A 288358-nucleotide genomic window follows, 5' to 3' on the forward strand; every position below is an offset into this window, starting at 1 on the left:
CAGTTAACAGTCCAATAATTCATATATAGTTTAATATATAATATTCGAATTAATTATTACGTTTCGTGACCCGTGTACATGTCTCAGACTCGATCACAACTCAAAGTATATATATTATTATAGAATCAACCTCAACCCTGTATAGCTAACTCGATCATTACTGTATATAGAGTGTCTATGGTTATTCCAAATAATATATATAGATGCGTCGATATGATATGTCAAAACCTTGTATACGTGTCCCGATATTTAAAGTGCGTAAAATAAATAACAGAAATTAAATGACGATAAATAAAATTGCGAGAATATAAATTACGATAATTAAATTGCGATAAATAAAATGTAATACGGAATTAACAGTTAGCTAGGAACAGTTAGCTAGAAACAGTTAGCGTGGATTCTTAACAAAAAAAAATTTTCATAGTTAATTTGTTTGTTTCTAACAAATTTTATTTTGTCATATGTTTTCTTCATTATGCCACTTGTTGGATTCTGATATATAAAAATCCAAATATAAAATTGGATGAAAATAGTTATTCTGTGGTGAACGGATACGTATATCGATGGTTGTAAATAGGATAATAAATGACTGTTGAATTAGCTTTGAAAGAATGTACATGGTACTTATTAATGTGAAATCTAAATATTCCTCGGGTATTACCTACCCGTTAAAATATTTTCACCATTAACAATTTGTACAAAAGAATTTTTAATTACAATCTTTATGAAAACATATATACACATATATTTTCTTCAGATGTAATCATGGATTTAATGAGTCAATATGATATTAGACTCATTTGATTTACTGTTAGAACAAGGATATATAATCTCTAAAACATTAGAGATTACATAATTGCCATGTAGAATGAAGATAATTGATGTAGAATGATACGTAGTATGATGATTATAATCGAGGTACAGAATGAGATGTTGAGGCATGTGTTGTTGATGGTACAGGTGCTGTTACTGATGGTACTGTTGGTGTCGGTGATGTTGCTGACACTGGTATGTTTTGCACCATATTCTCCAAAACTCATTACTCAGGCGCGAAGCTCGTTGACTTCTTCGATTACTCCAGGATGATTGTCGGTAAGAACGAGCAAATGAATAAGGTTTAGAATATGAGATAGTATGTAATCATGATGAGATATTCGGGAAATGAGGGTGAAAATGGTATTTCGGACTGGTTCACCGGTAAGTGCTTCAGGTTCTTCGCCAAGAGGTAAATTTGGTTGATGGAAAGGATCACCTTCTTTTTGTCTCCAATGATTAAGTAGGCTACGAACCCATCAGATGAATAGGTTGATTCATTCTGGTGACACTGCTTTCGGAGCTTAGGTGAAACTCCATATCGAAATAGCTGTCGGAATCTGAGGAATTCGAACTGGTTGAGGGATTCATCTCGTACGATTAGATGAAGGATTTTCGATAAGAATTAGATTATAGGATGTAGATTAGTACCCTGCAATACATAATTTACATATGCATATATACTAGGTAATACTAAAATCTCATAAGTTACGGAGGAATCTACGGAAGCTGTCAGGCAAAGGTAACAATAACAGATATGCTAAGATATGAATTTATCTATACAATGTCTATGCAATTGAGGCAGTAAGATGTGACTAGACTTTAAGGATGATAAGCAGATAATTTTCGACACTAAATGATAAGCAAAACTTTTGACATGCAGACACGGTCGAAGTCCAGACTCACTAATGCATCTAAACATCTATCAGTTAGCCACACTAATGCAAGACCTGGTTCGCTAAGACCACCGCTCTGATACCAACTAAAACAACCCGTCCTAATCCATCTGGACGAATACATTACAATTGGTTACATCGCGAGGTACTTGACCTCTATATGATACATTTTACAAACATTGCATTCGTTTTTAAAAGACAAACTTTCTTTACATCAAAAATTGACAGGCATGCATACCATTTCATAATATCCACTATCCAACTATAAATTGACTTAATAATAATCTTTGATGAACTCAATGACTCGAATGCAACGTTCTTCGAAATATGTCATGAAAGACTTCAAGTAATATCTTTAAAATGAGCAAATGCACAGCGGAAGATTTCTTTAATACCTGAGAATAAACATGCTTTAAAGTGTCAACCAAAAGGTTGGTGAGTTCATTAGTTTATCATAATCATTCATTTTCATCATTTTAATAGATCACAAGAATTTCATTTTCAGTTCTCATAAATATACGTCCCATGCATAGAGACAAAAATCATTCATATGGTGAACACCTGGTAACCGACATTAACAAGATGCATATAAGAATATCCCCTATCATTTCGGGAAATCCTTCGGACATGATAAAACAACATCGAAGTACTAAAGCATCCGCAACCATGGATGGGGTTCGTTAGGCCCAATAGATCTATCTTTAGGATTCGCGTCAATTAGTAGATCGGTTTACTAATTCTTAGGTTACCAAGCAAAAGGGGCATATTCGGCTTCGATCATTCACCCATATAATGTAGTTTCAATTACTTGTGTCTATTTCGTAAAACATTTATAAAAATTTCGCATGTATTCTCAGCCCAAAAATATAAAGGGTAAAAAAAAGCAAATGAAACTCACCATACTGTATTTCGTAGTAAAAATACATATAACATCATTGAACAAGTGCAAGGTTGACCTCGGATTCTCGAACCTATATCATTTGTATATATAGTAACACACATAATCGTAATCGAATAAATATATATTATTATTAATGATATACTTGTTAAATTACTTGTTATATAGATGTAGATATATTTAATTTAAATATTTAATTTAACTAGTGTTTATCTTTTATTATAACATACTAATAATAATAATTTATATTAGGGTTTATATATGATAAAATATATATGTATTTATTAATTGATATATTTTATATATAGCTTAGTTACTATCTTTTTAATAATAAAATTATAGTGATATGTAATATTAATATTCTTGTAATGTATTTTTTTTATATATAAAAATATCTATTTGTAATAATACTAATAATAATAACTATGAATATAACAATTTTACTACTAATGATAATAATGATAATAATAATATTCATAATCATAATAATAATCATAATATATATATTAATAGTAAAAATGATAAAATTAATAATAACCATATTAATAATACTAATAATACTTTATGATATTATTTAGCAATAACAATAATGATAATAATATTAATTATGTTAAGGATGATAACAATAACTTATCACTAATAATAATATTTAATAATAATAAAAATAAAAATAATATGTAAAGGATACAGTTTATAATAATCTCAATAATACTTATAAAAATACTAATGTTAATAATATTCTTAATACTTATAAATATAAATATGATATTATTAATAATAATAGTTATAATACTTAATAATAACATCAATAATAATAATCATCATATTAATAACGATACTCAAAATGATAAAATTAACAATAATTATATAAATAATATTTATACTAATACTAATGATACTAATAATTATAATATTTATAAATATGGTAATAATAATAATAATTAATTATAAGTATGGTAATAATAACAATAATAATAATGACATTAATAATAATCATAATAATTACTAATAATAGAAATAAAAAATTAAGAGTGTATACCCTTTAAAAGAATTTTCCAAAAAGAATTGCCCGAGACGAGACTCGAACCCTTGACCTCTCGCTAACCACCCACACGCCCAACCATTGAACCATCTATTTCTTTCTGATTAAACTCACTGATTATATTTATTTATCCTTATTTCTCGTCTGTTCTACTTCTTCCTTCTCTTCACTTAAATCTTATCATTATCGTCATACTATATCATCGTCATCATCCTCATCTAATATCATCATTATAATCCTATTATGATACCATTATCATCACTTATCATATGCGTATCATATCATAATAATTGTCATCATTATATCCGTTTTTATCATCATATCCGTCAATGTTTATTATACCTAATATTAGTCCAGCAGAAAACAAACTGGATCACAGCCCGCTAACAAAAACACAACCCAAATTACATCACTTAATTGATGGGTGTATGAATATGTTGCCCGGTTCAAGTAAACATAAAATAGCCAAGGTAATCGGTTCAATAATAGACGTTTAATATTTGTATATATATATATATATATATATATATATATATACCCCATCCTTTTTCTTTACAGCTCATCCTAACAAACCCATCATCATGTTTTCTATCTGTTTCGCATTATCTTATTATTTAATGATTACTTTAGTTATCAATCTCTTAATACATCATCAAAATCACGTGTATCATCACCGTATTTTATTGTATGAACATAAAAGAACTAGCAATTGGCGGTTTGGATTTGGTGTTCGTGGTTAGTGGTTGGGACAGAAACAGATATATATATATATATATATATATATATATATATATATATATATATATATATATATATATATATATATATATATATATATATATACAGTTGAAAGAGGTGGTGATTGGTGTTTGTTTAAAACTAGATGATAGTGTGTTGTAGGGTGTTGTAGTGGTTTTCGATGGTGTCTTTTGGCCAATCAAATGGAATCGACATAAATATGAAAAAAGTTTGAGGTTGTAGATAAAACTGAATCATCATCCATCCTTTTCGTGGTTACAGTAGATGAAAATTGAAAATAGAAAAGACGATGGCAGTGGTGGTTTATGGTGTGGTAATCGTAGGTCTTCAAAGATGGTTCAAAGATTAATAACAGCTCGACAAGATGGGTTTGATAATAGTGTACCTTTTGAAGATGATAGAGGTGATGAGGTGATGGCATCGTGGATTCATCAAGATGGTGGGTTAAGGGTGAGGGTGAGGTTCTCGTATGATGGCTTGCAGGTGAAATGGAAAAGAGATAGATGGAATTGGTTACAAGTGTTTTGTGTAAATGTGTGATGTTTGTATGAGTTGAATATGTGAAATCTATATATGCTACCTATGTGAAAATTACACAATCAACTCAATCAACAACAGTAATACTAATCAAACGAATCAATTAAACACAGTAACTCTAATTAAAATATCATGCATATCTATAGAATTATTGAATGGATAGCTCATTATAACAGATTCATCATTCATAACTATTCAACAATTTATTGTAATAATAATAATAATAATAATAATAATAATAATAATAATAATAATAATAATAATAATAATAATAATAATTAATATAATAATAAGAAAAGAATTATAAACGTGTAATCTATTAGCCATCGTCTACTATTTTATTTACGGACTGAAATTCGTGCTCCGTTGATAATGGATAAAAGTACACAAAAAAAATCCCAAATTTTTATATTAAACATCTTTATTTATTTTTGTCACTATGGTATAAAAATTTGGTTATTAACTACTAAATAAAAATTACATCACTGTCCGCGCTCGATTTTGGGTAAAATATAAAAAGTATTAAAATTTAATAACTAGATCCTAAATATATTTTTAGTAAGCCTAAAATTTATAGAACTTATTTTCGGATCACCGTTTATTTTAAAATAATATAAGTTCAAAATTTAACTTGCTTAAATAACCATCGAATGGTGAACGAGTGCTACTATCATTTACTAAATGAATTCGAAACCAAATATATATGTTCAATATAATTTATGTATATAGATTTATTTTAACAATAAATTTTATTATTACTTACCTCATTATTCATACTTATTTCTAACAATTAAGTTGTATATTGTTTTACATATTTATTTATAATAATAATTTCATACAACGATTAATAACATTTATTATGTACATATATTTATTTATAATTATATACATATCTACTCACAAATAGTTGTTCGTGAATCGTCGGGAATGGTCAAAGGTCAAAATGTATCCATGTAAACTGTTCCAATGTTTTCGAGACTCAACACTACAGACTTTGCTTATCGTGTCGAAATCATACACAGATTAAGTTTAAATTTGGTCGGAAATTTCCGGATCATCACAGAATCCACCCCAACAGGGACCAAATTAGGATCCAAAACAGCATCTGCACTATTATCTAAACCATCTGAATAATCACCAACAAAACCAAACTGTGCACATGAACTTGAAGTGACATTAAACCTTCCTTTTCCACATGAATTCGCCCCTGAATAAGACACACTAATGCATCCTAACAAACTCGATAAGACACACTAATGCAAAATTTTGGTTCTCTAAGACCAACGCTCTGATACCAACTGAAATGTCCCGTTCTTATTGATTAAAAACGTTCCATATTAATTGATTTCGTTGCGAGGTTTTGACCTCTATATGAGACGTTTTTCAAAGACTGCATTCATTTTAAAACAAACCATAACTTTTATTTCATAAATAAAGGTTTAAAAAGCTTTACCTAGATTATCAAATAATGATAATCTAAAATATCCTGTTTACACACGACCATTACATAATGGTTTACAATACAAATATGTTACATCGAAATCAGTTTCTTGAATGCAGTTTTTACACAATATCATTCAAACATGGACTCCAAATCTTGTCCTTATTTTAGTATGCAACAGCGGAAGCTCTTAGTATTCACCTGAGAATAAACATGCTTTAAACGTCAACAAAAATGTTGGTGAGTTATAGGTTTAACCTATATATATATATCAAATCGTAACAATAGACCACAAGATTTCATATTTCAATACACATCCCATACATAGAGATAAAAATCATTTATATGGTGAACACCTGGTAACCGACATTAACAAGATGCATATATAAGAATATCCCCATCATTCCGGGACACCCTTCGGATATGATATAAATTTCAAAGTACTAAAGCATCCGGTACTTTGGATGGGGCTTGTTGGGCCCGATAGATCTATCTTTAGGATTCGCGTCAATTAGGGTGTCTGTTCCCTAATTCTTAGATTACCAGACTTAATAAAAAGGGGCATATTCGATTTCGATAATTCAACCATAGAATGTAGTTTCACATACTTGTGTCTATTTTGTAAATCATTTATAAAACCTGCATGTATTCTCATCCCAAAAATATTAGATTTTAAAAGTGGGACTATAACTCACTTTCACAGATTTTTACTTCGTCAGGAAGTAAGACTTGGCCACTGGTTGATTCACGAACCTATAACAATATATACATATATATCAAAGTATGTTCAAAATATATTTACAACACTTTTAATATATTTTGATGTTTTAAGTTTATTAAGTCAGCTGTCCTCGTTAGTAACCTACAACTAGTTGTCCACAGTTAGATGTACAGAAATAAATCGATAAATATTATCTTGAATCAATCCACGACCCAGTGTATACGTATCTCCGTATTGATCACAACTCAAACTATATATATTTTGGAATCAACCTCAACCCTGTATAGCTAACTCCAACATTCACATATAGAGTGTCTATGGTTGTTCCGAAATATATATAGATGTGTCGACATGATAGGTCGAAACATTGTATACGTGTCTATGGTATCTCAAGATTACATAATATACAATACAAGTTGATTAAGTTATGGTTGGAATAGATTTGTTACCAATTTTCACGTAGCTAAAATGAGAAAAATTATCCAATCTTGTTTTACCCATAACTTATTCATTTTAAATCCGTTTTGAGTGAATCAAATTGCTATGGTTTCATATTGAACTCTATTTTATGAATCTAAACAGAAAAAGTATAGGTTTATAGTCGGAAAAATAAGTTACAAGTCGTTTTTGTAAAGGTAGTCATTTCAGTCGAAAGAACGACGTCTAGATGACCATTTTAGAAAACATACTTCCACTTTGAGTTTAACCATAATTTTTGGATATAGTTTCATGTTCATAATAAAAATCATTTTCTCATAATAACAACTTTTAAATCAAAGTTTATCATAGTTTTTAATTAACTAACCCAAAACAGCCCGCGGTGTTACTACGACGGCGTAAATCCGGTTTTACGGTGTTTTTCGTGTTTCCAGGTTTTAAATCATTAAGTTAGCATATCATATAGATATAGAACATGTGTTTAGTTGATTTTAAAAGTCAAGTTAGAAGGATTAACTTTTGTTTGCGAACAAGTTTAGAATTAACTAAACTATGTTCTAGTGATTACAAGTTTAAACCTTCGAATAAGATAGCTTTATATGTATGAATCGAATGATGTTATGAACATCATTACTACCTTAAGTTCCTTGGATAAACCTACTGGAAAAGAGAAAAATGGATCTAGCTTCAATGGATCCTTGGATGGCTCGAAGTTCTTGAAGCAGAATCATGACACGAAAACAAGTTCAAGTAAGATCATCACTTGAAATAAGATTGTTATAGTTATAGAAATTGAACCAAAGTTTGAATATGATTATTACCTTGTATTAGAATGATAACCTACTGTAAGAAACAAAGATTTCTTGAGGTTGGATGATCACCTTACAAGATTGGAAGTGAGCTAGCAAACTTGAAAGTATTCTTGATTTTATGAAACTAGAACTTTTGGAATTTATGAAGAACACTTAGAACTTGAAGATAGAACTTGAGAGAGATCAATTAGATGAAGAAAATTGAAGAATGAAAGTGTTTGTAGGTGTTTTTGGTCGTTGGTGTATGGATTAGATATAAAGGATATGTAATTTTGTTTTCATGTAAATAAGTCATGAATGATTACTCATATTTTTGTAATTTTATGAGATATTTCATGCTAGTTGCCAAATGATGGTTCCCACATGTGTTAGGTGACTCACATGGGCTGCTAAGAGCTGATCATTGGAGTGTATATACCAATAGTACATACATCTAAAAGCTATGTATTGTACGAGTACGAATACGGGTGCATACGAGTATAATTGTTGATGAAACTGAACGAGGATGTAATTGTAAGCATTTTTGTTAAGTAGAAGTATTTTGATAAGTGTCTTGAAGTCTTTCAAAAGTGTATGAATACATATTAAAACACTACATGTATATACATTTTAACTGAGTCGTTAAGTCATCGTTAGTCGTTACATGTAAATGTTGTTTTGAAACCTTTAGGTTAACGATCTTGTTAAATGTTGTTAACCCAATGTTTATAATATCAAAATAAATTTTAAATTATTATATTATCATGATATTATGTTGTACGAATATCTCTTAATATGATATATATACATTAAATGTCGTTACAACGATAATCGTTACATATATGTCTCGTTTCAAAATCATTAAGTTAGTAGTCTTGTTTTTACATATGTAGTTCATTGTTAATATACTTAATGATATGTTTACTTATCATAATATCATGTTAACTATATATATAACCATATATATGTCATCATATAGTTTTTACAAGTTTTAACGTTCGTGAATCACCGGTCAACTTGGGTGGTCAATTGTCTATATGAAACCTATTTCAATTAATCAAGTCTTAACAAGTTTGATTGCTTAACATGTTGGAAACATTTAATCATGTAAATATCAATCTCAATTAATATATATAAACATGGAAAAGTTCGGGTCACTACAGTACCTACCCGTTAAATAAATTTCGTCCTGAAATTTTAAGCTGTTGAAGGTGTTGACGAATCTTCTGGAAATAGATGCGGGTATTTCTTCTTCATCTGATCTTCACGCTCCCAGGTGAACTCGGGTCCTCTACGAGCATTCCATCGAACCTTAACAATTGGTATCTTGTTTTGCTTAAGTCTTTTAACCTCACGATCCATTATTTCGACGGGTTCTTCGATGAATTGAAGTTTTTCGTTGATTTGAATTTCATCTAACGGAATAGTGAGATCTTCTTTAGCAAAACATTTCTTCAAATTCGAGACGTGGAAAGTGTTATGTACAGCCGCGAGTTGTTGAGGTAACTCAAGTCGGTAAGCTACTGGTCCGACACGATCAATAATCTTGAATGGTCCAATATACCTTGGATTTAATTTCCCTCGTTTACCAAATCGAACAACACCTTTCCAAGGTGCAACTTTAAGCATGACCATCTCTCCAATTTCAAATTCTATATCTTTTCTTTTAATGTCAGCGTAGCTCTTTTGTCGACTTTGGGCGGTTTTCAACCGTTGTTGAATTTGGATGATCTTCTCGGTAGTTTCTTGTATAATCTCCGGACCCGTAATTTGTCTGTCCCCCACTTCACTCCAACAAATCGGAGGCCTGCACTTTCTACCATAAAGTGCTTCAAACGGCACTATCTCAATGCTTGAATGGTAGCTGTTGTTGTAGGAAAATTCTGCTAACGGTAGATGTCGATCCCAACTGTTTCCGAAATCAATAACACATGCTCGTAGCATGTCTTCAAGCGTTTGTATCATCCTTTCGCTCTGCCCATCAGTTTGTGGATGATAGGCAGTACTCATGTCTAGACGAGTTCCTAATGCTTGCTGTAATGTCTGCCAGAATCTTGAAATAAATCTACCATCCCTATCAGAGATAATAGAGATTGGTATTCCATGTCTGGAGACGACTTCCTTCAAATACAGTCGTGCTAACTTCTCCATCTTGTCATCGTCTCTTATTGGCAGGAAGTGTGCTGATTTGGTGAGACGATCAACTATTACCCAAATAGTATCAAAACCACTTGCAGTCCTTGGCAATTTAGTGATGAAATCCATGGTAATATTTTCCCATTTCCATTCCGGGATTTCGGGTTGTTGAAGTAGACCTGATGGTTTCTGATGCTCAGCTTTGACCTTAGAACACGTCAAACATTCTCCTACATATTTAGCAACATCGGCTTTCATACCCGGCCACCAAAAATGTTTCTTGAGATCCTTGTACATCTTCCCCGTTCCAGGATGTATTGAGTATCTGGTTTTATGAGCTTCTCTAAGTACCATTTCTCTCATATCTCCAAATTTTGGTACCCAAATCCTTTCAGCCCTATACCGGGTTCCGTCTTCCCGAATATTAAGATGCTTCTCCGATCCTTTGGGTATTTCATCCTTTAAATTTCCCTCTTTTAAAACTCCTTGTTGCGCCTCCTTTATTTGAGTAGTAAGGTTATTATGAATCATTATATTCATAGATTTTACTCGAATGGGTTCTCTGTCCTTCCTGCTCAAGGCATCGGCTACCACATTTGCCTTCCCCGGGTGGTAACGAATCTCAAAGTCGTAATCATTCAATAATTCAATCCACCTACGCTGCCTCATATTCAGTTGTTTCTGATTAAATATGTGTTGAAGACTTTTGTGGTCGGTATATATAATACTTTTGACCCCATATAATTAGTGCCTCCAAGTCTTTAATGCAAAAACAACCGCGCCTAATTCCAAATCATGCGTCGTATAATTTTGTTCGTGAATCTTCAATTGTCTAGACGCATAAGCAATTACCTTCGTTCGTTGCATTAATACACAACCGAGACCTTGCTTTGATGCGTCACAATAAATCACAAAATCATCATTCCCTTCAGGCAATGACAATATAGGTGCCGTAGTTAGCTTTTTCTTCAATAACTGAAACGCTTTCTCTTGTTCATCATTCCATTCAAATTTCTTCCCTTTATGCGTTAATGCAGTCAAGGGTTTTGCTATTCTGGAAAAGTCTTGGATGAACCTTCTGTAGTAACCAGCTAGTCCCAAAAACTGGCGTATGTGTTTCGGAGTTTTCGGGGTTTTCCACTTTTCAACAGTTTCTATCTTTGCCGGATCCACCTTAATACCTTCTTTGTTCACTATGTGACCGAGGAATTGAACTTCTTCCAACCAAAATGCACACTTTGAAAACTTAGCGTACAATTCTTCCTTCCTCAATACTTCTAACACCTTTCTCAAATGTTCACCGTGTTCTTGGTCATTCTTTGAGTAAATAAGTATGTCATCAATGAAAACAATGACAAACTTGTCAAGGTATGGTCCACACACTCGGTTCATAAGGTCCATGAACACAGCTGGTGCATTAGTTAAACCAAACGGCATGACCATAAACTCGTAATGACCGTAACGTGTTCTGAAAGCAGTCTTTGGAATATCATCTTCTTTCACCCGCATTTGATGATACCCAGAACGTAAGTCAATCTTTGAATAAACAGACGAGCCTTGTAGTTGATCAAATAAGTCGTCGATTCTCGGTAGTGGGTAGCGGTTCTTGATGGTAAGTTTGTTCAACTCTCGGTAGTCGATACACAACCTGAATGTACCATCTTTCTTCTTGACAAACAAAACAGGAGCTCCCCACGGTGATGTACTTGGTCGAATGAAACCACGCTCTAAAAGTTCTTGTAATTGGCTTTGCAGTTCTTTCATCTCGCTGGGTGCGAGTCTGTAAGGAGCACGAGCTATTGGTGCAGCTCCTGGTACAAGATCTATTTGAAATTCAACGGATCGATGTGGGGGTAACCCCGGTAATTCTTTCGGAAATACATCGGGAAATTCTTTTGCAATGGGAACATCATTGATGCTCTTTTCTTCAGTTTGTACTTTCTCGACGTGTGCTAGAACAGCATAGCAACCTTTTCTTATTAGTTTTTGTGCCTTCAAATTACTAATAAGATGTAGCTTCGTGTTGCCCTTTTCTCCGTACACCATTAAGGGTTTTCCTTTTTCTCGTATAATGCGAATTGCATTTTTGTAACAAACGATCTCTGCTTTCACTTCTTTCAACCAGTCCATACTGATTATCACATCAAAACTCCCTAACTCTAGTGGTATCAAATCAATCTTAAATGTTTCGCTAACCAGTTTAATTTCTCGATTCCGACATATATTATCTGCTGAAATTAATTTACCATTTGCTAATTCGAGTAAAAATTTACTATCCAAAGGCGTCAATGGACAACTTAATTTAGCACAAAAATCTCTACTCATATAGCTTCTATCCGCACCCGAATCAAATAAAACGTAAGCAGATTTATTGTCAATAAGAAACGTACCCTTAACAAGCTCCGGGTCTTCTTGTGCCTCTGCCACATTAATATTGAAAACTCTTCCGCGGCCTTGTCCATTCGTGTTCTCCTGGTTCGGGCAACTTCTAATAATGTGGCCCGGTTTTCCACATTTATAACAAACTACATTGGCATAACTTGCTCCGACACTACTTGCTCCGCCATTACTCGTTCCGACACCATTTGTTCCTTTTGTTCTATTAACCCCTGGTCCGTAGACCTCACACTTCGCCGCGCTATGACCATTTCTTTTACACTTGTTGCAAAATTTGGTGCAGAACCCCGAGTGATACTTTTCACACCTTTGGCATAGCTGCTTCTGATTGTTGTTGTTATTGCGGTTATTATTGTTGTTGGGATGATTGTTGTAGTTGCTGTTGTTGTTGTTGTTGTTGTTGGGCCGTTTGTTGTAGTTGCGATTGATGTTGCGATTGTTGGGATAATTGTTGCGATTATTGTTGTAATTGCTGTTGTTGTTGTATTGGTGATTCTTATCACCGTTTTCCTCCCACTTTCTTTTGACTTGCTTCACATTGGCCTCTTCAGCAGTCTGTTCTTTAATTCTTTCTTCAATCTGGTTCACTAGTTTGTGAGCCATTCTACATGCCTGTTGTATGGAGGCGGGCTCGTGTGAACTTATATCTTCTTGGATTCTTTCCGGTAATCCTTTCACAAACGCGTCGATCTTCTCTTCCTCATCTTCGAATGCTTCCGGACACAATAGGCACAATTCTGTGAATCGTCTTTCGTACGTGGTAATATCAAATCCTTGGGTTCGTAACCCTCTAAGTTCTGTCTTGAGCTTATTGACCTCGGTTCTGGGACGGTACTTCTCGTTCATCAAGTGCTTGAATGCTGACCACGGTAGTGCGTACGCATCGTCTTGTCCCACTTGCTCTAGATAGGTATTCCACCATGTTAACGCAGAACCTGTGAAGGTATGCGTAGCGTACTTCACTTTGTCCTCTTCAGTACACTTACTTATGGCAAACACCGATTCGACCTTCTCGGTCCACCGTTTCAATCCGATCGGTCCTTCGGTTCCATCAAATTCCAAAGGTTTGCAGGCAGTGAATTCTTTGTAGGTGCATCCTACACGATTTCCTGTACTACTAGATCCAAGGTTATTATTGGTATGTAGCGCAGCCTGTACTGCGGCTATGTTTGAAGCTAGAAAAGTACGGAATTCCTCTTCATTCATATTCACCGTGTGTCGAGTAGTCGGTGCCATTTCCTTCAAAATAGTCAAATGGAACAAGTTAATCATACAGAATATTAAGAGTAGTTAATAGTATTTCGTAGCATAATATGAACTCATTTATAAAAGCTTTTTCTTCATATTAGCATTTTATAAGTTTAAATTCGGGTAGTACCTACCCGTTAAGTTCATACTTAGTAGCTAATATACAATTCAACTACTACAATTCTATATGAAAAACTGATTATAATAATATTTCGCGTTCAAACTTTTACACAATATTTTACAAACTTACAATACCGCTTATTTTACATATAGCATGAAATATAGCACACAATAAATTTGATACAAGATGGTTGTGAAGATAATTCTAGCTAGTACACAAGTCGTTCAGCAAAGGTAATAAAGACACGTAATTCATACGTCCAGAAACAAGTCATGCATTCTGGTTTTACTAGGATTACTTCCCATCCTTGGTCTTGTGGAACATAACCGTTATGGCCGTTGATAAGACAGCGTGTTGTAACGTCGTCAAAGGGACGAGGGTTACGTAATGTCCAACAGTCCCGTAACAATCTAAAAACCTCATTTCTTACCCCAATTACCGACTCCGTCACTTGTGGGAACGTTTTGTTTAATAGTTGTAGCCCGATGTTCTTGTTCTCACTTTGGTGAGAAGCGAACATTACTAATCCGTAAGCATAACATGCTTCTTTATGTTGCATGTTAGCCGCTTTTTCTAAATCACGAAGTCCAATATTCGGATATATTGAGTCAAAATAATTTCTTAACCCATTGCGTAAAATAGCATTTGGGTTCCCCGCAATATATGCGTCAAAGTAAACACATCGTAACTTATTGGTTTTCCAATGTGATATCCCCCATCTTTCAAACGAAAGTCTCTTATAAACCAAGACATTCTTGGAACGTTCTTCGAATGTCTTACAAACTGATCTCGCCTTAAATAGTTGTGCCGAAGAATTCTGACCGACTCTAGACAAGATTTCATCAATCATGTCTCCGGGTAGGTCTCTTAAAATATTGGGTTGTCTATCCATTTTGTGTTTTTATACTGTAAAATAGACAAGAGTTAGATTCATAAAAAAAAATACTTATTAATACAAGCAATTTTTACATATATCATAAAGCATAAGCACACTATATTACATATATTACACCACACGAATACAACTATCTTATTCCGACTCGCTTGTTTCTTCTTCTTCGGTTTTGGTTCGTTTTGCCAAGTTTCTAGGGATATATGATGTTCCCCTAATACGAGCCGTCGTTATCCACATTGTTTAGAAAAACCTGGTGGTTTAGAGGTTCCCGGGTCATTGTTACAACTTAAGGACTTCGGGGGTTGACGATACATATAAAGTTCATCGGGGTTGGAATTAGATTTCTCTATTTTTATGCCCTTTCCCTTATTATTTTCTTTTGCCTTTTTAAATTCAGTTGGGGTAATTTCTATAACATCATCGGAATTCTCGTCGGAATCCGATTCATCGGAGAATTGGTAATCCTCCCAATATTTTGCTTCCTTGGCGGAAACACCATTGACCATAATTAACCTTGGTCGGTTGGTTGAGGATTTTCTTTTACTTAACCGTTTTATTATTTCCCCCACCGGTTCTATTTCTTCATCCGGTTCCGATTCTTCTTCCGGTTCCGATTCTTCTTCCGGTTCCGACTCTTCTTCCGGTTCCTCTTCGGGAACTTGTGAATCAGTCCACGAATCATTCCAATTTACATTTGACTCTTCATTATTATTAGGTGAGTCAATGGGACTTGTTCTAGAGGTAGACATCTATCACATAATATCAAACGCGTTAAGAGATTAATATATCACATAATATTCACATGTTAAAAATATATAGTTTCCAACAAAATTTGTTAAGCAATCATTTTTCAAGTAAACACGGTCGAAGTCCAGACTCACTAATGCATCCTAACAAACTCGATAAGACACACTAATGCAAAATTCTGGTTCTCTAAGACCAACGCTCTGATACCAACTGAAATGTCCCGTTCTTATTGATTAAAAACGTTCCATATTAATTGATTTCGTTGCGAGGTTTTGACCTCTATATGAGACGTTTTTCAAAGACTGCATTCATTTTAAAACAAACCATAACCTTTATTTCATAAATAAAGGTTTAAAAAGCTTTACCTAGATTATCAAATAATGATAATCTAAAATATCCTGTTTACACACGACCATTACATAATGGTTTACAATACAAATATGTTACATCGAAATCAGTTTCTTGAATGCAGTTTTTACACAATATCATTCAAACATGGACTCCAAATCTTGTCCTTATTTTAGTATGCAACAGCGGAAGCTCTTAGTATTCACCTGAGAATAAACATGCTTTAAACGTCAACAAAAATGTTGGTGAGTTATAGGTTTAACCTATATATATATATATATCAAATCGTAACAATAGACCACAAGATTTCATATTTCAATACACATCCCATACATAGAGATAAAAATCATTCATATGGTGAACACCTGGTAACCGACATTAACAAGATGCATATATAAGAATATCCCCATCATTCCGGGACACCCTTCGGATATGATATAAATTTCGAAGTACTAAAGCATCCGGTACTTTGGATGGGGCTTGTTGGGCCCGATAGATCTATCTTTAGGATTCGCGTCAATTAGGGTGTCTGTTCCCTAATTCTTAGATTACCAGACTTAATAAAAAGGGGCATATTCGATTTCGATAATTCAACCATAGAATGTAGTTTCACATACTTGTGTCTATTTTGTAAATCATTTATAAAACCTGCATGTATTCTCATCCCAAAAATATTAGATTTTAAAAGTGGGACTATAACTCACTTTCACAGATTTTTACTTCGTCAGGAAGTAAGAATTGGCCACTGGTTGATTCACGAACCTATAACAATATATACATATATATCAAAGTATGTTCAAAATATATTTACAACACTTTTAATATATTTTGATGTTTTAAGTTTATTAAGTCAGCTGTCCTCGTTAGTAACCTACAACTAGTTGTCCACAGTTAGATGTACAGAAATAAATCGATAAATATTATCTTGAATCAATCCACGACCCAGTGTATACGTATCTCAGTATTGATCACAACTCAAACTATATATATTTTGGAATCAACCTCAACCCTGTATAGCTAACTCCAACATTCACATATAGAGTGTCTATGGTTGTTCCGAAATATATATAGATGTGTCGACATGATAGGTCGAAACATTGTATACGTGTCTATGGCATCTCAAGATTACATAATATACAATACAAGTTGATTAAGTTATGGTTGGAATAGATTTGTTACCAATTTTCACGTAGCTAAAATGAGAAAAATTATCCAATCTTGTTTTACCCATAACTTCTTCATTTTAAATCCGTTTTGAGTGAATCAAATTGCTATGGTTTCATATTGAACTCTATTTTATGAATCTAAACAGAAAAAGTATAGGTTTATAGTCGGAAAAATAAGTTACAAGTCATTTTTGTAAAGGTAGTCATTTCAGTCGAAAGAACGACGTCTAGATGACCATTTTAGAAAACATACTTTCACTTTGAGTTTAACCATAATTTTTGGATATAGTTTCATGTTCATAATAAAAATCATTTTCTCAGAATAACAACTTTTAAATCAAAGTTTATCATAGTTTTTAATTAACTAACCCAAAACAGCCCGCGGTGTTACTACGACGGCGTAAATCCGGTTTTACGGTGTTTTTCGTGTTTCCAGGTTTTAAATCATTAAGTTAGCATATCATATAGATATAGAACATGTGTTTAGTTGATTTTAAAAGTCAAGTTAGAAGGATTAACTTTTGTTTGCGAACAAGTTTAGAATTAACTAAACTATGTTCTAGTGATTACAAGTTTAAACCTTCGAATAAGATAGCTTTATATGTATGAATCGAATGATGTTATGAACATCATTACTACCTTAAGTTCCTTGGATAAACCTACTGGAAAAGAGAAAAATGGATCTAGCTTCAATGGATCCTTGGATGGCTCGAAGTTCTTGAAGCAGAATCATGACACGAAAACAAGTTCAAGTAAGATCATCACTTGAAATAAGATTGTTATAGTTATAGAAATTGAACCAAAGTTTGAATGTGATTATTACCTTGTATTAGAATGATAACCTACTGTAAGAAACAAAGATTTCTTGAGGTTGGATGATCACCTTACAAGATTGGAAGTGAGCTAGCAAACTTGAAAGTATTCTTGATTTTATGAAACTAGAACTTTTGGAATTTATGAAGAACACTTAGAACTTGAAGATAGAACTTGAGAGAGATCAATTAGATGAAGAAAATTGAAGAATGAAAGTGTTTGTAGGTGTTTTTGGTCGTTGGTGTATGGATTAGATATAAAGGATATGTAATTTTTTTTTCATGTAAATAAGTCATGAATGATTACTCATATTTTTGTAATTTTATGAGATATTTCATGCTAGTTGCCAAATGATGGTTCCCACATGTGTTAGGTGACTCACATGGGCTTCTAAGAGCTGATCATTGGAGTGTATATACCAATAGTACATACATCTAAAAGCTATGTATTGTACAAGTACGAATACGGGTGCATACGAGTAGAATTGTTGATGAAACTGAACGAGGATGTAATTGTAAGCATTTTTGTTAAGTAGAAGTATTTTGATAAGTGTCTTGAAGTCTTTCAAAAGTGTATGAATACATATTAAAACACTACATGTATATACATTTTAACTGAGTCGTTAAGTCATCGTTAGTCGTTACATGTAAATGTTGTTTTGAAACCTTTAGGTTAACGATCTTGTTAAATGTTGTTAACCCAATGTTTATAATATCAAAAGAGATTTTAAATTATTATATTATCATGATATTATGATGTACGAATATCTCTTAATATGATATATATACATTAAATGTCGTTACAACGATAATCGTTACATATATGTCTCGTTTCAAAATCATTAAGTTAGTAGTCTTGTTTTTACATATGTAGTTCATTGTTAATATACTTAATGATATGTTTACTTATCATAATATCATGTTAACTATATATATAACCATATATATGTTATCATATAGTTTTTACAAGTTTTAACGTTCGTGAATCACCGGTCAACTTGGGTGGTCAATTGTCTATATGAAACCTATTTCAATTAATCAAGTCTTAACAAGTTTGATTGCTTAACATGTTGGAAACATTTAATCATGTAAATATCAATCTCAATTAATATATATAAACATGGAAAAGTTCGGGTCACTACATAAAACCTCACCAAAGAGTGAACCAACCTTCGTAGAACTAGCTTTCGAGGCACACAAAGTTGGGATACCAACAATTTCTAACCAAGCAAATCGATTATAAGACAGCGCGAAATCCGAAAAGGGGGAGATCATACGAAATCTTGAGATCGCGTATTCATAATATTGTTGAAACTAACCTAGTCCTCACATATACATACGCATTTGAACGTCCCGAATTTGCTAATGTGTGAGACACGAGCGTTGCAATAAACCAAAAAGCTTGAAACTTTAGTCTCCAACAATGGAACCACATCTAGCAATAAAATCGACAACACTAGTCGGTCCGAAATAAGGCTATTGGGAGAAACCTTGTGTCATAACCCGAGCTTTTCCATGATTATATATTATATGAGATTAATATTTACATGAATAAATATTTCCAACATGTTAAGAAATCAAACTTATTAAGACTTGATTCATTGAAACGGATTTTGTGTTAACGTTTGACCACCCAGTTTGTCCGATGATTCACGAACGTTATAACTTGTATGTGACATGATGATTTATATTTATATATATATATATATATATATGTTTAACATGATAAAATGATATATAAGTATCTTATTATGTATATTAACAATGAACTTTATACATAAACAAGACTACTAACTTAAGAAATTTAAAACGATATCTATACGTAAAGATTATCGTTGTAATAACGTCTTAATATTTATATATCATATTAAGATATATTAGTACATCATGTTATCATGATAATGTAACAATTTAACATCTCATTAGATATAATAACAATGGGATTAATTACATTTAACAAGATCGTTAACTTAAAGGTTTCAAAACAACACGTACATGTAACGACTAACGATGACTTAACGACTCAGTTAAAATGTATATACATGTAGTATATTAAGATGTATCAATACACTTTTTAAAGAGTTCAAGACACATATCAAAGTACTTCTATTTAACAAAAATGCTTACACTTACATTCCCATTCGTTTTCATCAACAATTCTACTCGTATTCATTCAAGTATTGTACTCGTATTATACTCAGCTTTTAGATGTATATACTATTGGTATATACACATAAAAATCTGCTCCTTAGCATCCCTAAATGATTAAGAGACATGTGTAACCAAACATTTGGCAACTAGCTAGAATTATTACACTAAAAATCAAATTACAACTTGCATAAATGGACACCCCCATTCACGTTTTTGTTAACCATCACACACACTGTCATTTTTCAATTTTCTTTCATCCATTTGATCTCTCTTGTTCTCTCTTGATGTTCTAAGTGTTCTTCATCATCTTCATCAAAATCTACATCAATCTAGCTCCTAAATCTATACATAAATCAACTTACAAAACAACTACTCAAGAACACTTCAAGAACACTTTCAAGTTTGCAAGTCTACTTCCAAGCTTTCAAATCCATTCCAAGTAATCATCTAAGATCAAGAAACCTTTGTTAATTACAGTAGGTTATCTTTCTAATTCAAGGTAATATCCATATTCAAACTTTTATTCGATTTCTATAACTATAAATATCTTAATTCAAGTAGTAATCTTACTTGAACTTGTTTTCGTGTCATGATTCTACTTCAAGAACTTCCAAGCCATCAAAGATCCTTTGAAGCTCAAGTTATTTTTTCATCATTTCTAGTAGGTTTACCTACTATACTTGAGGTAGTAATGGTGTTCATAACCTTGTTCGATTCATATATATAACTATCTTATTCGAAGATTATAACTTGTAATCACTAGAACATAGTTTAGTTAATTCTAAACTTGATTGCAAACAAAGTTAATCCATCTAACTTAACTTTTAAAATCAACTAAACACATGTTCTATATCTATATGATATTCTAACTTAATGATTTAAAACTTGAAAACACGAAGAACACCGTAAAACCGGACATACGCCGTTGTAGTTAAACCGGGGGCTATTTTGGGTTGGAAAAATAAAAACTATCTTAATCTTTGAATTTGAAGTTTGTTTTCTGGAAAAATAATATTTCTTATGAACATGTTACTATATCCAATAATCATGGTTAAACATAAAGTAGATGTATGTTTTTCAAAATGGTAATCAAGATGTCGTTCTTTCGACAGAAATGACTACCACTTTCAAAAACGATTTGTAACCTGTATTTCTGACTATAAACATATACTTTTTCTGTTTAGATTATTAATATTCGGTTCGATATGAAACTATAGTAATTTGATTCACTTAAAACGGATTTATAACGAAGAAATTATGGGTAAACCAAAATTGGTTAAAATTACTAGTTTTAGCTAAGAAAATTTTTATAACAAATATATACTAACCATATCCTAACTAACTTATTCTATATATATATATATATATATATATATATATATATATATATATATATATATATATATATATATATACCTTGATAGACCATAGACACGTATACAATGTTTTGACATATCATATTGACATCATCTATATATATTATTTTAGAATAAGTGTAAGACACTATATGCGGTAATGCTCGAGTTAGCATATAATGGATCGAGGTTGATTCTAAAATAATATATATACCTTGAGTTGTGATCGAGTCTGAGACATGTATACACTGGGACGTGGATTGATTCGAGATATTATGCATATGTAAATTTATTTATGTACTACTAACGTTGGACTGGTAACTTAACAACTTAAATCGTCAACACGTAATAAAAATGTTGTGAATATATTTCGATCATACTTTGATATATATGTATATATTTGTTATAGGTTCGTGAATTGACCCGTGGCTAAGTCTTATTTCCGACGAAATGTTAAATCTGTGAAAGTGAGTTATAGTCCCATTTTTACTATCGAATATTTTCGGGATGAGAATACATGCAGTTTTATTAATGTTTTACAAAATAGGCACAAGTACTTGAAACTATATTCTATGATTGAATCATTATACCAGATATCACCCTTTTTAGCTTGGTAGCCTAAGAATTTGAGAACAGACCCCCAAATTGACACGAATCCTAAAGATAGATCTATCGGGCCCAACAAGTCCATCCAGGTTATGGATGTTTTAGTACTTCGATTTTTATATACAAATGAGTGTACATGTATATATAGGGATATTCTAGATGCATTTTGTTAATGTCGGTTACCAGGTGTTCATCATATGAATAATTTTTATACAGATGAGTGTTCTTGTAGTTTTTATGAAAAATGAAATCTTGTGCCCTATTAATTACAATTTGATATATGCAGGTTAAACATATAACTCACCAACCTTTTTGTTGACGTTTTAAGCATGTTTATTCTCTGGTGATTATTAAGAGCTTCTGCTGTTGCATGCTAATTAAATACAAGACTTGGAGTCAGCATGCTTGTATTATATTGTTTAAAAACTGCATTCGGAATTACCTTTTGTTGTAACATATTAATGTAAACCATTATGTAATGGTCGTGTGTAAACGCTATATTTTAGATTATCATTATTTGATAATCTACGCTATATCCTTTAAACCTTTGTCGATAAAATAAAGGTTATGGTTTGTTTTAAAAACGAATGCAGTCTTTGAAAAACGTCTCATATAGAGGTCAAACCTCGCAACGAAACCAATTAATATGAAACGTTTATAATCCATATCAACGGGACATTTCAGTTGGTATCCGAGCGTTGGTCTTAGAGATTGATGATGAAATCTTGTCTAGAGTTGGTCAGAATTCATCGGCTCAATTGTTTATGGCAAAATTAGTTTGTAGGGCATTTGAAAGACGTTCCAGGCATCCCTTGACTTATAGAAGACTTCCCTTCGATAGGTGGGGTATCTCACACTGGGGACACCCTAAGTTGGCTCGTGTTTTCTTTGAGGCTATGTGTGCGTGAAACCCTAATGCACTTTTCTGCTTCGGGTTGAGGGCCTATTTTGACTCCCTATATCCCAATATAGGACTCCGTTCTTTAGAAAGGAATTCAAACATGCAATTCAAAGAAGCATGTTACGTTTACGGGTTAGTATTGTTCGCCTCTCATCAAATTGAGAAAAAGAACATCGGGTTGCAACTACTTAATAAAATATTTCCACGGGTGACGGATTCAGTAGTTGAGGTGAGAAATAAGGTTTTTAAGTTGTTACGGAGCTGTTGGGTATTTCGTAACCCTCGTCCTTTTGACGACGTTACAACGTGCTGCCTTACCAACGGCCACAACGGTTATTCCCCACTTGATCAAGGATGGGAAATAGTATTAGTAAAACCTGAATGCATGACTTGTTTCTGGTCTTATGAATTACGTGTCTTTATTGCCTTCACTGAACAATTTGAGCTTCACTAGAATTGTCTTAACAGCTGATTTGCATCAAAGTTATTGTGTGCTATATTTCAAGCTGTTTGTAAAATAGCGGTATTGTACGTTTGTAAAATATTGTATTAAAATTTGAACGTGAAATATTATTATCAGTTTTTCATGATAGAATTGTAGTAGTTGATTTGTATATTAGCTACTAAATATGAACTTAACGAGTAGGTACTACCCAAATTTGAATTATAAAACGCTAATATGAAGAAAAAGCTTTTATAAATAAGTTCATATTATGCTACGAAATACTATTGACTACTCCTAATATTCTATATGATTAACTGAATTCTTTTGGCTATTTTTGAAGGAAATGGCACCGACTACTCGACACAACATGAACATGAGCGAGGAAGACTTTCGTGTTTTCCTTGCAGCAAACATAGCCATAGTACAGGCTGCAATGCAAAACAACAATAACTCTAAATCTAGTAATGGAACTAATTCCACAAGAAATCGTGTAGGATGTTCCTACAAAGAATTCCCTGCCTGTAAACCTCTGGAATTCGATGGAACCGAAGGACCAATCGGATTGAAACGGTGGACCGAGAAGGTCGAATCGGTGTTTACCATAAGTAAATGCACTGAAGAAGACAAAGTAAAGTATGCTACGCATACCTTCACAGGTAGTGCGTTAACATGGTGGAACACCTATCTCGACAGGTGGGACAAGATGCTGCTTATGCACTACCATGGTCAGCATTCAAACACTTGATGAATGAGCAGTACCACCCCAGAAATGAAGTCAATAAGCTCAAAACATAGCTTAGAGAATTACGAATGCAGGGATTTGATATTACCACATATGAACGACGATTCACAGAGTTGTGCCTATTGTGTCCAAGAACGTTCGAAGATGAAGAAGAGCAGATCGACACGTTTGTAAAAGGATTATCAGAAAGGATTCAGGAGGATGTGAGTTCGAGCGCGCCCACTTCAATGCAAAAGGTAAGTCGAATGGCTCACAAACTCATGAACCAGATTGAAAGAAGAATTAAGGAACAGGCGGCCGAGGAGGCCAAAATGAAGCAAGTCAAAAGAAAGTGGGAGGAAAATAGTGACAAGGGTCACCAATACAACAACCGTCCCAATAACAACAACAACTACAACAACCGTCCCAATAACAACAACAACCGTCTCAATAACAACAACAATTGTCCCAATAACAACAACAACAACAACAACCGTCCTAATAACAACAACAACCGTCCCAACAACAACAATAATGAAAACAAAAGGCAGAAAACCAGATGCCTAAGGTGTGAGAAATATCATTCAGATAATTATTGTAGGGAGTTATGCACAAAATGCAACAGAACAGGTCACAGTGCTGCAAAGTGTGGAGTCTACAGACCACAGGCCAACAGAATTAAATGAACAAATAATGTGGAACGTTTAATGCCGCCATTACTTGTTTTGGGTGCGGAAAGACGGACCATTACAAAACTGCATACCTAGACGAATTGAATAAGAATGGGAAAAACCGCGAAAGTGTCTTCAATATCAATGCGGCAGAAGCGCAGGAAGACCCGGAGCTTGTTACAGGTATGTTTTTTATTGACGATAAACCTGCTTATGTTTTATTTGATTCGGGTGCGGATAGAAGCTATATGAGTAAAGATCTTTGTGCCAAATTAAATTGTCCATTAACGCCTTTGGATAATAAGTTTTTACTCGAATTAGCAAACGGTAAATTAATCAAAGCCGATAAAATGTGCCAGAATCAAAAAATTAAGCTGGTTGGAGAAACATTTAAGATTAACTTGATACCAGTAGAGTTAGGAAGTTTTGATGTGATAATCGGCATGGACTAGTTGAAAAAGGAGAGAGCGGAGGTTGTTTGTTACAAAAATGCAATTCGTATTATGCGCGAAAAAGGAAAACCCTTAATGGTGTACGGAGAAAAGAGCAACGCGAAATTAAATCTTATTAGTAATTTGAAGGCACAAAAACTAATAAGAAAAGGTTGCTATGTCATCCTAGCCCACGTCGAGAAAGTCAAACTCGAAGAAAAGAACATCAGTGATGTTCCCGTCGTAAAAGAATTTCCCGATGTATTTCCAAAAGAATTACCGGGACTACCTCCACACCGATCAGTTGAATTTCAAATAGATCTTGTAACCGGAGCAGCACCAATAGCTCGTGCTCCATACAGACTCGTACCCAGCGAAAAGAAAGAATTACAAAGTCAATTACAAGAACTTCTGGAGCGTGGTTTCATTCGACCAAGCACATCACCGTGGGGAGCTCCTGTCTTATTTGTCAAGAAGAAGGATGGTACGTTCAGGTTGTGTATCGACTACCGAGAGTTGAACAAACTTACCATCAAGAACCGTTATCCACTATCGAGAATCGACGACTTATTTGATCAAATGCAAGGATCGTCTGTGTATTCGAAGATTGATTTACGTTCTGGTTATAATCAAATGCGGGTGAAGGATGAAGATATTCCAAAGACTGCTTTTAGAACGCGTTACGGTCATTATGAGTTTATGGTTATACCGTTTGGATTAACTAACGCACCAGCTGTGTTCATTGACCTCATGAACCGAGTATGTGGACCATATCTTGACAAGTTTGTCATTGTTTTCATTGATGACATACTTATTTACTCCAAGAATGATCAAGAGCATGGAGAACATTTGAGAATGGTTCTAGAATTATTAAGAAAGGAAAAACTGTACGCTAAGTTTTCAAAGTGTGCATTTTAGTTGAAAGAAGTTCAATTCCTCGGTCACATAGTGAGCAAAGAAGGTATTCAGGTTGATCCAGCAAAGATTGAAACAGTTGAGAAATGGGAAACCCCGAAAACTCCGACGCAGATACGCCAATTTTTAGGATTGGCTGGTTACTACAGAAGATTCATCCAAGATTTTTCCAAAAATAGCAAAACCCTTGACTGCATTAACACATAAAGGGAAGAAATTTAAATGGACGGATGAGCAAGAGAAAACATTTCAATTGTTGAAGAAAAAGTTAACTACGGCGCCTATATTGTCATTGCCTGAAGGGAATGATGATTTTGTGATTTATTGTGACGCTTCGAAGCAAGGTCTCGGTTGTGTATTAATGCAAAGAAAGAAGGTAATTGCTTATGCGTCCAGACAATTGAAGATTCATGAGCAAAATTATACGACTCATGATTTGGAATTGGGCGCTATTGTTTTTGCATTAAAGATATGGAGGCACTACTTATATGGGTCAAATGTACCATATATACCGACCACAAAAGTCTCCAACATATATTTGATCAAAAACAACTGAACATGAGACAGCGTAGGTGGATTGAGCTGTTAAATGATTACGACTTTAAGATTCGTTACCACCCGGGGAAGGCAAATGTGGTAGCCGACGTCTTAAGTAGAAAGGACAGGGAACTTATTCGAGTAAAAGCTATGAATATAATTATTCATACTAACCTTACTACTCGAACAAAAGAGGCGCAACAAGGAGTTTTGAAAGAAGGGAATTTGAAGAATGAAATACCCAAAGGATCGAGAAAACATCTTAATATTCGGGAAGACGGAACCCGGTATAGGGCTGAAAGAATTTGGGTACCAAAGTTTGGAGATGTGAGAGAAATAGTACTTAGGGAAGCACAAAAAACCAGATATTCAATACATCCCGGAGTGGGAAAGATGTACCAAGATCTTAAGAAACACTTTTGGTGACCGGGTATGAAAGCTGATATTGCTACATACGTAGGAGAATGTTTGACTTGTTCTAAAGTCAAAGCTGAACATCAGAAACCATCAGGTCTACTTCAACAACCTGAAATCCCAGAATGGAAATGAGAAAACATTACCATGGATTTCATTACTAAATTGCCAAGGACTGCAAGTGGTTATGATACTGTTTGGGTAATGGTCGATCGTCTTAACAAGTCAACACATTTTCTACCAATGAGGAAAGATGATAAAATGGAGAAGTTGGCACGACTATACTTGAAAGAAGTCGTCTCCAGACATGGAATACCAGTCTCTATTATTTCTAATAGGGATGGCAGATTTGTTTCAAGGTTTTGGCAGACGTTACAACAAGCATTGGAGATTCGTCTAGACATGAGTACTGTCTATCATCCACAAACTGATGGGCAGGGTGAAAGGACGATACAAATAATTGAAGACATGCTACGAGCATGTGTTATTGATTTTAGAAATGGTTGGGATCGACATTTACAGTTAGCAGAATTTTCCTACAACAACAGTTACCACACGAGTATTAATGCGGCACCATTCGAAGCACTTTATGGAAGAAAGTGTAGATCTCTGATTTGTTAGACCGAGGTGGGGGATAGACAAATTACGGGTCCGGAGATAATCCAGGAAACTACCGAGAAAATCATTCAAATTCAACAACGGTTGAAAACCGCCCAAAGTCGACAAAAGAGCTACGCGAACATTAGAAGAAAAGATATAGAATTTGAAATTGGTGACATGGTCATGCTTAAGGTATCACCTTGGAAAGGCGTTATTCATTTTGGAATACGGGGAAAACTAAACCCAAGATACGTTGGACCATTCAAAATTATTGATCGTGTTGGACCAGTAGCTTATCGACTTGAATTACCGCAACAACTCGCTGGTGTACATAACACCTTTCATGTCTCGAATTTGAAGAAATGCTTGGCTAAAGAAGATCTCACTAATCCATTAGACTAGATTAAGATTAACGAAAAATTAAAATTCGTTGAAGAACCCGTCGAAATAATGGATCGTGAGGTTAAAGGACTTAAGCAAAACAAAATACCAAACGTTAAGGTTCGATGGAATGCTCGTAGAGGACCTGAGTTCACCTGGAAGCGTGAAGATCAGATGAAGCAGAAATACCCGCACTTATTTCCAGAAGAAGAGACAACACCTACAACAGTTTAAAAGTTCGGGACGAAATTTTTTTAACGGGTAGGTACTGTCATAACCCAAACTTTTCCATGATTATATATTATATGAGATTAATATTTACATGAATAAATGTTTCCAACATGTTAAGCAATCAAACTTATTAAGACTTGATTAATTGAAACAAATTTTGTGTTAACGTTTGACCACCCAGTTTGTCCGATGATTCACGAACGTTATAACTTGTATGTGACATGATATATATATATATATATATATATATATATATATATATATATATATATATATATATATATATCATCATGTCACATACAAGTTATAACGTTCGTGAATCATCGGACAAATTGGGTGGTCAAACGTTAACACAAAATTTGTTTCAATGAATCAAGTCTTAACAAGTTTGATTGCTTAACATGTTGGAAACATTTATTCATGTAAATATTAATCTCATATAATATATAATCATGGAAAAGTTCGGGTTATGACACAAGGTTTCTCCCAATAGCCTTATTTCGGACCGACTAGTGTTGTCGATTTTATTGCTAGATGTGGTTCCATTGTTGGAGACTAAAGTTTCAAGCTTTTTGGTTTATTGCAACGCTCGTGTCTCACACATTAGCAAATTCGGGACGTTCAAATGCGTATGTATATGTGAGGACTAGGTTAGTTTCAACAATATTATGAATACGCGATCTCAAGATTTCGTATGATCTCCCCCTTTTCGGATTTCGCGCTGTCTTATAATCGATTTGCTTGGTTAGAAATTGTTGGTATCCCAACTTTGTGTGCCTCGAAAGCTAGTTCTACGAAGGTTGGTTCACTCTTTGGTGAGGTTTTACATGTGGCAGGTTTGACATCTTCATTGGGGAGTTTAAACTCACTGTTTGTGTTCATCAAGTCTTCAAACCCGAAGCATATTCACGATATGGTTGTTATGGACGTAGCTTCTTCGGCTATGGAGATTTTTAGTTGTAACGTGTGGGTGAATGAAATCTCCGATTTAAGTATTTTAAACCGGGTTTTAAACGAGGCATTTGACCAACGGTTAATGGAGTCTACTAATTGGTTTATGCTTTCAAGTAATCCAATTAAAGAGGTGTCTGTTAGTAAGTATTCAGGGGCGAATTCATGTGGAAAAGGAAGGTTTAATGTCACTTCAAGTTCATGTGCACAGTTTGGTTTTGTTGGTGATTATTCGGATGGTTTAGATAATAGTGCAGATGCTGTTTTGGATCCTAATTTGGTCCCTGTTGGGGTGGATTCTGTGATGACCCAGAAATTTCCGACCAAATTTAAACTTAATCTTTGTATGATGACCCGGAACTATCTTATTATGTATATTAACAATATATATATATATATATATATATATATATATATATATATATATATATATATATATATATATATATATATAAGTATCTTATTATGTATATTAACAATGAACTTTATACATAAACAAGACTACTAACATAAGAAATTTAAAACAATATCTATACGTAAAGATTATCGTTGTAATAACGTCTTAATATTTATATATCATATTAAGATATATTAGTACATCATGTTATCATGATAATGTAACAATTTAACATCTCATTAGATATAATAACAATGGGATTAATTACATTTAACAAGATCGTTAACTTAAAGGTTTCGAAACAACACGTACATGTAACGACTAACGATGACTTAACAACTCAGTTAAAATATATATACATGTAGTATATTAAGATGTATCAATACACTTTTGAATGACTTCAAGACACATATCAAAGTACTTCTATTTAACAAAAATGCTTACACTTACATTCCCATTCGTTTTCATCAACAATTATACTCGTATTCATTCAAGTATTATACTCGTATTATACCCAGCTTTTAGATGTATATACTATTGATATATACACATACAAATCTGCTCCTTAGCAGCCCTAAATGATTAAGAGACATGTGGAACCAAACATTTGGCAACTAGCAAGAATTATTACACTAAAAATCAAATTACAACTTGCATAAATGGACACCCCCATTCACGTTTTTGTTAACCATCACACACACTTTCATTTTTCAATTTTCTTTCATCCATTTGATCTCTCTCTTGTTCTCTCTTGATGTTCTAAGTATTCTTCATCATCTTCATCAAAATCTACATCAATCTAGCTCCGAAATCCATACATAAATCAACTTACAAAACAACTACTCAAGAACACTTCAAGAACACTTTCAAGTTTGCAAGTCTACTTCCAAGCTTTCAAATCCATTTCAAGTAATCATCTAAGATCAAGAAACCTTTGTTAATTACAGTAGGTTATCTTTCTAATTCAAGGTAATATCCATATTCAAACTTTGATTCGATTTCTATAACTATAAATATCTTAATTCAAGTAGTAATCTTACTTGAACTTGTTTTCGTGTCATGATTCTACTTCAAGAACTTCCAAGCCATCAAAGATCCTTTGAAGCTCAAGTTATTTTTTCATCATTTCCAGTAGGTTTACCTACTATACTTGAGATAGTAATGGTGTTCATAACCTTGTTCGATTTATATATATATATATATATATATATATATATATATATATATATATATATATATATAACTATCTTATTCGAAGATTATAACTTGTAATCACTAGAACATAGTTTAGTTAATTCTAAACTTGTTCGCAAACAAAGTTAATCCTTCTAACTTAACTTTTAAAATCAACTAAAAACATTTTCTATATCTATATGATATGCTAATTTGATGATTTAAAACTTGGAAACACAAAGAACACCGTAAAATCGGACATACGCCGTTGTAGTTAAACCGGGGGCTGTTTTGGGTTGGAAAAATAAAAAGTATCTTAATCTTTGAATTTGAAGTTTGTTTTCTGGAAAAATAATATTTCTTATGAACATGTTACTATATCCAAAAATCATGGTTAAACACAAAGTGGATGTATATTATTCAAAATGGTCATCAATATGTCGTTCTTTCGACGGAAATGACTACCACTTTCAAAAATGACTTGTAACCTGTATTTCTGACTATAAACCTATACTTTTTTTTAGATTATTAATGTTCGGTTCGATACAAAACCATAGCAATTTGATTCACTTAAAACGGATTTATAACGAAGAAATTATGGGTAAAACAAAATTGGTTAAAATTACTAGTTTTAGCTACGAAAATTTTTATAACAAATCTATACTAACCATATCCTAACTAACTTATTCTATATTATATATCATATTGACATCATCTATATATATTATTTTGAAATAACCGTAAGACACTATATGCGGTAATGCTCGAGTTAGCATATAATGGGTCGAGGTTGATTCTAAAATAATATATATACCTTGAGTTGTGATCGAGTCTGAGACATGTATACACTGGGTCGTGGATTGATTCGAGATATTATGCATATGTAAATTTATTTATCTACTACTAACGTTGGACTAGTAACTTAACAACTTAAATCGTCAACACGTAATAAAAATGTTGTGAATATATTTCGATCATACTTTGATATATATGTATTTATTTGTTATAGGTTCGTGAATCGACCCGTGGCCAAGTCTTATTTCTGACGAATTGAAAATCTGTGAAAGTGAGTTATAGTCCCATTTTTACTATCGAATATTTTCGAGATGAGAATACATGCGGTTTTATTAATGTTTTACAAAATAGGCACAAGTACTTGAAACTATATTCTATGATTGAATCATTATACCGGATATCACTCTTTTTAGCTAGGTAGCCTAAGAATTTGGGAACAGACCCCCAAATTGACGCGAATCCTAAAGATAGATCTATCGGGCCCAACAAGCCCCATCCGGGTTATGGATATTTTAGTACTTCGATTTTTATATACAGATGAGTGTACCTGTATATATGGGGATATTCTAGATGCATTTTGTTAATGTCGATTAACAGGTTTCATCATATGAATAATTTTTATACAGATGAGTGTTCCTGTATGTTGTTATGAAAAATGAAATCTTGTGGCCTATTAATTACAAATTGATATATACAAGTTAAACCTATAACTCACCAACATTTTTGTTGACGTTTTAAGCATGTTTATTCTCATGTGATTATTAAGAGCTTCCGCTGTTGCATGCCAAGTAAAGACAAGACTTGGAGTCAGCATGCTTGTATTATATTGTTTAAAAACTGCATTCGGAATTACCTTTTGTTGTAACATATTAATGTAAACTATTATGTAATGGTCATGTGTAAACGCTATATTTTAGATTATCATTATTTGATAATCTACGCTATGTCCCTTAAACCTTTGTCGATAAAATAAAGGTTATGGTTTGTTTTAAAAATGAATGCAGTCTTTGAAAAACGTCTCATATAGAGGTCAAAATCTCGCAACGAAATCAATTAATATGAAACGTTTATAATCCATATGAACGGGACATTTCACCTTGCACCTCAATTTCTTCACAACAGGAACCCTACAACGATCAGAAACCTTGGCCGATCGTCGTAATGGCCAACCCACATAGATGGGTTTCCCGAATAACTCCTCTTGTTATCAACCACCAAATAAAATCATCTATTTATAAAATTATGCATTCATAATTCATTCAACATATTTTTTGTATTTACAACAATTTTTTACTTACGTATATCATTTTATCATCATATCTCATGCTAGTATATTTCTCCGTTAAGAAATTCAAACAGTGACGGATTTTAAACACAATTTTTGAGGGACCGATCTTGAACAAAAATTTTAGGCAGACCAATCTTTAACATAATATATGATAAGTACATATATAAATGAAGTTGTGATATGGTGCAGCGGTTGGTGGTCTGCCTCTTTTAGGAGAGGTCAGGAGTTCGACCCTCGTTGCCTACATATTAAAAACACAATTTTATCTCTGTCATGAAGTATCCAACAATGGCACCTTTCCCATATCGTTTGGGGGGTAAAGGGAGGGGGTTTTACTTGCTCGTGCCCTTGGATCGATTTCATGGTTTTCTCCTAGGCAGCGATGACACCTTTCCCATATCGTTTGGGGGGTAAAGGGGATGGGGGTTTTACTTGGCCGTGACCTTGGATCGGTTTCAAGGTTTCCTCCCGGGCAGCGATGGGGGCGGGGTTTATCGCTGCATCGGCATAGTCGAAAGAAGAGATGATCGCAACGGGTGGTTTAGTCCCCTAGAGTGATCCCAATCGTTGTAAAAAAAAAATACATATATAAATTAGAGAGCTTATTAATTTAATATAAACTTTTAGTTTCGATGTATGTGTATGTTATTATAGTTAAATTATTATAATTTTTAATTAGTAAGACACCATTATAAAAATAATAAATAAAATATATAAAAAATTATTGGCCAGAGGGTTTGAACCTCCCATACCTTCATATTCTGAAAATGTAGGTTAGCAAAAGTCATTGAACCAGCTTGTTCTTAGTGAAATATTCCACAAAGTATTATTATTAATCGAATTATTTGGGAGGACCAGGGCCCACCCCTACCCTCTCAAAGATACGCCACTGAGTTCAAATGTGACTAGCATACGTGTTGGTGTTCACTATGGATGTGTCAATAAATGTCTGATTCATCGAATATTCGTTGATTCGATCCATTTATATGGATATGGGTGATTTAAATGGATAATAAATGGGTATGAATATAGATATGAATATGGATGATGTGAAAAATTCGTAGATTGGATATTGATGACAATGTATTATCAACGAATATATCTATTTATCAACAGATATACATATATACATATAAATATGTACATATTTACTTAAATATATGTGTATATATTTACGTATCATTATACATGTGAATGTTATCGAAAATATAGATTGTGAAGATACAACTATATATATACTACTAGTGAAATGACCCGAGGAACTACGGGGTTGTTTAAACGAAACAGTTTAATAATATATTTTAGGTATTAAGTAAATGTAAATGTTAATGTCATTTAGTTTAATAACTCGTGGAACCATAGATTTCGACTAAGAAACTTGTCGTTGTTAACTTGGTCAGAATAAATGAACTACATTAATTCTCCCACCACCCTCTTACAATTTTCATTACAATTACTAGTTTCCTTGTCATAAATGGTACTTATTTAACATTAAAAGGGGGACTCAAAATACCTGACTCAACCTCACGAAAATCATGATAACCAGTTTAGAAGCTGAAGAAGTTACATCATAAAAGAAAATATACAAATTCACGGATTTCAACCTTAAAAAACTTCATATCCAATAATTGTAAAACTCTTCAAATCCAAATTCATCGAGCACCTTCAATTTGAATCCAGAAACAAAAAAGGACAGTGATGAAAGAAAACGGATGAAAAAGAAGAGGCGTGCTTAAGATTATGAATGAATTTTTTACCGATATGTCAGGCACGCGTACAGGTTTTGAATTTGGGAAATGAACGATTCTTGAGGATAAAGTACAGTGGTGTGTTTTTTATATAAAGAAACCCTAATTGAAGAGATAGAGAAGCCGTGCAACAATTAGTTCTTTGTTGAAAAAGATTTAGTTTAATATATAAGTAGATTTAATTTAATTGTAAAAATAATTCTATTTATGACATCACGTGCATGCCCTCACAATTTATCTTTTTTGTTTTTGATTTTTTTATAAAAGAAAAAAGAGTAATTATTACATCATCATTTTAGAATTTTAATAAAAATTATAGATTAAATTCATATATCTTACATATATTACATATTACATATCAATGTTAAAATACTTTGATAGTTTCATTTCATAATAAGAATATTTTTAGGAAAACCCCACATTCCACGGATTTCGATAACCTGCATAATTTTACGGATATGGATGAATGAATTGTATTTAAATGGATATGTATGTGGACATGAATTTAAAAAAATTAAATTAATATGGATATGGATACAAGACCACTTGATTCATATCTGATTCATTGTCATCCCTAATGTTTGTAGCACAATCAGCGTCAATGATGGTGTCCACTCGTGTGGTTCTAAATAGGGATGACAACGGATTGGATATGGATCGAATAATGTCATATGCACATTCATATCCATTTAATTTTTGCTCATCCATATACATTTAATTCCAATTCATTTGTCCATATCTATATCCGATAGATTAAGCGGGTTAATGGATGTCCATTGGATATCAAATGAAATGTTAATCTAACGACGATTTTATCAATTTAATATAGATTATAACAAATGTAAATATTTAATCTTTATGTTTTTGATTTGTTACACATGTTTTGATTGTAATATGTCGTCGATTGTGAATTTAATTCAGTAAAATTCGTTATAATATAAGTAAATATATGCTTAAACTAATTTTTATATATAACTTTGAATATTGTTAATAACAATTTAACAATTGTGACTATCACAACTCGTATTTTCATTAATAATTTAAGAATTTGTAGGTTATATGTATATGTATATCGATATGTAGATGTATATGCTTATATTTTATTACGTATATATGTATATATCGATGTATTTCGTGTGATAATTGATATATACATGGATGATAAATTTGTCGTTCATTTCTGATTCACGAAATATTTAAATCATCCATATTCCTATTCATATCCGCTAATTGTCCATTTACATCATCTATATTCATTATAAATGGATCATATCAGGTGTATGTCCATAGATGAAATTGTCATCTCTAGTTTTAAAGTACTTTTTAATTACTCCATCTGTTTCAAATGAATTATTCACATTATTATTATTATTATTTATATTTATATTTATATGAAATATTCTAATGACAACTTTAAGAGTTATCATTAAATGATAAATTTAGGATAGTTATTTTCAAGAGTGAGTGGTTATTAAAATATAGAAACAAAACTTTTATTTCTCAATTTTTGTGATGAAAACTCTTAGAGTTGTTATTAGAAAATTCATATTTATTCAAATTCTAAATATAACGACAAAGTAGTTATCTATTACACTTATTTTTTTTTTTTTTTTTGAAAAGCAAGCCAATTATATTAAAACGAAAACATGTACAATTCAAGGCACCGGTCAAACAAGGATGACCGACCCAAAGTTACGAATTACACGAAATGCGCAAATAAAGCACTACACGAACTATATCTATAAGTCTAGATAAACTTGAGGAATTACAAGCCAATTTAGCCACTCGATATTTTTACCCTTTATCCGATTCGAGATCCAATCGTATGATTTAACTTGGATCTCACTAACAAGAACCGAAGCGCTCCACGACTCATTTTTGAATGTCTTCGAATTACGATTTTTCCACAAGTAATACGCACACACCCAAACCACGGCTTGCCAAATTTTTTGGCCATGTGCGGTCGAGGCATGAGCTAAATTACCATCTAGGATGTCAACGTTAGATAATGAGCAAGGATCGAAGTTCCACCACTTACGAATACGTAACCAAACATCCGAAGCAAACTTACACTTGACGAGGGAATGGTCGACCGATTCAAGATCGTCATCGCAAACGGGGCACCGAACACTATGAAGGTCGATACCCCTTTTGTCGAGTTCGATCCGAACCGGAATTCTTTTCTTCAAAGCTCTCCACACAAATATCTCTATCCTTTTAGGAACGAGATTATTTCTTAATGTATTTTTCACTCCGGAAGGATTACCATGAATATTTTCATCAAGCAAAGACGATAACTTTTTAACTGTAAAAGCACCATTACTCGCGAGATTCCATTTCCCTGATTCGCGAGAGTTTAAATCAAAATGAAACGATTTGAGTAAATTTTCAATTTCTATCAGTTCATTTGAAGTACGACCTGTAGGATTACGAACCCAAGCCCATGTAGGGTTTATTTTAGACTTATTTTAAATCTAACAAATATTTGAAAGAGTTTATTTTAGACATGCGAAGTAATTGACAGCTTTTTTTTTTTAATGGATGACGTAATCGTTTACTCTCAGTTATCATACTTAGTTAATTACATCAATTCGGGTTTTAATCACATGATCATCAAACGAAGTTAGAACACTCTTTGATATCTTTAGCCCACATAAAATTGGTAATGCCTTAATTATAGACGTTATCAACATTGATTACATAGTTACGTACATTTCAAAGTTTTGCTACCTTCAAAAAAACCTTAAATAACAAATACTCGATGACACTACTTTATGAGTTTGAGTAATTTGTGCCCTTATGAGACAAGTTAAGCATTATTGAATTACCAAAAATTTGCTAATTACTGTATAACATAAAATGTATTTTTTTTTTTTTACTATAGTCATTTTTTGAAAGGTAAGTTGTTAGCATCGAATACTCTCATTTGTCACGCACGCACGCGCTTTCGGCTCGGAAACCCGAACCTCATTACAGGGATCCGAACCTTATACCATCCCGAGGGGCAGGCGGTCGGACCTGAGTCCTGAATACGGGTCGGTAAAACCTTCCCTGGGGCAATTCGGCTTTCAGGAAATAAATCTCACGGATATTTTTAAGGGGAGAGACTCGAACTTGAGACCTCCCCACCCCCATCCCAATGCACAAGTGCAAAGGGTGAATCACTGAACCACAAGGATGAGTTCTTTTATTTTATTATAGTCATTAGTTTTAAGATTATTACATGATCATTAATTATAATGTTAGAACATGATCAATAAGATATCTACCACTTTAGAAGGTACCTTAGAGTTCCAAACTACCTTGACCCAATCGAAGTCCATAACAATATTACAAGAAAGCATAACTCGGACTCCATCCGCCACCGAAAAAATCTTCTCCACCGAATGAATCGAAAGAATCTCATCTTCTTTACCTTCAAGTAACTTAAAAGCCTCCAAAAAGACTAATAGAATATGAAGTTGTGAAGATTCATAAACATCATTGAAACCAAGATTCCATACCATCCCCATGTCATTAACATAACCACATTTCGACATGAAACAATGCTTCTTTTTTTAGCACGGCAATTTCGGCATCAAATCCTCTCATTTTCCACTCACGTACCCGTTAAGAAGAAACTCCTCGCATCTATCGCGCAAAGCGTACCCGGAATGCTTTTTGTTAGCTGCTTGGCCCGCAAAAAGTGAAGGATACCAGAGTCACAACTTTGGAGAAAACTCTCCCCCCAGGATTTGAACATGCACCTATTTTTCAAGGATACGAGCCCACAACCAACTGAGGCTTTTTATCACTCAACCAATAGTTCGGTGGTATGAAACAATGCTTCTTAGAAGAAATATGATATAAGGCGGGAAATTGATATAGATGAACCATTTGTAACCTCATTAAATCACGCCAAACTGGGGACACTTGACTAATTATAATGTTTAATAAGTCGGTTAAATTATTACCCTGTGGGTGACTACTTGATGTGTAAAATCGCGTCTATTATTTATAAAAGGGATTACTGGTTATTAAAGTTTACACACTAACGGGCAGTGTACCCGATCGTGCAATAGTATAAAGTTGGTAAATCCAAGATCGTTCCAAGGACAGTTTACGCGTGTGAATTAAGATTGTAACTAATAAAAATAAACTAAAGTTAATCTAAGAAAATTTAAAGGACGAGATAGTTTGGTTTGTGGCTATTTAACGATTAGCCAAATCAAGGATAACTTTAACTAATAACAAGAAAAACAATATTTTTGGTATTTTTTTGTTTTAAAGCTTTAAAGCAAACAGGAAAGATAAGTTGTGAATCAAATAAGAGAACGAATGTTCGTCTAGACCTTTTACACCTAGTGCTGGATGCAATTAGATTAAGCTCGAATTGTGAATTAAAGCATGTGAGTTACCTAATCGGTCCACCTGAAATTCCCCAGCGCAGACACAACAACTAAGATTACACAACACGGAATTCCTCGTCACTTAAGACCTCCTAGATGTGATAAAGTTGACTCAACTGATAATCAGGTTTAAATTATGACTATACTCTCCTAGTAATCAATAATCACGCCAACTCTTTTTGTGAGTGATTTACACCTAAATCGTCTAGCCTTTTGAATTCAATTTAATATCGTATCCGATTAAGCAAACAACCAATTAAGACAAACCGATTGAAAATATATATATTAAAATGATGAACTCTCGTCCTATCAAACAAACACACAATCAATTGAATCGAAAAGAACAAGTTTCATTAAATGCATACATGTATTCAAAACTTCAAATCGAAATACTTATAATCCAACAGTTAATGAAAATCACATCCAACACATAGGTTTATTAGTCTAGACAAACATTAAAAGACTAGCCAAAAATCATGGCAACAATTGAAATCAAAGATAAAATAATAAAAGAATTCATTGTTGATAAACAAGAAATCAACCTAACTCGATGAATCTTGGATGATGATCGGATTGATCCTTGTTAGCGGAATGATTGAAGCGTTTAAATGACCTTGGAATTCCTCAAAAGTCACCAAAATTCGTCTCCTTAGCTCCCAAAATCGGCTGAATGAATGATAATTCAGTTAGGGTAAAAACTGCCTTTTATAACTCGTGAAACTAGCTAGCCGACTCGATTTGCGCGGTGCGCACTTTCTGCGTGGCGCACATTTGTGAAGGAAAATAGCTGCACAAATTGAAAGCTGGCGGGTCTCGTTTTTAGGTATAATGCGTGGTGCGCATCTAAACACGCGGCGCGCATCTCTCCTGCCCAGAATCCTTCTTCATTTTTGCTTATAACTTGCCTTGGACACACCCCAAATCAACTATTAACCCATAACCTACTGTAAACTCATCATAAACTCATAAATTACATCGAATGAACACTTTTTAGCTCGAAAATCAAAATCCTCATAATAATAGCGAATAATAACCAAAACCGTATCTAAATGGACTAAAAATGACGAATATTGTCATGATAAATATATGTGAAATGTGCAATATCACAATCGAAAGAGGATGTTTGGTTGTCCGAAGATGTAACCTTAGACCTCCAATATGCCATCAAGGTTAAATCCACCACTTTGCCATCAAGGTTAACTCTTAATTCTTAGTGGAACAAGGTTAAAGAGATTCTAAATGATAGAAATTGTCTTCAAGATGTTTCCGATGATAAAAGTGTTTGGTGCGCAAGGTATGTTGAATCTATAGACCATCTCATATTACATTGTTCATACTCTCATGAGGTGTGGTCGTCATTATCTAATGGTGAAATATTAGTTGGGTGATGCCTTCGTCCATTGTGGAGTTCTCGTTAGATTGGAGTTGGTGCATGAACATAATGCTAGTAAGTTTTGGGGTCTAATTGGACCGGCGACATTGTGGTCAATTTGTTTAGCTAGGAATGATGTTATATTTAATGGGAAGTACACTTGTTGGGTTGTTTTTGTTACTCTCATCAAGATCAAAGTTTTTCAATGGCTTGTAAACGCCAAAGTGTGCCCAAGTCACCAATAATATATATGGGCGACACATCCATCGGTTTTGATATAACTGTTGTATTTGAAAAGGCAAGGCAGTAGGACTTCATTCTAGTGCGAGAGGAGGTTTTTGCATTTGTTTTAATGCTACTCTAATGATAATACGTAATGGTTTTGATGGTATGGATTTTGTTCTATGCATCCATATCATCGCTTCTCTATATTGTTTGGCATTCAATACTTTGTGAATTGTCTTTTTTATATTAATCCTGTTACTTGTCAAAAAAAATAAATAATAATAATAATAATAATAATAATAATAATAATAATAATAATAATAATAATAATAATAATAATAATAATAATAATAATAATAATAATTTTGAGGTTTGTCTTCAGGCGTGGTATTTGGATGATGGCACTATTATTGGGGACACTTTGGTGGTGGGGAAGGTTTTGCATTTGATTATGGGGGATGGGCCTCGTTTTGGGCTTCATCTCAACGTTGAAAAAACAGAAATTTTCTGGCCTACGGAGGACCCTCGCAGCAGGCAAGTAGGTGTCTTTCCTCTTAATATTGCTCGACCTTTAAATGGTGTTAAGTTGCTTGGGGCCCCCGCAAGTTCCGATCTTGGTTTTTGTAGTGAACTGGTGATGCAAAGGGTGACCAAGTCCATTGCGCTTATGGATAAGGTTGCTAAGCTTGATGATCCTCAGTGTGAGTTGTTGTTGCTTAGGGCATGTACGGGAGTTTCTAAACTCTACTTTACCTTGCGTACTTGTCCTCCTAGTATATTTGAGGCGGCTCAACGCGCTTTCGATGGAGCCCTTCGATCTTCCTTGGAGCGTATTGTTACTGCTTCAGGGCCTGGGTTTGGTGATTGGCAGTGGCGGCTTGCCACCTTGCCATTTGCATTTGGAGGGCTTGGTGTTTATTCTGCGGGAGATGTTCGTCATTATGCTTTTCTGGCTTCTCGATTACAGTCTGCTGGGTTGCAGACCAAGCTCCTACGTCATGCGGGTATTGTTGGTCTTGGTCGTGCTTTTGAAGATGCATTGGGTCTGTTTAATAAAACGGTTGGGTTTGATATTTTAGGTAATCAGAGTGAGGTCGCTGCCCCCATACTCATGAAGAAATTGGCAGATGTTTATTTCACAAAGGTTACCGCTTAAGAATCCACTTTTTCATTATCTCCCCGACAATCGGCCTTATGGAAATCGCAGCAGGGTGATCACACCTCTGCTTGGCTAAGGGCAGTCCCTATTTTGGGGTTGGGTCAGACGATGAACGCAAAGACTTACCGATGTGTGTTGTGCTACCGGTTGGGTGTTCCATTGTTCTCTATCTCGACGGCATGCTCTGCCTGTTCAAGGGTTTTTACTGGGGATATTTTCGGGGATCACGCGGTGTCTTGCGCTGGTATGGTGGGTATTAAGCATCGACATAATGTTGTTCGGGATTCCCTTGTTGATGTTTGTTATCGATCTGGGATTTCAGCGAGAAAGGAGGTTGACATTGGGTTGTCTGGAGGGAACGACAGGGCCCTCAGACCTGCAGATGTGTTACTTTATTCCTGGGATTGTGGTCGCGATGTTTGTGTTGACTTGACAGGGTCTTCTCCTTTGACACAGTCTGGGCTTTCTGACTTTGTCCCTGGACGTGCTGTGGTTGATGCGGCTCGTCGGAAGCGGGTCAAGTACGAATCTAGCTGTCAGGCGATTGGTTATGGTTTCATTCCTTTTTCATTTTCTTCCCTTGAGGAATTAGAAAAGGATGCTGTTTCTTTGCTAAAGCGGGTTCAGAAGAGTTCGATGGCGCAAGATATTGGTGCCGGTGCTGCTGCTCATATTTTTACTAGGATAGGTTTTGCTATTGCTAGAGGTGTGGGGGCCCAGATTGTCTCTAGGCTTCCCACTAATTTTTTGTAAGTTTTAATACTTTTAAGTTTATTATAATAATAATAATAATAATAATAATAATAATAATAATAATAATAATAATAATAATAATAATAATAATAATAATAATAATAATAATAATAATAAAATCTACCATAAATTACATGCTAGGTTATAGCCCTTATTTAATTATTTAATGTTCTTTTCAAGTCATTTTCTCACCTTAAATTTACTTTTCCTCTTTTTTCGTGGGGTCACTAAAACATCTACAGCATAAATAAAATCTTGAGAGTTTACGAGAATCTGACAAATACACTCAAAACTCAGTCAAGATAAATGATGCTCACACAACTCATGTTCACCAACCACAAAAATAAAATTTTGTATTTATAGCGTAAAACATTCATTAGCTTAACTTTAAAAAAAAAAAAAGATAACTATTGCTATTTATAAATGAATTAGAAAAAAATTCGACCGCGCGTTGCTGCGGTTGTATTCAACGCGTGGTCGAATGTGGATATATGTTGTTTGATACCTAATATATCTAGTTGGTTGGGTTGTTTGTTGGACGTGTTTGTATATGTATGAAATATATCCCGAAATATTTAGTGTTTTTTTAACGATGTCCGTTTCGCGTATAGTTAGTCGCGTTGTGTTCGTAAAATTATTTCGAGTTGAACGGTGGTCTCGAAAAAATTTTACCCGCACCGAGCGAGACTATAGGGCCCGTTATTTAGTGTTTTTTAACGATGTCCGTTTCGCGTATAGTTAGTCACGTTGGGTCCGTCTGATTTTTTCGAGTTGAACGGTGGTCTCGGAAAAATTTAACTCGGACCGAGCGAGAAGATAGGGCGCCAGTTAAAAATTTGGGTGAAATTTTTTTTTTAATTTAATAAAATTATATATTTACGCTTTCTACCACTGAAAAAGTGGAAACTTGAGCGGTCGTTCTGTAAATTAAGTCGAAATTGAGGGACCGTTTGTATTGTGAAGGCGAACTCAAAACGACAATCCGATATAACTGAAACGACGATTTCGGCCATGGATTTTAGTATTTAGGGATAATTACATGATTACATGAACCTATATGCATCTATACAATTGAGATCGGAATTACAATACAGGGAAATTTTAAATCTAAAGCGGATATACCAAAAGAAACCATGTATTAAATATGTGAGAAAAGAACTTGAAAAGACAAGCCGAGGGAAAGAAGATAACAGTGCCGAACAAGACAACTACAAAGTTATCAAAATTTTATACAATCATGTCTAGACTCGTACTTAGATTTTGTCACTTAACCATCATGTCTAGACTAAAACTTTTATACAATCGGCATACGTTTTAAATAACTTTAACATTTCGTGACTAGTTGGTTTTGTTTGTTGAAAAGGAATCAATAAGCGTTAAATTGTTACAAGATGAATGATGGTTAATTTACGGTTCTGATTAAATTTAATTTGTGAATAACAATAATTTGTATGATATCTATTTTTAAGAAATACTTTGACTAATGTAAAATTATTGTATTGACATTTTATTGTATTGACATTTTACATCAATAAATAAAAGAATATAGTTATTTGATAATTGTTCAGTATAAAAATGAGGGTATTAAAGTAAAATACATGGTGAATGATTAAGAAGGATTAAAGACTTGATCGTATAATTATCATACGAAATATGAAATTTTTTACTCAACAAAACAAACATAAAATGCATCAGATAAGACACTGTTATCCGAGGTGCTCGCAATGTGAGTAGTCAAATTTTGATTATTATCCCTGTAAAGCGACTAAAAAACCATGTATATAAATTTTAGAAATAGAATATTATCACTATGAATCACATAATTACATCCATCAACATAATTTGAGTGGAGTTTTTGACGATCTGAAAATTAATTCAAAGAGTAAAGTGTAAACGGGTAAATAAATAAAAATAATTTCTTATTCAAAGTAGCTGGGAAAGGGTATTACTTATAATCTGATATGCGCGGTCTAATTAACCGGGTAATTCACTAACCAATTTTGACCATTTTTCTTAGAATCCAAGATATGTTGCTATTTAGGTCTGAATTGAAAATGCGAAGTAAATTGTTGATAATCCAAATTCTAAGAAACTTGGTCACAAACTTTTCATATGAACTCCGATCATTACTTGTTTATATGGACTTCAATTTAGTTTTTTAAAAGCTCAAACCTGTGTAATTTAAAGGGTGACGAATTTCACTATTTACTTAAATTTTTGGGGGACAAGAACCTCTCCGTACTCTCAAAAAGCTTCACCCCAGATTACATCCGAAAAATCTCTTAAAATGCATAATACTTAGAAAAATATATTTACCATAACTTTAATCAATTGTTCTTGATATTGCTTTTTTATCTACGCATTATTTGGCACAATATCGGTTTCAATTACTTATTATTTGAGTATATTCAATAGCTTTCGATACTTAATTTGAATCGAATATGTGTCAAGTTTATTTAGTAGCTGATGTGATGATTTTGAGCTCGAAATTGGGATTATACATATAAATGTTGATTATTTGATTAAGTCATGAAGAGTACATAAAACTGCTGAAATTACTTGTGTCATGGTCGCAACATAAAGCATCGGAACTACGATGGTCTTCACGATCAGGGCAGATTTTTACTCAACTGCGATGCCTCCTAAAATTTTGGCCATGGATTTTGCTCTTTAATTCCGGCGATATTTTTCTTGTCCCGGTTGCAATGCACCCCATCGCGACCGCGACGGGGATGCTGAACGGTTTGTGGCTATGTAACTCCCAAAATTTCCAATCAATTAGGCACTTATTAGTTTTTAATAAAATAAATTTTCTCTTGGCTATTTTGAGGAGATCTAAGCTTTTGTTCATCATATTCTAAAGATCATTACTCTAGATTCAAGACAATGATTGGTACTTACGGTTTACATAATTTTTTAATTCAAAGTTTGAATTCCACTAGTTTCTATTGTGTGACGACCCAGAAATTTCCGACTTGATTTAACTTTATCTTTACATGGTAGAATGTTTCCGACATGATAAGCAAACTTGTTATTATGAGTCTCAAAATTTTTGAAGGGTTTTATGAAGTCATTCACCCCTTGCGACCATTCCGACGATTCACGAACGTTATTACGTGTATTATATATATATATATATATATATATATATATATATATATATATATATATATATATATATATATATATATAGTGGTAGGATCAAGGGGGAAATAACCAATCGGGGGAAGCAATTTTTTTTTCCATTTTTTGAAAAAACTTTGTTCACGAACATTATAGATTGGATGAAAATATGAACATTTAATAAAGAAACTTTGTGATAAATGTTTTTATTTTAGTGAAAAAACGCTTGAAGAATTAATATATAACAATTATCGTGTTTTTCGAACGTATGTTGAGGTTTTAGATATTAGGGTTTAGATATTAGGGTTTATAGGGTTTAGAAATTTAGGGTTTAGGGTTTAGATTTAGGATTTAGATTGAGTTTTTAACACGAACGGTTTAGAGTTTCGGGTTTAGGGTTTGGGGTCTTGGTTAATTCTAAGACAATATGTATACAATGGATCATGATTGACTCTAAAACAATACGTATACAATGGGTCGTGATTGAGTCTACAACAATAATTATACAACGCGTCTTGATTAAATCTAAGATTACATATTGGACTATCTTGGACATTATGACTTGGACTACTAACTTAAAAATGTTAAAAAAAAAAAATATTATATAAGTATTATATAACTACTATATAAACTTGTTTTATTTGTTGTTATATATCTTGATATATATATTCTTGATCTAGGTTCGTGAATCCGAGGTCAACCATGCATTTGTTCACTAACGTTGCATAATATTTTTCTACGAATATTGTATCGTGAGTTCATAGTCTCAACGTTTCTATTGCTTCACAACTGTTTTAAACTATTGAGATGAGAATATTTGCTTCTTTACAACTGTTTTACAATGTAGACACGAGTAACTTAAACCGGTGTCACATGAGTTACAAACCAAAAAGCCCTTATGTAACACCGTACTTTTTTTTAAATCACAGCGGAAGTATTTAAAGCATATAACATTTACATATTACAATACAACTAGTGTTACTTTTCAAAACAGTTATACATAGTTATATTAAACATCAGAGTTCTTCAGTGTGTCAAACATAACCTAAGCACGACTATCTTCTCCCGTCCCTATCATGTAAAACAATATAACCTGCATGGGAGAAAATGTGGGGGATTAGCACAATGCTAAGTGAATGAGATATCCCAACAGATATTACTATCAAGTATCAAGCGTAGCCTTTAGGGATCATGCATCTGGTCATGGGCATGTGGACATAGCTTTACATAGCCATCATATAATATAACATTACACATCTGTAACATATAGAGCTAGGCAGTAATTCAACTAACAAAGCAGCAATAGCATCAACAAGCTATTCACTAAAGGCACCAAAGGCACTACACTAACATAGCCTTACATAGCTATACAATAAGGGTATGAATAGATCTACATAGCTATTCACTAAGTATCAATATCTCTACACAGCTATTCACTCTCATAGCACTAACGGCTATACATAGCACTAACGGCTATAAATACATGAGGATCGTTGACCCTGCCAGGTCTACAACTACTAGCTGATCAAGCTAGAGCTGTACCGATAGCCCTCGTTATTGTCACACAGATTTGATCAAAAACCCATTTGATATGAAACTTTGATAAAACCCAAATTAAACACAGATAAAAGCACGAATTTGACATGTAAAATACCTTGTAATGATCACGAAATCACTGATAACAAATACCCCAAATCGATTTAACACAAAAACGAGATTCAAATATTAGGGTTTATGTCAAAACCCGTCCTAATCCATCCGAACGAAGTCCATATCGATTATAAACGATTCACAACAGTTGATTACATCGCGAGGTACTTGACCTATATATGATACATTTTACAAACATTGCATTCGTTTTTGAAAAGACAATCTTTCATTACATCGAAAGTTGACAACATGTATACCATTTCGTAATATATCTTACTATAATTGACTTAATAATAATCTTGATGAACTCAACGACTCGAACGCAACGTCTTTTGAAATATGTCATGAATGACTCCAAGTAATATCTCTAAGATGAGCAAATGCACAGCGGAAGATTTCTTTCATACCTGAGAATAAACATGCTTTAAAGTGTCAACCAAAAGGTTGGTGAGTTCATTAGTTTATCATAAATATTCATTTCATAATTTTTAATAGACCACAAGATTTCATATTTCCACTTCTCATAAACATACGTCCCATGCATAGAGACAAAAATATCATTCATATAGATTGAACACCTGGTAACCGACATTCACAATATGTATATAAGAATATCCCCATCATTCCGGGATCCTCCTTCGGACATGATATAAATTTCGAAGTACTAAAGCATCCGGTACTTTGGATGGGGCTTGTTGGGCCCGATAGATCTATCTTTAGAGTTCGCGTCAATTAGGGTGTCTGTTCCCTAATTCTTAGATTACCAGACTTTAATAAAAAGGGGCATATTCGATTTCGATAATTCAACCATATAATGTAGTTTCGTTTACTTGTGTCTATTTCGTAAAATATTTATAAAAGTTGCGCATGTATTCTCAGCCCAAAAATATAAAGTGTAAAAAGGCAAATGAAACACACGCATATAAATATTGTAAAACAGTTATTAAAACATTGCATGTATTCTCAGCCCAAAAATATATATAAAAAGGGAATAATGAAACTCACAGTAATGTATTTTGTAGTAAAAATACATATGACGATATTGAACAACAGAACAATGCAGGGTTGACCTCGGATTCACGAACCTATATCATTTGTATATTTATTAATATTCATAGTTGTAATTGAATAAGTTTATATATATTTACTTTATTAATTATAACATTTTTATCTTAGTAATATATGTATATTTCATATATTCATTCTTGTATATGAAAATATTATTTTTATTAGGTCATATGTATTAAATATATATATATATATATATATATATATATATATATATATATATATATATATATATATATATATATATATATATATATATATATATATATATATATATTCATTCTTGTATATGAAAATATTATTTTTATTAGGTCATATGTATTAAATATATATATATGTAAATATATATATATATATATATATATATATATATATATATATGTCTTTTGTTTATCATGGTCCTAGTTATAATAATACTAGTATAATTTTAGCAGAAGTAGTTATAAGAATGATAATACTAAGATTAACATTAATGATATTCATATTAATAATTCTATTAATACAAATGATAATTTTAATAATAAACAATAGTTTTTAATAAAAATAATAAACTTAATAATAATTGTAGTGAAAATAATAATTTTGATATTTAATACCTAATGTTTAATATTATTAATAATTCTAACAATTTTATTATAAATGATAATTTTAATAATACTTATGTTAATAATAGATATTAATTCTAAAAATTATGAAATTATTCTAATTTTAGTGTTTATGAAATAACAATAATTTTATTATGTTAGTAGTAATAATAATCATAACAATAACTATAACAATACAATAAAAATGACAATAACAATAACAATAACAATAATAATAATAATAATAATAATAATAATAATAATAATAATAATAATAATAATAATAATAATAATAATAATAATAATAATAATATTCGTTATACCTTTGTAGTGTTAAAAAGAGTTAAACTGCCCGAAGTTGGACTCGAACCCGCGACCACCCGAATACCCCAACACACACGTAACCAACTGGGCTGTGCCCCTTTTTCCGAAATAATACAGAAACAAATACTATTTAACCCGTATAAAAGTATTCTCTTTCTCCTTCCTCAAAATCTATACTGAACCGGCCAATTTTCGAAATCAAATACGCAAAGAGTTAACAATTATTTTTTAAGATTTGTAATTTATATAAAAACGTTTAAAGACTAATCCAGTTAATTTAAAACAGAGAAAAACAATAAAAATAAAAATAAAAGTCGCTGAAGAGCCTGTGAAGAACACGAATTAAACTCAAATCCACTTTCAAAATTTAAGACAGTTTTAGACAAGGATTACAAAACGAAAAAGATACAAAATCGTTCCTAGAAACGTTCCATTCCATTAATTGAACCTATTTCCTATCAGAAAACTTGAATTTGATTATGAACAAAAGTTTGACTTTTTGAATTTAGAAGTTTGACTCGGAAATTTAAGTTCATTACGATAAATTGGGATTTGTAACTCTCCAGAATGCTTGAACGAAAGGTTTATAACGAAACTGCATTAATAGATTTTTAAAGTTGTTAAAATTTTGACGAGTTGAATAAAATGTACACACACAGGGGTTATTTGGTGTTCTTTGCTTTCTTCGGTTTGATTTTGATTTACTCAGAAGCTGTAAAGGGTTTTTAGGGTTGTTAAATGATAATGTGAGTGTGTACGATATCATTCACAACTGGTATCATTTGTTTTACATCCCAATTGGGTCGACAGTCAAACAAGAAAAAAATAATTAAATACATAAAAATAATTAAATCAAAGCAATTTTTGTACTGAATTTTGTTTGGTAATGTTAAAGTGATATGGACCTGAAACCAACTCGTACTTCTTGTTTGTTATAAGAGTCCAACGAATCAGATATAAAGCAAAACAGAATCGTCCTTTGATATATTTTACATATATATAATTAATACTAATAATTAATAATTAAATTATATTAATAATAATAATATTTTTAATATCCTTAGCAAGATTTATAATAATAATAATTTTAAATAAAATATTATTAGTAATATTAATTATAATGATAAAGTTAATAAGAATCATGATAATGATAATTTTTTTAACAATTTTAATAATAATAATTATAATAAAAATGATAACAATAATATTATTAATAATACTATTAATAACACTACTTATAATTATATTAGTGTTGTTGATGATAATAATAATACGAAAGGTAAAGAATCATATCATTAGTATAACATCTATACTTTAACTTATAAATGCATATGATATACTAATCTTATATTTCACTATTTATGTTCTACCTATTTTATATAATAACATACTTGAATATTTATTAATAACAATCATATATATATATATCCAAACTATTATATATATATATATATATATATATATATATATATATATATATATATATATATATATATATATATATATATATATATATATATATATATATATATATATATATATAATTATGTCTTAAATATCAAGTTCTTATTGTATATCATAAATTGTTTTACATTTTTACTTCTAGAATCTAAATCGTATAATATTTCATTAATGTATTTTAAGTTATCATGTTATCATATATATATCTACACATATATTCATATACATATATCTATTTATAATTGATTGTTCGTGAATCGTTGAAAAATAGTCAAGGGTTTAAATGTATACATGAACACATGTTCAAAGTTTTTGAGACTCAACCTTACAGAATTTGCTTATCGTGTCGAAATCATATAAAGATTAAGTTTAAATTTAGTCGGAAATTTCTGGGTCATCACAGTACCTACCCGTTAAAAGAAATTTCGTCCCGAAATTTGATAGAGGTCGTCATGGATAACAATAAGAATGTTTTCATGACAAACATGAATTGATAAATAGAGTTTTATCATCATTGAGTAATATGGATAAAACAATTCGATTATTCAAAGAGTACGAGTGAAGCTATCACAAAGGAATGAAATGAAGAAATAAAGATTCGTCTTAGCTTTTGACGTAACCAGGGTTGAATTTAGAACATAATGTGCGTCTTAACTTTTGACGTTGTCATAGTTGAATTTAGAAAATAAGATGCGTCTTAGCTTTTGACGTTGTTTTGCTTGAATTCCGGAATTCAAGGAATTTGAAGAAAATCTTCGAAATCTAAAAGATTTGATTCTTCGGCGAGTAAGGAAATGAAGATCTCTATAATTAATGCGGAAATCTGCCTTGATTTCCTTGTCTGGTATTTTCACTATAAATGAACTTCTTCCGTTCCATTACTTTCACCATTCCTATACTTTTTTTCCCCCTCTATTCCTACTTCTAAAATATTGTGGAAATGCTCCATTCAGTTATGATTCTTGATATTTTCCTATCTATGTATCTGTCATCCTTCTTTTCAATCTTCCACCAAAAAATCTGTTTACTTCTACTATTGCCTTAGGGAAATACTATTCTTAATTATACCGTGTCTTTATATTGCTATTTGTATTAATATCCACAGTTTGTAACTTCTGTGTTGTTATTGGGTTTTATATCTTCCCTAATATTTCAATGTCCCTGCTTCTGTCTCTTATAATTATTGTCATCCACAGTTAATGCGCTCTCTTATTTGATGCGATTTATACCCCTGATAATGCTAAAAACGAACATATATTTCATAGCATTATCCCTCAAGAAAGACAAGCTTTTAGTTGCAATTGTTCTATTTACAAGTGATATTCGTTTAAATAATAAAAGGTGAAGACAAAAGACAGATTCGACGAATTGAAGACGCAAACGACCAAAAATCTCAAAAGTACAAAGTACAATCAAAGAGGTTCCAATTATTGATAAGAAACGTCTCAGAATTACAAGAGTACAAGATTCAAAACGCAAAGTACAAGATATTAAATTGTACGCAAGGACGTTCGAAAATTCGGAACCGGGACCAGAGTCAACTCTCAACGCTCGACGCAACGAACTAAAAATTACAAGTCAACGGAGTACAAGAATATAATATAATATATATATAATTAAATTTAATTATATATATTATATTATATAATAAATAAATAAGCAGCCCACGTTTTTAAAGACTTTTGAGCCTCCCCAGCTGGCCATGCGATCGCATGGCCTTGAAGGGCAAAGCCCATGCGATCGCATGAGGCCCTTTTCCAGCCCACATGCCTATAAAAGTCGCAGTTTGGTGCATCAAATATCATATATCCATCCATCCAACTCTCAACGTATATATATATATATATATATATATATATATATATATATATATATATATATATATATTTATATTTTAATTTTAATTTTAATTTTAATTTTAATTCTAATAATAAGGGTATGTTAGCGAATGTTGTAAGGGTGTAAGTCGAAATTCTGTCCGTGTAACGCTACGCTATTTTTAATCATTGTAAGTTATGTTCAACTTTTTTAATTTAATGTCTCGTAGCTAAGTTATTATTATGCTTATTTAAAACGAAGTAATCGTGATGTTGGGCTAAATACTAAAATTGGGTAATTGGGTTTTGTACCATAATTTGGGTTTGGACAAAAGAACGACACTTGTAGAAATAAGACTATGGGCTATTAATGGGCTTTATATTTGTTTAACTAAATGATAGTTTGTTAATTTTAATATAAAGATTTACAATTGGACGTACCTATAAATAACCATATACACTCGATCGGAAACGATGGGCGGGATATTTATATGTACGAATAATCGTTCATTTAACCGGACACGGGAATGGATTAATAGTCTATGGAATTATTAAAACAGGGGTGGAATTATGTACAAGGACACTTGGTATAATTGATAACAAAGTATTAAAACCTTGGGTTACACTCAGTCGATATCCTGGTGTAATTATTAAACAAAGTATTAAGACCTTGTTACAGTTTAAGTCCCCAATTAGTTGGAATATTTGACTTCGGATATAAGGATAATTTGACGAGGATACTCGCACTTTATATTTATGACTGATGGACTGTTATGGACAAAAACCAGATGGACATATTAAATAATCCAGGACAAAGAACAATTAACCCATGGGAATAAACTAAAATCAACACGTCAAACATCATGATTACGGAAGTTTAAATAAGCATAATTCCTTTATTTTCATATTTAATTGCACTTCTAATTATTACACTTTTATTTATTGTTATTGTATTTAATTTCACTTTTATTTATTGTCATTGTATTTAATTGCACTTTTAATTTTTGTACTCTTTAATTATCGCAAGTTTATTTTATCGCAATTTTATTTATCGCAATTTCATTATCGTTATTTACTTTACGCTTTAAATTAAGTCTTTTATTTATTTAATATTTTACATTAGGTTTTAACTGCGACTAAAATTTTAAAATCGACAAACCGGTCATTAAACGGTAAAAACCCCCCTTTATAATAATAATATTACTTATATATATATTTGTATTTTTATAAATTAAAACTAATATAGCGTTAAGCTTTGTTTAAAAGATTCCCTGTGGAACGAACCGGACTTACTAAAAACTACACTACTGTACTATTAGGTACACTGCCTATAAGTGTTGTAGCAAGGTTTAGGTATATCCATTCTATAAATAAATAAATATCTTGTGTAAAATTGTATCGTATTTAATAGTTTTTCCTAGTAAAATATAAGCTATTTCATATACACCTCGCATAACATCAAGTATTTTTGGCGCCGCTGCCGGGGAACATAAACGCCGGAAGCGCAACGCTAATATATATATATATATATATAAAAGATTTTTATTAATTTTTAAGTTACTTTTATAAAAATACGTTTTTGTAAAAATACGTTTTAAATATTCTAAAATATAAAAAGAAAAACAAAAATATAAATAATTTTAAGAGTTTGTTAAATATTTAAGTTCTATAAAAGTTTCTTTATCTTTATTTTATAAAAATATAAGTTTTATTTAAATTATAAAATTATATTATATATATTTATTTCAACACAGCAAAACAGAAAGAAAAAAAAACACTCGAGTGCAGTACTGTAGCAGCCCAGTCACTGGCCCGAAACCCTAGCCCATGCGATCGCATGGCTGGGTAACTTAGGACTCATGCGATCGCATGAAGGCACCTGACACGCCACAAGCAACCCTAAAAACTGTAATCATTACGGTGTATTATTATTTTTTATATTTAAACCCTAATTAGGTTTTAATATTTTATTAATTAGTTTAGTTTTAATTCTTTAATTTGTATTATTTAGTTTTAATTAGTTTAATTAATTTATATAAAATTAGTAGTTTTATAAAATAAATAATATAAAAATAATATTTTTATAAAAATTGTACTTTTTACAAATTTTAGTATATTTTTATATTTTGTCTCTATTTATTTGTTTTTAGCGTAATATTTGTATTTTTCGCTCGTTTTTAGTTTTAAATCATAGTATTTTCCATAGTTATTTTTATTTCTAGATTTTTAGTCTTTGCCCTAAAATCCCTTAAGTGCTTTTTCTTTAGACTAAGATTTAGGTACTTTAGAATTTTACGACGACATTTTTTTTAGTACCTTTTTAAGTTATTGCCATTTGAGATATAGTTTTACTTGTAAGCTTTAATATTTTTAGACGCAACTTTTAATTCTTAGTTTTTAGTTCCTTTTTAAGTTTCAACGCGCTACTTTCTTATTTATTTTTCGACGCCTTTTACCTATGTATCAATTATCACTCCAATTGGTAATCTCAATTTGCAATTTTAATTTTAAGTTAGTGATAATAATAAGGTTGGGTTAGACGAGTGTTTTAAAGTTTTATAAGTCACTCTTTTTCTTTCTTATTTCTCCAATTTTAATACCGACGCGCTCTTTTTCTTTCTTATTTCTAGCAATTCTAGTTTTAGGACATAGATTTTTATTCTATTTTTTTTCTAAAATTTCTTTAAATTACGAAAAATTATTTTAAGCGGTTAAATTGATAGACATCAAAATTTTCTGGTTCGTAGTAATAGTTGAATTTGTACGTGGACCTGGTTATTGGAGCCAAACAGTACTCAATTATATTGAGACCAAACGAATCCTGCCCTTCTGCTGCATCTTTTGGCTATTCGAAACGTGGGCAAAATCAGAAAAGTCTATTAATTAGATAACTTATATAATTTTTCTTTCTTTTTAAAAAACTAATAGGATATTCAGTGAATGCACCGAGCAAAACGTTCACCACCTTTTGTACGTTCACCACCTGTAACTCGATCAAGACATCTAGCAAATATTACCGCCGTTGATTTTTCTTTAGAATCGTCATCCAGTCGAACAAGTACTCCAATTCAAATTTCCGATAATCCATTTTTTGAGCTCGACCTCACAATTGAGAATCCGGAGAATATTCAGGGACGATTCATAGATCCTGAACCATTAATTTTTCCTCCGGAACCACCAATCATTCAAACAGAGATTGTTGAGGAACGATCCATTAAATCAGAATCCTCTAGTGATTCAGATTCAACAAATTCAATCATGGAGAATCTGGAACCTCTAAGTATGGAAGACTGAATGAGAGCTAAACGCACTGGCCAAGGTCACGCAATTACTCAACCAGACATTAATGCTCCAGATTATGAAATCAAAGGACAAATTCTACACATGGTGACTAATCAATGCCAATTTAGTGGTGCGCCGAAGGAAGATCCAAATGAACATCTTCATACATTTAATAGAATCTGCACTTTATTTAAAATAAGAGAAGTGGAGGATGAACAGATATATCTCATGTTATTTCCCTGGACTTTAAAGGGAGAAGCCAAAGATTTGTTGGAATCGTTACCTGAAGGGGCGATCAATACATGGGACGTTTTAGTTGAAAATTTTCTTAAACAATTCTTTCCGGCATCCAAAGCCGTGAGACTTCAAGGAGAAATTGTTACGTTCACACAGAAGCCAAATGAAACTCTATATGAGGCATGGACAAGATTTGGAAAGTTATTGAGAGGATGTCCGCAACATGGTTTAGACACTTTTCAAATAGTACAAATATTCTACCAAAGATGCGACATCACTACAAGGAAAGACATAGACATAGCAGCTGGTGGTTCTATTATGAAGAAAACAGAAACTGATGCTTATAAAATTATTAATAACACTGCTTCCCACTCACATGAGTGGCACTAAGAAAAAGATATCGTTAGATCATCTAAAGCAGCTAGAGCCGATTCTAGCCATGACTTAGATTCCATTTCCGCAAAGATAGATGCTGTCGAGAGACGAATGGAAAAGATGACTAAGGATATACACTCAATACGAATTAGTTGTGAGCAGTGTGGAGGACCACATTTGACAAAAGATTGTCTCAGTATTGAACTAACAATGGAACAAAGAGAGAATGTTTCATACATAAACCAAAGGCCTGGAAATAATTATCAGAATAATTATCAACCGCCAAGACCGATTTACAACCAATACCAGAATTATAACCGAAATGTTCCATACAGCAACCAACAAGGTCCTAGCAATCAACAAGTATCCAATAATACTTACAATCAACAAAGACCTAATTTTCAAAACAAACCACCACAAACCGATGATAAAAAGCCGAATTTAGAAGATATGATGACGAAGCTAGTTGAATCTCAAACACAGTTTTTCACATCTTAGAAACAAACCAATGAACAAAATGCTCAAGCATTTAGAAATCAACAAGCTTCTATTCAAAATCTGGAACAAGAAGTAAGTAACCTAGCAAGGTTAATAGGTGAAAGAAAAACGGGAAGTCTACCTAGTGATACAAATGCTAACCCCCGGAATGAAACAGCTAAAGCCATTACCACAAGAAGTGGTATTACACTTAAACCACCTGAAATACCTATAATTTCTGATGAAGCTATTCCTACTCCACAAGAACCACAACCTGAACAAGATAAGGAAAAAGAGCCGGTAGTTGAAAAGGTTAATGAAGATAACACAGTTAAGGCTAAACCTTATGTTAAACCATACCAACCACCACTTCCTTACCCGAGTAAAATGAGAAAAGAGAGACTTGAAGCCGAGCAATCCAAATTCTTGGATATGTTTAAACAGATAAATGTAAATCTTCCTTTTATTGATGTAATTTCAGGAATGCCTAGATATGCTAAATTTCTGAAAGATCTAATCTCGAATAGAAAGAAAATGGAAGAACTCTCGGCTGTTACTATGAATGCTAATTGTTCAACAGTGCTGTTGAATAAGATACCAGAAAAATTATCAGATCCAGGAAGTTTCACAATTCCATGTTTTCTGGGTAGTCTTAGTTCAATAGATGCATTGGCAGACTTAGGTGCTAGTATAAATCTAATGCCGTATTCACTATACGCTAAACTAAACCTTGGAGAATTGAAACCAACAAGAATAAGTATACAACTAGCCGATCGATCAATAAAATATCCTAGAGGGATAATGGAGAACATGCTAGTTAAAGTTGGTAATTTAGTATTTCCAGTAGATTTTGTTGTTCTGGACATGGAAGAAGATTCTCAAGTTCCTCTCATATTAGGAAGACCATTCTTAAACACGGCTAAAGCAATGATAGACGTGTTTGGTAAGAAATTGACCCTAAGTATAGAGGACGAGAGTGTTACCTTTTCAGTTGATAGAGCAATGCAACAACCGCAATCTGCAGATGATACATGTTACTATATTCAAACTATAGAATCACATGCAGAATTGTTAGAAGAATTTCCAGAATTACAAGGAACAGGAGAATGTTCTTTAGGAGAAGGTACTGAACTAATTGATGAAACTGAAATGTTAGCTACACTTATGGCTAATGGATATGAACCAACAACAGAAGAAATTCAAATGCTAAAAGAGGAAGACAGATATCGATATAAATCATCGATAGAAGAACCACCGACATTAGAGTTAAAGCCACTTCCAAACCATTTGGAATATGCTTATTTACATGGTGAATCTGGATTACCTGTAATAATATCGTCTTCTCTTACTGAAAATGAAAAATCTCAACTCATTTCTGTGTTGAAAGCTCATAAACCAGCTATTGTATGGAAGATTCATGATATTAAAGGAATAAGTCCTTCGTATTGCACACATAAAATCCTTATGGAAGAATGTCATAAAACGTATGTGCAACGTCAACGAAGACTAAATCCTAATATGCAAGATGTTGTTAAGAAAGAAATTATTAAACTGCTAGATGTAGGTTTAATTTATCCAATTTCTGATAGTCCATGGGTAAGCCCAGTTCAATGCGTGCCTAAGAAGGGTGGCATGACTATCATCACAAATGAGAAAAATGAGCTTATTCCTACTAGGACTATAACAGGATGGCGTGTTTGTATTAATTATAGAAAATTAAATGACGCCACCAGAAAAGATCACTTTCCCTTACCTTTTATTGATCAAATGTTGGAAAGATTAGTCGGAAACAGTTACTATTGTTTTCTTGATGGTTTTTCCGAATACTTTCAAATTCCAATAGCACCCGAAGACCAAGAGAAAACAACATTCACGTGCCCTTATGGTACTTTTGCTTACAAACGCATGCCATTTGGACTTTGCAACGCCCCTGCAACCTTTCAAAGGTGCATGATGGCGATTTTTCACGACATGATAGAAGAATGCATGGAAGTTTTCATGGATGACTTTTCAGTCTTCGGTGATACATTTGAATCATGTCTAGTTAATCTTGAACGAATGCTTATTAGATGCGAACAATCAAATCTAGTACTTAATTGGGAGAAATGCCATTTCATGGTTAAAGAAGGCATCGTTCTTGGTCATAAAATTTCAAAGGAAGGAATTGAAGTGGATAGAGCTAAAGTAGATGTAATTGCTAAACTTCCACATACCACCAATGTTAGAGGAGTTAGGAGTTTTCTAGGGCATGCCGGTTTTTACCGACGTTTCATAAAAGATTTTTCTAAAATTGCCACTCCTATGAATAAACTCCTAGAAAAGGATGCTCCATTCATATTTTCAGATGAATGTATCAAATCTTTTAATATTCTTAAAGAAAAACTCACTAATGCGCCAATCATGATAACTCCAAATTGGAATCTACCGTTTGAACTTATGTGCGATGCATGTGATTTTGCAATGGGAGCCGTTTTAGGACAAAGGATTGAAAAACGATTTCAACCTATATATTATGCTAGTAAGACGTTACAAGGAGCACAAATGAATTACACAACTACTGAAAAAGAACTCCTTGCTATTGTCTATGCTTTTGACAAATTTCGTTCATATCTCGTTCTAGCTAAAACGGTGGTCTATACCGACCATTCTGCTCTTAAATACCTATTTTCGGAACAAGATGCCAAACCAAGATTAATCCGTTGGATCTTACTCTTACAAGAGTTCAATATTGAAATCCGAGATAAAAAGGGAGCAGAAAATCTCGCCGCTGATCATCTTTCTCGTCTTAAAAATCCCGAATTAGAAGTTCTAAATGAATCGACCATACAAGACAACTTTCCTGATGAATATCTATTGAAGATAGATTATAATGAAATTCCATGGTTTGCAGACTATGCAAACTACTTAGTATGTGGATTCCTTGAAAAAGGATTATCGTACCAAAAATGAAAGAAATTCTTTAGTGATATAAAACACTATTTCTGGGAAGATCCACATTTGTTTAAAAGTTGTCCCGATGGAATAATACACCGATGTGTATTTGGAGATGAATCTAGTCAAATCTTAAACCATTGTCACACAGGACCAACAGGAGGGCATTATGGGCCTCAGCTCACAGCAAGAAAAGTTTATGATGCTGGATTCTATTGGCCTACAATTTACAAAAACGCACACCTTCTTTGCAAATCCTGTGATGCATGTCAAAGGGCCGAAAAAATAAGTCAACGTGATGAAATGCCACAAAATGTCATTCAAGTATGTGAAGTATTTGACATTTGGGGTATTGACCTTATGGGTCCATTTCCAAAATCTCATAATAATCTCTACATTCTCGTTGCCATTGATTATGTATCTAAATGGGCGGAAGCACAAGCTCTCCTAACTAACGATGCACGAGTTGTAGTCAACTTTTTAAAATGTCTTTTTGCAAGGTTTGGAAGACCGAAAGCTTTAATAAGTGATCGGAGAACTCATTTTTGTAATAATCAACTTGAGAAAGTTCTTAAAAGATATGAAGTAACTCATAAAATCTCCACTGCATATCATCCACAGACAAGTGGACAAGTTGAAAATTCCAACCGAGCTTTAAAACGTATTCTAGAGAAAATCGTAGGATCAAATTCGAAGGAATGGTCCATAAAATTGGAGGATGCACTCTGGGCTTTTAGAACAGCCTACAAAACTCCAATTGGAACCACACCTTTTAAACTCGTTTACGGAAAAGCATGTCATCTTCCAGTAGAAATTGAACATAAAGCATTTTGGGCTTTGAAGACATGTAATCGTGATTTACATGAAGCCTGACGTCTACGGTTAAGTCAATTAAACGAATTAGAAGAATTAAGACATGAAGCATACGAAAATTCGTTAATCTATAAGGAAAGAAAGAAGAAATGACATGATAAAAGAATCAGAAGTTCAAAAGAATTTAAAGAAGGCGACAGAGTTCTTCTTTTCAATTCACGATTCAAGCTATTTTCTGGAAAATTGAAATCAAGATGATCTGGACCATTCATAGTCAAAAGAGTTTTCCCATACGGAACAGTAGAATTAATAAATTCAAATGGGATTGAATTTAAGGTTAATGGTCACAGAGTTAAACATTACATAGATAGTCCGATGGAAGTTGACAACGAAGTTAATCACAATTTCGACACCACAGCTAACTAAGTGTGGGGAGAATCAAGTCTTTTAAAGGATAATATGTATTTTTGTTAGAGTTAGATTTTCTGTTTTCGTGTAGTTCTCGAAAATGGAACCCGAATGGTCTTTCCCTAGCAGAGATTTTCTGTTTTCGTGTAGTTCTCGAAAATGGAACCCGAATGGTCTTTTCCTAGCAGACCCTAAAGAACTAGTCTTCTCCCCTCATTCAGAATTTTTATTTTTTTTAGGTTTTTCGAAATGAAGACTTCCTGTGAATTAAACCATGGTCTAATGCTACACGCTTTGATCACTAAACGTAATAATGACACACTTCCAAGTGAATTGGTATCATTAATAAGAGGTAAATTGGACGGAGTAAGAAAAGAATCCAGATGCGAAGATAATAAGTTACAATTTGGTAAAGAAAAATCAAAATCCGCAGCGAAAAGGAGAGCACGACACCTTGAAAGATGTCACAAATGCGGAAAATGGTCACACGAAGGTAAATGTTCAAATAATCAAACCTATTCAAACACCGAATTTGTTACTTTATGCAGAGACGGACCGTTCATATGTTTAGAAGAAAAAACACTGAATGCTCGAGGTTACTGAAAGGACCCGTTCATATACATTATAAACGATTCACAATAGTTGATTACATTGAGAGGTATTTGACCTCTATATGATACATTTTACAAACATTGCATTCTTTTTTAAAAGACAAACTTTCTTTACATCGAAAATTGACAGGCATGCATACCATTTCATAATATCCACTATCCAACTATAAATTGATTTAATAATAATCTTTGATGAACTCAATGACTCGAATGCAACGTTCTTCGAAATATGCTATGAAAGACTCCAAGTAATATCATTAAAATGAGCAAATGCACAGCGGAAGATTTCTTTAACACCTGAGAATAAACATGCTTTAAAGTGTCAACCAAAAGGTTGGTGAGTTCATTAGTTTATCATAATCATTTATTTCCATCATTTTAATAGACCACAAGAATTTCATTTCCAGTTCTCATAAATATACGTCCCATGCATAGAGACAAAAAAATAATCATTCATATGGTGAACACCTGGTAACCGACATTAACTAGATACATATAAGAATATCCCCTATCATTCCGGGATCCTCCTTCGGACATGATATAAATTTCGAAGTACTAAAGCATCCGGTACTTTGGATGGGTTTGTTAGGCCCAATAGATCTATCTTTAGGATTCGCGTCAATTAGGGTGTCTGTTCCCTAATTCTTAGATTACCAGACTTTAATAAAAAGGGGCATATTCGATTTCGATAATTCAACCATAGAATGTAGTTTCAATTACTTGTGTCTATTTCGTCAAACATTTATAAAAGCGCATGTATTCTCAGTCCCAAAAATATAAAGGGTAAAAAGGCAAATGAAACTCACCATACTGTATTTCGTAGTAAAAATACATATAACGTCATTGAACAAGTACAAGGTTGGCCTCGGATTCACGAACCTAAATTAATTATATATTTATGCGTTGGTCAATATTTGTCTAACAAATTAGGTCAAGTCATAGTGTACCACAATCCTAATGCTCGAGACTAATATGCAAAATTCAACAAAAGTAAATTTGACTCAAAATAATTTCCAAAAATCTATACAAGATTAATATATAGTTTAAATATCGTCGTTTTATATTTTTAAATATTTTTAAAAGATTTATTATAGTAAATAATATAATTTATTTATTAATAAATAAAATTTTATATTAAATTTATATAATAAAATATACTTTTATATATATTAAGTAATAAAATTTATAGGGTTCATTTAATATCATAAAGATAATATGATAGATATTATTAAAGTAAGTTATTACACGTAGTAAAATATGTTTGTATCACATATTTATTTGATAAAATAATATCTATTATGATAGTAAGTAAAAGTTGTATTATTTTGTAATAATAATTATTATTATAAAAATATCAATATTTATAATTACTAAGATGACATTATGATAAAACGATAATTCTAATTATGATAACTTTAATATTTACGATAATTTTTAATATTATCTTTAAAATAATAATTCTATTTAAAATAATAATAATAATAATGATATTTTATAGTAACAATGACATTTCTATTAAAATGATAATTTTTGTTAAAATGATAGTTTTAATACTAACGATACTTTTAATAATAATAGTAATGATAAAAATAATAAGAACGATAATTTTATCTAAATCAATATCTTATAATATTTTAATTTCATCATGATACTCTTACTCATTATTTCCTAATCATTTCGTTTAATAGCTTTTAATCGTCTTTTATATCGTGTTCATAATAATGATAATAATAATAATCAAAATAATTAGGTGTTACAAATATTTGTTTTAATTACACTAATATTAATAATGATAGTTACTATAACATTATTAACGATAATACTAATAATTATCTTAATGATAATATAGTAATAATAATAATAACAATAACAATAACCATTTTTAAATAATGATATATATATTAATAATGATAATAATAATAATACTAATAATAATAATAATAATAATAATTGGATAATAATAATAATACTAATTATAACTTTAACGATAATAACGATAGTAATAATAAAAAAAATAACAATTTTTAATGATAAATCCATTATATTGATAAAGATAATAATAATGATAATAAAAAGATAAAACTAGAACGACGATAAAAACGACGATAATAATAATCATTTTTAATAAAAATATCGAAAATTCAATTGATTATAACTTCTAATCCGTTCATCGAAACCATTCGATATCTTAAGGAAAAGTTCTTAATTTTTCGCTAGCTTTCCAAGGACATGCATATCTTATACCTTATCTCAACCGCAAGTGTAACTAATTCAAGATTCAACCTAACCTGTCTAAGGGCAATATCAAAAGTACAAGCATGCATAATCCTAAATACTCGAGCACTAGTCAGGGATACACTATTAGTATGTACAAGTTAAATTATGAGTACTCACGTATCAATATTGAGATTCAATATTGCAGGAAAGGTACGTAGACGCAACGGAAATGATAAACACTATATTGACCTCACGAGCATACCCATGAACCATACTCAATCACATCCATAGCTATAACCCATAATTTCCTTAATCCTATCATACTCGAAAAACAATTTCGAAATCACTCGGACAGCACTCCGTCGTATTATTTTATGTATACTAATAATATCTTGAAATAATACGGAGTAAATATATATATGTAAATCGATTGAGAGAGTTTATAGAAAAATATTTTCAAGTTTCTATGAAATAATGAAACCTATTGAATTCTATTTATAATAGATTTTTGAATTATTAAAGTGAATTATTAAAGTATGAATTATTAAAGTATGAATTATTAAAGTGAATTATTAAAGTATGAATTATTAAAGTGAATTATTAAAGTATGAATTATTAAAGTGAATTATTAAAGTATGAATTATTAAAGTGAATTATTAAAGTTAAAGTAAAGTAAAAATAAAGTAAAGGTAAAGTTTAAGTATATTAAAAGTATAAAACTATGTACGTATAATACGCGTATAAATATATATAATATTAATTTAAATCGTTATATATATTTAATAAAATAAAATATAAATATCGTTATCTTTATCATACTAGTTAAGTAATGAGTTGTCAAAAGTGGTTCTAGATATTTATAAAAGTTATATACGTTTTAATAATAAAGTTCTTTTTAAACTGAAAACGTTTTTGTACGTTTGAAACTAAATAGATCAATCGAGTCTTTATGAGATTCAATCTTCCACTATCCTTTGTCTAGTTCTCAATGATTGACAATTTGTTCTTATTTATAAATCACTTTACCATTTTCCAAATATTGTTAAAATGGAAAGATTTCTCAAATCAACGTGGGCCTTTTAACAGAGACTTGTAATCATAATTCAATATATCTGATAATTCAATCATTTGATCTTATCTTTTAATTCCATTGATAAAATTTTGAAACAGATACAATCATATAAAGTATTTAATCTAATATTTTGTTTACGTTTCAAGTTATAATATATATACACATATACATATATAATCATATTCGTTTAATGGTTCGCGAATCGTTGGAACTTGGCCGAGGTTGAATGAATGTATGAACATAGTTTAAAATTCTTGAAATTTAACTTAACAAATATTGCTTATCGTGTCGGAAACATATAAAGATTAAAGTTTAAATTTGGTTGGAAATTTCTGGGTTGTCACAGTACCTACCCGTTAAAGAAATTTCGTCCCGAAATTTGAGTGGAAAGGTCGTGAATGATAATAAGTATGTTTTCATGATGCATACGGGCTGAAAATTAGAGTTTTATCATCAGCGAATAATTTGGATAAACAATCCATTTATATGAAGAGTAAGAATGAAGCTAACATAGAAGAGTGAAATGAGTAAGTGTAGATTCATCTTATCATTTGACGTAGATATGATTGATTCCCAGATTTTAAGGGATTTGAAGAAAATCTTCTTAATAAGATTTGACTCTCCGGTAAACAAGGGAATTAGGATCCGCTTTAAATGTGATCGTCCATTTTAATTGTTCTGTCGGAGATTTTCTTATAAATTCACCTCATTCGTTTCCTTACAACTCACACCTTCTGTTGATGCATTTTATGCAAGGCCTTAGACATCTACCCACGTCCATTGCAGGTACATCAGTTTATAGGCCACCATGATTGCTCGTTATTATCCTATCCGTGTTTGTATGTGGTTACAGGAACTGCAGGAACGAGATTTAGATGTTTGACTATGTTAGACTTAGTCAGACGTACGAGTGAAGCCTCACTAGTACGGCTGACAGGCTCATACGCACGGTTGATGCTGAGCTAAGTCATAATTACAACCTAAATGAGAAGACACGAGTGAGTGATCACCCGTACGGCTGATGAAGCCAACTCGTACGTGTGATGAATGAATCGTATGGGTGAGTCAACATCAGGGGTATATAAAGTCTTATGTTCTTCATTTTAGGTTAAGCCTCTCATTTGTTACACACACTCAGATCTAGTGAGCTCCTCCGATTCTCTCTCAGTCCAAATCACCCAGGTGGTGAATAATAGCTCTAGGTATTGATCTAATCACACTTGATTTAGTTGTGGTTTGACTAAATTAATCAAAAAAAAACTTAACCTATTCACTAAAGGGTTTGATTCACTTGTTCCGCCATTGTGTGAGTTAAATCTGTTGATTTCTAAGTTCCTAGTCATGTTTCATCACCTTCTATTCTTTCCCCCTCAACTCATATTTTAAAGTATTCATCAATATGCTCCATCCAGTTCTGATTCTCGATATACTTCTAACTTTCATATCGGTCATTCTTCTTTTTCATCTACCGCCGGAAGAATCTATTTACTTCTACTATACTCTTGGGTTTATAGTGTTTCTAGTTCTCTCGTGTCTTTATATGCATCGATATATATGGTTTATAATTTCTGGTTTGTCTTTGGGCTTTATATGTTCCCTTATATTTCAAAGTCTCTGCTTCTGTCTTCTATAATCATTATCATTCACAGTTAATGCTCTCTTTTATTTACTACAATTTATACCCACTTTCTATTTCGGAGTTTTGTCCTTTCGTTTCTTCTTCTTGCGATTAAGCACCGCTTGTAATGGTCCAGAATTCACAGATATGAATTTCGGAATGAACATTGTTAATGTTCTAGGAAGGAAATTGTGATGACACGATCTTGACTTGTCAAATTACTAGAATACCTTGGAAAAGGCCGAATCATCAAGAAATATTTTTTTTGATATTTTAGAGGTTAAATAGAATACAAGAGTCGTATAACATGGCACATGATGATGTTATGATCTGTGAATCATCATGTTCCATTTAGAAACTCAGCATGACTTACTATAATATAATCACATTGATCAAGTGCCATTATATTATACTAATTCATGCTTCAGTTCCCAACACTACTTCAAAATATTCCTATTTTAAACTTGAATGTTTCAGAATTTAGAAACTAAAATAGTTTCTTTTATGATGTAATACAGATAGCGCGAAGAGGTAAATGATTTTAAATAAGAAAAATTAAGAAAATTTCTTCAGAAATATGGAGGATATTTATAATGAAAGATATGATGATATTTTAGAATTTCTAATATCAGAGGATGATGAAGAATATTGTCCGCAGGGGTTTAGAGTCAGGAGCAAGGTATTCGTTAATGACTTCAGCAGGTACTGAATCATTTGGATCCTTTGAAGTCAGGTTCAGTCTTTGTAATTTGTCCACAGCCTCCTTCCTACTTTGCTCAATCCATTTTCCAGTTCCAAAACTTCTCTTTTTCTGTGCTTTGCCAGCGCACTTCATCATTATCATCCAGCTTTTACCGTTTAAAGTCGTTTATAGTTTTTGCTGCTTCATCAGCATTTTTTTTTTCTTTCCATTTTCGGAGAACCAATTCGTAGTTCGGAGTGTTTTTCAGAAACTTCACATTCAAATTAAGTCCAGAAGATAGACGTTATATATACACATATAACTGTTGGCGTAGACATGCTGCGAGATTTCAAAATACTGATTGCTAATTCCCAATGATTCGTATGGCAATTCTCATTACAAGATGCGAATGAGTAAATGATGGGGTTTCAATGAATAATTATAATGACTTTTTGGAGAGGCTAAAGTCAAAGGGTAATGAAGTTGTTGGTACATCTGCTAATAATGTGGTGGAATGTAAAAGGCTCCCTGGTAACGATGGTGTATATCTCAAGGTTATAATAAGGTTAGTCTGACTGAAAAGTCAAAGTTGACTTGCTGGAGCTGTGACAAAACTGGCTACTTTGAATAGGAGTCGCAAAGTTATTTTTGCTAATAAATGCCAAAGAATCTGACGCGGATACGTTGTTTAAACTTTTACTTTGGTTTCAAGAGTTTTTCGGGTACATAACTGTGGGTAACATGTGGTTGGATCATCTCGATTGCTCATCATTCGAAGTGTCTTCAGAAATTTTCGAAGGGTTCGAACACAGATTGTAATCGTTAACATACATTTGATGTTCTAACACAGTTTTAAAGTCAAAATATAGCTTGTGAAAGATGTAAGGATCTAAGAGTGATGATTTTGGTCATATCTCAAGTTGAATTTTGAGATTTTAAAATCAGAATATGTAATTAAATTTTGAATGAGTATGGTTGTTTTGATTTCTATATAAGAATGTATATTGTTGTGAAAGTAGGGAGTATAATGGATGATTTGCTGAATCAGATTTGAAGAATGTAACATATTAATTGTGAATTTATATATCTCTCGGGTATTACCTACCCGTTAAAAAAATTTTCATAATTAATATTTTGTACAAAAGAATTTTATTACAGTCTTTATGAAAATATATATATGTATATTTTCTTCAGATGTAACATAGATTTAATGAGTTAATGTTAAATTAAACTCATTTGATTTACGGTTGAAACTAGAATTGAATAATCCCTAAAGGCTTTAAAAAGTACATAACTTTTACGCAGTATTTCTTTAATGACATTGAAATTATGAATCAATACTTCGTTATTTGTTGATGTATGATGTTCGGTTCGTGGAATTCTTGTGAATTTCGCAAAGTACGAATGATGTTATCTAAAAAGTTTCGGGTACATCGATGATGAAAGTGTAAAATCAAATATATACATGATTTATTATGAATTGGAATTTGTTGAATTGCGACAGAGATTGTAGTTAACGCTGGTTAAGTTGCGGCCGAAGGACGTACATTATTGCATATTTGTAATTTGAATTAACCGAGTAGTTAAGATTCACACACAATAGCTTAGCACGGAAAGATTTATTTCAATATATATATATATATATATATATATATATATATATATATATATATATATATATATATATATATATATATATATATATATATATATATATATATATATATATAATATACATATAATTTCTTCAGAGGGAATGAGTTAATTCTTCATAACTCGTTGATACAATATACACGTTATTGATTCGTAATGATGTCCATAGTGATTCTTGAACTGACGGAGTTTGTGATGTTATCGGTGTTGTTGATTCGGATGTTGACTGTACTGACGATGCTGGTAATGCTGAAGGTACTGTTGATGCTGTTGGTAAAGCAAGTTTAGCTTGTTAATCACACACCATTTTTGTCAGGGTTTCTACTCTTCCTTCTATCATTTTGGTTCGCTTAACTGATTTATGGTTAGGGCTAGATTAGATAATCTCTAAGACTTTAGAGATTACATAATCGCCGCGAAATGTTTCTCCAATGAAGTTATGAATTAATACTTCGTCAGTTATTGTTGTTGGTACTCCTTGGTATCTATGGTGCGTATGACATTGATGCTCGTGGGACAGATTGTGAAGTTGAGGTTTACGATGCGGTTGTGGTTGGAGGTGGTAATGGTACTGTTGGCGTTGATGATGGTGGTACTGGTTATGCTGCTGATGCTGCTACTGGTGTTTGTAATCTCTGCACCATATTCTCCAAAGCCACTGCCCGAGCGCGAAGCTCGTTGACTTCTTCTATTACACCGGGGTGATTGTCGGTTCGGACGAGCGGATAAATAAAATCTAAAATTTGATGTAATATATAATCGTGATGAGATACTCTGGAAATGAGCGAGAAAATGGTGTTTCGGACAGGTTCGCCGGTAAGTGCTTCAGGTTCTTCGTCAAGAGGGCAATGTGGTGGATGGAAGGGATCAACTTCTTCTTGTCTCCAATGATTGAGGAGGCTACGAACCCATCACCAATTCATCCAGAATAGGTGATGACTGATTGGTTGATCTATTCCGGTCACACTGCTTTCGGAGCTTGAATAGGATTCCATTTCGGAATCTGAGTGACTTGAACTGATGACGAATTCCATTTCGTACGATTGGATAAAGGATTTTTTTTTTTTTCCGATATGAAATGATTTTGGCTAACGGATGGTATTCTAATTACATAGAATATATATATATATATATATATATATATATATATATATATATATATATATATATATATATATATATATATATATATATATATATCAAAAGATTTTGTAGATTACGGAGGACTTTGCGGGATATGTCAGGCAAAGTTTAAAGCAACAGATACGATAAGATATGATTTAGCAGATATGCTAAGATATGAATTTTTGTCTATACACTATTCATGCAATCAATGCAGCAAGACGTGTCTTAGACTAAAAATGATAAGCAGGTAATTTCCTGAGGATGATAAGTAGTTAATTTTCGACACAAAATGATAAGCAAAACTTTTGACATGCAGACACGGTCGAAGTCCAGACTCACTAATACATCCTATCAACTTATCAGTTAGACACACTAATGCAGACCTGGTTCGCTAAGACCACCGCTCTGATACCAACTGAAAGGACCCGTTCATATACATTATAAACGATTCACAATAGTTGATTACATTGAGAGGTATTTGACCTCTATATGATACATTTTACAAACATTGCATTCTTTTTTAAAAGACAAACTTTCTTTACATCGAAAATTGACAGGCATGCATACCATTTCATAATATCCACTATCCAACTATAAATTGATTTAATAATAATCTTTGATGAACTCAATGACTCGAATGCAACGTTCTTCGAAATATGCTATGAAAGACTCCAAGTAATATCATTAAAATGAGCAAATGCACAGCGGAAGATTTCTTTAACACCTGAGAATAAACATGCTTTAAAGTGTCAACCAAAAGGTTGGTGAGTTCATTAGTTTATCATAATCATTTATTTCCATCATTTTAATAGACCACAAGAATTTCATTTCCAGTTCTCATAAATATACGTCCCATGCATAGAGACAAAAAAATAATCATTCATATGGTGAACACCTGGTAACCGACATTAACTAGATACATATAAGAATATCCCCTATCATTCCGGGATCCTCCTTCGGACATGATATAAATTTCGAAGTACTAAAGCATCCGGTACTTTGGATGGGTTTGTTAGGCCCAATAGATCTATCTTTAGGATTCGCGTCAATTAGGGTGTCTGTTCCCTAATTCTTAGATTACCAGACTTTAATAAAAAGGGGCATATTCGATTTCGATAATTCAACCATAGAATGTAGTTTCAATTACTTGTGTCTATTTCGTCAAACATTTATAAAAGCGCATGTATTCTCAGTCCCAAAAATATAAAGGGTAAAAAGGCAAATGAAACTCACCATACTGTATTTCGTAGTAAAAATACATATAACGTCATTGAACAAGTACAAGGTTGGCCTCGGATTCACGAACCTAAATTAATTATATATTTATGCGTTGGTCAATATTTGTCTAACAAATTAGGTCAAGTCATAGTGTACCACAATCCTAATGCTCGAGACTAATATGCAAAATTCAACAAAAGTAAATTTGACTCAAAATAATTTCCAAAAATCTATACAAGATTAATATATAGTTTAAATATCGTCGTTTTATATTTTTAAATATTTTTAAAAGATTTATTATAGTAAATAATATAATTTATTTATTAATAAATAAAATTTTATATTAAATTTATATAATAAAATATACTTTTATATATATTAAGTAATAAAATTTATAGGGTTCATTTAATATCATAAAGATAATATGATAGATATTATTAAAGTAAGTTATTACACGTAGTAAAATATGTTTGTATCACATATTTATTTGATAAAATAATATCTATTATGATAGTAAGTAAAAGTTGTATTATTTTGTAATAATAATTATTATTATAAAAATATCAATATTTATAATTACTAAGATGACATTATGATAAAACGATAATTCTAATTATGATAACTTTAATATTTACGATAATTTTTAATATTATCTTTAAAATAATAATTCTATTTAAAATAATAATAATAATAATGATATTTTATAGTAACAATGACATTTCTATTAAAATGATAATTTTTGTTAAAATGATAGTTTTAATACTAACGATACTTTTAATAATAATAGTAATGATAAAAATAATAAGAACGATAATTTTATCTAAATCAATATCTTATAATATTTTAATTTCATCATGATACTCTTACTCATTATTTCCTAATCATTTCGTTTAATAGCTTTTAATCGTCTTTTATATCGTGTTCATAATAATGATAATAATAATAATCAAAATAATTAGGTGTTACAAATATTTGTTTTAATTACACTAATATTAATAATGATAGTTACTATAACATTATTAACGATAATACTAATAATTATCTTAATGATAATATAGTAATAATAATAATAACAATAACAATAACCATTTTTAAATAATGATATATATATTAATAATGATAATAATAATAATACTAATAATAATAATAATAATAATAATAATAATAATAATAATAATAATTGGATAATAATAATAATACTAATTATAACTTTAACGATAATAACGATAGTAATAATAAAAAAAATAACAATTTTTAATGATAAATCCATTATATTGATAAAGATAATAATAATGATAATAAAAAGATAAAACTAGAACGACGATAAAAACGACGATAATAATAATCATTTTTAATAAAAATATCGAAAATTCAATTGATTATAACTTCTAATCCGTTCATCGAAACCATTCGATATCTTAAGGAAAAGTTCTTAATTTTTCGCTAGCTTTCCAAGGACATGCATATCTTATACCTTATCTCAACCGCAAGTGTAACTAATTCAAGATTCAACCTAACCTGTCTAAGGGCAATATCAAAAGTACAAGCATGCATAATCCTAAATACTCGAGCACTAGTCAGGGATACACTATTAGTATGTACAAGTTAAATTATGAGTACTCACGTATCAATATTGAGATTCAATATTGCAGGAAAGGTACGTAGACGCAACGGAAATGATAAACACTATATTGACCTCACGAGCATACCCATGAACCATACTCAATCACATCCATAGCTATAACCCATAATTTCCTTAATCCTATCATACTCGAAAAACAATTTCGAAATCACTCGGACAGCACTCCGTCGTATTATTTTATGTATACTAATAATATCTTGAAATAATACGGAGTAAATATATATATGTAAATCGATTGAGAGAGTTTATAGAAAAATATTTTCAAGTTTCTATGAAATAATGAAACCTATTGAATTCTATTTATAATAGATTTTTGAATTATTAAAGTGAATTATTAAAGTATGAATTATTAAAGTATGAATTATTAAAGTGAATTATTAAAGTATGAATTATTAAAGTGAATTATTAAAGTATGAATTATTAAAGTGAATTATTAAAGTATGAATTATTAAAGTGAATTATTAAAGTTAAAGTAAAGTAAAAATAAAGTAAAGGTAAAGTTTAAGTATATTAAAAGTATAAAACTATGTACGTATAATACGCGTATAAATATATATAATATTAATTTAAATCGTTATATATATTTAATAAAATAAAATATAAATATCGTTATCTTTATCATACTAGTTAAGTAATGAGTTGTCAAAAGTGGTTCTAGATATTTATAAAAGTTATATACGTTTTAATAATAAAGTTCTTTTTAAACTGAAAACGTTTTTGTACGTTTGAAACTAAATAGATCAATCGAGTCTTTATGAGATTCAATCTTCCACTATCCTTTGTCTAGTTCTCAATGATTGACAATTTGTTCTTATTTATAAATCACTTTACCATTTTCCAAATATTGTTAAAATGGAAAGATTTCTCAAATCAACGTGGGCCTTTTAACAGAGACTTGTAATCATAATTCAATATATCTGATAATTCAATCATTTGATCTTATCTTTTAATTCCATTGATAAAATTTTGAAACAGATACAATCATATAAAGTATTTAATCTAATATTTTGTTTACGTTTCAAGTTATAATATATATACACATATACATATATAATCATATTCGTTTAATGGTTCGCGAATCGTTGGAACTTGGCCGAGGTTGAATGAATGTATGAATATAGTTTAAAATTCTTGAAATTTAACTTAACAAATATTGCTTATCGTGTCGGAAACATATAAAGATTAAAGTTTAAATTTGGTTGGAAATTTCTGGGTTGTCACAGTTACGCCTATGTAGCCATGGAAAATCAATTAGTCCGACTATCTTATGAGTGGGCTAGAGCATATCACTAAGAATACTATCTCACAAGTAAGTCTGTACAGTTTTTATTTTTATTTTTATTTTTAACCTTTTGATAATAAACGATAATTTGTTCGCTATAAAGTATTAAATTGGTATTCGATAAAATTAGGTCTTGCGACCGAAATTGTTGATATTATACAAAAATTTATTACATCACTGCGAAATTTACCGTTTATTCTTAAGGTATAAATATCTTTAATCAATCAACCCAAAATATTTCAAAAATTCGTCATGAGTTAAATTAGGTCATGGAATGGAAATTACTTTACCGAAAAGAGGGGCGTATATTTTTGATAATATTTGATTGATTAAAGTGGGATAAAAGACCAAAAAGATTTTTAATTTTATTTTTACCATATTTTTAAAATTAATATATTAATATTAAAATAATATTGTAAGCTTGTTAAAATTAATATATATTTAAAATTGTAAATATTTGAAAAATTAATATTTGTAATATAAGTTTGTATGTATAAAAACAAAAATATAATTTAAGTTTGGTGTGAATTTTTAATATGAATTTTTTTAATTTTATGCATTTTAAATATAAGTTCGGTGTGAATTTTTAATATGAATTTTTTTAATTTTATGCATTTTAAATATAAGTTTGGTGTGAATTAAAAAATAAAAATTTACTTTATTTCGCTAAGTTAAAAATATGATTTTTAAAATTCGTCGTAAGTTGAAGACTATGTCTTTGAACCGAAATTGCTTTATCCGAGGAAGGGACGAGAACTTTTATTATCATTATTTTTAATCTTATTGAATTAAAGTATGCCAAAAACATTTAAAAAAAACCTAAAAATCTTTGCTTTTAAAATCACGCTTAAAAATGACAAATTTTAAAATTTTTGTCGAGGGACGAACTAGGACAACGATCCGAAACGCCCTCATCCTAAAAGGAAACAAAATTTTCAAATTTTATTAATTTTATGTTTTATAAAGTATAAGGTTTTATAAAATAAAAAAAAAACCTGAAAACACTGTAGCCGGCACCCCATGCGATCGCATGGGGTTTACACACCAACCTCATGCGATCGCATGAGGCTGAAAAACTGGCCAGGATCAAAAACTCTCAGCGAGCTGCTCTTCATCCACAAACACACACACATACACGAAACTCTCTCAAAACTTCACCAAATTTTACCAAATTTTCACCGTAATTCGTCAAATTTCTTGCTCTAATCATGCCTAGATTCGCATTCTTCAGCAAAAAGGTAAAAATTACACCCCTAAACTCTATAAATTCCTAGTTTTTGTGATAATTACCAATATTTTACCTAATGCAATTTTGTTAATTTCTAGTGTAATTAGTGTTAAATTGTTAGTATTTTATGCATGTATAACCTAGGTTGATGCTATTTAACATGATTTGAAGCCAAAAAACTTCAAAATTTTTAGAAATCTAGGGTTTGTGTTTTTGAGAAATTTGGGGATTTTTGATATAAACAGGTTATGGCCGATTTTTGTCATGAATTATTGCTAAATTGAGTAGTGTAACATGTTTAGGTAGTTAAATGATCCAAACATTGATCCTAAACATGATTTTTAAAGATTAAAGTAGACTTTTTAGGAGAAAATTCACGAACATGATTAATTTGATATAATTGCAAATTGAGACTTGTTTAATTGTTAGTAATGACTATTTTGACATGTTATTTGAGTTAAATGCTTATGAACTTTGTCTACATTTTCATATGTGCTTATTTGGAAAAGTATAGAATTGTAAAAATTGTGAAAATGTGTATAAGTTTAATTTTGATTTAACATGTTATTGTGATTGTTTTAAATTGTTATTTTGCTAACATTAATGCATACTTGGATGCACAAATTTTGTGTTTAATGTGTTTTGCAGAAAGCCGATACTGGAGGTTCAGGAGCATCATCATCTAGACAGCCTGCTCCCGCACCAGAACCAGAACCAGAAATGCAACACGAGCCAGAACCCGAACAAGAACCACAACAGGAACCACAACAACAGCCTGATCAACACGTACCTTATTATGATCCGGTACAGTTTGTTAATGAATTCATAGTATTCCCGATGAGGCCGCCAGTAGAATACCCAACGATTCCTGAGCACACTTTGCATCCTAATCTGAGATTTGATAGAAGATGGAGGGATTATGAGACATATCAAAGGAACAAATTCAGATTGGTAACTAAAAATGTAGAGGTGCCAAGGGTAATCGATTGGGATCCTTTGGAAAGAGTTCAGCTAGCTAATAGAGTCAGACTGCTACTGATTCAGAGGTACGGGAACTCTTCTTTTACAGATTGGGAACGTCTTTTCACCATTCATAGACCTGTATATAAAGAATGGTGTGTTGAGCTCATGAGTACTGTATCACTTGATACAAATATAGTTAGAATAGATGATAGAAGATTTCTTAGGTTTATCCTTGGCGGTAGGATGTACAGAATGTCCATGCTGAACATGGCCAGGGCTTTACAGATATATACTCCTGGTGAGTTGCTACTACCCGATTGTACAAATTTGATTCATTATGGTGAAAGGGTAGATAGCAACTTTGACGCTGACGCCATTTGGAGGCGTATGTCACATTTTGATGTTTTTACACGAGCGGGAGGACACTCCTATACACATATTGACAGAGCCGAGCTTCGTATCATTCATAGATTTTTGGCTAACTCGATTACACAAAGAGGTAACAATAAAGAAAAAATAACCTTACATGATTTATTCTACCTAAAGTGTATTCGGGATCCTAGAAGCTTTGTCAATATCCCTTACTGTGTTGATTTTTATTTATCTAAAATGGTAGAAGGAATGCAGGACGGGAGTATAATAGGAGGAGGTATTTTTGTTACTCTTACTGGAGAGTATTTAGGTGTTGATAGGAACCAAGGGGGTCCATTACAGCTTTGTAGAGAACAGGTTGAGCCTTTAGGATTGAAAGTTTATGTGGGTGCTAAGGTATTGAAAAGTAGACGCAATCAGGCAGTACCCTATGAGGGCCATCATCCACAGGTAGAAAGGGGCTCAGACGAGGAAATGGAGGAAGCAGAAGACATTAGGGATGTCTTTCGAGATGCTATTCTTGACGTCCACGTTCGTATAGATGAGGAATCAATGACGAGCACGGCCAGACATAGTATGTATGAGCAGTAGAACTCCGAGCGAGTATACGAGGATTATAGGTGACGCCAACACGATAGCTGGGTAGTTCATCAGCACCAAATCATGAGCCAGCTATCATATCAGGTACCAAATAATTACGTGCCTACTCGACCTGCTCATTTTCCGCCACACAACCCCGACATCCGACCACCCTTTAACCGATATGACTATAACCAAGCCTATCAGAACACCTATAACCAACAATGGAACCCACCTGACGAGATGAACTGGAACCCCTATCCAGACTGATTTAGTTCCATTTGGTTATTTTTATGATTTTTATATTTTTATCTTTTTAATTATTCATGTTTAAACTTATGTTATTGGATATATTTATGTAATTTTTATCATTTTTATTATTATTGTGTACTAATATTTCACATTTAGGATTTGAAAGTGGGATATTAAGTCCCATTTCAAATTGTCATGCATGTTTATATTTGTATTGTATGTATATTGTTGATTGTACAAAACAGGGTAAAACAGCGCATTTTCAAAGACTGGCATTAAGTTCAGCAAAAGCTAGTTTTGACGACAAAATGAAAAACAAATGTGATGAAACAACAAGATGGAATGAACAAATGATGTGCACCATTTATCATTCAGCAAACAAACGCCAATATGTTTGGAAACTTTGATAAAATTTAATCATTTTTCTACGCTAATCACTCTCAATAATTTAAATTGTTACTGATTTCTTGCAAAATGAGGGCATTGCAAGATCTTAAGTGTGGGAAGGGGTTAAATTCTTTCGGATTTTTAAAAATTTTTAACTTATACACTTGGTTACCATTAAAAATACTAGTAAAGCAGTAGTTGTATTAGAATATAGTGCTCTCTGATAATAAAGAACAGCCCTAGTCTTATATACTGACTACCCAATTCTAGTAAAAATTTTCAAAATTTTCAATTAAAAGAATTCAAAATCATGTTTATACATATTTATGAACGATAAAACTAGGTGTTAACACCGAAATTATTGTTACCTCGGAAAGGACATAAATTGAGAAACAAACCAAAATGTTAGAATTCATTTAAAATGGAATAGAGGACAATAAAAAGGCAAATAAAAAAAAATAAAAGCCAAGTGTGGAAACATTTACCAAGTTATTTAAAACATATGTCACATATTTTTGTACAAACAACTGAAGAAACTTTTGTTTTGGACAATTTCTAAAAAGTTTTACCCGATTTACTGTAAAATATTTGAAAGAAAGATGGATCTACACGATGAATCAATTCCATTATTAAAAGGAAGTAAAGTCTTCCGAAAAAGAAACGCGCTTCTTGATTTAGGTCATGAAGTTGTCGTCCAGACCAGCTGTAGGTGGACGAAAAATCTAGAAAAGTCATCTCTAAAATCAGCAGGAAATCCACGGACCCCAGCATCAAACAGGGTCGCCAAGTAGTCAGACTTATCCTAACCATGAGAGGATCTGTCTTGTAAAATGGGGAGGACGCCGTGTAAATTAGCTGGATAAGACTAATGAATCAGATCCCCAGAAAGGATAATATCCTTTAAAGATCAAAAATCAGCTTTTAAGACTGATATTACTCAATCCTAGAGATTGACCTTAAAGATTGAGAATTACAAACTCATGGAATTCAATGATATCTAAACTCGAGCTTGAACGAGAAAATATTTTGATCAAAATTACAAACTGATTTGTTTTCTAGAAACCCATTTTCAATGCGTTCATTACCATTGAACGTAAAATCCTAGGAATTCACCTAGAATTCATTAGGTCACCTGAACCAAATCGGGTGTCAACCGTAAGAACGGTGGTTGCATAGCATGGTCAAAGACAGGACCTTGTGCCAGACCGAAAAATTATAAGGGTGAGCTTTACTATTGCTCCTACCAAGGATAGTAATTGTATCCAATACGTTATAGACCATAATTAAAAATTTGCAAACACCGGTGAAGGGTTATTCCGGAAAACTTATCTAGGGTAAAAGCTAGAATGAAATTTTCAAAAGATCAAATGTTTTCATAAAGATCCAATTTCCTTAAAGGATCTAAATTTTCATAGTCATGTGGGACTGTAAACCACATCGTTACTACCATTGTTTATACCGCCGTATAGAAATCACTGATGTACAAAGTGTGAAGAATAAAGAGGTGATTCTAGTATTTCAAGACTATATTGCTTGAGGACAAGCAACACTCAAGTGTGGGAATATTTGATAATGCTAAAAACAAACATATATTTCATAGCATTATCCCTCAAGAAAGACAAGCTTTTAGTTGCAATTGTTCTATTTACAAGTGATATTCGTTTAAATAATAAAAGGTGAAGACAAAAGACAGTTTCGAAGAATTGAAGACGCAAACGACCAAAAAGCTCAAAAGTATAAAGTACAATCAAAGAGGTTCCAATTATTGATAAGAAACGTCTCAGAATTACAAGAGTAAAAGATTCAAAACGCAAAGTACAAGATATTAAATTGTACGCAAGGACGTTCGAAAATCCGGAACCGGGACCAGAGTCAACTCTCAACGCTCGACGCAACGGACTAAAAATTACAAGTCAACGGAGTACAAGAATATAATATAATATATATATAATTAAATTTAATTATATATATTATATTATATAATAAATAAATAAGCAGCCCACGTTTTTAAAGACTTTTGAGCCTCCCCAGCTGGCCATGCGATCGCATGGCCTTGAAGGGCAAAGACCATGCAATCGCATGAGGCCCTTTAAAAAAGTGCAATTAAATACAATAACAATAAATAAAAGTGTAATAATTAAAAGTGCAATTAAATATGAAAATAAAGGAATTATGCTTATTTAAACTTTCGTAATCATGATGTTTGACGTGTTGATTTTAGTTTATTCCCATGGGTTAATTGTTCTTTGTCCTGGATTATTTAATATGTCCGTCTGGTTTTTGTCCATAACAGTCCATCAGTCATAAATATAAAGTGCGATTATCCTCGTCAAATTATCCTTATATCCGAAGTCAAATATTCTAACTAATTGGGGACTTAAACTGTAACAAGGTCTTAATACTTTGTTTAATAATTACACCAGGATATCGACTGAGTGTAACCCAAGGTTTTAATACTTTGTTATCAATTATGCCAAGTGTCCTTGTACATAATTTCACCCCTGTTTTAATAATTCCATAGACTATTAATCCATTCCCGTGTCAGGTTAAATGAACGATTATTCGTACATATAAATATCCCGCCCATCGTGTCCGATCGAGTGTATATGGTTATTTATAGGTACGTCCAATTGTAAATCTTTATATTAAAATTAACAAACTATCATTTAGTTAAACAAATATAAAGCCCATTAATAGCCCATAGTCTTATTTCCACAAGTGTCGTTCTTTTGTCCAAACCCCAATTATGGTACAAAACCCAATTACCCAATTTTAGTATTTAGCCCAACATCACGATTACTTCGTTTTAAATAAGCATAATAATAACTTAGCTACGAGACATTAAATTAAAAAAGGTGAACATAACTTACAATGATTAAAAATAGCGTAGCGTTACACGGACAGAATTTCGACTTACACCCTTACAACATTCGCTAACATACCCTTATTATTAGAATTAAAATTAAAATTAAAATATAAATATATATATATATATATATATATATATATATATATATATATATATATATATATATATATATATATATATATATATATATATATATATATATATATATATATACGTTGAGAGTTGGATGGATGGATATATGATATTTGATGCACCAAACTACGACTTTTATAGGCATGTGGGCTGGAAAAGGGCCTCATGCGATCGCATGGGCTTTGCCCTTCAAGGCCATACGATCGCATGGCCAGCTGGGGAGGCTCAAAAGTCTTTAAAAATGTGGGCTGCTTATTTATTTATTATATAATATAATATATATAATTAAATTTAATTATATATATATTATATTATATTCTTGTACTCCGTTGACTTGTAATTTTTAGTCCGTTGCATCGAGCGTTGAGAGTTGACTCTGGTCCCGGTTCCGGATTTTCGAACGTCCTTGCGTACAATTTAATATCTTGTACTTTGCGTTTTGAATCTTGTACTCTTGTAATTCTGAGATGTTTCTTATCAATAATTGGAACCTCTTTGATTGTACTTTGTACTTTTGAGCTTTTTGGTCGTTTGCGTCTTCAATTCATCGAATCTGTCTTTTGTCTTCACCTTTTATTATTTAAACGAATATCACTTGTAAATAGAACAATTGCAACTAAAAGCTTGTCTTTCTTGAGGGATAATGCTATGAAATATATGTTCGTTTTTAGAATTATCAACCCCCTTTCTATTTCGGAGCTTCATGCTTTTGTTTACTTTTCGCAAGTAACGGTCCAGAATTCATAGGTATGGAGTTTTGAATTATCATAATATACAAGATAGAAAGGAAAGGTAGTAGCACGATTTGTTTTGTCAAATTACCTGAATCACTGAGAATAGAACTATCATGAATATATTTTTCTTGTTATGTTCAGAAGTTAAGCAGAATGAAAGAGTTATGTAACATGGCACATGATGACGTTATAATCTGTGAATCATCATGTTCCATTTAGAAACTCAGGATGACTTACTGTAATATAATCACGTTGATCAAGTGTCATTATATTATACTAACTCATGTATCAATTTCCAACATTACTTCAATAACATTCATATTTTAAGCTCAAAAGTTTACAGAATATAGAAACTAACAGTTTCTATATGATGTAATACTGATAGCATGAAGAGATTAATGATTTCAGCTAAGATTAGTCATGAAAATATACTCAAAAATATCGAGGATATTTATAATGAAAGATACGATAATATCTCGGAATATCTAAGATCAGAGGATGATAGAAACTATTGTCCGCAAGGTTTTAGAGTAAGGAGTAAGATATTCACTAAAGACTTTAGCAGACATTGAATCATTTGGATTCTTTGAAGTTAAACTTATTCTTTGTGATTTGTCCACAGATTTCTTCATAGTTTCGCATAATCTGCTTTTCGGTACAAAATTTTCTCTTGAATGTTTCCAATATAATGATACACAGGAATCACGAAGAGGTATATAATTTCGGAAGAGAATATTCATGAAAATATCCTCAGAAATATCGAAGATATTGATGATGATATTTTGGAATTTCTAAGTTCGATGGTTGATGAAGAAAGATTTTTCGCAAGATTTTAACATGAGTACGGAGCAAGATATTCGTTGAAGGTTTCATCGGATCCAGAATTACCTGGGTTCTTTGAATATATGGTATGGTCCTTGTATTTGACCTAGATCTCCTTCATGGTTTGCTCAATCTGTTTTTTAGTACCAAATTTTCTATCGAACGTTCCTAACACTCCCTTCTTTATCGTCAAACTCTTGGCTATTTAGACCATCTACAATTTTTCTGTTTCCTCTGCATTTAAAGCTACGATATCTGAATCATCGGTTATCAATCCGAGGTGGTTTCAGGAGAATTGTGTTTTTAGATGATTAAACGCTGATGGTTATATGGTAGAATATAAATGTTCTCCGGTAACAATAAATGGGCACTCTTATATATCAAAGTTACAACAAGGTTTGTTTGAATGAAAAGTCCATGTTGATTTGTTGGAGCTGTGATAAAATTAGCTAATTTGAAAAGCAATTGCATGGTTATTTTCGATAATAGCAATGCCGAAGGAGCTAGCACAGATGCGTGTTAAACGTTTACTCAGGTCCCGAGTATTTTTCAGGTGCATAACTATATGCATAAATCTTTTCTTCCGTGGATGAAGTGTAGTTGGTTCATCCTTTCGATTGAGGTGTTTTCAAGAATTATGAAAGATTTGAACGCAGATTAGAATTGTCAAGATACAAATGAGGTATAAGATGAAATCAAGTGGCAAACTTGAAGAATTGTTTAGTTTCATATGTTATAGTCAATATTTTAATTCATTTTAACTGTCCAATGTTATTAGTCCACAGTCGATAGTCCACAGTCGACAGTCCAATAATTCATATTCATATATAATTTAATATATAATATTCGAATTAATTAATACGTATCGTGACCCGTGTACATGTCTCAGACTCGATCACAACTCAAAGTATATATATTATTATAGAATCAACCTCAACCATGTATAGAGAACTCGATCATTACTGTATATAGAATGTCTATGGTGATTCCAAATAATATATATAGATGCGTCGATATGATATGTCAAAACTTTGTATACGTGTCCCGATATTTAAAGTGCGTAAAATAAATAACAGAAATTAAATGATGATAAATTAAATGCGTAAAGTAAATAACAGAAATTAAATGACGATAAATTAAATGCGTAAAGTAAATAACAGAAATTAAATGACGATAAATAAAATTACGAGAATATAAATTGCGATAAAATAAATTGCGATAATTAAATTACGATAAATAAATTGCGATAAATAAAATGTAATACAGAATTAATAGTTAGCTAGGAACAGTTAGCTAGGATTTTGTTAGCGTGGATTCTTAACAAAATTCTTCTCATAGTTAAATTGTTTGTTTCTAACAGATTTTATTTGTCTAATGTTTTCTTCATTATGCCACTTGTTGGATTCTGATAGGTCAAAATCCAAATATGAAATTGAATAAAAATGGTTATTCTGCAGTGAACGGATACGTATAGCTATGGTTGTAAGTAGGATAGTAAATAACAGTTGAATCAGATTCGAGGAATGTACAATGTAACTTATTAATGTGAAATCTAAATGTTCCTCGGGTATTACCTACCCGTTAAAATATTTTCATCATTAACAGTTTGTACGAAAGAATTTTTAATTACAATCTTTATGAAAACATATATACACATATATTTTCTTCAGATGTAATATAGATTTAATGAGTTAATATAATATTAGACTCATTTGATTTACCTTTAAAATAAGAATAACTAATCTCTAAAACATTAGAGATTATATAATCGCCATGCCGAACGAAGATAAATGATGTAGAACGATTCGTGGAACGATAATTATACTCGAGGTACAGAATGAGATGTTGAGGCATGGATTGTTGATAGTACTGGTGTTGTTACTGATGGTACTGTTGGTGTCGGTGATGTTGTTGAAGCCGGTAAGTTTTGCACCATGTTCTCCAAATTGATTACTTGAGCGCGAAGTTCGTTGACTTCTTCGATTACTCCGGGGTGATTGTCGGTCGGAACGAGCGGATGAATAAGGTTTAGAATCTGAGTTATGATATAGTCGTGGCGAGATATTCGGGAAATGAGGGTGAAAGTGATGTTACAAACAGGTTCGCCGGTAAGTGCTTCAGGTTCTTCGCCAAAAGGTGATTACGTCGACTACGAATCCATCAGATGAATTGGGGATGGATGATTGGTTGATTCATTCTGATGACGTTGCTTCCGGAGTTTAGATGACTATCCATTCGGAATAACTGTCCGGATAACTATCGGAATAGCTGTCGGAATCCGAGGGACTCGAACTGGTTGAGGGATTCATCTCGTACGATCAGATGAAGGATTTTTGATAAGAAATAGATTATAGGATGTAGATTAGTACCCTGCAATACATACTTTACATATGCATATATAATACTAAAATCCCATAAGTTCGGAGGAATCTACGGAATATGTCAGCCAAAGTTACAGTAACAGATACGCTAAGATATGGATTAGCAGATACGATAAGATACGAATTTTGTCTATACACTATTCATGCAATCATTGCAGTAAGATGTGTCTAGATTAAGAATGATAAACAGGTAATTTCCTAAGGATAATAAGCAGATGATTTTCGACAAAAATGATAAGCTAAAATTTTGACATACATACACGGTCAAAGTCCAGACTTACTGATGCATCCTAACGACTATCAGTTAGACACACTAATGCAAGACCTGGTTCACTAAGACCACCGCTCTGATACTAACTGTCAAAACCCATCCTAATCCATCCGAACGAAGTCCATATCGATTATAAACGATTCACAACAGTTGATTACATCGCGAGGTACTTGACCTCTATATGATACATTTTACAAACATTGCATTCGTTTTTGAAAAGACAATCTTTCATTACATCGAAATTTGACAACATGCATACCATTTCGTAATATATCTTACTATAATTGACTTAATAATAATCTTGATGAACTCAACGACTCAAATGCAACGTCTTTTGAAATATGTCATGAATGACTCCAAGTAATATCTCTAAGATGAGAAAATGCACAGCGGAAGATTTCTTTCATACCTGAGAATAAACATGCTTTAAAGTGTCAACCAAAAGGTTGGTGAGTTCATTAGTTTATCATAAATATTCATTTCATAATTTTTAATAGACCACAAGATTTCATATTTCCACTTCTCATAAACATACGTCCCATGCATAGAGACAAAAATATTATTCATATGGAGTGAACACCTGGTAACCGACATTCACAATATGTATATAAGAATATCCCCATCATTCCGGGATCCTCCTTCGGACATGATATAAATTTTGAAGTACTAAAGCATCCGGTACTTTGGATGGGGCTTGTTGGGCCCGATAGATCTATCTTTAGAGTTCGCGTCAATTAGGGTGTCTGTTCCCTAATTCTTAGATTACCAGACTTTAATAAAAAGGGGCATATTCAATTTCGATAATTCAACCATATAATGTAGTTTCGTTTACTTGTGTCTATTTCGTAAAACATTTATAAAAGTTGCGCATGTATTCTCATCCCAAAAAATATAAAGGGTAAAAAGGCAAATGAAACTCACGCATATAAATATTGTAAAACAGTTATTAAAACATTGCATGTATTCTCAGCCCCAAAAATATATATTGTAAAAGCATTTAAAAAGGGAGCAAATAAAACTCACGCATATAAATATTGAAAAATAGTTATTAAAACATTGCATGTATTCTCAGCCTAAAAATATATATAAAAAGGGAATAATGAAACTCACAGTAATGTATTTTGTAGTAAAAATACATATGACGATATTGAACAACAGAACAATGCAGGGTTGACCTCGGATTCACGAACCTATATCATTTGTATATTTATTAATATTCATAGTTGTAATTGAATAAGTTTATATATATTTACTTTATTAATTATAACATTTTTATCTTAGTAATATATGTATATTTCATATATTCATTCTTGTATATGAAAATATTATTTTTATTAGGTCATATGTATTAAATATATTGATATGTATATGTATATATATATATATATATATATATATATATATATATATATATATATATATATATATATATATATATATATATACATATATATATATATATATATATATATATATATATATATATATATATATTGTTTATCATGGTCCTAGTTATAATAATACTAGTATAATTTTAGCAGAAGTAGTTATAAGAATGATAATACTAAGATTAACATTAATGATATTCATATTAATAATTCTATTAATACAAATGATAATTTTAATAATAAACAATAGTTTTTAATAAAAATGATAAACTTAATAATAATTGTAGTGAAAATAATAATTTTGATATTTAATACCTAATGTTTAATATTATTGATAATTCTAACAATTTTATTATAAATGATAATTTTAATAATACTTATGTTAATAATAGATATTAATTCTAAAAATTATGAAATTATTCTAATTTTAGTGTTTATGAAATAACAATAATTTTATTATGTTAGTAGTAATAATAATCATAACAATAACTATAACAATACAATAAAAATGACAATAACAATAACAATAACAATAACAATAATAATAATAATAATAATAATAATAATAATAATAATAATAATAATAATAATAATAATAATAATAATAATAATAATAATAATAATAATAATATTCGTTATACCTTTGTAGTGTTAAAAAGAGTTAAACTGCCCGAAGTGGGACTCGAACCCGCGACCACCCGAATACCCCAACACACACGTAACCAACTGGGCTGTGCCCTTTTTCCGAAATAATACAGAAACAAATACTATTTAACCCGTATAAAAGTATTCTCTTTCTCCTTCCTCAAAATCTATACTGAACCGGCCAATTTTCGAAATCAAATACGCAAAGAGTTAACAATTAGTTTTTAAGATTTGTAATTTATATAAAAACGTTTAAAGACTAATCCAGTTAATTTAAAACAGAGAAAAACAATAAAAATAAAAATAAAAGTCGCTGAAGAGCCTGTGAAGAACACGAATTAAACTCAAATCCACTTTCGAAATTTAAGATAGTTTTAGACAAGGATTACAAAACGAAAAAGATACAAAATCGTTCCTAGAAACGTTCCATTCCATTAATTGAACCTATTTCCTATCAGAAAACTTGAATTTGATTATGAACAAAAGTTTAACTTTTTGAATTTAGAAGTTTGACTCGGAAATTTGAGTTCATTACGATAAATTGGGATTTGTAACTCTCCAGAATGCTTGAACGAAAGGTTTATAACGAAACTGCATTAATAGATTTTTAAAGTTGTTAAAATTTTGACGAGTTGAATAAAATGTACACAAACAGGGGTTATTTGGTGTTCTTTGCTTTCTTCGGTTTGATTTTGATTTACTCAGAAGCTGTAAAGGGTTTTTAGGGTTGTTAAATGATAATGTGAGTGTGTAAGATATCATTCACAACTGGTATCATTTGTTTTACATCCCAATTGGGTCGACAGTCAAACAAGAAAAAAAAATAAATAAATACATAAAAATAATTAAATCAAAGCAATTTTTGTACTGAATTTTGTTTGGTAATGTTAAAGTGATATGGACCTGAAACCAACTCGTACTTCTTGTTTGTTATAAGAGTCCAACGAATCAGATATAAAGCAAAACAGAATCGTCCTTTGATATATTTTACATATATATAATTAATACTAATAATTAATAATTAAATTATATTAATAATAATAATATTTTTAATATCCTTAGCAAGATTTATAATAATAATAATTTTAAATAAAATATTATTAGTAATATTAATTATAATGATAAAGTTAATAAGAATCATGATAATGATAATTTTTTTAATAATTTTAATAATAATAATTATAATAAAAATGATAACAATAATATTATTAATAATACTATTAATAACACTACTTATAATTATATTAGTGTTGTTGATGATAATAATAATACGAAAGGTAAAGAATCATATCATTAGTATAACATCCATACTTAAACTTATAAATGCATATAATATACTAATCTTATATTTCAATATTTATGTTCTACCTATTTTATATAATAACATACTTGAATATTTATTAATAACAATCATATATATATATCCAAACTATTATATATATATAATTATGTCTTAAATATCAAGTTCTTATTGTATATCATAAATTGTTTTACATTTTTACTTCTAGAATCTAAATCGTATAATATTTCATTAATGTATTTTAAGTTATCATGTTATCATATATATATATCTACACATATATTCATATACATATATCTATTTATAAATGATTGTTCGTGAATCGTTGGAAAACAGTCAAGGGTTTAAATGTATACATGAACACATATTCAAAGTTTTTGAGACTCAACCTTACAGACTTTTCTTATCGTGTCAAAATCATATAAAGATTAAGTTTAAATTTAGTCGGAAATTTCCAGGTCATCACAGTTTATGAGGATTTGAGAGTGTTTGTGCAAGTGTTATGAGTTTCCAAAAATGGAAACAAGGAAAGAGCAGAGGTTTTAAGATTCAAGGGTTTCCTTCACATGTGGGAAACCTACTCCGTGGATCACACGGGTATTTACCATTTATCTAAAATACGAAACACCTCATTAAGTGGTCCAAAGGAGGTCCAATTTAAATCAACAAACCTATTATGTGACCCTTGTCACGAACTGGTCTCAATTATATAATTAAATAATTATAAACCCGTAATTATTAAAATAACATATAATAACACGCAAGGGCAATTAGGGAAATTACCACTAGGCCCAATGTGAGGTTGTTACACCTTAGCTCGAATATGTTAATTATGCACGAATCACATGGATAAATCTATCGGATTTTGACAAACCACACCCCAAACTTAACGGAGGTGCATGTTACTTCGTAACTGTATACTGGTCGGTGTACAATGTGATATTGTAAAAGAAGACATATGAATGATCACATTTTAACACCCCGTCAAGAATCCCTTTAACAGAACGTTAACTCTGGTCCCAGTGCTTGGCTTGACTTCTATGTAACAGCAATATTCTACAGAGGAAACAATTAATACCTGAGAATAAAACACGCAAAACGGGATCAACAATAATGTTGAGTGAATCTACAGGTTTTAGGTAAACAATACAGTATGTTTAAGAAATAATATTTCGAAAATATTTATTAGTAGAAGACCACCAAAGTTTTATGTCAAAAGTTTGCATACAGTAAATGTCAAGTGTTAACAATTCTTAATCAGTGATGTCAAGTTCCAAATGTGTGACATAAAAATAGTTCCGTTTCATATAATTGTAGACATTACCATGTCAAGTTTCAAATGTTTGTAGACCACAGTTTCAAGTAACGTATCATAGTATCTGAAACACAGTTATCAGAAAAACAATTTAGTTTCCTTGACCATGAGATTTTACAAGTACAACACCAAGTCGTAAAAACGTTTGCATAATATGAGCACCTGAATACTAGCAATGACCCGAGTATAGAAGTCACTATACCCGCCTTTACCTCCTAAAATGTTATACACTTGTTCGAGCGTATCTAATGTTCAAAATAAATGCACCACAGGTTTTATAGTGGGTGAGGTTGTCAACCTAACGGATCCGTCCATCTAACGGATCCGTCCATCTAAATTGTGCTTACACCGATGGTATTAAAAGTATTCAAGCTAGAGGCTTTGTGAACAAACTCAATATGCATATATAGTACTTGTGTCAATAGAAAAGCATTTAAAAATGTAAATATAATGGCGTGTATTCTCATCCCTGAAAACATGTAAAAAAGCGGAACTGTAGACTCACCTTTGAATAAAGCTCGGATTGAAAAGTGGACAAATAACTTGTACGGTTTATAGCCGAGTAATGCAACCTAAGTATACGTATTTAGGTTGGTCAATATATGTATATTAAATAAGTATGGTTCCATAGTATAAGTTGTCTTATTGCTCGACTCGACGCGTTTCAAAGTAAAAGTCAACATATAGTCAACTAGATCATGCAAGTCAAACGAAGTCAACCAAAGTCAAACTGAAAGTCAAACTTGGTCAAAGTAGTCAACTAAAGTCAAAATAAGTAGTTTCATATAAAATGTTGGTCAACATGTCAAACCTAAGTCAAACAACACGTTTTAGGTCATAACAGATCAATTTCACAATTTCAGTTTATCGTTGTGCACAAAGTTCATGTACATGTAGCATACTTAGCATATTATCTCAGAGTAAAAAATTCAAGTAAACATGGAAAACTCCAGATCATAATTACACTCAAAATTGATTCCAAAAAGTCCAGCCAGGGTCTCATACGATATTTAAAAGTCAGTAATCAGAAGGGATACATTTATGGTTTGCCAAGTCAGTTTCTGACCGCGCACTAATTTCGTTTTGGCTATAACCGGAGCTAGGAACATGAAATTGACACAAGACCAGTGGCCATAGTTCAAATAAAAATCAAACTAACACATATCAAAAATCTAGAAATTTTTGTTTAGTCAATTTGTACAGTTTATTCATGCAAGTTGAATGTTCAGTTTTCAGCTCAAATCAGAATTTACATAATGTGCGGCCCTATTGTGCCCAATGTATAAGGTTTCAGAGATTGACATTAACTAAACATATGTTAAATATCATATTAAGATTCATTTTACAGAAGTATGCTTGCTAATTCAATAAACACAATCCACAGAGTATAAAACAGAGAGCAATTTGCAGATTCAATTCTAGTTTAGCTAGTCACATTCGCACGCGATTATCCGAAGATCTAAATACAATTAGACTATGATATCTACATGAAAGGTGAAGTAATTTTTGTGTAAATTTCAAATATGCAAAGTTTTAAACACAGAAGTCAACACATTTTATCATACAAGGCTGTTTTCATGCAAGTGCTGTATAAATCCACCTTTATACTAAATCCAGCATATCTCTAGTTATACATAAGCAAACGACATGATATCCTAGTCTAAATTGTGTGTTTTTAAATTATCTTTCCAGTGGTATAAGTTTCACATGCAAATTCGTGGTCTATCAAACCCATATTTCTGATTACACCCAAAAACACAACGTTAATTTCAATTGGACATAACTTGATCATCCGGAAATGAAATCAAGCGAATCCAAAGTCTAAACTCAATAGTTTTTCGCAAGGAATCTAATTATCACATAATATCATGCATTTTAAAAACCAAAAATTACTGATCATGTAATAAACAATTCGGTTTTAACCCTAAACAATCAATACGAACAAATTAACGATTAAACAAGCATACAAACACGACGAATCAAGAAATTAACCATCATAACCATGAAACCCTATGAAATCAAAATATTTATATATTAGGGTTCATGTGATTATACCTTTAATCGCGAAAATAATTATATCAATGCGTAGAGGATGAAGGGAATTGCACTTTTCGTGTTCGAGGTTTAATCTAAAACTCAAAAATTGAAGGCGATGTGATGGTGGAGATGGGCGACGGTCGTGGGAGGGAGAGGGAGCCAACAATCGACTAAATTTTTGATTTTTAGGGTTATGCACTAGTTTAGGTTATTACTTAGTATTTATATCAAGCCCTAGTTCACCTAATTAACACTTAAGTCCCTCAAGTTGCAAGATTAAAATAAAAAGGGGTGGGCATGGGGTGTTCGGCCAATTGGGACCCACCATGGTGTCCCGGGTTCGTGTTTTGAAATTCCTTGTATTCGTGGCTTGTTTCAAGTGTCGTTTAGTCGTACCGAAGGCCCGGAACGCTAAATCGATCGTTAAAACGCAACCAAACGTTAATTTATTAAAAACCCAATAAATTAAATATATATTTTTTTAAAAGTTAATAATTAATAAATTAATTATTAAAATAAACCCGAGCGTTTCGTTGCTCAAAAAGCCGTTATCAAAACCGTATCGTTTTCATCGCATTTCTTTATCTGAAATATTTATTCGAATTAATATCAACCCATATTAATTATTGTAACCCTCCAAAAATCAAGTATGTATTTATTACACATAAACACACAAAAGTCAAGTAATCGCCGTTAAATAAACTAACAGAAGGTTAACGGAAGTGATGGAAAAAGCAGGGTTGTTACATTACCACCTGTTATTAAAAATTTCGTCCCGTAATTTTAGTGAACGTCCGCTGAAGTAGTTTCCTCGGGAAAAAATTGCGGGTACTTCTGTCTCATCTGGTCTTCACGCTCCCACGTGAACTCTGGTCCTCTTCTCGCGTTCCACCGAACTTTAACGATAGGAATTCTGCTTTGTTTCAACTGTTTGACCTCACGGCCCAAGATTTCAACAGGTTCTTCAATGAAATGAAGTTTGTCGTCGATACGCAGTTCCTCTAAAGGAATAATCAAATTATCATCGGTTAGGCACTTCTTTAGATTAGATACATGAAAAACGTCGTGTATACCGCTGTGTGCTTATGGCAGTTCCAATCTGTAAGCTACCGGTCCAACTCTTTCAGTTATCTCGAACGGTCCAACATATCTAGGACTCAGTTTACCTCGTTTCCCAAAATCGTACGACACCCTTCCAAGGTGATACTTTAAGCATAACTTTGTCACCAACTTGGAACTCTATATCCTTATGTCTAACATCGACGTAATTCTTTTGACAACTTCGAGCCGTTCTCAATCGTTCCTGAATCTGTAGAACTTTCTCATTTGTCTCCTAAATAATCTCAGGACCTGTCAACTGACTATCCCCCAACTCGCTCCAACAAATGGGAGATCTACACTTCCTTTCGTACAATGATTCGAAAGGTGCAGCCTTGATGCTCGCATGGTAGATGTTATTGTATGAGAACTCAGCTAGTGGTAAATACTTATCCCATCCGTTTTCGAAATCAATGACACATGCTCGCAACATGTCCTCAAAAGTCTGAATAGTTCGTTCACTCTGGCCATCTGTCTGGGGGTGATATGCTGTACTCATATCTAAACGGGTCCCCATTGCCTTCTGTAATGATTGCCAAAACCTGGAAGTAAATCTGCTGTCGTGATCAGATACAATGGATATAGGCACTCCATGCCTAGAGACGACTTCCTTAATGTAGATCTGAGCCAACTTCTCCATTTTATCAGTTTCCCTTATCGGTAAGAAATGTGCAGACTTAGTGAGACGATCCACGATAACCCAAATAGTATCGTGAACTCCCGCCGTTCTCGACAGTTTCATGATGAAGTCCATGGTAATACCTTCCCACTTCCACTGGGAAATCTCTGGATGAGTTAATAATCCTGGTAGCTTCTGATGCTCAGCCTTGACTTTAGCGCAAGTCAAGCACTTTCTGACATAGGTAGCAATGTCAGCTTTCAAATTTGGCCACCAATAGAATGCCTTCAAATCCTGGTACATTTTATCTGATTCCAGATGAATTGAGTACCTTGACTTATGTGCTTCCTCCAACACTAGTTCTCTCAGTCCACCAAACTTTGGTACCCAGATTCGATTAGCAAAGTATCGTGTTCCGTCCTCTTTGATGTCAAATTTCTTATCCATTCCTATGAGAAATTCAACATCGACATTTTCTTGTTTCACGGCTTCTTATTATGCTTCGTAGATTTGTGATGTGAGATTCGTACGGACAACTATGTTAAGAGCTTTAATCCTAAGAGGTCTCTCTCGCTCTTTTCTGCTTAAAGCATCCGCCACAACATTCACCTTGCCCAGATGGTATTGAAGTTCACAGTTATAATCGTTAAGTAGTTCCATCCAATGTCGTTGTCTCATGTTGAGCTGTTTCTGATCGAATATGTGCTGTAAACTCTTATGGTCAGTGAAGATAGTAAACTTGGTTCCATACAGGTAGTGCCTCCACATTTTAAGTGCAAAGACAACAGCTCCTAGCTCAAGGTCGTGTGTAGTGTAGTTCTACTCGTGAATCTTTAACTGTCGCGATCCATAAGCAATAACTTTATTTCGTTGCATAAGCACGCAACCCATTCCTTGACGTGAGGCATCACAATAAACAACAAAATCTTCACTTCCCTCGGGTAGAGACAATACTGGTACAGTTGTTAACTTCTGTTTCAACAACTAAAATGCGGACTCTTGTGGTTCTGACCACTCATACTTCTTGCCCTTATGAGTCAACGCGGTCAATGGTCGAGCGATCTTAGAGAATCCTTCGATGAATCTCCGGTAGTAACCAGCTAGACCAAAAAATTTCTGGATCTGAGTTGGCGTCTTTGGAGTTTCCCAATTCTTAACCGACTCAATCTTTGCTGGATCGACCTGTATTCCATTGGTCCCTACAACCTGGCCAAGAAATTGTACCTCTGGTAACCAAAAGTCACACTTAGAGAATTTTGCATACAACTGCTCTTTTCTAAGCATAGTAAATATCTAACGTAGATGTTGTTCGTGCTCTTCCTTGTTCTTGGAGTACACCAATATATCATCAATAAACACAATGACAAATTAATCTAGGTATGGCTTACACACACTGTTCATGAGGTCCATGAACACTGCTGGTGCGTTCCTCAAACCATACGGCATCACTGTAAACTCATAATGTCCATAACGTGTTCTAAACGCTGTCTTCGGGACATCAGCTTCTTTGACTCTCAATTGGTGATAGCCGGATCTCAAATCAATCTTTGAATAACAACTCGATCCCTGTAGCTGATCTAATAAGTCATCAATCCTCGGTAGCGGGAACCGATTCTTGATTGTCAACTTGTTCAATTCTCTGTAGTCGATACACAGTCTCATCGACCCATCCTTCTTCCTGACAAACAAGACTGAGGCTCCAACTCAGGAATTCGTGGTTATGTGACCCACCTTCTAGTACCTGTCACAAATTAGGGCATTACAACCCTGATGTTCTTCACCACGGGAAGCTCTTGTAGTTTTAAAGGTGCAAGTCCGTATATTGTGCGCGTAACGGGTGAAGCTGCTAGCACCAAATTAATCCAAAATTTGACTTCACGGTGGGGTGGACGTGCAACCTCAGGGTAATCTCTAATAGTCGGGAAATATTCGGGTCTCTTAAATGTCGGCTCATCTTTACTCATGTGCCAGAATTGCGAGACATTCTCATCTCATGTACTTCTGGACCTTCGAGTAATTAGTGTAACATGACGGTGTACTAATCTCCTCTCCGTACACCATTATCGTCGGTAAAAGGAATTCAAATAGCCTTCTGGTCGTAGCTGCCGTGGTTGTATCGTCAGATAACCAGTTTGTTTCAACCACGAGGTTAAAAACTCCTCGGTTTAATAGTTCTATAGAGTACACGTCTAAGGAAGGTGCAGGGTTATAAACATTGCGACCAAATTCTCTAGCGCTAACGCTTCTCTCAGCATCGCTGTTGACAGCATATATGAACATTATGGTTAATGAGTGAAAACGTGACGAATTTCATGGAAAACGAAAATGAACAAGGTGTAATGGCAACTCCAACAAAATTTGATATTTAATCGAAAAGGGTTAGTACAATCTCCCAGGCATGTGTGTCTCACGGGAAACAGTTGAAGTGTAGTTCGCGTCGATGTGTTCAAAGTTGATTTGTTTGTGGGTATAATGAAAATGATTGCTGCTTAAGAAACATACGTTGGAACAGAATGAGAAGGGATATGGTAACGAGTAGTATTACTAGTTGCAACGAGTGATGGTGTTAGCGATAATTAGCGATGGGTTGTGATAAGCAGGGATGATAGTAGTGACAGATAAGTTGTTAGATAGCATGCTCACATCATAAGTATTTACACATGTATACTAATGCACCTAATAAGGCATAATGGTTATCAGTCAGTAGGCTCGTGTTGGGAAACAGTACCTTGAACAGCGGATGGTTGAATGATAGGTAAGTTGGAAGTCGAGTATAAAATATCTACTATGTATTGTGCGGGCTGTTACCAGGAACTCCTCCTCTAAAGACGTATCAAAAATGAGTTGTGATGCACATTAGCGAGTAGTAAAACGTGGAGGTGTTGGTAGTGTCGAGTATTACTTAGTAGTGGTAAGCAGTAATGAGTAGTATTGAGTAGTAGCAAGTAGCAAGGGGTAGTAGTAAGTAGTATTTAGTAATGACAAGCAGTGAGAAGTAGTGTTCAGTCGTGACTAGCAGTGAGAGGCGGTGTTGAGTAGTGGTTAACAGTGATAAACAGTATTGAATAGTGGTATGAAATGATGAGTGTGTTCAAGTAGTGTCCTTGTAGTGACAAGTAGTGATCGGTGGTGGCAGGTAGTGTCGAGCAGTGATGAGTTGTGTCAAGATTACAAGTTATAATACAATTAATTTGCACAGTGTAAGTTTCTACTCACATTTAAGATTACACGGTTTGTTTTCTAAACGTTGTTTACCCAAGTAACCTACTTGACTCGGCCCCAATTCCTTATTTTTGTAATGTCAGAACTTCTATATGAGTTACCGTAATGTAATCCCGGTCATTACATTACGCTATCTCACATTTCCATTCGACATCACTCCATAAGTTCAAGATGGTGTAGTCAACTTAATTTAGTTAAATCTGGCTTCGTGTGTACGTATGTGTTTCGTGATATGTATATTTAGTCCAAGTCCATGTTGTATGGTATAAGGCGTATATGTATATGGTGTAATGTGTAGCCCTACATGTAGCATTGTGAAGCAAATAGTGCATGTATGGTGTATAAAAGTCGTCCAAGACACACTGCTATAGACTAGACTTCACTAATGCGCCCTACGGTTAGACATACTAATGTATCCTAGTTCCCTATAGCCACAGCTCTGATACCATCTTTAACACCCCGTCAAGAATCCCTTTAATGGAATGTTAACTCTGGTCCCATTGCTTGGCTTGACTTCTATGTAACAGCAATATTCTACAGAGGAAGCAATTAATACCTGAGAATAAAATACGAAAAACGGGATCAACAATAATGTTGAGTGAATCTACATATTTTAGGTAAACAATACAGTATGTTTAAGAAATAATATTTCGAAAATATTTATTAGTAGAAGACCACCAAAGTTTTATGTCAAAAGTTTGCATACAGTAAATGTCAAGTGTTAACTGTTCTTAATCAGTGATGTCAAGTTCCAAATGTGTGACATAAAAGTAGTTCCGTTTCATATAATTGTAGACATTACCATGTCTAGTTTCAAATGTTTGTAGACCACAGTTTCAAGTAACATATCATAGTATCTGAAAAACAGTTATCAGAAAAATAGTTTAGTTTCCTTAACCACGAGATTTTACAAGTACAACACCAAGTCGTAAAAACGTTTGCATAATATGAGCACCTGAATACTAGCAATGACCCGAGTATAGAAGTCACTATACCCGCCTTTACCTCCTAAAATGTTATACACTTGTTCGAGCGTATCTAATGTTCAAAATAAATGCACCACAGTTTTTATAGCGGGTGAGGTTGTCAACCTAACGGATCCGTCCATCTAAATTGTGCTTACACCGATGGTATTAAAAGTATTCAAGCTAGAGGCTTTGTGAACAAACTCAATATGCATATATAGTACTCGTGTCAATACAAAAGCATTTAAAAATGTAAATATAACGGCGTGTATTCTCATCCCTAAAAACTTGTAAAAAAGCGGGACTGTAGACTCACCTTTGAATAAAGCTTGGATTGAAAAGTGGACAAATAACTTGTACAGTTTATAGCCGAGTAATGCAACCTAAGTATACGTATTTAGGTTGGTCAATATATGTATCTTAAATAAGTATGGTTCCATAGTATAAGTTGTCTTATTGCTCAACTCGACCCGTTTCAAAGTAAAAGTCAACATATAGTCAACTAGATCATGCAAGTCAAACGAAGTCAACCAAAGTCAAACCGAAAGTCAAACTTGGTCAAAGTAGTCAACTAAAGTCAAAATCAGTAGGTTCATGTAAAATTTTGGTCAACATGTCAAACCTAAGTCAAACAACACGTTTTAGGTCATAACAGATCAATTTCACAATTTCAATTTATCGTTGTGCACAAAGTTCATGTACATGTAGCATACTTAGCATATTATCTCATAGTACAAAATTCAAGTAAACATGGAAAACTCCAGATCATAATTATACTCAAAATTGATTCCAAAAAGTCTGGCCAGGGTCTCATACGATAATTAAAAGTCAGTAATCAGAAGGGATACATTTATGGTTTGCCAAGTCAGTTTCTGACCGTGCACTGATTTCGTTTTGGCTATAACCGGAGCTAGGAACATGAAATTGACACAAGACCAGTTGCCATAGTTCAAATACAAGTCAAACTAACACATATCAAAAATCGAGAAATTTTTGTTTAGCCAATTTGTACAGTTTATTCATGCAAGTTGAATGTTCAGTTTTCAGCTCAAATCAGAATTTACATAATGTGTGGCCCTATTGTGCCCAATGTATAAGGTTTCAGAGATTGAAATTAACTAACCATATGTCACATATCATATTAAGATTCATTTTCCAGAAGTATACTTGCTAATTCAATAAACACAATCCACAGAGTATAAAACAGAGAGCAATTTATAGATTCAATTCTAGTTTAGCTAGTCACATTCGCACGCGATTATCCGAAGATCTAAATACAATTAGACTATGATATCTACATGAAAGGTGAAGTAATTTTTGTGTACATTTCAAATATGCAAAGTTTTAAACACAAAAGTCAACACATTTTATCATACAAGGCTTTTTTCATGCAAGTGCTGTATAAATCCACCTTTATACTAAATCCAGCATATCTCGAGTTATACATAAGCAAACGACATGATATCCTAGTCTAAATTGTGTGTTTTTAAATTATATTTCCAGTGGTATAAGTTTCACATGCCATTTCGTGGTCTATCAAACCCAGATTTCTTATTACACCCAAAACACAACGTTAATTTCAATTGGACATAACTTGATCATCCGGAAACGAAATCAAGCGAATCCAAAGTCTAAACTCAATAGTTTTTTGCAAGGAATCTAATTATCACATAATATCATGCATTTGAAAAACCAAAAATTACTTATCATGTAATAAACAATTCGGTTTTAACCCTAAACAATCAATACGAACAAATTAACGGTTAAACAAGCATACAAACACGACGAATCGAGCAATTGACCATCATAACCATGAAACCCTATGAAATCAAAATATTTATATATTAGGGTTCATGTGATTATACCTTTAATCGCGAAAATAATTATATCAATGCGTAGAGGATGAAGGGAATTGCACTTTTCGTGTTCGAGGTTTAATCTAAAACTCAAAAATTGAAGGTGATGTGATGGTGGAGATGGGCGACGGTCATGGGAGGGAGAGGGAGCCAACAATCGACTGAATTTTTGATTTTTAGGGTTATGCACTAGTTTAGGTTATTACTTAGTATTTATATCAAGCCCTAGTTCACCTAATTAACACTTAAGTCCCTCAAGTTGCAAGATTAAAATAAAAAGGGGTGGGGATGGGGTGTTCGGCCGATTGGGACCCTCCATGGTGTCCCGGGTTCGTGTTTTGCAATTCCTTGTATTCGTGGCTCGTTTCAAGTGTCGTTAAAACGCAACCAAACGTTAATTTATTAAAAACCCAATAAATTAAATATATATATTTTTAAAAGTTAATAATTAATAAATTAATTATTAAAATAAACCCGAGCGTTTCGTTGCTCAAAAAGTCGTTATCAAAACCGTATCGTTTTCATCTCATTTCTTTATCTGAAATATTTATTCGAATTAATATCAATCCATATTAATTATTGTAACTCTCCAAAAATCAAGTATGTATTTATTACACATAAACACACAAAAGTCAAGTAATCGCCGTTAAATAAACTAACAGAAAGTTAACGGAAGTGACGGAAAAAGCAGGGTTGTTACATTACCCACCTGTTATTAAAAATTTCGTCCCGAAATTTTAGTGAACGTCCGCTGAAGTAGTTTCCTCGAGAAACAATTGCAGGTACTTCTGTCTCATCTGGTCTTCACGCTCCCACGTGAACTCTGGTCCTCTTCTCGCGTTCCACCGAACTTTAACGACAGGAATTCTGCTTTGTTTCAACTGTTTGACCTCACGGCCCAAGATTTCGACAGGTTCTTCAATGAAATGAAGTTTGTCGTCGATACGCAGTTCCTCTAAAGGAATAATCAAATTATCATCGGTTAGGCACTTCTTTAGATTAGATACATGAAAAACGTCGTGTATACCGCTGTGTGCTTGTGGCAGTTCCAATCTGTAAGCTACCGGTCCGACTCTTTCAGTTATCTCGAACGGTCCAACATATCTAGGACTCAGTTTACCTCGTTTCCCAAATCGTACGACACCCTTCCAAGGTGATACTTTAAGCATAACTTTGTCACCAACTTGGAACTCTATATCCTTCTGTCTAACATCGACGTAAATCTTTTGGCGACTTCGAGCCGTTCTCAATCATTCCTGAATCTGTAGAACTTCTCAGTTGTCTCCTGAATAATCTCAGGACCTGTCAACTGACTATCCCCCAACTCGCTCCAACAAACGGGAGATCTACACTTCCTTCCGTATAATGCTTCGAAAGGTGCATCCTTAATGCTCGCATGGTAGATGTTATTGTATGAGAACTCAGCTAGTGGTAAATACTTATCCCATCCGTTTCCGAAATCAATGACACATGCTCGCAACATGTCCTCAAAATTCTGAATAGTTCGTTAGCTTTGGCCATCTATCTGGGGGTGATATGCTGTACTCATGTCTAAACGGGTCCCCATTGCCTTCTGTAATGATTGCCAAAACCTGGAAGTAAATCTGCTGTCGCGATCGGATATAATGGATATAGGCACTCCATGCCTAGAGACGACTTCCTTAATGTTGATCTGAGTCAACTTCTCCATTTTATCAGTTTCCCTTATCGGTAAGAAATGTGCAGACTTAGTGAGACAATCCACGATAACCCAAATAGTATCGTGACCTCCCGCCGTTCTCGACAGTTTCGTGATGAAGTCCATGGTAATACCTTCCCACTTCTACTGGGGAATCTCTGGTCAATAACTCGCAATGGGACCGATGAATGACGTACTGCCTCAATAGGAATTTTAACGGGTCGTTATATATTGTTTGATTGATTTCTCTTATATTATAAGTAGCTAAAGGTATTGTGTGTTTGTTTAGATGTAGAAACCTTTGATGTTGGATTGTATCTTTTAAATTATGATATTATTTTTTATTGATATTGTGTTCAACCAAAGACCCATTGTTGTTTAGGCGATCGTTCTAACCCAAATCACATAAGTTACTGAACGGTTATTGTGAGTTTATTTGTAATACATAATTTATGCTTCAACACTTTATGTGACCTTTTTTTTACTTCACAAAGCCTTTCGTCTCCTTGATAGCCGAAAGTTCTTCAAAAGCATGAAAAGTTGAAGGACTTTGTCAAAAAGGTCTAATTAGTAAGCTACATAGGCAATAAATTGATTTTCTTATGAGACAATTATGGAACCATTATCGGGAAACCGGCGTAGCAATATAGCTGGTGATTTGGTAGACGTTTCACTTTTATAATCGCCTGATTATTGTGGGTGACCTATATAATCTAGGTTTTACGTGAGTTTAACCGGGTTGAGTCACAATATTAGATAACCAAATAGCATTTAGTTGATAAGAAAAGATTAGGGTGAGTTGATCGGATTTTGTCAAATGAGATTTTATAGATATCGGCGGGTTAATATTTGGCTACATATCTTGTAATTTCCGGGTTTTAACAACAATCCATATCGACGTGACACATTTAAAGTGAACACCGTTTCATTCCATTACATTACTTGCTATTCTATTTTCGGAACTTAGTTATTACAATTCTCAAAACAAACCCCCTTTAATTAAGTGACTGTTAGACCACGGATAATGATAACTGTGACGTAGAGTGAATAAGAGGTACTTTTTGAGTTATCACGCTAACATGACAATGATGGGGGAAGGAGGGAGTTATAATGGAGGCGTTTGTTAGGGGTTGTAGAATGTTTGTCGGTGATATGTTAAAATTTAATTGGTATTTGAGGTTTAAATAATTAAAAGTTTGAGAGAGGAAATAACTGAAACCAATCACCGGCTGCAACCTCACCTCAATTCCCCCTCCCTCTTGCGTTTTACATCGACCAACGCCACAACCAAAATCACCCACAAAAGCCCCATTACAGGCATTTGTGGGGCGTTTGTCTCGACATATAGGAGTGGGTGATAAGCGAAATGCAGCATTATCCATGGTCTTACTTGTAAACAAGCTTCGGAATGAATTAGACTTACATTTAGCTAACTATTACACGATTAGAACTCGTTGCCCACTCATGTGATAGTAAATTGAATCGTTTTGCTCTTACTTTAAAATTATATTAGCACACATCAACACGGGCGAAAATAATATAGAGGCAGGGGTGGAAGCCGCTTCCAGTGGATTTGCAATTTTTAGTATAAAAATTTAGAATTTTTCAATTTTGGCCCTGTAATTTTTTTTTGCCCGAAAGTCTCTATATTTTGCCCCAAAACTTTCATATTTTGCCAAAAACTCTCATATTTTGCCCCATAACTTCATATTGGGGGATGATTCTCACACACATTTTTTTGATCATCACACACCAATTGAGATTGAGTATTATTAGAAGAGTAAAAAATTAAAATAGGTGTGTGAGGATCAAAAAAGTGTGTGTGAGAATCATTCCCCTTCATTTTTTTGCAAAACCGACATATTTTATTCAAAAAATGTTGCTACGCTTAAAAAAAAATAAAATTCCCCGAGTGGAAAAAATTTATGTTTCCGCCACTTTCATCAAATATATTTACAAAGGGAAAATCACCAGTCTCACAAACATTATACGTACATCTTTTGTTCCATGATGTACAAACGATTCTAGTACCATATCTCTTGACAAAAAGAATTACTTGAAAAAACTGATAATTAGCCCAGTGGATTCTACATACCACTATTCTCTTCCATATATTGAAAATACCAATATACCAAAACACATCAAAAAGTAAATAAAAAATTCTATATACAAAAAGTTAAAAAAATAAAAATAAAAATTGATATAATATCAACCGTATAAGCTCAAAAAAAGTCGCTTACAAGTCAACAGCATGGATATTCAGTAATTAACCATTAACCACCCTCAAACTAACTCCGAATTTTAAGGAATCCACAAAAGCAATCCTTAAATTTCCAAAAACATGACTTTTGATGATCAGAATCTGAATCAGGTTCAGAATTCATTGGTTGAAGGTAGGCCCAAGCAGCATGTTGCAACAAAGGATCTTTCATTGGAATCTCTCGCCAACTGTCGATTCGCCTAAAAAACGGAGGCGAATCGACAGTCGATAGTGGCGGAGTTGACCGAAGAATGTCCTTGAGACTTGTGTACGAAGTCAAAGAGTCAACGGACACCATCTCGATATCACTATCTCCTCCTCCTCCTCCTGATGAACAAAAAGAACCTACTGATTCAGTTGCTGCTATGATAAATAATTTGTTGTTGTTGATTTTGTTATAGTTGTTGGGATTTGGATTGATCATCAGTTGAGAATCCATATCGGAATAGAATTGTGATTGTGTTGTTCTACTATATCTTGAAATTTGAATTTTGTAGGATAATTATTGTAACTATGATTATGATTATGGATATAGATTTATATAGGAAATTGCCTAAGGAAGTGAGATGGAAAGAGTGGTTTAGAATACTAACTTTATATGGGAGTGGAGACACTATAAGTAGTAGATAAATAACAATAATAATTTCTTAACGTATGACAAAAAGTTTATTATCTACAGAATAAAGTTTGAGACGTGATTTTAGTAAATGGTTATATACTTTATATATAACTAGTCTTTAAGAGCCCGTGCGTTGTACGGTGACTCTTAATAAAAGAAAGTGTCAATATAAAAATGTTATGCCACCTCAAAGTCAAACACAAAATAAGAATTTATTCAAAAAACATAAATATAGCAATGAGTGCATAAAATTCTGCCATATGAATGACAATTGCAGAATTGATTCATATGTGGCTTATACAACTTAGAATATTAATCGTTGTAAACATGATTCAGATAAAAAGCATAAAGCATGTTCTTTAATTATGTAACTGATTAAACATTCCTTGCCAGGCTTTATTCCATTCTTGTTGGTGAAAACTGGGATCCCCAGACGACACACATAAGTTAGGTTTTTTCTTAAACTTCTCTTCTTTCAACTGCCATTTCCATTCGGCTCCTTCACGATTAAAGCATGAAACTGTTCTCTGTAACGACCCGTCCTAATCCATAAGGACGAATACAATAACATATGATTACATCGCGAGGTATTTGACCTCTATATGATACATTTTACAAACATTGCATTCGTTTTTAAAAGACAAACTTCCATTACATCGAAAGTTGATAGATATGCTTATCCTTTCATAATATATTCAGACTATGAATGACTTAATAATAATCTTGATGAACTCAACGACTCGAATGCAACGTCTTTTGAAATATGTCATGAATGACTCCAAGTAATATCTCTAAAATGAGCAAATGCACAGCGGAAGATTTCTTTCATACCGGAGAATAAACATGCTTTAAAGTGTCAACCAAAAGGTTGGTGAGTTCATAAGTTTATCGTAAACAATAAAATTCATCATTTTGATAGACCACAAGATTCAAAAATAGTACACCTATCTCGTGTACGAAACCATTTTTCATAATGCTTAGCAGAGTAGGTTCGTATCATTTTCTTTCCCGTAGGTTGCCTCGCGATTTTTAAATAATCGTGCACATATCTCGTGCACAAAACTAATACACATAACCTGTGTATAAAAATCATTCTCTCGATACATAACATTCATTTCGATTTTATTGCTCAACATGGTAACCGACCTTAACATATAATGCGCATCAATAATATCCCCAAAACAGAACATCTCGTCTGTATAATAATAATAAACTTCGAAGTACTAAACACCACGCCCACTAGCTCTTTCGTCTAGTGAACATTCTGGGTAGGGGTGTTAAACCCGGTAGCTACCTTTAGGATTCGCGTGAATTAGGGCCATACCCGATTCTAATTCTTAGGTTACCAAGCAATAATAATCAGGGAAAAAATATTCACATCAATTGGTGGCAATTATCATGTCCACATAATTCAATAATAATTCACAGAACTTCTGTCTGCATAATAATTCATTCGAGGAATGTTTTGCTTGTGTCTATCTCGTCAAACATTTATAAAAGCATCTCGTGTATTCCAAAAATATAGATTGTAAAAGCATTGAATAAAACAGTTGTAAATCAGTTATAAAGCAGCGCATGTATTCTCAGTCCCAAAAATGTAAAGAGTAAAAGGGAATCAAATGAACTCACGATACGATATTTTGTAGTAAAAATATGCATACGACTGAACTGAACAATTGCAGGGTTGGTCTCGGATTCACGAACCTATATCATTTATATATATATTAACACATATAATGTAATCGAACAATTTATATATTATTAGTGATATAAATGTTATCTTAATAAACTATATGTTTTGTTAATAACTTAATCAATATATTTATTTTATATGCTTTTAAATAATTAAATAATATTTCTTATAAGAGTATTAATATAATTTTTTTTAAATATATTTTTATATAACTAATTTTTATTGTAATAATAATAATAATAATACTAATAGTAATATTGATAATAATAATAATATAGTTATAATAATAATAATAATGATACTAGTAGTTAATAATAATAATGTTAAAAATAATAATATTAATGTTAAAAATAATAATAATGATAAAAAAATGATAATTCTTATAATAATAACGATAATATCAAAAATGATAATAATAATAATAATAATAATTCTAATAATAATACTTATGTTGATAATAATAATAATAATCATACTTATATTAATAGTAATAATAATAATAATAATAATAATAGTAATTATAATAATCATAATAATAATAATAATAATAATAATAATAATAATAATAATAATAATAATAATAATAATATAATAATATAATAATAATAATAATAATAATAATAATAATAATAATAATAATTATACCCTTAATATTATCGTTATTAATGACATCTCTTCCTCATCATCATCGACCGATCATAATCATCGTGATACCATCGTTATCATATTTCCATCATCATCAATAATATCATTATGTATCATCGTTATCTTTTATTTTGTAACCATCATCATTATTCATGATCGTACATCACCATTCAAGCATCATCATCATTATAATCATTACAGTTTCATTATCATGACATTACCATAATCATCTAATAACCCGTCCTAATCTATCTGGACGAAGTCCATATCGATTACAAACGATTCACTAGAGTTGATTACATCGCGAGGTACTTGACCTCTATATGATACATTTTACAAACATTACATTCGTTTTCAAAAGACAAACTTTCATTTCATCGAAAGTTGACGGAAGGCATACCATTTCATATTATATCCAACTATAATTGACTTATTAATAATCTTGATGAACTCGACGACTCGAATGCAACGTCTTTTGAAATATGTCATGAATGACTCCAAGTAATATCTCTAAAATGAGCAAATGCATAGCGGAAGATTTCTTTCATACCTGAGAATAAACATGCTTTCAAGTGTCAACCAAAAGGTTGGTGAGTTCATAGGTTTATCATAAAACAATAAAATTCATCATTTTGATAGACCACAAGATTTAAATCCTGCATGGTACAAATGGGCCCGAATCCTATACCCACCTGTAATGTACATGCGATATCTTTTAAATACATTACACCTTTCTCGTGTACGAAATCATCTTTCATAAATCTTAGTAACCGTACACATATCTTGTGCACAAAAATAACATACACATAACCTGTGTATAAAATCATTCTCTCGATACATAACATTCACTTTTCATTGCTTTCATAGCTTGGCTTGGTAACCGACCTTAACATATAATGCGCATAATAATATCCCCAAAACAAAACATCTCGTCTGTATAATAATCATATAAACTTCGAAGTACTAAACACCACGCCCACTAGCCCTTCCGTCTAGTGAACATTCTGGGTGAGAGTGTTAAACCCGGTAGCTACCTTTAGGATTCGCGTCAATTAGGCGTTCACTAATTCTCAAAATTAGTGATGTTCCCTAATTCTTAGGTTACCAAGCAATAATAATCAGGGGAAAAATATTCATATCAATTGTGGCAATTATCACGTCCACATAATTCAATGGTGGCAATTATCACGTCCACATAATTCATTCGAGGAATGTTTTGCTTGTGTCTATCTCGTCAAACATTTATAAAAGCATTTCATGTATTCGCAGTTCAAAATGTATTTCAAAAGCATTTAATAAAGCAGTTGTAAAATCAGCGCATGTATTCTCAGTCCTAAAAATGTAAAGAGTAAAAGGGAATCAAATGAACTTACGCATATAAATATTGTAAAACAGTTAATAAAGTATTTGCATGTATTCTCAGCCCAAAAATGTAATGAGTAAAAAGGGAGCAAATGAACTCACCATACTTTATTTTGTAGCAAAAATACATATGACGTCATTTATCAAGTGTAGGGTTGGCCTCAGATTCACGAACCTATATCATTCGTATATATATATATATATATATATATATATATATATATATATATATATATATATATATATATATATATATATATATATATATATATTAAAATATATACTTGTAATCGAACAAATATATATATATTTTTGTTATTAATAATATACTTGTTATATTATATGTTATTTAGATAAATTTAATATATTTAGTTTATATATTTTATATAACTATTACTTATCATTAATAATAAAAACTGTATATTAAGGTTTAGTATATATTTATATATTAGTTGATATAGCTTAACTAATATCTTTTTAGAAATAAAAGTATAGCGTAATGCATTTTTTTTTATATAAAAATATCTATTTATGATACTATTGATAGTTTTAGTGTTAACAAAATAATAATTTTATAAGACTGATAATAATGATAATAAGTTTAATAATAATAATAATACCGATGATTATATTAATAACGAAAATGATAATATTTATAATACTACTTATGTTACTAATAAAAATAACAATATTTTTATTTATCACTATAATCATAATATTAGTAATAATAACTAATACTTGCATGACAAAATTTATAATAATAAATAAATTAGTAATGTTAATAATAATAATGGTTATAAATGATAATCAATAATAATAATAATAATAATAATAGTTCTAATACTTAATGGTAAAAAAAATATATATAACACTAATGATAAGTGTAATAATAACAATAACAATAATATTTATAGAAAATATAATCATATTTATGATAATAATAATAGTAATAATAATTAATATTGATGAGTAATAAGAATAATAATAATAATTAAATAAATATAGACTACCTCAAAGTAAAAAGAATTCCAAACAGAAAAACAGCCCATGTGTGGCTCGAACCCGCGACCTCTCAACACCCGACAACACCCTAAACCATCTGAGCTGCTGCTCTTTTTCTTTTATAATTCCACTTCTATATTTCTTTAATCCTAAATCTGTTTACTCTTCTTCTTCCCCATCATAACAATCGAATGGATACTAAAATCCCATAACCACTAACTAATCTACTGCATTAGGTCCTTCCACTGGAACAGAAAAGATTTATGATATTGATTTGTATTAACAGAAACAATTGAAAGAAAAAAAAAATATATACATACATATACCCGCTGTTTTAACTCACGAAGAACAAAACCCATTTTTACACTTCGAATTCTTTTAGCTTATAATCACAACATGAAAGTCCTTTTAAATCATTTATAAAAACTTTTGAGATTATCAATTTTAACAGAAATTACATCAAAATCTTAAATTTGATTTTTGAACAACGTTTGACCTTTTTTCTTGAAAACTTTGACTTAAAAATTCGGGTTTAATCGAAAGAGTTAGAATCTGAAAATTTGCATATAGTTTAAGTGAAGGATTTCTAACCTTTCTGCATTTATACATTTTGTAATTTCGTTTGGTTTTGAGATTTAGATAAAACGAGTCAAGAACAGGGGTATACGATGCAGTTCTTCCTCTTTCTGTTTAGTTCATCGACTTTTCAGATATAATTGAATATGGTAGTAGGTATTTGAATAATTCTCCTCCTAATGCTAATAAATTCATTTGGTTTATAGCGTTTAGTGGTCGACATGTTGTTTCAATCGTACAGTAAGGTAATTAAAAATAAATAAAGGATGACAGCGTTTCATAACAGATTTGGATCTGTTATGTAGATTGAAAATGACAGAAAAATTGCTTAAATAAAATAGATAACGAACAGGAATAGATTCGCATATGTATAAATTTTCCATTCATACATAATTATTAGTAAATATATATTATTTTTAATCAAAATGCTAATAGTAATAATATAATTTATAATAATAATTAATATTGATATTATGAAATAAAATAAAATAATAATACTATTAATATTAATAATAATTATCATACTAATCATAATAGTAACAACAATTGTTAATAATAATATTAATAATAATGTTATTAATAATAATATTAATAAATTATATTACTTTTATAATAATAATAATATTGATAATTTATAATAATAATATCGATTCTAAATGCTAGTATCTACAAATAATGTTAATATTAATCATTATAATTTTGCTACTAGTTATAATGATATTAACTATGGTAACAATAATATTAAAAATATACATATCAAATGTATCAATTTCATATTATAATAACATTTAAATATATTAATAGTACCAATATTAGTATTAATAATAATAATGAATGTAATAATAATATATTAATTAGAATTAAACTTGTAATTACATTTATTACATTAATAGTAAAGTTTATTAATTATATAATGTTTAATAGTTATATAATATGTAGTAACTTTTTTGAATAGTTATTATTTATAAATTTTATTATAATATACATATCATAATACTTATAAGAATCATACATATAGATTCATTTTAAATTTCAATTATTTATTTTGTATTTTAGTTTACATATTTGATTATTTATTAACATTTCAAATTATTATATATTTCTAATTTCATATATATATATATATATATATATATATATATATATATATATATATATATATATATATATATATATATATATATATATATATATACAAACAAATGTTCGTGAATCGTCGAGAACAGTCGAAGGTCAATTTAATATATGAAACAGTTCAAACTTTTTGAGACTCAATTTAACAGACTTTACTTATCGTGTCGGAAATCATAAAAGAATAAAGTTTAAATTTGATCGAAAATTTTCGGGTCGTCACAGTACCTACCCGTTAAAGAAATTTTGTCCCGAAATTTGAGTGAGGTGGTCATGGCTAACAATAAAATGTTTTTCATGACTCATATAAGTTGGAAATTGGAGTTTTATCATTCGTTAGTAATATGGATAAAACAATTCATTTGTGTGAGGAGTACGAGTGAAGGTATTGCAAAAGAATGAAATGAATAAATGTAGGTTCGTCTTGTCTGGTGATGTAGTCACTGTTGATTTCCGAATATCAAGGAATTTAGAGAAAATCTTCGTAATAAGATTTGTTTCTTTGGTAATCAAGAATATTAGGACTTTCTTCGGTTAACTGCGATAATCTGTTTTGAATGCTCTGCCGGATATTTCACTATAAATCCATTCCCTTCGTTTCCTTTATATTTTGGAGTTTCCTCCTTTTGTTTTCTCTTCCCGACTTTAAGTCAAATGAATAATGGTCCAGAATTCGTAGATATGAATTTCAGAATGAACATCGTTAATGTTCTAAGAAGGAAATTGTATTAGCACAATTTGACTTGTGAAATTACCAGAATTCAAGAGAAAAGCTAGAACTATCAAGAGAATATGTTCTTGATTTATTTAGAGATTAGGTAGAGTGTAAGAGTCGTGTAAATGGCATATGATGACGTTATAGTCTGTGAATCATCACGTCCCATTAGAACTCAACATAACTTATTGTAATATAATCACGTTGATCAAGTGTCATTATATTATACTAACTCATGCTTCAGTTCCCAACACTACTTCAAAAACATTCATAGTTTAAAATCGAAAGTTTACAGAATATAGAAACTAACAGTTTCTTATATGATGTAACACTGATAACGTGAAGAGATAAATGATTTTAGATAAGATTAGTTATGAAAATATCTTCAGAAATATTGAAGATATTTATAATGAAAGATACGATGATATCTTAGAATTTTAGAGTCAAAGTGTGATGAAGAAATTCATTCACAAGGATTTAGAGCGATTAAGGAGTAAAATATTCGCTAAAGATTTTATCAGGAACAGAATCATCAAGATTCTTATGTACAAGTTTAGTCCTTGTGATTTGTTCACGGCTTTCTTCATAGTTTCGCATAATATGCTTTTCGGTACTAAATTTTCTATTGAGCGTTTCCAACACTCCATTATTTATCATCGTACTTTTTACTGTTAAAGTCATCATCAGTTTTCGCTGCTTTATTAGCTTTCTCAAAATTCAAAGAACTGATTCGTAGACTAGAGTGCAGTTCAGAATTTCAGAATGGCGGATCATAATTCTAAGAGATAATTGTTATAGGTATACATATAACTGTTGATGTAGACGTGCTGCGAGATTTCAAAATACTGATTGCTAATTCACGGTAATTGGTATGGTAATTCTCGTTATAGGATGTAAATGAGTAATTGACAGGGTTTCACTGAATATAGTATTTTTTGGAAAGTCAAAGATCAACAGAGTTGTTGGTAAATTTACTACTAATGTGGTGAGATATAAACGGTTCTCCGGTAATGATGACGAAAGGTAAACTTATATAACGAAGTTATAATAAGACTTATTCGAATGAAAAGTCGATGTTAATTTGCTAGAACTGTGACAAAATTGACTAATTTGAAAGGAAATTGTAAAGTTATTTTCGGTAATAACAACGCCAAAGGAGCTAGCACAGATACGTGTTAAACGTTTACTCAATTTCCGAATGTTTTCAGGTGGATAACATCAATCTCTTCTTCCGTAGATGAAATGCGGTTGGTTCATCCTCTCGATTGAGATGCTTTCAAGAATTATGAAAGGTTTGAACGCAGATTGTAATCATCAAGATACAAGTGAGGTTTGTGATGGAATCAAGTGGCAAACTTGAAGAATTGTTTAGTTTCATATGTTATAATCAGTATTTTAATTCATTTTAATTGTCCAATATTATTCGTCCACAGTCGATAGTCCACAGTTAACAGTCCGATAATTCATATATAGTTTAATATATAATATTTGAATTAATTAATACGTATCGTGACCCGTGTACATATCTCAGACTCGATCACAACTCAAAGTATATATATTATTGTAGAATCAACCTCAACCCTGTATAGCGAACTCTAGCATTACAGCATATAGAGTGTCTATGGTGATTCTAAATAATATATATATATATATATATATATATATATATATATATATATATATATATATATATATATATATATATATATATATATATATATATATATATATATATATATATATATATATATATGCGTCGATATAATATGTCAAAACCTTGTATATGTGTCCCGATATTTAAAGTGCGTAAAATAAATAACAGAAATTAAATGACGATAAATAAAATTGCGAGAATTGAAATTGTGATAAAATAAATTGCGATAATTAAATTGCGATAAATAAATTGAGATAATTAAAATGTAATACGGAATTAACAGTTAGCTAGGAACAGTTAGCTAGGATTTCGTTAGCGTGGATTCTTAACCAAATTTCTCATAGTTAATTTGTTTGTTTCTAACAAATTTTATTTTGTCCAACGTTTTCTTCATTTTGCCACTTGTTGGATTCTGATAGGTCAGAATTCAAATATGAAATTGAAGGAAAATGGTTATTCTGCGGTAAACGGATACGTATATCTGTGGATGTAAGTAGGATAGTAAATGACTGTTGAATCAGATTCGAAGAATGTACAGCGTAACTTATTAATGTGAAATCTAAATATTTCTCGGGTATTACCTACCCGTTAAAATATTTTCACCATTAACAGTTTGTACAAAAGAATTTATAATTACAATCTTTATGAAAATATATATACATATATATTTTCTTCAGATGTAATCATGGATTTAATGAGTTAATATAAAATTAATCTCATCTGATTTTTGGTTAGAACTGGAATGAATAATCTCCAAAACTTTAGAGATTACATAATCGCCATGTCGAACGAGGATAAATGATGTAGAATGATACGTAGAACGATGATTATACTCGAGGTATAGAATGAGACGTCGAGGAATGGATTGTTGATGGTACTGGTGCTGTTATTGATGGTACTGTTGGTGCTGGTGATGTTGCTGAAGCTGGTAAATTTTGCACCATATTCTCCAAATTGATTACTCGAGCGTGAAGCTCGTTGACTTCTTCCATTATTCCGAAATGATTGTTGGTTGGAACGAGCAGATGAATAAGGTTAATAATTTTGGATATCATATAATCATGGCGAGATATCCTGGAAATGAGAGTGAATATAGTGTATCGAAGTGGTTCGCCGGTAAGTGCTTCAGGTTCTCCGTCAAGAGATGAATTCGGTTGGTGGAAAGTGTAGTGATCCGAACTTTTCCATGTTTTTATATATTAAATGAAATTGATATTTACATGATTAAATGTTTCCAACATGTTAAGCAATCAAACTTGTTAAGATTTGATTAATTGAAATAGGTTTCATATAGACAATTGACCACCCAAGTTGACAGGTGATTCACGAACGTTAAAACTTGTAAAAACTATATGATGACATATATATGGATATATATATAGTTAACATGATATTATGATAAGTAAACATATCATTAAGTATATTAACAATGAACTACATATGTAAAAACAAGACTACTAACTTAATGATTTTGAAACGTGACATATATGTAACGATTATCGTTGTAACGACATTTAATGTATATATATCATATTAAGATATATTAATACATCATGATATCATGATAATGTAATAATTTAACATCTCATTTGATTTAATAAACAATGGGTTAACAACATTTAACAAGATCGTTAACCTAAAGGTTTCAAAACAACAATTACATGTAACGACTAACGATGACTTAACGACTCAGTTAAAATGTATATACATGTAGTGTTTTAATATGTATTCATACACTTTTAAAAGACTTCAAGACACTTATCAAAATACTTCTACTTAACAAAAATGCTTACAATTACATCCTCGTTCAGTTTCATCAACAATTCTACTCGTATGCACCCGTATTCGTACTCGTACAATACACAGCTTTTAGATGTATGTACTATTGGTATATACACTCCAATGATCAGCTCTTAGCAGCCCATGTGAGTCACCTAACACATGTGGGAACCATCATTTGGCAACTAGCATGAAATATCTCATAAAATTACAAAAATATGAGTAATCATTCATGACTTATTTACATGTAAACAAAATTACACATCCTTTATATCTAATCCATATACCAACGACCAAAAACACCTACAAACACTTTCATTCTTCAATTTTCTTCATCTAATTAGTCTCTCTCAAGTTCTATCTTCAAGTTCTAAGTGTTCTTCATAAATTCTACAAGTTCTAGTTTCATAAAATCAAGAATACCTCCAAGTTTGCTAGCTTACTTCCAATCTTGTAGATTGATCATCCAACCTCAAGAAATATTTATTATTTACAGTAAGATATCTTTCTAATACAAGGTAATACTCATATTCAAACTTTGATTCAATTTCTATAACTATAACAATCTTATTTCGAGTGGAAATCTTACTTGAACTTGTTTTCGTGTCATGATTCTGCTTCAAGAACTTTCAAGCCATCCAAGGATCCTTTGAAGCTAAATCCATTTTTCTCATTTCCAGTAACTTTATCCAGAAAACTTGAGGTAGTAATGATGTTCATAACACCATTCGATTCATACATATAAAGCTATCTTATTCGAAGGTTTAAACTTGTAATCACTAGAACATAGTTTAGTTAATTCTAAACTTGTTCGCAAACAAAAGTTAATCCTTCTAACTTGACTTTTAAAATCAACTAAACACATGTTATATATCTATATGATATGCTAACTTAATGATTTAAAACCTGGAAACACGAAGAACACTGTAAAACCGGACATACACCGTCGTAGTAACACCGCGGGCTGTTTTGGGTTAGTTAATTAAAAACTATGATAAACTTTGATTTAAAAGTTGTTCTTCTGGGAAAATGATTTTTCTTATGAACATGAAACTATATCCAAAAATCATGGTTAAACTCAAAGTGGAAGTATGTTTTCTAAAATGGTCATCTAGACGTCGTTCTTTCGACTAAAATGACTACCTTTACAAAAACGACTTGTAACTTATATTTCCAACTATAAACCTATACTTTTTCTGTTTATATTCATAAAATAGAGTTCAATATGAAACCATAGCAATTTGATTCTCTCAAAACGGATTTAAAATGAAGAAGTTATGGGTAAAACAAGATTGAAATATTTTTCTTGTTGTAGCAACGTGAAAATTGGTAACGAATCTATATTAATCATATCCTAGCTAACTTCTATTGTATTATACATGTATTCTAATATATTATGTAATCTTGGGATACCATAGACACGTATGCAAATGTTTTGACATATCATATCGACCCATGTGTATATATTATTTGGAACAACCATAGACACTCTATATACAGTAATGTGGGAGTTAGCTATACAGGGTTGAGGTTGATTCCAAAAATATATATACTTTGAGTTGTGATCTATCCTGAGACGTGTATACACTGGGTCGTGGATTGATTCAAGATAATATATATCAATTTTTTTTCTGTACATCTAACGTTGGACAACTAGTTGTAGGTTACTAACGAGGACAGCTGACTTCATAAACTTAAAACATCAAAATGTATTAAAAGTGTTGTAAATATATTTTGAATATACTTTGATACATATGTACATATTTGTTATAGGTTCGTGAATCGACCTGTGGCCAAGTCTTACTTCCCGACGAAGTAAAAATCTGTGAAAGTGAGTTATAGTCCCACTTTTAAAATCTAATATTTTTGGGATGAGAATACATGCAGGTTTTATAAATGATTTACAAAATAGACACAAGTACGTGAAACTACATTCTATAGTTGAATTATCGAAATCGAATATGCCCCTTTTTATTAAGTCTGGTAATCTAAGAATTAGGGAACAGACACCCTAATTGACGCGAATCCTAAAGATAGATCTATTGGGCCTAACAAACCCCATCCAAAGTACCGGATGCTTTAGTACTTCGAAATTTATATCATATCCGAAGGGTGTCCCGGAATGATGGGGATATTCTTATATATACATATTGTTAATGTCGGTTACCAGGTGTTCACCATATGAATGATTTTTATCTCTATGTATGGGATGTATATTGAAATATGAAATCTTATGGTCTATTGTTACGATTTGATATATAGGTTAAACCTATAACTCACCAACATTTTTGTTGACGTTTTAAGCATGTTTATTCTTAGGTGATTATTAAGAGCTTCCGCTGTTGCATACTAAAATAAGGACAAGATTTGGAGTCCATGCTTGTATGATATTATGTAAAAACTGCATTCAAGAAACTTATTTTTGATGTAATATGTTCTTATTGTAAACCATTATGTAATGGTCGTGTGTAAACGGTATATTTTAGATTATCATTATTTGATAATCTACGTAATGCTTTTTAAACCTTTATCGATAAAATAAAGGTTATGGTTGTTTTAAAAATGAATGCAGTCTTTGAAAAACGTCTCATATAGAGGTCAAAACCTCGCAACGAAATCAATTAATATGGAACGTTTATAATCAATATGAACGGGACATTTCAGTTGGTATCCGAGCGTTGGTCTTAGAGAACCAGAAAATTTGCATTAGTGTGTCTTATCGAGTTTGTTAGGATGCATTAGTGAGTCTGGACTTCGACCGTGTTTTCTTTAAAAATGATTGCTTAACATTTTTGTTGGAAACTATATATTTTTAACATGTGAATATTATGTGATATATTAATCTCTTAACGTGTTTAATATTATGTGATAGATGTCTACTTCTAGAACAAGTCCCACTGACTCACCTAATAATAATGAAGAGTCAAATGTAAATTGGAATGATTCGTGGACTGATTCACAAGTTCCCGAAGAGGAACCGGAAGAAGAGTCGGAACAGAAAGAAGAATCGGAACTGGAAGAAGAATCGGAACTGGAAGAAGAAATAGAACCAGTGGGAGAAATAATAAAACAGTTAAGTAGAAGAAAATCCTCAACCAACCGACCAAAGTTAATTATGGTCAATGGTGTTTCCGCCAAGGAAGCAAAGTATTGGGAGGATTACCAATTCTCCTATGAATCGGATCCCGACAAGGATTCCGATGATGTTTTAGAAATTACCCCAACACAATTTAATAAGGCAAAAGAGAACAATAAGGGAAAGGGCATAAAAATAGAGAAATTTGATTCCAAACACGATGAACTTTATATGTATCGTCAACACCTGTATTTCTTAAGTTGTGACAATAACCCGGGAACCTCTAAACCACCAGGTTTTTCTAAACCAATGTGGAAAACGACGGCTCGTATTAGGGGAACATCATATATCCCTAGAAACTTGACAAAATGAACCAAAATTGAAGAAGAAGAAACGAGCGAGTCAGAATAAGATAGTTGTATTTGTGTGGTGTAATATATGTAATATAGTGTGCTTATGCTTTATGATATATGTAAAAATTGCTTGTATTAATAAGTATTTTTTTTATGAATCTAACTCTTGTCTATTTTACAGTATAAAAACACAAAATGGATAGACAACCCAATATTTTAAGAGACCTACCCGGAGATATGATTGATGAAATCATGTCTAGAGTCGGTCAGAATTCCTCGGCACAACTATTTAAGGCGAGATCAGTTTGTAAGACATTCGAAGAACATTCCAAGAATGCCTTGATTTATAAAAGTCTTTCGTTCGAAAGATGGGGGATATCACATTGGGAAATCCATAAGTTACGATGTGTTTACTTTGACGCATATATTGCGGGGAACCCAAATGCTATTTTACGCAACGGGTTAAGAAATTATTTTGACTCAATATATCCGAATATAGGACTTCGTGATTTAGAAAAAGCGGCTAACATGCAACATAAAGAAGCATGTTATGCTTACGGGTTAGTAATGTTCGTTTCTCACCAAAGTGAGAACAAGAACATCGGGCTACAACTATTAAACAAAACGTTCCCATAAGTGACGGAGTCGATAATTGGGGTAAGAAATGAGGTTTTTAGGTTATTACGAGACTGTTGGTCATTACGTAACCTTCATCCTTTTGACGACGTTACAACACATTGTCTTACTATCGGTCACAACGGTTATGTTCCACAAAACCAAGGATGGGAAGTGGTATTAGTAAAACCAGAATGCATGACTTGTTTCTGGACGTATGAATTATGTGTCTTTATTGCCTTTGCTGAACGCCTTATTTATTAACTAGAATTATCTTCGCAACTACTTTGTATCAAAGTTTTATGTGCTATATTTCATGCTATATGTAAAAAAAAAAAGCGGTATTGTAAGTTTGCAAATTATTGTATAAAGGTTTGAATATGAAATTTTTTTTTTTTTTTGGATTAGTTTTTCATATAGAATTGTAGTAGTTGAAATGGTAATGTTAGCTACTAAGTATGAACTTAACGGGTAGGTACTACCCGAATTAAAGAGTATAAAACGCTAATATGAAGAAAGAGCTTTTATAAATAAGTTCATATTATGCTACGAAATACTATTGACTACTCTTGATATTCCATATGATTAACTCGTTTCATTTGACTATTTTGAAGGAAATGGCACCGACTACTCGACACACCTTGAATATGAGCGAAGAGGAATTTCGTGCCTTTCTTGCTTCAAACATATCCGCAGTACAGGCTGCGCTACATACCAACAATAACTCCGAATCTAGCAATGCAGCTAATGGCGCAAGAAATCGTGTAGGATGCACCTATAAAGAATTCACTGCCTACAAACCTTTTGAATTTGATGGAACTGAAGGACCGATCGGATTGAAACGGTGGACTGAGAAGGTCGAATCGGTGTTTGCCATAAGTAAGTGTACTGAAGAGGACAAAGTGAAGTACGCTACGCATACCTTCACAGGTACTGCGTTAACATGGTGGAATACCTATCTAGAGCAAGTGGGACAAGATGATGCTTACGCACTACCGTGGTCAGCATTCAAGCACTTGATGAACGAGAAGTACCGTCCCAGAACCGAGGTCAATAAGCTCAAGAAAGAACTTACAGGGTTACGAACCCAAGGATTTGATATTACCATGTACGAAAGACGATTCACAGAATTGTGCCTATTGTGTCCGAGAGCGTTCGAAGATGAGGAAGAGAAGATCGACGCATTTGTAAAAGGATTACCGGAAAGAATCCAAGAAGATATAAGTTCACACGAGCCCACCTCCATACAACAGGCATGTAGAATGGCTCACAAACTAGTGAACCAGATTGAGAAAAGAATTAAAGAACAGGCGGCTGAAGAGGCCAATGTGAAGCAAGTCAAAAGAAAGTGGGAGGAAAACGGTGATAAGAATCACCAATACAACAACAACAACAACAACAACAAAAATTACAACAATAATCGCAACAACTATCCCAACAATCGCAACATCAATCGCAACTACAACAAACGGCCCAACAACAACAATAACAACAACAACAACAACAACAACAACAACAATAGCAACTACAATAATCATCTCAACAACAATAACAACCGCAACAACAACAACAATCAGAAGCAGCTATGCCAAAAGTGTGAAAAGTATCACTCAGAGTTCTGCACCAAATTTTGCAACAAGTGTAAAAGAAATGGTCATAGCGCGGTGAAGTGTGAGGTCTACGGACCAGGGGTTAACAGAATGAAAGGAACAAATGGTGTCGGAATGAGTAATGGCGGAGCAAGTAGTGTCGGTGCAAGTTATGCCAATGTAGTTTGTTATAAATGTGGAAAACCGGGCCACATTATTAGAAATTGCCCGAACCAGGAGAACACGAATGGTCAAGGCCGTGGAAGAGTTTTCAATATTAATGCGGCAGAGGCACAGGAAGACCCGGAGCTTGTTACGGGTACGTTTCTTATTGACAATAAATCTGCTTACGTTTTGTTTGATTCGGGTGCGGATAGAAGCTATATGAGTAGAGATTTTTGTGCTAAATTAATTTGTCCATTGACGCCGTTGGATAGTAAATTTTTACTCGAATTAGCAAACGGTAAATTAATTTCAGCAGATTATATATGCCGGAATCGAGAAATTAAACTGGGTAGCGAAATATTTAAGATTGATTTGATACCCATAGAGTTAGGGAGTTTTGATGTAATAGTTAGCATGGACTGGCTGAAGAAGGTGAAAGCAGAGATCGTATGTTATAAAAATGCAATTCGCATTGTACGAGAAGAAGGAGAACCCTTAATGGTGTACGGAGAAAAGGGAAACACGAAGCTACATCTTATTAGTAATTTGAAGGCACAAAAACTAATAAGAAAAGGTTGCTATGCTATTCTAGCACACGTCGAGAAAGTACAAACTGAAGAAAAGAGCATCAATGATGTTCCCGTCGCAAAAGAATTTCTCGATGTATTTTCGAAAGAATTACCGGGACTACCTCCACATCGATCTGTTGAATTTCAAATAGATCTTGTACCAGGAGCTGCACCAATAGCTCGTGCTCCTTATAGACTCGCACCCAGCGAGATGAAAGAACTTCAAAGCCAACTGCAAGAACTATTAGAGCGTGGTTTCATTCGACCAAGCACATCACCATGGGGAGCTCCTGTTTTGTTTGTCAAGAAGAAGGATGGTACATTTAGGTTGTGTATTGACTACAGAGAGTTAAACAAACTTACCATCAAAAACCGTTATCCACTACCGAGAATTGACGACTTATTTGATCAACTACAAGGCTCGTCAGTTTATTCGAAGATCTATTTACGTTCTGGATATCATCAAATGCGAGTAAAGGAGGATGATATTCCAAAAACTGCTTTCAGGACGCGTTATGATCATTACGAGTTTATGGTTATGCCGTTTGGATTGACTAACGCACCAGCTGTGTTCATGGACCTTATGAACCGAGTATGTAGGCCATATCTTGACAAGTTTGTCATTGTTTTCATCGATGACATACTTATTTACTCAAAGAATGATCAAGAGCACGAAGAACAATTGAGAAAAGTGCTAGAAGTATTGAGGAAAGAAAAACTGTACGCTAAGTTTTCAAAGTGTGCATTTTGATTGGAAGAAGTTCAATTCCTCGGTCACATAGTGAACAAAGAAGGTATCCAGTTGGACCCGACAAAGATCGAAACCGTTGAAAAGTGGGAAACCCCAAAAACTCCGAAGCATATACGTCAATTTTTAGGATTGGCTGGTTACTACAGAAGATTCATCCAAGATTTCTCCAAAATAGCAAAACCCTTGACTGCATTAACGCATAAAGGGAAGAAATTTGAATGGAAGGATAACAAGAGAAGGCATTTCAATTATTGAAGAAAAATCTAACTACGGCACCTATATTGTCATTGCCTGAAGGGAATGATGATTTTGTGATTTATTGTGACGCATCAAAGCAAGGTCTCGGTTGTGTATTAATGCAACGGACGAAGGTGATTGCTTATGCATCTAGACAATTGAAGATTCACGAGAAAAATTATATGACGCATGATTTGGAATTAGGCGCGGTTGTTTTTGCATTAAAGACTTGGAGGCACTACTTATATGGGGTCAAAAATATTATATATACCGACCACAAAAGTCTTCAACACATATTTAATCAGAAACAATTGAATATGAGGCAGCGTAGGTGGATTGAATTGTTGAATGATTACGACTTTGAGATTCGTTACCACCCAGGGAAGGCAAATGTGGTAGCCAACGCCTTGAGCAGAAAGGACAGATAACCCATTCGAGTAAAATCTATGAATATAATGATTCACACTAACCTTAATACTAAAATAAAGGAGGTGCAACAAGGAGTTTTAAAAGAGGGAAATTTAAAGGATGAAATACCCAAAGGATCGGAGAAGCATCTTAATATTCGGGAAGACGGAACCCGGTATAGGGCTGAAAGAATTTGGGTACCAAAATTTAGAGATATGAGAGAAATGGTACTTAGAGAAGCTCATAAAACCAGATACTCAATACATCCTGGAACAGGGAAGATGTACAAGGATCTTAAGAAACATTTTTGGTGGCCAGGTATGAAATCCGATATTGCTAAATATTTAGGAGAATGTTTGACGTGTTCTAAGGTCAAAGCTGAACATCAGAAACCATCAGGTCTACTACAACAACATGAAATCCCGGAATGGAAATGGTAAAACATTACGATGGATTTCATTACTAAATTGCCAAGGACTGCAAGTGGTTATGATACTATTTGGATAATAGTTGATCGTCTCACCAAGTCAGCACACTTTCTGCCAATAAGAGAAGATGACAAGATGGAGAAGTTAGCACGACTGTATTTGAAGGAAGTCGTCTCCAGACATGGAATACCAATCTCTATTATCTCTGATAGGGATGGCAGATTTATTTCAAGATTCTGGCAGACATTACAACAAGCATTAGGAACTCGTCTAGACATGAGTACTGCCTATCATCCACAAACTGATGGGCAGAGCGAAAGGACGATACAAACGCTTGAAGACATGCTACAAGCATGTGTTATTGATTTCGGAAACAGTTGGGATCGACATCTACTGTTAGCAGAATTTTCCTACAACAACAGCTACCATTCAAGCATTGAGATGGCGCCGTATGAAGCACTTTATGGTAGAAAGTGCAGGTCTCCGATTTTTTGGAGTGAAGTGGTTGATAGACAGATTACGGGTCCGGAGATAATACAAGAAACTACTGAGAAGATCATCCAAATTCAACAACGGTTGAAAGCCGCCCAAAGTCTACAAAAGAGCTACACCGACATTAAAAGAAAAGACATAGAATTTGAAATTAGAGAAATGGTCATGCTTAAGGTTACACCTTGGAAAGGTGTTGTTCGATTTGGTAAACGGGGGAAATTAAATCCAAGGTATATTGGACTATTCAAGATTATTGATCGTGTCGGACCAGTAGCTTATCGACTTGAGTTACCTCAACAACTTGAGAATGTACATAACACTTTCCACGTCTCGAATTTGAAGAAATGTTTTGCTAAAGAAGATCTCACTATTCCGTTAGACGAAATCCAAATCAATGAAAAACTTCAATTCATTGAAGAACCCGTCGAAATAATGGATCGTGAGGTTAAGAGACTTAAACAAAACAAGATACCGATTGTTAAGGTTCGATGGAATGCTCGTAGAGGACCCGAGTTCACCTGGGAGCGTGAAGATCAGATGAAGAAGAAATACCCGCATCTATTTCCAGAAGATTCGTCAACACTTTCAACAGCTTAAAATTTCGGGACGAAATTTATTTAACGGGTAGGTACTGTAGTGACCCGAACTTTTCCATGTTTTTATATATTAAATGAAATTGATATTTACATGATTAAATGTTTCCAACATGTTAAGCAATTAAACTTGTTAAGACTTGATTAATTGAAATAGGTTTCATATAGACAATTGACCACCCAAGTTGACCGGCGATTCACGAATGTTAAAACTTGTAAAAACTATATGATGACATATATATGGATATATATATAGTTAACATGATATTATGATAAGTAAACATATCATTAAGTATATTAACAATGAACTACATATGTAAAAACAAGACTACTAACTTAATGATTTTGAAACGCGACATATATGTAACGATTATCGTTGTAACAACATTTAATGTATATATATCATATTAAGATATATTAATACATCATGATATCATGATATTGTAATAATTTAACATCTCATTTGATTTAATAAACAATGGGTTAACAACATTTAACAAGATCGTTAACCTAAAGGTTTCAAAACAACACTTACACATAACAACTAACGATGACTTAACGACTCAGTTAAAATGTATATACATGTAGTGTTTTAATATGTATTCATACACTTTTAAAAGACTTCAAGACACTTATCAAAATACTTCTACTTAACAAAAATGCTTACAATTACATCCTCGTTCATTTTCATCAACAATTCTACTCGTATGCACCCGTATTCGTAATCGTACAATACACACCTTTTAGATGTATTTACTATTGGTATATATACTCCAATGATTAGCTCTTAGCAGCCCATGTGAGTCACCTAACACATGTGGGAACCATCATTTGGCAACTAGCATAAAATATCTCATAAAATTACAAAAATATGAGTAATCATTCATGACTTATTTACATGTAAACAAAATTACACATCCTTTATATCTAATCCATCTACCAACGACCAAAAACACCTACAAATACTTTCATTCTTCAATTTTCTTCATCTAATTAATCTCTCTCAAGTTCTATCTTCAAGTTCTAAGTGTTCTTCATAAATTCTACAAGTTCTAGTTTCATAAAATCAAGAATACTTCCAAGTTTGCTAGCTTACTTCCAATCTTGTAGAGTGATCATCCAACCTCAAGAAATCTTTATTATATACAGTAAGATATCTTTCTAATATAAGGTAATGCTCATATTCAAACTTTGATTCAATTTCTATAACTATAACAATCTTATTTCGAGTGGAAATCTTACTTGAACTTGTTTTCGTGTCATGATTCTGCTTCAAGAACTTTCAAGCCATCCAAGGATCCTTTGAAGCTAGATCCATTTTTCTCATTTCCAGTAGTTTTATCCAGAAAACTTGAGGTAGTAATGATGTTCATAACATCATTCGATTCATACATATAAAGCTATCTTATTCGAAGGTTTAAACTTGTAATCACTAGAACATAGTTTAGTTAATTCTAAACTTGTTCGCAAACAAAAGTTAATCCTTCTAACTTGACTTTTAAAATCAACTAAACACATGTTATATATCTATATGATATGCTAACTTAATGATTTAAAACCTGGAAACACGAAGAACACTGTAAAACCGGACATACGCCGTCGTAGTAACATCGCGGGCTGTTTTGGGTTAGTTAATTAAAAACTATGATAAACGTTGATATAAAAGTTGTTCTTCTGGGAAAATAATTTTTCTTATGAACATGAAACTATATCAAAAAATCATGGTTAAACTCAAAGTGGAAGTATGTTTTCTAAAATGGTCATCTAGACGTCGTTCTTTCGACTGAAATGACTACCTTTACAAAAATGACTTGTAACTTATATTTCCGACTATAAACCTATACTTTTTCTGTTTAGATTCATAAAATAGAGTTCAATATGAAACCATAGAAATTTGATTCACTCAAAACGGATTTAAAATGAAAAAGTTATGGGTAAAACAAGATTGAATAATTTTTCTTGTTGTAGCAACGTGAAAATTGGTAGCAAATCTATATTAATCATATCCTAGCTAACTTATGTTATATTATACATGTATTCTAATATATTATGTAATCTTGGGATACCATAGACACATATGCAAATGTTTTGACATATCATATCGACCCATGTGTATATATTATTTGGAACAACCATAGACACTCTATATGCAGTAATGTGGGAGTTAGCTATACAGGGTTGAGGTTGATTCCAAAAATATATATACTTTGAGTTGTGATCTAGCCTAAGACGTGTATACACTGGGTCGTGGATTGATTCAAGATAATATATATCAATTTTTTTCTGTACATCTAACGTTGGACAACTAGTTGTAGGTTACTAACGAGGACAGCTGACTTAATAAACTTAAAACATCAAAATGTATTAAAAGTATTGTAAATATATTTTGAATATACTTTGATATATATATATGTACCTATTTGTTATAGGTTCGTGAATCGACCAGTGACCAAGTCTTACTTCCCGACGAAGTAAAAATCTGTGAAAGTGAGTTATAGTCCCACTTTTAAAATCTAATATTTTTGGGATGAGAATATATGCAGGTTTTATAAATGATTTACAAAATAGACACAAGTACGTGAAACTACATTCTATGGTTGAATTATTAAAATCGAATATGCCCCTTTTTATTAAGTCTGGTAAGCTAAGAATTAGGGAACAGACACCCTAATTGACGCGAATCCTAAAGATAGATCTATTGGGCCTAACAAACCCCATCCAAAGTACCGGATGCTTTACTACTTCGAAATTTATATCATATCCGAAGGGTGTACCGGAATGATGGGGATATTCTTATATATGCATCTTGTTAATGTCGGTTACCAGGTGTTCACCATATGAATGATTTTTATCTCTATGTATGGGATGTATATTGAAATATGAAATCTTGTAGTCTATTGTCACGATTTGATATATATAGGTTAAACCTATAACTCACCAACATTTTTGTTGACGTTTTAAGCATGTTTATTCTCAGGTGATTATTAAGAGCTTCCGCTGTTGCATACTAAAATAAGGACAAGATTTGGAGTCCATGCTTGTATGATATTATGTAAAAACTGCATTCAAGAAACTTATTTTTGATGTAATATGTTCTTATTGTAAACCATTATGTAATGGTCGTGTGTAAACGGTATATTTTAGATTATCATTATTTGATAATCTACGTAATGCTTTTTAAACCTTTATCGATAAAATAAAGGTTATGGTTGTTTTTAAAATGAATGCAGTCTTTAAAAAAGTCTCATATAGAGGTCAAAACCTCGCAATGAAATCAATTAATATGGAACGTTTATAATCAATATGAATGGGACATTTCAGAAAGGATCGCCTTTTTTGCATTTCCATTAATTAAGTCTACTACGAATCCTTCAGATGAATTGGGGATGGATGGTTGGTTGATTCATTATGGTGACGCTGCTTTCGGAGCTTAGGTGAAAATCCATATCGGAATAGCTGTCGGAATTCTAGGAATTCGAATTGGTTAGGGGATTCATCTCATACGATCAGATGAAGGATTTTTGATAAGAAATAGATTATAGGATGTAGATTAGTACCCTGCAATACATAATTTACATATGCATATATAATACTAAAATCCCATAAGTTATGGAGGAATCTACGAAAGCTGTCAGGCAAAGTCTACAGTAACAGATATGCTAAGATATGAATTAGTAGATATGCTAAGATACGAATTTTGTCTATACACTATTCATGCAATCATTGCAGTAAGATGTGTCTAGACTAAGAATGATAAGCAGGTAATTTTCTAAGGATGATAAGCAGGTAATTTCCGACACGAAATGATAAGAAAAACTTTTGACATGCAGACACGGTCGAAGTCCAGACTCACTAATGCATCCTAACAACTATCAGTTAGATACACTAATGCAAGACCTGGTTCGCTAAGACCACCACTCTGATACCAACTCTAATAGTTGGGGACAACCACCATCCCACCTAGTGCCTTCCTAGCTAACCGCCTGGTGACCACTGAGTGTACCTCAGATACTGATTTTAGGGCCTGCCTCTCTGCTACTGCCAACCCTCGTAAGGGATCGCAAGGAGTAAGAGCCAATGCTTCGTCATAGGTAACACTGTGAGAACCTCCTTTAAGACTAACCCGCCACACATGGACGGCATTATACCAGCTCTGATGCCAACTCTAATAACTCGTCCTAATCCATCTGGACGAAGTCCATATCGATTACAAACAATTCACTAGAGTTGATTACATCGCGAGGTACTTGACCTCTATATGATACATTTTACAAACATTGCATTCGTTTTCAAAAGACAAACTTTCATTTCATCGAAAGTTGACGGCAGGCATACCATTTCATATTATATCCAACTATAATTAACTTATTAATAATCTTGATGAACTCGACAACTCGAATGCAACGTCTTTTGAAATATGTCATGAATGACTCCAAGTAATATCTCTAAAATGAGCAAATGCACAGCGGAAGATTTCTTTCATACCTGAGAATAAACATGCTTTTAAGTGTCAACCAAAAGGTTGGTGAGTTCATAGGTTTATCATAAAACAATAAAATTCATCATTTTGATAGACCACAAGATTTAAATCCTGCATGGTATAAATGGGCCCGAATCCTATACCCACATGTAATGTACATGCGATATCTTTTAAATACAGTACACCTTTCTCATGTACGGAATCATCTTTCATAAATCTTAGTAACCGTACACATATCTTGTGCACAAAAATAACATACACATAACCTGTGTATAGAATCATTCTCTCGATACATAACATTCACTTTTCATTGCTTTTATAGCTTTTCTTGGTAACCGATCTTAACATATAATGCGCATAATAATATCCCCAAAACAGAACATCTCGTCTGTATAATAATCATATAAACTTCGAAGTACTAAACACCACGCCCACTAGCCCTTCCGTCTAGTGAACATTCTGGGTGGGGGTGTTAAACCCGGTAGCTACCTTTAGGATTCGCGTCAATTAGGCGTGCACTAATTCTCAAAATTAGTGATGTTCCCTAATTCTTAGGTTACCAAGCAATAATAATCAGGGGAAAAATATTCATATCAATTGTGGTAATTATCACGTCCACATAATTCAATGGTGGCAATTATCACGTCCACATAATTCATTCGAGGAATGTTTTGCTTGTGTCTATCTCGTCAAACATCTATAAAAGCATTTCATGTATTCGCAGTTCAAAATGTATTTCAAAAGCATTTAATAAAGCAGGTGTAAAATCAGTGCATGTATTCTCAGTCCCAAAAATGTAAAGAGCAAAAGGGAATCAAATGAACTCACGCATATAAATATTGTAAAATAGTTAATAAAGCATTTGCATGTATTCTCAGCCCAAAAATGTAATGAGTAAAAAGGGAGCAAATGAACTCACCATACTGTATTTTGTAGTAAAAATACATATGACGTCATTTATCAAGTGTAGGGATGGCCTCAGCTTCACGAACCTATATCATTCGTATATATATATATATATATATATATACTTGTAATCGAACAAATATATATATATATTTTTGTTATTAATAATATACTTGTTATATTATATGTTATTTAGATAAATTTAATATATTTAGTTTATATGTTTTATATAACTATTACTTATCATTAATAATAAAAACTGTATATTAAGGTTTAGTATATATTTATATATTAGTTGATATAGCTTAACTAATATCTTTTTAGAAATAAAAGTTTAGCGTAATGCATTTTTTTATATAAAAATATCTATTTATGATACTATTGATAGTTTTAGTGTTAACAAAATAATAATTTTCTAAGACCGATAATAATGATAATAAGTTTAATAATAATAATACCAATGATTATATTAATAATGAAAATGATAATATTTATAATACTACTTATGTTACTAATAAAAATAACAATATTCTTATTTATCACTATAATCATAATATTAGTAATAATAACTAATACTTGCATGAAAAAATTTATAATAATAAATAAATTAGTAATGTTAATAATAATAATGGTTATAAATGATAATCAATAATAATAATAATAGTTCTAATACTTAATGGTAAAAAAAAATATATAACACTAATGATAAGTGTAATAATAACAATAACAATAATAATTATAGCAAATATAATCATATTTATGATAATAATAATAGTAATAATAATTAATATTGATGAGTAATAAGAATAATAATAATAATTAAATAAATATAGACTACCTCAAAGTAAAAAGAATTCCAAACAGAAAAACAGCCCAGGTGTGGCTCGAACCCGCGACCTCTCAACACCCGACAATACCCTAAACCATCTGAGCTGCTGCTCTTTTTCTGTTATAATTCCACTTCTATATTTCTTTAATCCTAAATCTGTTTACTCTTCTTCTTCCCCATCATAACAATCGACTGGATACTAAAATCCCATAACCACTAACTAATCTACTGCATTAGGTCCTTCCACTGGAACAGAAAAGATTTATGATATTGATTTGTATTAACAGAAACAATTGAAAGAAAAAAAAAATATATACATACATATACCCGCTGTTTTAACTCACGAAGAACAAAACCCATTTTTACACTTCGAATTCTTTTAGCTTATAATCACAACATGAAAGTCCTTTTAAATCATTTATAAAAACTTTTGAGATTATCAATTTTAACAGAAATTACATCAAAATCTTAAATTTAATTTTTGAACAACGTTTGACCTTTTTTCTTGAAAACTTTGACTTAAAAATTCGGGTTTAATCGAAACAGTTAGAATCTAAAAATTTGCAATATAGTTTAAGTGAAGGATTTCTAACCTTTCTGCATTTATACATTTTGTAATTTCATTTGGTTTTGAGATTTGGATAAAACGAGTCAAGAACAGGGGTATACGATGCAGTTCTTCCTCTTTCTGTTTAGTTCATCGACTTTTCAGATATAATTGAATATGGTAGTAGGTATTTGAATAATTCTCCTCCTAATACTGATAAATTCATTTGGTTTATAGCGTTTAGTGGTCGACATGTTGTTTCAATCGTACAGCAAGGTAATTAAAAATAAATAAAGGATGACAGCGTTTCATAACAGATTTGGATCTGTTATGTAGATTGAAAATGACAGAAAAATTGCTTAAATAAAATAGATAACGAACGGGAACAGATTCGCATATGTATAAATTTTCCATTCATACATAATTATTAGTAAATATATATTATTATTAATCAAAATGCTAATAGTAATAATATAATTTAAAATAATAATTAATATTGATATTATGAAATAAAATAAAATAATAATACTATTAATATTAATAATAATTATCATACTAATCATAATAGTAACAACAATTGTTAATAATAATATTAATAATAATGTTATTAATAATAATATTAATAAATTATATTACTTTTATAATAATAATAATATTGATAATTTATAATAATAATATCGATTCTAAATACTAGTATCTACTAATAATGTTAATATTAATCATTATAATTTTGCTACTAGTTATAATGATATTAACTATGGTAACAATAATATTAAAAATATACATATCAAATGTATCAATTTCATATTATAATAACATTTAAATATATTAATAGTACCAATATTAGTATTAATAATAATAATGAATGTAATAATAATATATCAATTAGAATTAAACTTGTAATTACATTTATTACATTAATAGTAAAGTTTATTAATTATATAATGTTTAATAGTTATATAATATGTAGTAACTTTTATTGAATAGTTATTATTTATAAATTTTATTATAATATACATATCATAATACTTATAAGAATCATACATATAGATTCATTTTAAATTGCAATTATTTATTTTGTATTTTAGTTTACATATTTGATTATTTATTAACATTTCTAATTATTATATATTTCTAATTTCATACATACATATATATATATATATATATATATATATATATATATATATATATATATATATATATATATATATATATATATATATATATATATATATACAAACAAATGTTCGTGAATCGTCGAGAACAGTCGATGGTCAATTTAATATATGAAACAGTTCAAAATTTTTGAGACTCAATTTAACAAACTTTAGTTATCGTGTCGGAAATCATATAAGAATAAAGTTTAAATTTGATCGAAAATTTCCGGGTCGTCACAAATCATAATCATTTATCGTTGTCATACCTCACCGTATACGCTACTGTTATCATCACCTTCCTTTATCATCTCCACCATGATCAACATCAATCTTATTACATCATCATCATCATATATGGCTTCGGAAATCAGAAGGAAAAGAAAAGAGTAGTGAGACGTTATTATTTTCTTGGCCCAACAGAATGCTAAATACCCATCCAAGTTTATAACATAGTTCATGGCCCAAATAATAAATAATGGCCCAAGTGAGAAAGTCCAAAATAAAACAAAACGGCCCAATTATGGTGTCTGTGTTTTAATTATTCAGGACTAGGAAGGAACATAACAGCCAGATCTTTATTTAGATATTATTTGGTTTGTGAAAAGCAAGTGGGGTGTGAGTGTCGGCCAACAACAAATCATTATCATCGCCTTTAACTCATCATCAGCATATTGTTATCATCTCATTAATCATCATCTTCAACTATTCTTACAAAAAATTAAAATAGAAACATACGGCAGATGCAGCAGCGAATAAGTGGGGTTTTAGGTTTGTTTCACAGCAAAAATAAACAAAAAACATTAGAAGTTGCAGGTGTGTTTTCTTTGGGTGTTCATGGGTTTGGGTTTCAAACAACACGCAGCAGATACAGCTGTTTGCTTCGAAGGAAAAAGGAGAGGAAAAAAAATATAGAAACGGTGCAGTAACAGTGATGTCCGTTAGAAACAGAACAGCAGGTGGTTTTCGGTTTATGCAAGTGGTAAAGTGGGTTGTAGGGTGATGGAATGATAGGTTCATGAAGACATCGATTAGAAATAGGAAACATTTAACTAGAAAATTAAAGTGATGGTGATAGTGTCGTAGTTGTGGATGGTGGTTTTACAGGCTGCAACAGTGATGGGTGATGGCAGTTGTAGAAGTTTGCTATACCTAAACAGAAACAACACATAAAGGTTTTAAAGATGACTTCTTGGGTGGTCGTGTGGGTGTGTATGATGGTGATTGTAGTTGGTCCATGGTTGCCGTTTGATGTTTAGTAATTGATAAGTTCGGTTTAGTCTAACGGAAACAGAAACACATACATTAACAAGTTGCAATTTGTGTTTTATCTCTGGCCGATCAAGAACCCAGGTAGCAGTAACCTCGTTGGTTTTTCATGATGATGGTTATGGTTCCATCGAGCAAAACACAAGAGCCATTTGGTTTAGTGATGGTGGTGTCTGGTTGTTAAAGCTAGATTTGTGAGGGTGGTAATGGTGTCGAGATCAGAGACATAAAAGCAGCCTTAGTAACAATCAACATAAGTGAGTTGTTTGTGGTTATGAAGGCGGATTTTATGGTGTCTTCATGGTGATTGTTGTACGAAGATGGTGAAGGTCGTTAGGGTTGATTCATGGTGATGGTGGTTAGTTGGGCAGCCGGTGGTTATCCGGTGAAGGTGAAGTGGTGATGTCGAAGAAGAAGAAAAAAAAATGAAGTAAAGAATGATGGTTGGTTAAGCTAATGTCGAGTATATGTATATGTAATTAGATATAGAAATTAACATGTGATAATATAATAATACAACTAGAGAATTATAGTGTGCACCAGCTGTTTCCTTTCTATTATTTCTACCGACAATTTAATACGGATATCATATCGTGCTCCGTTGTTTAAACAGTGGCGGATAGAAGTCTTCGAAAAAATCCCAAATTTTTATATTAAATTTCTCTAATTATTGTAGTCATAAAAACAATCATTAATTGTTTATATTTTATTAACTAAAAATTAAATCAACTGTCCGCGCTCGATCTGAGGTAAAATATAAAAAGTGTTAAAATTTAACGAATAGCTCCTAAATATACTTCTATTAAGACTATAATTTATATCACTCATTTTCGAATCACCGTTTATTTTAAATTTACATAAGTTGGAATTTAACTTGCTTTATAACAATTGAAACATCAAACGAGTATTAAAATCATTTAATATTTATTTTTAATATACATTATTTATATATAGAGATATATTTTAAATAATAATTATTATAATATCCTATTTTTATTTTATTTTACATAATTAATTTTAATACAACCACATATAATATTTAAAGTTAATTTCCAAATTATTATATTTATATAAACATACATATTTAAATACACACAAATCTATTTACAATTATCTGTTCGTGAATCGTCGAAATTGGTCGAAGGTCAATTGAATATATGAAACAGTTCAAAGTTTTTGAGACTTAACCTTACAGACTTTGCTTATTGTGTTGATAACATATAAAGATTAAGTTTAAATTTGGTTGGAAATTTCCGGGTCTTCACAGTACCTACCCGTTAAAGAAATTTCGTCCCATAATTTGATTGGGATGGTCATGGCTGACAATAAGTATGTTTTCATGACGTATACGAGATAGAAATTAGAGTTTTATCATCATTGAGTAATATGGATAAAAAATTCATTTATGCAAAGAGTACGAGTGAAGCTATCACAAAAGAATGAAATGAGAAAATAAAGTCTTGTCATATCTTTTAACGTAGACGTGATTAATTTCCGGAGTTCAAGGGATTTGGAGAAAATCTTCGTAATAAGATTTGATTCTTTGGTAATTAAGAAAATTAGGATTTTCTTTGGTTAAATGCGATAATCTGTTTTAATTGCTCTGTCGGATATTTCACTATAAATCCACTCCATTCGTTTCATTATTTCCACAACTCCCATCCTCTATACTTTCTTCCTTTTGCCTTTAAGTACAGTAGGTAATGGTCCAGAATTCATAGGTATGGAATTTCAAATGAACATGACTAATGCTCTAAGAGAGAGATTGTAATAGCACGATCTTGATTGTTCAAATTACCAGAATTCAAGAGAAAATATAGAACTATCAAGAAAATATGCTCTTGATATGTTTATAGAATAGATAGAATGTAAGAGTCGTGTAACATGGCACATGATGACGTTATGGTCTGTGAATCATCACGTTTCATTAGAAACTCAGCATAACTTACTGTAATATAATCATGTTGATCAAGTGTCATTATATTATACTAACTCATGCTTCAGTTCCCAACACTACTTCAAAAACATTCAGAATTTTTAAATTCGAATCTTTCAGAATTTAGAAACTAAAACAGTTTCCTTTCTAATGTAACACTGATATCGCGAAGAGATAAATGATTTCAGATAAGAATAGTTATGAAAAATATCTTCAGAAATATCGGGGATATTTATAATGAAAGATACGATGATATCTTAGAATTTCAGAATCATAGTGTGATGAAGAAATTCATTCACAATAATTTAAAGCAATTAAGAAGTAAGGTATTCGCTAAAGATTTCATCAGAAACAGAATCATCAGGATTCTTTGAAGGCAGATTTAGTCTTTGTGATTTATTCAGAGTCTCCTTCATGGTTTTTGTTAGGACCCCGAAGTTGTATAGTGTTAATGTGAATTAAGCTTAAATGAAGGTTCCTTAGAAGACGGCTATATAAGGAACTTATGTAGTCCTAATTAGATAGCCATTGTATTGTAACCGAGTTCTAGAAGCTGTGGAATTTAATTTGTACCGATTCTCTCTAGTACCGAGTCTCCTTCTTACATACCAAATCTCATTCTATCTTATCATTTCTCTCAATCTCAACATGATCTGACCTATCATTTGGTATCAGAGCTACCAGGAAGTGATTCTACATCACTATATCGATCCAGAGATTGTAGTTTACAGAATCTGAACACTCTCGGTATATTGAATCAGATTTGGTATTATCTAATTTGATAATCTGACGTTTAGATTCTTGTGATAAGTTCAGCGAAGGTGTATTAGGTCTATTAGAAAGAGTTTCGATCATCATTACAGATTTTTAACTTCAATTATGGAGAATCAAGTTAATTTTTAGAGTTTGTGGCTAAAACTCTCGGTATTGCTTAATTCAAGCTTGATTCTGGTGTTTTGTGAAGATTTAAAGATTCAGTTGTGTTCGTGAGGTGTTAAATCACATTTCTGTCGGTTCAATTTCTTCAATTCTTCAAGTTTTAAAGATTTGATCAACATTCGGTATCGTAACTGTCATACCGAATCTGCTTCATTACTGGAAATTCATCTTAAGTGTTGCAGATTGTGGTGTGTTTGTGATTCTATCACATTAGGTTTGATCATACACAGCTAATTGGTGTGGTTTGAGAAAGGATTCTGTTATATTTCTAAGTTTTAGACTTAGACTCGGTATTGTCAACTGCTACAGTTGACATTCGGTATTCTATACATTCGGTATCTTTGATATTTTGTGTGATACTAACTTGTTTTCTTGTGCAGCAAGGTTACAGAATCTAATTCAAAGGGATTGAATTGAGTTTGAACTTCAAATTCATACAGAATCTGACTACCGAGTCAGATACAGAATCTGATTTTCTGTATCACTTAATCCATTGGTTTTAAGTATTCTGAGGCTTCAAGTTGTGTGGTTACCGAATCCATACTGAATTTGGGTGTGTTACTTGTGATTCTTATCAGTTTCTGATACAGAATCTGGTATACCGAATTGTTACCGAATCTGCTACAGTACCGAACCACTTACCGAATCTGCTACTGTACCGAATTTTTACCGAATCTGAAATTCTTGTTAGATTTTATACTGAACCCTGATCATAGATTGTGTTTAATACCGAATCTATACCGAATCTACCTCAATTTAAGATGTCTACTCAAGATACTCTTATCATTGGATCAGATTCCCGACCTCCAGTGTTGTTTGATGGCAAGTACACTCAGTGGCTTCATCGTATTACTCAGTACATAGACTATAAGGGTGAGAAAGCTAAACATATTTGGGCTTCTCTGAGAGATGGTCCAGTTGTTGATTTTCATCTGGATACTGGTATGCCAATTCCAGTCTATGAACTTTCTGGTGATAAACGTGAAAGAGCTCAGGGTGACATATAGGCTAAGAATATTGTCATGCAAGCTATCCCATATGAGCTATTTGAAAATGTTGATAGCAACACTACTGCAAAAGATATATGGGATGAGATCAAACGAAAACAAGAAGGTTATGACATGTCAGACGTTACTAAATTGAATAAGGCTCTGGGATTGTATGAAGATTTCGAGCAGGAACCAGAAGAGCTAATCAAGGATACCTACCGTCGTTTCAATGGTGTTCTCAATGAAGATTCATGAGCTTGTTGGAGTTCTTATGCATTACCAACCTGAGGTGCCTAAACTTCAAGAAGGAAGGAAAGAGTCATCTCCAAGTGATCCTCTTGCTCTAATTGCCAAAAAGAAGAGCAAATCATTTTCCAAAAGCTTGTCCAAGAAAGTGCTTGTTGAAGAATCAACTGATTCTGAAGAGTTGAATCTTTCTGATGTTGATGATTCACACCTTGAATTAGTCAAGATGGCGGCCATGTTCACAAACTTCTTGAACAAACACAAGTTTAAAGGCAAATCAAGCAATCAACGTAAACACTCATCATCTTCCTCGTACTACAAGAAAGCTGATCAATCCAAACAACAACGTGCTGATGATTCCAAGAAGGAAGATTCAATCTGTTTCAATTGTGGCAAAGCTGGTCATTACTCTCGTGAGTGCAAAATGCCTAAGAAGAAGGACGCAGCTTACTACAAGAAGAAAATGTTGATGGCTAAGATTGTGGAAACTGGGGGAGAGCTGAAACCGGTTGATGATACTTGGTTTAACTGGACTGATAATTCAGACTCAGAGGTGGAACATGCAAATGTTTGCAAGGTGACCAAGCTCATCAAAGCTAAGGAAGCATTGGAGAATTCTGACTCAACATCTGACGATGATGAGGTACAATCAACTGAAATCTCACCTGATTTTATAAAAATGCAAAATGACTTGATGAAGAATCTGGTCTCAATGTCAAAAGAAGTCAAAGGCTTAAAATCTGAAAATAAGGTTTTAAAAGACAAAATCAAACTTTCTGAGACCAAACCATCTTCATTCAAATTACAATTGGAATTGCAAAAGTTGACCGTCCAACTCAGCTCCTCGGAATCTGAGTTGGAAAATCTTAAAAAGACAATTCATCCGATTAAAGTCGAACAAACTGATTATCGTTTAAAATCTGAACGACTTGCAGAAAAAGTTCAATTCTTAGAAAAAGATCTTTTTGATTTAAAAAACCAACATGAACCCACACTTTCAAAGCTAAACAAGAAAATTATTCATTTGGAAAACGCAATAATTGAAAAATACACTGAAATCTCTTCATTGTCAAAAGAGTCTGTTCTAATGAAAGCTCAACTTGCTCGATATGAGGAAAAACTCTATCGAACAGAGCAATCCAAAGCTATTATGGATATGGAACTTTCAAAAAAAAATGATTTTCATGAATAGACCAAAAACGATTCATGGTGAAAAGTGGGGGTTGGGTTTTGAAGATCCTAAGATCTTAGATGGAGCTTCCAAAAAGATTCCAGGATTATATCATTCTGATTACTTTCAAGCTGGTTTACCACCGCATTTTGTGCATTCTTCTGATGCTGATTTTGATGATATTATTGTTAATCACAAATCTAAAAAATACCATCAAATTAGCTTAATGTATGAGAAAATTAATGCAAAAATAGGTAAATCAAATCCTGCTTTCTTGAAGGAACTTGTTGAAAATGAAAAGAATGTGCAATGTGCTAATTATGTGCCGACACGTAGATTGGTTTACATTCCTACACTCATGCTAGAGAAATACATTTTAATGCTTGAGAATGACGTGTTTAACAAACCTAGTTCTAGCATTGTTAACATAGATGAGGTGTTTGATGAACCAACTTTTGATGTGAAACCAGTTCTACCTGCTTTACCTGCATGTTCTGATAATGTTTTCCGTGAAGACCTAGCACATGAACTAACTGTTTTCTTTGAGACAGAATCTCTAGGTTAAAATTCTTTAGATGAAAAAGTAGAACCTCATACTGAACTGATCATTGAACCTTTGATAGACTTTGAAAGTCAACTTGATCCTTTGCACGATTATTATTTTCATTTACCTGCTGTACAGAATTTGAATCGTATAGTAGCTCAACTAGAAAAGGAGAATATTGACTTGCAACTTAAGTGCCAATCATTAGAACAAATGCTTGCCCTGTGTGATAAATTGCCTTCACTGCCTAAGAAAGAATGTTCCTATGCTTTTAAGGAGGGTGAAGTGATAGTTTCTGCTGAAGAATTATGTCTTGAGATTAAAAGCTTAAAACAAAACATAATTCAACTGAAACAGGCAAACACACTTAAGCAATCATCTAATGTTGAAACCAATGTGCTTGAATGTATTGGTGGGATTACTAAGAAGGAAAAGGGAATGTCAACATCTAAGGATGTAAAATCCATTAATATTCTTAAAAATCCTCTCCGTTCTCAATTTGGCAATCGTGGTTCAAAAGTTGTTTCTACAACTCAATTTTTTGTCAAAAAGGTTCATTCTCCTGATGGTTCTGTGTCAACTGAAAAGATTCCTATGATTCTAATGACAAAAACTTCAAAAGCGAGTCTTTTAACAACATCAGTTAAGTCCACACAACACACAAGTCCTAAACCTGATTTAAGTGAGTATGATGCAAAAGAACGTAAAATCAAATTGGAAATTTTGCAAAATCAATCATCTCATGTGTCAACTGAAGAGTTTGGACGTCTAACTAACAAAGGTGTTTCTCGTGTCACAGGTCATAATCCAAACTTGAATTACAAATCTGTATGGGTTCCTAAGTCCACGACTAAGAAAGTAGCAACCAAACCAACGCAATCTGCTAGTCGGCCTAGGAAATCATCTCATGTTTTTCAATTTTCGTCTGTGAACAAAACATCTACTTGGAATAAGTTGTGTGTTAAGACTTCTGATAACGATGTAAAACTTGATATTGCGTATGATGCTTCATGTAATGTGTTTTTAAATGATGATTTATTGTCTAAACTGCATGATGCTTTACGTGATTATCTTGTCGTTGATCCAAAGTTTATTGTTGGTACTAACCGTAGAGGACCCAAGAAACTTTAGGTACCTAAACTCTAGGAAATTCACATTTACAGGGTTTCGACGTCTGTGTTTGGTATATCGATTCCGGTTGTTCTCGACACATGACGGGCGATAAATCCTTACTTGTCAACTTCGTTGACAAATTCCTAGGAACGGTTACTTTTGGAAATGATGAAATTGCAGCGATAACGGGTTACGGAGATTTTGTGCAAAATGGCATAACAATCAAACGGGTTTCATATGTTGAAGGTTTGGGGTGCAGTTTATTTAGTGTAAGTCAATTCTGCGATGGAGATCTTAAAGTTCTGTTTGAACGTCGACAATGCTCGGTGCAATCCACTGAAGGAAATGATCTTTTTGTTGGTAAACGTTGTGCTTCACTATACACTATTGACCTCAATGATGCACCTTCACATACAACCATGTGTTTGGCCACTTGTTCTACCAAAGAAAATTCATGGTTATGGCATCATCGGATGTCACACCTGAATTACAAGGGTATCAATCGACTAGTCTCCAAAGACTTAGTTGATGGTATTCCTAGCTTTCACTATGATAAGCATCATGTGTGTTCATCATGTGCGATGGGTAAGCTGAAACGGACTAATCATCCGCTTAAGCAAAACCCCAGTACTTCATCGTCTTTGCAACTATTGCATATGGACTTATGTGGACCCATGCGTATTTCAAGCCTCGGTGGCAAGAAACATGTGCTTGTCATTTATCGATGACTATACTCGTTTTACATGGATTTTTCTTCTGCGAACTAAGTCAGAAAACCCCGCCATTATCATCGAGTTCATTAAAAAGACTCAATGCTCTTTTAACAAACATGTTAAGAGCATTCGAACTGATAATGGGACGGAATTTAAAAATGACCTGCTTGATAGTTATTTGAAAGACCAAGGCATTGAACATCAGTTCTCTGCTGCTCGGACACCCCAACAGAATGGAGTAGTCAAACGACGTAATCGTACGTTATGGGAAGCAGCTCGAACGATGCTTGCTTACTCCAAACTACCTCCAAAAATGTAGGGGGAGACCATTTCAACTGCATATTATACCCAAAATCGTTGTATTGTTAATAAACGTTTTGATAAAACTCCATATGAGTTATTATATGGTAGACGCCCGAATATCAAATATTTCCGTGTCTTTGGTTGTATATGCTATGTGCTTAACGATTTTGACAGCCTCGGAAAGTTTGATCCAAATGGAGATCAAGCCATATTTCTCGGTTATTCTTCGAACAAAGTTGCTTATCGGGTTTATCACAAACGGACAAAAATGATTAAAGAGAGCATCAATGTCAAGTTCGATGAATTTTCAGGAATGGCTTTTGAACAACTCAGTTCAAAACCTGATTCTAACCTGGCTACTTGTAAAAACCCTGGATTTTCCAACGTTTATTTATTAGTAATTATTATTATTAATACGTGTGATTTAAACGAATGTATGTTATTACATTTACTTGTTTCCATGATTGCCCGTACTTGATTCTTTAATGCCCGAAACGTCTTTGTGACACCCGGAACTTACATGAATAATATTTTCACATATTATTTACATTCATGATTAGTTTTAGTAATCATTTTGATTAACTATGGTTATTAGTTAACTACTTGGGCTTTAGTTGGAATAATTTGTGAATTACTTGAACTTGGGCTTGCTAAATGTTGTGGACTCATGGTTATGGACTTATAAGCCCACCCTACACCTTAATGGACTTAATTAGCCCAACACCCATGTAAGTACTACCTTAGGATTTAACTAGATGAAAAACTTAGTAAAAATCTATTTACCATTTACTTGCACCTCATCCCCATACATGCACCCTTAATTACCATCCTTTTAGTCAATAAGCATGCAAGTGTTAGTGGGCATCTCCCACCCTCATTGGTGGTGGAAAATCACGGCCACAAGCATGGGGAGGGGGGGTTTTTGGTTTCCAAGTTTGACTACATAAACTCTTGTTCCACTTCACCCTTTCACACTTCAACCTTGCATCTACTTTCTCTCCTTTTTCTCTCTCTAGTTCTTGTAAGTATTATGAGCAATTCTCCCTTCTTTCTCCTTGCTAAAACCGAACCACAACACCCCTTAATCATCATCATTTACTTGTTGTTACTTGTTCTTGTTATTGTTACTTATTTGTAGTTGTTTTGATTACTAGTTCCTTATTGTTACATACAAATTACTAAGAAGCAAACTTTCTAGTTTGATTCTTCATTTATCTTGTGTTAACAAGAACATGCAAGAACAAAACTCCCTAGTTTATGTTCTACCTCTATTGTTTTAAAAGATTGTAAGTTCATGGTTGTAAAAATCATTACTTGAATGCATGTTAGTAAACTTAAAAGTTTACTTTCTAAAGATCAAGATTTAGGCTTGAATCTTTAAAAGGATGAAACTCAAGAACTTACTACTTTTGTAATTAGTTTATTTCCTCATTTGTTCATGTATTAAAATCGTGATTTTGGTTATAGATGGTCAAGTGTTACAAGTTAACTTTGATCTCATTTATCTTGAACTAAAGATTAACTTTAAAAGGTTCAAGAACATAAAAATTTACTTAATAAATTTTGGGTCTTGGATCTTCAAGATCAAACTAACCACTTAAGATTTTGATTAGTTAGTTTATTTTCAAGTTTGTAGTACAATATTACTTTTCTAATTCATGCATGTGTTGAATCTATGATCTTGATGCAACTTTGGTTCATCAAACTTCATACAACTCTTAAGTGAGTTGTGCTCCATATCATAGACTTACACTAGTGTTATGATGGCCAAATCTTGGTTAAGACGATGCAAACACATCAATGAGTTGTACACTTGAAGCTATATACATCAAGGATGAGAACCATGATGAACATCAAGCACCAAGACCACCGGAACTCACTTAAACTTACTGTTCTGTCCAAACCCTACTGACCTGCTGTTTCTGTAACATACCAGTAGACCTGGGCTACTGAGATCCTGATTTTTAGATAGAACTTTTCTAGTAGATAACTTTTCATATAAGACTCGTCTTAATCCGAGTTACGGTTTAGAATCTACGGCCCTCCGAGCGTCACTATGTCCATTTACTTTTCTGTTTTCTGTTTACAGTTTCTGTTTTTCTGGTTTCTGTAACAGACCATTACACCTGGGCTACTGTAACCTTTACTTTCAAATATCTCAGTTCGTGTAGATAATTTTTCATATAAGACTCATCTTCATCCGAGTTACGGTTTAGGATTTATGGCCCTCCGATCGTCACTAGGTCCTTTTAACGTTGTGCAGAAATTTCAGACCTACTCGCACTTAAACCGTCACCACGGTCAAACGAAGACGAGTTTGCTTCTGGAATTTTTACCACACTTAAGGGACTCGTAGACGGAGCCATGGCCACTGGTCTCACCTTAGTTCAGTGAGGGTAGAGGCCATGGTGACTGACTGAAATCAGCCTTTGTTTTAAAATACATTCATAAACGAAACTTACTTTACGCCTTATGTTTGATGATGAATGATGATGACCCTAAAGACCTTAATTACATACTTTTAAAAATATTCGGACGATTTACTGACTTAGTACTATTTGACTTAGGTTGAGGACCTTCGGACCGATTACTTGCACACCTTTTCCGAACCGACTTTACGACTACATTATCATTGTGAGTTATAGCATCCCTTTTTACTTTAACTATTTTGGGACTGAGAATACATGCACGTTTTATGTTTTACATACTAGGCACGAGTACTTAAAACTTATATTTGTGTGGGTTATACAACGGCACAAACATTCCCTTTAGCTCGGTAACGTTTAATCATTGGTTTTTGAACCGTGAACGCGAATCTTAGATATGGATCCATAGGGGTTGACATCCCCACTCGGGCTAGTCGCGCTAGCATTTAACGAGTGATTAATAATTCAAAATCATACGCACTTGCCAAGTGTACTTTCAGGGGGTATAAACGTTAAGTTAGTTACCAAGTGCCCACGGTTAACATATACTTTATCATACTGTTTTGAAACGCTCTTTGTAGCACTAAAATCTCATGGCCTACCTTACATACTGTTATACTTAAACTATAGCTCACCAACCTTTGTGTTGACGTTTTTAAGCATGTTTTTCTCAGGTGCTTGAGGTTAGCTTCCGCTGTGTACTAGTCGTGCTGTAGACACCCGCTGCTTAGAGTTGTCATCGCATGAACTACTTTACTTGCATTCAAACTTTACTACTTTTGAAACTATGTTATGTAATGACCTTTGGGGTCACGTACACTTATTTATTGCTTCCGCTCATTGAAGTATACCTTTATTGTAAAACATTTGATGTCGGTTATGACGTCACCTTTTTATCGTGAATGCAACTTCTTTTATTACAACATATAGTACTTAACCTTGTAATGATCCTGTTGTTGATGATTCGTACATGATGGTTTTGTACGGGGCATCACACTACTTCTTCTTCTACGTAAAACTCAATTTTGTCGACGAAGGGTGTTCCTACGGTTACATCAGAGGAACTGGATATCTTGTTTGATAGTCTTTATGCTCCTCAACCGATTTCAAATGTTCAAACCGTACCGGTTACACCATCACAGTCAACTACTGTAGAGACTCAACAAAGTCTTTTTGATGAAGATACAACACCAACTGATTCACCTGTTGCTTCTTCACCCTCCCTACCACCTCCTGTTACTGATAATCTTGAACCAATTCAAGATTCATCAGGTGATACAACTCCAGCTGTTTCTCTAGATACTCAATTGAATCCATTAGATAACGTTACATCAGATCAAGCGGATCAAGGCTCAACGTCAACAACGGTTGATGTTTCAATGGATACCACTGGTGTACAACCTCTTCCACACAACCGATGGACTAAAAGTCATCCAATAGATCTTATTATTGGTGATGCATCTGCTCCAGTCTCAACTCGAAGGGCTACTTGGAATATGTGTCTATACACTGCCTTTCTTAGTAAGATTGAACCAACAACGGTTGCTCAAGCTTTACTAGATCCGAACTGGGTAGTTGCAATAGAAGAAGAGATCAATCAATTTGAATGGTTGAAAGTATGGTGATTGGTTCCAAGACCAACTGGTCAACGACCAATAGGGGTTAAGTGGATTTTTAAGAACAAGAAGGATTCTGATGGAATTGTGGTTCGGAATAAGGCACGTCTTGTGGCCAAGGGATATCGACAACAAGAGGGTATTGATTATGACGAAACGTTTGCTCCGGTTGCTAGGATTGAGGCTATTCGTCTTTTCCTTGCATTTGCTTCTCATATGAAGTTCACGATGTTTCAAATGGACGTCAAAACTGCTTTTCTGAACGGTCATCTTCAAGAGGAAGTCTATGTCGATCAACCAGAAGGCTTTGTCGATCCCATTCATCCAAATCACGTCTACTTCTTGGAGAAAGCTTTATATGGTCTGAAGCAAGCACCACGTGCGTGGTACGAGACCTTAACAAAGTACTTGCTGGATAACGGCTTCTCTCGTGGAACGATTGATACAATGCTATTCATCCGTAAAAACCACGGTCACATTCTCTTGGTTCAAATTTACGTTGATGACATTATTTTTGGTTCCACGTCCTCGGCCTTATGCAAAGAATTTGGTGATCTTATGGCCAACAAATTCGAAATGAGCATGATTGACCAGTTAAATTTCTTTTTGGGGTTACAAGTAAAACAATTACCAAACGGGATTTTTCTCAGTCAAACAAAGTATATCAATGATATGCTAAAACATTTTAAAATGACTGCTTTAAAACCAATGACAACCCCAATGAGGACTTTACTGGATGCTGATGCTAATGGGGAACCCTTTGATGTTATACTTTATCGAAGCATGGTTGGTTCTTTAATGTATCTGACTACAAGTCGACCCGACATTACACTTGCTGTAACTGTCTGTGCCTGCTTTCAGTCAAACCCTAAGAAATCTCATTCCAAAGCGGTTGTTAGGATTTTTCAGTACCTTAAAGGTACACCTAACCTTGGGATCTGGTATCCTCATGGATCCGATTTCAATCTCACTGCTTACACTGATGCGGATCATGGCAGTTGCTATGTTGATAGAAAAAGCACATCTGGATCAATTCAGATGTTGGGGAATAGGCTAGTTGGTTGGTCATCCAAAAAGCAGAACTATGTGTCTTTATCAACAGCTGAGTCTGAGTACATTGCTGCAGCTCATTGTTGTTCACAAGTTTTGTGGATGCAAACTCAACTTTTAGACTATGGCTTTAAAATTTTGAAGACCCCGATTTACTGTGATTCACAAAGTGCTATTGCAATTACAAGCAACCCGGTCCAGCATTCTAAGACTAAACTAATAGATATTCGCTATCATTTCATTAAGGACCATGTAGAGAAAGGGGATGTAGAGTTATACTTTGTGCCTACCAAAGTGCAATTAGCTGACATGTTCACTAAGCCTTTAGATGAACTTAGGCTAAAATTCTTAATCAAAGAGATTGGCATGGTAGAGTATAGTGCTTGATATTCCTTAGATCTGTTGGGACTTATTCTTGAGATCTTGTGTTAAGGGGGAGTAGATACTTTCTAGGGGGAGCAACTATTTTCATATGCTTTGGATATCATCTTTTAAGGGGGAGCCTTTAGATTTATGATAACTTCCTGGATATAATTGTTCAATGGTTACATAAGGGGGAGGTAACTCATTGATATCATATTTCAAGGGGGAGTTAATTCATTTTCTAGGGTAATTTATCAAAATGCGGATTTACGTTCTTGTATATCACATTTTGAGGGGGAGAAAAAGGGAGAAAATGAGAAAATTACTCAAAAATATTGTTTTTCAAAAGTGAATTCATAAATTCTTTGTTTTATATCTGAAATAATTCACTAAGGCTTGTATACATCTCAGTATGTAACCCGTTTTAACAATTGGTATCACTGAAGATTTGTACTTTGTTCACAAAATTCAAAGTTCTTTTAAGTACAAATCTTATTTTGGAAAATTCATAAAAATTGGAAAAGATAAAATCCAAAAATATTTGTTTTTTACTGGATAAAATGCTATTTTTAGCATTATACCGAATCTGACATCCAACAGTACAGATTCGGTAAGTTCAAAATTTTCAAAATTGTCTCAGAAATATTTTTCATAAAAAGATTGAAATGAATATTGAGAGAAAAAGTCAATTTGTCAAGATTTGAAGTTAAATTGATAAAGTTTTGAAAATTGGACTGAATTCGGTATAATAGGCCCATTCTGTAAAGCCCATTCGGTATTTTACCTTCGGTATCTATAAAAGGAGGGTCAAACTCAAACTTACTCATTTACTGTTGTTAATTACCTACCGAGTCTGCTTGATTATACCGAATCTGCCTAATCTACCGAGTCCGTCTCTCTGTATCTTCAAATTCTTGGGTAAATGTTCATTTTAATTAGCATACTTATAGATCTGAGATAATTATGTGTCTATCAACCAGAAAAGATCAAAGTAACTGGATTTTAACTCTCAATTTTGAAATTCTGTTGATTTTACCAAGTCTGAGTCGTATTCTATTAATCCTTGATTAAACTCAATTGATTTGGTTAATTAACATGAATTCTTGTCTAATTTGAGTTATATTGATTGATCTATCATTTGACCAAGCTTGATTACATGTTTAATTGATTGTTTGATGGATTATGTATCTACCGAATATGTTCTATCTACTGTACCGAGTCTGTTCATACAATTAACATGTTGCTATGATTTAATTGATTGGTTAATTGATTATGGTTGTGATTTTACATGATAGAATATGCATGTTTGAGTGTCTTTATGTTAATTTTGGAGATACCGAATCTGTTCTTCTCTTGATACCGAATCTGACTTTTGGTACCTTGAAAATTTCTGATTTTTATCTTCAAACACTTAACTTGTTTATTCTATATCTTTCTGATCTGAAAACTCAAGCTTATTTGGTTACAGAATCTCAAGTTTTCATGACTACCGAATCTGCTTGAAATGTGTTTAAAAATTGACTAAGTGTTGTTCTGATTCTTTGTGTAGTATAATTGACTTTGCATGATAAATTTGTATTGTGATGAATATCATATGAATGTCATGATTGTCAATTATTTGATCATATTTGAGAATAAAAGATTTTTATATTTTTGAAAAACCATAAAAATCTTAAAATAGAAAAGATAAAACATATACAAAGGATTTCAAAGACAAATAAGAATAGAGATATATGCTTTTTGAATATCTTGTGGTCTTCTATTTCTTATTTGTACAGCTAAATGGCGAACAATCACTTCATCAACTCTGAAACCTGTATTCCCTGCAACTACTGGACAGCAATTCTAGAGAGGCACACACTATGGCCTGCTCTCAGTACTACTGCCAGTGTAGCTGTAACAGATCTGGAGTTACTTAATAGAACAATTAGGTTTGTGGAAGCTACACAACCTACTACTGAAAATCCAGAGGGAACACAAGCTCGTTTTGAATTTCAACTGAGAGGAGTTCAAGGGAGGAGGAGTATCACTAAAGCTGATTTCAGGAGGATATTCAGACTTCCTGTTGTGCAGAATGCTCCTGCTTTTCCTGCTACTCAGCAAATGATGACTTCTGTCTTTGATCTTGGTTATGTTGGAGCTACCAATGTTCCACCAGCTAAGTTTCAGAAGAAATATCTGCACTCAATGTGGTATGTGATCTTCTCAATCATCAACAGATGCTTGCTGATGACAAGGAGTGGATCCGATAGCTTGACTGTGCCAATGCTGAAAGTATTCTACTCTTTCATAAGAGTAGAGGCTCCTGACTATGCTGAGCTTTTATGGGATCTGGTTCAAGCTCAAGTTGATAAGCTAAGGGGTTCATACATCCTTTGCGAAAGGTTTTTCTGTATCTTTATCCATGATGCTATAAATGCTTGCAGAAATGCAAATATATTTGTACCAGGTACACATGGATTACAGATGAAACGATTTGGGGAGCTGAAGATGAATACCCCGATGGTGTCTGATAATCAATTCACTGCGCCAATTCCAAATTGGCTAGTGAGGCTTGGTGAACCCCAAGATGCTCGTATGCATTCTTATTTTGAGGCTGTAGGAATACCTCTTCCGAACCCGGTACAACAAGAACAAGTTGAACCCGCCGCGGTTCCAGCCCCAGAGGTTGTAGGGGAACCTGTAGTTCAACTACCCAGGCTAGCTAATCCTCCACTTAGGGTGAACCTTAAACGATCTAGGGCCGCACACCAAGCTCAACCCGTGAGGATCAGGGAACCTAGTCCAACTAGGATTGAACCAACCCTTTCCACAACACTCGAAGTGAGCAGTGACACCGACACCTCAACAACAGCATCTGAATCGTCTCCTGAACATTCTCCTAAGAGAACTCGATATATACCTGATGAGATGATTCAGACTCCGCCAACCCAATGAGTAACTAGATCTAGGACTTCGACACCTATCGTCTGCCAAACAGTTACTACTACCGTTGGTGATACAGACCAAGACCTAGAACCAATTAGGTCACCCTCACCCATCTCTGTATCACATCCAATAATAACAGTAAGCCCTACGCTAAATGAAGCACAAGTTTCGGTAGGCAAGAGATCTAAACGCACGGATGGTAAAAAGGCCACTAAGCCCATCCAATCTAAACAGGACTTAATAATAAATCCTACAAAGTAAGGTGCTTCGGCATCTAAGGAAGTAAAGTCTTCCTCTGCAGTAAAGTCTGCGTTGACTCAATCGATTGAGGAAACTCAATCATTGAAGTCCAGAATGGCCGAAGGGGAGCCGAAAAGTCTTGAAAAGGCACCCTGCGTATCGGTTGGAAATCCTCCTGTGCCTTAACGTACAACAGGGTCTCGAGGTCCGGCTTATCTTGATGAGGAAGATCTGCCGCGTCCCATGCAAACGAGTCAACATGACAATCCTTCGGGATATTTATCAGACTTCCAGCAGACTGATCTCTTAATTCATGAAAGTGATTCATTGGATCAAACCACTTCTCTTCCGGATTCTGAATCTTAGGGTCTGGAGGAAGAGTCTTTAACTGAAAGATATTTACCACCTCATGGTATATCAATGATTTCAGGAGTCGGAGATAGCAATATCTCTGCGAGAGCTAAACCGACGGGTAGTTCTGCTACTTTGTCAGAGTCCCATGAGACCAAAGTCATGGAGGCGGATGCTTCGAAAGAAACTTCGCCGGTAACAACTCCGGTTGTTACCCAACCTCCATCAGAAGGGGATATCACGAATCTGACTAGTAGTATGTACAGCCCTACATATAAGAATAATACTGCACAATCATCCTTACCTACCCCCACGGCAACTCATACACTTCCATCGACATCGCCTTCAACAGGTACTGCTGCTGCAGCTGTTCTCATTGTTACTTTTCCATCATCACCCTCTCGTTTACCACATTTCTATGATGCTTTGGAGCAAGAATATTTTTGTGATGCCCCGTACAAAACCATCGTGTACGAATCATCAACAACAGGATCATTACAAGGTTAAGTACTATATGCGATTTCAAAAAGAGTTTGCATTCATTAATAAAGTGATGTCTAAACCAACATCGAATGTTTTACAATCCAAAAGCATGCTTCACTAAGTAGAAGCAAATAATAAGTGTATGTGACCACAATGATCGTTACAAGTCATAGTTCAAAAGTACTAATGTTTGAATGCAAAATAAAGTAGTTCATGCGATAACAACTCTAAGCAGCGGGTGTCTACAGCACGACTAGCACACAGCGGAAGATAACCTCAAGCACCTGAGAAAAACATGCTTAAAAACGTCAACACAAAGGTTGGTGAGCTATAGTTTAAGTATAACAGTATGTAAGGTAGGCCACGAGATTTCAGTGCTACAAAGAGCGTTTCAAAATAGTATGATAAAGTATATGTTAACCGTGGGCACTTGGTAACTAACTTAACGTTTATACCCCCTGAAAGTACACTTGGCAAGTGCGTATGTCTACGAAGTATTAAACACTCGTTAAATGCTAGCACTACTAGCCTGAGTGGGGATGTCAAACCTTATGGATCCATATCTAAGATTCGCGTTAACCGGTTCAAAAACCAATGACTAAACGTTACCGAGCTAAAGGGAATGTTTCTGCTGTTATATAACCCACACATATATAAATTTAAGTACTCGTGCCTAGTATGTAAAACATAAAATCTGCATGTATTCTCAGTTCCCAAAATAAGTTAAAGTAAAAAGGGAATGCTATAACTCACAATGATAAAGTAGCGGTAAAGTATGACTCGGAAAGTAAGCAAGTAATGAAGGTTGTCCAAACGGGTCCTCAACCTAAGTCAAATAGTACTAAGCCAGTAAATCATCTCAATAGGTTTAAAATTATGTAAATAAGGTCTTAAAGGTCATCATCATTCATCATCAAACATAAGGCGTAAAGTAAGTTTCGTTTATGAAAGTAGTTTAAAACAAAGGCTGAATTCAGTCAGTCACCACGACCTCTACCCTTACTGAAACAAGGTGAGACCAGTGGCCATGGCTCCGTATATGAGTCCTTTAAGTGTGTTAAAATTTACAGAAGCAAATTCGTCTTCGTTTGACCGTGGCGACGGTCTAAGTGCGAGTAGGTCAGAAATTTCTGCACAACGTTAAAGGACATAGTGACGATCGGAGGGCCATAAATCCTAAATCGTAACTCGGATTAAGACGAGTCCTATATGAAAAGTTATCTAATCGAACAGAGATATTTGAAAATCAAGGTTACAGTAGCCCAGATTTACTGGTCTGTTACAGAAACAGCAGAACAGTAGGCTGTAAACAGAAACAGAAAGATAAGTGGGTTCCGGTGGGTTTTGGTGCTTGATATTCATCATGGTTCTCATCCTTGATGCATATAGCTTCAAGTGTACAACTCATTGATGTGTTTACATCATCTTTACCAAGGTTTGACCATCATAACCCAAGTGTAAGTCTAAGACATGAAGCACAACTCACTTAAGAGTTGTATGAAGTTTGATGAACCAAAGTTACATCAAAGTCTTAGATCTAACACATGCATGAACTTTAAAACTAATAATAAGTTACAAACTTGAAAGTAAACTCATGAAATCAAGATCTTAAGTTGTAGAACATAGTTCTTAGTTTGATCTTGAAGATCCAAGACTCAAAAGTCTAGATCTAACATAAGTGTACCAAGTTATAATAATAGAAAGTTTACTTACATGTTCTTGAACTTTTAAAGTTAACTTTAGTTCAAGATTAATGAGATCAAGGTTAACTAGTAACACTTGACCAATAATAACCAACAAACATGAAATTAAAGTGCATAAAATGAAGACATAAACTAAGTAAACAAGTAACTTATTCATGGTTGTTCATACTTTAAAGATTCAAACCAAAGTTTGATCTTTAAGAAAGTAAACTTTAAAGTTTACTAACATGACTTACAAGTATGATTTGCAACACACGAACTCTAAATCTTTTAAAACAAATAAGGTAGAATCATAAACTAGAAAGTTTATGTCTTGTATGTCTTGTAAGAACAAGTTGGTATGAAGAATCAAACTAAAGAGTTTGATTCTTTGTAACTAGTAAGTTTCAACAACAACAAGTAAGTAAACAACTATAACTAACAAGTAATCAAACAACAACAAAGATGATGATGATGAGAGTGATTATGCTACGGTTTTACAAGGAAAAGAAGAAGAGAAAATAAGTTCCAATTACTTACAAGAAAGAAAGAAAAATGAGAGAAAAGATGAAGCAAGTATGTGTGTGTTTTGAGAGTGAGTAAATGAGAATGAAGTAAGTAATGAAAAATGAAACAAAAACCACTCCTTGGGCACCCATAGGCCACGGACAGCTGAGAAAAAAAAGAGGGAAGGCTTTGTTTGATGGTTATTAGCATGTAAAGCTCATAAAAGGTGGTTAATGGATGGGGTTTCATGGGGATTATGAGCTAACAAGATTCCAATTGCACAAACTAACTAGTTTCCATCCTAAGTGATACTTACAAGTGTTAGTGGGCTAACTAAGTCCATTAATATGTAGGGTGGGCTTCTAAAGTCCACTAATACTAATAAAGGCCCAAGTTCAATTAAAAACCTATGTATGTTAGTTAACAAGTTTATCCAATTAAAAGCCCAAGTAACTAACTAACAACAATAGTTAATTAAAATGATTAATAAAATTAATCATGAATGTAAATAATACTTGAAAATATTATTCGTGCAAGTTTCGTGTGTCACAAAGACGTTTCGGGCAATTAAAGTCAAGTACGTTTAGTCATGGCAACATGTAAATGTAATAACATACATTCGTTAAACCACAAGTATTAACAATAATAATCATTATTAATTAACGTCGGAAAAACCAGGGTCGTTACATTACCCACCTGTTAAAGAAAATTTCGTCCCAAAATTTTAAGCTGAGGTAGATGGAGGAGTCGGGAAAAGGTGAGGATACTTCCGCATCATTTGATCCTCTCGCTCCCAAGTAAACTCAGGTCCTCGTTTGGCATTCCATCGCACTCGGACGATCGGAATCTTGTTGCGTTTCAAAGTTTTGATCTCACGATCCATAATCTCAACTGGTTCTTCCACAAAGTGAAGTTTGTCGTCAATCGTAAGTTCCTCAAGTGGTATGATAAGTTCAGGTGCAGCAAGACACTTCTTCAAGTTTGACACGTGGAAGGTGGGATGAACTGAGCTCAATTGTGCTGGTAGATCCAAATGGTAAGCAACGGGTCCAACACGTTCCAAGATTTCAAAAGGACCAATGTATCGCGGGTTTAACTTTCCGCGTTTTCCAAAACGGATCACACCTTTCCAAGGTGCAACCTTCAACATTACACGGTCACCAACGTTGAATTCAAAGTCTTTACGTTTAAGATCAGCATAACTCTTTTGGCGATCACGGGCAGTCTTAAGTCTAGCTTGAATCTGAGCAATCTTCTTCGTGGTTTCGTGGACTACCTCGGGTCCGGTGATCTACTTTTCGCCTACTTCGGCCCAACAAATAGGAGATCAGCACTTATGGCCATACAATGCTTCAAAAGGTGCAGCATTAATGCTTGAGTGATAACTGTTGTTGTACGAGAATTCGGCGAGTGGCAAATGCCTTTCCCAGGCCTTTCCAAAATCAATGATACATGCACGCAACATGTCTTCCAATGTCTGAATCGTTCGTTCACTTTGCCCATCAGTCTGAGGGTGATAAGCAGTACTCATGTCAAGACGAGTTCCCATGGCTTCTTGCAAAGAACGCCAAAATCTAGAAGCAAAAAGGGGATCGCGATCGGAGATGATTGATAAAGGTAAACCATGACGAGATACAACCTCCTTAATGTATAGTTGAGCAAGTCTTTCCATCGTATCTGTTTCCTTCATCGCTAGAAAGTGTGCAAATTTGGTAAGGTGGTCAACAATAACCCAAATGGTATCGTATCCGCCCACCGTCTTTGGTAGCTTGGTAATGAAATCCATTGTGATCCTTTCCCACTTCCATTGTGGGATTTTCAGCTGTTGAAGTAAACCAGAAGGTCTCTGATGCTCGGCTTTAACCTTCGAGCATGTCAAACACTTACCAACATAAGTCGCAACGCCCTACTTAAGATTCGGCCACCAATACTGTTCTTTAAGATCGTGGTACATTTTGCCCGCTCCAGGATGAATCGAATATCTCGATTTGTGTGCTTCATCAAGTATAAGGTTCCGTAGATCTCCATAACGAGGTACCCAAATTCTTCCAACATAACATCGGAGTCCAGACTCCCTAACCTCGAATCGAGAGACAAGTATGTTCAAATGTTCGTGAGATATATTCTCCTCCTTGAGAGCCTCATCTTGGGCTACTCTGATCTGGCTGTTGAGGTTCAAATGGATGGTTATGTTCAGAGCCCTAACACGAAGAAGTGTCGTCCTCTCCTTTCGGCTTAAAGCGTCAGCTACAACATTGGCCTTGCCAGGGTGATAACGGAGTTCACAATCGTAGTCGTTGAGCATTTCGATCCATCGACGATGTCTCATATTCAGTTGCTTCTGATCGAATATGTGTTAGAGACTCTTGTGATCGTTGAAGATAGTGCTCTTAGTTCCATACAAATAATGTCTCCACAATTTAAGCGCAAAGACAACAGCTCCAAGTTCAAGATCATGAGTAGTGTAGTTCCGCTCGTGAATCTTCAATTGGAGGGAGGCATAGGCAATAACTTTTGAGCGTTGCATCAGTACGCAACCGAAACCACTCTTCGATGCATCACAATAAACAACAAAGTTGTCACTGCCCTCAGGAAGTGATAGGATAGGTGCGGCGGTCAATTTCTTCTTCAAAGTTTGAAATGCTGATTCGTGTGTGTGTTCCCAAATGAACTTCTTGCCCTTGTGAGTCAGCGCGGTCAAGGGACGCGCAATCAGAGAAAATCCTTCAATGAACCTTCGGTAGTAACCGGCGAGACCTAGGAATTGGCAAATATGCGTTGGAGTAGTGGGGGTCTCCCACTTGCTGATGGCTTCAATCTTGGCAGGATCAACTTTGATACCCTGGTCGCTCACAACATGACCCAAAAATTGAACTTCCTTCAACCAAAATTCACACTTGGAGAATTTGGCGTAAAGTTACTCTTGTCTCAAGAGTTCAAGCACAAGTCGGAGGTGTTGCTCATGTTCTTCTTCGCTCTTAGAGTAGATGAGGATATCATCTATGAAGACGATAACAAACTTATCCAAGTACGGCTTGCAGACACGATTCATGAGGTCCATGAACACGGCAGGTGCATTTGTCAACAGGAATGGCATCACAAGAAACTCATAATGACCATAACGGGTCCTGAATGCAGTTTTCATCACGTTACTTTCTTTCACCCTCAGCTGGTGATAGCCGGATCGCAAATCGATCTTTGAGTAAACACTTGATCCTTGTAGTTGATCAAAAAGATCATCAATTCGTGGAAGAGGATATCGATTCTTGATAGTCAATTTGTTGAGTTCACGGTAGTCGATACACATACGGAAGGATCCATCCTTCTTCTTTACAAACAACATAGGTGCGCCCCAAGGCGAGAAACTTGGTTGGATAAATCCTCGATCAAGTAGTTCTTGTAGTTGGCTTTGTAATTCTTACATCTCGGAAGGTGCGAGTCTATAAGGTGCGCGAGCTACAGGTGCAGCTCCTGGCACTAAGTTGATCTGAAACTCTACGGCTCTCGGCGGCGGTAATCCAGGCAATTCCTCTGGGAAGACATCGGAAAATTCGTTCACAATTCGAGCGTCATTCACGCTCTTCACCTCAGTTTCTACCGCTTTCACATGTGCTAGGACAGCAAAACGTCCCTTCTTCATGATCTTTTGCGCTTTCACGCAACTAATGAGGTTCAGCTTCGAGGTACATCTCTCTCCGTAGATGATTAGTGGCTCACCGTCTCCTTGTGGTATATGAAGTGCTTTATCTCCACAAATAATATCAGCCTTTATCTTGATCAACCAATCCATACCAATGATAACGTCAAAACTTCCCAGTTTGATAGGTATCAAATCAATTTCGAAATCTGCACCATCTATGTTGATAATAGCTCCACGACTAATATGGTCAACCTTTTCAAGTTTTCCATTGGTGACCTCGACAAGCATACTCTCTTTTAACAGGACTAATGACCAATTAATCTTATCGCAAAAATGTCTACATACATAACTTCTATCCGCACCAGTATCAAACAAGACAGAAGCTAAAAGATTGTTGATTTTGAATATACCTGTCACCAAGTCGGGGTTTTCGCGTGCGTCCCTTTCATTAACATTGAAAGCTCTAGCGCAGGGTGGTCCGAGGTCTTTTCGCTTGTTTGGGCACGCATTTCTGAAATGGCCCGTCTGCCCGCATTCGTAACACTTCTTCGGTCCGTTGGTATTCGGCTTCCCATTCAAAGTGGTGACCTTGCAGTCTTTTCCAACATGCCCAGACCGTTGGCACTTCTCACAGACAACATTGCAATACCCAGTGTGGTGTTTGTAACACCTCTTGCATTGAGGTAGGGTTCCCTTGTAGTTCGGGTTGGAGTTGGTGTTGTTGTTGGGGTTGGGGTTTCCACCGTTGTTGTTTCCTCTGAAACCCTTATGTCGTTTCACCGGGTTCTGTTCATAGTTCCTTCCCCTGTTGTTGTTGTTGTTGTGGTTATCCCATTTGCGTTTCTCACTAGTACCCGCTTCAGACTTAGTTTTCTCCGGTTCATCGATGGTTATTTGATTCATCAAAGTATGCGCCATGCGCATCGCTTCGGGAACATTAGGTGGTTTGGACAAGGTGACGTTACCCTTGATGGACTTAGGAAGTCCCCAAAAGTATCTCTCCATACGCTTGAATTCTGGGGTGACCATTGTCGGACACATCAGGGCTAGTTCCAAAAATCTCCTGTTGTAACCATCAAGGTCGTTCCCAACGGCCTTTAACTACATGAATTCCATTTCCATCTTTTGGATTTCGGTACTCGGACAATACTCCTCAATCATGGTACATTTAAATTCTTCCCATGGCGTAGCATACGCCTCATCAATGCCTTGTGCCTGTGCCATTGTGTTCCACCACATGAGCGCGCCGTCAGATAGCGTGCAAGAAGCAAATTTGGTTTTGTTGTTCTCCAAACAGTTGCTAACTCGGAATACTGATTCAAGTTTCTCGAACCATCTGGTGAGACCAACCGGTCCCTCAGTGCCGCTGAAGTTATGTGGTTTACAGCTCTGGAATTCCTTGTAAGTACACCCATTTCGAACGGGTTGAATAACCGGTGGTGGTGGCGGTGGCGGTGGCGGTGGAGCTTGGGGTTGCATTTCTGCAATGGCTGCGGCTACACGTTCTTGGATCATCTCTTCAATTTGAGCAGCAGTAGGTGTGGATCGACTGTTAGCCATGGTGTTCTATACAAACATTTTGACTCAAGTCAAAATCCAGCATTCAATATATAATAATATAGTATATAACAACCAATATGTAAACAGCACAACACATGTTAATTAAGTAACGCAAGTTGATACAAGTACCGCAAAACACCATACAGTAACGTAAATAGAATACTTATGCAAAATTAACATCACAAAGTTTCCATTCATTAATAATAAGTTTCATACATCATGATAGATTCGTACAATACATAAGTGAAATATGAAACTACCACTAGATTACATCATGAAATCTAATACAAAAGGTCCTACGGGGAAGGTGGGTGTAGGATGTCTAAAACCTGAGCCAACTGCTCCTCGAGCTCAGTAACCCGAGCTCGGAGGATTCCCACCTCCCTTGTCAATTCCTCGACAGTGGGAGATGGTGGGGCAGGCGGTGCTGGTGGTGCAGGTGGGGCCGGTGGAGCAGATGGTGCCGACCACACGAAATGGGGTGCAGATGTCCCGGCTCCAGAATTAATCAGTACGTAACGGGGAACCTTACGTATCTGTGGGTTGGCAGGGTACGGCACAAGCCGTTTACGGGCAGTAACCCTCCGACGCCGACCAAAAGCGTCAGTGAAAGCATGACCTCCATTCACCCCTGGAATGACGGTGCCATCAGGACGGTACCGCTTCTTCGGCGAGGTGGAGGGTGCCTGTATAGGTACGTCATCAAGGTTCTCTTCGTCGGAGTCACTAGAGTCATCTGTAGAGGAGTCATCGGATGAAGGATCATCAGAATCATGTGGTGGTGACACGGGTGGCTGAACTGGTCGTCCATGAGCGACCATCATCTGGCTGTATCTGAATGGCAGAATCGGCACTAAACGTCCATTAGGAGCGCGTCGGCACGGCATGCGCATATGGCTACGGAATGGCCCTTCCCCGAACTCCGCGGGAATCACAACACCACCGATGCGGGGCTGTGGCTCCGAGGATCCGGGAGCAGACGGAGCTGGAATCTCTGTAGGGTCCACGTGTCCGTCAATAGTAGCCACTGGTGTAGGCGCCTGGCTGCTAGTCCCGGAAGATGAAGCGCCGGGTCACTAGTGGGTAGCGGGATCGGTGTGTCGGCAGCAGCAGCAGGTGGGGTGGCTGACTAGTCTAAACTGCCCAAAACGATAGCAGGTGGAACATCCAACATCTGAACAAGGAAAAATAAATTTTCCATGTCAGTAAGTCATAAAGCAAGCACGTATTTGGCCAACAGTTTAAATCATGTAAAACAATAAGTAGCATGGCAATAATAATGAATCGTACAGAGGTAGCATGCAATCGAAAGCAAGTAAAATCATACAGTAGTGAAATCATGTAGTAGCATATGGCATATAGCAGTAAAAGTAAGCAGCAGCATGCAGTAAGTTCTGCGGAAACAAGTAAACTAGCAAGTTGCAGATTAGTCCTATTAGTGAATCCTACTCGGGTCGGTCTTAGACTCACTAATGCAACCTAATTCCCTATAACCAATGCTCTGATACCAAATGTGATGCCCCGTACAAAACCATCGTGTACGAATCATCAACAACAGGATCATTACAAGGTTAAGTACTATATGCGATTTCAAAAAGAGTTTGCATTCATTAATAAAGTGATGTCTAAACCAACATCGAATGTTTTACAATCCAAAAGCATGCTTCACTAAGTAGAAGCAAATAATAAGTGTATTTGACCACAATGGTCGTTACAAGTCATAGTTCAAAAGTACTAATGTTTGAATGCAAAATAAAGTAGTTCATGCGATAACAACTCTAAGCAGCGGGTGTCTACAGCACGACTAGTACACAGCAGAAGCAAACCTCAAGCACCTGAGAAAAACATGCTTAAAAATGTCAACACAAAGGTTAGTGAGCTATAGTTTAAGTATAACAGTATGTAAGGTAGGCCACGAGATTTCAGTACTACAAAGAGCGTTTCAAAACAGTATGATAAAGTATATATTAACCGTGGGCACTTGGTAACTAACTTAACGTTTATACCCCCTGAAAGTAGACTTGGCAAGTGCGTATGTCTACGAAGTATTAAACACTCATTAAATACTAGCGCTACTAGCCCGAGTGGGGATGTCAAACCTTATAGATCCATATCTAAGATTCGCGTTCACCGGTTCAAAAACCAATGACTAAACGTTACCGAGCTAAATGGAATGTTTCTGCCGTTATATAACCCACACATATATAAATTTAAGTACTCATGCCTAGTATGTAAAACATAAAATCCGCATGTATTCTCAGTTCCCAAAATAAGTTAAAGTAAAAAGGGAATGCTATAACTCACAATGATAAAGTAGCGGTAAAGTATGACTCGGAAAGTAAGCAAGTAATGAAGGTTGTCCAAATGGGTCCTCAACCTAAGTCAAATAGTACTAAGTCAGTAAATCATCTAAATAGGTTTAAAAGTATGTAAATAAGGTCTTAAAGGTCATCATCATTCATCATCAAACATAAGGCGTAAAGTAAGTTTCGTTTATGAAAGTAGTTTAAAACAAAGGCTGACTTCAGTCAGTCACCACGGCCTCTACCCTTACTGAAACAAGGTGAGATCAGTGGACATGGCTCCGTATATGAGTCCTTTAAGTGTGGTAAAATTTACAGAAGCAAACTCATCTTTGTTTGACCGTGGCGACGGTCTAAGTGCGAGTAGGTCAGAAATTTCTGCACAACGTTAAAGGACATAGTGACGATCGGAGGGCCATAAATCCTAAACCGTAACTCGGATTAAGATGAGACCTATATGAAAAGTTATCTAATAGAACAGAGCTATTTGAAAATCAAGGTTACAGCAGCCCAGGTTTATTGGTCTGTTACAGAAACAGAAAGATAAGTGGGTTCCGGTGGGTTTTGGTGCTTGATGTTCATCATGGTTCTCATCCTTGATGCATATAGCTTCAAGTGTACAACTCATTGATGTGTTTACATCATCTTTACCAAGGTTTGACCATCATAACCCAAGTGTAAGTCTAAGACATGAAGCACAACTCACTTAAGAGTTGTATGAAGTTTGATGAACCAAAGTTACATCAAAGTCTTAGATCTAACACATGCATGAACTTTAAAACTAATAATAAGTTACAAACTTGAAAGTAAACTCATGAAATCAAGATCTTAAGTTGTAGAACATAGTTCTTAGTTTGATCTTGAAGATCCAAGACTCAAAAGTCTAGATCTAACATAAGTGTACCAAGTTATAATAATAGAAAGTTTACTTACATGTTCTTGAACTTTTAAAGTTAACTTTAGTTCAAGATTAATGAGATCAAGGTTAACTAGTAACACTTGACCAATAATAACCAATAAACATGAAATTAAAGTGCATAAAATGAAGACATAAACTAAGTAAACAAGTAACTTATTCATGGTTGTTCATACTTTAAAGATTCAAACCAAAGTTTGATCTTTAAGAAAGTAAACTTTAAAGTTTACTAACATGACTTACAAGTATGATTTGCAACACACGAACTCTAAATCTTTTAAAACAAATAAGGTAGAATCATAAACTAGAAAGTTTATGTCTTGTATGTCTTGTAAGAACAAGTTGGTATGAAGAATCAAACTAAAGAGTTTGATTCTTTGTAACTAGTAAGTTTCAACAACAACAAGTAAGTAAACAACTATAACTAACAAGTAATCAAACAACAACAAAGATGATGATGATGAGAGTGATTATGCTACGGTTTTACAAGGAAAAGAAGAAGAGAAAATAAGTTCCAATTACTTACAAGAAAGAAAGAAAAATGAGAGAAAAGATGAAGCAAGTATGTGTGTGTTTTGAGAGTGAGTAAATGAGAATGAAGTAAGTAATGAAAAATGAAACAAAAACCACTCCTTGGGCACCCATAGGCCACGGCCAGCTGAGAAAAAAAAGAGGGAAGGCTTTGTTTGATGGTTACTAGCATGTAAAGCTCATAAAAGGTGGTTAATGGATGGGGTTTCATGGGGATTATGAGCTAACAAGATTCCAATTGCACAAACTAACTAGTTTCCATCCTAAGTGATACTTACAAGTGTTAGTGGGCTAACTAAGTCCATTAATATGTAGGGTGGGCTTCTAAAGTCCACTAATACTAATAAAGGCCCAAGTTCAATTAAAAGCCTATGTATGTTAGTTAACAAGTTTATCCAATTAAAAGCCCAAGTAACTAACTAACAACAATAGTTAATTAAAATGATTAATAAAATTAATCTTGAATGTAAATAATACTTGAAAATATTATTCGTGCAAGTTTCGTGTGTCACAAAGACGTTTCGGGCAATTAAAGTCAAGTACGTTTAGTCATGGCAACATGTAAATGTAATAACATACATTCGTTAAATCACAAGTATTAACAATAATAATCATTATTAATTAACGTTGGAAAAACTAGGGTCGTTACAATTTTAGTCGTATGTTTTCTAGAGTCAATCTTGATGTTCTTCGACGTACTTCACTTCAAGCATTGTTTCGTGCTCGTGTTCGATATCCACTTACTTCCTGCTCTTCTCCTTTAAGTCCTCACCGTGATGATGAACATGACGATTCTGATCTTCAGAATAGTCATGAGGGGGAGATAGGAGTAGATGGAGAATATCTATCGGTGAACATTTCAACCAAGGGTGGTGATGTGAGATCTTCATCAGCTTCACAAGCCCAACGAGTTCAGACGGAATCAGAAATGGTTTCTGTACATGAAGAAATTAATGATAAGGAGCCTGAGCAAGTTATAATTCCAATTGTTCATAAAGAGGCTGATAGTGGACCAGTAGATGAGGATTTGAACTTAAGTGATTTTTATCTTGAAGAGACGGATGATGATGGGTTTGTCATCTTAAGCAAGTTATCTTCAGTATCTTCAATTCTGGAAGATGTAGAGATTGTAGATGAAGGGAATCCTGATCCAGTAATAGAAAGTGATGATGAAATGGATTCTTCTGATGACGAAGAAGACAATCTTTATGTTGATCCAAATGAAGATGATATCTTTGATCATATTGAAGATGATGATGTTCCAAATGATGATGCAACAAATCCTACTGATCATTCATCGAATTCTACACCTTCATCGAGTTCACATCCAACAAATGCTAATGAAAGCTCAGCTTCTGGTACATCTACATCAAGTGAAACAATAAATTCCAGATTCAAAAACAACCATGGAATATTCTTTAAGAATCAGGAAAAAGATTGTTATTGGGAGTTGAACATGATTTTATAACGTTAAGAAACACATTCATCGAAGAAAATGCTTACAAGATCTTCCGCATCAAAGATACACCAAGGAGTAAAAGGTTTAATTATATAGGTTCACGATTTCTTCCAGCAAGTGAAAGGAATTGGTATGAGTTTATGTGGAGGAAACATATCAACAAAGATGAAGATGATTTGTGGCTTCAAAGAAAATATCGTATTTCAGAAGTGTTGAATATTGCTCGAGTCGGAGTAGAGATAAGTGAAAAGAAAGACGTCATCAGTCAGTTCCATGTTATAAGAGAAGATGAGAAAGAGTACAAGTTCACAGAAGCAGATTTTCATAATCTTGATATGCTTGACATCATTCACATCTGCAACTACCTCAGTATCATCACCATTCGACCTTTTGCTAAAGCTTAAGCTTTGGAAGCTGTGAAAAGATACATGATGGAGACAATTGAACTGATGAGACGTGAAGATTTTCAAATAGGTCTCGAAGCAAATAGGAAAAAGATTCGAATAACGTGTTCGAATCAATTTACAGAGGGACTGAAGGATATAAGGATGTTTCAAATGCAATTCGAACCCGAAGGGTTTGTATTTGTAAATTCTCAAAAGGAAAAGGTGTTCATTCGTACTGATGAGCTGAACAAATATTCAGATGTAACACTTAAGGCTGCACTGAAGTATCTTAAAATTCGTCAAAGCAAGGTTGATGACTTTGATACAAAAATGGGTCTTGGAGAGTTTATAAAGCATATCAGAGATCGTTTAAAGCTCCGAATCCGTACAAGACAGTTTTAAATTCTTCGTGGCCAGAGAAAGAGAAGGTATTTCAAGGAAATGGATGAATATCCATTACATGAGGGAGATCCAAGAAAAACGTGGGGAGTCTGGAAAACTTCTAAGCAAATTTTAGAAACTCAAGTAGAAGTTTCAAAACCAGATGGCTCACGATGGAAACTAACGTTTGGACCTCTCAAGATTTCACAATAGGATTATATTGTAAAGTTCACATTTAACACTAAGGGGGAGATTGTTAGGACCCCGAAGTTGTATAGTGTTAATGTGAATTAAGCTTAAATGAAGGTTCCTTAGAAGAGGGCTATATAAGAAACCTATGTAGTCCAAATTAGATAGCCATTGTATTGTAACCGAGTTCTAGAAGCTGTGGAATTTAATTTGTACCGATTCTCTCTAGTACCGAGTGTCCTTCTTACATACCGAATCTCATTCTATCTTATCATTTCTCTCAATCTCAACATGATCTGACCTATCAATTTTCTCAATTCGTTTTCCAGTTCCAACTTTTCTTAGCTTTGCCAACATACAATTCTTTATTATCAAACTTTTGGCTATTAAGGTCGTTTACAGTTTTTGCGGCTTCATTCAGCTTTTTCAACATTTCGAGTATTGATTCGTAGTCTGGGTGCTTTTCGGAGTTTCAGAATGGAAAATCATAATCCTAAGAGATAAATGTTATATGTATACATATAACTGTTGATGTAGAAACGTTGCGAGATTCAAAATACTGATTGCTAATTCCCGAAAATTGGTATGGTAATTTGATAGTGCTCCAAACGAACATATATTTAGTCACAATATCATCCCAATATATAAAGTTTTTAGTTGTAATTATTCTATTTTTAAGGTGTAATCGTTTAAATAAATAAATGTGAAGACAAAGCACGAAGATTAAAGAATTGAAGAAAAAATGCCGCTAAAGCCTGAAAAGTGCCACTAAAGCCATAGTGCACTCAAAAGTGCCACTAAAAGTGAGTTAAAGACTCGCACGGATTTTGGGAGTTAAGGAAAATAATTTTTTGTGCAAATTACAAATTGCAAAACGCAAAGTACAAGATATTAAATAGTACGAAAGGACGTTCGAAAATCTGGAACCGGAACCTGAGCCAACTATCAACGCGCGACGCAACGGGCCAAAAATTATGAGTCAACTATGCATAAGAATATAATATAATATTTAAATAATTATATAAATTATTTATATATTATATATTAATTAAATATAACGTCGACAAGCTAGGAGACAAGGCAAAGTGAGCTGTCCAGAGGGGCCATGAGATTCATGGCCTGGCTGCCCTTTTCCCATGCGATCGCATGGCAGCAAAAACCTGGCCACATTGCTATAAAAGGCAGGCCTGTGGTCGAACTCAAAACACACTCTTTCAATCTCTCCCTCTGTAATATATAATATATATATATATATATATATATATATATATATATATATATATATATATATATAGTATAGGGTAATTTTATATTAGTTAGTTTGGGTAATGTAAAGGTTATTTTACGGGTTTAGAAGTCGAAGTTCTGTCCGTGTAACACTACGCGATAAATAATCAATGTAAGCTATGTTCTCCTTTTTAAATTAATGTCTCGTACTTAATTTAATATTATGCTTATTTAAGCCGAAGTAATCATGATGTTGGACTAAATATTAAAGACGGGGTTATTGGGCTTTGGACCATAATTGGGGTTTGGACATAAGAACGACACTTGTGAAAATTAGACTATGAGCTATTAATGATATTTATATTTGTTTAATTGAATGATAGTTCGTTAATTTAATATAAAAATTACAATTGGACGTACCTATAAATAACCACATACACTCGATCGGACACGATGGGCGGGATATTTATAAGTACTAATAATCGTTCATTTAACCGGACACGGGAATGGATTAATAATCAATGGACTTATTAAAACAGTGGTGAATTACATACAAGGAAAATTGGTGTAATTATAGTTTAAGTCCCCAATTAGTTGGAATATTTGACTTCGGATATAAGAATAATTTGACGAGGACACTCGCACTTTATATTTATGACTGATGGACTGTTATGGACAAAAACCAGATGGACATATCGAATAATCCAGGACAAAGGACAATTAACCCATGGTAATAAACTAAAATCAACACGTCAAACATCATGATTACAGAAGTTTAAATAAACATAATTCCTTTATTTTATATCTCATCGCACTTTTATTTACTATCATTTTATTTATTGCACTTTTAATTATCGCATTTAAATTATTGTCATTTATATTTTTCATTAGGTTTTAATTGTGACTTAAAATATAAAATTTACAAACCGGTCATTAAACGGTAAACCCCCTTTTATATTATTATTATATATAAAAATATATATTTTGTACAAATATAGTTGTTTAAAATATAGTGTAAAATAAGTCGTCTCCCTGTGGAACGAACCGGACTTACTAAAAACTATACTACTCTACGATTAGGTACACTGCCTATAGTGTTGTAGCAGAGTTTAGGTATATCCCATTTGTAAATAAATTAATTAAAACTTGTATCATATTTCGTCGTATTTCGTAGTAAAAATATAACTATTTCGTATACACCTCTACGAACATCAAGTTTTTGGCGCCGCTGCCGGGGAAGCGGCAAAACGCTATATTTTTAATATATATTTGTATAAATATATTTATTTATAATTTTTAGAAAAATAATATAAAATTAAAAAAAAAAACCTGGACTGACTGGCCATGCGGTCGCATGACCCATCAGCCTAAACTAGGGGTGTTCAAAACCGGATACCCGAAAATTCGGATATCCGAATTTCGGATATCCGAAAATTCGGATAGTGATTTTGGTCATCCGAATATCCAAATTGTAGAGAAAAATTATAAAATACAGATGAGCTTTCACTTCTACTTCGATCTTCAATTATTTTATGTCGAGCACCACTTTTTCTACAATACAAAGAGTGAGTAAATAAATTAAAATTAGCGCAACTTTTTCACAGCAATAAACCAACTATATGAATCTAAAAGTACTTGAGTTTTGTTACATGTAAGGCTTACGCCCTTACTATAGCCATCTTTTTGTTTCCGATGGCGATGACTACAAAAGCTTTTTAACCATTCTTTAATTTTTGTTGTGTCACCCTACATTATGAGTCGTAAGTCTCTAGATTTGTTTGTTTTCAAACTACAAAATTAACATATTGGGGAAGTTAGACCATGAAATTAATAAGTAAATATTGTTACCGTGGTGAAAGAAATCAAAGATGGAGACTGAAAATGAGATGAAGTTATGAAGATGCAATGAAGATTGAAGATGAAATCGCAAGCAGAGAGAAGAATTTATTTAGATCTGGGGTTTTTGTTTTTGTACAGGACCATCTCTTTTGGCATTGTCCCATTTCCCATTATAAATTAAAGTTATAATTATAAATATTATTAATTACTAAAATATAATTCGGATATTCGGAAATCCGAATATCCGAAATTTTTGAAAAGTCATATCCGAAACCCGAATCCGAAAAATCGGATATCCGATTTTCGGATATCCGAAAAATCGGATATCCGATTTTCGGATATCCGAAAATCCGGATACCCGATTTTTCAGATATTTTCGGATCGGATTTTCGGATTTTTCGAATTACGAATTCGGATACGGATAATATAAACACCCCTAGCCTAAACCCCATGCGATCGCATGGGGTTGTCTGACACGTCTGACCTGGTACGCCATAAATGCAGTTAGGGTTTTTAATAAATAATTATTATTAATTAGGGTTTTAATTAGTTTATAATTTTAGTTTTAATTTATAATTTGTAATTTTAAGTTTATTTATTATTATTAAATATATAGATTAATATTTTTATATAATAATAATATAAAAATAATATTTTTATAAAAATTGTAATTTTATCATTTTTAGTTTCTTTTTATAAATTGTATATTTATATCGCTTAATTCGTAATTTTTATATTTATCGTTCGTAATTAGTTTTAAGACTAGTATTTTGCCGTAGTCACTTTATTGTTAGCTTTTAAGACTTTGCCGTTAAATCCCTTAAGTGCCTTTTCTTTAGACTATGATTTAGGTGCTTTAGAATTTTGCGACGCCATTTTAAAATTTCAGTACTTTTTAAGTTATTGCCGTTTTGGATATAGAATTCCTTTTAAGCTTTAATACCTTTAGACATAACTTTTAATATTTAGTTTTTAGAATACTAAATTTCGACGCTTTATTTTCTTATTTTTATTTTTTGACTGTTTGTTTTTCGACATTTATTTTTCGACCTTTTATTTTTCGACGCGCTCTTTTTCTTTCTTATTTCTCGACGCTCTAGTTTTTTGGATTTAGAATTTTTTCTATTTCTTCTCTAAAATTTCAAAACGAAAAATTATTTTAAGTAGTTAAATTGATAGACATCCAAATTTTCTGGTTCGTAGTAATAGTTGGATTTGTTAGTGGCGAGTTGTGGGCTTCCGATTTAAAGGGTCCTGGCTACCTGCTGCATCTATTGGCTATTCGAAACGTGGGCAAAAGCAGAAAAGTTTATTAATTTGATAACTTATATAATTTTTAGTTTTATAACTAATAGGATAATTAGTAAATGCACCACATTGTAGCTAAAATTTGGTAAAAAGTGTATTATGGAAAATTTTGAGAATATGTTGGAAACTCTTTCTGACATGCGAAATCAATTAAATCAATACTCTCAAATGAGTGTTGATGAAAATTCATTCGGTCAATCTTGGATCACGAATGACGAAACGATAACTGGTTGTGAAATCTGTGGAGATTATCACTCAACATGGGAATGTTTTTATTACGTTCATATGGAAAATTATGCACCCATAGAATCCGAATGGAATGATTATGAAGTATACAATTCAAATTGGGATTATTCCCAAGAATATATCCAAACTCAACAACCAGAAGAAGAAGAACATTATGTGTCTGAAAATCTTTTAGACAATATGAAAATCAAACTCGAAGAACTCGATGCTCAAAATGAACAAATGAGATAGTTTGTAAATCGGCAAGCTGAAACTCTATCAGATTACACACCTGTTGATCTGAGGAGTATTGTGCAAGAAAATCTCATATCATCTAATTTTGATGAATTCGAGAGCTCCGAAATCACCAATTATCCCGATGATACTTTTTATTCAGCTTTACCAATTTCACAACATATCGACACATTAGCCTCTACCGACGAAATCATCGATCCATCAATGGATGAAGAAGAAGTAAGGGTGACAAATTGGTACTCTTGGGAAAATGATAATGTTGAAAATTTTACCCCCGAGACCAAAATGGTGGGACCGATAAGTACCATTAATGAAGAAGAATTTGCTTCGATCCCGAACTTCACAATTCCACAACCTTCCAACCCAATATTCTCAATAGACGAGTCATCTACCAAAGATGAACTACAAGCTGTAATAGATATTGACACCTCGAATTTCACCCAATTGGGTAATAGAGGTGAAAACTTTGATCCCGAGAATGAACGAAAGGAAATGTTAGGAATTGTCCACCCTAGAGAAATATGTATGTCGGTGTATATCGATCCATTTGACCAAGAACCAAAAAAGAGACATATCCATTTACTAAAAGTTACACTTAAAAAAGAATTAAGTAGTGACGATCGGGTGGGTCTAAACTTTAAATCCATTGATATATTTTATACCACCCGAGATGTAAATAACTGGCTCACTATTTTAATTCGTGGAACTTATTCTACCGACTTCACATGTCGTCAGCTAAGTATGGGGAAGTCTAACCCCACTTAACGTTAAATTCGGGGTTCGGGTTAGTGCATAACTCGTTAATAAACATGCATAATAAGTTAGGGTAAAAGACGCATTTTCAAAGATTAGCAAACAGTTCAGAAAAGCAACCTTTTTTGAAGAAAAACATGTGTGATAAAACAAGAAGGAATGAACGATGAGGCGCACCATCTATCATTCGAAGAGCTTTGTAATTACAAACTGGGTATTTTTAATCACTTTTCTACACTTATTACCCTCGTGAATTTATAATTATAGTCGGATTTCATGCAAATGAGGGCATTGCATAATCTCAAGTGTGGGGAAGGGTTATAAATTCTCTCGGGTTTGTACTTGGTTTATTTACCAAATTTTGTGAAAATTTTAAAAATTTTCAAATAAATGAATTCAAAATTATGTTTATACATATTTATGAACTATGAAAACTAGGTATTAATACCGAAATTATCGTTACCTCAGAAAGGACATAAATTGAGAAACCCCCTAAAACACTTGAATTCATTTAAAATGAAATAAAAGAGAATAAAAAGGAAAAGAAAGAAACTAAGTGTGGGGAGAATGTACCAAGTTATTCAATTAAATAACTATCTATCACATGTTTCTGTAAAGTTATTGCAGGTGCTTTTGTTTTGGACGATACTAATCAGTTTTACCCGATTTACTGTAATATATTTGAAAGAAAGATGGATCTACACGATGAATCAATTCCATCATTAAAAGGAAGTAAAGTCTTCCGAAAAAAGACACGCGCTTCTTAATTTAGGTCAAGAAGTTGTCGTCCAGACCAGCTGTAGGTTGACGAAAAATCTAGAAAAGTCATCTCTAAAATCAGCAGAAAATCCACGGACCTCAGCATCAAACAGGGTCGCCAAGTGGTCAGACTTATCCTAACCATGAGAGGATCTGTCTCGTAAAATGGGGAGGGCGCCGTACAAATTAGCTTGATAATAATAATGAATCAGACCCCCAGAAAGGATAATCTCCTTAAAGATAAAAAATCAACTTTTAAGACTGATATTACTCAATCCTTGAGATTGACTTTAAAGATTGAGAATTACAAACTCATGGAATTCAATGATATCTAAACTCGAGCTTGAACGAGAAAATATTTTGATCAAATTAAAACCGATTTGTTTTCTGGAAACCTATTTTCAATGCGTTCATTACCATTGAACGTAAAATCCTAGGAATTCATCTGGAATTCATTAGGTCACCTGAACCAAATCAGGTGTCAACCGTAAGAACGGTGGTTGCATAGCATGGTCGAAGACAGGACCTTGTGCCAGACCGAAAAATCATAGGGTGATCTTTACTATTGCTCTTACAAAGCATAGTAACTGCATCCGACACGTTTTAGACCATGAACATCTGCATGTCATTAGACATCGCCTTAACAGTTGCTTATTCAACGCTTTCCTTTACAACCGGACGGTAGTTTACCGAAAGGTAATATACGGAGCAAGTATACTGGACGTGTTATTTTCCTAATACAAGGTTAGCTAGTAGGTGACACAAAACCATAAGTTTTAAGCTAAAATTTTCAAATCTGAAACCCACCAAACACAAAAATATTTTGCAAATACCGGTGAAGGGTTATTTCGGAAAACTTATCTAGGGTAAAAGCTAGAATGAATTTTCAAAAGATCAAATGTTTTCATAAAGATCCAATTTCCTTAAGGATCTAAATTTTTATAGTCATGTGGGACTGTAAACCACATCGTTACTATCATTGTTTATACCGCCGTATCAAAATCACTAATGTATAAAGTGTGAAGAATAAAGAAGTGATTCGTGTGATTTAATTTCAAGTTCTGTATTGCTTGAGGACAAGCAACGCTCAAGTGTGGGGATATTTGATAATGCTCCAAACGAACATATATTTAGTCGCAATATCATCCCAATATGTAAAGTTTTTAGTTGTAATTATTCTATTTTTAAAGTGTAATCGTTTAAATAAATAAATGTGAAGACAAAGCACGAAGATTAAAGAATTGAAGAAAAAGTTCCACTAAAGCCTGAAAAGTGCCACTAAAGCCATAGTGCACTCAAAAGTGCCACTAAAAGTGAGTTAAAGACTCGCACGGATTTTGGGAGTTAAGGAAAATATTTTTTTGTGCAAAATACAAATTGTAAAACGAAAAGTACAAGATATTAAATAGTACGAAAGGACGTTCAAAAATCCGAAACAGGGACCTGAGCCAACTTTCAACGCGCGACGCAACGGGCCGAAAATTATGAGTCAACTATGCACAAGAATATAATATAATATTTAAATAATTATATAAATTATTTATACATTATATATTAATTAAATATAACATCGACAAGCTAGGAGACAAGGCAAAGTGAGCTGTCCAGAGGGGCCATGCGATCGCATGGCCTGGCTGCCCTTTTCCCATGCGATCGCATGGCAGCAAAAACCTGGCCACATTGCTATAAAATGCAGGCCTATGGTCGAACTCAAAACACACTCTTTCAATCTCTCCCTCTGTAATATATATATATATATATACATACATATATATATATATATATATATATATATATATATATATATATATATATATATATATATATATATATAGTATATGGTAATTTTATATTAGTTAGTTTGGGTAATGTAAAGGTTATTTTACGGGTTTTGAAGTCGAAGTTCTGTCCGTGTAACACTACGCGATAAATAATCAATGTAAGCTATGTTCTCCTTTTTAAATTAATGTCTCGTACTTAAGTTAATATTATGCTTATTTAAGCCGAAGTAATCATGATGTTGGACTAAATATTAAAGACGGGGTTATTGGGCTTTGGACCATAATTGGGGTTTGGACATAAGAACGACACTTGTGGAAATTAGACTATGAGCTATTAATGATCTTTATATTTGTTTAATTGAATGATAGTTCGTTAATTTAATATAAAAATTACAATTGGACATACCTATAAATAACCACATACACTCGATCGGACACGATGGGTGGGATATTTATAAGTACTAATAATCGTTCATTTAACTGGACACGGGAATGGATTAATAGTCAATGGACTTATTAAAACAGGGGTTAATTACATACAAGGAAAATTGGTGTAATTATAGTTTAAGTCCCCAATTAGTTGGAATATTTGACTTCGGATATAAGAATAATTTAACGAGGACACTCGCACTTTATATTTATGACTGATGGACTGTTATGGACAAAAACCAGATGGACATATCGAATAATCTAGGATAAAGGACAATTAACCCATGGTAATAAACTAAAATCAACAGGTCAAACATCATGATTACGGAAGTTTAAATAAGCATAATTCCTTTATTTTATATCTCATCGCACTTTTATTTACTGTCATTTTATTTATTGCACTTTTAATTATCGCATTTAAATTATCGTCATTTATATTTTTCATTAGGTTTTAATTGTGACTTAAAATATAAAATCGACAAACCGATCATTAAACGGTAAACCCCTTTTTATATTATTATTATATATAAAAATATATATTTTGTACAAATATAGTTGTTTAAAATATAGTGTAAAATAAGTCGTCTCCCTGTGGAATGAACCAGACTTACTAAAAACTATACTACTCTACGATTAGGTACACTACCTATAGTGTTGTAGCAGAGTTTAGGTATATCCCATTTGTAAATAAATTAATTAAAACTTGTATCATATTTCGTCGTATTTAGTAGTAAAAATATAACTATTTCGTATACACCTCTACGCACATCATAATTCTCGTTACAAGATGCGGATGAGTGTATGATAGGGTTTTAATGAACAAATATAATGGTTTTTCGGAAAGTCAAAGATTAATGAAGTTGTTGGTAAGTTTACTGCTAATGTGGCGGAATATAAACGGTTCCCCGATAACGATGACGATAGGCAAACTTATAATTCAAAATTATAATAAGACTTATTCGAATGAAAAGTCGAAGTTGACTTGCTGGAGCTATGACAAAATTGGCTACTTTAGAAAGGGATTGCAAAGTTATTTTCGGTGATAACAACGCCAAAGGAGCTAGCACAGATATTTGTTAAACGTTTACTCAGGTTCCGAGTATTTTCTGGTGCATAACTATATGCATCAATCTTTTCTTCCGTAGATGAAGTGCGGTTGGTTCATCCTCTCGATTGAGGTGTTTTCAACAATTATGAAAGGTTTGAACGCAGATTGTAATCGTCAAGATACAAATGAGGTTTAAGGTGAAACCAAGTGTCAAACTTGAAGAAATGTTTAGTTTCATATGTTATAATCAATATTTTAATTCATTTTAATTGTCTAATGTTATTAGTCCACTGTTAATAGTCCACAGTTAGTAATTCAATAATTCATATGTAGTTTAATATATAATATTCGAATTAATTAATACGTATCGTGACCCATTGTATACATGTCTCAGACTCGATCACAACTCAAAGTATATATATTATTTTAGAATCAACCTCAACCCTGTATAGCTAACTCGATCATTACCGCATATAGAGTGTCTATGGTTATTCCAAATAATATATATAGATGCGTCAATATGATATGTCAAAACATTGTATATGTGTCCCGAAGATATTTAAAGTGCGTAAAGTGAATAACAGAAATTAAATGACGATAAATAAAATTGCGAGAATTAAATTGCGATGAAATAAATTGCGATAATTAAATGTAATAAGGAATTAACAGTTAGCTAGGAACAGTTAGCTAGGATTTTGTTAGCGTGGATTATTAATAGAATTTCTAATAGTTAATTCGTTTGTTTCTAACAAATTTTATTTTGTCCAATATTTTCTTCATTATGCCACTTGTTGGATTCTTATAGATCAAAATCCAAATATGAAATTGAATGAAAATGGTTATTCTGTGGTGAACGAATTCGTATATGTGTGGATTTAAGCAGTATTGTTAATGACTGCTGAATCTGAATTGAAGAATGTACAGTGTAACTTATTAATGTGAAATCTAAACATTCCTTGGGTATTACCTACCCGTTAAAATATTTTCACCATTAACAGTTTGTACGAAAGAATTTTTAATTACAATCTTTATGAAAATATACTTACATATATATTTTTTTCAGATGTAATCATGGATTTAATGAGTTAATATAATATTAATCTTATTTGATTTACTGTTAGAACTAGAATACATAATCTCTAAAACATTAGAAATTACATAATCGCCATGAAGAACGGAGATAATTGATGTAGAACGATACGTAGAACAATGATTATACTCGAGGTACAGAATGAGATATTGAGGCATGGATTGTTGATGGTATTGTTGGTGCCGGTGATGTTGCTGAAGCTGGTAAATTTTGCACCATATTCTCCAAATTGATTACTCGAGCGCGAAGTTCGTTGACTTCTTCTATTACACCGGGATGATTGTCAGTTCAGACGAGTGGATGAATAAGATCTAAAATGTGAGATAGTATATAATCGTGACGAGATACTCTGGAAATGAGAGAGAAAATAGTACTACGAACAGGTTCGCCGGTAAGTGCTTCAGGTTCTTCGCCAAGATGTGAATTCGGTTGATGGAAAGGATCGCCTTCTCCTCGTTTCCATTGATTAAGTCGACTACGATCTCAGCCCTAATTCATCCAGAATTTATGACGGTTGTTTGGTTGATCCTGATGTTATGCGAGGTGTATATAAAATAGCTTTATATTTTTAGCAGAAAATACTATTACATACGATACAATTTTACACAAGATATTTATTTATTTAGAGAATGGATATACTTAAACCTTGCTACAACACTTATAGGCAGTATACCTAATCGTACAATAGTGTAGTTTTTAGTAAGTCCGGTTCGTTCCACAGGGAAAATCTTTAAACAAAGCTTAACGCTATATTAGTTTACTTTTATAAAAATACAAATATATATATAAGTAATATTATTATTATAAAGGGGGGTTTTTACCGTTTAATGACCGGTTTGTCGATTTTAAAACTTTAGTAGCAGTTAAAACCAAATGTAAAATAATAAATAAATACAAGACTTAATTTAAAGCGTAAAGTAAATAACGATAATGAAATTGCGAATAATAAAAGTGCGATAAAATAAACTTGCGATAATTAAAAAGTACGATAATTAAAAGTGCAATTAAATACAATAACAATAAAAATGCGATAATTAGAAGTGCAATTAAATATAAAATAAAGGAAATTAAATATGAAATAAAAGAATTATGCTTATTTAAACTTTCGTAATCATGATGTTTGACGTGTTGATTTTAGTTTTATGCCCATGGGTTAATTGTCCTTTGTCCTGGATTATTTAATATGTCCGTCTGGTTTTTGTCCATAACAGTCTATCAGTCATAAATATAAAGTGCGAGTGTCCTCGTCAAATTATCCTTATACCCGAAGTTAAATATTCCAACTAATTGGGGACTTAAACTGTAACAAGATTTTAATACTTTGTTTAATAATTACACCAGGATGTCGACTGAGTGTAACCCAAGGTTTTAATATTTTGTTATCAATTATACCAAGTGTCCTTGTACATAATTTCACCCCTGTTTTAATTATTCTAGTGGCTATTAATCCATTCCCATGTCCGGTTAAATGAACGATTATTCGTACATATTAATACCCCGCCCATCGTGTCCGATCGAGTGTATATGGTAATTTATAGGGACGCCCAATTGTAAATCTTTATATTAACATTAACAAACTATCATTTAGTTAAACAAATATAAATCCCATTAATAGCCCATAGTCTAATTTCCAAAAGTGTCGTTCTTTTGTCCAAACCTCAATTATGGTACAAAGCCCAATTCCCCAATTTTAGTAATTAGCCCAACATCATGATTACTTCGGATTAAATAAGCATAATAATAACTTAGCTACGAGACATTAATATAAAAAGGTTGAACATAACTTACAATGATTAAAAATAGCGTAGCGTTACACGGATAGAATTTTGACTTACACCCTTACAACATTCGCTAACATACCCTTATTATTAGGATTTAAAATTAAAATTAAAATTAAAATATAAATTATATATATATTTACGTATATATTGAGAGAGAGATAGATTATGGATGATGAAAATGATCAGAATTCGGTTGGCTTTATAGGGAATTGAGTTCAGGGGTACTCCGCGACTCGCGGCAACTTTTGCCTTCAAACTCCACGAGTCGCGGAGTTTGAAAATACAGCTCACCAACTTTGGAGTCTTTCTTGCCGACGGATTTTTATTTATATAATATATAAATAATTATAAGAATTATTTAAATATTATATTATATTTATGTGCATAGTTGACTTGTAATTTTTAATCCGTTGCGTCGAGCGTTGAGAGTTGACTCATGTCCTGGTTCCGGATTTTCGAACGTCCTTGCGTACAATTTTATATTTTGTACCTTGCGTTTTGAATCTTGTACTCTTGTAATTTCGAGACGTTTCTTATCAATAATTGGAGCCTCTTTGATTGTATTTTGTACTTTTGAGCTTTTTGGTCGTTTGCGTCTTCAATTCGTCGAATCTGTCTTTTGTCTTCACCTTTTATTATTTGAACAAATATCACTTTTAAATAGAACAATTGCAACTAAAAGCTTGTCTTTCTTGAGAAATAATGCTATGAAATATATGTTCGTTTTTAGCATTATCAAATATTCCCACACTTGAGCGTTGCTTGTCCTCAAGCAATATAGTCTAGAATCACTTCTTTATTCTTCACACTTTATACACCGGTAATTTCTATACGGCGGTATAAACAATGGTAGTAACGATATGGTTTACAGTCCCACATGACTATAAAATTTAGATCCATTAAGGAAATTAGATCTTTATGAAAACATTTGATCTTTTGAAAATTAAATCTAGTTTTTTACCCTAGATAAGTTTTCCGGAATAACCTTTCACCGGTGTTTGCAAATTCTTTTTGTGGGTTAGGTGGGTTTCAGATTTGAAAATTTTAGCTCAAAACTTATGGTTTTGTGTCACCCACTCGCTAACCTTGTATTTGGAAAGCAACACGTCCAGTTTACTTGTCCCGTATATTACCTTTCGGTAAACTACCATCCGGTTGTAAAGGAAAGCGTTGAACAAGCAACTGTTAAGGCAATGTCCCCTGACATGCTTTTAATTATGGTCTATAACGTGTCGGACGCAATTACTATCCTTGGTAGGAGCAATAGTAAAGCTCACCCTTATAATTTTTCGGTCTGGCACAAGGTCCTGTCCTTGACCATGCTATGCAACCACCGTTCTTACGGTTGACACCCGATTTGGTTCAGGTGACCTAATGAATTCCAGGTGAATTCCTAGGATTTTACGTTCAATGGTAATGAACGCATTGAAAATGGGTTTTTAGAAAACAAATCAGTTTGTAATTTTGATCAAAATATTTTCTCGTTCAAGCTCGAGTTTAGATATCATCGAATTCCATGAGTTTGAATTCTCAATCTTTAAGGTCAATCTCTAGGATTGAGTAATATCAGGCTTAAAAGCTGATTTTTGATCTTTTAAGGAGATTATCCTTTCTGGGGATCTGATTCATTAGTCTTATCAAGCTAATTTGCACGGTGCCTCCCCATTTTACGAGATAAATCCTTCTCATGGTTAGGATAAATCTGACCACTTGGCGACCCTGTTTAATGCTGAGGTCTGTGGATTTTCTGCTGATTTTAGTGATGACTTTTCTAGGTTTTTCGTCAACCTACAGCTGGTATGGATGACAACTTCATGACCTAAATCAAGAAGCGCGTTTCTTTTTCGGAAGACTTTACTTCCTTTTAATGATGGAATTGATTCATCGTGTAGATCCATCTCTTCTTTTCTTTCATCGGGTAAAACAGTTTAGTTTAGTCCAAAGCAAAAGTATTTTCAGTTATTTGTACAAAAATATGTGACATATGTTTTGAATAACTTGGTAATTTTTCCCACACTTGGCTTTTATTTTCCTTTTTATTGTCCTCTATTCCATTTTAAATGAATTTTAACATTTTGGTTTGTTTCTGAATTTATGTCCTTTCTGAGGTAACAATAATTTCGGTGTTAACACCTAGTTTTATCGTTCATAAATATGTATAAACATGATTTTGAGTTCATTTAATTGAAAATTTTGAAATTTTTTTACTAGAATTGGGTAGTCAGTATATAAGACTAGGGTTGTTCTTTATTATCAGAGAGCACTAGATTCTAATACAACTACTACGTTACTAGTATTTTTAATGGTAACCAAGTGTTTAAGATAAAAATTTTAAAATCCAAAAGAATTTAACCCCTTCCCACACTTAAGATCTTGCAATGCCCTCATTTGCAAGAAATCAGTAACAATTTAAATTATTGAGGGTGATTTGTGTGAAAATGATTAAATTTTACCAAAGTTTCCAAACATATTTGTGTTTGCTTGCTGAATGATAAATGGTGCATATCATTTGTTCATTCTGTCTTGTTGTTATTTCACATATATTTTGCATCTTGTCGTCAAAATTAGTTGCTTTTGCTGAACTTAATGCCAGTCTTTAAAAATGCGTTGTTTTACCCTGTTGTGTACATAAGATAAACTGCAAACGTATATACATATTTTTGAAGTTTGGTATATTACCCCACATTCAAAAATTATTAAAATCTAAGAATAAAAGTTAGAAAATTATAAAAACTATTACAATATTAAATAAGTATTAAACGTATCAACATTACAAATTACAAAATAAATAAAACTAAGTAGATTAGGGATGATACTGATACCAATAGGGGTTCCATGCATAACCATAGGTGCTATAAAATGCTTCGGCTGGGTTATACGTAGGATACGGTGGTTGAATCTCTATAGACCAGGGAGGAAATATGGGTTTTGGAGTAGGAATATAGTTTCTACCTATATGTTGGCAATAAGCTATGATTTGGTTTTGATGAACTTGACAATCTTCAAATGCTCTTTGTCTAGCATTTTCGTACTCCTGTGAAGCTATAAACCTTTGCATTTCTTGCATTTAATTTCCCCCTCCTACATTATCTTGCTGTTGGTTTCTCTCAACCTGTGGATGTCTACCATGGTATTGTACTGCGGCGTTATTTCGCCTCTTCAAAACTTTCGCACCATGGTATACATTTAAACCTATAGTATCGCGGGGTTCTGGTTCTTCGACTAATAATCCCCCCCGACTTATATCCACACCGAGATATTCAGCAATCAAAGTAATAAATATACCACCTCCTATTATGCTATGTGGTCTCATCCCCCTAACCATAGCTGATAAATAATAACCCACACAATAAGGTATACTTACAGCGCTTTGTGGGTCTCGAATACACATATGGTAAAACAAATCCTGTTCATTTACCTTTTCCTTGTTCTTACCTCTTTGTGTAATCGAATTAGCTAAAAACCTATGAATCACTCTTAATTCAGCTCTATCTATATCCAAATAAGAGTAATTTCCCCTTTGAATCGGTGATGGCTTGTCATTTGACTCCATACACCATGTGTATCAAAATTTTCATCTATCTTTCTACCATTTAGTATCAACCCTCTACAATCGGCAGATGCTAACTCCTCAGGCGTATATATACGTAAAGCCTGAGCCATGTCTAGTAAAGACATGTGGCGCATCGAACCTCCTAACAAAAATCTAATAAAAGATCGATCGGTTAAACTAGCTACCCGATCATTTAATTCTATACTACATAACAATTCTTCACACCATACTTTATATACAGGTCTACGCATGGTGAATAAACGTACCCAGTCGTTAAAAGTAGAATTACCATACCTCTGTGCAAGTAATTCCCTAATTGGCCCGGCCAATTCTACAGCTTCTAATGGTCCCCATTCTATGACCCTAGGTACCTCAACAACTTTAGAATGAAGAGTATGCAAACCCCTTTGGTATTTTGGATAATCTATCCAAAGTTTGTCAAATCTCAGGTTCGGGTGCAAATCTTCCAAGTGCATATCAGAAAATGTCATGACTGGATGAGGTATATCTTGCTTGTAGTAGTTATCCACCTCCTGTTGTTCCGCATTCTCAGCAGGAGCATTGCGAGCTTGGGATGAAGATTCACCCCTTTCAGTCTGCAAAACACATCAAACACAATTTTTGTGCATCCAAATATGCATTAGTGTCAGCAAAATCATCAATCAAAATAATTACAATGACATGATCAATTTATATCAAACTTAAGCTCATTTTCATATTTTCATCAAATCTACACTTTTTCAAATAAGCATATACGAAAATGTTCGCCAAGTTCATAAGCATTCAACTCAAATAACATGTCAAAATAATCATCACTAGCAATTAAACAAGTTTCAAATGGCATTATCTCTCAAAAATCAAGTTCATGAATTTTAGACTTGAAAAAGTCCACTTTAATTCTCAAAATCTTGTTTAGGCTCAAAGTTTGGATCATTTAACTACCTAAACATGTTACACTACTTAATTTAGCAACAATTCATGACAAAAATTGGCCATAACCTGTTTATATCAAAAAGCCCCAAATTTGCTCAAGAACACAAACCCTAGATTACTCAAAATTTGAAGTTTAAGGCTTCTAATATTGTTAAATAGCATCAATCTAGGTTATACAAGCATAATACAAAAACAATTTAAGCATAATTACACTAAAACGCATCAAAATCAAATTGGGGAAAAAAATTGCTCAAGAACACTAATTTTCGGATTAAATGGTGTTTAGGTGTAGAAATTTACCGTTTTTCTTGAGTAATTCCTTGATAGCATCCTTCTCAACATGATTTTAGTAAAAGATTTGATGATTAATGGTTAAAAATTGTGATTTTGGGGGTGTTTTTCGGGTTTTTTTCGGGTATTATTTTCGCAGTATTTTTGAGTTGTGTGTGGACTGATCAGTTCAGCTCGATTTTATTTTTTTCTGTATTTTGGTCCTCCCGCGAGTCGCGGGGTTTAAACCTTCAAACTCCGCGAGTCGCGGAGTTTGTTATTTTTTATTTATTTATTTATATCTTATACTAATTAAAACAATTAAGTAATTAATTTTAAAATTTTGTTTCCCTTGTTATTTAGGACGAGGTCGTTTCGGATCGATGTCCTAGTCCGTCCCTCGACAAAATTTTAAAATTTGTCTTTTTGTAGCGATTGTTTTAAAAGCTAATATTTTGGGGTTTTCTAATGTTTTTGGCATACTTTAATTCAATAAGATTAAAAATAATGATAATAAAAGTTCTCGTCCCTCCCTTGGGTAAAGCAATTTCGGTTCAACGACCTAGTCTTCAACTTACGACGAATTTTAAAAATCATACTTTTAACTTAATGAGATAAAGTAAATTTTTGTTTTTAAATTCACACAATTTAAATATAAAATTCAAAATTAATATTAAAAATTCACACCAAACTTATATTAATTTTTCAAATATTTACAATTTTAAATATATTGATTTTATAAAGTTTACAATATTAATTTAAGATTTATATATTAATTTTAAAAACATGGTAAAAATAAAATTAAAAATCTTTTTGGCTTTTTATCCCACTTTAATCAATCAAATATTATCAAAAATATGCGCCCCTCTTTTCGGTAAAGTAATTTCAGTTCCAAGACCTAATTTAACTCATGACGAATTTTTGAAATATTTTGGGTTGATTGTTTAAAGATATTTATACCTTAAGAATAAACGTTAAATTTCGCAGTGATGTAATAAATTTTTGAATGATATCAATAATTTCGGTCGCCAAACCTAATTTTATTCAATACCAATTTAATACTTTATAGCGAACAAATTAGCGTTTATTATCAAAAGGTTAAAAATAAAAATTAAAAAAATAAAAACTATACAGACTTACCTGTGAGATAGTATTCTTAGTTATATGATCTATCCCATTCATAAGATAGTCGGTTTAATTGGTTTTCCATGGCTACATAGGCGTAACCTCGAGCATTCAGTGTCTTTTCTTCTAAACATATGAACGGTCCGTCTCTGCATAAAGTAACAAATTCGGTGTTTGAATAGGTTTGATTATTTGAACATTTACCTCCATGTGACCATTTTCCGCATTTGTGACATCTTTCTAGGTGTCGTGCTCTTCTTTTCGCTGCGGATTTTGATTTTCCTTTACCAAATTGTAACTTATTATCTTCGCATCTGGATTCTTTTCTAACTCCGTCCAATCTTTCTCTGATTACTGATACTATTTCACTCGGTAGTGTGTCATTATTACGTTTAGTGATCAAAGCGTGTAACATTAGACCATGGTTTAGTTCACAGGCAGTCTTCATTTTGTAAAAACCTAAAAAAAATAAAAATTCAGAATGGGGGGAGAAGACTAGTTCTTTAGGGTCTGCTAGGGAAAGACCATTCGGGTTCCATTTTCGAGAACTACACGAAAACAGACAATCTACCTCTAACAGAAATACATATTATCCTTTAAAGACTTGATTCTCCCCACACTTAGTTAGCTGTGGTGTCAAAATTGTGATTAACTTCGTTGTCGACTTCCATCGGACTATCTATGTAGTGTTTAACTCTGTGACCATTAACTTTAAATTCAATCCCATTTGAATTTATTAATTCTATCGTTCCGTATGGAAAAACTCTTTTAACTATGAATGGTCCAGACCATCTTGATTTCAATTTTCCAGGAAATAGCTTGAATCGTGAATTGAAAAGAAGAACTCTGTCTCCTTCTTTAAATTCTTTTGAACTTCTGATTCTTTTATCATGCCATTTCTTCGTTCTTTCTTTATAAATTAACAAATTTTCGTATGCTTCATGTCTTAATTCTTCTAATTCGTTTAGTTGACTTAATCGTAGACGTCTGGCTTCATGTAAATCAAGATTACATGTCTTCAAAGCCCAAAATGCTTTGTGTTCAATTTCTACTGGAAGATGACATGCTTTTCCATAAACAAGTCTAAAAGGTGTGGTTCCAATTGGAGTTTTGTAGGCTGTTCTAAAAGCCCAGAGTGCATCCTCCAATTTAATGGACCATTCCTTCGGATTTGATCCTACGGTTTTCTCTAGAATACGTTTTAAAGCTCGGTTGGTATTTTCAACTTGTCCACTTGTTTGTGGATGATATGCGGTGGAGATTTTATGAGTTACTCTATATCTTTTAAGAACTTTCTCAAGTTGATTATTACAGAAATGAGTACCCCGATCACTTATTAAAGCTTTCGGTGTTCCAAACCTTGCAAAAAGACGTTTTAAAAAGTTGACTACAACTCGTGCATCGTTAGTTGGGAGAGCTTGTGCTTCCGCCCATTTAGATACATAATCAATGGCTACGAGTATATATAGATTATTATGAGATTTTGGAAATGGACCCATAAAGTCAATACCCCAAATGTCAAATACTTCACATACTTGGATGACATTTTGTGGCATTTCATCACGTTGACTTATTTTTCCGGCCCTTTGACAAGCATCACAGGATTTGCAAAGAAGGTGTGCGTCTTTATAAATTGTAGGCCAATAGAATCCAGCATCATAAACTTTTCTTGCTGTTAGTTGAGGCCCATAATGCCCTCCTGTTGGTCCTGTGTGACAATGGTTTAATATTTTACTGGCTTCATCTCTGAATACACATCGGCGTATTATTCCATCGGGACAACTTTTAAACAAATGTGGATCTTCCCAAAAATAGTGTTTTATATCACTGAAGAATTTCTTTCGTTTTTGGTACGATAATCCTTTTTCAAGGAATCCACAAACTAAGTAGTTTGCATAGTCTGCAAACCATGGTATTTCTTTATAATCTATCTTCAATAGATATTCATCAGGAAAGTTGTCTTGTATGGCCGATTCATTTAGAACTTCTAACTCAGGATTTTCAAGACGAGAAAGATGATCAGCGGCGAGATTTTCTGCTCCTTTTTTATCTCGGATTTCAATATCAAATTCTTGTAAGAGTAAGATCCAACGGATTAATCTTGGTTTAGCATCTTGTTTCGAAAATAGGTATCTAAGAGCAGAATGGTCGGTATAGACCACCGTTTTTGCTAGAACGAGATATGATCGAAATTTGTTAAATGCAAAGACAATAGCAAGGAGTTCTTTTTCAGTAGTTGTATAGTTCGTTTGTGCTCCTTGTAACGTCTTACTAGCAAAATATCTAGGTTGAAATCGTTTTTCAATCCTTTGTCCTAAAACGGCTCCCATTGCAAAATCACTTGCATCGCACATTAGTTCAAATGGTAGATTCCAATTTGGTGTTATCATGATCGGCGCATTAGTGAGTTTCTCTTTAAGAATATTAAAAGATTTGATACATTCATCTGAAAAGATGAATGGAGCATCCTTTTCTAGGAGTTTATTCATAGGAGTGGCAAATTTAGAAAAATCTTTTATGAAACGTCGGTAAAAACCGGCATGCCCTAGAAAACTCCTAACTCCTCTAACATTGGTGGGATGTGGAAGTTTAGCAATTACATCTACTTTAGCTCTATCCACTTCAATTCCTTCTTTTGAAATTTTATGTCCAAGAACGATGCCTTCTTTAACCATAAAATGGCATTTCTCCCAATTAAGAACTAGATTTGATTGTTCGCATCTAATATGCATTCGTTCCAGATTAAATAGACATGATTCAAATGTATCACCGAAGACTGAAAAGTCATCCATGAAAACTTCCATGCATTCTTCTATCATGTCGTGAAAAATCGCCATCATACACCTTTGAAAGGTTGCAGGGGCGTTGCAAAGTCCAAATGGCATGCGTTTGTAAGCAAAAGTACCATAAGGGCACGTGAATGTGGTTTTCTCTTGGTCCTCGGGTGCTATTGGAATTTGAAAATATCCGGAAAATCCATCTAGAAAACAATAGTAACTATTTCCGGCTAATCTTTCTAATATTTGATCTATGAAAGGTAAGGGAAAGTGATCTTTTCTGGTGGCGTCATTTAATTTTCTATAATCAATACATACACGCCATCCTGTTACAGTCCTAGTAGGAATAAACTCATTTTTCTCATTTGTAATGACAGTCATGCCACCCTTCTTAGGTACGCATTGAACTGGGCTTACCCATGGACTATCAGAGATTGGATAAATTAGACCTGCGTCTAGCAGTTTAATAATTTCTTTTTTAACTACATCTTGCATATTAGGATTTAGTCTTCATTGGCGTTGCACATACGTTTTATGACCTTCTTCCATAAGGATTTTATGTGTGCAATACGAAGGACTTATTCCTTTAATATCATGAATCTTCCATGCAATGGCTGGTTTATGAGCTTTCAACACAGAAATGAGTTGTGATTTCTTATTTTCAGTAAGAGAAGACGATATTATTACAGGTAATTCAGATTCACCATGTAAATAAGCGTATTCTAAATGGTTTGGAAGTGGCTTTAACTCTAATTTCGGAGGTTCTTCTATCGATGATTTATATCGATATCTGTCTTCTTCTTTTAGCATTTGAATTTCTTCTGTTGTTGGTTCATATCCATTAGCTATAAGTGTAGCTAACATTTCAGCTTCATCAATTGGTTCATTACCTTCTCCTAAAGAACATTCTCCTGTTCCTTGTAATTTTGGAAATTCTTCTAACAATTCTGCATGTGCATCTATAGTTTGAATATAATAACATGTATCATCTGCAGATTGTGGTTGTTGCATTGCTCTATCAACTGAAAAGGTAACACTCTCGTCCTCTATACTTGGGGTCAATTTCTTACCGAACACGTCTATCATTGCTTTAGCCGTGTTTAAGAATGGTCTTCCTAATATGAGAGGAACTTGAGAATCTTCTTCCATGTCCAGAACAACAAAATCTACTGGAAATACTAAAGTACCAACTTTAACTAGCATGTTCTCCATTATTCCTCTAGGATATTTTATTGATCTATCGGCTAGTTGTATGCTTATTCTGGTTGGTTTCAATTCTCCAAGGTCTAGTTTAGCGTATAGTGAATACAGCATTAGATTTATACTAGCACCTAAATCTGCTAATGCTTCTATTGAACTAAGACTACCCAGAAAACATGGAATCGTGAAACTTCCTGGATCAGATAGTTTTTCTGGTATCTTATTCAACAGCACTGCTGAACAATTAGCATTCATGGTAACAGCCGAGAGTTCTTCCATTTTCTTTCTATTTGAGATCAGATCTTTCAAGAATTTAGCATATCTAGGCATTCCTGAAATCACATCAATGAAAGGAAGATTTACATTTATCTGTTTAAACATATCCAAGAATTTGGATTGCTCAGCTTCAAGTTTCTCTTTCTTCATTTTACTCGGGTAAGGAAGTGGTGGTTGGTATGGTTTAACATAAGGTTTAGCCTTAACTGTGTTATCTTCATTAACCTTTTCAACTACCGGTTCTTTTTCCTTATCTTGATTAGGTTGTGGTTCTTGTGGAGTAGGAATAGCTTCATCAGAAGTTACAGGTATTTCAGGTGGTTTAAGTGTTGTACCACTTCTTGTGGTAATGGCTTTAGCTGTTTCATTCTGGGGGTTAGCATTTGTATCACTAGGTAGACTTCCCGGTTTTCTTTCACCTATTAACCTTGCTAGGTTACTTACTTCTTGTTCCAGATTTTGAATAGAAGCTTGTTGATTTCTAAATGCTTGAGCATTTTGTTCATTAGTTTGTTTCTGAGATGTGAAAAACTGCGTTTGAGTTTCAACTAGCTTCGTCATCATATCTTCTAAATTCGGCTTTTTATCATCGGTTTGTTGTGGTGGTTTGTTTTGAAAATTAGGTCTTTGCTGATTGTAAGTATTATTGGATACTTGTTGATTGCTAGGACCTTGTTGGTTGTTGTATGGAATATTTCGGTTATAATTCTGGTTTTGATTGTAAATCGGTCTTGGCAGTTGATAATTATTCTGATAATTATTTCCAGGCCTTTAGTTTATGTATGAAATATTCTCTCTTTGTTCCATTGTTAATTCAATACTGAGACAATCTTTTGTCAAATGTGGTCCTCCACACTGCTCACAACTAATTCGTATTGAGTGAATATCTTTAGTCATCTTTTTCATTCGTCTCTCCACAGCATCTATCTTTGCGGAAATGGAATCTAAGTCATGGCTAGAATCTGCTCTAGCTGCTTTAGATGATCTAACGATATCTTTTTCTTGGTGCCACTCATGTGAGTGGGAAGCAGTGTTATCAATAATTTTGTAAGCATCAGTTTCGGTTTTCTTCATAATAGAACCACCAGCTGCTATATCTATGTCTTTCCTTGTAGTGATGTCGCATCCTTGGTAGAATATTTGTACTATTTGACAGGTGTCTAAACCATGTTGCGGACATCCTCTTAACAACTTTCCAAATCTAGTCCACGCTTCATATAGAGTTTCATTCGGCTTCTGTGTGAACGTAACAATTTCTCCTTGAAGTCTTACGGCTTTAGATGCAGGAAAGAATTGTTTAAGAAAATTTTCAACTAATACGTCCCATGTATCGATCGCCCCTTCAGGTAACGATTCCAACCAATCTTTGGCTTCTCCCTTTAAAGTCCAGGGAAATAACATGAGATATATCTGTTCATCCTCCACTTCTCGGATTTTAAATAGTGTGCAGATCCTATTAAAGGTACGTAGATGTTCATTTGGATCTTCCTTCGGCGCACCACTAAATTGGCATTGATTAGTCACCATGTGTAGAATTTGTCCTTTGATTTCATAATCTGGCGCATTAATGTCTGGATGAGTAATTGCGTGACCTTAGCCAGTGCGTTTAGCTCTCATTCGGTCTTCCATACTTAAAGGTTCCAGATTCTCCATAATTGAATTTGTTGAATCGGAATCACTAGAGGATTCTGATTTAATGGTTCGTACCTCAACAATCTCTGTTTGAATGATTGGTGGTTTCGGAGGAAAGTTTAGTGGTTCAGGATCTACGAATCGTTCCTGAATATTCTCCGGATTCTCAATTGTGAGGTCGTGTTCAAAAAATGGATTATCGGAAATTTGAACTGGAGTACTTGGTCGACTGGATGACGATTCTAAAGAAAAATCAACGGCAGTAATATTTGCTAAATGTCTTGATCTAGTTACAGGTGGTGAACGTACAAAAGGTGGTGAACGTCTTGCTCGGTGCATTCACTGAATATCCTATTAGTTTTTAAAAGGAAAGAAAAATTATAATAAGTTATCCAATCAATAGACTTTTCTAATTTTGCCCACGTTTCGAATAGCCAAAAGATGCAGCAGAGGGGCAGGATTCGTTTGGTCTCAATATAATTGAGGACTGTTTGGCTCCAATAACCCGGTCCACGTACAAATCCAACTATTACTACGAACCAGAAAATTTTGATGTCTATTAATTTAACCACTTAAAATAAATTTTCGTAATTTTAAGAAATTTAGATAAGAAGTAGAATAAAAATCTATGTCCTAAAACTAGAATAGCGAGAAATAAGAAAGAAAAAGAGTTCGTCGAAAAAGGTCGAAAAAGAAAAATGGTTGAAAAATAAAAGGTGACAGAAAAATAAAAGAAACTTATAAAACTTAAAAACACTTGACTAACCTAACCTTATTACTACAACTAACTTAAAATTATAATCGCAAATTGAGATTACTAATTGGAATGATAATTGATACATAGGTAAAAGTCGTCTAAAAATATTAAAGCTTACAGGAAAAACTATATCCCAAATGGAAATAACTTAAAAAGAAACTAAAACTTAAAAAGGCGTCGCAAAATTCTAAAGTATCTAAATCTTAGTCTAAAGAAAAAGCACTTAAGGAATTCTACGGCAAAGCCTAAAAATCTAGAAGTAAAAATAACTATGGCAAAAACTAAGTTTAAAACTAAATATGAGCTAAAAATACAAATATTACGCTAAAACGATTAAAAAGGGACAAAATATAAAAATATACAAAAAGTTGTAAAAAGTACAATTTTTATAAAAATATTATTTTTATATTATTTATTTAATAAAACTATTAATTTTACAATTTAATTAAACTAATTTAACTAAAATATAAATTAAATAAAAAGTAAAACTAATTATAATAATAATAATTAATTAGGGTTAATAATAATAATAATTAATAATTACCCGTAATTAAATGCAGATTAGGGTTTCTGTCAGTGTCAGGGTAGCTCCGCGAGTTGCGGTATTCCAAGCAGCAAACCCCGCGAGTCGCGGGGTTTCAAAATTCAACTCTGGTACAGTTTTGAAATTCGACGTTTTTTATTTTATTTTATATTTTCTGTTTTATAATCTAAAATTTTTATATAATAAAAACTTATATTTTAAAAACTAGAATAAAAATAGAACTACTTTATAATTTTATAAATAAAAATCTTAAAGCTAGATTTATATATATATATATATATTTTTTTTTCGGTTTTATATTTATAAAATATATTTATAAAATAAATTAAATAAAACTTATATTTTTACAAACTAAAGAAACTTTATAAAACTTAAATATTTATCAAACTCTTAAAAATATTTATATTTTTGTTTTTCTTTTAAAATTTTTGAATATTTAAAACGTATTTTTATAAAAACGAATTTTAATAAAAGTAAACTAAAAATCTTTTTTTTTTTTAATTAGCGTTGCGCTTCCGGCTTTTAAGTTAGATTGTTCCCCGGCAGCGGCGCCAAAAATAACTTGATGTTATGCGAGGTGTATATAAAATAGCTTTATATTTTTAGCAGAAAATACTATTACATACGATACAATTTTACACAAGATATTTATTTATTTAGAGAATGAATATACTTAAACCTTGCTACAACACTTATAGGCAGTGTACCTAATCGTACAATAGTGTAGTTTTTAACAAGTCCGGTTCCTTCCACAGGGAAAATCTTTAAACAAAGCTTAACGCTATATTAGTTTACTTTTATAAAAATACAAATATATATATATGTAATATTATTATTATAAAGGGGGGGTTTTTACCGTTTAATGACCGGTTTGTCGATTTTAAAACTTTAGTCGCAGTTAAAACCAAATGTAAAATAATAAATAAATACAAGACTTAATTTAAAGCGTAAAGTAAATAACGATAATGAAATTGCGAATAATAAAAGTGCGATAAAATAAACTTGCGATAATTAAAAAGTACGATAATTAAAAGTGCAATTAAATACAATAACAATAAAAATGCGATAATTAGAAGTGCAATTAAATATAAAATAAAGGAAATTAAATATGAAATAAAAGAATTATGCTTATTTAAACTTCCGTAATCATGATGTTTGACGTGTTGATTTTAGTTTTATGCCCATGGGTTAATTGTCCTTTGTCCTGGATTATTTAATATGTCCGTCTGGTTTTTGTCCATAACAGTCCATCAGTCATAAATATAAAGTGCGAGTGTCCTCGTCAAATTATCCTTATACCCGAAGTTAAATATTCCAACTAATTGGGGACTTAAACTGTAACAAGATTTTAATACTTTGTTTAATAATTACACCAGGATGTCGACTGAGTGTAACCCAAGGTTTTAATATTTTGTTATCAATTATACCAAGTGTCCTTGTACATAATTTCACCCCTGTTTTAATTATTCTAGTGGCTATTAATCCATTCCCGTGTCCGGTTAAATGAACGATTATTCGTACATATTAATACCCCGCCCATCGTGTCCGATCGAGTGTATATGGTAATTTATAGGGACGCCCAATTGTAAATCTTTATATTAACATTAACAAACTATCATTTAGTTAAACAAATATAAAGCCCATTAATAGCCCATAGTCTAATTTCCAAAAGTGTCGTTCTTTTGTCCAAACCTCAATTATGGTACAAAGCCCAATTACCCAATTTTAGTAATTAGCCCAACATCATGATTACTTCGGATTAAATAAGCATAATAATAACTTAGCTACGAGACATTAATATAAAAAGGTTGAATATAACTTACAATGATTAAAAATAGCGTAGCGTTACACGGACAGAATTTCGACTTACACCCTTACAACATTCGCAAACATACCCTTATTATTAGGATTTAAAATTAAAATTAAAATTAAAATATAAATTATATATATATATTTACGTATATATTGAGAGAGAGATAGATTATGGATGATGAAAATGATCAGAATTCGGTTGGCTTTATAGGGAATTGAGTTCAGGGGTACTCCGCGACTCGCGGCAACTTTTGCCTTCAAACTCCGCGAGTCGCGGAGTTTGAAAATACAGCTCACCAACTTTGGAGTCTTTCTTGCCGACGGATTTTTATTTATATAATATATAAATAATTATAAGAATTATTTAAATATTATATTATATTTATGTGCATAGTTGACTTGTAATTTTTAGTCCGTTGCGTCGAGCGTTGAGAGTTGACTCATGTTCTGGTTCCGGATTTTCGAACGTCCTTGCGTACAATTTTATATTTTGTACTTTGCGTTTTGAATCTTGTACTCTTGTAATTTCGAGACGTTTCTTATCAATAATTGGAGCCTCTTTGATTATATTTTGTACTTTTGAGCTTTTTGGTCGTTTGCGTCTTCAATTCGTCGAATCTGTCTTTTGTCTTCACCTTTTATTATTTGAACGAATATCACTTTTAAATAGAACAATTGCAACTAAAAGCTTGTCTTTCTTGAGAAATAATGCTATGAAATATATGTTCGTTTTTAGCATTATCAGATCCATTCCGGTTACACTGCTTTCGGAGCTCGAGTGGAAATCCATGTCGGAATCCGAGGAACTTGAACTAGTTGCGAGTTTCATCTTGTACTGTCGGACATAGGACTTTCGATATGAAATGATTTTCGGATAATAGATGATATTCTAATTACATAGAATACATATGTATAGTACAGAAGATCCCGTAGATTACGGAGGGAATTAAGGAAACTGTCAGGAAAAGTTTACAGTAACCGATACGCTAAGATATGAATTAGCAGATACGCTAAGATATGAATTTTTGTCTATACATTATTCATGCAATTAATGCAGTAAGATGTGTCTAGACTAAGAATGATAAGTAGATAACTTTTGACACGAAATGATAAGCAAAACTTTTGACATGCAGACACGGTCGAAGTCCAGACTCACTAATGCATCTAAACAACTATCAGTTAGACAAACTAATGCAAGACCTGGTTCGCTAAGACCACCGCTCAGATACCACATGTAACGACCCGTCCTAATCCATAAGGACGAATACAATAACATATGATTACATCGCAAGGTATTTAACCTCTATATGATACATTTTATAAACATTGCATTCGTTTTTAAAAGACAAACTTTCATTACATCGAAAGTTGACAGATATGCATATCCTTTCATAATATATTCAAACTATGAATGACTTAATATTAATCTTGATGAACTCAACGACTCAAATGCAACGTCTTTTAAAATATGTCATGAATGACTCCAAGTAATATCTCTAAAATGAGCAAATGCACAGCGGAAGATTTCTTTCATACCTGAGAATAAACATGCTTTAAAGTGTCAACCAAAAGGTTGGTGAGTTCATAAGTTTATCGTAAACAATAAAATTCATCATTTTGATAGACCACAAGATTCAAATACAGTACACCTATTTCGTGTACGAAACCATTTTTCATAATGCTTAGCAGAGTAGGTTCGTATCCTTTTCTCCCCCGTAGGTTGCCTCGCGATTTTTAAATAATCTTGCACATATCTCGTGCACAAAACTAATACACATAACCTGTGTATAAAAATCATTCTCTCGATACATAACATTCATTTCGATTTTATTGCTCAACATGGTAACCGACCTTAACATATAATGCGCATCAATAATATCCCCAAAACAGAACATCTCATCTGTATAATAATAATAAACTTCGAAGTACTAAACACCACGCCCACTAGCTCTTCCGTCTAGTGAACATTCTGGGTGGGGGTGTTAAACCCGGTAGCTACCTTTAGGATTCGCGTGAATTAGGGCCATACCCGATTAGAATTCTTAGGTTACCAAGCAATAATAATCAGGGGGAAAATATTCACATCAACTGGTGGCAATTATCATGTCCACATAATTCAATAATTATCCACAGAACTTCTGTCTGCATAATAATTCATTCGAGGAATGTTTTGCTTGTGTCTATCTCGTCAAACATTTATAAAAGCATCTCATGTATTCTAAAAATATAGATTGTAAAAGCATTGAATAAAACAGTTGTAAATCAGTTATAAAGCAGCGCATGTATTCTCAGTCCCAAAAATATAAAGAGTAAAAGGGAATCAAATGAACTCACGATACGATATTTTGTAGTAAAAATATGCATACGACTGAACTGAACAATTGTAGGGTTGGCCTCGAATTCATGAACCTATATCATTTATATATATTAACACATATAATGTAATCGAACAATTTATATATTATTAGTGATATAAATATTATCTTAATAAACTATATGTTTTGTTAATAACTTAATCAATATATTTATTTTATATGCTTTTAAATAATTAAATAATATTTCTTATAAGAGTATTAATATAATTTTTTTAAATATATTTTTATATAACTAATTTTTATTGTAATAATAATAATAATACTAATAGTAATATTGATAATAATAATATAGTTATAATAATAATAATAATGATACTAGTAGTTAATAATAATAATGTTAAAAATAATAATATTAATGTTAAAAATAATAATAATGATAGAAAAAATGATAATTCTAATAATAATAATAACGATAATATCAAAAATGATAATAATAATAATAATAATAATAATAATAATAATAATAATAATAATAATAATAATAATAATAATAATAATAATAATAATAATAATAATACTTATGTTGATAATAATAATAATAATAATCATACTTATATTAATAGTAATAATAATAATAATAATAATAATAATAGTAATTATAATAATCATAATAATAATAATAATAATAATAATATAATAATAATAATAATAATAATAATATAATAATAATAATAATAATAATAATAATAATAATAATAATAATACCCTTAATATTATCGTTATTATTGACATCTCTTCCTCATCATCATCGACCGATCATAATCCTCGTGATACCATCGTTATCATATTTCCATCATCATCAATAATATCATTTATCTATCATCGTTATCTTTTATTTTGTAACCATCATCATTATTCATGATCGTACATCACCATTCAAGCATCATCATCATTATAATCATTACAGTTTCATTATCATGACATCACCATAATCATAATCATTTATCGTTGTCATACCTCACCGTATACGCTACTGTTGTCATCACCTTCCTTTATCATCTACACCATGATCAACATCAATCTTATTACATCATCATCATCATATATGGCTTCGAAAATCAGAAGGAAAAGAAAAGAGTAGTGAGACGTTATTATTTTCTTGGCCCAACAGAATGCTAAATACACGTCCAAGTTTTATAACATAGTTCATGGCGCAAATAATAAATAATGGCCCAAGTGAGAACGTCCAAAATAAAACAAAACGGCCCAATTGTGGTGTATATGTTTTAATTATTCGGGACTAGGAAGGATCATTGCAGCCAGATCTTTATTTAGATGTTATTTAGTTTGTGAAAATCAAGTGGGGTGTGAGTGTCGGCCAACAACAAATCATTATCATCACCTTTAACTCATCATCGGCATTTTTTTATCATCTCATTAATCATCATCTTCAACTATTCAAACAGAAAAATAAAACGGAAACATACGGCAGATGCATCAGCGAATAAGTGGGTTTTTGGGTTTGTTTTACAGCAAAAATAAACAGAAAACATTAGAAGTTGCAGGTGTGTTTTCTTTGGGTGTTCATGGGTTTAGGTTTCAAACAACACGCAGCAGATACAGCTGTTTGGTTCGAAGGAAAAAGGAGAGAAAAAAAAAATATAGAAATGGTGTAGTTGTTGGAATTCATCATATTAACAATTTTCATATATGTACATGTCAAAACCAATTTAACTTTTAAGCGGAAGCAATTTTCACAAACAAAATAATATGTTGTTTAACCTTTTAAACATGAATCCCAAAATCATATCAAGTCTAGAAATATACTTACAAATATAAAAGAGCTAGAAAAGAGATGTACCTACTCCAAGTTAGGAGGTTATGAAAATGAAGAAGATGATGATGAAAGCAACTTCTAACTTGAAGTCTCAAGCTTGAAATACCCACAAGCCTTTTTCAAATCAACACCCTAGAACTTAGTTAGGATTTAGACACTAGTTAGCAAGCAAAAATCAAACCAAGAACTCCTTGTTCTTGCTTCCAAAAATCGGCCAAAAAGGGGAGGGATGGGAGAGTTTTTGCTTTTCAAATTTGCTTGTAATGAATGTGTGTGTAAGAGTGTCAAAAAATGCCATGTATCTAGTTGGAGTATATTTTCAAGAAAAAGCAAGCATGGGGTGGCTTGTCTTGGGCACCCCAAACCGCCACCACCATCATCATTTATTTATTTATTTTTTTTGCTTTTCTTTTTATTAAATGTCTTGCAACATTTATTTGATACTTGCACATCTTTTAATTTTATAATCCTCTTATAAAATTGTATTTTATAAACCACTTATAAAATTGTAACACACATATAAGTTTAATCATATAAATAATTAAACTTGTACTTATAATTATCCAAATAATTATTTCAAGCATTTTTATCTTTAGAAAATTAATTTCTAAAGTTCAAGTGTCGAGTATTAATTTTAAAGATCCAATCGTTAAAATAAATACTAAAAGGTGTTGTTGGCTTGTTATTGGGTATGACCCGACTTGGATCATAACATATTGGCCACATTAATTTATTATGTCTCTCAGGCATACGAAATACCTTCAATCTCCCACTTGCAAGAGAAACATAAGGAATTAATGCAAGTGACGGATACCACCTAACGACCGTCCATCACCCCCAATGTGTTATGACTTGGTGCCATTCAATAACATCATCCCTTTCGAGTTCCCATCTCGAATATGATTAGGTGAATCTTTCAATATATCCTTTTATCCTAGATGTCATGTTAAATCCAAGAGACATAGAGTGATCACTCTCTTATAGATTTAACTTTATCAGGCCTTAGACATCTGACTCTCAACGAATAAGAGGGACAAATTCCATCTTGGCTACATACGTCCTAGACACTACACTTTGTATCATACCTGAAGCCTCCCTTATGAGCTACCTTTTCAGAATAGCGACGGAAAGAATCAAGGCACGATATTCGGTGAATATCTGAACCCAATATGTATCTCAGGTCAGAGGATACAATGATATTCTCCTTTACTCAAGATTACATGTGATCAACCACAAAGGCTCCATACAGTAAATCTTGAGAGCGGGTCTTCCAATATTTGTGTCCCACAAATATCTATGAACCTTGGTTGCAACCTTGCCCCACATTCACCATTTGAATGTTAACCAATCCAAGTTCATAATAGTCTAGACCTCACACTTGTTCCCATAAATGTGATCAACTACGGAATTTAGAATAATTATTTATTCATGGATAAAATATGCAAAATTGGAACATGACTCAAAATTAAATTAATACCATAATTATATTAATGAGTTTAAACTAATTCGTTCCGTTACAATACATAAAATAGATCATGTCCAATCACTAGAATATCGAAGCCCTAATGCACAAACATGTCCCTCATGTTTTGGCCCATGTAAAAGCTTCGTGAGTGGATCCGCAACATTATGATCTGTGTGAACTTTGTGAATACATATCTTTCCCTTTTCAACCTCATCCCTGATGTAGTTGAATCTCCGCTCAATGTGACGAGTCTTTTGATGAGCACGAGGTTCCTTGATTTGAGCAATCGCACCCTCGTTGTCACAAAAGATCTCAAGAGGGTCCTGAATGGAAGGGACCACTCCTAAGTCGTCGATGAATTTCTTCATCCATGCAGCTTCCTGGGCTGCCAATGATGCGGCAATGTACTCCGACTCTGTAGTGGATAACGCAACAACATCCTGTTTTGAACTCTTCCAAGAGACCTCACCTCCATTTAACATGAAGACATAACCGGATTGTGATTGAGAGTCATCTCGATCAGTTTGGAAACTCGCATCCACGTAACCTTTTACTGCGAGTTCCTCTTCACCAGACCCATATATTAGAAACATATCCTTAGTCCTCCTAAGGTATTTCAATATACTTTTAACAGCAACCCAATGACTGTTTCTTAGGTTATTCTGGTATCTACTTGTTAAGCTTAGAGCGCATGACACGTCCGGTCTTGTACATATCATTGCATACATGATTGACACAATAGCAGATGTGTATGGGACATTCTTCATTCTCTCTTGTTCATCTTTCGTGGTAGGACACTGAGATGAACTGAGAACGGTTCCTCTTTGAATAGGTACCAAACCTTTCTTAGAGTTTTCCATCTTGAACCTTTTCAAGACTTTATCAATGTATGCACTTTGACTTAAACCTATCAATTTCTTGGATCTATTCCTATAGATCCCTATCCCCAATATATATTGTGCTTCTCCAAGGTCCTTAATGGAGAAGCATTTACTTAGCCAAGTTTTAACTCCTTGCATTGCTGGAATATCATTTCCAAATAACAATATATCATCCACATATAGTACAAGGAACATGATTGTGCTCCCACTAGCCTTCTTGTATACACAAGCTTCATCACCATTTTTAATGAAGCCAAATTTATTGGCCTCCTCATTAAAACGATGATTCCACATTCTAGATGCTTGTTTCAATCCGTAGATTGATTTTTTTAACTTGCATACCTTTTTAGGATATTTAGGATCAACAAAACCTTCGGGTTGTACCATATAGACATCTTCCTCAAGGTATTCATTTAGGAAAGCGGTTTTGACATCCATTTGCCATATTTCATAGTCATAATGAGAAGCAATGGCAAATAATATCCTAATAGACTTTAGCATTGCCACAGGCGAGAAAGTTTCATCATAGTCAACCCCTTGAGTTTGAATGAAACCTTTTGCTACAAGTCTAGCTTTGTATGTATCCAAGTTTCCATGTATGTCAGTTTTCATTTTGAAAAGCCATTTACAATCAACTAGCCTAGAGCCAGCAGGTTGTGCAACAAGTTCCTAAACTTGGTTGTCATACATGGATTACATCTCAGCGTTCATGGCTTCCCGCCATTTATCTTTATCAATCCTTGATAAAGCATCTTGGTAGTTGGTTGGTTCATCCAAATCAACCACATAGCAACCATCCATGAGAAACCCATATCTCTCGGGAGGATTACTAATCCTACTAGATCTTCGAACGTCTTGTATACTTTGATCAACCACTTGATCATTCTCAACATTTTCGTGTTGAGTGCTAGTGTCAACCAATTGTGTATCATCTATTTGATCTTGAACCTCTTCAAAATCTATCTTCCTTTCACTATTACCTTCCATTAGGAACTTAGTTTCAAGGAATTCCGCCTTTCGAGCAACAAATACAGTTTGCTCGGTCAGATCATAGAAATAGTATCCCATATCATCCTTGGGATATCCTATGAAGATACACTTCGTGGATCGAGCATGCAACTTATTAGCATTATAGTGCTTTGGATAAGCATCACATCCCCATACTTTCAAGTATGAAAAGAAGGAGGTTTTCCAAACCACATCTCGTGAGGAGTTCGTTCCACTTTCTTGGTTGGGGCCATATTTAAAATACGAGCCGCGGAGCATAGACAATAACCCCAAAACGATAGAGGTAACGAGCTTCTTGCCATCATAGATCGAACCATATCCATTAGGGTTCGGTTCCTCCTTTCGGAAACTCCATTAAGTTGTGGTGTTCCTGGTGGAGTAAGTTGTGAGATAATCCCACAACTCCTAAGATGATCTTGGAAAGCATCGCTTAGGTATTCGCCTCCTCTATCGGTACGAAGTACCTTGATTGTCTTGTTGAGTTGATTTTGTACTTCATTTTGATATTCTTTGAATGCTTCAAAAGTTTCATCCTTATGTCTTAACAAATAGACATATCCGAAACGACTGAAGTCATCAATGAATGTAACAAAGTATCTTTCACCATTCCTAGTCATGGGCTTAAAGGGTCTACATACATCCAAATGTATTAATCCCAATAAGTCTTTAGCCCTTTCATAGGTCCCTTTGAAAGGTGCTTTAGTCATTTTGCCTTGCAAACAAGATTCACATACATCAAACGAGTCCATCTCATTTGATTTCAAAAGTCCATTCTTTTGAAGTGTATGCATTCGGTTCTTGTTTATGTGACCAAGGCGACAATGCCATAAGTAGGAATCACTCAAATCCCTTTTAAGTTTCTTGGTGCTTGTATGGTATATTGAGTTACTAGATGATGTGTCATCATGAACCAATTCATAAATTCCATTTGAAGGCGAAGCCTTAAAATAGAATACATTATCTAAATAAACGTGGATATCATCATTACCAAAATTAAGATTAAAACCACATTGTTTCAAACGGGAAACTGAAATAATATTTCGACATAAATCCGGTGCATACAAAACATTGTTCAAAATAAGTTCCAAACCACTTGGAAGCTTTAATACAAAGTCTCCTTGAGCCTTCACTTGCACTTTGGCTTCATTACCCATAAAGAGACTTGATGTTCCCATTTGCTTGCTACTTCTTTTGAACCCCTGCAAAGAATTACAAATGTGAGTTCCACATCCAGTGTCTAATACCCATGTATTAGAAGAAGTAATACTAAGCTCTATATATACCATATATATATTACCTGAGGTTTGCCCCGCATCCCTCTTTTCCTTCAACTCCTTAAGGTAGACCGGGCAGTTGCGTTTCCAGTGACCCATTTCACTGCAACCGAAGCACGGGTCATCCTTGGGGTTTGCTTGTCCGGCAACCTTTTGCTTCTTGTTCTTATTTTTGGTTGGGGTAACCATCCTCCCCTTTCCCTTGCCTTGATGAGCGGGTCCTTTCCCATTTGCTTGTTTTTGGTTGGGGTAATCACCCATGCTAGTTTCCGCCATCCTTAACATGCCATGAAGTTCACCAATGGTCTTATCCATCCCATTCATATTGTAATTAATTACAAATTGGTCAAACCTCTTTGACAAGGAGTTTAGGATAAGAACTGTGGCTAGCTCATTAGATATGTTGAGATTAAGACGGTTTGCGCGAACAATAAGGCTTTTCATCTTGAGGACATAAGATGAAACGGATTGGGTGTCATCCATACGACATGCATGTAGCACTCGAACCGTTTTGAAGCGCTCGACACGAGCTTGTTGAAGGAACATCTCCTTCAATTGAGTGATCATGTCATATGCACTATGATGCTCGAAATCCTTTTGGAGTTCAGGTATCATAGTCCCAAGCATTAGGCAAGCGACTTGCACCGAATCGGCGCAATACTTATCCCAATAAGCCATGCCCTCTACATCTTCCTCATCCGGTTGGTCGGGAATAGGGTCCTCCAACACATACGCTTTATCCTCAAGTTTGAGGACAATTCTAAGATTACGGAACCAATCCATAAAGTTCGTATGGTTGAGTTTGTCTTTCTCAAGGAGAGACCTTAACGATAGGTTGTTTAGGTTAAGTGGTGCATTTTGCATATTGTTGTTGTTATTGGCGGCCATCTACAAAATTTAACAAAGTTCCTTTAAGTATCGATTTTAAATTTAACAAACCACACCCTTTTATATTTAAATTGTTTCATTAAATCTTAGAATCCAACGGTAAATCAAATTTCAGTTAGGTGACCTTTATCCCGTCATTTGATTTAGCTAGGTAGTCATTTATATGACAATTGAAATCCTTTTGCAACTTCTAAGTTATGGGATCATGCAATCCTTTTGCATGGCATATTTATCCCATCAACGCCTATTTGTTCCTCATGCTTTGGTGACCCTAAGTTCATGATTCCCAAATCAGGTCGTTCTACTTGTGAAAACACGTAAAATTAACATACAAGTGGTTAGGTGACCTTTATCCCACAAGCATGCAAATTTTACCTTAACCATATTAGTTAGCTCATAACGGTTAGGTGACCTTTATCCCATTATGAGTTCCCTACTATGTTTAAGTGTCCCACAAAAGGATGGCGTTTAACTTGTTTACCTTGTTTTAGTTTAAGGGATTTCAAGTTTTCGTAACTTCTAGTTTAAGAAAACATTTGCCATACACCAACATGCATTTGGTATATAGTACATTATGAAAAACCTATTTTCATGTCTTAGTAATAAAACCAATTACTTGATATAAACCATTTTATATACATTGTCATCATGTCCTTAATAACCATTTATTAGTGTCCTTTTGTTGTTTTTAATATAACCAATTATAATGTCATTTTGCAAGTTGTTCACATGTGATATTCTTGTATCAACCAAGCATACAAACACAATAATCATACAAGCATGCATAACAACAATGTTCACAATCAAGCCAAAGTGGTGAACACTTGTTTAGCCGAAAACAAGTGTTACGGGTAAAGGGTTAAAACACAAAGTAAGAGATTTCAAATCTCCCACTAACTCTTGCATCCATATGCTCCATCTTGTGTTCTTCATTCATCTTGAATCTTCATTTCCTTTTTACAAAAAATATACAACCTAATATATTTTTTCTAGGAAAAAGAAATTACAACCTAATCTATTTTACATACCAAAATAAAATAAATTACATCACCAAATTACAAAATTATTACAAAAAAAAATGAATGAATATTACAACCAAACATACACATATCCAACCACAAAGTTAAGGATTGATTGTGAACAACAACTAACAACAAAACTTGACCAAACTTGAAGCTCCAAACCCCATTTGGAACCCCAAAAATTCGGCCAAAAACACATCCCACCCAAAACCCAAAAATTTTACATTCTAGTTTCATGCATGTTACTAGATTGTAATCTAAATGGGTTTTCAAGCCAAATACAAGAAGCATATTTCTATGACCTCGGCTCTAGATACCATTGTTGGAATTCATCATATTAACAATTTTCATATATGTACTTGTCAAAACCAATTTAACTTTTAAGCGGAAGCAATTTTCACAAACAAAATAATATGTTGTTTAACCTTTTAAACATGAATCCCAAAATCATATCAAGTCTAGAAATATACTTACAAATATAAAAGAGCTAGAAAAGGGATGTACCTACTCCAAGTTAGGAGGTTATGAAAATGAAGAAGATGATGATGAAAGCAACTTCTAACTTGAAGTCTCAAGCTTGAAATACCCACAAGCCTTTTGCAAATCAACACCCTAGAACTTAGTTAGGATTTAGACACTAGTTAGCAAGCAAAAATCAAACCAAGAACTCCTTGTTCTTGCTTCCTAAAATCGGCCAAAAAGGGGAGGGATGGGAGAGTTTTTTCTTTTCAAATTTGCTTGTAATGAATGTGTGTGTAAGAGTGTCAAAAAATGCCATGTATCTAGTTGGAGTATATTTTCAAGAAAAAGCAAGCATGGGGTGGCTTGTCTTGGGCACCCCAAACCGCCACCACCATCATCATTTTTTTATTTATTTCTTTTGCTTTTCTTTTTATAAAATGTCTTGCAACATTTATTTGATACTTGCACATCTTTTAATTTTATAATCCTCTTATAAAATTGTATTTTATAAACCACTTATAAAATTGTAACACACATATAAGTTTAATCATATAAATAATTAAACTTGTACTTATAATTATCCAAATAATTATTTCAAGATTTTTCATCTTTAGAAAATCAATTTCTAAAGTTCAAGTGTCGAGCATTAATTTTAAAGATCCAATCGTTAAAATAAATACCAAAATGTGCTATTGGCTTGTTATTGGGTATGACCCGACTTGGATCATAACATATTGGCCACATTAATTTATTATATCTCTCGGGCATACGAAATAACTTTAGTAGTAACAGTGATGTCCGTTAGAAACTGAACAGTAGGTGGTTTTCGGTTTATGCAAGTGGTAAAGTGGGTTGTAGGGTGATGGAATGATAGGTTCATGAAGACATCGATTAGAAATAGGAAACATATAACTAGAAAATTAAAGTGATGGTGATAGTGTCGTGGTTGTAGATGGTGGTTTTATAGGCTGCAACAGTGATGGGTGATGGCGGTTGTAGATGTTTGCTTTACCTAAACAGAAACAACACTTAAAGGTTTTAAAGATGAGTTCTTGAGTGGTCGTGTGGGTGTGTATGATGGTGATTGTAGTTGGTCCATGGTTGCCGGTTGATGTTTAGTAATTGATAAGTTCGGTTTAGTCTTACGGAAATAGAAACACATACATTAACAAGTTGCAATTTGTGTTTTATCTCTGGCCGATCAAGAACCCAGGTAGCAGTAACCTCGTTGGTTTTTCATGATGATGGTTATGGTTCCATCGAGCAAAAAACAAGAGCCATTTGGTTTAGTGATGGTGGTGTCTGGTTGTTAAAGCTAGATTTGTGAGGGTGGTAATGGTGTCGAGATCAGAGACATAAAAGCAGCCTTAGTAACAATCAACATAAGTAAGTTGTTTGTGGTTATGAAGGCGGATTTTATGGTGTCTTCATGGTGATTGTTGTACGAAGATGGTGAAGGTCGTGAGGGTTGATTCATGGTGATGGTGGTTGGTTGGGCAGCCGGTGGTTGTCCGGTGAAGGTGAAGTGGTGATTTCGAAGAAGAAGAAAAAAAATGAAGTAAAGAATGATGGTTGGTTAAGCTAATGTCGAGTATATGTATATGTAATTAGATATAGAAATTAACATGTGATAATATAATAATACAACTAGAGAATTATAGTGTGCACCAGCTGTTTCCTTTCTATTATTTCTACCGACAATTTAATAAGGATATCATATCGTGCTCCGTTGTTTAAACAGTGGCGGATAGAAGCCTTCGAAAAAATCCCAAATTTTTATATTAAATTTCTCTAATTATTGTAGTCATAAAAACAATCATTAATTGTTTATATATTATTAACTAAAAATTAAATCAACTGTCCGCGCTCGATCTGAGGTAAAATATAAAAAGTGTTAAAATTTAACGAATAGCTCCTAAATATACTTCTATTAAGCCTATAATTTATATCACTCATTTTCAGATCACCGTTTATTTTAAATTTACATTAGGTTGAATTTAACTTGCTTTATAACAATTGAAACATCAAACGAGTATTAAAATCATTTAATATTTATTTTTAATATACATTATTTATATATAGAGATATATATTTTAAATAATAATTATTATAATATCCTATTTTTATTTTATTTTACATAATAAATTTTTAATACAACCACATATAATATTTAAAGTTAATTTCCAAATTATTATATTTATATAAACATATATATTTAAATACACACAAATCTATTTACAATTATCTATTCTTGAATCGTCAAAATTGGTCGAAGGTCAATTGAATATATAAAACAGTTCAAAATTTTTGAGACTTAATCTTACAGACGTTGCTTATCGTGTTGATAACATATAAAGATTAAGTTTAAATTTGGTCGGAAATTTCCGGGTCATCACAGTACCTACCCGTTAAAGAAATTTCGTCCCGAAATTTGATTGGAATGGTCATGGCTGAAATAAATATGTTTTCATGACGTATACGAGATAGAAATTAGAGTTTTATCATCATTGAGTAATATGGATAAAAAAAATTCATTTATGCAAAGAGTACGAGTGAAGCTATCACAAAAGAACGAAATGAGAAAATAAAGTCTTGTCATATCTTTTAACGTAGACGTGATTGATTTCCGGAGTTCAAGGGATTTGGAGAAAATCTTCTAATAAGATTTGATTCTTTGGTAATTAAGGAAATTAGGATTTTCTTTGGTTAAATGCGATAATCTGTTTTAATTGCTCTGTCGGATATTTCACTATAAATCCACTCCCTTTGTTTCATTATTTCCACAACTCCCATCCTTTATACTTTCTTCCTTTTGCCTTTAAGTACAGTAGGTAATGGTCCAGAATTCGTAGGTATGGAATTTCAAATGAACATGACTAATGCTCTAAGAGAAAGATTGTAATAGCACGATCTTGATTGTTTAAATTACCAGAATTCAAGAGAAAAGATAGAAATATCAAGAAAATATGCTCTTGATATGTTTATAGAATAGATAGAATGTAATAGTCGTGTAACATGGCACATGATGACGTTATGGTCTGTGAATCATCACGTTTCATTAGAAACTCAGCATAACTTACTGTAATATAATCACGTTGATCAAGTGTCATTATATTATACTAACTCATGCTTCAGTTCCCAACACTACTTCAAAAACATTCAGAATTTTTAAATTCGAATCTTTCAGAATTTAGAAACTAAAACAGTTTCCTTTCTAATGTAACACTGATATCGCGAAGAGATAAATAATTTCAGATAAGAATAGTTATGAAAAATATTTTCAGAAATATCGGGGATATTTATAATGAAAGATACGATGACATCTTAGAATTTCAGAATCATAGTGTGATGAAGAAATTCATTCACAATGATTTAAAGCAATTAAGAAGTAAGGTATTCGCTAAAGATTTCATCAGAAACAGAATCATCAGGATTCTTTGAAGGCAGATTTAGTCTTTGTGATTTATTCAGAGTCTCCTTCATGGTTTTCTCAATTCGTTTTCCAGTTCCAACATTTCTGAGCTTTGCCAACATACAATTCTTTATTATCAAACTTTTGGCTGTTAAGGTCGTTTACAGTTTTTGATGCTTCATTCAGCTTTTTCAACATTTCAAGTATTGATTCGTAGTCTGGGTACTTTTTGGAGTTTCATAATGGAAAATCATAATCCTAAGAGATAAATGTTATATGTATACATATAACTGTTGATGTAGAAACGTTGCGAGATTCAAAATACTTATTGCTAATTCCCGAAAATTGGTATGGTAATTTGATAGTGCTCCAAACGAACATATATTTAGTCACAATATCATCCCAATATGTAAAGTTTTTAGTTGTAATTATTCTATTTTTAAGGTGTAATCGTTTAAATAAATAAATGTGAAGACAAAGCACGAAGATTAAAGAATTGAAGAAAAGTGCCACTAAAGCTTGAAAAGTGCCACTAAAGCCATAGTGCACTCAAAAGTGCCACTAAAAGTGAGTTAAAGACTCGCACGGATTTTGGGAGTTAAGGAAAATAATTTTTTGTGCAAATTACAAATTGCAAAACGCAAAGTACAAGATATTAAATAGTACGAAAGGACGTTCGAAAATCCAGAACCGGGACCTGAGCCAACTATCAACGCGCGATGCAACGGGCCGAAAATTATGAGTCAACTATGCACAAGAATATAATATAATATTTAAATAATTATATAAATTATTTATATATTATATATTAATTAAATATAACGTCGACAAGCTAGGAGACAAGGCAAACTGAGCTGTCCAGAGGGGCCATGCGATCGCATGGCCTGGCTGCCCTTTTCCCATGCGATCGCATGGCAGCAAAAACCTGGCCACATTGCTATAAAAGGCAGGCCTGTGGTCGAACTCAAAACACACTCTTTCAATCTCTCCCTCTGTAATATATAATAAATATAATATATATATATATATATATATATATATATATATATATATATATATATATATATATATATATATATATATATATATATATATATATATATATATATATATATATATATATATTATAGGGTAATTTTATATTAGTTAGTTTGGGTAATGTAAAGGTTATTTTACGGGTTTTGAAGTCGAAGTTCTGTCCGTATAACACTACGCGATAAATAATCAATGTAAGCTATGTTCTCCTTTTTAAATTAATGTCTCGTACTTAAGTTAATATTATGCTTATTTAAGCCGAAGTAATCATGATGTTGGACTAAATATTAAAGACGGGGTTATTGGGCTTTGGACCATAATTGGGGTTTGGACATAAGAACGACACTTGTGAAAATTAGACTATGAGCTATTAATGAACTTTATATTTGTTTAATTGAATGATAGTTAATTAATTTAATATAAAAATTACAATTGGACGTACCTATAAATAACCACATACACTCGATCGGACACGATGGGCGGGATATTTATAAGTACTAATAATCGTTCATTTTACCGGACACGGGAATGGATTAATAGTCAATGGACTTATTAATACAGGGGTGAATTACATACAAGGAAAATTGGTGTAATTATAGTTTAAGTCCCCAATTAGTTGGAATATTTGACTTCGGATATAAGAATAATTTGACGAGGACACTCGCACTTTATATTTATGACTGATGGACTGTTATGAACAAAAACCAGATGGACATATCGAATAATCCAGGACAAAGGACAATTAACCCATGGTAATAAACTAAAATCAACACGTCAAACATCATGATTACGGAAGTTTAAATAAGCATAATTCCTTTATTTTATATCTCATCGCACTTTTATTTACTGTCATTTTATTTATTGCACTTTTAATTATCGCATTTAAATTATCGTCATTTATATTTTTCATTAGGCTTTAATTGTGACTTAAAATATAAAATCGACAAACCAGTCATTAAACAGTAAACCCCCTTTTATATTATTATTATATATAAAAATATATATTTTCTACAAATATAGTTGTTTAAAATATAGTGTAAAATAAGTCGTCTCCCTGTGGAACGAACCGGACTTACTAAAAACTATACTACTCTACGATTAGGTACACTGCCTATAGTGTTGTAGCAGAGTTTAGGTATATCCCATTTGTAAATAAATTAATTAAACTTGTATCATATTTCGTCGTATTTCGTAGTAAAAATATAACTATTTCGTATACACCTCTACGCACATCAAGTTTTTGGCGCCGCTGCCGGGGAAGCGGCGAAACGCTATATTTTTAATATATATTTGTATAAATATATTTATTTATAATTTTTAGAAAAACAATATAAAATTAAAAAAAAAAAAAACCTGGACTGACTGGCCATGCGGTCGCATGACCCATCAGCCTAAACTAGGGGTGTTCAAAACCGGATACCTGAAAATTCGGATATTCGAATTTCGGATATCCGAAAATTCGGATAGTGATTTTGGTCATCCGAATATCCGAATTGTAGAGAAAAATTATAAAATACAGATGAGCTTTCACTTCTACTTCGATCTTCAATTATTTTATGTCGAGCACCACTTTTTCTACAATACAAAGAGTGAGTAAATAAATTAAAATTAGCGCAACTTTTTCACAACAATAAACCAACTATATGAATCTAAAAGTACTTGAGTTTTGTTACATGTAAGGCTTACGCCCTTACAGTAGCCATCTTTTTGTTTTCGATGGCGATGACTACAAAAGCTTTTTAACCATTCTTTAATTTTTGTTGTGTCACCCTACATTATGAGTCGTAAGCCTCCAGATTTGTTTGTTTTCAAACTACAAATTAACATATTGGGGAAGTTAGACCATGAAATTAATAAGTAAATATTGTTACCGTGGTGAAAGAAATCAAAGATGGAGACTGAAAATGAGATGAAGTTATGAAGATGCAATGAAGATTGAAGATGAAATCGCAAGCAGAGAGAAGAATTTATTTAGATCTGGGGTTTTTGTTTTTGTACAGGACCATCTCTTTTGGCATTGTCCCATTTCCCATTATAAATTAAAGTTATAATTATAAATATTATTAATTATTAAAATATAATTCGGATATTCGGATATCCGAATATCCGAAATTTTTGAAAAGGTCATATCCGAAACCCGAATCCAAAAAATCGGATATCCGATTTTTGGATATCCGAAAATCCGGATACCCGATTTTTCGAATATTTTCGGATCGTATTTTTGGATTTTTCGAATTACGGATTCGGATACGGATAATATGAACACCCCTAGCCTAAACCCCATGCGATCGTATGGGGTGGTCTGACACGTCTGACCTGGTACGCCATAAATGCAGTTAGGGTTTTTAATAAATAATTATTATTAATTAGGGTTTTAATTAGTTTATAATTTTAGTTTTAATTTATAATTTGTAATTTTAAGTTTATTTATTATTATTAAATATATAGATTAATATTTTTATATAATAATAATATAAAAATAATATTTTTATAAAAATTGTAATTTTATCAATTGTATATTTATATCGCTTAATTCGTAATTTTTATATTTATCGTTCGTAATTAGTTTTAAGACTAGTATTTTGCCATAGTTACTTTATTGTTAGCTTTTAAGACTTTTCCGTTAAATCCCTTAAGTGCCTTTTCTTTAGACTATGATTTAGGTGCTTTAGAATTTTGTGACGCCATTTTCAAATTTCGGTACTTTTTAAGTTATTGTCGTTTTGGATATAGAATTCCTTTTAAGCTTTAATACCTTTAGACATAACTTTTAATATTTAGTTTTTAGAATACTAAATTTCGACGCTTTATTTTCTTATTTTTATTTTTTGACTGTTTGTTTTTTGACATTTATTTTTCGACCTTTTATTTTTCGACGTTTTTCGACGCGCTCTTTTTCTTTCTTATTTCTCGACGCTCTAGTTTTTAGGACTTAGAATTTTTTCTATTTCTTCTCTAAAATTTCAAAACAAAAAATTATTTTAAGCAGTTAAATTGATAGACATCCAAATTTTCTGGTTCGTAGTAATAGTTGGATTTGTTAGTGGCGAGTTGTGGGCTTCCGATTTAAAGGGTCCTGGCTACCTGCTGCATCTATTGGCTATTCGAAATGTGGGCAAAAGCAGAAAAGTCTATTAATTTGATAACTTAAGGGTGACAAATTGGTACTCTTGGGAAAATGATAACGTTGAAAATTTTACCCCCGAGACCAAACTGGTGGGACCGATAAGTACCATTAATGAAGAAGAATTTGCTTCGATCCCGAAATTCACCATTCCACAACCTTCCAACCCAATATTCTCAATAGACGATTCATCTACCAAAGATGAACTACAAGCTGTAATAGATATTGACACCTCGAATTTCACCCAATTGGGTAATAGAGGTGAAAACTTTGATCCCGAGAATAAACGAAAGGAAATGTTAGGAATTGTCCACCCTATAGAAATATGTATGTCGGTGTATATCGATCCATTTGACCAAGAACCAGAAAAGAGACATATCCATTTACTAAAAGTTACACTTAAAAAAGAATTAAGTAGTGATGATCGGGTGGGCCTAAACTTTAAACCCATTGATATATTTTATACCACCCGAGATGTAAATAACTGGCTCACTATTTTAATTCGTGGAACTTATTCTACCGACTTCACATGTCGTCAGCTAAGTATGGGGAAGTCTAACCCCACTTAACGTTAAATTCGGGGTTCGGGTTAGTGCATAACTAGTTAATAAACATGCATAATAAGTTAGGGTAAAAGACGCATTTTCAAAGATTAGCAAACAGTTCAGAAAAGCAACCTTTTTTGAAGAAAAACATGTGTGATAAAACAAGAAGGAATGAACGATGAGGCGAGCCATCTATCATTCGACGAGCTTTGTAATTACAAACTGGGTATTTTTAATCACTTTTCTACACTTATCACCCTCGTGAATTTATAATTATAGTCTGATTTCATGCAAATGAGGGCATTGCATAATCTCAAGTGTGGGGAACGGTTATAAATTCTCTCGGGTTTGTACTTGGTTTATTTGCCAAATTTTGTAAAAATTTTAAAAATTTTCAAATAAATGAATTCAAAATCATGTTTATACATATTTATGAACGATGAAAACTAGGTGTTAATACCGAAATTATCGTTACCTCAGAAAGGACATAAATTGAGAAACACCCTAAAACACTTGAATTCATTTAATATGGAATAAAAGAGAATAAAAAGGCAAAGAAAGAAACTAAGTGTGGGGAGAATGTACCAAGTTATTCAATTAAAAAACTATCTATCACATGTTTCTGTAAAGTTATTGCAGGTGCTTTTGTTTTGGATGATACTAATCAGTTTTACCCGATTTACTGTAATATATTTGAAAGAAAGATGGATCTACACGATGAATTAATTCTATCATTAAAAGGAAGTAAAGTCTTCTGGAAAAAAACACGCGCTTCTTGATTTAGGTCAAGAAGTTGTCGTCCAGACCAGCTGTAGGTTGATGAAAAATCTAGAAAAGTCATCTCTAAAATCAGCAGGAAATCCACGGACCTCAGCATCAAACAGGGTCGCCAAGTGGTCAGACTTATCCTAACCATGAGAGGATCTGTCTCGTAAATTGGGGAGGGCACCATGCAAATTAGCTTGATAATACTAATGAATCAGACCCCCAGAAAGGATAATCTCCTTAAAGATAAAAAATCAGCTTTTAAGACTGATATTACTCAATCCTTGAGATTGACTTTAAAGATTGAGAATTACAAACTCATGGAATTCAATGATATCTAAACTCGAGCTTGAACGAGAAAATATTTTGATCAAATTAAAACCGATTTGTTTTCTAAAAACCTATTTTCAATGCGTTCATTACCATTGAACGTAAAATCCTAGGAATTCATCTGGAATTCATTAGGTCACCTGAACCAAATCGGGTGTCAACCGTAAGAACGGTGGTTGCATAGCATGGTCGAAGACAGGACCTTGTGCCAGACCGAAAAATCATAGGGTGATCTTTACTATTGCTCCTACAAAGGATAGTAACTGCATCCGACACATTTTAGACCATGAACATCTGCATGTCATTAGACATCGCCTTAACAGTTGGTTGTTCAACGCTTTCCTTTACAACCGGACGGTAGTTTACCGAAAGGTAATATACGGAGCAAGTATACTGGACGTGTTGTTTTCCTAATACAAGGTTAGCAAGTGGATGACACAAAACCATAAGTTTTGAGCTAAAATTTTCAAATCTGAAACCCACCAAACCCATAAAAATATTTTGCAAACACCGGTGAAGGGTTATTCCGAAAAACTTATCTAGGGTAAAAGCTAGAATGAATTTTCAAATGATCAAATGTTTTCATAAAGATCCAATTTCCTTAAGGATCTAAATTTTTATAGTCATGTGGGACTGTAAACCACATCGTTACTATTATTGTTTATACCGCCGTATCAAAATCAATAATGTATAAAGTGTGAATAATAAAGAAGTGATTCGTGTGATTTAATTTCAAGTTCTGTATTGCTTGAGGACAAGCAACGCTCAAGTGTGGGGATATTTGATAGTGCTCCAAACGAAAATATATTTAGTCGCAATATCATCCCAATATGTAAAGTTTTTAGTTGTAATTATTCAATTTTTAAGGTGTAATCGTTTAAATAAATAAATGTGAAGAGAAAGCACGAAGATTAAAGAATTGAAGAAAAAATGCCACTAAAGCCTGAAAAGTGCCACTAAAGCCATAGTGCACTCAAAAGTGCCACTAAAAGTGAGTTAAAGACTCGCACGGATTTTGGGAGTTAAGGAAAATAATTTTTTGTGCAAATTACAAATTGTAAAACGCAAAGTACAAGATATTAAATAGTACGAAAGGACGTTCGAAAATCCGGAATCGGGACCTGAGCCAACTATCAACGCGCGACGCAACGGGCCGAAAATTATGAGTCAACTATGCACAAGAATATAATATAATATTTAAATAATTATATAAATTATTTATACATTATATATTAATTAAATATAACGTCGACAAGCTAGGAGACAAGGCAAAGTGAGCTGTCCAGAGGGGCCATGCGATCGCATGGCCTGACTGCCCTTTTCCAATGCGATCGCATGGCAGCAAAAACCTGGCCACATTGCTATAAAAGGCAGGCCTATGGTCGAACTCAAAACACACTCTTTCAATCTCTCCCTCTGTAATATAATATAATATACATATATATATATATATATATATATATATATATATATAGGGTAATTTTATATTAGTTAGTTTGGGTAATGTAAAGGTTATTTTACGGGTTTTGAAGTCAAAGTTCTGTCCGTGTAACACTACGCGATAAATAATCAATGTAAGCTATGTTCTCCTTTTTAAATTAATGTCTCGTACTTAAGTTAATATTATGCTTATTTAAGCCGAAGTAATCATGATGTTGGACTAAATATTAAAGACGGGGTTATTGGGCTTTGGACCATAATTGGGGTTTGGACATAAGAACGACACTTGTAGAAATTAGACTATGAGCTATTAATGATCTTTATATTTGTTTAATTGAATGATAGTTCGTTAATTTAATATAAAAATTACAATTGTACGTACCAATAAATAACCACATACACTCGATCGGACACAATGGGCGGGATATTTATAAGTACTAATAATCATTCATTTAACCGGACACGGGAATGGATTAATAGTCAATGGACTTATTAAAACAGGGGTGAATTACATACAAGGAAAATTGGTGTAATTATAGTTTAAGTCCCCAATTAGTTGGAATATTTGACTTCGGATATAAGAATAATTTAACGAGGACACTCGCACTTTATATTTATGACTGATGGACTGTTATGGACAAAAACCAGATGGACATATCGAATAATCCAGGACAAAGGACAATTAACCCATGGTAATAAACTAAAATCAACACGTCAAAAATCATGATTACGGAAGTTTAAATAAGCATAATTCCTTTATTTTATATCTCATCGCACTTTTATTTACTGTCATTTTATTTATTGCACTTTTAATTATCGCATTTAAATTATCATCATTTATATTTTTCATTAGGTTTTAATTGTGACTTAAAATATAAAATCGACAAACCGGTCATTAAACAGTAAACCCCCTTTTATATTATTATTATATATAAAAATATATATTTTGTACAAATATAGTTGTTTAAAATATAGTGTAAAATAAGTCGTCTCCCTGTGGAACGAACCGGACTTACTAAAAACTATACTACTCTACGATTAGGTACACTGCCTATAGTGTTGTAGCAGAGTTTAGGTATATCCCATTTGTAAATAAATTAATTAAAACTTGTATCATATTTCGTCGTATTTAGTAGTAAAAATATAACTATTTCGTATACACCTCTACGCACATCATAATTCTCGTTACAAGATGCGGATGAGTGTATGATACGGTTTTAATGAACAAATATAATGGTTTTTCAGAAAGTCAAAGATTAATGAAGTTGTTGGTAAGTTTACTGCTAATGTGGCGGAATATAAACGGTTCCCCGGTAACGATGACGATAGGCAAACTTATAATTCAAAATTATAATAAGACTTATTCGAATGAAAAGTCGAAGTTGACTCGCTGGAGCTATGACAAAATTGGCTACTTTGGAAAGGGATTGCAAAGTTATTTTCAGTGATAACCACGCCAAAGGAGCTAGCACAGATATTTGTTAAACGTTTACTCAGGTTCCGAGTATTTTTAGGTGCATAACTATATGCATCAATCTTTTCTTCCTTAGATGAAGTGCGGTTGGTTCATCCTCTCGATTGAGGTGTTTTCAACAATTATGAAAGGTTTGAATGCAGATTGTAATCGTCAAGATACAAATGAGGTTTAAGGTGAAACCAAGTGGCAAACTTACAGAAATGTTTAGTTTCATATGTTATAATCAATATTTTAATTCATTTTAATTTTCCAATGTTATTAGTCCACTGTTAATAGTCCACAGTTAGTAATTCAATAATTCATATATAGTTTAATATGTAATATTCGAATTAATTAATACGTATCGTAACCCATTGTATACATGTCTCAGACTCGATCACAACTCGAAGTATATATATTATTTTAGAATCAACCTCAACCCTGTATAGCTAACTCGATCATTACCACATATTTAGTGTCTATGGTTATTCCAAATAATATATATAGATGCGTCAATATGATATGTCAAAACATTGTATATGTGTCCCGAAGATATTTAAAGTGCGTAAAGTAAATAACAGAAATTAAATGACGATAAATAAAATTGCGAGAATTAAATTGCAATGAAATAAATTACGATAATTAAATGTAATAAGGAATTAACATTTAGCTAGGAACAGTTAGCTAGGATTTTGTTAGCGTGGATTATTAATAGAATTTCTCATAGTTAATTCGTTTGTTTCTAACAAATTTTATTTTGTCCAATTTTTTCTTCATTATGCCACTTGTTGGATTCTGATAGATCAAAATCCAAATATGAAATTGAATGAAAATGGTTATTCTGTGGTGAACGGATTCGTATATGTGTGCATTTGAGCAGTATTGTTAATGACTGCTGAATCTGAATTGAAGAATGTACAGTGTAACTTATTAATGTGAAATCTAAACATTCCTTGGGTATTACCTACCCGTTAAAATATTTTCACCATTAACAGTTTGTACGAAAGAATTTTTAATTACAATCTTTATGAAAATATACTTACATATATATTTTTTCAGATGTAATCATGGATTTAATGAGTTAATATAATATTAATCTTATTTGATTTACTGTTAGAACTAGAATACATAATCTCTAAAACATTAGAGATTACATAATCGCCATGAAGAACGAAGATAATTGATGTAGAACGATACGTAGAACGATGATTATACTCGAGGTACAGAATGAGATATTGAGGCATGGATTGTTGATGGTATTGTTGGTGCCGGTGATGTTGCTGAAGCTGGTAAATTTTGCACCATATTCTCCAAATTGATTACTCGAGCGCGAAGTTCGTTGACTTCTTCTATTACACCGGGATGATTGTCAGTTCGGACGAGTGGATGAATAAGATCTAAAATGTGAGATAGTATATAATCGTGACCAGATATTCTGGAAATGAGAGAGAAAATAGTATTACGAACAGGTTCGCCGGTAAGTGCTTCAGGTTCTTCGCCAAGAGGTGTATTCGGTTGATGTAAAGGATCGCCTTCTCCTCGTTTCCATTGATTAAGTCGACTACGATCTCAGCCCCAATTCATCCAGAATTTATGACGGTTGTTTGGTTGATCCATTCCGGTTACACTGCTTTCGGAGCTCGAGTGGAAATCCATGTCGGAATCCGAGGAACTTGAACTAGTTACGAGTTTCATCTTGTACTGTCGGACAGAGGACTTTCGATATGAAATGATTTTTGGATAATAGATGATATTCTAATTACATAGAATACATATGTATAGTACAGAAGATCCCGTAGATTACGGAGGGAATTAAGGAAACTGTCAGGCAAAGTTTACAGTAACCGATACGCTAAGATATGAATTAGCAGATACGCTAAGATATGAATTTTTGTCTATACATTATTCATGCAATTAATGCAGCAAGATGTGTCTAGACTAAGAATGATAAGTAGATAACTTTTGACACGAAATGATAAGCAAAACTTTTGACATGCAGACACGGTCGAAGTCCAGACTCACTAATGCATCTAAACAACTATCAGTTAGACACACTAATGCAAGACCTGGTTCGCTAAGACCACCGCTCTGATACCACATGTAACGACCCGTCCTAATCCATAAGGACGAATACAATAACATATGATTACATCACGAGGTATTTGACCTCTATATGATACATTTTACAAACATTGCATTCGTTTTTAAAAGACAAACTTCCATTACATCGAAAGTTGACAGATATGCATATCCTTTCATAATATATTCAAACTATGAATGACTTAATAATAATCTTGATGAACTCAACGACTCGAATGCAACGTCTTTTGAAATATGTCATGAATGACTCCAAGTAATATCTCTAAAATGAGCAAATGCACAGCGGAAGATTTCTTTCATACCTGAGAATAAACATGCTTTAAAGTGTCAACCAAAAGGTTGGTGAGTTCATAAGTTTATCGTAAACAATAAAATTCATCATTTTGATAGACCACAAGATTCAAATACATTACACCTATTTCGTGTACGAAACCATTTTTCATAATGCTTAGCAGAGTAGGTTCGTATCCTTTTCTCCCCCGTAGGTTGCCTCACGATTTTTAAATAATCTTGCACATATCTCGTGCACAAAACTAATACACATAACCTGTGTATAAAAATCATTCTCTCGATACATAACATTCATTTCGATTTTATTGCTCAACATGGTAACCGACCTTAACATATAATGCGCATCAATAATATCCCCAAAATAGAACATCTCATCTGTATAATAATAATAAACTTCGAAGTACTAAACACCACGCCCACTAGCTCTTCCGTCTAGTGAACATTCTGGGTGGGGGTGTTAAACCTGGTAGCTACCTTTAGGATTCGCGTGAATTAGGGCCATACCCGATTAGAATTCTTAGGTTACCAAGCAATAATAATCAGGGGAAAATATTCACATCAATTGGTGGCAATTATCATGTCCACATAATTCAATAATAATCTACAGAACTTCTGTCTGCATAATAATTTATTCGAGGAATGTTTTGCTTATGTCTGTCTCGTCAAACATTTATAAAAGCATCTCATGTATTCCAAAAATATAGATTGTAAAAGCATTGAATAAAACAGTTGTAAATCAGTTATAAAGCAGCGCATGTATTCTCAGTCCCAAAAATGTAAAGAGTAAAAGGGAATCAAATGAACTCACGATACGATATTTTGTAGTAAAAATATGCATACGCCTGAACTGAACAATTGCAGGGTTGGCCTCGAATTCATGAACCTATATCATTTATATATAATTAACACATATAATGTAATCGAACAATTTATATATTATTAGTGATATAAATATTATCTTAATAAACTATATGTTTTGTTAATAACTTAATCAATATATTTATTTTATATGCTTTTAAATAATTAAATAAAATTTCTTATAAGAGTATTAATATAATTTTTTTTAAATATATTTTTATATAACTAATTTTTATTGTAATAATAATAATAATACTAATAGTAATATTGATAATAATAATATAGTTATAATAATAATAATGATACTGGTAGTTAATAATAATAATGTTAAAAATAATAATATTAATGTTAAAAATAATAATAATGATAGAAAAAATGATAATTCTAATAATAATAATAATAACGATAATATCAAAAATGATAATAATAATAATAATAATAATAATAATAATAATTCTAATAATAATACTTATGTTGATAATAATAATAATAATAATCATACTTATATTAATAGTAATAATAATAATAATAATAATAATAATAGTAATTATAATAATCATAATAATAATAATAATATAATAATAATAATAATAATAATAATAATAATAATAATAATAATAATAATAATAATAATAATAATAATAATAATAATAATAATAATAATAATATTAATAATAATAATAATAATAATACCCTTAATATTATCGTTATTATTGACATCTCTTCCTCATCATCGACAGATCATAATCCTCGTGATACCATCGTTATCATATTTCCATCATCATCAATAATATCATTTATCTATCATTGTTATCTTTTATTTTGTAACCATCATCATTATTCATGATCGTACATCACCATTCAAGCATAATCATCATTATAATCATTACAGTTTCATTATCATGACATCACCATAATCATAATCATTTATCGTTGTCATACCTCACCATATACGCTACTGTTATCATCACCTTCCTTTATCATCTCCACCATGATCAACATCAATCTTATTACATCATCATCATCATATATGGCTTCAGAAATTAGAAGGAAAAGAAAAGAGTAGTGAGACGTTATTATTTTCTTGGCCCAACAGAATGCTAACTACACGTCCAAGTTTTATAACATAGTTCACGGCCCAAATAATAAATAATGGCCCAAGTGAGAACGTCCAAAATAAAACAAAATGGCCCAATTGTGGTGTCTGTGTTTTAATTATTCAGGACTAGGAAGGAACATAGCAGCCAGATCTTTATTTAGATATTATTTGGTTTGTGAAAAGCAAGTGGGGTGTGAGTGTCGGCCAACAACAAATCATTATCATCGCCTTTAACTCATCATCGGCATATTGTTATCATCTCATTAATCATCATCTTCAACTATTCAAACAGAAAAATAAAACAGAAACATACGGCAGATGCAGCAGCGAATAAGTGGGTTTTTGGGTTTGTTTTACAGCAAAAATAAACTGAAAACATTAGAAGTTGCATGTGTGTTTTCTTTGGGTGTTCATGGGTTTGGGTTTCAAATAACACACAGCAGATACAGCTGTTTAGTTAAAGGAAAAAGGAGAGGAAAAAAAATATAGAAAAGGTGCAGTAACAGTGATGTCCATTAGAAACTGAACAGCAGGTGGTTTTCGGTTTATGCAAGTGGTAAAGTGGGTTGTAGGGTGATGGAATGATAGGTTCATGAAGACATCGATTAGAAATAGGAAACAGATAACTAGAAAATTAAAGTGATGGTGATAGTGTCGTGGTTGTGGATGGTGGTTTTATAGGCTACAACAGTGATGGGTGATGGTGGTTGTAGATGTTTGCTATACCTAAACAGAAACAACACTTAAAGGTTTTAGAGATGAGTTCTTGAGTGGTCGTGTGGGTGTGTATGATGGTGATTGTAGTTGGTCCATGGTTGCCGGTTGATGTTTAGTAATTGATAAGTTCGGTTTAGTCTAACAGAAATAGAAACACATACATTAACAAGTTGCAATTTGTATTTTATCTCTGGCCGATCAAGAACCCAGGTAGCAGTAACCTCGTTGGTTTTTCATGATGATGGTTATGGTTCCATCGAGCAAAACACATGAGCCATTTGGTTTAGTGATGATGGTGTCTGGTTGTTAAAGCTAGATTTGTGAGGGTGGTAATGGTGTCGAGATCAGAGACATAAAAGCAGCCTTAGTAACAATCAACATAAGTGAGTTGTTTGTGGTTATGAAGGCGGATTTTATGGTGTCTTCATGGTGATTGTTGTACGAAGATGGTGAAGGTCGTAAGGGTTGATTCATGGTGATGGTGGTTGGTTGGGCAGCCGGTGGTTGTCCGGTGAAGGTGAAGTGTTGATTTCAAAGAAGAAGAAAAAAAAATGAAGTAAAGAATGATGGTTGGTTAAGCTAATGTCGAGTATATGTATATGTAATTAGATATAGAAATTAACATGTGATAATATAATAATACAACTAGAGAATTATAGTGTGCACCAGCTGTTTCCTTTCTATTATTTCTACCGACAATTTAATAAGGATATCATATCGTGCTCCGTTGTTTAAACAGTGGCGGATAGAAGCCTTCGAAAAAATCCCAAATTTTTATATTAAATTTCTCTAATTATTGTAGTCATACAAACAATCATTAATTGTTTATATATTATTAACTAAAAATTAAATCAACTGTCCGCGCTCGATCTGAGGTAAAATATAAAAAGTGTTAAAATTTAACGAATAGCTCCTAAATATACTTCTATTAAGCCTATAATTTATATCACTCATTTTAGGATCACCGTTTATTTTAAATTTACATAAGGTTGAATTTAACTTGCTTTATAACAATTGAAACATCAAACGAGTATATTAAAATCATTTAATATTTATTTTTAATATACATTATTTATATATAGAGATATATATTTTAAATAATAATTATTATAATATCCTATTTTTATTTTATTTTACACAATTAATTTTAATACAACCACATATAATATTTAAAGTTAATTTCCAAATTATTATATTTATATAAACATATATATTTAAATACACACAAATCTATTTACAATTATCTGTTCGTGAATCATCGAAATTGGTCGAATGTCAATTGAATATATAAAACAGTTCAAAATTTTTGAGACTTAACCTTACAGGCGTTGCTTATCTTGTTGATAACATATAAAGATTAAGTTTAAATTTGGTCGGAAATTTCCGGGTCATCACAGTACCTACCCGTTAAAAAAATTTCGTCCCGAAATTTGATTGGAATGGTCATGGCTGACAATAAGTATGTTTTCATGACGTATACGAGATAGAAATTAGAGTTTTATCATCATTGAGTAATATGGATAAAAAAAATTCATTTATGCAAAGAGTACGAGTGAAGCTATCACAAAAGAACGAAATGAGAAAATAAAGTCTTGTCATATCTTTTAACGTAGACGTGATTGATTTCCGGAGTTCAAGGGATTTGGAGAAAATCTTCGTAATAAGATTTGATTTTTTGGTAATTAAGAAAATTAGGATTTTCTTTGGTTAAATGCGATAATCTGTTTTAATTGCTCTGTCGGATATTTCACTATAAATCCACTCCCTTCGTTTCATTATTTCCACAACTCCCATCCTTTATACTTTCTTCCTTTTGCCTTTAAGTAAAGTAGGTAATGGTCCAGAATTCGTAGGTATGGAATTTCAAATGAACATGACTAATGCTCTAAGGGAAAGATTGTAATAGCACGATCTTGATTATTTAAATTACCAAAATTCAAGAGAAAAGATAGAACTATCAAGAAAATATGCTCTTGATATGTTTATAGAATAGATAGAATGTAAGAGTCGTGTAACTTGGCACATGATGACGTTATGGTCTGTGAATCATCACGTTTCATTAGAAACTCAGCATAACTTACTGTAATATAATCACGTTGATCAAGTGTCATTATATTATACTAACTCATGCTTCAGTTCCCAACACTACTTCAAAAACATTCAGAATTTTTAAATTCGAATCTTTCAGAATTTAAAAACTAAAAAGTTTCCTTTCTAATGTAACACTGATATCGCGAAGAGATAAATGATTTCAGATAAGAATAGTTATGAAAAATATCTTCAGAAATATCGGGGATATTTATAATGAAAGATACGATGATATCTTAGAATTTCATAATCATAGTGTGATGAAGAAATTCATTCACAATGATTTAAAGCAATTAAGAAGTAAGGTATTCGCTAAAGATTTCATCAGAAATAGAATCATCAGGATTCTTTGAAGGCAGATTTAGTCTTTGTGATTTATTCAGAGTCTCCTTCATGGTTTTCTCAATTCGTTTTCCAGTTCCAACTTTTCTGAGCTTTGTCAATATACAATTCTTTATTATCAAACTTTTGGCTGTTAAGGTCGTTTACAGTTTTTGCTGCTTCATTCAGCTTTTTCAACATTTTGAGTATTGATTCGTAGTCTGGGTGCTTTTCGGAGTTTCAGAATGGAAAATCATAATCCTAAGAGATAAATGTTATATGTATACATATAACTGTTGATGTAGAAACGTTGCGAGATTCAAAATACTGATTGCTAATTCCCAAAAATTGGTATGGTAATTTGATAGTGCTCCAAATGAACATATATTTAGTCGCAATATCATCCCAATATGTAAAGTTTTTAGTTGTAATTATTCTATTTTTAAGGTGTAATCGTTTAAATAAATAAATGTGAAGACAAAGCACGAAGATTAAAGAATTGAAGAAAAAGTGCCACTAAAGCTTGAAAAGTGCCACTAAAGCCATAGTGCACTCAAAAGTGCCACTAAAAGTGAGTTAAAGACTCGCACGGATTTTGGGAGTTAAGGAAAATAATTTTTTGTGCAAATTACAAATTGCAAAACGCAAAGTACAAGATATTAAATAGTACGAAAGGACGTTCGAAAATCCGGAATCGGGACCTGAGCCAACTATCAACGCGCGATGCAACGGGCCGAAAATTATGAGTCAACTATACACAAGAATATAATATAATATTTAAATAATTATATAAATTATTTATATATTATATATTAATTAAATATAACGTCGACAAGCTAGGAGACAAGGCAAAGTGAGCTGTCCAGAGGGCCATGCGATCGCATGGCCTGGCTGCCCTTTTCCCATGCGATCGCATGGCAGCAAAAACCTGGCCACATTGCTATAAAAGGCAGGCCTGTGGTCGAACTCAAAACACACTCTTTCAATCTCTCCCTCTGTAATATATAATAAATATATATATATATATATAATAATATATATATATATATATATATATATATATATATATATATATATATATATAGGGTAATTTTATATTAGTTAGTTTGGGTAATGTAAAGGTTATTTTACGGGTTTTGAAGTCGAAGTTCTGTCCGTGTAACACTACGCGATAAATAATCAATGTAAGCTATGTTCTCCTTTTTAAATTAATGTCGCGTACTTAAGTTAATATTATGCTTATTTAAGCCGAAGTAATCATGATGTTGGACTAAATATTAAGGACGGGGTTATTGGGCTTTGGACCATAATTGGGGTTTGGACATAAGAACGACATTTGTGGAAATTAGACTATGAGCTATTAATGATCTTTATATTTGTTTAATTGAATGATAGTTCGTTAATTTAATATAAAAATTACAATTGGACGTACCTATAAATAACCACATACACTCGATCGGACACGATGGGCGGGATATTTATAAGTACTAATAATCGTTCATTTAACCGGACACGGGAATGGATTAATAGTCAATGGACTTATTAATAAAGGGGTGAATTACATACAAGAAAAATTGGTGTAATAATAGTTTAAGTCCCCAATTAGTTGGAATATTTGACTTCGGATATAAGAATAATTTGACGAGGACACTCGCACTTTATATTTATGACTGATGGACTGTTATGGACAAAAACCAGATGGACATATCGAATAATCCAGGACAAAGGACAATTAACCCATGGTAATAAACTAAAATCAACACGTCAAACATCATGATTACGGAAGTTTAAATAAGCATAATTCCTTTATTTTATATCTTATCGCACTTTTATTTACTGTCATTTTATTTATTGCACTTTTAATTATCGCATTTTAATTATCGTCATTTATATTTTTCATTAGGTTTTAATTGTGACTTAAAATATAAAATCGACAAACCGGTCATTAAACGGTAAACCCCCTTTTATATTATTATTATATATAAAAATATATATTTTGTACAAATATAGTTGTTTAAAATATACTGTAAAATAAGTCGTCTCCCTGTGGAACGAACCGGAATTACTAAAAACTATACTACTCTACGATTAGGTACACTGCCTATAGTGTTGTAGCAGAGTTTAGGTATATCCCATTTGTAAATAAATTAATTAAAACTTGTATCATATTTCGTCGTATTTCGTAGTAAAAATATAACTATTTCGTATACACCTCTACGCACATCATAATTCTCATTACAAGATGCGGATGAGTGTATGATAGGGTTTTAATGAACAAATATAATGGTTTTTCGGAAAGTCAAAGATCAATGAAGTTGTTGGCAAGTTTACTGCTAATGTGGCGGAATATAAACGGTTCCCCGGTAACGATGACGAAAGGCAAACTAATATTTCAAAATTATAATAAGACTTTTTCGAATGAAAAGTCAAAGTTGACTTGCTGGAGCTATGACAAAATTGGCTACTTTGGAAAGGGATTGCAAAGTTATTTTCAGTGATAACAACGCCAAAGGAGCTAGCACAGATATTTGTTAAACGTTTACTCAGGTTCCGAGTATTTTCAGGTGCATAACTATATGCATCAATCTTTTCTTCCGTAGATGAAGTACGGTTGGTTCATCCTCTCGATTGAGGTGTTTTCAAGAATTATGAAAGGTTTGAACGCAGATTGTAATCGTCAAGATACAAATGAGGTTTAATGTGAAACCAAGTGGCAAACTTGAAGAAATGTTTAGTTTCATATGTTATAATCAATATTTTAATTCATTTTAATTGTCCAATGTTATTAGTCCACTGTTAATAGTCCACAGTTAGTAATTCAATAATTCATATGTAGTTTAATATATAATATTCGAATTAATTAATACGTATCGTGACCCATTGTATACATGTCTCAGACTCGATCACAACTCAAAGTATATATATTATTTTAGAATCAACCTCAACCCTGTATAGCTAACTCGATCATTACCGCATATAGAGTGTCTATGGTTATTCCAAATAATATATATAGATGCGTCGATATGATATGTCAAAACATTGTATATGTGTCCCGAAGATATTTAAAGTGCATAAAGTAAATAACAGAAATTAAATGACGATAAATAAAATTGGGAGAATTAAATTGCGATGAAATAAATTGCGATAATTAAATGTAATAAGGAATTAACAGTTAGCTAGGAACAGTTAGCTAGGATTTTGTTAGCGTGGATTCTTAATAGAATTTCTCATAGTTAATTCGTTTGTTTCTAACAAATTTTATTTTGTCCAATGTTTTCTTCATTATGCCACTTGTTGGATTCTGATACATCAAAATCCAAATATGAAATTGAATGAAAATGATTATTCTGTGGTGAACGGATTCGTATATGTGTGGATTTGAACAGTATTGTTAATGACTGCTAAATCTGAATTAAAGAATGTACAGTGTAACTTATTAATGTGAAATCTAAATATTCCTTGGGTATTTCCAACCCGTTAAAATATTTTCACCATTAACAGTTTGTACGAAAGAATTTTTAATTACAATCTTTATGAAAATATACTTACATATATATTTTCTTCAGATGTAATCATGGATTTAATGAGTTAATATAATATTAATCTTATTTGATTTACTGTTAGAACTAGAATACATAATCTTTAAAAATTAGAGATTACATAATCGCCATGAAGAACGAAGATAATTGATGTAGAACGATACGTAGAACGATGATTATACTCGAGGTACAGAATGAGATATTGAGGCATGGATTGTTGATGGTATTGTTGGTGCCGGTGATGTTGCTGAAGCTGGTAAATTTTGCACCATATTCTCCAAATTGATTACTCGAGCGCGAAATTCGTTGACTTCTTCTATTACACCGAGATGATTGTCAGTTCGGACGAGCGGATGATTAAGATCTAAAATGTGAGATAGTATATAATCGTGACGAGATACTCTAGAAATGAGAGAGAAAATAGTATTACGAACAGGTTCGCCGGTAAGTGCTTCAGGTTCTTCGCCAAGAGGTGAATTTGGTTGATGGAAAGGATCACCTTTGTTAGGACCCCGAAGTTGTATAGTGTTAATGTGAATTAAGCTTTAAATGAAGGTTCCTTAGAAGAGAGCTATATAAGGAACCTAAGTAGTCCTAATTAGATAGCCATTGCATTGTTACCGAGTTCTAGAAGCTGTGGAATGTAATTTTATCGATTCTCTCTCATACCGAGTCTTCTTCCTATATACCGAATCTCACTCTATCTTATCTTTTCTCTCAATCTCAACATGATCTGACCTATCATTTGGTATCAGAGCTTCCAAGAAGTGATTCTACATCACTATATCGATCCAGATATTGTAGATTACAGAATCTGAATACTCTCGGTAAAATGAATCAGATTCGGTATTATTGAATTTGATAATCTGACGTTCAGATTCTTGTGATAAGTTCAGCGAAGGTGTATTAGGTCTATTAGAAAGAGTTTCGATCTTCATTACAGCTTTTTAACTTCAATTATGGAGAATCAAGTTGATTTTTAGAGTTTGTGGCTAAAACTCTCGGTATTGCTTAATTCAAGCTTGATTCTGGTGTTTTGTGAAGATTTAAAGATTCAGTTGTGTTCGTGAGGTGTTAAATCACATTTCTGTCGGTTCAATTCTTCAAGTTTTGAAGATTTGATCAACACTCGGTATCGTAACTGTCATACCGAATCTGCTTCATTACTGAAAATTCATCTTAAGTGTTGCAGATTGTGGTGTGTTTGTGATTCTATCACATTCGGTTTGTTCATACGCAGCTAATTGGTGTGGTTTGAGAAAGGATTCTGTTATATTTCTAAGTTTTAGACTTAGACTCAGTATTGTCAACTGCTACAGTTGACATTGGATTTCCTGAATCTTCGGTATCATTGATATTCTGTTTGTTACTAACTTGTTTTCTTGTGCAGCAAGGTTACCGAATCTAATTCAAGAGAATTGGATTGAGTTTACACATATTATTTTACAGAATTTGACTACCGAGTCAATTACCGAATCAGAATCTCGGTTTCACTTAATTCTTTGGTTTTAAGTGTACTGAAGCTTCAAGTTGTGTGGTTACCGAATCCATACCGAATTTGAGTGTGTTACTTGTGATTCTTTTCAGTTTCTGATACAGAATCTGGTTTACTGAATTGTTACCGAATTTGCTACAGTACCGAACCACTTACCGAATCTGCTACTGTACCGAATCTTTTACCGAATCTGACATTCTTGTTAGATTTTATACTAAACCCTGATCATAGATTGTGTTTAATACCGAATCTATACCGAATCTACCTCAATTTAAGATGTCTACTCAAGATACTCTTATCATTGGATCAGATTCCCGTCCTCCAGTGTTGTTTGATGGCAAGTACACTCAGTGGCTTCATCATATTACTCAGTACATAGACTATAAGGGTGAGAAAGCTAAACATATTTGGGCTTCTCTGAGAGATGGTCCAGTTGTTGATTTTCATCCGGATACTGGTATGCCAATTTCAGTCTATGAACTTTCTGGTGATAAACGTGAAAGAGCTCAGGGTAACATAGAGGCTAAGAATATTGTCATGCAAGCTATCCCATATGAGCTATTTGAAAATGTTGATAGCAACACTACTGCAAAAGATATATGGGATGAGATCAAACGACAACAAGAAGGTTATGACATGTCAGACGTTACTAAATTGAATAAGGCTCTGGGATTGTATGAAGATTTTAAGCAGGAACCAGAAGAACAACTCAAGGATACCTACCGTCGTTTCAATGGTGTTCTCAATGAGTTGAAAAGGTGTAAGATTGTAAAAGTACATGTTGAAGTCAACATGAAATTCCTCAAAAAGCTCAATGCTGATTGGCTTCCTTATGGAACCATTGTTCGATCTACCAAAGAGATTGACAAGTTGAGTATTCATGAGCTTGTTGGAGTTCTTATGCATTACCAACCTGAAGTGTCTAAACTTCAAGAAGGAAGGAAAGAGTCTTCTCCAAGTGATCCTCTTGCTCTAATTGACAAAAAGAAGAGCAAATCATTTTCCAAAAGCTTGTCTAAGAAAGTGCTTATTGAAGAATCAACTGATTCTGAAGTGTTGAATCTTTCTGATGCTGATGATTCACACCTTGAATTAGTCAAGATGGCAGCCATGTTCACAAACGCCTTGAACAAACACAAGTTTAAAGACAAATCAAGCAATCAACGCAAACACTTATCATCTTCCTCGTACTACAATAAAGCTGATCAATCCAAACAACAACGTGCTGATGAATCCAAGAAGGAAGATTCAATATGTTTTAATTGTGGCAAAGCTGGTCATTACTCTCGTGAGTGCAAGATGCCTAAGAAGAAGGACGCAGCGTACTACAAGAAGAAAATGTTGATGGCTAAGATTGTGGAAACTGGGGGAGAGCTGAAACCGGTTGATGATACTTGGTTTAACTGGACTGATGATTCAGACTCAGAGGTGGAACATGTAAATGTTTGCAAGGTGACTAAGCTCATCAAATCTAAGGAAGCATTGGAGAATTTTGACTCAACATCTGACGATGATGAGGTACAATCAACTGAAATCTCACCTGATTTTATAAAAATGCAAAATGACTTGATGAAGAATCTGGTCTCAATGTCAAAAGAAGTCAAAGGCTTAAAATCTGAAAACAAGGTTTTAAAAGATAAAATCAAACTTTCTGAGACCAAACCATCTTCATCCAAATTACAATCGAAATTGCAAAAGTTGACCGTCCAACTCAGCTCCTCGGAATCTGAGTTGGAAGATCTTAAAAAGACAATTCATCCGATTAAAGTCGAACGAACTGATTATCGTTTAAAATCTGAACGACTTGCAGAAAAAGTTCAATTCTTAGAAAAAGATCTTTCTGATTTAAAAAACCAACATGAACCCACACTTTCAAAGCTAAACAAGAAAATTACTCATTTGGAAAACGCAATAATTGAAAAAGACACTAAAATCTCTTCGTTGTCAAAAGAGTCTGTTCTAATGAAAGCTCAACTTGCTCGATATGAGGAAAAACTCTATCGAACAGAGCAATCCAAAGCTATCATGGATATGGAACTTTCAAAACAAATGATTTTCATGAATAAACCAAAAACGATTCATGGTGAAAAGTGGGGGTTGGGTTTTGAAGATCCTAAGATCTTAGATGGAGCTTCCAAAAAGATTCCAGGATTATATCATTCTGATTACTTTCAAGCTGGTTTACCACCGCATTTTGTGCATTCTTCTGATGCTGATTTTGATGATATTATTGTTAATCACAAATCAAAAAAAATACCATCAAATTAGCTTAATGTATGAGAAAATTAATGCAAAAATGGGTAAATCAAATCCTGCTTTCTTGAATGAACTTGTTGAAACTGAAAAGAATTTGCAATGTGCTAATTATGTGCCGACACATAGATTGGTTTACATTCCTACACTCATGCTAGAGAAATACATTTTAATGCTTGAGAATGACGTGTTTAACAAACATAGTTCTAGCATTGTTAACATAGATGAGGTGTTTGATGAACCAACTTTTGATGTGAAACCAATTCTACCTGCTCTACCTGCATGTTCTGATAATGTTTTCCGTGAAGACCTAGCACATGAACTAACTGTTTTCTTTGAGACAGAATCTCTAGGTCAAAATTCTTTAGATGAAAAAGTAGAACCTCATACTGAACCGATCATTGAACCTTTGATAGATTTTGAAAGTCAACTTGATCCTTTGCATGATTATTATTTGCATTTACCTGTTGTACGTAATTTGAATCGTATAGTAGCTCAACTAGAAAAGGAGAATATTGACTTGCAACTTAAGTGCCAATCATTAGAACAAATGGTTGCTCTGTGTGATAAATTGCCTTCACTGCCTAAGAAAGAATGTTTCTATGTTTTTAAGGAGGGTGAAGTGATAGTTTCTGTTGAAGAATTATGTCTTGAGATTAAAAGCTTAAAACAAAAGATAATTCAACTGAAACAGGCTAACACACTTAAGCAATTCTCTAATGTTGAAACCAATGTGCTTGAATGTATTGGTGGGATTACTAAGAAGGGGAAGGGAACAACAACATCTAAGGATGTAAAACCCATTACTATTCTTAAAAATTTTCTACGTTCTCAATTTGGCAATCGTGATTCAAAAGTTGTTTCTACAACTCAATTTGTTGTCAAAAAGGTTCATTCTCCCGATGGTTCTGTGTCAACTGAAAAAAGATTCCTATGATTCCAATGACAAAAACTTCAAAAGCGAGTCTTTTAACGACATCAGTTAAGTCCACACAACACAAAAGTCCTAATCCTGATTTAAGTGAGTATGATGCAAAAGAACGTAAAATCAAATTGGAAATTTTGCAAAATCAATCAACTCATGTGTCAACTGAAAAGTTTGGACGTCTAACTAACAAATGTGTTTTTCGTGTCACAGGTCATAATCCAAACTTGAATTACAAATCTGTATAGGTTCCTAAGTCCACGACTAAGAAAGTAGCAACCAAACCAACGCAATCTGCTAGTCGGCCTAGGAAATCATCTCATGTTTTTCAATTTTCGTCTGTGAACAAAACATCTACTTGGAATAAGTTGTGTGTTAAGACTTCTGATACCGATGTAAAACTTGATATTGCGTATGATGCTTCATGTAATGTGGTTTTAAATGATGCTTTATTGTCTAAACTGCATGATGCTTTACGTGATTATCTTGTTTTTGATCCAAAGTTTATTGCTGGTACTAACCGTAGAGGACCCAAGAAACTTTGGGTACCTAAACTCTAGGAAATTCACATTTACAGGGTTTCGACATCTGTGTTTGGTATATCGATTTCGGTTGTTCTCGACACATGACGGGCGATAAATCCTTGCTTGTCAACTTCATTGACAAATTCCTCGGAACGGTTACTTTTGGAAATGATGAAATTGCAGCGATAACGGGTTACGGAGATTTTGTGCAAAATGGCATAACAATCAAACGGGTTTCATATGTTGAAGGTTTGGGGTGCAGTTTATTTAGTGTGAGTCAATTCTGCGATGGAGATCTTAAAGTTCTGTTTGAACGTCGACAATGCTCGGTGCTATACACTATTGACCTCAATGATGCACCTTCACATACAACCATGTGTTTGGCCACTCGTTCTACCAAAGAAAATTCATGGTTATGGCAATTATTGCATATGGACTTATGTGGACCCATGCGTATTTCTAGCCTCGGTGGCAAGAAACATGTGCTTGTCATTGTCGATGACTATACCCGTTTTACATGGATTTTTCTTTTGCGAACTAAATCAGAGACCCCCGCCATTATCATTGAGTTCATTAAAAAGACTCAACGCTCTTTTAACAAACATGTTAAGAGCATTCGAACCGATAATGAGACGAAATTTAAGAATGACCTGTTTGATAGTTATTTGAAAGACCAAGGCATTGAACATCAATTCTCTGCCGCTCGGACCCCCCAACAGAATGGAGTAGTCGAACGACGTAACCGTACATTGTGCGAAGCAGCTCGAACGATGGTTGCTTACTCCAAACTACCTCCAAAAATGTGGGGGGAGGCCATTTCAACTGCATGCTATACCCAAAATCCTTGTATTGTTAATAAACGTTTTGATAAAACTCCATATGAGTTATTATATGGTAGACGCCCGAATGTCAAATATTTTCGTGTCTTTGGTTGTATATGGTATGTGCTTAACGATTTTGACAGCCTCGGAAAGTTTGATCCAAATGGCGATCAAGCCATATTTCTCGGTTATTCTTCGAACAAAGTTGCTTATCGGGTTTATCACAAACAGACAAAAATGATTAAAGAGAGCATCAATGTCAAATTCGATGAATTTTCGGGAATGGCTTTTGAACAACTCAGTTCAAAACCCAATCCTAACCTGGCTACTTCTTCTTCCGCGCAAAACTCAATTTTCTCGACGAAGGGTGTTCCTACAGTTACATCAGAGGAACTGGATATCTTGTTTGATAGTCTTTATGCTCCTCGACGGATTTCAAATGTTCAAACCGTACCGGTTACACCGTCACAGTCAACTACTGTGGAGACTCAACAGAGTCTTTTTGATGAAGATACAACACCTACTAATTCACCTGTTGCTTCTTCATCCTCCCTACCATCTCCTGTTACTGATAATCTTGAACCTATTCAAGATTCATCAGTTGATACAACTCCGGCTATTTCTCCAGATAATCAATTGAATCCATTAGATCATGTTACATCAGATCAAGCGGATCAAGGTTCAACGTCAACAACGGTTGATGTTTCAACGAATGCCACTAATGTACAACATCTTCCACACAACCGATGGACTAAAATTCATCCAATAGATCTTATTATTGGTGATGCATCTGCTCCAGTCTCAACTCGAAGGGCTACTTGGAATATGTGTCTATACACTGCCTTTCTTAGTAAGGTTGAACCAACAACGGTTGCTCAAGCTTTACTAGATCCAAACTGGGTGGTTGCAATGCAAGAAGAGATCAATCAATTTGAACGGTTGAAAGTATGGCGATTAGTTCCAAGACCAACGGGTCAACGACCAATAGGGGTTACGTGGATTTTTAAGAATAAGAAGGATTTTGATGGTATTGTGATTCGGAATAAGGCACGTCTTATGGCCAAGGGATATCGACAAAAAGAGGGTATTGATTATGACGAAACGTTTGCTCCGGTTGCTAGGATTGAGGCTATTCGTCTTTTCCTTGCATTTGCTTCTCATATGATGATCACGGTATTTCAAATGGACGTCAAAACTGCTTTTCTGAACGGTCATCTTCAAGAGGAAGTCTATGTCGATCAACTAGAAGGCTTTGTCGATCCCATTCATCCAAATCATGTATACTACTTGGAAAAAGCTTTGTATGTTCTGAAGCAAGCACCGCGTGCATGGTACGAGACCTTAACAAAGTATTTGCTGGACAATGGCTTCTCTCGTGGAACAATTGATACAACGCTATTCATCCGTAAAAACCACGGTCACATTCTCTTGGTTCAAATTTACGTTGATGACATTATTTTTAGTTCCACGTCCCCGGCCTTATGCAAAGAATTTGGTGACCTTATGGCCAACAAATTCGAAATGAGCATGCTTGACCAGTTAAATTTCTTTTTGGGGTTACAAGTAAAACAATTACCAAACTGGATTTTTCTCAGTCAAACAAAGTATATCAATGATATGCTAAAACGTTTTAAAATGACTGCTTTAAAACCAATGACAACCCCAATGAGGACTTTACTGGATGCTGATACTAATGGGGAACCCTTTGATGTTACACTTTATCGAAGCATGGTTGGTTCTTTAATGTATCTGACTGTAAGTCGACCTGACATTACACTTGCTGTAACTGTCTGTGCCCGCTTTCAGTCAAACCCTAAGAAATCTCATTCCAAAGTGGTTGTTAGGATTTTTCAGTACCTTAAAGGTACACCTAACCTTGGGATCTGGTATCTTCATGGATCCGATTTCAATCTCACTGCTTACACTGATGCGAATCATGGCGGTTGCCATGTTGATAGAAAAAGCACATCTGGATCAATTCAGATGTTGGGGAATAGGCTAGTTGGTTGGTCATCCAAAAAGCAGAACTGTGTGTCTTTATCAACAGCTGAGTCTGAGTACATTGCTGCAGCTCATTGTTGTTCACAAGTTTTGTGGATGCAAATTCAACTTTCAGACTATGGCTTTAAGTTTTCTAAGACCCCAATTTACTGTGATTCACAAAGTGCTATTGCAATAACAAGCAACCCGGTCCAGCATTCTAAGACTAAACACATAGATATTCGCTATCATTTCATTAAGGACCATGTAGAGAAAGGGGATGTAGAGTTATACTTTGTGCCTACTAAAGTGCAATTAGCTGACATGTTCACTAAGCCTTTAGATGAACTTAGGCTAAAGTTCTTGATCAAAGAGATTGTCATGGTAGAGTATAGTGCTTGATGTTCCTTAGATCTGTTGGGACTTATTCTTGGGATCTTGTGTTTAGGGGGAGTAGATACTTTCTAGGGGGAGCAACTACTTTCATATGCTTTGGATATCATCTTTTAAGGGGGAGCCTTTAGATTTATGATAACTTCCTGGATATAATTGTTCAATGGTTACGAAAGGGGGAGGTAACTCATTGATACCATATTTCAAGGGGGAGTTAATTCATTTTTTTGGGAATTTTATCAAAATGCTGATTTACATTCTTGTATATCACATTTTGAGGGGGAGAAAATGAGAAAATTACTAAAAAAATGTTGTTTTTCAAAAGTGAATTCATAAATTCTTTGTTTTATATCTGAAATAATTCACTAAGGCTTGTATACATCTCAGTATGCAACCCGTTTTAACAATTGGTATCACTGAAGATTTGTACTTTGTTCACAAATTCAAAGTTCTTTTAAGTACAAATCATATTTTGAAAAATTCATAAAAATTGAAAAAAATAAAATCTAAAAATATTTGTTTTTTACTGAATAAATGCTATTTTTAGCATTATACCGAATCTGACATCCAACAGTACAGATTCGGTAAGTTCAAAGTTTTCAAAAATTGTCTCAGAATTATTTACCATGAAAAGATTGAAATGAATTTTAATAGGAAAAATCAATTTGTCAAGATTTTGAAGTTAAAATTGATAAACTTTTGAAAAGTGGACTGTATTCGGTAAAATAGGCCAATTCGGTAAAGCCCATTCGGTATTTTATCTTCGGTATCTATAAAAGGAGGGTCAAACTCAAACTAACTCTCTTAATGTGCTTAATTACCTACCGAGTCTTACTGATCATACCGAATCTGCCTAATCTACCGAATTCGTTCTTCTATTTCTTTAAATTTTTGGTATAATTTCATTTTAATCATTGCTTTAGTTATATTCGTGTAGATCTGAGATAATTAAATGTTTTTCAACCAGAAAAGATCAAAATAACTGGATTATGTCTCTCAATTTTGAAATTCTGTTGTTTATACCGAGTCTGAGTTGTATTCTTTTAAACTTTGATTAAACTCAATTGATTTGGTTAATTAACATGAATTCTTGTCTAGTCTGAGTTATATTGATTGATCTATCATTTGACCAAGCTTGATTACATGTTTAATTAATTGTTTGATGGATTCTGTATCTACCGAATATGTTCTATCTTCTGTACCGAGTCTGTTCATACGATTAACGTGTTGATCTGCTTCTAATTGAGTGGTTAATTGATTATGGTTGTGATTTTACATGATAGAATATGCATGTTTGAGTGACTTTATGTTAATTTTGGAGATACCGAATCTGTTCTTCTCTTGATACCGAATCTGACTTTTGGTACCTTGAAACTTTCTGATTTTTATCTTCAAACACTTAACATGTTTATTCTATATCTTTCTGATCTGAAAACTCAAGCTTATTTGGTTACAGAATCTCAAGTTTTCATGACTACCGAATCTGCTTGAATTGTGTTTTTAAAAATTGACTAAGTGTCGTTCTGATTCTTTGTGCTATATAATTGATTTTGCATGATGAATTTGTATTGTGATGAATATCATATGAATGTCATGATTGTCAATTACTTGTTCATATTTGAGAATAAAGGATTTTTATATCTTAGAAAAACCATAAAAATCATAAAATATAAAAGATAAAACATATACAAAGGATTTCAAAGGCAAATAAGAATAGAGATATATGCTTGATGTTAAATATCTTGTGGTCTTCTATTTCTTATTTATACAGCTAAATGACGAACAATCACTTCATCAACTCTGAAACCAACATTCCCTGCAACTACTGGACTGTAATTCAAGAGAGGCACACTCTGTGGCCTGCTCTAAACTCTACAGTCAGTGTACCTGTAACAGATCTGGAGCTACTTAACAGAACAATTAGGTTTGTGGAAGCTACACAATCTACTGCTGAAATTCCAGAGGGAACACAAGCTCGTTTTGAATTTCAACTGAGAGGAGTTCAAGGTTGGAGGAGTATCACTAAGGCTGATTTCAGGAGGATATTCAGACTTCCTGTTGTGCAGAATGCTCCTGCTTTTCCTGCTACTCAACAGATGATGTCATCTGTCTTCGATCTTGGTTATGTTGGAGCCCGCAATGTTCCTCCGGCTATGTTTCAGAAGAAATTTCTGCATTCAAGGTGGTACGTGATCTTCTCAATCATCAACCGATGTTTGCTGATGACAAGGAGTGAATCCGACAGCCTGACTGTGCCTATGCTGAAGTTGTTCAATTCTTTCATAAGAGTAGAAGCTCCTGACTATGCAGAACTAATATGGGATTTGGTTCAAGCTCAAGTTGATAAACCAAGGGGTTCATACATCCCTTGCGAAAGGTTATTCTGTATCTTTATCCATGATGCTATAAATGCTTGCAGAAATGCAAATATATTTGTACCAGGTACACATGGATTACAGATGAAACGATTTGGGGAGCTGAAGATGAATACCCGATGGTATCTGATAATCAATTCACTGCGATGATTCCAAATTGACTAGTAAGGCTAGCTGAACCCCAAGACGCGCGTATGCGTTCTTATTTTGAGGCTGTAGGAATACCTCTTCCGAACCCGGTACAACAAGAACAAGTTGAACCCGCCGCGGTTCCAGCCCCAGAGGTTGTAGAGGAACCTATAGTTCAACCACCAGGGCCAGCTAATCCTCCACTTAGGGTGAACCTTAAACGATCTAAGGCAGCACACCAAGCTCAACCCGTGAGGATCAGGGAACTTAGTCCAACTAGGATTGAACCAACCCTTTCCACAACACCCGAAGTGAGCAGTGACACCGACACTTCAGCAACAGCATCTGAATCGTCTCCCGAACATTCTCCTAAGAGAACTCGATATATACCTGATGAGATGATTCAGACTCCGCCAACCCAACGAGTAACTAGATCTAGGACTTCGACACCTATCATCCGCCAAACAGTTACTACAACCGTTGGTGATACGGACCAAGACCTAGAACCAATTAGAAACACATACATTAACAAGTTGCAATTTGTGTTTTATCTCTGGCCGATCAAAAACCCAGGTAGCAGTAACCTCGTTGGTTTTTCATGATGATGGTTATGGTTCCATCAAGCAAAATACAAGAGCTATTTGGTTTAGTGATGGTGGTGTCTGGTTGTTAAAGCTAGATTTGTGAGGGTGGTAATGGTGTCGAGATCAGAGACATAAAAGCAGCCTTAGTAACAATCAACATAAGTGAGTTGTTTGTGGTTATGAAGGCGGATTTTATGGTGTCTTCATGGTGATTGTTGTACGAAGATGGTGAAGATTATGAGGGTTGATTCATAGTGATGGTGGTTGGTTGGGCAGCCGGTGGTTGTCCGGTGAAGGTGAAGTGGTGATGTCGAAGAAGAAGAAAAAAAAAATGAAGTAAAGAATGATGGTTGGTTAAGCTAATGTCGAGTATATGTATATGTAATTAGATATAGAAATTAACATGTGATAATATAATAATACAACTAGAGAATTATAGTGTGCACCAGCTGTTTCCTTTCTATTATTTCTACCGACAATTTAATAAGGATATCATATCGTGCTCCGTTGTTTAAACAGTGGCGGATAGAAGTCTTCGAAAAAATCTCAAATTTTTATATTAAATTTCTCTAATTATTGTAGTCATAAAAACAATCATTAATTGTTTATATTTTATTAACTAAAAATTAAATCAACTGTTCTCGCTCGATCCGAGGTAAAATATAAAAAGTGTTAAAATTTAACGAATAGCTCCTAAATATACTTCTATTAAGCCTATAATTTATATCACTCATTTTCGGATCACCGTTTATTTTAAATTTACATGAGGTTAAATTTAACTTGCTTTATAACAATTGAAACATCAAACGAGTATTAAAATCATTTAATATTTATTTTTAATATACATTATTTATATATAGAGATATATATTTTAAATAATAATTATTATAATATCCTATTTTTATTTTATTTTACATAAATAATTTTAATACAACCACATATAATATTTAAAGTTAATTTCCAAATTATTATATTTATATAAACATATATATTTAAATACACACAAATCTATTTACAATTATCTGTTCGTGAATCGTCGAAATTGGTCGAAGGTCAATTGAATATATGAAACAGTTCAAAATTTTTGAGACTTAACCTTACAGACGTTGCTTATCGTGTTGATAACATATAAAGATTAAGTTTAAATTTGGTCAGAAATTTCCGGGTCATCACAGTACCTACCCGTTGAAGAAATTTCGTCTCGAAATTTGATTGGGATGGTCATGGCTGACAATAAGTATATTTTCATGAAGTATACGAGATAGAAATTAGAGTTTTATCATCATTGAGTAATATGGATAAAACAATTCATTTATACAAAGAGTACGAGTGAAGCTATCACAAAAGAACGAAATGAGAAAATAAAGTCTTGTCATATCTTTTGACGTAGACGTGATTGATTTTCGGAGTTCAAGGGATTTGGAGAAAATCTTCGTAATAAGATTTGATTCTTTGGTAATTAAGGAAATTAGGATTTTCTTTGGTTAAATGCGATAATCTGTTTTGATTGCTCTATCGGATATTGCACTATAAATCCACTCCCTTCGTTTCATTATTTCCACAACTCCCATCCTCTATACTTTCTTCCTCTTGCCTTTAAGTACAGTAGGTAATGGTCCAGAATTCGTAGGTATGGAATTTCGAATGAACATGACTAATGCTCTAAGAGAGAGATTGTAATAGCACGATCTTGATTGTTCAAATTACCAAAATTCAAGAGAAAAGATAGAACTATTAAGAAAATATGCTCTTGATATGTTTATAGAATAGATAGAATGTAAGAGTCGTGTAACATGGCACATGATGACGTTATGGTCTATGAATCATCAAGTTTCATTAGAAACTCAGCATAACTTACTGTAATATAATCACGTTGATCAAGTGTCATTATATTATACTAACTCATGCTTCAGTTCCCAACACTACTTCAAAAACATTAAGAATTTTTAAATTCGAATCTTTCAGAATTTAGAAACTAAAACAGTTTCCTTTCTAATGTAACACTGATATTGCGAAGAGATAAATGATTTTAGATAAGAATAGTTATGAAAAATATCTTCAGAAATATCGAGGATATTTATAATGAAAGATACGATGATATCTTAGAATTTCAGAATCATAGTGTGATGAAGAAATTCATTCACAATGATTTAAAGCAATTAAGAAGTAAGGTATTCGCTAAAGATTTCATCAGAAACAGAATCATCAGGATTCTTTGAAGGCAGATTTAGTCTTTGTGATTTATTCAGAGTCTCCTTCATGGTTTGCTCAATTCGTTTTCCAGTTCCAACTTTTCTGAGCTTTGCCCCATACAATTCTTTATTATCAAACTTTTGGCTGTTAAAGTCGTTTACAGTTTTTGCTGCTTCATTCAGCTTTTTCAACATTTCGAGTATTGATTCATAGTCTGGTTGCTTTTCGGAGTTTCAGAATGGAAAATCATAATCCTAAGAGATAAATGTTATATGTATACATATAACTGTTGATGTAGAAACGTTGCGAGATTCAAAATACTGATTGCTAATTCTCGAAAATTGGTATGGTAATTCTAGTTCCAAGATGCGGATGAGTGTATGATAGGGTTTTAATGAACAAATATAATGGTTTTTCGGAAAGTCAAAGATCAATGAAGTTGTTCGTAAGTTTACTGCTAATGTGGCGGAATATAAACGGTTCCCTGGTAACGATGACGAAAGGCAAACTTATTGATGTGTAAGCGGAGGGGTACGAAATACTATTAAATATGATACAATTTTACACAAGATATTTAATTATTTATAGATTGGATATACCTAAACCTTGCTACAACACTTATAGGCAGTGTACCTAATCGTACAGTAGTGCAGTTTTTAGTAAGTCCGGTTCGTTCCACAGGGAATCTATTAAACAAGCTTAACGCTATATTAGTTTTAATTTATAAAAATACAAATATATATATAAGTAATATTATTATTATAATAGGGGGTTTTTACCGTTTAATGACCGGTTTGTCGATTTTAAAACTTTAGTCGCAGTTAAAACCTAATGTAAAATATTAAAAATATAAAAGACTTAATTGTAAAGTAAATAACGATAATGAAATTGCGATAAATAAAAGTGCGATAAATTAAAATAAAATAATTAAAAAGTGCGTTAATTAAAAGTGTAATTAAATACAATGACAATAAATAAAAGTGCGATAATTAGAAGTGCAATTAAATATGAAAATAAAGGAATTATGCTTATATAAACTTCCGTAATAATGATGGTTGACGTGTTGATTTTTAACGCCTTGATTCGAGTAAAATTTTTTTTTTTTTTTTTTTTTTTTTGAAAAGTTAAGTTACTGCCTGGACAAGGCTTATGCCGCGGCGCGGCGAGCCTTGTCGCGGCGCGGTACAACACGGGAAAACTTATGTTTCTTAACTCAGCTTCTGTTATCAACCTTAGTGCATTGCCGCGGCGCGGAGCCCCTGGCCGCGGCGCGACATAACACGGGTCCAGGACCCTACCTGCAACATTTTACTAACACCAAATTTTTACACATTTTCTCATTTTCAAACACAAGCAAAACTGCATAAATCGTACACAAACTTAAGAAATCCGTTTCAAATACCACTAAACATTCACAAACATCTTTTAAACATCAAAACATATTTTCATGATCTAAACCATACTTTTGTCCCAAAACTTGACATATAACAAACATGACACATTCAAAATACTAGGCGTTGATAAGCGGTAACCGTAGAGCGTGTTTACAAATAGGGACTTGCAATGCCACTTACACCAATACCAATACTCCTCCAGCTCTTCACACGGGTTCCTTACCTTCTCGATGAACCTTAGCACCTAAAACATAAAACATCATGGGGGTAAGCTTTTACACTTAGTGAGTTATAGGAAAGCAACAAACATAAAACATAAACATAAATCATTTGGGCATAATCGAAACACTTATCCTTCAACCCTTAGGTTGCTTGCATACTTTCAGATCCGATCATTCATACCATAGACATGACTTACTAGGCCGAACCTAGTAATCATGTCTAAGCTAACCATAGACATACTAAATATGCCTAAGCTATCATCATCTCATACATAGACACCCGAAGTGTCTAAGCTAACATGAACCATAGGCAAGATTACTAGCAATGTAATAACCTTGCCTAAGCTAAGCATCATCCATAGACACAATTATTGAGCTAACCCAATAGTTCTATCTAAGCTACGTAACTAGTGCACTTAGTCGTTACTCTCTTGCACGGATGCAATCCGAGAACACTAAGCCACTCTTGACCCGCCCATATTACCCCCTATAAACTCACCTTGCTTAATTGAATTTCCTTGGTCACTTGTAACTTCTTTTCCTTGATTAGCACCTATACATGAGCTAATCTCATTAATCACATAACTAAATCAAAATCACAACTTTCTTGAATCATTACGTCATTCATACTTACACTTACACTTTACCCCCTAATCACAACATACATTCATTCATACTTTCTAACTTAGAACTCATCTTTTCTAAAACAAGCATGTTACCAATCAAACATCACATTTAATCATGTACATTACTAACTCATCACTTTTAGCTTTATCATGCAACTTTTTCCTTTAATCCTTTCATTAAACATCAAATGTGCATAATAATTCAATTTCATTACTAACACCATTAACTTATCAAATTATCAATTTCTATAACTTATAACTATAACAAAAGTTCATACATGAGCATCCTTCATCAAAATTTCTAGCTAGAACACAAAATCATCTCATTGAGGCATTTTAACAAACACTTGGTGTGCATGACTAGAAATCTAATTAGAACATCATCATTCTCACCATAATCATGCCATAAATCTATAATGCAAGTTCATACATGTAATTACTTCCAAAATCAACAACAAATCCATACTAACTCATCCAAATGTGCACAATTTAACAAATAGCAACTTTCTTAAGCATAATTTCATCATTAGCATACAATGCAAGCAATAATTAGACACAAAATCCATACCTTGTCTTTTAGAGTTTTAAGAACCCTAATTGTGCACAATGAAGATGAAATTGGAAGATTAGAGCTTGCTAAAGTGATTAGGGTGTGTTAGATTTCACAAATTCAAGCTTGCATGAGTTAAATTTCAACAAATGATGGATCCTCCTTCTTCCCTTGCAAATGTCGACATACACAACCCAGGAGCACCCTCTGTATTTTATTTTTTTGTGAATAATAATCAATTTCCAGCATTTCTAATTTCTTTTATTAAAACAACTATGGCATAATTGCAATTTCTACCCTCCCCATGTAAACTATAGTTAAGGAGGTCCTAAATCATAACCTTGCATCTTTAGTCCCTTGAAACTTAACTAACAACATTAACTTTCGTCTATTTAACATAAAATATCCTTTACCATATAATTTCTTGGCAATAAAAATTTACAATAAATAATACCTTAAATATTTGGGATGTTACAACTCTCCCCCTCTTGGATCGTTCGCGTCCTCGCGAACCATTCTTGATGCAACGACGGATAATACTTCAAGAGCCATTCTTCGGGTTCCCATGTACATTCGGAACCTTTTCTAGATTGCCATAATACCTTCAACAATATAACCGATTTATTTCTCAAGTGCTTAACCTTTTGATCCAAAATCTTTATCGGCTTCTCCACATATCTTAACTTATTATCGACCTCAATTTCATTCAAAGGAACATAGGTTGAATCATCCGCCAAACACTTTCTCAATTGCGACACGTGAAACGTGTCATGTATATTACTCAATTCATCGGGTAAAGCCAAACGGTAGGCTACCTTCCCAACTTTCGCCACTATCTCAAATGGTCCCACAAACCTTGGACCCAATTTTCCCCTCTTTCTAAAACGGATAATGCCTTTCCATGGAGAAACTTTTAGCATCACTTTATCACCTACTTGAAATTCTATCGGCTTTCTCCTCTTATCAACATATGACTTTTGTCGATCTTGTGCCGCCTTCATTCTTTCACGAATTTGATCAATCATCTCGGTGGTTTGTTGCACTATTTCCGTGCTTCCCAATTCTCGTTGACCTACCTCGCCCCAACAAATCGGGGTTCTACACCTCCTTCCATACAACATCTCATATGGTGCCATTCCAATCGTAGAGTGATAACTATTGTTATATGAAAATTCAACTAAAGGTAAATGAGTATCCCAACTCCCACCAAAATCGATGATACATGCTCTTAACATATCTTCAAGGGTTTGTATAGTCCTTTCACTTTGACCATCCGTTTGCGGGTGAAACGCGGTACTTATGTGTAACTTAGTACCCATTTCCTCTTGAAACTTTCTCCAATATCGTGATGTAAATCGGGTGTCTCGATCCGAAACAATGGAAACCGGCACTCCATGCCTTGCAACAACTTCTTTCATATACAACTTAGACATTGCTTCCGATGATGAAGCTTCCCTTATTGCCAAAAATAATGCACTTTTAGTCAATCTATCAACAATAACCCAAATTGCATCGTGTTGTCGAGGGGTCTTAGGCAACTTAGTCACTAAATCCATCGTAATATGCTCCCATTTCCACACCGGTACCTCTAAAGGTTGCATCTTACCGTAAGGCATTTGATGATCGGCCTTCACTTGAAGACAAGTAAGACACTTATGCACATACTTAACTATATCCCTTTTCATTCCCGGCCACCAATAGTCTTTCCTTAAATCTCTATACATCTTCGTAGCACCGGGGTGAATCGAATACTTAGACTTGTGAGCTAAGTCAAGGAGCTCACTTCTAACACCACCTTGCAAAGGTACCCAAATTCTCCCATATCTAAGCCTTAAACCACGAGAATCCACTATAAAATCATTAACTTGCCCCTTGATCCTTTCCTTTCTCACGTTCTCGGGCGATAATGCTTCACCTTGTGCATCACGAATATCATCAAATATTTGAGGTGCTATTACCATAGCCAAACTTGTTATCTTAATCGGTTGATGACTCGACTTCCTACTAAGAGCATCCGCCACCACGTTCGCTTTTCCGGGGTGATATAAGATCTCACAATCATAATCTTTCACTAAATCAAGACCCCTCCTTTGCCTATCATTCAAATCCCTTTGATCAAACAAATACTTTAAGTTCTTATGATCGGTATAAATGGAAAACTTAACACCATAAAGATAATGACGCCAAATCTTTAAAGCAAAAACTACGGCCGTCAATTCTAGATCATGTGTGGGATAACGTTTCTCGTGTTCCTTCAATTGTCGGGAAGCGTATGCTATGACCTTCCCATTTTGCATCAATACACACCCTAAGCCTTTCTTAGAAGCATCACAATAAACCGTCATGTTCTCATTTCCTTCCGGTAAAACCAATATAGGAGCTTGAACAAGTTTCTCCTTAAGGAGTTGAAACGCTTGTTCCTGCTTTTCTTCCCATTTCCATGGCACACTTTTCCGAGTCAACTTAGTGAGTGGGGTGGCTATTCTTGAGAAATCTTGTATAAACCGTCGATAATACCCCGCTAAGCCTAGAAAACTCCTAACCTCGGTAGGATTCGTAGGTGGTTCCCATCTCATAATTGCCTCTATTTTAACCGGATCAACACAAATACCCTTCTTGTTAATGACATGACCCAAAAATTGAACTTCACGAAGCCAAAACTCGCACTTAGAGAACTTAGCAAACAATCTTTCTCTTCTTAAAGTCTCTAATACTTGTCTTAGATGTACCGCATGCTCCTCTTCACTCCTTGAATATACCAAAATATCATCAATAAATACAATTACGAACCTATCAAGCATCGGTCGACAATCTCTATTCATCAAATCCATAAATGCGGCCGGTGCATTCGTTAACCCAAACGGCATAACCACAAACTCATAATGACCATACCTCGTTCGAAAAGCCGTTTTAGGGACGTCTTCTTCCCTCACTTTCAATTGATGGTAACCCGACCTTAAATCTATCTTTGAAAAGAAACTTGCACCTTGTAATTGATCAAACAAGTCGTCTATCCTTGGAAACGGATACTTATTCTTAATCGTGACTTTATTCAATTCTCGATAATCAATACACATTCTCATAGTTCCATCCTTCTTTTTCACAAATAAAACCGGAGCTCCCCAAGGTGAGCTACTAGGACGTATAAAACCTTTATCTATCAAATCTTGCAATTGAGTCATCATTTCTCTCATTTCCGATGGGGCTAATCGATATGGAGCTTTGGCAATTGGCGTGGCCCCGGGTATCAAATCTATTCTAAACTCTACCTCACGCTCGGGAGGTACACCGGGCAATTCACTTGGAAACACATCCGGAAACTCGTTAACTATCGGTACATCATTTAAATCAACAATCTTTTTCGAATTATCCACAACATGTGCCAAAAACGCACAACACCCGTGAGACAAAAACCTTTTAGCCTTAGCATACGTGCATATAGGAATAGCACGCCTAGCTCTTTCCCCATAAATCCATATAACCTTCCCACTAGGTGATTGAACTAACACAATTTTCTTACGACACAAAATTATTCCTTCATTGTCGTCTAGCCAATCCATGCCCACTATTACTTGAAATTCCCCCATATGCATGGGTATTAAATCAATGACAAACTTTTCATCATCCAAAATAATTTCACACCCCTTAATGATACTATACACCATCACAGTCTTATTATCCGCTATTTCAACCTCTAATGGGTGTTCTAACATACTTGGGGTCATATTAAAATGCTTACAAAAAGAATATGATACAAACGACCGCGTAGCACCGGAATCAAACAAAACATGCGCAGGTAAAGAGTTTACATTAAAGGTACCTGACACCACATTTTGGGACTCCTTCGCTTCGAGTGCGGTAATCTGATGAGCTCGGGCCCTTGGTCGGCTATCACTAGTCTTCGGTTCCGTCTTAACCTCTTTCTTAACACTACCACTAGCTAAATCTTTCTTGTATTCTGGACATTCGGCTTGAAAGTGACCTTTCTCAAAACAATAATAACATTGCTTACCTTTCTTAGGACATTCGGCGGCCCTATGTCCCGGCTTCCCACAAGAGTAACAATCGGAGGTACCTGCTTTACATTCACCCGTATGATTTTTACCACATCTAGTACACAACTTGGCTTCTTTCCCACCGCTCTTACCCGACACAAAACCCCCTTTTGACTTGTGCGGGGATTCGGAACCAAACTTACCCTTCTTCGGACTAACATTTTGCATTGCCTTAGAGTCTTGGTCTAACTTTCGCTTGAACGCCGCCTTCTTCCTAAGTTCATGTTCTCTAACAAGTGCTCGATTCATCATCTCGGCTAAAGTCTTATAAGTACTCTTATCGATAAACTCACTTATTTCGGGATTCAACTTTTCATGATAATGGTCCATCATCAACTTGGGACTTGACACGAAGTCCGGACAAAAACGAGACTTATCATTAAACTCGGCATTAAACTCGGTCACCGACTTACTTCCATGCTCTATATTCATAAACTCGGATTTCAACCTACTAACCTCGGCGGGTGGAGCAAATTGGGTCATAAACATTTCACGGAACTTGTCCCATGAGAAACTCGTAGCCACGTCTCGCCCATGAGACTTAACTATAAAATTCCACCACTCATAACCACTACCCTTCATTTGATGAGCCGCATAGATCACCTTTAAATGCTCGGGGCATTCACACAACATGAAAGTCTCTTCAATCTCATCAATCCATCTTTGGCTAACAATAGGGTCAACCTTACCATGAAACTCCGGGGGATGGCAATTTGCAAAGTTCTTATATTCAAAACGGTCATCCTTTCTTTTCGGGGCTTCTACCTCTTCTTGCCTTACTCCACTTCCCCCTTCACCTCTTAAGGTAGGGTTATTAGCAACAAAAGTCTTTAACTTCTCATCTAATTGATCATTGATCAACGTCTTAATCTTCTCTAACAAAGTTGGAGTATAACGTATCAAAGCTTGCCCTATTTGCCCCGAAATGTCATTTGGCATGTTAACTTCTTCCGATTCGTTTTGAGAGTCTTCTATAGACTCCGTGGATGGGGTGCGGACGTACTCATCATCCTCATCTTGACCTCGGTTTGGCGATACAATAGCCATTCTGAAAATTACATTCAACCATTAGTTCAAATACCGGTAACACCATTATTCATCAAAACCAAACAATCCGAAAGAATTCCTAACTCGATTCACCATGACCATAGTAGACGTCCATGTGTACTAGAATGAAGTAATAGCAATGGCCTGTTGTTATTACATCATTTCATTACACATCTAGTCTGCCACGACATCATGGCTAGCGAGTATCAAACTCCTTACATAAACCAATTCGTAATCTTATTCATTATTCTATGGGTCTTGTCAATGACTCTACCCTATGGAGCATGGCACAACTATACGACTTTAACACTTATGCAAGTCCTAAACCGCTTATCCTTTCGCAACAATGGTTTAAGCCTAGATAATCCCTATCGTGGGTTATCCAAGTCCCTTAAACCACAGCTCTGATACCAACTTTTAACGCCTTGATTCGAGTAAAAATTTTTTTTTTTTTTTTTTTTTTTGAAAAGTTAAGTTACTGCCTGGACAAGGCTTATGCCGCGGCGCGGCGAGCCTTGTCGCGGCGCGGTACAACACGGGAAAACTTATGTTTCTTAACTCAGCTTCTGTTATCAACCTTAGTGCATTGCCGCGGCGCGGAGCCCCTGGCCGCGGCGCGACATAACACGGGTCCAGGACCCTACCTGCAACATTTTACTAACACCAAATTTTTACACATTTTCTCATTTTCAAACACAAGCAAAACTGCATAAATCGTACACAAACTTAAGAAATCCGTTTCAAATACCACTAAACATTCACAAACATCTTTTAAACATCAAAACATATTTTCATGATCTAAACCATACTTTTGTCCCAAAACTTGACATATAACAAACATGACACATTCAAAATACTAGGCGTTGATAAGCGGTAACCGTAGAGCGTGTTTACAAATAGGGACTTGCAATGCCACTTACACCAATACCAATACTCCTCCAGCTCTTCACACGGGTTCCTTACCTTCTCGATGAACCTTAGCACCTAAAACATAAAACATCATGGGGGTAAGCTTTTACACTTAGTGAGTTATAGGAAAGCAACAAACATAAAACATAAACATAAATCATTTGGGCATAATCGAAACACTTATCCTTCAACCCTTAGGTTGCTTGCATACTTTCGGATCCGATCATTCATACCATAGACATGACTTACTAGGCCGAACCTAGTAATCATGTCTAAGCTAACCATAGACATACTAAATATGCCTAAGCTATCATCATCTCATACATAGACACCCGAAGTGTCTAAGCTAACATGAACCATAGGCAAGATTACTAGCAATGTAATAACCTTGCCTAAGCTAAGCATCATCCATAGACACAATTATTGAGCTAACCCAATAGTTCTATCTAAGCTACGTAACTAGTGCACTTAGTCGTTACTCTCTTGCACGGATGCAATCCGAGAACACTAAGCCACTCTTGACCCGCCCATATTACCCCCTATAAACTCACCTTGCTTAATTGAATTTCCTTGGTCACTTGTAACTTCTTTTCCTTGATTAGCACCTATACATGAGCTAATCTCATTAATCACATAACTAAATCAAAATCACAACTTTCTTGAATCATTACGTCATTCATACTTACACTTACACTTTACCCCCTAATCACAACATACATTCATTCATACTTTCTAACTTAGAACTCATCTTTTCTAAAACAAGCATGTTACCAATCAAACATCACATTTAATCATGTACATTACTAACTCATCACTTTTAGCTTTATCATGCAACTTTTTCCTTTAATCCTTTCATTAAACATCAAATGTGCATAATAATTCAATTTCATTACTAACACCATTAACTTATCAAATTATCAATTTCTATAACTTATAACTATAACAAAAGTTCATACATGAGCATCCTTCATCAAAATTTCTAGCTAGAACACAAAATCATCTCATTGAGGCATTTTAACAAACACTTGGTGTGCATGACTAGAAATCTAATTAGAACATCATCATTCTCACCATAATCATGCCATAAATCTATAATGCAAGTTCATACATGTAATTACTTCCAAAATCAACAACAAATCCATACTAACTCATCCAAATGTGCACAATTTAACAAATAGCAACTTTCTTAAGCATAATTTCATCATTAGCATACAATGCAAGCAATAATTAGACACAAAATCCATACCTTGTCTTTTAGAGTTTTAAGAACCCTAATTGTGCACAATGAAGATGAAATTGGAAGATTAGAGCTTGCTAAAGTGATTAGGGTGTGTTAGATTTCACAAATTCAAGCTTGCATGAGTTAAATTTCAACAAATGATGGATCCTCCTTCTTCCCTTGCAAATGTCGACATACACAACCCAGGAGCACCCTCTGTATTTTATTTTTTTGTGAATAATAATCAATTTCCAGCATTTCTAATTTCTTTTATTAAAACAACTATGGCATAATTGCAATTTCTACCCTCCCCATGTAAACTATAGTTAAGGAGGTCCTAAATCATAACCTTGCATCTTTAGTCCCTTGAAACTTAACTAACAACATTAACTTTCGTCTATTTAACATAAAATATCCTTTACCATATAATTTCTTGGCAATAAAAATTTACAATAAATAATACCTTAAATATTTGGGATGTTACATGATTTTAGTTTTATGCCCATGGGTTAATTGTCCTTTGTCCTGGATTATTTAATATGTCCGTCTGGTTTTTGTCCATAACAGTCCATCGGTCATAAATTTAAAGTGCGAGTGTCCTCGTCAAATTATCCTTATACCCGAGGTTAAATATTCCAACTAATTGGGGACTTAAACTGTAACAAGGTTTTATTACTTTGTTTAATAATTACACCAGGATATCGACTGTGTGTAACCCAAGGTTTTAATACTTTGTTAACAATTACGCCAAGTGTCCTTGTACATAATTTCACCCCTGTTTTAATAATTCCATAGACTATTAATCCATTCCCGTGTCCGGTTAAATGAACGATTATTCGTGCATATAAATACCCCGCCCATCGTGTCCGATCGAATGTATATGGTTATTTATAGGTACATCCAATTGTAAATCTTTATATTAAAATTAACAAACTATCATTTAGTTAAACAAATATAAAGCCCATTAATAGCCCATAGTCTAATTTCCACAAGTGTCGTTCTTTTGTCCAAACCCCAATTATGGTACAAAGCCCAATTACCCAATTTTAACATTTTTAGCCCAACATCATGATTACTTCGTCTTAAATAAGCATAATAATAACTTAAGTACGAGACATTAATTTAAAAAGGAGAACATAGCTTACATTGATTATTTATCGCGTAGTGTTACACGGACAAAGCTCCGACTTTAAAACCCGTAAAATAACCTTTGCATAACCCAAAACTAAATCTAATATAAAACTACCCTATACTATAATATATATATATATATATATATATATATATATATATATATATATATATATATATATATATATATATATATATTATTAGAGGAGTATTATTATTATTATGTTTAAAACTCGTCGAATAAGCTGGCTATTTATAGTACTTGACCAACTTTTTCGGGCCATGCGATCGCATTGGGTATGTGCCTTCTGGCCATGCGATCGCATGGTGTCTGGCACCAGCTCATATTCATTTGTTTTTTAGTCTGCCGACACTATTTAATATGATATAAAATATATAAATAATTATTTATAATTATTTAAATATTATATTATATTTTTGTGCATAGTAGACTTGTAATTTTTGGTCCGTTGCGTCGGGCGTTGATAGTTGGCTCAGGTCCCGGTTTCGGATTTTTGAACGTCCTTTCGTATAATTTAATATCTTGTACTTTGCGTTCCGCAACTTGTACTTTTGTCATTTTTAGACGTTTCTCATCAATAAATTGAACCACTTGGATTGTATCTTGTACATTTGAGCTTTTTGGTCATTTGCGTCTTCAAATTGTCGTTTTCGCCTTTTGTCTTCGCACTTATTTAATATAAACGATTACAACTTAAAATAGGACAATTACAACTAAATAATTTACATATTGGGAGGATATTGCTACTAAATATATGTTCATTTGGAGCACTATCAAATATCCCCACACTTGAACGTTGCTTGTCCTCAAGCAATACAGAACTTGAAATTAAATCACACGAATCACTTCTTTATTCTTCACACTTTATACATTAGTGATTTTGATACGGCGGTATAAACAATGATAGTAACGATGTGGTTTACAGTCCCACATGACTATAAAAATTTATATCCTTAAGGAAATTGGATCTTTATGAAAACATTTGATCTTTTGAAAATTCATTCTAGCTTTTACCCTAGATAAGTTTTCCGGAATACCCCTTCACCGGTGTTTGCAAATTCTTTTTGTGGGTTTGGTGGGTTTCAGATTTGAAAACTTTAGCTCAAAACTTGTGGTTTTGTGTCACCCACTTGCTAACCTTGTATTGGGAAAGCAACACGTCCAGTTTACTTGCTCCGTATATTACCTTTCGATAAACTACCGTCCGGTTATAAAGGAAAGCGTTGAACAAGCAACTGTTAAGGCAATGTCCCCTGACATGCTTTTAATTATGGTCTATAACGTGTTGGACGCAATTACTATCCTTTGTAGGAGCAATAGTAAAGCTCACCCTTATAATTTTTTGGTCTGGCACAAGCTCCTGTCTTTGACCATGCTATGCAACCACCGTTCTTACGGTTGACACCCGAATTGATTCAGGTGACCTAATGAATTTAGGTGAATTCCTAGGATTTTACGTTCAATGGTAATGAACGCATTGAAAATAGGTTTTCAGAAAACAAATTGGTTTTAATTTGATCAAAATATTTTCTCGTTCAAGCTCGAGTTTAGATATCATCGAATTCCATGAGTTTGTAATTCTCAATCTTTAAAGTCAATCTCAAGGATTGAGTAACATCAGTCTTAAAAGCTGATTTTTAATCTTTAAGGAGATTATCCTTTCGGGGGGTCTGATTCATTAGTCTTATCAAGCTAATTTGTACAGCACCCTCCCCATTTTACGAGACAGATCCTCTCATGGTTAGGATAAGTCTGACCACTTGGCGACCCTGTTTGATGCTGAGGTCCGTGGATTTCCACCTGATTTTAGAGATGACTTTTCTTGATTTTTCGTCAACCTACAGCTGGTCTGGACGACAACTTCTTGACCTAAATCAAGAAGCGCGTGTCTTTTTCGGAAGACTTTACTTCCATTTAATGATGGAATTGATTCATCGTGTAGATCCATCTTTTCTTTTATCTTTATTATAATATTGCGGGTAAAACAGTCAATTTAGTCCAAAACAAAAGCATCTGCAATAACTTTACAGAAACATGTGATAGATAGTTTTTTTTAATTGAATTACTTGATACATTCTCCCCACACTTAGTTTCTTTCTTTGCCTTTTTATTCTCCTTTATTCCATTTTAAATGAATTCAAGTGTTTTAGGGTGTTTCTCAATTTTATGTCCTTTCCGAGGTAACGATAATTTCGGTATTAACACCTAGTTTTCATCGTTCATAAATAGGTATAAACATGATTTTGAATTCATTTAGTTGAAAATTTTTCAAATTTTCACAAAATTTGGCAATTAAACCAAGTGTAAACCTGCGAGAATTTATAACCCTTCCCCACATTTGAGATCATGCAATGCCCTCATTTGCATGAAATCAGACTCTAATTATAAATTCATGAGGGTGATTAGTGCAGAAAAGTAGTTAAAGATACCCAGTTTTGTAATTACAAAGCTCGTCGAATGATAGATGGTGCGCCTCATCGTTCATTCCTTCTTGTTTTATCACACATGTTTTTCTTCAAAAACGGTTGCTTTTCTGAATTGTTTGCAAATCTTTGAAAATGCGTCTTTTACCCTAACTTATTATGCATGTTTATTAACGAGTTATGCACTAACCCGAACCCCTAATTTAACGTTAAGTGGGGTTAGACTTCCCCACACTTAGTTGACGATATGTGAAGTCGGTAGAATAAGTTTCACGAATTAGAATAGTGAGCCAGTTATTTACATCTCGGGTGGTGTATAATATATCAATGGGTTTAAAGTTTAGAACCACTCGATCGTCACTACTTAATTCTTTTTTAAGTGTAGCTTTTAGTAAATGGATACGTCTCTTTTCTGGTTCTTGGTCAAATGGATCGATATACACTGACATACATATTTCTATAGGGTGGACAATTCCTAACATTTCCTTTCGTTCATTCTTGGGATCAAGGTTTTCACCTCTATTACCCAATTGGGTGAAATTCGAGGTGTCAATATCTATTACAGCTTGTAGTTCATCTTAGGTAGATGACTCGTCTATTGAGAATATTGGGTTGGAAGGTTGTGGAATGGTGAATTTCGGGATCGAAGCAAATTCTTCTTCATTAATGGTACTTATTGGTCTCACCATTTTGGTCTCGGGGGTAAAATTTTCAACGTTATCGTTTTCCCAAGAGTACCAATTTGTCACCCTTACTTCTTCTTCATTCATTGATGGATCGATGATTTTGTCGGTAGAGGCTAATGTGTCGATATGTTGTGAAATTGGTAAAACTGAATAAAAAGTATCATCGGGATAATTGGTGATTTTGGAGCTCTCGAATTCATCAAAATTCGATGATATGAGATTTTCTTGTACATGACTCCCTAGATCAACAGGTGCGTAATCTGATAGAGTTTCAGCTTGCCTATTTACAAACTCTCTCATTTGTTCATTTTGAGCATCAAGTTCTTCGAGTTTGATTTTCATATAATCTAAAGAATTTTCAGACACATAATTTTCCTCGTCTTCTGGTTGTTGAGTTTGGATATATTCTTGTGAATAATCCCAATTAGAATTGTATTCCTCATAATCGTTCCATTCAGGTTCCATGGGTGCATAATTTTCCATAGGAACGTAATAATAACATTCCCATGTTGAGTGATAATCTCCACAGATTTCACAACCAGTTATTGTTTCGTCATTCGTGATCCAAGATTGACCGAACGAATTGTCATTAACACTCGTTTGAGCGTATTGATTTAATTGATTTCGCATGTCATAAAGAGTTTCCAACATATTCTCAAAATTTTCCATAATACACTTTTTACCAAATTTTAGCTACAATGTGGTGCATTTACTAATTATCCTATTAGTTATAAAACTAAAAATTATATAAGTTATCGAATTAATAGACTTTTCTGCTTTTGTCCACGTTTCGAATAGCCAATAGATGCAGCAGGGAGCCAGAACCCTTTAAATCGGAAGCTCACAACTCAGCCACTAACAAATTCAACTATTACTACGAAGCAGAAAATTTGGATGTCTATCAATTTAACCGCTTAAAATAATTTTTCGTTTTGAATTATTAGAGAAGAAATAGAGAAAATTCTAAGTCCTAAAAACTAGAATGGCGAGAAATAAGAAAGAAAAAGAGCGCGTCGAAAAATGTTGAAAAATAAAAGGTCGAAAAATAAAAATAAGAAAGTAACGCGTCGGAACTTAAAAGGAACTAAAAACTAAGAATTAAAAGTTGCGTCTAAAAATATTAAAGCTTAAAAGAAATACTATATCCCAAATGGCAATAACTTAAAAAGGTACTAAAATATAAAAACGGCGTCGCAAAATTCTAAAGCATCTAAATCTTAGTCTAAAGAAAAAGCACTTAAGGGATTTTACGACAATGCCTAAAAATCTAGAAATAAAAATAACTACGGCAAAAACTAAGTTTAAAACTAAGTACGAGCGATAAAATACAAATATTACGCTAAAACAAACAAAAAGATACAAAATATAAAAATAATCTTAAAGTTGTAAAAAGTACAATTTTTATAAAAATATTATTTTTATATTATTATTTTTATAAAAGTATTAATTTTATAATTTATAAAACTAATTAAACTTAAAAATACAAATTAAATAAATAAAACTAAACTAATTAATATTAATTAACTAATAAACCCTAATTAAGGTTTTAATAATAATAATTAAAATATACTCCGTAATTAATGCAGTTGCAGAGTCAAACCTGGCGTGTCAGTTGGCTTCATGCGATCGCATGGTTTTAAGGCACCCGGCTCATGCGATCGCATAGGTCTGGGTTCCAGGTTTTTTTTTTTTTTAAATTTTATATTGTTTTTCTAAAAATTATATACAATTATATTTTTACAAATATATATTAAAAATATAGCGTTTCACCGATTCCCCGGCAGCGGCGCCAAAAACTTGATGTGTAAGCGGAGGGGTACGAAATACTATTAAATATGATACAATTTTACACAAGATATTTATTTATTTATAGAATGGATATACCTAAACCTTGCTACAACACTTATAGGCAGTGTACCTAATCGTACAGTAGTGTACTTTTTAGTAAATCCGGTTCGTTCCACAGGGAATCTTTTAAACAAGCTTAACGCTATATTAGTTTTAATTTATAAAAATACAAATATATATATAAGTAATATTATTATTATAAAAGGGGGTTTTTACCGTTTAATGACCGGTTTGTCGATTTTAAAACTTTAGTCGCAGTTAAAACCTAATGTAAAATATTAAAAATATAAAAGACTTAATTGTAAAGTAAATAACGATAATGAAATTGCGATAAATAAAAGTGCGATAAATTAAAATACAATAATTAAAAAGTGCGTTAATTAAAAGTGCAATTAAATACAATGACAATAAATAAAAGTGCGATAATTAGAAGTGCAATTAAATATGAAAATAAAGGAATTATGCTTATTTAAACTTCCGTAATCATGATGGTTGACGTGTTGATTTTAGTTTTATGCCCATGGGTTAATTGTCCTTTGTCCTGGATTATTTAATATGTCCGTCTGGTTTTTGTCCATAACAGTCCATCGGTCATAAATTTAAAGTGCGAGTGTCCTCGTCAAATTATCCTTATACCCGAGGTTAAATATTCCAACTAATTGGGGACTTAAACTGTAACAAGGTTTTATTACTTTTTTTAATAATTACACCAGGATATCGACTGCGTGTAACCCAAGGTTTTAATACTTTGTTAACAATTACGCCAAGTGTCCTTGTACATAATTTCACCCCTGTTTTAATAATTCCATAGACTATTAATCCATTCTCGTGTCCGGTTAAATGAACGATTATTCGTGCATATAAATACCCCGCCCATCGTGTCCGATCGAGTGTATATGGTTATTTATAGGTACGTCCAATTGTAAATCTTTATATTAAAATTAACAAACTATCATTTAGTTAAACAAATATAAAGCCCATTAATAGCCCATAGTCTAATTTCCACAAGAGTCGTTCTTTTGTCCAAACCCCAATTATGGTACAAAGCCCAATTACCCAATTTTAATATTTTTAGCCCAACATCATGATTACTTCGTCTTAAATAAGCATAATAATAACTTAAGTACGAGACATTAATTTAAAAAGGAGAACATAGCTTACATTGATTATTTATCGCGTAGTGTTACACGGACAGAGCTCCGACTTTAAAACCCGTAAAATAACCTTTGCATAACCCAAAACTAAATCTAATATAAAACTACCCTATACTATAATATATATATATATATATATATATATATATATATATATATATATATATATATATATATATATATATATATATATATATATATATATTATTATTAGAGGAGTATTATTATTATTATGTTTAAAACTCGTCGAATAAGCTGGCTATTTATAGGACCTGACCAACTTTTTCGGGCCATGCGATCGCATGGGATATGTGCCTTCTGGCCATGCGATCGCATGGTGTCTGGCACCAGCTCACATTCATTTGTTTTTTAGTCTGCCGATACTATTTAATATAATATAAAATATATAAATAATTTATATAATTATTTAAATATTATATTATATACTTGTGCATAGTAGACTTGTAATTTTTGGTCCGTTGCGTCGGGCGTTGATAGTTGGCTCAGGTCCTGGTTTCGGATTTTTGAACGTCCTTTCGTATAATTTAATATCTTGTACTTTGCGTTCCGCAACTTGTACTTTTGTCATTTTTAGACGTTTCTCATCAATAAATTGAACCACTTGGATTGTATCTTGTACATTTGAGCTTTTTGGTCATTTGCGTCTTCAAATCGTCGTTTTCGCCTTTTGTGTAATGACCCGGACTTTTTCGATCAATTTATACTTATAAGATTAATATTTACCTAAATTAAACCTTACCAACATGATAAGCAATCCAAATTGTTGAGATTTATGTTTTTGAAATGAGTTTTACACAACGTTTGACAGTCTAGTTTGACCGATGATATCACGAACTATATAATATATGATAATTATACGTTTGTGTATATATATGTATATATACATATTTAACATGATCTAAGGATGTTTTAATATCTTATTTTGTATTAATAACAATAAGTTATAAGTATATTTTGAAACTACTAACTTAAGTTTTCAAAACGATAACCATACGTAACGTTATTTGACAACACTGGTACTTTATGTACGCAACACGTCATTTGACAACACCGGTACCGTGGGTCAAGATTAATCTCGACCAATACATATACGATGGGGTTTTATTTATTTCATTGGGGGTTTATTAAACAACTAAAAATGAACCATTAAAATTGAATTACTAACATCGGACTGCTAACTACGAACTAAGAAATTATTAAAAGTATTAAAAGTATAATAAGTATATATATGTGACGATTGTTTTAAAAAGAAAAGGTATTGATATATTATATATGGATAGGTTCGTGATATCAACCGGAGACCAAGTCAAAATATATATATCTTCAAGGCAAAAGTGAGTATATAGTCCCACTTTTAAACTCTAAATATTTCGGGATGAGAATACATGTATTTTATGTTTTACGTTATGGACACAAGTAACTGAAAAATATATTCTACGTTGAGTTGTACCACTGGCATACTTCCCTGTAGCTTGGTAACTATTATTTACAGCGGTATTGTAAACGCGAATCCTGTTGATAGATCTATCGGGCCTGACAACCCCAACCGGACTGGACGACCAGTATTCAACGGTTGCATAGTACTTCGTTTCGTGACTACACTTGGTACGGTGTAGTAAGATTTCATAATAAAGGGAATATGCGACGTGATTAAATGTTAAGTATGGTTACCAAGTGCTCAACCACTTAGAATATTCTTATTAAAATGTTTACATATGAAATCTTGTGGTCTATATTTATATCGCTGCCGGCATTAAACCTATATCTCACCAACTTTATGTTGACGTTTTAAACATGTCTATTCTCAGGTGATAACTAAAAGCTTCCGCTGCAACATGTTGAATTTAAGCAAGATCTTGAGTATGCATATTTGTGTCAAAAATAAAACTGCATATCCGAGGAATTGTAATGTAAAATATGCTAGAAATCGTATTGTTATCATCACATGTAAAGTTTGTAAGTCTAAGATTATCGCTAAACGATAATCATCTTTATATTGTCTAAAACTTGTATTAAAATAAGAGTTATGGTTTGTAATGTAAAATAAATGCAGTTGTTCTTTTAAAAATGTCGCATATAGAGGTCAATACCTCGCAATGAAATCATACGTTATTTAACTCGTTCTTATGGTTAAGGACGGGTTATGACATGTGGTATTAGAGCGGTGGTCTTAGCGAACCAGGTTTGCATTAGTGTGTCTAACTGATAAGTCGTTAGGATACATTAGTAAGTCTGGACTTTGACCGGATCTGATTTAACAACCATTGCTTATCATTGTTGGTTAAAATTTATATGTAAATATTATGTAGTACTAATGGGTTAGTTGTTGTGTGATAGATGTCGGGCTCAAAACTTATTATCACATTCAGCGACTCCGAATCAGAATCTTCAGATGGTGTTTCAGTCATTAACCTATCCAATGACGAAAATAATATCTTTGGGGAAGACTCACAAATTCCGAATGAACCAACAATAAAGAACCCGGAAAGTGAACCCGAGGAGGAAAGTGAACCCGAGGAGGAAAGTGAACCCGAGGAAGAAATACAAGAAATTACGAAAGACAAGTTCGAACTAGGAAAGAAACGAAAGGCTAATGAATTAGAAAATTCAAATCCTGAGTTTAGTAAGGATGATGTGGCACCAACTCCACTAGACACTACCACCCCTATTCCCGCTATTCCTATTCGTTCTATCCCGGCATCCAGTTCTTCAGCCCCACCGCCAAAATATAGGCAGACAGCTAGGATAAGCGTTAGGCCATTCCTTGAACCTAAACGTCCTAGAAAATAGACCAAACGATGCACTGCCGTATTAAACCATGGGATCATATAATGTTTTGTATAATATTATTAGTGGGGTGTGCTTAATATTCGATGAAAGATAAGCATATGTAAAATAGTGAAGTATGAAATGCAATAATTTTCCATGGTTAAGTATTATTTAGATTGTAGTAATTGGTTCTGTACTAAGCTATTAAGTATGAACATTAACGGGTAGGTACTACCCTAGATATAATTATAAAATGCTAATAAGAAGAAAAGGCTTTTATAATAATACCTGGTTCATATTATTAACAAGCTATAATGTACTATAAATACACACTACATCTATAATATTTCATGTGAATAATTATTTTCTTTCATTAGGAAATGGCGCGATTGAATCGAATGACGGAACAAGAAGTCGAGGAATTCATCAACCAGCGAGTGAACGACAGAATGTTATGGGTCGAAGCTGCAAGAGCTGCTGCAGTTAACCCAAATCCTCGTGTAGGATGTACCTACAAGACTTTTCAAGCTTGCAAGCCCTCATCATTCAGTGGAACGGAAGGATCGATCGGTTTAACCCGGTGGATAGAAAAGATGGAGACTGTGTTTAAAATCAGTGGTTGTGTTGAAAAGGACATGACCAAGTATGCATCGTGCACTTTACAAGATAGTGCACTCACGTGGTGGAAAAATTTTGTGAAGGCTGTAGGAGGAGATGTAGTTTATGATACTCCATGGGAAGAATTCAAAACAATGTTAATCAATGAATATTGTCCAAGGAACGAGGTTAGGAAGTTGGAAGATGAATTACGAAGTCTAAGGTTATTGGTACTGAAATCACCAACTACAATCAGCAATTCATGGAATTAGTTTTGCTATGTCCTGAATTGGTTCCAACCGAGGAACGGAAGATTGAAATGTACAAAGATGGTTTGCCCAAAAAGGTCAAGGCAAACGTTACAGCATCGAAACCTAAGACAATTCATGAAGCTATAACCATGGCAAACGAGCTAATGGATCAGGTCATCATGGATAAGAAAGCATCCAATACTGATGTGAAGGTATCAGGTAACAAAAGAAAGTGGAATGGAAATTATGATCGAGGTAACCAACAACAATCTTTCAAGAAACAAGAAACCACGCAAGGTGCAGGTAGTGGTTCAAGCTTTGGTTACAAAGGACAAAATCCTTTATGCAATCGATGCCACAAACATCACTCTGGCTACTGTAATATGGTATGCAACAAATGTAATCGAAAGGGTCATCTTGCTGAAGATTGTAGGGCTCTCGTTACAAATACAAATGGTACCAAGACTCCTGCCACCAATGCAAATAGAACTGCTTTGGCTACCATTACTTGTTATGGGTGTGGAAAACAAGGTCACTATAAGAGCCAGTGTCCGAATCCAGAGAAGAATAATGGATCTGCACGTGGAAGAGCATTTGTTATTAATGCTAGAGAGGCGTGTGAAGACCCGGAGCTTGTTACGGGTACGTTTACCATTAATAACTTATCAGCATCTATTATATTTGATACTGGTGCCGATAGAAGTTACGTGTGTAGAAATTTTTACACTAAATTGAATTGTTCATCATTACCTCTAGATGCTAAGTACATGATTGAGTTAGCTAATGGTAAACTAATTAAAGCCGATAAAATTTGTCGTGATTGTAAAATAAATTTAGCCGGAGAAACGTTTAAAATTGACTTGATACCCGTAGAATTAGGAAGTTTTGATGTAATAGTCGGCATGGACTGGATGTCCAAAGTAGGAGCTGAAGTTGTGTGTGCCAAGAAGGCAATTCGCATTCCTTGTAAGGATAAAATGCCGGTGATGATTTATGGAGAGAAGGGTAACTCAAAGTTAAAACTCATTAGCTGTTTGAAAGCCAAGAAGTGTTTAGAAAAGGGATGTTATGCTATTCTAGCACATGTTAATAAAGTCAAAAAGAAAGAAAAAGAGAAGTGCATCAACGACGTGCCTGTGGCAAGAGATTATCCTGAAGTTTTTCCGGAAGAGTTGCCAGGATTACCTCCATTTAGACCTGTAGAATTTCAAATAGATTTAGTACCAGGAGCTGCACCAGTGGCTCGTGCGCCATATAGACTTGCACCGTCCGAATTAAAAGAACTTCAAAGTCAGTTAAAAGAATTACTAGACCGTGTATTCATACGACCAAGTACTTCACCGTGGGGAGCTCCAATTTTGTTTGTTAAGAAGAAAGATGGATCTTTTAGGATGTGTATAGATTATCGTGAATTAAATAAGTTAACTATCAAGAATCGGTATCCACTACCGAGAATTGACGACTTATTTGATCAACTGCAAGGATCATGTGTGTACTCAAAAATTGACCTAAGGTCGGGCTATCATCAATTACGTGTCAAAGAAGAAGATATACCGAAAACTGCTTTTCGGACACGTTACGGTCATTATGAATTTTTGGTCATGCCGTTTGGATTGACGAATGCGCCAGCTGTATTCATGGACCTCATGAATCGAGTTTGTAGTCCATATTTAGATAAGTTTGTTATTGTTTTCATTGATGACATTCTTATCTATTCCAAGAGTGAGCAAGAGCATGAGCAGCATTTAATTTTAATATTAGAGTTGTTAAGAAAAGAACAGCTATACGCTAAATTTTCTAAGTGTGCTTTCTGGTTGGAAGAAGTGCAATTTCTTGGCCACGTTGTTAGTAGCAAAGGAATTCAGGTTGATCCAGCAAAAATTGAAGCCATTGAAAAATGGGAGACTCCTAAGACACCAATGCAGATACGCCAATTTTTGGGTTTAGCCGGTTATTATAGAAGATTTATTCAAGATTTTTCCCGAATAGCTAAGCCGTTGACAGCGTTAACGCAAAAAGGGAAGAAATATGAATGGACTTCTGAGCAGGAGAGTGCATTTCAATTACTGAAAAAGAAGTTGACTACGGCGCCTATTTTATCGTTACCAGAAGGGAACGATGATTTTGAAATATATTGTGACGCTTCGCGACAAGGTTTTGGTTGTGTTCTTATGCAACGAAAGAAAGTTATTGCATACGCATCTCGACAATTGAAGATTCACGAGCGGAATTATACGACTCATGATCTAGAACTGGGAGCAGTCGTGTTTGCATTGAAGATATGGAGACACTACTTGTATGGGGTTAAATGCACTGTGTTTACTGATCATAAAAGCCTTCAACATATTTTTGATCAGAAACAGCTGAACATGAGGCAACGTAGATGGGTCGAGTTAATAAACGACTATGATTATGAAATTCGTTATCATCCCGGGAAAGCGAATGTGGTGGCTGACGCTTTAAGCAGAAAGGAACGAGAACCAATTCGAGTACGAGCAATGAACATAAAAATTCGCATGAATCTCAACTCACAAATCAAAGAGGCTCAACGAGAAGCTCTTACTAAAGAAAACATAGGAAATGAAATAATGAAGAAGTATGGGAAACAACTCATTATGCGGGAAGATGGAATTCGATATTTTGCAAACCGTATTTGGGTACCAAAGTTGGGTGGATTAAGGAAGTTAATATTGAATGAGGCACATAAGACAAGATACTCGATACATCCTGGAGTTGGAAAGATGTATCAAGATCTTAAGACGCATTATTGGTGGCCTAATTTGAAGACAGACGTTGCAACATATGTTGGGGAATGTTTAACTTGTTCCAAAGTCAAAGCAGAACACCAGAAGCTGTCAGGATTACTTCAACAACCAGAAATCCCAGAATGGAAATGGGACGGTATTACCATGGATTTCATCACGAAGTTACCAAAGACTGCCTGGGGATACGACACCATTTGGGTAATTGTTGATCGTCTTACCAAATCTGCACATTTCTTGCCTATAAAGGAAACGGATAGAATGGAGAAATTATTACGATTATATATAAAGGAAATAGTTTCAAGGCATGGAATACCTATTTCCATTATATCTGATCGTGATAGTAGATTTACCTCAAAGTTCTGGCAATCACTACAGGAGGCACTAGGAACTTGTTTGGATATGAGTACCGCATATCATCCGCAAACCGACGGGTAGAGTGAAAGAACAATTCAGACTCTTGAAGACATGCTCAGGGCATGTGTGATCGATTTTGGAAACGGATGGGATAAATATCTACCATTAGCAGAATTCTCGTATAATAATAGTTATCATGCGAGCATTAAAGCTGCGCCATTCGAAGCATTGTACGGAAGGAAGTGTAGATCTCCTATTTGTTGGAATGAAGTAGGAGATCGACAATTAACTGGTCCCGAGATCATACACGAAACGACTGAGAAGATAGTACAAATCAAGGAGAGATTGAAAACAACCCGTAGTCGCCAAAAGAGCTACGCCGATGTCCGAAGGAAACCATTAGAGTTTCAGATCGGTGACATGGTTATGCTAAAGGTGTCACCATGGAAAGGTGTAATACGTTTTGGTAAAATAGGTAAACTGAACCCAAGATATGTAGGCCCATTCAAGATCATCGAACGCATTGGACCGGTAGCTTATCGACTCGAGTTACCGCAACAACTCGCCGGAGTACATAATACATTTCACGTCTCGAACCTTAAAAAGTGTCTTGCAAAGGAAGACCTCACCATTCCTTTTGAAGAAATTCAAGTTGACGAGAAACTACAATTCATAGAAGAACCAATCGAGATCATGGACCGTGAAGTTAAACGGCTCAAGCAGAGCAACATACCGATCGTTAAAGTTCATTGGAATGCACGAAGAGGTCCCGAGTTTACTTGGGAGCGAGAGGATCAAATGAAACAAAAATACCCGCATTTGTTTCCCGATGACGCAAAATAGGTACGATTTTAAAATTTCGGGACGAAATTTATTTAACGGGTAGGTACTGTAATGACCCGGACTTTTTCGATCAATTTATACTTATAAGATTAATATTTACCTAAATTAAACCTTACCAACATGATAAGCAATCCAAATTGTTGAGATTTATGTTTTTGAAATGAGTTTTACACAACGTTTGACCGTCTAGTTTGACCGATGATATCACGAACTATATAATATATGATAATTATACGTTTGTGTATATATATGTATATATACATATTTAACATGATCTAAGGATGTTTTAATATCTTATTTTGTATTAATAACAATAAGTTATAAGTATATTTTGAAACTACTAACTTAAGTTTTCAAAACGATAACCATACGTAACGTTATTTGACAACACCGGTACTTTATGTACGCAACACGTCATTTGACAACACTGGTACCGTGGGTCAAGATTAATCTCGACCAATACATATACGATGGGGGTTTTATTTATTTCATTGGGGGTTTATTAAACACCTAAAAATGAACCATTAAAATTGAATTACTAACATCGGACTGCTAACTACGGACTAAGAAATTATTAAAAGTATTAAAAGTATAATAAGTATATATATGTGACAATTGTTTTAAAAAGAAAAGGTATTGATATATTATATATGGATAGGTTCGTGATATCAACCGGAGACCAAGTCAAAATATATATATCTTCAAGGCAAAAGTGAGTATATAGTCCCACTTTTAAACTCTAAATATTTCGGGATGAGAATACATGTATTTTATGTTTTACGTTATGGACACAAGTAACTGAAAAATATATTCTACGTTGAGTTGTACCACTGGCATACTTCCCTGTAGCTTGGTAACTATTATTTACAGCGGTATTGTAAACGCGAATCCTGTTGATCGATCTATCGGGCCTGACAACCCCAACCGGACTGGACGACCAGTATTCAACGGTTGCACAGTACTTCGTTTCGTGACTACACTTGGTACGGTGTAGTAAGATTTCATAATAAAGGGAATATGCGACGTGATTAAATGTTAAGTATGGTTACCAAGTGCTCAACCACTTAGAATATTCTTATTAAAATGTTTACATATGAAATCTTGTGGTCTATATTTATATCGCTGCCGGCATTAAACCTATATCTCACCAACTTTATGTTGACGTTTTAAACATGTCTATTCTCAGGTGATAACTAAAAGCTTCCGCTGCAACATGTTGAATTTAAGCAAGATCTTGAGTATGCATATTTGTGTCAAAAATAAAACTGCATATCCGAGGAATTGTAATGTAAAATATGCTAGAAATCGTATTGTTATCATCACATGTAAAGTTTGTAAGTCTAAGATTATCGCTAAACGATAATCATCTTTATATTGTCTAAAACTTGTATTAAAATAAGAGTTATGGTTTGTAATGTAAAATAAATGCAGTTGTTCTTTTAAAAATGTCGCATATAGAGGTCAATACCTCGCAATGAAATCATACGTTATTTAACTCGTTCTTATGGTTAAGGACGGGTTATGACATTTTGTCTTAGCACTTATTTAATATAAACGATTACAACTTAAAATAGGACAATTACAAATAAATAATTTACATATTGGGAAGATATTGCTACTAAATATATGTTCATTTGGAGCACTGTCACTTATATTTCAAAATTATAATAAGGCTTATTCGAATGAAAAGTCGAAGTTGACTTGCTGGAGCTGTGACAAAATTGGCTACTTTAGAAAGGGATTGCAAAGTTATTTTCGGTGATAACAAAGCCAAAGGAGCTAGCACAGATATTTGTTAAACGTTTACTCAGGTTCCGAGTATTTTCAGGTGCATAACTATATGCATCAATCTTTTCTTGTGTAGATGAAGTGAAGTTGGTTCATCCTCTCGATTGAGGTGTTTTCAAGAATTATGAAAGGTTTGAACGCAGATTGTAATCGTCAAGATACAAATGAGGTTTAAGGTGAAACCAAGTGGAAAACTTGAAGAAATGTTTAGTTTCATATGTTATAATCAATATTTTAATTCATTTTAATTATCCAATGTTATTAGTCCACTGTTAATAGTCCACAGTTAGTAATTCAATAATTCATATGTAGTTTAATATATAATATTCGAATTAATTAATACGTATCGTGACCCATTGTATACATGTCTCAGACTCGATCACAACTCAAAGTATATATATTATTTTAGAATCAACCTCAACCCTGTATAGCTAACTCGATCATTACCGCATATAGAGTGTCTATGGTTATTCCTAATAATATATATATATATATATATATATATATATATATATATATATATATATATATATATATATATATATATATATATATATATATATATATATATGCATCGAGATGATATGTCAAAACATTGTATATGTGTCCCGAAGATATTTAAAGTGCGTAAAGTAAATAACAGAAATCAAAATGACGATAAATAAAATTGTGAGAATTAAATTGCGATGAAATAAATAGCGATAATTAAATGTAATAAGGAATTAACAGTTAGCTAGGAACAGTTAGCTAGGATTTTGTTAGCGTGGATTCTTAATAGAATTTCTCATAGTTAATTCGTTTGTTTCTAAGAAATTTTATTTTGTCCAATGTTTTCTTCATTATGCCACTTGTTGGATTCTGATAGATCAAAATCCAAATATGAAATTGAATGAAAATGGTTATTCTGTGGTGAACGGATTCGTATATGTGTGGATTTGAGCAGTACTGTTAATGACTACTGAATCTGAATTGAAGAATGTACAGTGTAACTTATTAATGTGAAATCTAAATATTCCTTGGGTATTACCTACCCGTTAAAATATTTTCACCATTAACAGTTTGTACGAAAGAATTTTTAATTACAATCTTTATGAAAATATACTTACATATATATTTTCTTCAGATGTAATCATGGATTTAATGAGTTAATATAATATTAATCTTATTTGATTTACTGTTAGAACTAGAATACATAATCTCTAAAACATTAGAGATTACATAATCGCCATGAAGAACGAAGATAATTGATGTAGAACGATACGTAGAACGATGATTATACTCGAGGTACAGAATGAGATATTGAGGCATGGATTATTGATGATATTGTTGGTGCCGGTGATGTTGCTGAAGCTGGTAAATTTTGCACCATATTCTCCAATTTGATTACTCGAGCGCGAAGTTCGTTGACTTCTTCTATTACACCGCGATGATTGTCAGTTCGGACGAGCGGATGAATAAGATCTAAAATGTGAGATAGTATATAATCGTGACGAGATACTCTGGAAATGAGAGAAAAAATAGTATTACGGACAGGTTCGTCGCTAAGTGCTTCAGGTTCTTCGCCAAGAGGTAAATTCGGTTGATGGAAAGGATCGCCTTCTCCTCGTTTCCATTGATTAAGTCGACTACGATCTCAGCCCCAATTCATCCAGAATTGATGACGGTTGTTTGGTTGATCCATTCCGGTTACACTGCTTTCGGAGCTCGAGTGGAAATCCATGTCGGAATCCGAGGAACTTGAACTAGTTGTGAGTTTCATCTTGTACGATCGGACATAGGACTTTCGATATGAAATGATTTTCGGATAACAGATGATATTCTAATTACATAGAATACATATATATAGTACAGAAGATCCCGTAGATTACGGAGGGAATTAAGGAAACTGGCAGATAAAGTTTACAGTAACCGATATGCTAAGATATGAATTAGCAGATACGCTAAGATATGAATTTTTGTCTATACACTATTCATGCAATTAATGCAGTAAGATGTGTCTAGACTAAGAATGATAAGCAGATAACTTTTGACACGAAATGATAAGCAAAACTTTTGACATACAGACACGGTCGAAGTCCAGACTCACTAATGCATCTAAACAACTATCAGTTAGACACACTAATGCAAGACCTGGTTCGCTAAGACCACCGCTCTGATACCACATGTAACGACCCGTCCTAATCCATAAGGACGAATACAATAACATATGATTACATCGCGAGGTATTTGACATCTATATGATACATTTTACAAACATTGCATTCGTTTTTAAAAGACAAACTTCCATTACATCGAAAGTTTACAGATATGCATATCCTTTCATAATATATCCAAACTATGAATGGCTTAATAATAATCTTGATGAACTCAACGACTCGAATGCAACGTCTTTTGAAATATGTCATGAATGACTCCAAGTAATATCTCTAAAATGAGCAAATGCACAGCAGAAGATTTCTTTCATACCTGAGAATAAACATGCTTTAAAGTGTCAACCAAAAGGTTAGTGAGTTCATAAGTTTATCGTAAACAATAAAATTCATCATTTTTATAGACCACAAGATTCAAATACAGTACACCTATCTCGTGTACAAAACTATTTTTCATAATGCTTAGCAGAGTAGGTTCGTATCCTTTTCTCCCCCGTAGGTTGCCTCGCGATTTTTAAATAATCGTGTACATATCTCGTGCACAAAACTAATACACATAACCTGTGTATAAAAATCATTCTCTCGATACATAATATTCATTTCGATTTTATTGCTCAACATGGTAACTGACCTTAACATATAATGCGCATCAATAATATCCCCAATACAGAACATCTCGTCTGTATAATAATAATAAACTTCGAAGTACTAAACACCACGCCTACTAGCTCTTCCGTCTAGTGAACATTCTGGGTGGGGGTCTTAAACCCGGTAGCTACCTTTAGGATTCGCGTGAATTAGGGCCATACCCGATTCTAATTCTTAGGTTACCAAGCAATAATAATCAGGAGAAAAATATTCACATCAATTGGTGGCAATTATCATGTCCACATAATTCAATAATAATCCACAGAACTTCTGTCTGCATAATAATTCATTCGAGGAATGTTTTGCTTGTGTCTATCTCGTCAAACATTTATAAAAGCATCTCATGTATTCCAAAAATATAGATTGTAAAAGCATTGAATAAAACAGTTGTAAATCAATTATAAAGCAGCGCATGTATTCTCAGTCCCAAAATTGTAAAGAGTAAAAGGGAATCAAATGAACTCACGATATGATATTTTGTAGTAAAAATATGCATACAACTGAACTGAACAATTGCAGGGTTAGCCTCGAATTCACGAACCTATATCATTTATATATATATTTATATATTAACATATATAATGTAATCGAATAATTTATATATTATTAGTGATATAAATGTTATCTTAATAAACTATATGTTTCATTAATAACTTAATCAATATATTTATTTTATTTGCTTTTAAATAATTAAATAATATTTCTTATAAGAGTATTAATATAATTTTTTTTTAAATATATTTTTATATAACTAATTTTTATTGTAATAATAATAATAATACTAATAGTAATATTGATAATAATAATAATAATATAGTTATAATAATAATAATAATAATAATAATAATAATAATAATGATACTAGTAGTTAATAATAATAATGTTAAAAATAATAATATTAATGTTAAAAATAATAATAATGATAAAAAAATGATAATTCTAATAATAATAATGATAATATCAAAAATGATAATAATAATTCTAATAATGATACTTATGTTGATAATAATAATAATAATCATACTTATATTAATAGTAATAATAATAATAAAAATTGTAATTATAATAATAATAATAATAATAATAATAATAATAATAATAATATAATAATAATAATAATAATAATAATAATAATTATTATTATTACTATTATTATTATTATTATTATTATTATTATTATTATTATTATTATAATTATAATAATAATAATAATAATAATAATAATAATAATAATAATAATAATAATAATAATAATAATAATAATAATAATAATAATAATAATAATAATAATAATAAGAATTATACCCTTAATATTATCATTATTATTGACATCTCTTCCTCATCATCATCGACCGATCATAATCATCGTGATACCATTGTTATCATATTCCCATCATCATCAATAATATCATTTATGTATCATCGTTTTTTTTTATTTTGTAACCATCATCATTATTCATGATCGTACATCACCATTCAAGCATTATCATCATTATAATCATTACAGTTTCATTATCATGACATCACCATAATCATAATCATTTATCGTTGTCATACCTCACCGTATACGCTACTGTTATCATCACCTTCCTTTATCATCTCCACCATGATCAACATCAATCTTATTACATCATCATCATCATATATGGCTTCGGAAATCAGAAGGAAAAGAAAAGAGTAGTGAGACGTTATTATTTTCTTGGCCCAACAGAATGCTAAATACCCGTTCAAGTTTTATAACATAGTTTACGGCCCAAATAATAAATAATGGCCCAAGTAAGAACGTCCAAAATAAAACAAAACGGTTCAATTGTGGTGTCTGTGTTTTAATTATTCGGGACTAGGAAGGAACATAGCAGCCAGATCTTTATTTAGATATTATTTGGTTTGTGAAAAGCAAGTGGGGTGTGAGTGTCGACCAACAACAAATCATTATCATCGTCTTTAACTCATCATCAGCATATTGTTATCATCTCATTAATCATCATCTTCAACTATTCAAACAGAAAAATAAAACAGAAACATACGGCAGATGCATCAGCGAATAAGTGGGTTTTTAGGTTTGTTTTACAGCAAAAATAAACAGAAAACATTAGAAGTTGCATGTGTGTTTTCTTTGGGTGTTCATGGGTTTGGGTTTCAAATAACACACAGCAGATACAGCTGTTTAGTTAAAGGAAAAAGGAAAGGAAAAAAATATAGAAAAGGTGCAGTAACAGTGATGTCCATTAGAAACTGAACAGCAGGTGGTTTTCTGTTTATGCAAGTGGTAAAGTGGGTTGTAGGGTGATGGAATGATAGGTTCATGAAGACATCGATTAGAAATAGGAAACATATAACTAGAAAATTAAAGTGATGGTGATAGTGTCGTGGTTGTGGATGGTGGTTTTACAGGCTGCAACAGTGATGGGTGATAGCGGTTGTAGATGTTTGTTATACCTAAACAGAAACAACACTTAAAGGTTTTAAAGATGAGTTCTTGGGTGGTCGTGTGGGTGTGTATGATGGTGATTGTAGTTGGTCCATGGTTGCTGGTTGATGTTTAGTAATTGATAAGTTCGGTTTAGTCTAACAGAAACACATACATTAACAAGTTGCAATTTGTGTTTTATCTCTGGCCGATCAAGAACCCAGGTAGCAGTAACCTCAATGGTTTTTCATGATGATGGTTATGGTTCCATCGAGCAAAACACAAGATCCATTTGGTTTAGTGATGGTGGTGTCTGGTTGTTAAAGCTAGATTTGTAAGGGTGGTAATGGTGTCGAGATCAGAGACATAAAAGCAGCCTTAGTAACAATCAACATAAGTGAGTTGTTTGTGGTTAAGAAGGCGGATTTTATGGTGTCTTCATGGTGATTGTTGTACGAAGATGGTGAAAGTCGTGAGGGTTGATTCATGGTGATGGTGGTTGGTTGGGTAGCCGGTGGTTGTTCGGTGAAGGTGAAGTGGTGATGTCGAAGAAGAAGAAAAAATGAAGTAAAGAATGATGGTTGGTTAAGCTAATGTCGAGTATATGTATATGTAATTAGATATAGAAATTAACATGTGATATTATAATAATACAACTAGAGAATTATAGTGTGCACCAGTTGTTTCCTTTCTATTATTTCTACCTACAATTTAATACGGATATAATATCGTGATCTGTTGTTTAAACAGTGGCGGATAGAAGTCTTCGAAAAAATTTCAAATTTTTATATTAAATTTCTCTAATTATTGTAGTCATAAAAACAATCATTAATTGTTTATATTTTATTAACTAAAAATTAAATCAACTGTCAGCGCTCGATCCGAGGTAAAATCTAAAAAATGTTAAAATTTAACGAATAGCTCCTAAATATACTTCTATTAAGCCTATAATTTATATCACTCATTTTCGGATCACCGTTTATTTTAAATTTACATAAGTTTGAATTTAACTTGCTTTATAACAATTGAAACATCAAACGAGTATTAAAATCATTTAATATTTATTTTTAATATACATTATATATATATATATAATTAATTTTAAATAATAATTATTATAATATCCTATTTTTATTTTATTTTACATAATTGATTTTAATACAACCACATATAATATTTAAAGTTAATTTCCAAATTATTATATTTATATAAACATATATATTTAAATGCACACAAATCTATTTACAATTATCTGTTCGTGAATCATCGAAATTGGTCGAAGGTCAATTGAATATATGAAACAGTTCAAAATTTTTGAGACTTAACCTTACAGATGTTGTTTATCGTGTTGATAACATATAAAGATTAAGTTTAAATTTGGTCAAAAGTTTCCGAATCATCACATTCTCCCACATTTTTAAATCTATTGGATAGGAGTAATGACTACAACAAATTTGATAATAGCATTTACTCGTTTAGTAATGGTAGCCGGATCAGCCCATATACCTTTTTTATATGCTTTATTTAATAAGTTCAATCAACCATTAACTTCTTGTAGCAGATGTGGCAAATAGGCAATTAAGAATATTATGACACATTTTCATATTGTGACATAGATTATGGTGCATTTCGTATGAAACATAATGATTCTATTAAATCTTTTCTAAGTCATCATATAGGAATTCAAAGAATTCAAAAGATAATACTCCGTAAAAGATAACAAAAAGGTGGTTTACATACTGAGCATACCTTTTTATTCCAAGTGTAGGTGAATTGTGCCTAATTTGAGACATTTCTTTACACCAAAGATCTCAATATAAATAACTAACAATTTAAAATTCATTTACCTATATTGGATCAGACCATCAGAAATTTTGTAGCATTCGGCCATCGGAAGACAAACAAAGCAAGTTCCTATCACCTTTCAGATTCTTCTGGCTTTGGTGGAGAAGTACACTGCAGACAGAGTGAAAAAATATTTAATGCTACGGATAAAACCTCATACTTTACAAAGTAACGGTAAGATCGCCATGGCAACTTTACAAATTGAATTTAATTGATAATGCAAGGTTAAGCGTATAAGCTCATATATGACTTTAGTCAATAAATTATTGACTATAGGTTGATTCCTTTCTGCATACAATACCTGGGCATGTAGGCATCTCCGAGTGAATGACTCCTCTTCCTGCTGGATTCAAAATTAACGCATTCACATTCATAACAGCAAAAGTATATGTATCAAATTTAAGACATATACAAATGTGCTGACTTAGGTCATAAGCAGTTTAACCTTGTTTTTGGATGCATAGATGTAATCAACTAAATAAGGTCTTTTGATGACTTAGGTCATAAGTAGCTTAGCCTTTTGAACTTATTTGTTAGCTGACTCACAAACATGTTACGTGAGTCCTGACCAAACCCATTATAGTTTGTACAATACCCATTTCAACCTTAAACATTTAGCCGAATATTGAACAATATGTGTACCTCACCAGATCTGATAGTACCGGTATATACATTGAAATCTTGATGGTTAACGACTCCCTAACAAAACCAAACAGATAACCAAATACTAAATTGCTTTAAATCAAACAACTGGAACAAATCTACACAAAATAGTGAATATATATAATTTATCAAATTTGAGTTCCTCTGGTAACTACGTAATATTATTATGTAAAAGATATGTGAACGGATATCACATACCATAAAGACGAACATTGTTTTCTCGAATGATGGCAATAAGAATTGAAGTTGCCTATTTCACAAAGGAGTACATCCTGAAGCCTAACACCATATATGCAATCATCAACCTGTGTCATAAGAGGATAGAAAGTTTGCAGAGACTTCTTCACCATCATGTCCTTCCTTAAATAATCTGTTAAAAAAGGGACATACGGGTTAAAACTGTAAAACTGTTATACCAACACAACCTGATCTGTTTCAATTGGGATACAAAATTCAATATTCTATTTCCAGCATTTATATAACAGATGTCAACAAATATAGCAGAAAAACATATTATTAATGATAGTAAGATGTACAAAGTAACTGACTGAAACATGATTTAAGCATAACAGGTTACTATTTTGTCGACAAAAATATCAGTTAATTGATAAAAGAATAATCAAACTAAATTATTTATAAGTAGATAGATGGTAGACGTAAGATGTACCAAGCAAATGATTTCAAATTAAGCAACCAAAAGAGAAAAATTGTGTGCCCATCTATGAATAGGAATTCATATTGACCAAAGAAAAAGTATATTCCTATCCGCAATAATGAATAACACGTAAGCTTATGCCGCAATATGTTAAATGATTGTCATAGCCTCTTCAACAACGGGGAAATATGATGAGTAAAACCAAATAAGGATTTTAGTTTAAAAGAAACATGTGAATAAAGTTTATTACGTTGGGAAGATATGAAGGAAAACAGCAGATCGTATCACATACCAGGAAGCTTTAGTTGAGGGACGACTTACCTGCATCTACTTAAAACCTCTTCAGATACATTACAAAATCGATTAAAAATAAAGTTTTCAGTAAATGAGGTAGAAAAAGTACACCTATGCTCAATCGTGTGGTTTCTTTCTGAAGCCAAACAATGGTTAAAACCTTAAAAGTCACAAATCATACGGGTAGAACACTACAAATCAATTTGTTAGCGAACGAATAAACTAAAATCACTACATATCGTGATATTATTAAATAACAAAGTTTAATTATATTAACAAACATCAACAAAACTTAATAAAACACAAAAATCTCGTGTAACTTAAAATCAATCTAATTGGTAGCAGAAAAATCAAACAGGATTGACGACAGGTTGACTGGTAGCAAAAAAAAATTGAGAAAAATTCGAATTTGTGGCAAATATTAACATACCTGTAGATAATCGTCTTGATGCAATGTTGAATTGACAGATTATGATTCGTTAATTATATGCACACTTTGCATAAGAAACATTTAACTTTTTCAATTTTGTTATTTATGAAATTATGTCAATGATTCAGGCATGATAGAGTGATTTCAATATTGAATGTTGAATTTGGTAATCCAGAAAACCAAAGATTAATAACCAAAATTATGAATTATGAAATAATACCATAATAGTACCATTACCTTATCAAACGTCATGAACAAAATTATTACCACTTAATATAATTTGATTAGCCATTCATGGACCTTTGAATATGATGAGACGGAAGTCCATGGCCCATTGTCTGATATCCGATTACCGATGATATGAACGGAAAAACTTCAAGCGACTTGAATCAATTACGAAAAAGTGTAATTCTGGTATACGTTATGATCGGTATGAATGGCAGTCGTTGGACGGCGGATATTTTCGCCGGAAACATCTGCTGTTGTATAAGAAAAATGTGTGAAATCTATAAAATTGATACCGATGTGTGTAAAAAATGATGACGGATAATTGAGGGATAGCGGCTGTGTTTTTTATTGCCTTAACCGGACACAATCGGCGAAGTTTTTTTTAGGGTTTTTCCATGAACGATGGAGAGAGAAATAGGGATTTTGCAGGTTTTGACTTTTTATTTCTGTTTTTTTTCCTGGTTAATTGTATAGACAATTGGTACACGTGTAATTTTATTGTGATCAAGTGGGATAATCTTGATTACTTAGTTAATTAACACGTGGATTAGATTAATGAGAGTGATTAGTGGTGTGACACGTCGGATGTAAGTCACTCGCTTTATAAGGTTTAGAGACAGAGATATATAGTTACTTTATACCCACCGTCAGTTTTGTTGTCGACAGTGTTTAATGTGTTCGATATTTGAAGATTATTACACTAACTAATTTAATCATTCGCCACAAATTTAGTGATTTTAATTGTTAATAATATAAGTATAAATAATATTATTTTTTTAAAGGCAATCAATAATTTTATTATAAACTCAAAATGAGAGTAGCAATAATACAGAAGCTACCCAATTCTCAAAGTTACACACAAGGTGCCAAGATGGCAACAAAGGAAAACTAATACATGAAACTTTATGTACAAATATAATCTCATATAGAACTAATTATGGAGAGATGCTACGAGGATTATGCAACCAACTATTCCAATCGATCATTCTCATTTTGCATCTTTTCGCAACTCATTCGAAACTCTTTACCTGAATCTCACAAACCGCAACCGGCACGTTCCAATCTTTATTTTTGAAGACTTTTTCATTACGATTTTTCCAAATCAAATACACACCCGTCCATAATACCGTTTGCCATATACTTTTGCCCAAATCTGAACTAAATTGTCCAAGTAATTTTATTTGAAAAGTATAAATAATATAAAATTATAAAAAAAAAGTAAATTAATTTTATTTGAATTACCAATTAAAAAATCACTGATTTAAATTCAAATTAAAATAAATTCATAAAAGTCAAAATCAATAGTTGATTTGAAAACAGATAGATACGACATCATAATATGAATCAATGGTTAAAATTTTCAACTTATAAACTCATTTAAAAATTAATATTTTATCTTTTAATCTGCTAAAGAAAATGGGTAACATAATTTTTTTTATTTAACGCCATGGTGAACGTTGCCACAACAGGAGGTTGAAGCCATGGCTTCTAGTTTTGGATGCATTGCAGGTAAGTTACCCTTTACTTGGGAATGCCAATTGATCACAATATGAACCGTGAAGAAGCTTGGGACTTGGTGATTAATAAAGTTAATAAGCGGTTATCGGATTGGAAGGCATGAACTATGTCATTCGGGGGAAGATTAACACTCGTCAAAACAGTTCTTAGTAGCTTACCTCTCTACTTCTTCTCTTTGTTTCGTGCTCCCTCAAACGTCATCAACCGGCTTGAGAGTATGCGTCGTAAGTTATCTGGGACGGGTCGGGTGAAAATCTCAAATTATCTTGGGTTAGTTGGGATTCTATATTGCTACCATACGGGAAAGGCAGGTTAAACATCGGGTCACTTAAATAAAAAAAATTAGCGCTTTTGGGTAAATTCGGTTTCGGGTCGAAAACGATGCCTTTTGGGTTAAAGTTATCAAAAGCATATATACGGGAGGGATGGGGGGTTGGGAAATACTAATAATAATAATCAATCTTTCAAGTTATTTTCAGTTTGGCGCTGCATTAGCAAAATACATGTCGATATGGGAAAATGTGGATTAAATTTTGAGGAGCTATTTGAAAGAAGAGTAGGTACCGGTCAAAATTTGTTGTTTTGGGAGGACTGTTGAGTTGGTGATGGCAGGTCAAGGATAAATTTTCGAAGATTTATAAGCTTGAAACAGATAAACGTGCTTCAGTCAAAGATAGGGTTGTGTTTTCGAGTGGTTGCTGGATCTTCAACTGGAGCTGGTCAAGACGCATTAGAGGCAGGATACATGGTGAAATTGATCAAATCGTCTCATGTTTAAAAGTTGCATATCATTCGGCAATTGTGAAAATTCCTAATTAATTGGGCATTTATTAGTTATTGTGTACATAACTTTTCTCTCAGCGAGTTTAAGGAGATCCAAGCTTTTGTTCATCGTATTCTGAAGAGCATTACTTTAGATTCATAAAACGATTGATACTTTCGGTTTACATATTTTATTAATTTAAAGTTTAAATTTCACTAGTTTTTATTGTTTGATTGATTTCTCTTACATTATGAGTAGCTAAATCTATAGTATGTTTACTTATATGGAGGAACCTTTGATGTTGGATTGTATCATTTGAATTATTATATTATTTTATTATTGGTATTGTGTTCAACCAAAGACCCATTATTGTTTAGGTGGTCGTTCGGACTCAAATCACATAAGTTATTGAAAGGCTAATTTAAGTTACGGAGTACTTTGTAATACATAATTTATGCTTCAACACCTCATTTATTTTTATTTCACAAAGCCTTTCGTCTCCTTAGTAAGCTACATAAGCAATAAATTGATTTTCTTCTTAGACAATTATGTAACTATTATCGAGTAACCAGTGTAGCAATATACTGGGTGATTTGGCAGACGTTTTACTTTTACAATCGTGTGATTATTGTGGGTCACCTATATACTCTAGCTAGATTTTACGTGAGTTAAATCGGGTTGAGTCACAAGATTAGATAATCAAATATCGTTTAATTGATAAGAAATAATTATGGTGAGTTGATCGGATTTTGTCAATTGAGGTTTAATACAAATTGATGGTTAATATTTAGCTACATTGTAAGGATCGTATAGCCCAAACACAATGTTATGCAATATAAGACCAAGAGTCTATCTTTATTCTAAACTCAATTCGTTAGACTTATATATTGTACATACTTTTGTCATTGTCACATGATCGATGTGGGACTTTGGTTTAGACCCTAACATTTTGTATTTTTCGTAATTGGTTTTATAGATTGAAGGGGACGAATTCTAAGTCAACACCGTTTCATCCCATTTCATTGCTTGTTATTTTATTTTCGGAACTCGGTTATTACAATTCTCAAAACACAACTCCTTTTATTAATATAATTGAAAGTGATTATTACCCATAATCAAGCTGCATGAAGAACGAATCAGACTTACTTTTTAGTTAACTACTACACGCGATTGGGACTCGTTGCCCACTTATATGATACTCCGTAGTGAATTGAATCGTTTGTCTTATTTTTTAAGTATAATTAGCACCCATCACTCCTCACATATATTACAAGGGAAAATCACCAAATCCATAAACATTATACGTATATCTTTTGTTGCATGATGTACAAACTATTCTAGTACCATTGCTCTTCAAAAAAAAAAAGAATTACTTGTAAAAAAAACTGATAATTAGCTCAGTGGACTCTACATACCACTATTCTCCTCCAGATATTGAAAATACCAATATACCAATAACACTTCAAAAAGTAAATAAAAAATTCTATATACAAAAAGTTAAAAAATTCGATATAATATCAACCGTATAAGCTCAAAAAAGTCGCTTACAAGTCAACAGCATGGATATTCAGTAATTAACCACCCTCAAACTAACTCCGAATTTTAAGGAATCCACAAAAGCAATCCTTAAACTTCCAAAAACATGACTTTTGATGATCAGAATCTGAATCAGGTTCAGAATTCATGGGTTGAAGGTAGGCCCAAGCAGCATGTTGCAACAAAGGATCTTTCATTGGAATCTCACGCCAACTGTCGATTCGTCTAAAAAACGGAGGGGAATCAACAGGCGATTGTGGAGGCGTTGACCGAAGAATGTCCTTGAGACTTGTGTACGAAGTCAAAGAGTCAACGGACACCATCTCGATATCGGTGTCTCCTGATGAACAAAAAGAACCTCCAGATTCACTTGCTGTTATGATAAATAATTTGTTGTTGTTATTGTTGTTGATTTTATTATAGTTGTTGGGATTTGAATTGATCAGTTGAGATTCCATAATGGAATAAAATTGTGATTGTGTTGTTTCTAGTATATTTTGAAATTTGAATTATGTAGGATAATTATCATAACTGATTATGGATAGATTTATATAGGAATTTATGAAGGAATTGGAGGGAGAGTGAGGAACTGGGATGGAAAGAGTGGTTTATAATATAATAACTTTTTATATTATATGGGAGTGGACACACTAGTATAAAGTTGACCGATAACGCTTTCTTAACGTATGACAAAAAGTAAATTATCTACAGAATAAAGTTTGAGACGTGATTTTAGTAAATGTTTACACTCACAAATGGAGTAGTTACTTTTTACCCTATGTCAACTTTGTCGTTAACAACTTTTAATTTATTGTGTATTTTTAACCAAGAACCATTTACCACTAACTTAATGGTTTTGACTTAATTACCGGTATGCATTATATATTGATGCTTTTACTGAAGGGTATAATATACTTTTTTTAACAGCAAAAGAAAATTTAAAAGGCTCGACTCTAGCAAGCAGCTAGGGCCGACACGAACCACAAATGCAAATGATTAAACTAGTTGTGCATGGTTGAAAAACTAGAAAAAATCATAGCGCGCGTTGCTGCAAGTATTTCGATATATGTTGGTTAGACTTAGTGGACTGCGCGTTTTAAACGTCTTTTATGAAACTAATGTCGAGCTAGAACCGAGGGAAGAAATTGGGGAAAAAAGGGGGCGGGACGGGTTGACCTCACGTCTTTCTACTCATCCACATGATTATTATTTTTTTAGCGCAAAAAAAAAAAAAAAAAAAAAAAAAAAAAAAAAAAAAACCTCCCTGCTACCCCCGCACGAAGCGAAAGACGACCTGGGTAGATACTTTAGGTCAGAGATAACATTGAATGCAACGTTACAACCCAGCAGAATCGAACTCCTGACCTCTCGCTATGAGAGGCAAACCATTACTAGTTGAGCTACAAGTCAATGTTTACTCATCCACATGATATACTTAGTTTGGGTTATGTATTGCATGTGTGTGTGTGTGTGTGTGTATATATATGTTATAATATTAGGCTTTAATGGATAGTCAATTTTGTACAAATCATAGTCAATATTGGATACCTTGTATAGTATTTTTTTGTACTATAAATATCAATGTATGCAAGCTAAAAAATTTGCACCCTCCATTATACTTACAGGAATCATTTCTCTCATTAGTATTCTACTCCTTCATTACTAGAATTTTGTAGTAAGTTTAGGCTACCAATGTTGTTATAAACAACTAAATTACAACACGTTATCAGCATGAAGTGCTCCGTATAATCAAGGTTTATCTAAGCAAGCACAAGTCACTAATCAAGGTAAGAAATTCTTTAACGATATCTTCTATTATTTATTAGTAAGGTAAATATTATTATCATCATAAGTAAAATTATTTTTTTGTAATCTAACTTTTATTAACTTCACTAACATTTATATTTATGTTATTTAAGTTATATATGGTTGGTTATACCGCCTAAATTATATTTATGTAATCTAACTTTTATTAACTTCACTAACATTTATATTTATGTTATTTAAGTTATATATGGTCGGTTATACCGCCTGAATTATATTTCTGTAATCTAACTCTTAACTTCAATAACATTTATATTTATGTTATCTAACATTTATGATTACTTATGCAATTAATCATTATTTATTTCATGCATACTAATGTTTATTCTTAAAATTTATTATTTATGCATAATATGTTTATTCTCTTAATCTTCGTATTTATACTAAACGTATTTATACTAAATGTATTTATAGTAATCGTATTTGTACTAATAATTTTTTTTTATTAAAATTATTATTAATACAACGAGTACATAACAGTCGTTAACATCAACTAACGATGTTACAACAGTCATATATACATAACGGTTGTTAACGTCAACTGACGACGTTACAACGACTATATTTTTCAAATATAAAATAAACATCTCCGTTTTCACATTTTCACAAATCAATTTTTATTTTCTCAGATTACCACTCTCAAAAAAAAAAAATTGTAAAGATGATTCACATAAGGATGATTTTTCCTATTGTATTGGTCATACTAACTATCATCATTGTTGCTAATATACCACGGGGTGAACCTATATTCTATCCTGTTCTTGTGGTTTTATCATTTGTAATCATTCCATTATTCTGTTGTTTGCTATTTATGAATTTAAAATTATTCTAATTTCATTTTATTATTTGTCTATGAATAGAAGTTGATTATGATTACGATTTATGTTGTTCATCTTTTGATAATAGAAAATGTCGAATTTGAAAATGCTTAAATTTGCTCCTTTAGAATCAAGTGGGAACAACTACTTAACATGGGTTATGAATGTAGAAAAACATCTCGAATCAATCGGTATTTTAGAAACCCTGAATGAAAATAACAATTGTTCCGAACAAGAGAAAGCAATAGCAAGTATTTTTCTTAGCAAACATATTGACGAGTCCTTAGAATCTACATATTATATGATCGAAGATCCAAGTGTATTATGGAAAATACTCAAAGATAAATACGATATTAATTATCAAGAAATAATGGTGATCCATGAAAAAATAAAATTGAAGATGTTAGTAGACGCGCTTATAAGAATCCCAGAGATTCTTATTAATGATATGGTAACATGGATCATCAGTCTAGTATTTCTTGAATACATGAACATCTTGTTTAGCTCTACAAATAAGTCCTAAAAGAGAAGAAAACAAGAGTGAATCTGTTGAAAAATCTTGATTAAATAAACCTTGAGCTACCTTGAGACTTGAATCATTTGAATTTTCTATGATGCCTAGCTTGTTATGTATCACTCATAAATAAATGGTTTTAGACCATAACGCATATGTTTATTAAGTGTTATTTGTTATGTACTTCAGATTGTAACTTGTTTGCAGGTAATATAATTTGATTATCTTCCTGAAATATAACTCATTATTTGCTTATCTTATTTGAAGTTTTAGTATGAATCCTGCTGAAATACAACATCAATTAAATAGTAAAGACCTATGTATTGCATATAGTGGTAACATACACACTATGATCAAATCTAAGAAATATTTCATTGATTTAAATCAAATGAAGGAACTATAAATACTATATCAGGTCTTGCAAACTTGATATAAGGAACGGAAAAGGCAAAAATTCATATTACTAAATAGTACGAATTTTCTGATAAACAATGCCTTGTTTTCTCCCAAATCAAAGAGAAATTTGTTAAGTTTCTCTGATATATATCATAATGGATATGATTATCAGTCAATGATAACCGGAAATGAAAAATATCTATGTAGCACCGAAAAGCGCATATGATGAAAAGCGCAGCGCATATGATTAAAAGCGCATATGATAAAAAGTGCATATGATGAAAAGCGCATATGATGAAAAGCGCAGCGCATATGATTACAAGCGCATATGATGAAAAGTGCATATGATGAAAAACACAGCGCATATGATTAAAAGCGCATATGGTGAAAATGATATATGATTAAAAGCGCATATGATGAAAAGCGCAGCGCATATGATTAAAAGTGCATATGATGAAAAGTGCATATGATGAAAAACACAGCGCATATGATTAAAAGCGCATATGGTGAAAAGGATATATGATGAAAAACGCATATGGTGATTAATGAAAACCACATATGGTGATTAATGAAAAGAATATTGAGAAAGAATCACCAATGTTTCTTAAAAGAATTCAAGGTTATATATATGGACCAATTCATCCATCATGTGGACCATTTTGATATTTCATAGTTCTAATAGACGCATCTAGCGGATGGTCTCATGTTTGTGTGTTATCAAGCCATAATATGGCATTTGCAAAGTTTCTTGCACAAATTATTAAATTGAGAACACATTATTCTGATTACACCATTAAAAGGATGAGACTTGATAATGCTGGTGAGTTAACATCTCAAGCATTTTATGATTATTATATGTCTAAAGGGATTGTTATTGAACATCCAGTTGCTCATGTGCATAAAAAATTGGCATAGCTGAATCAATAATTAAAAGCATGCAACTAATAGCTAGACCATTAAAAATGAGTACATAACTCTCAGAATTTATATGAGGACATGCAAATTTACATGCTGCGACTTTATTTAACATTAAACAAAGTGCGACTCATAAATATTCTCCTCTACAACTTGATCTTGGCCAAGTGCCAAATATTTTACACCATTAAGACATTTGATTGTGCAGTGTATGTTCTAGTTGCACAATCACAACGCACTAAAATGGGTCCTCAAAGGAGGATGGGAATATATGTTGGATATGAAACATATTCAATTATAAGATATATCGAACCCATGACGGATGATGTTTTTACAACACATTTTGCTGATTGTCATAATAATGAAAAATTGTTCCCTATATTAGGGGGAGAAATGAAAAATAGAGAAAACGATGTTTCATGATGTAAACATAAATTAATGTATCTTGATCATCGCATAAAAGAATGCGAAAAGAAAGTTCAAAAATAATACATATGCAAGAACTTGCAAATAAATTATCTGATGTATTTACAGATACAAAAACTAGTGACTAAATCATATATACTTGTAGTAAATGCTTCAGCTAGAATTGAAATTCTAAAAGCTGGCAATAATGTCACTCATGGGTCTTTGCCACGCCAGAAACGTGGGAGACCAATTGGTTCCAAAGATAAAAATCCTCGAAAAAGAAAATCAGCTGATAATGAGGTAAAAGAAAGTATTCAAGAAGAACCACAAATCAATACTCCTTCTGCAGAGGAGATTGATGATGTCAATACGGAAATTGCAATCAATTATGCCCATTCAAAAAATATTATGAAACCGAAATGACATGAAAAATCTTGATGAGATATTTTCATATAATGTTGCATATGACATCATAAATGATGATGATGATCCAGAATCAAAATCTATCATGGAAAAATAGACACGATTGGGATCATTGGAAAAGAGCAATACGAGCTGAATTTGAATCGCTCAATAAAAGAAAAGTTTTCGGATCTATTGTTCTCACACCTAAAGATGTTAAAAATGTGGAGTATAGATGGATTTTTATGCGAAAATGAAATGAGAAAAATGAAGTTACAAGGTATAAAGCTAGACTTGTAACTCAAGATTTTTCTCAAAGACCGAGAATTGATTATGATGAAACATATTCCCCTGTTATGGATGCATTTACTTTTTGATACTTAATTAGCCTGTCAGTTTCTAAAAATCTAGAAATGCATCTCATGGATGTTATTACTGCTGATCTTTATGGATCACTTGATATATATATATATATATATATATATATATATATATATATATATATATATATACCTGAAGGATTTAAGGTATCAGAAGCATCAAATGCAAAACACAAAGAAATGTACTCAATTAAATTACAAAGGTCATTATATGGGTTGAAACAGTCGGATCGCATATGGTATACCCGATTAAGTGATTACTTGATAAGAAAAGGGGACAAATAATCTTATTTGCACATGTGTCCTTATTAAGAAAACAATGTCCGGATATGTGATTGTAAGTTGTTTATGTCAATCATCATAACATCATATGAACAAATAAAGAGATCAGTATTGCCTTGGATTGCAAATTGAGCATATGCCTAATGGTTTACTTGTACATCAAACAACTTATACCGAAAAGATTTTAAAACATTTTTAAAGACAAAACCATTGGTTGCTAGATCACTCAATATTGACACTTATCCATTTTATCACTGTGAAGATCATGAAGATGATTGGAGCTCTTATGTATCTTACAAATTGTATAAGACCTGACATTTCTTTTGCAGTTAATTTGTTAACAAGTTTCAGCTCAGCTCCTACCAAAAGACACTGGAATGGGATCAAACACATATTTTGATACCTTCGAGGAACTACTGATTTAGGATTATTTTATTCTAACGAATCAAAATAAGATTTGGTTGGTTATGCAGATGTAGGTTATTTATCTGATACATAAAGCTAAATCTCAAACTGGATATATATTCCTAAATGGAGGTACTGCAATATCATGGCGTTCTCAAAAACAAACATTTGTTGCAACATCATCAAATCATGCCGAAGTAAGTGCATTACATGAAGCTACTCGGGAATATTTTTGGTTGAGATCAATGAAACAACTCATTACTGATTCTTGTGGACTAGAACGTGATAAAAGTCCAACAACTATCTATGAAGATAATGCAGCTTGCATAACACAGATGAAGGAAGGATATATCAAAAGTGATCGAACAAAACATATACCTCCTAGATTCTTCTCATACCCTCAAGACCTCATTAAGGACAACCAGATTGAAATGAGATATGTTCAATCCATCAAAAACTCTGCTGATCTTTTCACCAAAGCACTTTCAACTGCTATTTTCAGAATGCATGTTCACAATATTGGCATGAGGCAATTCAAAAGATGTAACAGCTCAGCAATGTCTACTTGAGGGAGAGTCAACTATATGCTGCACTCTTTTTCCCTTAGCTAAAGTTTTTATCCCACTGGGTTTTTCTTTGGCCAAGGTTTTTAACGAGGCAGTAACTTATAGTTGATCTCAAACAAAACAAAATTGGTATCCAAGGGGGAGTGTTATAATATTAGGCTTTAATGGATAGTCAATTTTGTACAAATCATAGTCAATATTGGATACCTCTTGTATAGTATTTTTTTTGTACTATAAATACCCATGTATGCAAGCTAAAAAACTTGTACCCTCCATTATACTTACAAGAATCATTTCTCTCATTTCTCTCATTAGCATTCTACTCCTTCATTACTAGAATTTTGTAGTAAGTTTAGGCTACCAATTTTGTTATAAACAACTAAATTACAACAATATATATATATATATATATATATATATATATATGTATATATATGTATATCTATATATATGTATATATATATATATATGTGTGTGTGTGTGTGGTATCAAAAATGGTTATCGTTTTAAAAAAAGTGTCCGTTTCGAGTATAGTTAGTTGTGTTGTGTTTGTAAAATTATTTCGAATTTGAAAGGTGATGACGGTGTAAAATAACTCGCGGCAAAAAGAAAGTGTATGTGTATAAAAGGTGAGCAAAAATGCTCGGCATTTTAAAAAAGCGTCTGTTTCGAGTGTAGTTAGTTGCTTGTGTTAGTAAAAATATTTCGAGTTAGACGGTGATGGTAGAGAAATTTAACTCGCGGAGATCCGGGAGATACGGCCCGTTGGGTGAAGTTTGTTTAAGTTTTTTTTAATAAAATAATAATTTTACGTTTTATTCCATTGATGAATTTACAGGTGAAACCCTGGATGGGGGTTTGATTTTGAAAATTTGTTGTTGTTTGCGGGTGGTTTTGAAAATTTGTTTTGAGTGTCGTTTGGAAAACGTAGGGCTGTCAAAACGACACAAAACCTCACGCCAATTAGTATTTAAGGGTAATAACGAACAGTGTGGGAAGTTGAATATGTTTCAAATAAAAGTAACATTTTCTTATTTATTAACGAGTCATAAGCTTGACTCGACCCCACATTAACATTTTATCCTAGTGGGATTTAACTTCCTCCACACTTATTGGGTGACATGTGAAATTAGTGGAAAAAGTTCCACGAATCAGTTATGCCAACTAGTCATTAACATTGCGGGTTGAATATATGAAGTTTGGAAGTTCTCCTTTCTCTTTCACGTAGAACCTTGGTACAACCCGACTTTTGGAAAACGTATCACACTTGAAATCTGATTGGGACAGCTGGATGTACCCCTCGGTCATGCTAATATCTAATAGGTCACTATAGACTGTCTCCTCCATACTTTATACCTTATGATGTCCATTCACATATAAACAATCAATTATCCCAACGTCAGGAACCTCAAGATTCACAGTTGATCCACTATGATTTTCCACAATATTGCTATACTCAACATATATCCTCAATTCACCTAGTTCCTCAATTGTAGGCTCATAACCATTAGCCATTAAAACAACTAACAAAACCTCTTCTTTATTCACCACAATCTCATCTACATTACCAGAAGAGTAAATATGTAACTCAGGAAAATCCTGTAAAAGATCTGAAAGTGGATCTATACGAGTAGGCTCTTTCACAACCGGAGAATCTATCCTCGAAATTTCAGCACTCTCCACTAACCTAGTTTTTTTCTAGCAACCCGTCCACCTTAAAATTAGGATAAGAATCCCCATCTTCATCATCGAAGAGTCCCATTTTATCAGATCGTCTTTTTTTTTTTTTGAAAGTACCCAATCTATACCCGTGCTTCATCCTCGTCTATAGTTGGATCTCTTATCGTGAACGTTG

The sequence above is a fragment of the Rutidosis leptorrhynchoides genome, chromosome 10, assembly GCF_046630445.1.
Source record: "Rutidosis leptorrhynchoides isolate AG116_Rl617_1_P2 chromosome 10, CSIRO_AGI_Rlap_v1, whole genome shotgun sequence".
Lineage (NCBI taxonomy): Eukaryota > Viridiplantae > Streptophyta > Magnoliopsida > Asterales > Asteraceae > Rutidosis > Rutidosis leptorrhynchoides.